At 36.7% G+C, this 224,646-nt stretch overlaps 32 protein-coding genes, 1 long non-coding RNA gene, 1 other non-coding gene and 9 pseudogenes across 49 annotated transcripts; 27 read left to right on the top strand and 16 right to left on the bottom strand.

The window, feature by feature from the left end:
- The first annotated feature begins 3,605 nt into the window (after window positions 1–3,605).
- LOC147920547 (uncharacterized) lies at window positions 3,606–8,209 on the top strand. Its single transcript, XM_087501130.1, has 5 exons — window positions 3,606–5,180; window positions 5,322–5,500; window positions 5,595–5,685; window positions 5,739–6,454; window positions 6,637–8,209. Exons 1-5 carry the CDS (start codon window positions 3,606–3,608, stop codon window positions 8,207–8,209), a joined length of 4,134 nt encoding a protein of 1,377 aa, XP_087357256.1.
- Window positions 8,210–9,735: 1,526 nt separating this feature from the next.
- LOC147920546 (uncharacterized) lies at window positions 9,736–10,966 on the bottom strand. Its single transcript, XM_087501129.1, has 2 exons — window positions 10,900–10,966; window positions 9,736–10,847 (listed from the first exon to the last, which is right to left on the bottom strand). The coding sequence occupies exons 1-2, from the start codon at window positions 10,964–10,966 to the stop codon at window positions 9,736–9,738; spliced, it is 1,179 nt and encodes a 392-aa protein (XP_087357255.1).
- A 4,404-nt stretch (window positions 10,967–15,370) lies between these two features.
- Window positions 15,371–16,625, top strand: LOC147920545 (uncharacterized). Its single transcript, XM_087501128.1, has 3 exons — window positions 15,371–15,652; window positions 15,721–15,885; window positions 16,113–16,625. Exons 1-3 carry the CDS (start codon window positions 15,371–15,373, stop codon window positions 16,623–16,625), a joined length of 960 nt encoding a protein of 319 aa, XP_087357254.1.
- A 186-nt stretch (window positions 16,626–16,811) lies between these two features.
- On the top strand, window positions 16,812–17,477 carry LOC104767842 (uncharacterized). The gene has a single exon (XM_010491814.1). The coding sequence runs from the start codon at window positions 16,812–16,814 to the stop codon at window positions 17,475–17,477; it is 666 nt and encodes a 221-aa protein (XP_010490116.1).
- Window positions 17,478–23,029: 5,552 nt separating this feature from the next.
- On the top strand, window positions 23,030–23,656 carry LOC147920544 (uncharacterized). The gene has a single exon (XM_087501127.1). It carries the CDS (start codon window positions 23,030–23,032, stop codon window positions 23,654–23,656), a length of 627 nt encoding a protein of 208 aa, XP_087357253.1.
- A 265-nt stretch (window positions 23,657–23,921) lies between these two features.
- On the top strand, window positions 23,922–24,293 carry LOC147920543 (uncharacterized). Its single transcript, XM_087501126.1, has one exon. The coding sequence runs from the start codon at window positions 23,922–23,924 to the stop codon at window positions 24,291–24,293; it is 372 nt and encodes a 123-aa protein (XP_087357252.1).
- Window positions 24,294–29,663: 5,370 nt separating this feature from the next.
- LOC104766383 (heat stress transcription factor C-1) lies at window positions 29,664–31,269 on the bottom strand. Its single transcript, XM_087503222.1, has 2 exons — window positions 30,903–31,269; window positions 29,664–30,768 (listed from the first exon to the last, which is right to left on the bottom strand). The coding sequence occupies exons 1-2, from the start codon at window positions 31,125–31,127 to the stop codon at window positions 29,992–29,994; spliced, it is 1,002 nt and encodes a 333-aa protein (XP_087359348.1). The 5' UTR covers window positions 31,128–31,269; the 3' UTR covers window positions 29,664–29,991.
- A 644-nt stretch (window positions 31,270–31,913) lies between these two features.
- On the top strand, window positions 31,914–32,553 carry LOC147920542 (uncharacterized). The gene is made up of 2 exons (XM_087501125.1): window positions 31,914–32,304; window positions 32,399–32,553. The coding sequence occupies exons 1-2, from the start codon at window positions 31,914–31,916 to the stop codon at window positions 32,551–32,553; spliced, it is 546 nt and encodes a 181-aa protein (XP_087357251.1).
- A 221-nt stretch (window positions 32,554–32,774) lies between these two features.
- Window positions 32,775–35,675, top strand: LOC147920541 (uncharacterized; annotated as a pseudogene).
- An 8,698-nt stretch (window positions 35,676–44,373) lies between these two features.
- Window positions 44,374–46,400, top strand: LOC104766382 (putative ubiquitin-conjugating enzyme E2 37). The gene is given in 7 exon segments (XM_010490259.3): window positions 44,374–44,618; window positions 44,724–44,793; window positions 44,876–44,981; window positions 45,116–45,214; window positions 45,298–45,408; window positions 45,501–46,150; window positions 46,152–46,400. Coding segments are annotated over 7 exon segments (1,251 nt in total). The 5' UTR covers window positions 44,374–44,470; the 3' UTR covers window positions 46,219–46,400.
- Window positions 46,401–48,512: 2,112 nt separating this feature from the next.
- LOC104767841 (monooxygenase 3) lies at window positions 48,513–51,100 on the top strand. 4 transcript variants are annotated; one of them, XM_087500378.1, is made up of 10 exons: window positions 48,513–48,660; window positions 48,731–48,877; window positions 48,946–49,008; window positions 49,103–49,265; window positions 49,345–49,573; window positions 49,649–49,708; window positions 49,777–49,839; window positions 49,943–50,105; window positions 50,169–50,397; window positions 50,469–51,100. In XM_087500378.1, the coding sequence occupies exons 1-8, from the start codon at window positions 48,578–48,580 to the stop codon at window positions 49,981–49,983; spliced, it is 849 nt and encodes a 282-aa protein (XP_087356504.1). In that variant the 5' UTR covers window positions 48,513–48,577; the 3' UTR covers window positions 49,984–50,105; window positions 50,169–50,397; window positions 50,469–51,100. The 4 variants fall into 4 exon arrangements, with proteins under 4 accessions (XP_087356504.1, XP_087356505.1, XP_087356506.1 ...); XM_087500379.1 differs by having other exon boundaries at window positions 48,524–48,660; window positions 50,179–50,397; XM_087500380.1 differs by lacking the exons at window positions 48,946–49,008; window positions 49,103–49,265; window positions 49,345–49,573; window positions 49,649–49,708 and having other exon boundaries at window positions 48,524–48,660; window positions 50,179–50,397.
- Window positions 51,101–51,202: 102 nt separating this feature from the next.
- Window positions 51,203–51,798, bottom strand: LOC109130978 (defensin-like protein 259). Its single transcript, XM_019241235.2, has 2 exons — window positions 51,665–51,798; window positions 51,203–51,467 (listed from the first exon to the last, which is right to left on the bottom strand). Exons 1-2 carry the CDS (start codon window positions 51,720–51,722, stop codon window positions 51,262–51,264), a joined length of 264 nt encoding a protein of 87 aa, XP_019096780.1. The 5' UTR covers window positions 51,723–51,798; the 3' UTR covers window positions 51,203–51,261.
- Window positions 51,799–52,752: 954 nt separating this feature from the next.
- On the bottom strand, window positions 52,753–53,870 carry LOC104766381 (putative defensin-like protein 258). The gene is made up of 2 exons (XM_019241188.2): window positions 53,712–53,870; window positions 52,753–53,043 (listed from the first exon to the last, which is right to left on the bottom strand). The coding sequence occupies exons 1-2, from the start codon at window positions 53,851–53,853 to the stop codon at window positions 52,853–52,855; spliced, it is 333 nt and encodes a 110-aa protein (XP_019096733.2). The 5' UTR covers window positions 53,854–53,870; the 3' UTR covers window positions 52,753–52,852.
- An 856-nt stretch (window positions 53,871–54,726) lies between these two features.
- On the top strand, window positions 54,727–56,497 carry LOC104766380 (putative F-box protein At3g23950 pseudogene; annotated as a pseudogene). Its single transcript, XR_015590523.1, has one exon. The product of XR_015590523.1 is annotated as a putative F-box protein At3g23950 pseudogene (transcript).
- Window positions 56,498–57,166: 669 nt separating this feature from the next.
- On the top strand, window positions 57,167–58,512 carry LOC104767839 (putative F-box/FBD/LRR-repeat protein At2g05300 pseudogene; annotated as a pseudogene).
- A 1,337-nt stretch (window positions 58,513–59,849) lies between these two features.
- LOC104766379 (uncharacterized) lies at window positions 59,850–61,191 on the top strand. The gene is made up of 2 exons (XM_010490257.3): window positions 59,850–60,164; window positions 60,772–61,191. The coding sequence occupies exons 1-2, from the start codon at window positions 59,937–59,939 to the stop codon at window positions 60,958–60,960; spliced, it is 417 nt and encodes a 138-aa protein (XP_010488559.1). The 5' UTR covers window positions 59,850–59,936; the 3' UTR covers window positions 60,961–61,191.
- Window positions 61,192–62,194: 1,003 nt separating this feature from the next.
- LOC147920540 (uncharacterized) lies at window positions 62,195–62,584 on the bottom strand. The gene has a single exon (XM_087501124.1). The coding sequence runs from the start codon at window positions 62,582–62,584 to the stop codon at window positions 62,195–62,197; it is 390 nt and encodes a 129-aa protein (XP_087357250.1).
- Window positions 62,585–64,422: 1,838 nt separating this feature from the next.
- Window positions 64,423–65,778, bottom strand: LOC147920539 (uncharacterized). The gene has a single exon (XM_087501123.1). It carries the CDS (start codon window positions 65,776–65,778, stop codon window positions 64,423–64,425), a length of 1,356 nt encoding a protein of 451 aa, XP_087357249.1.
- A 10,727-nt stretch (window positions 65,779–76,505) lies between these two features.
- Window positions 76,506–80,052, top strand: LOC147920538 (aldehyde dehydrogenase family 2 member C4). Its single transcript, XM_087501712.1, has 9 exons — window positions 76,506–76,822; window positions 77,373–77,515; window positions 78,032–78,418; window positions 78,691–78,780; window positions 78,873–79,046; window positions 79,114–79,251; window positions 79,337–79,474; window positions 79,565–79,626; window positions 79,715–80,052. The coding sequence occupies exons 1-9, from the start codon at window positions 76,723–76,725 to the stop codon at window positions 79,986–79,988; spliced, it is 1,506 nt and encodes a 501-aa protein (XP_087357838.1). The 5' UTR covers window positions 76,506–76,722; the 3' UTR covers window positions 79,989–80,052.
- Window positions 80,053–81,442: 1,390 nt separating this feature from the next.
- Window positions 81,443–82,407, bottom strand: LOC104766378 (multiprotein-bridging factor 1c). Its single transcript, XM_010490256.3, has one exon. The coding sequence runs from the start codon at window positions 82,015–82,017 to the stop codon at window positions 81,571–81,573; it is 447 nt and encodes a 148-aa protein (XP_010488558.1). The 5' UTR covers window positions 82,018–82,407; the 3' UTR covers window positions 81,443–81,570.
- LOC104767837 (DNA mismatch repair protein MSH7) lies at window positions 81,646–88,827 on the top strand. Its single transcript, XM_087501711.1, has 17 exons — window positions 81,646–82,988; window positions 83,129–83,660; window positions 83,747–83,842; window positions 83,914–83,969; window positions 84,350–84,416; window positions 84,534–84,629; window positions 85,058–85,189; window positions 85,293–85,326; window positions 85,420–85,467; window positions 85,908–86,107; window positions 86,190–86,316; window positions 86,401–86,678; window positions 86,809–87,003; window positions 87,338–87,751; window positions 87,845–87,941; window positions 88,025–88,152; window positions 88,242–88,827. Exons 1-17 carry the CDS (start codon window positions 82,648–82,650, stop codon window positions 88,758–88,760), a joined length of 3,360 nt encoding a protein of 1,119 aa, XP_087357837.1. The 5' UTR covers window positions 81,646–82,647; the 3' UTR covers window positions 88,761–88,827.
- Window positions 88,828–88,988: 161 nt separating this feature from the next.
- Window positions 88,989–90,546, bottom strand: LOC104766377 (trihelix transcription factor ENAP2). Its single transcript, XM_010490255.3, has one exon. The coding sequence runs from the start codon at window positions 90,159–90,161 to the stop codon at window positions 89,157–89,159; it is 1,005 nt and encodes a 334-aa protein (XP_010488557.2). The 5' UTR covers window positions 90,162–90,546; the 3' UTR covers window positions 88,989–89,156.
- Window positions 90,547–101,965: 11,419 nt separating this feature from the next.
- LOC109131050 (leucine-rich repeat extensin-like protein 4) lies at window positions 101,966–104,884 on the top strand. Its single transcript, XM_019241530.2, has one exon. It carries the CDS (start codon window positions 102,269–102,271, stop codon window positions 104,495–104,497), a length of 2,229 nt encoding a protein of 742 aa, XP_019097075.2. The 5' UTR covers window positions 101,966–102,268; the 3' UTR covers window positions 104,498–104,884.
- A 7,620-nt stretch (window positions 104,885–112,504) lies between these two features.
- LOC147920537 (uncharacterized) lies at window positions 112,505–115,299 on the top strand (annotated as a pseudogene).
- Window positions 115,300–121,171: 5,872 nt separating this feature from the next.
- LOC104766374 (uncharacterized) lies at window positions 121,172–121,922 on the bottom strand. The gene is made up of 2 exons (XR_764017.3): window positions 121,757–121,922; window positions 121,172–121,474 (listed from the first exon to the last, which is right to left on the bottom strand). It is a non-coding gene; the product is annotated as an uncharacterized LOC104766374 (long non-coding RNA).
- A 4,777-nt stretch (window positions 121,923–126,699) lies between these two features.
- LOC104766373 (uncharacterized) lies at window positions 126,700–135,143 on the top strand. 6 transcript variants are annotated; one of them, XM_010490248.3, is made up of 12 exons: window positions 126,700–127,089; window positions 131,220–131,642; window positions 131,723–131,796; window positions 131,905–132,064; window positions 132,159–132,183; window positions 132,273–132,362; window positions 132,461–132,632; window positions 132,743–132,816; window positions 134,189–134,258; window positions 134,344–134,573; window positions 134,672–134,745; window positions 134,841–135,143. In XM_010490248.3, the coding sequence occupies exons 2-12, from the start codon at window positions 131,432–131,434 to the stop codon at window positions 134,900–134,902; spliced, it is 1,242 nt and encodes a 413-aa protein (XP_010488550.1). In that variant the 5' UTR covers window positions 126,700–127,089; window positions 131,220–131,431; the 3' UTR covers window positions 134,903–135,143. The 6 variants fall into 6 exon arrangements, with proteins under 6 accessions (XP_010488550.1, XP_087358556.1, XP_087358555.1 ...); XM_087502430.1 differs by lacking the exon at window positions 126,700–127,089 and adding an exon at window positions 130,177–130,289; XM_087502429.1 differs by lacking the exon at window positions 126,700–127,089 and adding an exon at window positions 130,198–130,383.
- Window positions 133,145–133,918, top strand: LOC109130757 (nuclear transport factor 2). The gene is given in 2 exon segments (XM_087502431.1): window positions 133,145–133,701; window positions 133,703–133,918. Coding segments are annotated over 2 exon segments (477 nt in total). The 5' UTR covers window positions 133,145–133,293; the 3' UTR covers window positions 133,772–133,918.
- Window positions 135,144–146,915: 11,772 nt separating the features above from the next.
- On the bottom strand, window positions 146,916–147,626 carry LOC147920536 (uncharacterized). Its single transcript, XM_087501122.1, has 2 exons — window positions 147,567–147,626; window positions 146,916–147,485 (listed from the first exon to the last, which is right to left on the bottom strand). Exons 1-2 carry the CDS (start codon window positions 147,624–147,626, stop codon window positions 146,916–146,918), a joined length of 630 nt encoding a protein of 209 aa, XP_087357248.1.
- Window positions 147,627–155,982: 8,356 nt separating this feature from the next.
- LOC104766372 (heavy metal-associated isoprenylated plant protein 27) lies at window positions 155,983–159,304 on the top strand. The gene is made up of 3 exons (XM_010490247.3): window positions 155,983–157,997; window positions 158,391–158,466; window positions 158,934–159,304. The coding sequence occupies exons 1-3, from the start codon at window positions 157,773–157,775 to the stop codon at window positions 159,056–159,058; spliced, it is 426 nt and encodes a 141-aa protein (XP_010488549.1). The 5' UTR covers window positions 155,983–157,772; the 3' UTR covers window positions 159,059–159,304.
- A 1,163-nt stretch (window positions 159,305–160,467) lies between these two features.
- Window positions 160,468–163,075, top strand: LOC104766371 (VIN3-like protein 1). Its single transcript, XM_087502923.1, has 3 exons — window positions 160,468–161,241; window positions 161,359–161,651; window positions 161,727–163,075. The coding sequence occupies exons 1-3, from the start codon at window positions 160,799–160,801 to the stop codon at window positions 162,806–162,808; spliced, it is 1,818 nt and encodes a 605-aa protein (XP_087359049.1). The 5' UTR covers window positions 160,468–160,798; the 3' UTR covers window positions 162,809–163,075.
- Window positions 163,076–167,966: 4,891 nt separating this feature from the next.
- Window positions 167,967–171,747, top strand: LOC104766370 (fe-S cluster assembly factor HCF101, chloroplastic). Of its 4 annotated transcripts, none has more exons than XM_010490238.3 (14): window positions 167,967–168,317; window positions 168,483–168,634; window positions 168,794–168,844; window positions 169,035–169,190; window positions 169,461–169,604; window positions 169,687–169,829; window positions 169,916–169,985; window positions 170,237–170,332; window positions 170,435–170,524; window positions 170,633–170,686; window positions 170,861–170,984; window positions 171,120–171,244; window positions 171,363–171,485; window positions 171,581–171,747. In XM_010490238.3, the coding sequence occupies exons 1-14, from the start codon at window positions 168,095–168,097 to the stop codon at window positions 171,653–171,655; spliced, it is 1,626 nt and encodes a 541-aa protein (XP_010488540.1). In that variant the 5' UTR covers window positions 167,967–168,094; the 3' UTR covers window positions 171,656–171,747. The 4 variants fall into 4 exon arrangements, with proteins under 4 accessions (XP_010488540.1, XP_087358080.1, XP_010488541.1 ...); XM_087501954.1 differs by having other exon boundaries at window positions 168,005–168,317; window positions 169,448–169,604; XM_010490239.3 differs by having other exon boundaries at window positions 168,007–168,317; window positions 168,579–168,634.
- Window positions 171,748–173,000: 1,253 nt separating this feature from the next.
- Window positions 173,001–174,239, top strand: LOC147920535 (uncharacterized; annotated as a pseudogene).
- Window positions 174,240–177,851: 3,612 nt separating this feature from the next.
- LOC147920534 (uncharacterized) lies at window positions 177,852–178,253 on the top strand. Its single transcript, XM_087501121.1, has one exon. The coding sequence runs from the start codon at window positions 177,852–177,854 to the stop codon at window positions 178,251–178,253; it is 402 nt and encodes a 133-aa protein (XP_087357247.1).
- Window positions 178,254–186,710: 8,457 nt separating this feature from the next.
- On the top strand, window positions 186,711–188,910 carry LOC104766368 (karrikin insensitive 2 receptor CA). Its single transcript, XM_010490237.3, has 2 exons — window positions 186,711–187,297; window positions 188,265–188,910. The coding sequence occupies exons 1-2, from the start codon at window positions 186,909–186,911 to the stop codon at window positions 188,695–188,697; spliced, it is 822 nt and encodes a 273-aa protein (XP_010488539.1). The 5' UTR covers window positions 186,711–186,908; the 3' UTR covers window positions 188,698–188,910.
- Window positions 188,911–190,176: 1,266 nt separating this feature from the next.
- Window positions 190,177–193,908, top strand: LOC104767836 (proline-rich receptor-like protein kinase PERK2). Its single transcript, XM_010491808.3, has 8 exons — window positions 190,177–191,240; window positions 191,500–191,988; window positions 192,089–192,175; window positions 192,269–192,339; window positions 192,466–192,542; window positions 192,634–192,781; window positions 192,861–193,022; window positions 193,490–193,908. The coding sequence occupies exons 1-8, from the start codon at window positions 190,454–190,456 to the stop codon at window positions 193,775–193,777; spliced, it is 2,109 nt and encodes a 702-aa protein (XP_010490110.3). The 5' UTR covers window positions 190,177–190,453; the 3' UTR covers window positions 193,778–193,908.
- Window positions 193,909–195,595: 1,687 nt separating this feature from the next.
- Window positions 195,596–196,154, bottom strand: LOC104767835 (glycylpeptide N-tetradecanoyltransferase 1 pseudogene; annotated as a pseudogene).
- A 1,301-nt stretch (window positions 196,155–197,455) lies between these two features.
- Window positions 197,456–199,128, top strand: LOC104767834 (proline-rich receptor-like protein kinase PERK2; annotated as a pseudogene).
- A 490-nt stretch (window positions 199,129–199,618) lies between these two features.
- Window positions 199,619–201,589, bottom strand: LOC104766367 (putative glycylpeptide N-tetradecanoyltransferase 2 pseudogene; annotated as a pseudogene). The gene is made up of 2 exons (XR_015590486.1): window positions 201,414–201,589; window positions 199,619–201,116 (listed from the first exon to the last, which is right to left on the bottom strand). The product of XR_015590486.1 is annotated as a putative glycylpeptide N-tetradecanoyltransferase 2 pseudogene (transcript).
- On the bottom strand, window positions 200,675–201,103 carry LOC147920533 (putative glycylpeptide N-tetradecanoyltransferase 2 pseudogene; annotated as a pseudogene).
- Window positions 201,590–202,060: 471 nt separating the features above from the next.
- LOC104767833 (agamous-like MADS-box protein AGL92) lies at window positions 202,061–203,332 on the bottom strand. The gene has a single exon (XM_019241224.2). The coding sequence runs from the start codon at window positions 203,272–203,274 to the stop codon at window positions 202,279–202,281; it is 996 nt and encodes a 331-aa protein (XP_019096769.1). The 5' UTR covers window positions 203,275–203,332; the 3' UTR covers window positions 202,061–202,278.
- A 1,519-nt stretch (window positions 203,333–204,851) lies between these two features.
- On the top strand, window positions 204,852–207,800 carry LOC104766366 (3-hydroxyisobutyryl-CoA hydrolase-like protein 4, mitochondrial). Of its 3 annotated transcripts, none has more exons than XM_087502677.1 (10): window positions 204,852–205,119; window positions 205,201–205,303; window positions 205,535–205,587; window positions 205,750–205,884; window positions 205,979–206,075; window positions 206,242–206,362; window positions 206,490–206,668; window positions 206,953–207,080; window positions 207,194–207,295; window positions 207,534–207,800. In XM_087502677.1, exons 2-10 carry the CDS (start codon window positions 205,231–205,233, stop codon window positions 207,633–207,635), a joined length of 990 nt encoding a protein of 329 aa, XP_087358803.1. In that variant the 5' UTR covers window positions 204,852–205,119; window positions 205,201–205,230; the 3' UTR covers window positions 207,636–207,800. The 3 variants fall into 3 exon arrangements, with proteins under 3 accessions (XP_087358803.1, XP_087358805.1, XP_087358804.1); XM_087502679.1 differs by having other exon boundaries at window positions 204,880–205,119; window positions 205,535–205,720; window positions 205,797–205,884; XM_087502678.1 differs by having other exon boundaries at window positions 204,885–205,119; window positions 205,760–205,884.
- A 190-nt stretch (window positions 207,801–207,990) lies between these two features.
- On the bottom strand, window positions 207,991–210,014 carry LOC104766365 (syntaxin-32). Its single transcript, XM_010490236.3, has 5 exons — window positions 209,567–210,014; window positions 209,047–209,303; window positions 208,792–208,964; window positions 208,433–208,630; window positions 207,991–208,331 (listed from the first exon to the last, which is right to left on the bottom strand). Exons 1-5 carry the CDS (start codon window positions 209,805–209,807, stop codon window positions 208,172–208,174), a joined length of 1,029 nt encoding a protein of 342 aa, XP_010488538.1. The 5' UTR covers window positions 209,808–210,014; the 3' UTR covers window positions 207,991–208,171.
- Window positions 210,015–214,595: 4,581 nt separating this feature from the next.
- Window positions 214,596–214,702, bottom strand: LOC147920532 (small nucleolar RNA R71). The gene has a single exon (XR_015591930.1). It is a non-coding gene; the product is annotated as a small nucleolar RNA R71 (small nucleolar RNA).
- Between the last annotated feature and the right edge of the window lie 9,944 nt (window positions 214,703–224,646).

Here is a 224,646-nt window from a genome sequence, read left to right as displayed (position 1 = left end):
GGAAAATCACGTTTTAAACTTTCAAAATATCACTGAGTAGCAATTTAAACCTCGAGAGAATTTCACTAACACTATAAACCTTTAAAATGATTTTACTAACACTTTAAATCTTTAAAATGATTTTACTAACACTTTAAATTACTGTTTTGTAATCTTTCGTGGCGGTACAAATAGAAAATTTAGTTTTAAGGTTTAAAGTGTTAGTGAAATCATTGTAAAGGTTTACAGTGTTAGTGAAAATGTGATTTAAAATGTGATTTTCCCAGTATAAAATTAAATAAAATGGTTTTTTATCTCTCCAATTAATTATCTAACCCCAACGACAAAAAAAAAAAAAAACTAATAAACCCTCCCACGCGTCTCTTCCCTTTCCTCTTCTTCCTCATTCAACTCGTTTGATATTCTTCTTCATCAAATTTTGCAGAAAAAATGATAATTAATAGATATGTTCAAATTAAAATACCTAAAGCGTTTGATAAGTGAAACCCAAAACCCGGCGGATCGGTTAATTAAGGCGGGTTGCCGGTTTTTACCAAGTTTATCCGGGTTTTCCCGGTTTGATAACATTCTGGTTTTAGAGCAAAACCCAGACCGGCAGACTGAACTAGTCGCAGGCTAACCGGTTCGACCGGCCGGTCTGGTCCGAGTCTGAAAACACTGGTTCGGAAGTGTTTTCAAACAATATGGCCTAGGCCACTGGATTTCAGTTCAACACAAATTATTCGTATACTTGGATTTAAATTTGTTCCTTTAACTTATTTTTTGAAAAGTTTTGAGTGAGAATTATACAAACTTTTGTTAGCCTTTCCAAGTCCAAGCCAAGTCCCTATTAGTATGATATTATCCGCTTTGGGCCGAGATGGCAAAGCCCGCACGGATTTCTTATTGGGCTCCTTCCCAAAAGACCTCATACTAAGTAGGTTTGGACTTGACTTATATATTAGAAACTTCTTTTCTAATCTTCCGATGTGGGACGTTGGTTTGTACCCAACAATACTCCCCCTCAAACCAAGAACCACGAACCTTAGGCTTCTTCTTCAACGAAATCTTGTCACCATTGACTCGGTGCTTTCTTATTCGCAAGGTACCCTTCTTATCGTGTCACATTGAGGGGCTTCTCCCACACCAATCATAAAGCCCATACCCACTTCTTAGGTCCATTTATTTCAACCTAGGCTCTGATACCAATTGTTGGACTTTCCAAGCCCAAGTCAAGTCCCTATTAGTATGATATTGTCCGCTTTGGGCCGAGATGGCAAAGCCCGCACGGATTTCTTATTGGGCTCCTTCCCAAAAGGCTTCATACTAAGTAGGTTTGGACTTGACTTATATATCAAAAACTTCTTTTCTAAACTTCCTCTTCCTTGTTATTTAGGGAAGCTTACTTATTATCTTGGTATCGAAGTATTTCAAGAGAAGGATGGAATCATATTAAGACAAGAGAGCTATGTGAAGAAAATTCTTGCTGAGACAGGAATGAGTGACTGTAATTCTGTTCTTATCCCGATGGAGTTTGGTTTGGAGCTTTGTAAAATCAACTATCGTAGAACTATCATAGAATCATCGGGTGTCTTAGATACTTGCTTCATACACAGCCTGATTTGTTGTATCATGTTGGAGTTCTGAGCAGGTATCTCCAGGAACCGAGAGAGTCACATGGAGTTGCACTTAAGCAAGTTTTAAGATATCTACGGGGAACCTGCTCTCATGGTCTCTATTTCAAGCGAGGGAACAAAACAGGTTTGATAGGATTTAGTGATAGCAGCTTGAGTGTTGATCTGGATGATGGGAAGAGTACTGCAGGTCATATTTTCTATTTTAATGAATGTCCTATCACTTGGTGTTCTCAGAAGCAACAAGTTGTAGCTCTTTTTTCCTGTGAAGCAGAATTTATGGCCGTTACAGAGGCAGCTAAGCAGGTCATTTGGCTACAAGATCTTTTTGCAGAAATTAGTGGAGCTGAGAGCGAATCAGTAACGATTCGAGTCGATAATAAGTCTGCTATCACACTCACTAAGAACCATGTCGTTCACGGACGAAGCAAACACATTCACCGGCGATACCACTTCATAAGAAAGTGCATTGAGAATGGACTGGTTGTAGTCGAGCATGTTCCTGGAGTTGCACAGAAAGCCGACATTCTCACAAAAGCACTTGAGAAGAATAGGTTCAAAGAAATGAGAGGACACATTGGAGTGCAAGAAGTCATGAAGAAGAGTTTCAAGCTTATGGGGGAGATTGTTGGATAAGCTTGAGGTTAACTTGAGGAATAAGTTAATGTCTTAACCGAGCAATGGTTAAGAAAGATAAGATCAAATATGTTTTAGGAGATATCTAAGCATAGAAGAAATTCCTATTAGGAATTGGTTTTAGTTTTTGGTGTTATATAAATAGAGGTGTTATGATGAGAGAATTATGTAGGAGTTTGAGAGAGAGAGATTGAGAGGCTTTGTTTTGAGAGAGTTTCAAAGCTAATAAAAAGAATGCTTTTATAAATCTTAATCTTGTTATTCAAATTCTATAACCTTACTAGTAGCTACCACTATGTAAATGCATGTAATCATACATGTTACTTCTAATGAGTCCAATATTATATATAGTACTCATTATTATCTCAAACCTTATACACATTGGATATTCAATTACTAGATTTTTACAATGATTTTGTATTTTAATTTTTATTTAGTCATTTTGATCTTATGCATGTCGACTTCTTAGCTCCTTGCTTATTTCTCTCTTGTAATTATTGAAAAGAAAAGTAACTAAAATCATATATGCCGTTTAACAAAAAAAAAAGTAACTAAAATCATATAGTTATAAATAATAGCATCAAAACCAAACTTTTTTTAATGTGCACACTAAAATACTTTGGGTTTGATATAATCATATAATACACCCTCAAGAATCAAAATTACGAATATTACACACTATGTTTAGTGTGTACATTAATGTTTAATTATTTGATCAATTCAAGAAGAACAATCCCAAAGCTATAGACATCACTCTTCTAATTCATCTGTCGCGTTGAATAGTACTTGTGACTTCATTTACCTCTTCCCAGCTCAAGATAAATGCCCCTTTTGCCTTTACTCATATGAAACAGAACAAATCTTATTAACAAAGGTCAGAAAAGTAGTCGAATTAGCAGAGAAGTAGTACTCACCTGCAAAGTAGTCTCCTAAGTAAATACGAGCCATTTAGGTTCCTTGGTTGCACTACTCGAGTCAGATTTGTGTGATGAACCCTCATGAGAATTAAGTTCCAACTACGAGTGAACATAAGAGGATATATCTAAAGATTAGTTTGTCATGACATCTAAAAAATAAAGAATGATAAAGGAATTAGAGCTCTCCTCGAAACTCTTTGTATCGTTGAGCTGATTCTTTAAATGATATCTTGACTGCAACTTGATCTACATTTGATTTTGTGGTACATTGACATACGAAAAAAGAAATCTCCCTTAGCTGACGACTAATCTTAACTGACGATAAAAAAAGACGATAACCTAGATCTACTTTCCTCTTTCTCACCGGCGGCTTGGCCTCATGCCACCGCTGAGAATCTTCTCCTTTCTCCCCCTCTTCCTTTCTATAGTCTCATCTACCATGGCGACAGACGAACCGGATCCAATGGACAGCTCAGACGCCCCACAAATTACGACTAGAGATTCGATTGAAGTTACTTCTACCTCTACAGCAGAAACCGACTCAGCTAATGCAGTACAGGTTCAGATAGTTTCATCTGATGTATCTACAGAGCCACTTCTTGAAAAAAGCTCAGTGGAACTAGCTCCTGTAATTGATGACACAAAGCTCCAATGGGCAGAGAGATTCAATCCTAGCCTCCGCAACCTCAAGAAAGCTGCTCAACCTCTTTTTTCAGCGGATGGTACTCCTCGGGTTAGAGCCCCGGTCTCTGTCATTCTCAAGTATTCTGATACATGGAAGGACTACATAGTGGCTCACTTTCATGGTAATCCTCCTCCGGCTGGTAAGATTTTCGTGGACCTTAATCCGATTTGGGGAAAGGATGGCAGGATTAATATCAGAGCTTTACCTAATGGTCTAGTCCTTATCTACATTCCCTCTGAGCACACTAGAAAATGGGTCTTAGAGGTTGGCTGTTGGCAAGCTAGAAATTGGCTGTTTACAGTCACCCCACGGTCTCCTACTGCGTCGCTGACTCCACTAAAGCTCGTCTCTCTTCCGATATGGGTTATCCTCAAGGATGTTCCCCCGCAGCTTTATTATCTACCTGGTCTCAGTACCATTGCATCAGGTATAGGTGAACCTCTCCATACTGAAAAGCATCAGCTTCCACCTCTCGCAAGCGATACAAGGATCAAGGTTGAAATCTTGCTCAAAAAACCTCTCCCTCAGTCCGTTCTTGTTGAAGACGATGAAGGGAATGAGATTTGCATTTGGGTTGAGTATCCCCGGTTACCTCCCAAATACGATTTTTGTAATGAATTTGGCCACCTCTACCATCGTTGTCTAATCGCACCGGCTATAACCAATGATGAACCAACTCCGGCCAAGGCTTCTACATCCTCTCTTCCTGTGATCTCCGAAGACACTAATCTCCAAACTAAGAAAACTACGTCTTCAATCTGGCAAGTAAAAGGTCACCTAGTCGCTGGTATTCCGATATCTGACAACCCTCCTGAGCTAGAGAAAGTAGTCGTTACTCCTACCAGGATGAATTCTCCAAAGTCAACCTCCACAGCTGAGATTCCTGTTCCTCCTACCGCAACGCATAAATACCTGGACTCTCCTATCTCTGAATCTCCTAATGATTGGCAAGAAGTTAAACGGAGATCTAAATCTCCTAAGCTCTCAGGAAAAGGGTCGCTGAACACTACAGGCAAGGCACCATCTCTTCCTGGTACTAACCTAGGAAAGGAAAAGAAGCCTTCAGATGCACTAGGTAAAGAGGTTCCTCCCCCAACAAAGCTCAATTCCCGCATGCCCAACCACAAGAAGATTACCTCCAAGAATAATAAGCTTGCCTCTAGAGGACTGGTCCCTGTTCAAGGACGTCCTCAACTCTGCTTTCATCCTTTTTGCCCACCTTTTGTAATGATGATGAAGCTTTTTTGCTATAATATTAGGGGTTTGAATACAACCCATCGGCAACAAGAACTTAGGATATGGGTTCAGTCTAATAGGCCTTCGATAGGAGTAATTTTGGAAACACATGTTATGGAAGATAACCCACCTTAAATTTTGGCTTCTACCTTTCCTGGTTGGAGATATGATTATAACTACTCACCTACTGCCCTTAATGGGAGAATTTGGGTTGTATGGGATCCGGCTTTTAAGGTTTTTGTCTACAAGAAAACTGATCAAGTCATTGTTTGTGGAGTTTTCGATCCGGTTACCAACCTCTCCTTCTCGGTTTCGTTTATCTATGCAAGGAACTGCATGTTTGCCAGGCGAGACCTCTGGGATACTTTAAAGGAGTTGCACCAAATCAACATTCAAAGATCTCACTCGTCGCTGTATCTTGGGGACTTTAATCAAATTTTAAGTGCAGAGGATCACTTCTCTCTCCATCCATATCCCCTGCCATTGCAAGGTATGTCTGATTTTCAGGACTGTATTGATGCTTGTGAGCTTCAGGAACTCCCTAGCAGAGGAGCCTTACACACTTGGTACAATAGTCGCCCCCTTGACCCAATCACGCGTAAACTCGATAGATCACTTGTCAATGCTGCTTGGAATGCTTGCTTCCCTTAGTCTAATGCACTCTACGATGCTCCGGGAGGCTCTGTTCACTCTCCTATCTTAGTTGCAACCACTGATGTTCAAGAGCGGAGGAAAGTCCCCTTTAAGTTCTACACATTCTTCACAACTCATCCAGACTACCCTGCTATTGTTGAAACAGCATGGAATGAGACTATATCCTCGAAATCCAAAATGTTTATTCTCTGTCAAAAACTTAAGGCGGTTAAGATAGGATGCAAGGCTTTAAATTGCACTCATTTCAGTAACATTCAAGCTAGGTCTGCAGAAGCCAAGGAGTTGTTAGCTACAATCCAAAACCAGATTTTATCCGCGCCTAACTCCATATTGTTTGAGGAGGAGAGATTGGCAAGACAGAGATGGCTCATTATATCAACAGCTGAGGAGACCTTTCTAAGAGAAAAATCTAGAGTTCGTTGGTGTTCAGAAGGAGATTCCAACACCCGGTTCTTTCATAACTCGGTCAAGGCTCATCAGGCAAGGAATCTTATTCGCTCTCTTTTGGACTCAGATGGTGAAAGGGTCACAGACTCTTCAACTCTCAAGGTCATGGTTGTAGAGTATTACAAGCAGCTTCTTGGAACCAAAAATACTCAAGTCGAGCCTCTTAGTATCCAGCAGATTCGAGAGCTGCATCCCTTCAGATGCACTGAGGATTTGGCTTCAACTCTTATAGCCATTCCTTCCCCTGAATTGATAACCACAACTTTGTTCTCTCTCCCTTGAAGCAAAGCTCCAGGCCCGGATGGATTCACAGTTGATTTCTTTATCAACTCGTGGGGTGTTGTTGGACCTTCGGTCATTGACGTAGTCTCAGAATTCTTTAAAACGGAGAAGCTTTTCAAGCAAGTTAACGCAACTATCTTAGCTCTTATTCCCAAGACTGTTGCAGCAGAGTCCCAAGAATTCTAGCCGGTAGACTTAAACTCTTCACTACAGAGGCTGTTCAGAGGAATCAAGTTGCCTTCATCCCTGGTCGTCTCTTGTGTGAAAACGTCCTCCTAGCTACGGAGCTGGTTACTGATTTCAATAAGGAAAGTCCAGTGACTAGAGGTTGTCTGCAAATTGATCTGTCGAAGGCATTTGATAATATAGACTGGGGTTTCCTCACCAATATCCTTGAGGCTTATAATCTTCCAGAGCAATTTATCAAGTGGTTATCAACTTGCTTCACGTCTCCGACTTACTCAGTGGGGTTTAATGGTGAGCTTGTGGGTTATTTCTCAGGAGAAAAAAGTTTGAGACAAGGAGATTCCATCTCTGCGCCGCTTTTCACTCTGGTTATGGACATTCTTTCTAAACAGCTTGACAATGCAGCTACTGAAAACAGGTTTCAAACTCATCCGCAATGTGGAAGTCCGTTAATGACTCACCTTATCTTCGCAGACGACATTCTGGTTTTCTTTGATGGCACAGAGAGCTCCCTGGTTGCAATCATGGACATCTTAACTCAGTTTAAGTCAGTTTCAGGGTTAGGCATAAATATGCAGAAAACTTGCCTCTATCTTGATGGAAATAATAGGGACACCATAAGACATTTAGCAGTCTTTCACAATATCTCTTATGGCTCTCTACCAATGCGCTACCTGGGAGTCCCTCTTCTTACCCATAAATTAGCTCCATCAGATTACCAACCTCTTATAGATAAGGTGAAAGGAAGAATAAGCTCTTGGACTAATCGCCATCTCTCATTTGCGGGACGTCTCCAACTTCTCCAATCAATGATCAATAACACCATTAAATTTTGGGCTTCAATATTCATGCTACCAAACAAGTGCATGCTCAAGCTTGAGCAGATCTGTGGAGCGTTTTTGTGGAACATCAATGCAGAATCAGCTCGAGGGGCAAAGGTTTCTTGGGAAACTGTTTGCTCTCCTAAATCAACTGGGGGATTAGGACTAAGAAGGTTAATCGACTGGAACAAAATTTTTGGGCTCAAGTTAATATGGCTGCTCTATTCTCAGGCTGGTTCTCTTTGGGTCTCCCGGGTTAAAAGTCATCTGATTAGAGAAAAAATCTTCTGGGAGGCTGAATTTCGTTCTTCAGGAAGTTGCATTTGGAAGGGTCTCTTAAAGTTGAGACCGCTAGCAAGGCCTTATGTGGGTTGTAATATTCTTTCGGGAAGACAAGCCTTGTTCTGGCATGACAACTGGACAGGACTTGGTTCTCTGTTAGACATTGTTGGTGATCAGGGCCCCAGAGTCACCGGAATATCTTATCAAGCTCGGGTTGGTGATGCTTCTTCAAACAGCGATTGGAATCTTCCAAGAAGTCGTCATCCTCTGGTTCATTTACTTCGGGCTTGTTTGCAAGGTCAAGTCCCTCCACTACAAGAAGCTGATGATGATATTTTCCACTGGAAGAATTATGCAGACCAAAATCATGCTAAATTCTCCTCAATTAAAACATGGCGGCATCAGTATCCTCCTGGTAATTCGGTTACTTGGCACACAAATCTGGTTTAAAGAGCGCATTCCTAAAATGGCATTCATGGCTTGGCTTACTGTCCAAGATAGACTCACTACAAGGGATAGACTGATTAGATGGAGTCTACCAGTCCCACCAGATTGCCTACTTTGCAAGTCAGGTAACGAATCAAGGAACCACCTATACTTTGATTGTCCTTACTCCTACAATCTCTGGACTCGATTCTTTGACCACTTTCAACCTCTCCCTCCAAGCACTTTTGATAGTTTTTTAAATTGGATTAAGTCTCCCACCACAAACAGGAGACTTAATTCAATTTGTAAACTAGTGTTTCATGCTTTGATCTATGCTATTTGAAAAGAGAGAAATTCCAGAATACACACCTTAACTATCAGAACTGAGGCACAACTTCATCGTGAAATCCAGCTATAACTAAGACGAAGACTCTTATGGTTGGATCGCTCCCTCTCTCACGGACCAGTCTCCTCCAATACACCCCAGGATGCTTATCTTTGTTTATGGTTCACTCACTTTCAAGCCCCATAACCTTTTTTTTAACCAAAATGTGTTTCTTATCTATACTATGTATTCTCCGTTTATGTAAGGTACCGATGTTTCTAATAAAAATGGTATTTTTTTATAAAAAAAAAAAAAAAAAAAAAAAAAAAAAAAAAAAAAAAAAAACCATTTTACTGAAAATCTCATTTGCCAAGAACTTTCTCAAAATTATTTTTGATATTCACAACTTCTGAGTACTTAAAATATTGTGTCGCTATGTTCAGTGGACAGTCATGGCATCATTGGTACCTGTAAACAAGGAAATATTAGAAGTTTGTTTGATGGTTAAATTTTTATTAAATGCAAAAAAATTTGGAGAGTTTTAATCTTTATGTGATCTTTTCTTGAAGTACCAGAATAAAGCTAATGAAATACCAGAATAAAGCTAATGCGGTCAAAAGAACGAACAGTTATGCGACTGATGCTACTACTGGAACAATCTAACCATTCTTTTTATTTGTCCTTACGTACGCATGAATCAGACCAACAAAGAATTTCCACCATACCTTATGATTCAAAGATTAACGTATAATCAGTTCATATTTCTATGAAAAATGTTTCCAACGTAGGTTTATAAAAAGCTTATAAAGCAGCACACCTGAGTTAAAGTGATCCATCCAGTAGATACGAGACATGAAGTCTCGTTATTTGCCAATAATTTGATCAAAATTTTTACATATGCGATTTGCACAAATTTTTACATAAATATTCAAAAGTTAAAATACATGTTAAATTCAATTTTGTATTCTTAGAAACATACATAAAGTTGAAATAAATACGGAATGCTCTATAATGAAGAGGTGGTATATTTAGGATAATTTGGAAAACATTTAATCATTCATACTCATTCCTAACATTTTCCAACTTATCTTAAAGGTTAGTCATTTCAATGCAAAGTTCATGCATATATATTTATGCTATTCTGTTTTTTTTTTTTTTTTTTTCATCCAAACATTAAATTAGAAAATGACTCCAAGATTGGTTGCCCAAACCGAAGGAAAAAAGTTTATAAAGATATTTCTGAAACTAAAGATCTCGAGGAACGAGCAAGACAGTCGGCCCTTAAATTTGACGTACGCTGAATCCTGGTAAGAGGGAAGGCTGGGAGAAAAGATCTGAAGTGGCTGAAATCATCTAAAAGATTGGAGAAGACGGGCCATTCATCTGGATCCTGCACCATCGCCACTAACTCCGCACAACCCGTCTCATAAACTTGGCAGATAATACCAGCATTCTGGAGAGACTCCATCGCCCAAATCAGTGCTTGTAACTCCGAATGAAGGGGTGAAGGGCTTCGTGTGATGCAACGTGCTCCCAAAAGTAACGTTGAGTCCTCACCATTGTAGTACCACCAACCCAACCCCATAAAACGATCGGAACCCTTCCAGGATCCGTCAATCTGACAACGGGAGGAGGGTGGCATGATATCTGAAAAATCCAAAAGTAACGTTGAGTCCTCACCATTGCAGTACCACCAACCAAACCCCATAAAACGATCGGAACCCTTCCAGGATCCGTCAATCTGACAACGGGAGGAGGGTGGCGTGATATCTGAAAAATCCAAAGGATCCTGGACTCCCATGGAGAAGGCTTTAGTCTCCTCCCACAGTAATTTATCATTAGTAGCCTGATTAATAACATTGCCTGGCTCAGCCTCCGATCCCTCAAAAACCTTTTTATTCCTACCCTTCCAAATTGACCATAAAATCCAAAGTAGGCGAAAACAAATATCCGAAACTTCCATATGAGAAGACGTCCGCCATAATATAAAATCTAAATTCGCATACTCTGATTCATAGGGGAATCCATCAGGAAGTAGCAATACCGGAGACAACTCCCAGATCCTACGCGAATGAGGACACTCGAAGAGAGCATGATTAATAGTTTCAACCACATAATCACATCGTTTACAGAACGTATCGCACCGCACACCCCGATGAGCAATCCTTTCCAACACTGGAAAAGAACCGGAAGCAATCTGCCAAAAGAAATGTTGAACCTTCGGGGGAACTTCAAGTTTCCAGGCTTGTGCTCTAATGGCCACGCACGTCGGGCCAAACTCAGCTACCTTAATTAAATCTCGGGCAAGCCAATAACCCGATTTGACCGAATATTTCCCTGTTTTTGTTTAGTGCCAAATTATTCTATCCGGTTTAAAGGACTTGCTGACCGTCATACTCAAAATTATTGGAATTTCCTCCGGATCCGTGAACTCCTCGAGAATAGGCAAATGCCATTCCTTAGTGATTGGATTAATTAAATGATTAACCATTAAATTAGGGTGTAACACTTTCTCGCGACCTGTAGCTAGCCTCGGTGGGTTATCCGGTATCCAAGAGTCTCTCCATACAGAGGTATTACAACCAGAGCCTATCCCTACTCTTGCTCCATGTTCCACCAAACTTTTTGTTGAGTAAATATTTGGCCAAGTAAATATTATGTTTCATAATTATGAGATTTGTCATAAGTTTTTTTAATAAGAGATCGTTTAAAATCTCAAATTGTTCTTCTATAACTTTTAGTTTATGCATAGTTTAAGCAACTATCAGAAATAAGCATTTGATATTGCTAAATGTTGTAATCATTATGAACATTATACTTACGTTATATAATATCTTTTATGGAGAATCTTTTCATCCTCAATACTAGATTTCGTTACAGAATTTGGTTTCTCGTAAGATGAACTCAATTTTTCGGTTACATTATAAGAAATTGGTTCATATAGAATTGAAAAATTCAGAAAATTTGCTCTAATTTTAGAAATACAACCAAAAAAAAAATTAGGCTTCAAAACATGGTTCTCGTATGGGATATCACCATAATCTCAATAAAATCATGGTATACACAAAATATTATTGTATAATGTATTGAATTAATTAGACTAAGTTATCTATGAATATCTTTAATCTACACATATATTGGGTTTTCGTTAAAATTTTATATTGCCAAATATGTTAATAACCTTTTCACTTACTTGTATTTAATAAAACCACCAGAATATGATGATATATATACACTCTTTATTAATTCGAAAATACATTATAAAAACAATCTTAGTAAGGGTAGTTAGTTACTTTAAAATTTCATTACAGTTTAGAAATATAAGTTTTAAAAACTAATTAATAATATACATTAAGGGTAAAAATGTCAAATATTAATTATGCAATTTAAATAATTATAAACACGAAAATATATTATTAATTTTCAAAAACAATATATAAGATATGATATCTAACTTCAGCTTTCATCTTTATATGATTCTATTTTTGTGAAACAAATAAATCATCATATCATCCATATAATTAATAAAATTAGTTTTTTTCCGCATATACCATGATTTGAGTTGTAATGTGACAACCCGTTCCGCGGACTCCACTAGTCTACCGCTAGCTATCTCAACGGACCGTCCGTGGACCCCATTAGCCCACCGCTACCCGCCGAAACGGACTCCAAGCTGGCCCTGCAAGGCATCGATCGTAACCCATCATTGTGGATATCCAAATCCACCAGTAGGTTATTGGTGCGCCAGACGTTCCTCGAACCCTGGTCCTCACCCTTTAACAACCTTCCCACAGGAAAAGCTATCACCAATTGACCTGCAGATCAATAGTAGGATTTTTAATTTATCCTCGAACCCTGGTCCTAACCCTGGTTTGAGGAATGTCTGGCGCACCAATAACCTACTGGTGGATTTAGATATCCACAGTTATGGGTTAGGATCGATGCCCTGCAGGGCCAACTTGGAATCCATTTGGGCGGCTAGCGGTGGACTAGTGGGGTCCACAGACGGTCTGTTTGGGTAACTAGCGATAGACTAGTAGGGTCCGCAGGACGGGTTGTCACATGTAAAAACCAATATAATTTGTTCAATCTATGAAAATAAATTTTAATGGGTCAATTTTATTTTAGTATATTTTTATTCTTAAAGGACTTGGGCATGGATCTGGAAACCTCTATTTGCCAAACCTTAAAAAGAAATTAAAAATATAGAGATATAAATATTAAAATAGTCTTATAATAATTTCAAATGCTAAGAAGAGTTAGAATTGAAATTAGTCTGGTGTATAATGAGTTAATTGCAATGTTTTCAAAATTGGACCGGACCGGCGGTTGAACCATGTTAACCCGCAAACCGGAAACATATCCGGGTTGGGTTAATATCAAAACCCAAAGAAAATTGAACATGTAAAAAATCATATCAACCCGCCAAAAAAACCAAAAATCGGTGAACCATTAAACCGGCTAAAACCGAGTTCTACTTTTTTTTTGTAAAAATGAGTGTAGAATTAATTATCGTTTCAAGCAATGTTTTCAAAACCGGACCAGACCGGCGGTCGAACCACGTTAACCCGCGAACCGACAACATATCCGGGTTGGGTTAATATCAAAACCCAAAGAAAATTGAACCGGTAAAAAATCATATCAACCCGCCAAAAAACCAAAACCGGTGAACCATTAAACCGGCTAAAATCGGGTTCCACTTTTTTTTGTAAAAATGAGTGCAATTAATTTAATTAATTACTGTTTCTAGTTTTCTTATTAGAAAATTAGCAGTAGTAGGATTTCTTAGAAAATGAAGATTGAATGTTCTATAGTCTTATTTTCTTATTACTTTTAGATTTGAATTTCTAAAATATTTTACTAGTACTGGTTATACTCTAAGTTTGTTACACTTTGAGTTTATTAATTTTTAAGGTTTTTTTAAAACATTATGATTATTGAAGTATTTTATTTGGTATATCCAATTATATCATAGTTGTAATCATTGAAATAAAATAGAAGACATATCCATACCTATTAGTTATAAAAATATTATTAAAATCAATTGAACCCGGATGACCCCGATCGAACCATATTGACTCATAACCCAGAAGCCTTCCCGGTTCAGTTACCGGTCCGGTTTTAAAAATATTGATTTCTAGTTTTCTTCTTAGCAAATTAGCAATAGTAGGATTTCTTAGAAAATGAAGATTGAATGTTCTACAGTCTTATTTTATTATTATTTTTAGATTTGAATTTCTAAAATATTTTACTAGTACTGGTTATACTCTAAGTTTGTTACACTTTGAGTTTATTACTATTTAAGGTTTTTTTTAAACATTATGATTATTGAAGTATTTTATTTGGTATATCCAATTATATCATAGTTGTAATCATTGAAAAAAAATAGAAGACATATCCATACCTATTATTTATAAAAATATCATCAAAATCAATTGAACCCGGTTGACTCCAGTCGAACCATATTGACTCATGACCCAGAAGCTTTCTCGGTTCAGTTACCGGTCCGGTTTTAAAAACATTGGTTAATTGCATAAAAAAATATCTTTCGATATCTCTAAATGTGTAGTTGCAATACTAAGTTACTATATTACATATATTGTATGGGTTAAATCTATTAACTTTCCAAAATTTTAATCGTAAAAAATTAACATTGCTATATATAATAAATTGCATAAATTAATATTCGATATTTTTACCCTTAATGACTATTTTAATTTGTTATTGGAAACTTATATTTGTAATAGCATTTGAATGTAAATATATATCTTTGGTAAGGTTATTTCTAAAATATATACGAGATAATATCAAAATATATAGACTAATACAACATATCAAAATATTATTTTAAACAATAAAATATACAAAATTGATATATAACATAAAGTTCAACAATAATTCATCGCAATCGAAATATTTTCTCTCCTAGGCACGCTTCCCGAGGATGAATAAAAGGAGTATGACACATCTTTTTAACCAGATCTCAACCACTTTCTAACCCCAACAACAGAAATACCCAATGGTCCTTACGAGTTAAGGCGAGTTTCCATGGTGGTTCTGAGCTGTCCGACATCCCAACACCTCCGCAAAAGCTATATTTCAACCGCCAAAACAGCCCCAACGCATTGAATTGGTAAGCCGATCTGGTGCAAGGTCGTAACAGGAACCCACTGTAAGTTTCCCTGCTAATTTAAACTGTGTAACCCTTGCAAACGTGTGTAAACCTTTTAACCCTGAGAAAACCTACTACAAACCCTGTATCCACGACTGCGCTAAACCACCAGAAGCGAAAATATTACACCAATTTCAGCTGACAGTTATGGAGAGACGCATACCATATCACCAAAAAGGAAAAGAAGTGGTGAGATGCTTTCCCCCCCCCCCCCCCCCACCCCCCGGCAAGAGAGTCAGAGCTCCGGAGCTTGATACATCGGAATAAATAGAAGCAAACGCTCTGACTTTAATTGGGAGGCTCACTAACCCATCAGTCCAAAGACTGTGGTCCCTCTTCCCCTTTGTTGCCAACAGATGGAACTTCCGGGGAAAAGCAACTGGGGCAGATCTAGGAAGAGGATGTTTCCAGTTTAGCTTTGAATTTGAGAAAGACATGCAAAAAGCATGTCTACTGGCAACTACAAGGACTCCCAAAACACTACTGGCAACCAGCAATGTTACAAGCTATGGCAGAAGAACTCGGAGAGTTCCTGGATCTGGAGATACCTGCCTCCACTACAAAAATAAAGACACTCATAAATGGCTTGCAACCACTCGCAAGAGATACAGTGGTGGAATTCCCCAATGGAAAAGAAGCAATTGTTACCTTTGAGTACAAAAATCTCAAAAACCACTGACAACACTTTATGAGGTTAACCCATGAGAAGAAAAGTTGCCCAGGTTTAGCTGCTGAAAGAGAGAATCCTAGCCAACATATAGATAAACAAGGATCAAGTCAGGCAAGAGAGGTGTCAAGAAACTATTATGTGGCTAGTGATAACTTCACAGCTCCAAAGTCCCAGGACTTAGCAGCTCAGTCGGGATTCGAGTCTCAAGAGGGTATTACCTCTCAGAAACGAAAGATAGACACTAGAGTGGAGAATCAGTACTCGTTCTCAGGAGAGAGATACAGTAGAGCCCTCACATATGTACCTACAAGAGATCGAAGAGTTGAGAATAGAGGAAGCATTCACTAATTTGAAAATGGCAATTATAGGGTGAGGCTAGAAACTTAATGAGTCACACGACGGAAAGAATTATTGAATCTGCGGTGGCAACGGCCTCAGAAAGTCTACCAGTGGAGAATGGACCGCTATCCGGAACACCGGTTACCCGCTTGACTATTAGTGAAGAAATACCTCCAGCTGGAGAAACATCAAACGTACAATCATCAAGAGGGCATGGTAGACCACCACTAGCAAAACCATCAACAAAAACAATACAAAAATTACCAGGAATGAAAAGCCAAAAATGGAACTTAGTGCAGAGCTCCCCAAAGAAAACCAGTGTTATTAGACAAACTCAAAGGTCAAAAGGTGAGTCCTCGAATCAAAATAGAAGTAAAGCTGACGATATTGAGATATATGAAGAGGAAACCTCTTTGGGCAGGAAACGCAGAGCAAAACAGCGCAAGGCCGTGGATCCAAAAATCTCCTTAATACCTGCAAGAAAGAAGAATATGGTGGATTTTCAGAATCTCCCAGCCCCTCTTCCTTAAGGGTGTTGAGCTGGAACTGTTGTGGGTTGAGGAAGCTTATAACAGTACAACGATTAAGGAAAATCAAGAAAAAGATTTTCCCAGATATATTATTCCTCATGGAGACAAAGAATACCTCTGAATTTATTCTCCAACACCTGGACTGGATGGGCTACTCTTCAAACTTCTTAGTCCCTCCATCAGAATCAAGTGTGGGAGGACTTGCCTTATTCTGGAAAGGAAACATTGAAGTCGAAATCCTTACTTCTTGTGAAAATTACATTGATACCAGAATAAAAACAAAAGGTAAGATCTTCTTCTCTACCTTCCTATATGGAGAACCAGACATGGCAAAAAGGCAGGAATTTTGGCTCCACATCCAGAATATTGGCACATCTAGAGATAGTCTGTGGTTCATCACATGAGACTTCAATGAAATCATAAATAACTCTGAAACAGTAGGTGGCCCGCCAAGACCAGAAGGGTCATTTACTAACCTGAGAACTTTGATGTCAACTTGTGACCTGTTTGACTTAAAGCACACAGGAAAATTCCTGTCTTGGAGAGGGACACATCATTCTCATCTGGTGCGGTGTCGTTTAGATAGAGCTATGGCAAACAGTGAGTGGATTATGGAGTTCTCCTCAGGTAGAAGTGAGTATTTACGGTTTGAAGGCTCAGACCACCGACTTTTGGTCACATCTTTTGAACCTTTTAGGAAAAAAAGAAGAGGATTATTCTGTTATGATAGAGCTTTAAAAGGAAATGAAGAAGTGAGGAAATTGGTCCTTGAGGCGTGGAACTCTATCCTGGATGCATCGGTGGAGAAGAGACTAGATGCCTGCAGACGGGCAATCATCACCTGGAGCAAATACCATCATGAAATTAGTCAAAAAGAAATAATCTCTCTTCGAAAAGCCTTGGAGGAAAACATGACTAAAGATGAAGAAAACCAAGCGGAACTGGAAAGAATCAATCGAGAGTTGTTGAAGGCTTACCAAAATGAAGAGACGTTCTGGAAACAAAGGAGTAGACAACTCTGGCTAACTTTGGGGGACAAAAACATTGGATATTTTCATGCAGCAACAAAGAGTTGGAGGGCTCTAAATAATATTTCTGTGATGGAGTCAGCTACAGGAAACCCAGTGTATGAGGAAAAAGAGATTGTCACAGCAATCACTGACTACTTTCATCAAATCTTTACATCTCAAGAAGGAAATAGAATGGATTGTGGTCCAGGAGGCCCTAGTTCCCTGCATCTCACAGGACATGAATGAATCATTGATTAAATTGCCAACGGTAGAGGAAATCAAAAGAGCATGCTTCGCTATCCATCCTGACAAAGCTCCTGGGCCGGATGGGTTCTCAGCAAGCTTCTTCCAATCAAACTGGAGCACAGTGGGAGAGGAACTGGTGGCAGAGGTCCAATCCTTCTTTAACTCCGGAAATTTACCTCTGAAGATAAATCATACCCATGTCAGGTTAATTCTGAAGATTACTGTCCCCCAAAAAGTGTCTGACTATAGACCTATTGCTCTGTGCTCAGTGTACTACAAAATTATCTCCAAGATACTGACCAAAAGACTCCAACCAATCATTTCGAGGTGTATATCGGAAAACCAATATGCATTTGTTCCCCAAAGAGCTATATCAGACAACGTGCTCATTACCCATGAAACTCTACACTATTTGAAGACATCAAATGCAAAAGAACGAGTATTTGTGGCGGTTAAGACAGATATGAGTAAAGCATATGACAGATTGGAGTAGGATTTCATTAAATTTGTGTTGGAAAGGATGGGTTTTCATCGACAATGGGTCCAATGGTTGATGCAGTGCATAACAACAGTTTCATACTCATACCTGATAAATGGCCAAGCTTTGGGTACGGTTACACTACAGAGAGGTATTAGACAAGGGGACCCGTTGTCCCCTTATATCTTCAATATGTGCAGTGAGGTACTTTCAGGCCTCTGCAACCGAGCACAAGAACAAGGAAGTCTACCAGGTATCAAAGTGGCAAAAAGAATTCCCCGTGTGAACCACTTACTATTTGCAGACGACACAATGTTCTTTTGTAAGTCTGACCAGAAAATTTGTATGAAACTGAAGAGCATCCTGCGCAAGTACGAAGAAGCATCAGGACAACAGATCAATCAAGACAAATCTGCTATTACTTTTTCAGCAAAAACAAATAGGGTGATAAGAGAGAAAGTAATGCGAGACCTAGCTATCCATAAAGAAGGTGGGCAAGGTAAATACTTGGGGCTGCCTGAACTGTTTGGACGTAGAAAAAGAGATCTCTTTACCCAAATTGTGGACCGAATAAAGCAAAGAGCCATCAGTTGGTCATCTAAGTTTCTCTCCATGGCAGGGAAACTCACTCTGTTAAAATCTGTACTAGCTGCCATGCCAACCTATACTATGACATGTTTCAAACTCCCAAACTCTCTGTGTAAAAGGATTCAGGCTGCTCTTACTAGATTCTGGTGGGACTCTAATACGGGTGAAAAGAAAATGACATGGATCTCCTGGAAAAAGATGACAAGATCCTTTAAAAACGGAGGTTTGGGCTTTAGGGACATCAAGGTCTTCAATGATGCTCTGTTGGCCAAACAAAGTTGGAGAATACTCACCAATCCAGATTGCTTACTCGCAAAAGTCTTGAAGGGCAAGTACTGCAAATCCTCCTCCTTTTTGGAAAGTGAAGTCCCAGGATCAGCTTCTCACGGTTGGAGAGGTATCTGTATAGGACGTGATCTTCTAAAGAAAAACCTAGGCAAACTGATCGGAAATGGAGAGTCCACATCAATTTGGAATAGTCCTTGGCTCTCACTATCTTCTCCCTGCAGACCTATGGGTCCTCCCACAGAACGTACTAAGGATTTAAAGGTCTCGGGTCTCCTGCTACCATGCTCCGGGAAATGGAATGTTGATCTCATCCGGACCATACTTCCGGCTTATGAAACAGAGATACGGAAACTGACGCCAATTAGCCTAGGAGCAGCTGATGAATGGGCATGGCTCCCTCAAAGTTCTGGAGTGTACACAACAAAATCTGGGTATCATGAAACAATGGCAGAGAGAGACGCAGAGTATTTTAACCTACATCCTTACCTGGTGGGGGAATTTGACTGGAGAGCGTATATCTGGAAGAGGGAGACTCTCACCAAAGTCAAAATGTTTCTGTGGAAGCTAGCACAAAATGCATTACCGGTGGGAGATAATCTAATACATCGCCAAGTCTGCACGACAGCTAGTTGCCCCCACTGCGGCAGTGCAGAATCTGAACTCCATCTTTTCTTTCATTGTCCTTGTGCAGCGCAGATATGGACACAATCGCTTCTCTACCCCTCAATCCAACCAACGAGTCTTAACTCTATACAGGAGGGCATCGCCCAAACTGTGAAAGCAACCTGGCTTCCTCCTACTGGTATTATTACCGGACCTCTATCCCCATGGATCCTATGGGCCATCTGAACAGCAAGGAATCGTCTATTATTCAATAAAGAAAAAATGACAGGAAGGGAGGTGTTAGCTATCGCGATCAAGCATGCTAAGGAATGGCAAGAGGCACAAAATGGGAAAGAAAAACCACTCACCAAGATAAGAAACCCACCCCGACCTATTCCGAGAGGTACAAATCACCTAGCTTGCTCTGACGCGGCTTGGAGAGAAGATGGGTCAACAGGTCTAGGCTGGGAAATACGAAATCCTCAAGAGGAGATTGTCTGCGAAGGGTCGGCTCAGACCTCGCATATTTCTTGACCACTGGTAGCGAAGCGGTAGCAACTCTGATGGCAATCAGAGTTGCAATTGAATCGGATCTCACCTCGGTCAATTTCGTTTCAGACTCGTTAACTCTTGTCAAAGCAATCAACAAGGAGCTCCAAATCAAGGAACTTTACGAGATTCTCCACGACATCCTGAACTTATCATCAGCATTTTCATCTGTTTCTTTCCATTTCATCCCTAGAGAGTTTAATTGTCGAGCGGATGCTCTGGCTAAGGAAGACCTTGTAACCGGTATAAACGCTAATTAATTGAAATGAAATCGGTTTAGTTCAAAAAAAAAAAAAAAAAAGAGTTCAACATGTGCAACACTGATCTAGTGCACAGTATGTTGCTATTCAAATAATCTCCATGCGCACACTTCCATTGCCAACAATCATATTGGATGATTCATTCGGTATATGGAACAAAGTGATATCCTTGGTAATTATTGACGGAGAAGACAGTTTTGATTTTGTATTCTCCAGCAAAACCAGGTCTTAGCGAAGACTATCAAAAACTACTACGACTCACTTTTTCTAGAACCTCTTGTTCGCACTAGAGTCTCTGTTGCCCACCCCAACCCTTCATGCATTAAGAATTTAAGATCAACTGCAAGACCTCAAGCGGTCGAAAATACTACAAAATCATCAAACGTATGTTTGAAATTTTTTGAATAGTTTTTTTTTTTTTTGAGAAAGGAATTTTTTTTTTTGAATAGTTGCAAAACACAAATTATTGTTCTTCTAATCTTAATATCCGGTAGAAAAATAATCAAATATATCTTTCTATTTTTAGATCACGAGACACTTTATACCTAAAAATAATCCACTACTTTGACAAAAGTTAATAATCATATTAATCAACAATACTTTTAAGAAAAAAATCAACTAATTTTGAAATTTATCAGGGTCAGTTGACCCATGTGTTTGGTCATTGCCCCCATAGCCCCCAGCCCCCTCATAAGATTGTTTTCGTAAAAGAAAGCACTTTTTAAGAGGACAACAAAGATTGCTTGGTTAAGAATTAAAACCTCTAACCCAATCAAAACTAACACACATCAACATTAAGATACACTACTTTATTGTCTAAGCCATCACCAAGAAACCCAATATCCTAATACAAAAAATATTCTACCAATTAAGTATGTAGATTTAAAATTAAAGGGACGTGGGTCAATCACTAACCACATGTTAGGTGCATTATAAAAAATCCAAAATTATACATGGCTTGAATAAAACAACAATTTATAGCATCAAAAGCATGGTCCTTGATTCGCTAGATCCTAAGAGACAGTGACCTCCTCCAATCGGCAAGAGATGGCTCGCCCTTTGTCAACTTTCAACTATTCTCTCTTTGCCTTTTTTAAGCATATATTTCCATTTCTGTCTAGTGTTACGCCTTCGATTTGGACAAGAAATACAATGCTAATTACTAATTTGAGGTTAGCTAATCCATAACCAATAGTTTATTTTGTTAGCTAATTAATAGAATAAATTAAAATACTAAGGACTCCTACGTTTTCTAATTGATAGTTGAAAAACAGGACCGTTCAGTATACATTCTATTCCGTAAAAAAACATTATTAAGCAATGATGCATGTTAATTATTGATCTGTTAAGTTGGAGAAATATTTGGCAAACAACTTCAAAGGAAAGTATAGAATGTTAATAATAAATAAATAGAAAAAAATCAAAATTACAAATGATGAAATTATAAGTAGGTGTCTACAAATGATGAAATTATAATTTTTTATTAGTAGGTGTCTACAAATGATGAAATTATAAGTATATGACAAACAATTTTTTAACATTCAAAATCAACCATACTAGATTAGACATGTAAAGAAACTAGTATATAAATACTTCATTGTTTTTTCAAATGATGTAAGGTTAGGAAACTTTAATAAATTCTTTACAACTTCAAAAATATTATTGTGGCATTTTAACCTAAAAAAAGTATACTCTATCTCATTTGGTCATGAGGATTTCACAAGGTTTCCCTCATTTGAGCTTAGAATACTCTATCTCATTTAGTGTCTATCACTAGTTTGAAGACTAGAGTCAAAGTGGTAAAAACACGTTTCTTTCAAGTTCTATTCACCCAGTTTATCGTTACTTTTTGTGTTTCAAAAAGTAGATCTTAAATTTCTGAGAAAAATTGAGAAAGTTTGTCTTTCAATCTTGTGAAGTTTTTACCAGTTTTTTCTTAATCATGTCATCTGCGATGGATAAAGCCTTGATGGCTATGTCTCTGAAGGATGAGGAAGAGTTGCCGTTCGAGATGCCTGATCTCCCAGAATTCTCCTCGTGCGAAAGAAACACCATTAGCTTGGTGGGGCGTACTCTAAACCCAGCCAGACAGCCGATGAATCACCTAATCAAAGATATGCCAAGGAAGTGGTAAAAGATTGGAAGAGTGAGGGGAATCGCTTTATCAAGAGAACGCTTCCATTTCATATTCAAGTATGAACATGACTTGCAAGAAGTGCTTGACAAAGGAGTCCAAACTTATAACCAATGGGCTATGGTTATGGATAGATGGTATGAATATCCCCCTGATAATTATCTGCATAATTTGTTCCTTTGTGGATTCAGATCTGGAAGCTGCCGATAAATTTCTACACGAAACAGGCCTTAACGGCTTTAGGGGTAATCATTGGGCAAGTATTAGAGGTAGCTTTTGACCCAGATGAGCCTCAAGTACAAGAATTCATTAGAGTTAAGGTTCTGTTTGATGTCTCTAGACCTCTTAGAAGATCAAAAGCGGTGGTTATAAAGAATGGGGGCACTACGTCTGTTAACTTTGAATACGAAAAAATCAAAAACGGTGCTATGAATGCCAGAGACTCACCCATGAAAAGGAGGATTGCCCCTTATTCCTGAACAAATAGGTTCATGTAGAGGTTTCTTCAAGAACAGGTGGGAAAGCTGAAAATCCCAAAGCAGAGCCGGTGCTAAAACCGTCTGACCCGCTGTTTGGAGTGCTATCAGAAGATTAAGTTAGAATTGATCCCAACTCCGGGAGACCTCGTATTGCTCCTGAAGTACTGTAAGGTATGAGGCAGTATTTGAGGCTAGGAAATGAGGAAGAATTAGTCATAAAAAAGGATCGTGTAAAGAAGACTGTGAGAGAGGTTGAAAAGGACCCCATTTGGAAAAAATCAATCCTAAGGTTAGAACCTGCTCCTATTTTCCACCCCGAGGTAAACAAAGGGAAAAGGTTTGTCTTTGGTTTTGAAGACCCGGACATTTCATTGAGAAACGAAGCTGCTGGCTCACTTAGTTTGGAAAAAAGGGTTCCTGAGACAAATCTAATGGAAGGAAGTGTTTGGCCTGTGGAGAAGTTTTATATTGATTCTACTTATCATCATAGCAACTTCCTTACTCTTTCTCAACCTTTTCAAGCCAATCCGACGGGTTACAGGACTGGATCCTTTGAGTCTGGTTCATCCGGGATTGGTTTTAAAAAAGGTAAACCAAGAAACAGACCTTCAAAGTCTACGAGAAAACTCAAGCCTAAGGATCAGTTTCAGATAGAAAGTATGCACACTTTGAAGAAGGGGCTAACAATTGGTGAGCAAGAGAAGAGAAAAGCAGACATTGTGGGAACAAACAATGCTAAACAACAAAAGCTTAAACACAAAGAGGTGATCCAAAAGGGGGGATTGCCTAACGCCCAATGAGCATAATGAGCTGGAATTGTCAGGGCTTGGGACGGTCTCAAGACTTGGTGATTCCTCGTCTCAAAGAAATGCGTAAGAAACATTTCCCAGAGATGCTTTTGTTTTTTTATTTAGACTATGAATCAAAGAGATGTATTAGTGGACCTGCAAGAATGGTTAGGATATGATAGGGTTTTTACAGTTGACCCCATTGGAAAATGTGGTGGATTGGCTCTGTTCTGGAAGAATAGTATTAAGCTGGATATAAAGTTTTTTTGATAAGAACATGTTGGATCTTCAAGTTCAGTTTGGAGATTTAAACTTCTTTGTTTCTTGTATTTACGGTAATCCGAATAAGAGTAATAGAAACTTTGTTTGGGAAAGATTATCTCGGATTGGAATTGGAAGGAGAGATAGATGGTGTATCCTAGGTGATTTCAATGAGATTCTACATAATGGTGAAAAACTAGGTGGTCCAAGAAAAACTGATGCTTCTTTCAAGCCTTTCTCGGATATGCTAAATGCTTGTGATATGAGTGAGCTTCCGAGTCATGGAAATAAATTCACTTGGGCTGGTAAGAGAGGAGATATGTGGATCCAGAGCAGATTGGATAGGGCTTTTGGCAATAGTGAATGGTTTGTTCAGTTTCCAGCTTAAAACCAAGCTTTCTTGGATATGAGAGGATCTGATCACAGACCTGTTCAAGTAAAGTTGATGTCTTCGCAACAATCCTATAAGGGCCAGTTTCAGTTCGATTGTTGTTTTCTGCGTAAACAAGGGGTTAAGGAAGCTATTATCAAAGCATGGACAGTGCAGAGACCAGGTTTTAATCTGTCAGTTGCAGACAGACTCAGAGAGTGCAGGAAATCTTTAAGTACTTGGAAAAAAATGAACTCTATGAATGCTTTTGACAAAATTCAGCAGATAGAGGTTGCTCTGGAGAAAGAACAGTCTGATAGATGGCCAAACTTCCAGAAGATTAGGATCTTAATAAGGGAACTTTGTTTGGCTTATAGAGAAGAAGAAAAATATTGGAAACAGAAAAGCAGACAAAAGTGGCTAAGAAGTGGAGATAGGAATTCTAAGTTCTTTCATGCTTCGGTTAAAAACAACAGAGAGAGAAATAGAATTGATAAGCTTAAGGATATTAATGGGATCTTCCAGAAATCTGAAGCTGCAAAGGGAGAAGTAGCCTCGGCTTATTTCGCCAATCTGTTTAAATCTTCTAATCCTACTCCTTTCAATGAGTGGTTCTCAGGGTTCAGTACTAGAGTGTCTGAGGAAATGAATAAAGCCCTGATCAAGAAGGTCTCAGCTAAAGAAATCAAAGCTGCAACTTTTTCCATTAAAGCGTCTAGTGCTCCCAGACCTGATGGAATGTCGGCGTTATTCTTTCAACATTACTGGAACATCATAGGTCCTCAAGTAATTGCTGAGATTCGGAAGTTTTTTGTAGAAAGAGTTCTCCCATCTGATTGGAACTACACACACTTGTGCTTGATTCCAAAAACGCATCGTCCTACAGAAATGACAAACTTAAGACCTATAAGTCTTTGCTCAGTACTCTACAAAATCATTTCAAAAATCATGGTGTTCAGGTTGCAACCCTTCCTTTTAGATATTGTCTCTAAATCACAATCAGCTTTTGTTTCAGACATGCTCATATCGGATAATATTCTCGTTGCTCACGAACTAGTGCACAGCTTGAGAGTTCATCCGAGTATCTCAAAGGACTCCATGGCCATAAAAACTGATATGTCAAAGGCATATGATAGGGTAGAATGGAGCTATCTTAGGTATCTCTTAGTGGCCATGGGATTTCATAATATTTGGATTGAATGGGTGATGAGATGTGTCTCCACGGTTACTTACTCAGTTCTACTTAATGACCAGCCATATGGGATGATAACTCCTCAGAGAGGGTTGAGACAAGGAGATCCTCTATCCCCTTTTCTCTTTGTACTTTGCACAAAAGGTTTATCACATCTGTTAAACAAAGCTCAAGCGGAAGGCAAAATTGAAGGCATCTCTTTCTCGGATCAAGGACCTTGGGTTAATCACTTGCTGTTTACAGACGACAGCTTGTTTCTGTGCAAGGCTTCTATGGATCAAGCTGACACAATTCAACGGATCCTGAATACTTATGGTGCAGCCACATGACAGATCATCAACCTTTCAAAATCCTCAATTACTTTTGGCTCAAAAGTAAATGAGGTGATAAAGAGGTCTATCCAAGGAAAACTGGGGATTTTCAATCAAGGAGGTGTTGGCACTTATTTAGGTTTACCCGAATGTTTTAGTGGATCGAAAGTGGAAATGCTCTCATACCTCAAAGACAGACTTAAAGGTAAGATGTCAGGGTGGTATTCAAGGTTTCTTTCTCAGGGAGGCAAAGAAATGTTATTGAAGTCAGTGGCCCTTGCAATGTCTGTCTTTGCTATGTCCTGCTTCAAATTGCTAGTGTCATCCTGTAAAAACTTGACAAGCGCTATGACAGAATTTTGGTGGAGTTCAAATGAACATTCAAGGAAAATCCATTGGTTAAGCTGGGATAAATTGTGTCTCCCCAAACAAAAAGGGGGACTGGGATTCAAGGACATAAAAACTTTTAACCAAGCGCTCCTAGCCAAAAAAGCATGGCGGTTACTCCAAGACGAGGATTGCCTATTTTCAAAGCTAATGAAGAGTAGATACTACCCGCTTGACAATTTTTTGGAGGCAGGTTTGTCTTATCGTCCCTCTTTCGAGTGGAGAAGTATTCTACATGGAAGAGAGCTCTTACAAAAAGGTTTAGAGAAGAAGATAGGAAATGGAGAATCAATGTTTGTATGGACCGAACCGTGGATTGAGGATAATGGGATGAGAGCACCATGGAGGAAAAATATCATTTTTGACGTTTGCTTGAGAGTGAAGGACCTTATTGATCCGATTACAGGGTTGTGGGATCTAGATGCTTTGGAAGAGCACTTCTTTCCCCAAGATATAAACAGAATACAATCTATTAAACCTATAAGAGATCACAAAGATTATCACGTGTGGAAGCATAACAAAAGTGGGGAGTATTCCGTCAAATCAGGCTACTGGCTAGCCTCCCTATCTATTAATTCTCAAGCGCTCAAGGATGTTGAAGCTCAACCATCTCTAAATGGTCTCAAAGCTGAGGTATGGAGTATTCAAACCGCCCCAAAAATCAAGATATTCTTATGGAAAGTCCTCAGTGGAGCTCTTCCAATGGCAAATCTACTCAGGAGAAGAGGAATTGATGGAGATGAACTTTGTCAAGTTTGTGGAGAAGCAGAAGAGACCATTAACCACATCCTATTTACTTGCACTGATGCCAGACAGATTTGGGCTCTATCTGACTATCCCTCTCCGGATTCTGGGTTCCAAAACGGCTCTGTTTTTTCAAATGTCTATCATCTCCTAACCAACAGAAACAACCTGCGATGGCCAGCTGGTTTGAGAAAATGTTTTCCTTGGATCCTGTGGAGGATCTGGAAAAATAGGAACTCTTTATGCTTTGAAGGTATATGTTTCTCCCCTCTAGATACAAAGAGCAAAATTCATGAAGAGGTTGATGATTGGTTTCAGGCTCAGGTAAAGGACAGCGGAGAAAATCCTGAGACACTGAGTCCTTCGCTCAACCAAACTACAACAAAGGATGGTGAACTTCTCGTTTTTTGGTCTAGACCACAAGAATCCTGGGTAAAGTGTAATGTTGGTTGCTCGTGGTCCAAAGGAAAACTGATTGCAGGAGGAGCTTGGGTAGTGAGAAATGATGAAGGAATCATCCTTATGCACAGTAGACGAGCTTTCTCTAACACTAGAGATAAAGACGAAGGAGTTTTCAGAGTTTTGGAATGGGCGATGGAAGGCATGTTAAGTCACAGGTTTATAAATGTGATATTTGCCATTCAAGATAAAACTCTCGTAGGAGTGGTGAACAGGCCGAAAGCTTGGCCATCTTTCAGGTTTCAGTCTATGGAACTAAGAAGGATTTTGGGAAGGATTAGTGGTTGGTGTTTGGAACACGAGGTGGAGCAAGCAAACAGAGGAGCGGGTCTCATCGCTCAAAGCGTCACTAGGGACCTAAGAATGCAATCATATGTTGCAGTATCTTACCCTCAGTGGCTTAGTTTAGTTTTTGAAGAAGAGATCTTTTTATCCTCTGTTATTTGATGGCAAACTCAGGTGAAAAAGGACAACTTTTTGGTTCATATGTACAGATAGCGTTTAGAAGGTTTAAAAAGCTATAGAATGAATATGCTCTGTTCCTGTAATTTTGGTGGGCTGTAAATTTTATTGGGCTTATTTGTATGCTTACGCATACCTTATCTAATATAACTAAATCAGTGGGAAAAAAAAAGAACTACAAAAAAAATGTGATAGTTACTTTTGCATGATGTGTGCGTATCGTAGAGCCGACAATCAAAGTGTGGGATCAGCACATCTACAAGAGATTTTGCCACTACCGACACGCGTCCTAGTGTGTTACATCAGGCGGTCCAATTAAGATCAATCGTTGTTTAAGACACTCACTAACCCAATGAGTGTTCGAAACGTTTTGGGCCGACCAAAGTCCCGCGGCTAACTGTCACGTCTCAAAACTTAACAATACATAAAATCATTTTTAGATGACAGTGAAAGTGGTGGAGCGTCGTGTTGGGTTGGGGGTACGTTTGAATCTGAGTGGGTGCCTCGTTGACTTGTTTTACCACCCGACTAGTGTCGCCATAACCACGGCAAATACATTTGCAATGTTTTAGTTTACTAGTCAGCTTTGGGCATGTGGGTACAATAAAGTAGTCTATAAACAATCCGTTCATATGTTTTTAACAAGTGTCAAAAGAGAAAAAGTCAAATAACTCAAAGATAAGTACTGTCTTAGAATTATGGCCCATTCCACATCTCCTTTATTCTATGAAATAAAAAAAAGTTTTCTTATAAGATTGCTTGACCTAGAATCAGTAAATGAAAACATAGTTAGGTTAAACCGTCTTTCATGCCGGCATAGTAGATGAGGTGATGTAGAGAATTTGTGACATAGTCAAAAAATTAAAATATGTAAATTGTGTTCACAATACCCATTGCTCGATTGGTATGGATTTTGTCTATAATACAATGTAATGGACATGTGAGGTTAAATCATGGATCAACGTTTGAAATTTTAGGAGGCATCCTCACATGGCCTTGTTAGAGAGAAAACTACCTTTCAGATAGCGAGATTCTAAGGCTACCTTTCAGATAGCAGTAAGGCTCAACATTGACATGGTTTTTTACATTATTTTTTTCCTCGTTTTCATCCGAAATAGCTCGGTAAAAGACATTTAACCACATATATACATCTACTTAGCCCTGTTAAAAGTCCCCTATTTTTTTTCCATCTCTCCAAAATAAACCAATAAAATCTCGTTGGATAAAATTTTGCCAAGTAATATTAGAGAAACAACTCAACGACGTGAACTTTTTATAACTCGTTGAATGGACACATAAGCTAGGTCTTCCCAAACATGTCTCCTCAATTCATTGTGACTATTAATATAATTTCTCTCATTGTAACTATTGTTCAATATCTTTCAACTTTTTCATATATTTTTTTCCTAATTCTTATTATTTATTGTTCATATTCGAACACTCCAAAAACTTCTGAAAATATGTTTCCTCTCTTTGATCCTAAATATTAATCCACATACAACTTAGTCCGGTAAATAAAACTAGCCTTCTATTTTCATCACCTTTTTGTTTTCGAAGCCATTGGATACAAAATTTTATCTTCTATATGGGATATAATTAATGCATGTGCTTATAATTAATCACTAAAATATATATATTTAATTTAATATACTGTAAAGTATTAGCCAAAAAGTGAAAGTCATTTGGATAAATTTAAATTTTATTTAATATTAAAATATATTACAAAAATAAACTAAAGTGTCAAAAAGTGAAACATATTTTGTTATTATTACAAAAGAGAAGATATCTTTAATATTTAAATTAAAAAGCATAAAAAAAAAAAACACACCAAAGAAGATCAAAAATGTTGTTTATTACAAAAGTATGGAATAAATTACAAATCACCTGAAAAATGCTTAAAACCAAAGTCAACATATCAACTTTAACAAAATATAATTGGAAAATTATATACTGTCAAACTTTCTATAATCGATGACTACTGACTCTATCTATCTCCCCCTGTCACGTAACCTAACAACTATATATCGATCTTTCTGTCCTTATTTTTCTTCTTGGTTATACGTTTACCAAAATAATTAGAACAACAACAAAAAAGAGCAAAAAAATAAATAAAAGAACCATAATAATAATAAGAAGATCATATATCATGTGAAGCTAAAAGCTAAAAGCCACCTCGAAACAGAGAAAACGGATAAGGCGGTGTTGTTGGTGGATTTGACTCTACCACTCCTCCAAACGTCGCTGTTTCTTTATACCTTGCTTCTCCTTGTATACTCCCACATCCTCCTCCTCCTCCTCCTCCGTTTACACTCTCCGGTAAAGACAACGTCGATGTCAACGATGATGACGTGGAAGACGAGGACGTAGAGATCATCGAGTTTGCTACTAGCCCGGTATCGTAGTTACCAAACTGTCCTTGTTGCGTTATTGGAACACACCACCCCAACGAATTCTCCGGCGAATGGTTCCGGTAAAGATTCTCAGTTGAGGACGGAGACGGCGAAGATGAAATCACTCTAAAGACCCTACCTTCGTCTTCTTCGAGTACTTCTTCCTCCTCTGCTTTGACAGTTGAGGACATCGTGACACGACGCTTCTTCTTGTCCGAGACTAGCTTCTTTGTTCGCTCTTTCTCGAGCATCATCCTCGGGAGGAGATCAGGATCTTCCACGACTTTGTACAAGAACGCCATCATCTGCTCCGGTCTCCTCTCTGTCGCTTCGATCCTTTGGTTCATCTTCTGAATCTCAGCTTCTAGCTCTCTTTGCTCCTCTTTCAACCGTTCGATCTCCCTCACGATCTCGCCGTCCTCCAAATCTTGACCGTACATCCCACGCGCGTGTTTCCTACGTGCTATGTTCCTTAGTAAGTGCTTCTGTCCCCTCAAGAAATGTTCGTTCGCAAACTCCCACCTGTCCGGATCCACTTTCCTAAACCCCTAAAGAAAAAGAAAAAGAAACAAATTAGTATAGGAAGAGAAAATATTGTTCCTCTGTTTCGATTTTGTCAAGAAGATGTATGAGTTTAGGTCCAAAAGAAAGAAAGAAAGAGTAAAGAGTAAAGATGAATTACATAGGTATTGAGTTGACGAACGAAGCTGCTAAAATTGTTGTGTTTGAAATAAGCAGGCAAGATCCGTTGAGAGAAGTCGAGAGGATCAACGACTATGAAGCTGTTATGAGCAGGTCCCCAAGTGATGAGCCAATCGGTCGAAGGATCGTTGACCATCTGATAAGTTTTCACAATGAAAGGTGCGATCACGTTGTTGGTGTTGGTGTTATTATTGTCGTCCTCCATATCTATATTTTTTTTCTCTCTCTTTCTCTCTCTCTCGTTTTTTATCGCTTTATACGTTTGTTGTTCGTAAAGAAATTAAGGAGCAAGCTGGTGAGTTTATATAAACAAAAAAAAATAGGATCTTAAATTGTGAAAAAATAGTAAGTTTAAGTGGTTGTGACAGTGAGACTGTATTGACGTGGCTTGCTTTTTGTGATAACGTGGCGACTTCGTGTTTTCCTTTTACGGTGTCACGGGTGAACTAGTGGGACCTAATGCAGGTGTCCCCCAAAGCTTCACGTCTTTTTTGCCCTTTTTGTTTTTGTTAATATTATTTCTTATGTGACAAGTTATTTTGATCTAATGAAATTGTATGCATATCAAGCTGTGTTACGATTTTTTATTCGATCGTTACTCATGAAAACTATATAGACTATAGTGTGATCTTTGTTTGTAGGAATCAGTTAATTGAGATATAAGAAGAACACATAACAGCCCCACTCAATTTGGTTTGTAGTCTAAATAAAATTTTGTAAAGAATAAATTTAGGTGAAGCAAAGATAAATTTCTAAAATATCTTAGAAAGTGAAAAAGAGAAAATATAATATTTTGTTTTCTTTTCATAATTATTTAGGTATATATCCAGATTTTAACTTAAAAATATCCTACTTATCTAAAAAAAAAATACAAATTGAAAAAGTACTGATCAATATATGTTAGATATATGGGGATTCGGATTTTAGTAGTAGTAGGACGGTGTGGGAAAGGCTGAGTAGGTTTAGAGTGGGTCGAAGGGACAAATGGTGCATGATAGGGGACTTCAATGCTATTTTGCATAATGGGAAAAAGATTGGAAGCCCTAGAAGAGGAGATAATACCTTCAAACCTTTTGCTGAGATGCTTGAAGCATGTGGTATGGAGGAAATGGCTAGTAGTGGCAATAAGTTTACTTGGGGAGGTAGAAGAGGGGATCACTGGATTCAGAGCAGATTAGACAGGGCTTTTGGAAATAAAGACTGGTTCCTTAGTTTTCCAGCGGCTAATCAAGCTTTTATGGATATGAGAAGCTCAGATAATCGCCCAGTTTTGGTCAAGTTGATGGAGTCTCAAGAGAAGTATAGGGGCCAGTTTCGATTTGACAGGAGGTTTCTGAATAACAAAGCGGTTAAGAAAGCCATTGAAAAGGCTTGGAAGCCAGGTTTAAATGGAGAAGGTGTTTTAGTGTCGCAAAGGCTTAGAGATTGCAGAAAAGCTTTAAGTGCTTGGAAAAAGGAAAATTATGTGAATTCCAGGGACAAGATACACCAGTGTGAGATGGCTTTGGAGAGAATTCAATCAGAAAGATGGCCAAACTTACATCAGGTACACATCCTCAAACGAGAACTTGCAAAAGCTTATAGAGCAAAGGAGAAATATTGGAGACTACGCAGTCGACACAAATGGCTGAGAGCGGGCAATAGAAATTCGAAATATTTCCATGGCTTAGTGAAGGGGAACAAAGCTAGAAAAAGGATTGATCAGTTGAAAGATGCTCAAGGGGTCCTTAAAAGATCTGAAGCTGCAAAGGGAGATGTGGCAGGAGATTATTTTAATAATCTTTTCAAGTCTTCCAATCCCCAGAGTTTCCAGGTGTGGTTTGATGAGTTTCCTTCTACAGTGTCGACTGAGATGAATGATAAACTGATAGCTACCGTGTCATCAGATGAGATCAGAGAAGCAGTATTTTCCATTGATGCCTCAAAGGCTCCGAGTCCAGATGGTATGTCCGCCTTGTTCTTCCAGAAGAATTGGCAGATAGTGGGTAAAGAGTTTACACAAGAGATCAAAAGGTTTTTTGAAACGGGAAGATTTCCTGCAGAGTGGAATTATACTCACCTGTGTTTGATCCCAAAAGTTCATCATCCGAATGAAATGAGTGATCTAAGACCAATAAGCTTATGTTCGGTACTATACAAGACTATCTCGAAGATCTTGGTGAACAGGATGCAAGAGATTCTCCCGCACATAGTTTCAATCAATCAGTCCGCTTTTGTGTCAGAGAGGTTGATAACAGATAACATCCTAGTGGCTCATGAACCAGTTCATTGTCTAAAGGTGAATTCAGAGATTTCCTCACAGTTTATGGCGGTGAAGACAGACATGTCTAAAGCGTACGATAGACTGGAGTGGAGCTATTTGAGGGCAATGTTGACAGTGATGGGGTTTCATGTAAGGTGGATAGATTGGATAATGAAGTGTATGACGACAGTTACCTTTTCTGTGCTTATCAACGATCAACCCTTTGGTATGATCCATCCGCATAGAGGTTTAAGGCAAGGAGACCCGCTTTCGACGTTCCTCTTTGTCCTTTGTACTGAGGGTTTGACTCATCTCTTAAACAAGGGACAAAGAGAAGAAAAGATCCAGGGAATCAGATTTATCGAGGAAGGTCCGGAGGTCCATCATTTGCTATTCGCGGATGACAGTTTATTCATGTGCAAAGCAGATTTGGATCAGGCAGGCTTTCTCATGGAGATGTTGAGCAAGTATGGAGCGGCTACAGGGCAGTCAATAAATTTGAATAAATCGTCAATCACCTTTGGATCCAAAGTTTGCCCTATGACCAAGAAAAGTATTCAAGAAAAGATGGGAATTTTGAAAGAAGGTGGTGCTGGTACGTATTTAGGACTCCCAGAATGCTTTAGCAGATCAAAGATCGAACTGATGAACTATCTAAGGGATAAAGTTAAGTCAAAGACCTCGGGTTGGTTCTCAAAGCTCTTATTGCGAGCGGGGAAGGAGGTGTTACTTAAATCGGTGGCTCTTTCAATGTCGGTGTTCGCTATGTCCTGCTTCAAACTACCCAAGAAAACTTGTGAAAACATAACTAGTGTTATGGCAGAGTTTTGGTGGAGTAATGCAGAACAAGCAAAGAAGATACATTGGCTCAGTTGGGAAAAGTTGTGCCTTCCAAAAGATAGAGGGGGAATGGGATTCAGAGATGTCCATACCTTTAACCAGGCTCTGTTGGCTAAACAAGCTTGGAGACTACTGCAGGCCCCAGAGAGTTTATTTGCGCAAGTCATGAAAAGCAGGTATTTTCCGAATACAGAATTTTTAAATGCGACATTAGGAGCAAGACCATCTTATGCGTGGAGAAGTATTTTGTTTGGGAGAGATCTTTTGGTACAAGGGTTAACTAAAAATATTGGGAATGGGAAAACATTCAGAGTCTGGTTAGATAGTTGGGTTGATGATGATGGATTGAGGCCCCCTTGGAGAAGAAACAATGTCTTTAACCCGGATCTCAGAATCTCTGAATTGATAGACAAGGATACTCGAACATGGGATGCAAAAGCTTTGGCCTATCATTTTCTACAGCTTGATACTGAGAGAATCAAAAGGATAAAACCAGTCCCTGAGATAGAGGATTTCTATACTTGGAAGTACAACAAAAGTGGAGACTTCTCGGTTAAGTCTGCGTATTGGTTGGCTTCTCAATCGTTAAACCCATCGATAAGAGAGGAAGCAAATGTGCAGCCTTCAACAAACCCATTAAAATAGCAAGTATGGGGAATACAGACGGACTCGAAGATTAAGGTATTTCTTTGGAAGGTGATGTGTGGTGCTCTACTGGTCGCAGACGCTCTGTGTGGGAGAGGGTTGAGGATTGAAAACTCTTGTCAAACCTGTGGTGGAGAAGAAGAAACGATCAATAATGTTTTATTTTCTTGTTCTTTATCTCGCCAGTTGTGGGCGTTATCGGGGATCCCATCCCCAGAGCTAGGGTTTCACAATGGGTCGGTTTTTTCAAATATTCAATACTTCTTACTGAATATGAAGAACTCTCAGTGACCGGAGGAGTAAAAAAAAACGTTCCCTTGGGTGATGTGGAAAATCTGGAAGAATCGAAATCTGGTGGCTTTTGAAGGAACAAATTTCTCTCCGCAGGAAACGATCACTAAAAGTAAGGAAGACTGGAAGGAGTGGGTTGACGCTCAACAGGAATCAGATGAGGAGGAAGAAGTTGAAGCTCGTGGGGAAGGGGAAGTCCCAAGAGGAAGAGAATCGAGACAAATTTCAAAGAAACCAGGGTGGAAAAGACCAACAAGAGATTGGCTGAAATGTAATATAGGACTCTCTTGGTCGGCTAGAAATCATTTGTTGGGTTGTGCGTGGGTCCTAAGGGACCACGATGGAAGGGTGTTGTTGCATAGTAGAAGAGCTATGGCAATGGTCCAGGATAAGCAAGAAGCTCAGCTTAAAGGGCTATTGTGGGTTATGGAAAGTATGAGAAGCCATCGGATAGAGAATGTGGTTTTTGGATTGCAGGATCAGCTTTTGGTAAAGGTGGTTACAAAGCCTGCATTATGGCCTACATTTCGATACCAATCAAATGAGGTTAGCAGACTGAGGGGAGGTTTCAAGGATAGTAAATTCTTTTTGGAAAACTCATTTTCAAACAGAGGAGCACTTATGATAGCACAAAGTGTCACTCAAGATTGTAGACTCCAATCGTATGTGGCGATGGGGCAACCGGAGTGGTTGAGGTACTTTTTTGCTGAAGACACAAGACTATCCTCTGATTGAACTTAAGTTTTAAATGGCTAGAGTAGGATTAGCCATTATTTTGGTATAGGTAGAAATTGATGTTTAACTGTGTCTGTTTGTAGAAACAGAGAGTAGAAATAGAGAGGACTGTTTGGATACGATGCAGGGTGTATCGTTGGTCTTAAGGGTGTAGATGTTTTTGTAAAGAAGGGAAGTTATAATCTATATTATCAATATAAAACCAGTTGACAAAAAAAATATGTGTTTAAATTATCATCATTCATCAAGACATTTTCTTTGTCGCATATCATTAAGACAATCTAATGACATTTCCTCAAGTCGTTATTTATTGCAAACAACAACACTAAATGCCAAGTAAACATGATGATATATATAGTTGAAAAACTACAAAACATGGTGGTCAAAGACACACTATTCTATCTGCAAAAGCTCACTATTTTCGTATACATGTCCATGGACTCTGGAATAAATTAGCCACACAATGTCTTGCAAAAGAGTTATCTAATTATAGGAGTATTATATAAATAAAACTCCATAAGCATATAATATAAACTACTTCAGTGGACAAAAGATTGCTTGGTTAAGAATCAAAACCCTTAGTTCCAATCAAAATCACACGCATCAAAGGCAGTACTATTTTATTGTTTATTGTTTAAGCCACCACCGAAAAATCCAATAGCAAATCTTATATATAAAACTTTCCTAATTATATACTGATTAATTAATCTAGACTTAATTCAGGGGACGTGTGTCAAATGCTAACCACATATTACGTGTGTTATAATAATATATTTAGTTTGAATAAAACAGCAATTTATTGAATCAAAGCATGGTCCTTAATCCTCGAGAGCCTAAGAGACAATGACCTCCTCGTATAGGCGAGAGACAGTTTCTCCACTTTTCATTTTTTTTTTATTGTTGTCTCCTTTCTTTTTATGGTAAAGATTTCTTTTTAATTCGAATCTTACAACTTTGTTTTGATCAATAAATAACTCTCTGATCGCCAAATGGGGTTAGCTAATCCACAAGCTATAGTTTTTGTTTGTTTGATTAATAGTATTATAGTACAATAATTTCGAAACCTAAGGGATCTTGAAATTTTTTCAAAAGCGAGTGCTTGAATTTAGTAGAAAATTAGTAGTCAAGATTGATAGGTTAATTACCTCTCTATTACGACAATTGATTACAATTATTTTTTGAATAAATTCAAGACTGTTAACTAATTTATATCTTAATCACATAAGTTCTTTGTCAACCTATAATTTACTTTTATGTTTCTATTTTGATGACTTATTAAATATTGAGAGGAGCAATTAAAAAGTAATCGGAGACATCTCTCCCCCACTTCGTAACTTTTGTTGTCCCTAACGAAATAATAAAGAAGAGCAAGATAGTGTCTACTGTTTAAACACTCAGACGGTGACGTGGTCTGCCTTTTGTAATAACGTGGCAAGTTCATGTTTTGCTTTCATACTACTGTCACGGGACAAATATGGAACCCATGCAGGTGCCTCAAAAGCCTTAGGTCAATTGCTTTACTTAGGTGGCAAGTTATTTGGTCCCAGCCATTGTGCGAGATATTTTCAAGAGAGGACGATCGAGCGTGTGGGTGTGTGGGATACTGACATGGTCCGCACTGGCTAGTGACAAAGGAACGAGTAATGACTTGACACGTTGTGTAGAATCTTTTTAGCTGGCGATTCACACTCCACTACTCGAGTGTTTTTTTCTCTCTTCTTGATTGTTTATTAATTACTTTGTTTAATTCAGGTATATACGAACATAATTTTAAGTATAATCGCACATAGAAAAATATTGATGTAGTACGGAGTACGGATAAGATAGTTTAGTAGTCAATTATACATCATTTCATACGTCATGGAGAGAAAGAGCACCCCAAAGAGAGTGCAAGATTATTAATTTCAAAAATAACTAGGTTGGCACCGCGCTATGTTGTTGATGTGTTTTTTTTATTTTTTATTTATTTATTTAGATTTATATATATATATATATATATTTTTATTTTATAATTTAATATATGTTGTTTGGAATAATTTTTCTAATTTTAAAATAATTTCAATAGTAATTTTTTTTAGTTATTATTATTTACATCATCATATGATACATAAGTTTTTAATTTTAAAATTTTAGTTTTTGAATATGTTTTTAACTTTATGTTAAGTTAAGGGATTTCTGAAACGACCCGACCCGTTTTTTTTTTAAATAAGAAATAATAATAATAATAATTTCACTACAACTAGTAGTCTCATACCTACTAGCCACCTAACCACAAACACACCAAACAACGGAAATCATAATACCAAGTAACCAATAATAAATATCCAATAATACTCTAATAGTTATACAATAAACAATATCTAATACTCAACCAATATGAAACATAAAACCAGCAACCTAACAATGTTTCTACTAACCCAACTCTAGCAACCTAACAAAAGCCAGACAACAACCAAACGAGCCACTAGAACATCCTCCTCTTCATTGCCATGATCCCACGGTCACACTTTGCCTCTACCTGCACCACAAACACAATGAGATATGTGAGTATTACCAGAAATACTCAGTGAGGCGATCCTCCCATCTACGAGCTATACACACAAGCAAATCAAGAGTACAACTACAAATAATATATAACAAACCAACCGTTTAAACAGAACAACCAATAACATTTTCACCACACCTACACATCATCACACAAAACAAGTCATACAACCCAATCGCTTAGATAAGCTCATGGTCACGCACTCACTTTAACAAGTGATTCACGAAAATAACAACAACCAAATGAGAGGCTCTCCAATATCCAAGAACAACCAAACTCGCTCCTACAACAAATCACACCAATAAACAAACATTGAAAACAAACTGCCAGAAAAATCAGAAAAGAACAACCTCACAAGTGAAACCACGAAATCAAAACGAACCGTTAACTTTCTAATCCCTTCGGTGAAAACTAAAATCGACACGTCCAGAAGCTTCCCACAAAATTTCAGAACGATCAAATTTCAGGTGAAACCGAAATCGATCCCGAAACACCGGTTGGTCTCAATCCGCGTTTGAGACGAAACCCTCCACTAAACTGCCAATAACTCCTAGAATTTTAACCCAAATTCACTTCTGTAAAAAGGAGAGTGTACGAAAATCTCTTAGCTACAACCCTACCAAAAATCAATACCTTTTGAAATGTTTTGAGTAATCGGATCTTCCTTCTCCCATACCCTGACAGTTCTGTTTCTCTCTTTACTCTAAGGAAAAAACTTAATCTCCTTCTCTTTCTCCTTTACACACAATAACTAAGAGTTATCTCTCTTTCTCTCCCTCTCTAGGATGACAACGTCAACAAAAGCACAAAAGAAGAGAGGAGACGTGACTTCATGAGAAAAATTAGGGATTTTTTTGGATTAATTAGATTAAACTAGAATTTAATTAAACCAAAATCAATTAAAATCTACCTATTTGGTTTACTCAACACATCTCAAACTCTAATCCCGGAACACGGATGTTATAATTTCACCCTTAGTTCTTGATTTGTTTTCCACTCACAATTCACAAACAGAAAGAGATTACTCTTTGATGTCTACATTGTAAATTTTTTTGATGGATCTCTTCGAGTACTTTAGGTTTAGTCACTTCAACCTTTATCTCCATAATCTCACATAACTTATCTCTTTTTTTTCTCATTCAATAAGTGTAACAACGTCTTTTAGCAATATCTTCATGTACTTTATTCATTAATTTTCTGATTTTACCGGCGATCAAATTAGACTACACAAAAAATGCTTTTCTTCTATCTATTCTTCGGGTTTTTGCCGAATATCATATGGATTATGCAATGGATTCAGCTGTAAATCTTATATATATATATGGAAAACGATGGTGGTTAAAGTCTAAAGATCCTTCTCGGTGTTTAGTTGCATGTGTTACTAATCATATTTCTATTTCCACTTCAACAAAGTCACTTTCGCTTAGGTGTTAATACAGAGCAATTTTCTACACAAATCTTTAAGTATATTAATGGAAGTTTAGAAAGAAAATATATAACACATGATTTTTGTTCAAGAAAATAGATTTAAGAAACAACCAGAGGCAAGAAACACACAAAAATAACCACAACTAAGTTCAAACCAGTAATAAATAAAACAGAAATCAAATCCATTAAATTGTTTACGACATGAAAGCAGTCACAATAAGTGACAGTTATAGCCTGTAAAAATAGTCTTCCAAATTTGTAATATGCTAATGTGAATAACATTTCTTAAAAATAAAAAACCCGAAAAGTCTGCACTTCATCTTTGAAAATCTTTTTCTTTTCATGACCCCATTTTTTTGCTAATTTCAAAGCGGTTTCCACACCTTCAACACCAGTGTTCATAGAAATCACCATATCATAACAAAACATATTTGTGAGATATCAAGTTTTCTAATTTCATGATGTAATATATATGTTCTCTGATATCAAGTTTCATAAGTTTTTGATAATTCAATGGTTATTTGTATTTTTAGTATTATTTCTATTTTCATATGATACTTGAGTTTTTAATTTCATATATTTAGTTTTTACATATATTTTAAATTTTATTATGTTAAGAAATAAGTTTTTTTTTCTTTGACTTGAAAATTATATTATTCTCTTACTAAAACAATAATGAATATTTTTGATGTTAATATAGTTAATCCAAAATGTTCAGTTTTCATTAAACCAAAAAATTAGATGTATATTTGAAAAATTAAAGTATCTTCCAATGAAATTAGATTTTTTTTCGTTTGTTGTTAATATATGTTTTTTTTGTTGCTCTTTTTTGTTGCTGCATTTTTTGTTATTATTTTTATGAAGTCATATAGTAAAGTAATATTTAGGTTTTCGTGATTTCGATTTACTGTGCTTTGGAAGTTGGAACATCAGTATATTTATACCAGTCTTGTTTTGTCTTAACCTAACTCTTACACTAAACAAACCCATTTACACATATAGGCCTTTACTACATAATGGCCCAATGGTCTTTTTTCTTTAGTGACCATGTTTCTTCTCATAATGGCCCAATTTCTAAACCTAGTTTTTTAATTGGTTTAAAAATCTTAGCTGTATTAATTCAAATATTTTTATTGATTATTGATTCTAACTGATGTGTCAACACCAACTTGAATGTTAAAGCTGATGTTTCATGCTATGGTGAAAAACATATCAGTTTTATTGTATTGATTTGTCAATTTATTTTTCTTTTTTTGTCATATGATGTTATTAATATTATCAAAGTGAAATCTTGTGAAGTACAACCATATGCTGGCGGATGAAAGATATATCCTCGAAGTTTAAAGTTGGCGAAAGAAAGATATATTTCTTGAGTATAAACTCTATGAAAGGGAAGCAACAACAGCTACTAAAATGCTAAATGATACAATGACAACAGACGAAACCCCTAACAATTACAAGACAAAGACCACATGAAACTGATAAGATGGAGACATATCGAACCAACCGAGGAAGCCAGAACTCCAGAGATCCTTTGATAGAACGTATCGAAGATGTCCTCGGCCAACCATCAACACTCAAATCCTCCTCTTGAGAAGCCAAACTGCCTAAATGAAACCGTAACAAAACTCCTAAAATTCATAACCCGACAAGAAGTTCCACGCACTTTCTTCCGGATACAGGGATGTCGAACTCAAGGCGACAAATAACCACCTAGATAGAAGTCACACCAAAGGACCAGATCTCGATCAGATCTAAATTGCAGAGTCGAAAAGCGAAATATCCATGCTGGGTAACACCAATCTTGAAAGATCAAGAAGGATAAAAGATCGAACCAGAATGAACCAGTGAATCAGAGAATCTCCAAAGAGATAGCAGGCCTAAACATCTCCACTATCAAACAAACGATCAAAGTCACCTTATAAAGGAGAAAACCAACAAAGTATCCAAAACAGCCAAGAGATTACGAAAGCTAATCTTCTAAAACCGGAAGAACCTTGCCTGATCAAACTCTCGAACCGTGGTAGAAGATGAAATGCTAATCGACAAACATCACTGAAACTGCCGCAATCTACACTTGAAATTAAAACGATTTTACCTAGATAAACAGAGAGGAGAAGTCCAAAGCGTGGTTAAGCACCCAAGCCACCATCACCAGAGACGCAGCCACAAATGCAGAACACGAAACCGAACTCGGGACCTCATGTGACCATTTCCTCAAAAACAATTTCTTTTGTTCATTTGTATTGTATTCGTTTTTTTTTTGTGTGTTATATGTTTTTGGAGCTTATGTAAATGTTTGATCCATACTACATACTTAATTTTTTTTTATCATATAAAATTGTGCAAGTGATTAGATGGTCCAAGACAAGACAACATCACTTCAAAATTTCAATCTTTGGTGAAACTGAGATGATCAAATATGTATGTAATTGAGATTGTTTTAAGGTTTTAGAAGACTATTTAAATTCACAGTTCTCATATTTGTTCTCTAGAACTGTATGTAGAGATAGCTAAACAATGTGTCTAAATATATATACATCAGAGGAGAATTTAATCTAACTTCATTGGTTCTAAATTGTTATGGATCATTTATCATTTAATTTTCACTCTTTTTTGATTATTTTGGTGTAGTTTTTATCCAGTTATAAATTACATACATGATAATCAAAAAATATACCATGTATATAATCGATCAGCGAGAGAGAGATAGAGAGAGAAAAGAAGCAAAAAGAACGGCTAAATGGCAAACCATATCAACTTTAGATCCCAAGAAACCCTTCTTCTCCGGATGTTCTTCTGGTTCGCCGGATATACGCACAACAACTTCATATAAAAACCTAATCAATTAAAAATTTTGTGGTTTAGGAGTTATAATTTAGTGTTAAGGGTTTTATAATTCAGGATTTATGTTTTAGGGGTTTTGTGGATTCAATGTCAATATTTTGGGTTTATGGTTTAGGAGTTAGGGTTTAAGGCTTAGATTTAGGGTTTAAGATACAACGACAACATCAAATCCATATATTCATGGTCATGTAGATACCAATAGAATTGGTGGGTTCTAGAGATTTCGGGTTTAGGAAACAACGACAACATTAAATCCATATATTCGTGGTCATGTGGATACCAATAGAATTTGTGGGTTATAGAGATTTGAGTTTAAGATACAACGACAACATCAAATCTATATTTTAGTGGTTATGTGGATACCAATAGAATTGGTGGGTATTGGTAACTAATCAAAGTTTCTTAAAACTTATCCAAATGGATGGATAACTACTTATGAATGCAATATTTTATTAATCCATTATGCAGATAATTTAAGCTTAAAGTATGTGTACAAACGGTCTATTTCATATTGAAAATTCAGTCAAATAAATTTATTAATTATTTAATTAATTTAGTTTGGAATTAGAAATTGTTGATTTGAATTAGAAATTGTTGATTTGACTATTAACATCAATTCAATTCTATTTGATTTAGATTAGATTCATAAATTATTATATTTTTTTGTGGAAAGAAAAATTATTGAAAAATGCAAAAAATATTTATTTACAAGTTAAACTTAAAACATAGTAATTAAAATGAAAAACAAATGTTGAAGTAAAAGAATATTAAAAGAGAAAGAGAAAATGAATTGAGTTTAGTTAGATTATGGGGTAATATGTAATTTTACATGATCAAAGTATAAAAGTATCACAAAGTAGATGTATCTATACTAGTATTTTTGCAGCAGTTTTTGCTCAAAATTCAGTTTTGGAAAGTTTTTAAATTTAATGTCATTTAATGCTTATATTCATATACAAACAAGTATTGTTAATTCTTTCTATTATCCTTATAACCAAACAGAATTAAAATATTTTAAATATCCATATATATAATATTCTATAATTAATATAGATATTTAGAATATTTCTTCTATATTAAAAAAATTATTCTCCTATCATCTTTTTTATTTTATTTTAAAATTTAAATGTAGTGAATCATCATATAATACATAAGGATGATAAAAATGTATATTTTTCTGCATATAATGTGATTTGAATTTTTTTAAACGAACATATATTACTCAATTAATATTAAAAAGTGTGTGTTCAACATAAATATATCGTAAATTTACCTTATATAGTAAATTATAACTGATATATAATTAATAAATGATTGATTTTAAGAAGTTTATAATTTATAACTGATATATCTAAACTTAAAAAAAGTTTAAAATTATGAATATTTAAACATATTAAATTTTTAAAATAACACAAACGAGTTATATTACATGACGGGTTATATGATATTACATGATTGAATTGATAATACTAAAAAATAAAATATCATTAATATGATATTTCAATACAGGTTAAATCTTTATTTTACTATTTTAAGAACATCAATATAAAATACGTCGAATCAAACTAATTTAATTAAGATTGTATTAAACAAAATTGTTGTGCGGTATACCACTAATTATATACTAAATCACTAAAATTAACAAAAAATTACATTAGTAAAATTAATATCAAAATAGTATATTAAAAAAAAAAAACTTGCTTCACCGTATACCGCGGATGATAATAATCTAGTGTGTTATTAAAGTTGGAGAAAGTTAATGTATATGCTATTTTCTCAGAAATCAATTAGATAGTATTGGGCAATTAGTTTTGGGCCCATAAATTGTTGGGACTTGAGAATTTTTTATCCAAAAATCTTCCCCGCCGGTGCCAAATTCAGTTTTGCCCCCAAATCTTTTTTTTTTTTAATAAGAAGCTGTAGAGACGAAGACGACGACGAAGACGAAGAAGAAGACATTTATTTTCTCAATCCAATGGCTCAAGCGGCAAGGTTAAGCATGCGAATGCACAAAGAGCTAAAGCTTCTCCTCTCCGATCCACCACACGGCGCTTCGTTTCCACATCTCTCTTCCGCCGCCGCTGGCTCCGGCGATCTCTCTAATTTCTCCACCATCGATGCTCGTAAGCCATTTTCTTCATTTCGCGTGATTGATTGATCTCTTCCTCTTCTCTGTGCTTTAACCTGTTTTTGAGTTTTTTTTTGTTGTTGTGTTTGGTTTTCCAAAGAAATCGAAGGTCCTGAAGATACAGTATATGCTAATGGAATCTTCAACGTGAAGATTCAAATCCCTGAGAGGTAATCTATCAAACTCTATTTTTTGTTGTTGGTTCTGATGAGAAATTGGATCAATCGTTTAATGTGAATTTTGTTGAATCAGATATCCATTTCAGCCACCAATTGTGGCCTTTGCTACTCCGATTTATCACCCTAACATCGATAACAGTGGCCGGATTTGCCTTGACATCCTAAATCTCCCTCCCAAGGTTAGATCGAGACTTTGTTTCATCTATTAGAATTACATGAAAGATAGATAGATACTCATCAGTAGTAGTGATGGAATACATGAAAGCTCTTGTTAATACAAAAGGGATAATAACAGTGTATAGTTTTCTGATAGGGTGCTTGGCAACCATCCTTGAATATCTCAACAGTTTTGACTAGCATAAGGTTGCTGCTTGGTGAACCGAATCCGGATGATGGTTTGATGTGTGAAGTAGTGAGTCTACTCTTTTGTTAGACATTTATTTTCTCTGAGTTTTTTGCTTTTTGTTTCTTTAAAGTTTATTGTTTTGTTTACAGAGTAGGGAGTATAAATACAATAGACAAACTTTTGATTATAAGGCAAGAGAGATGACTGATAAGTATGCTAAGGTTAAGACTGATGGATGCAGCACCAGCTTCCAAGTTAAGGTGCATGTTTATTATATGATATTATTCTTCTTTACAAAAATCTGAATCTTCGGTGAGCTTTTTTATGTTAAATGTTGATTTTGTTTCTTTAGAATCATGGAGATGAGAAGGCTTGTGAAATTGGAAATAGTGTTTTTGCTGGTAATGACGATGGGATTAAGCTGAAGTTGACGGCGGAATCCTCCTTAGGTATAGCACATACAGTGAGTTGTGACACTGAATCGAAAGATCGACGAGAGGATGGAAATGGGAAAAGAAAAGCAGTGATTGGTTTCGGTGAGGCAAACACATTTGGTGATGATGGGATAAAAACGAGCAGGAAGAAGTTATCTCTTGCCTTGCCTCCTCAATCTCAAAAGAAAGACTTGTGTAGTGAAGAAGAGCTCACAAATGGAGTTTCAGCTGCTTGTAAAGAAAACAAGAAACCAAATTCAAATGGAAAGAAGCTTTCTCTGGGTGTTGTGAAGCAGCCATGTAAGGATACCTTGACGAGTTTGCAAACTTCTGCTGGAAAGAGTGACAACAATAGACTAAGCCGAAAACTGTCATTGAAACCACTTGCAGAGTTGAGTGAAGTTAGCAAAACCAAGGTAGTACTTGCGCACACTGAAACGGAACTGGAAACGAATCAAAATGAAGATGCAAGAAGTCGGCGAGGTGAGTTTGAGAACTCGGTCTTGGAAGAAACAGCAGTACTTGAATCCATTGTTGTTCTAGACAGTGATGATAGTGGAGAAGAAGAAAACAGTCTCTTCAAGGTCACGGTTATCACAGGCAAGAGGAAGAAGAGGCCTCCAGTGTAGACCTTAAAAAGTAACGAAAACTGTTTTGTTGTTTTTTTATGGGTGGAATCAAAGCTTTCAGATTAATTTTTTCTTAAGCTTATGGTTATTACTTATTAGTCTTGAAATGTAAATGGGAATCTTGTTCTGTCTTTGATAAAGTCTTTGATAAACTCTATGAAGAATCGATGGATAAAGTCTTATTGATAAGAGTAGTTTTTTTTTTTTTTTTTGTTAACTAGAATTTTATTAAAACTTGTTTTGGTAACAAGGTAGGATTACATATGCCCAAAAGAGGGAAGCTAAAGCTGGCGCACAACTAAAAGTCCCCATAGTCAATGTCGCAGGAAAAGACTATTCCCTGGAAACTAAACCCTATCAAAGGAAGTCAAACCACTGAACTAGAAATACAGAAACAAAAATATAGAAACCAAATCGAAAGGGAAGACTCTTTAGCCTATAAGCAGAGATAACTAGGTAGTCCCTTAAAGGTGGTAAAACCAAGATAACAGAGAAACTTCTTCTTTTGAAACCTGCGCATATGATTTATCACGGCTGCTCACGGCCAACCCGTAATAACAACTACCTCCTCCTAGCATGATGAGAGTCAATCTTTCGAGAACCAAGGAAATCATAACCCGGCAAGCAAAGAGTACTCATAGGAGATCATAGAGACTCAAAAACACTCCCAGATGCGATGACGACGACTGATACATCCCATTACGTCTAGCTAGACTCCTTCAAAAGGCGATCATATCTAAACCGATCATGAAGGCAAGGACAAGGAGCAAGGCAAAACTTCTCAAGAAGCATGACCAAGAAGTTAACACACACCATGAACAACAAATAAAAGCAATGACTGAAATCTTTGAGGACTACCACCCACCAAACAATAAGAACGAAACTTCTGCTAGGAAAGGAACCGAGCACCATAGGCTGAAACAAAGAGACAAGGACTCGGAGAAAGGCAATAGCTAGACGGAGCCTCAGCCATTCCACACCTGCGGCTTAGAAACAAAGATACGCACAAGACCAACAACAAGATCTGAGACAGGAACAAGCAAACCACAATGGCAATTATACTTCAAAAGCCAGTCGTTGATCTAAGATCCGACATCATCATCTTTACTTGTAATCAGAAACCCTCACAGAGATGGCTGCTCTGACCGCTTCCTCAACCAATCACAAATTAGGGCATGATGAATCAACCAAAAAGACTCCCCAAATGAGGGCCCAACAAAACTGCAAACCACACTAAACACCTAACCGTAGCTAAAAGATGCAGGAGAAGGACGAGGATAGCTTACTCAAAACGGAGATAACAAGAACCCATGGCCACAAAAGCGAGAAGCATCACCTTACATAAAAGGACAAACCGGATCTAACGAAAGAGACTTCTCTTTAAACCGCTGGGGGAGGAAGAACAACGCCCAAAAGACCAGGGCCGGTCCTATATTAAAAGTGGCCTAAAGCATTTTCAAAATGTAAAAGTAAAAAAAAAAAAAAAAAAACCTCGTGAAGTACCAAAATAAGATTTGAACCTGAGATATTAGACATAACATAGGACTACTGAACCATCAGACCAAACACATTATTTTGTATTGTGGGCGTTTCAGTTATCTATATCTTTTGTGGCCTAAAGCAAGTGTTTTGCTTGCCTTATGGACGGGCCGGGCCTGCAAAAAGCGCCGAGCAAGCCTCACCGTGAAGACCCTCTCACTTGTTGAGCATACTAATAACATCATCAATCCACCAGATCTAGCGTAGACAACACAAACGAAAGCAAAACAACTAAAAAGAAAATCAACTTCACCTGCTGTTTTGAATAACAGTAGATTTTAAGGTAGATTTTTAAATAATTAGTTCAATAATAGATTCTAAAAAAGATTTTTTAAAATTCATGATTAAATAACATAAGATTTGTAAATTTTACACGGATGTTGAATACACCCCGTATATATCCTTAGATATAAATAGTAGAGAATCTTCTATAAATTTTCTTTTTCTTCCTATTTTCACCATAGGAAGGAAAGTAAAAAAAATAAAATTACTTGTACAATTAGGTAGATTGAAGTTTCAACGTTAATCAAAAGTGATGTGTCTTTAAACAAACAGATTTGAGACTTTTAAAAATAACCAAATTCTTTTTTTATGTAATGATTTAGTCTTTAGCTATGGAAACTAATTTGGTCCACTGATGGTCCAAAGATTTGTGTGTTTTGTATTTGTCTGTAATTATTTCATTCCACGCGCCAAAAGTGCGTGTCTACTCTTTACACGATGATGAACTCTTTATCATAATATATAAAGTTTGGATTTTATGTTGGTTTCTTATGTTGACTTTAATCTAATAACAGAGGACGAAAGATCAGAGCTTTCTACAAACCATGGAAGCAGATGAAAGTACCCAAGATATAGTCATCGTCGGAGCTGGAATCTCCGGCCTTGCCACCGCACTTGGGCTCCATAGGTATGCGTGTGTGTCAAAAGTATACGTTATATAGTCCATGTAAGTTAATTAATCGAAGTTGTGGTTACAGACTTGGGATCAGAAGCTTAGTGTTGGAATCTTCTGAGAATCTGAGAGCCACAGGATTTGCAATCTCCTTATATTTCAATGCTTGGAAGGCCATGGAAGCTCTCGGTATCTCTCAGCATGTTCGTAGTCTCGGTGATCGTTTTCAAGGGTAACTAACAATTAAACACTGTTACTATTAATAGCAACTATGAACTTATTAGTTGACCTTTGATGCAGATGGGTGGTCACACCCATTTCTTCAGGGAATCCTCCTAAAGAAATGTTCTTTCCAGAATCTGAGTATGTATCCTTTTATTTTCTCCTTATTGGACTATTGACTAAAACAAAGAAGAAGAAACCTTAATTATAACTTTTGTTGAAATGGTTTTGTTAGAGAATATGAGGTTCGTTGCGTACAGAGGAAGTCGTTGTTAGAGGCTCTAGCTGGTGAATTGCCTGATGGGACCATACGGTTCTCATCCAAGCTTGTTCACATCGAATTGTCCGGACACTACAAGATGGTTCATCTCTCTGACGGGACTATACTCAAAACCAAGGTATTAACTACTCAGTCGTCATGACTCATGTGTAAAATAGCTAGGCTGGTCATGTAAACGAATTTTTGGTCTTTGAAAGGTTTTGGTAGGGTGTGATGGAGTGAATTCAGTGGTTGGTAAGTGGCTAGGCTTCAAGAATCCGGTTAAAAGTCCCCGGTTCGCAATCCTTGGGCTCACTCATTTCCCGACAGGCCACGGATTAGGGAGAAGGTTCTTTCAGTTTTTTGGCAACGGTGTTCGTTACGGTTTCATCTCATGTGACCAAAACACTGTCTACTGGTTTCTAACCCACACCTCTACTGAGATAGGTAAATGAAACTTTTATTGTAGATATATATCTTTGTTTATATCATTATTGATTCATCTCCTTGACTTTGTTATAGATAAGAAAAACCGGGAAAAGATCAAACAGTTTGTGGTGACCAAGATCAAAGACTTCAAGGGTAACTAACAATTACTTTTTTAATAGCAATCATGTCGCAAAGGAACTTTATCTATGATCTTGATGTAGATGGATGGTCGGATCCATCTCTGCTGAGAATCCTCCTAAAGAGATGTTATTACCAGAATCTGAGTATGTTTCTTGTTCTCTGGACTTCACTCACATTCACATATGAATGTTATAAAAACAAAAAAGAAGAAAACTTTTATAACCTTGTTGAAATGGGTTTTGCTAGAGAATATGAGGTGCGATGTGTACATAGGAAGATGTTGTTAGAGAATCTAGCGAGTGAGTTACCTGAAGGGACCATAAGGTTTTTATCTAAGGTTGTTCATATCGAATTGTCTGGACACTACAAGATGGTTCATCTCTCTGACGGGACTATACTCAAAACCAAGGTAGTAACTACTTGTCCTGTGTGATGTTAACTGAATTGTGGGTTTTTTCTGAACGACATTTAGGTCTTGGTAGGGTGTGATGGAGTGAACTCAGTGGTAGGTAAATGGCTAGGCTTCAAGAGTCCGGCTAAAACTGCCCGGTTAGGAATTCGAGGGATCGCACATTTCCCAACAGGCCATGGATTTGAGAAAAGGTTCTTTCAGTTTTATGGCAACGGTGTTCGTTCAGGTTTTGTCCCCTGCGACCAAAACAGTGTCTACTGGTTCCTAACCCACACCTCTACTAGTTTAGGTAAATGGAACTTTACTGATCTTGTTCGTATCCTCTTTATTATCATTGACTCCTTTCCTTGCGTTTGTTAGCCGAGGAGACAAATCCGGAAAACATCAAACAGTTTGTGCTGAACAAGATCAAAGACTTACCTAAAAACATCAAGAGTGTTGTGGAAACCACTGATCTTGATAGCATGGTGATGTCTCGGTTAAAGTATCGACCTCCGTGGGAACTACTTTGGGCAAACATTGCAAAGGACAATGTATGCGTTGCAGGGGATGCACTTCACCCTATGACTCCTGATATAGGACAAGGTGGTTGCTCAGCAATGGAAGATGGAGTTATCCTTGCTCGTTGTCTCGGTGAAGCTATAAAATTTAAGAATGATCTGAAAGGTGAAACAGAAGATGATCAAAACGAGAGTTATAAGAGGATTGAAGTAGGTTTGAAGAAGTATGCAAGAGAAAGGAAATGGAGAAGCATTGATCTTATAATTGCGGCGTATACAGTAGGTTTCATACAACAGAGCAGAGGGAAGTGGATGAATCTGTTCACAGATAGGTTCTTGAGGTCTTTCCTTTCTCGGTTACGGCTGAAAATGTCTCATTTCGATTGCGGAAGCCTTAGTATTAATTCTCATCATGATCAACTGTAACCTATAGACCAATTCTCATGAACTTTAACATATAGTCCAATGTTTGAGGAGTTTCATTGAGACAAATTGGTGAGTCAAATTTGAATGAAGTACGCAAAACTAAGGTACTTGAGCAGACTGATATGGAACCGTAAATGAAGTTAAAAAAAAAAATATGCGCTTGGAATATATATGAAGAACTGATCATTAATGAATAATTTTTATTGATAAAGTAGATTACAATGTGATTAATATTTCAAACATTCACATCTGCGAAGGCGTTCGTTGCAGAATCCTCCCTTACGACCGGGACATTTTAAGTAACAATCGATGTCCCTCTTGCAACTTAGAGACTTGCCCAGTGTGTCACCGATGCTTACGTACCCTGGACTTGCTGCTGCACCTTCCAAACTAGCATCAACTTCGGTTAGATGTCTTGCTTGTGCTCCAAGATCTTCTCATCCATCATTTGCATAAAACAAAATGGCTTTAAAGGTTAAACTCTTCATCTAGAAACAAAAGTTAAGAATACTAATAACCAATATTTAAAAATGTACTTTTTGTTTCTATCACTTGTACAAAAAAAAACATTTTTACAATGCACCTGGTGACAAAAGAAAAGGCAAAATAAAAAAACAAAAAAAAACTTACTAGATGTGATGACCAAAATGAAAACCAAGAGTGAGAGCTTGAGAGAAGCGTTCTTCATTTTCAAATTTGCTTTGGTTTTTTTAACTTCAAAACTTCGAGCCTCGTTAAAGTTTGCTATGTGTCCCTAGGATGTAGCCGTACATTTATAAAGTGGTAAACTGTGAAATCTAGAACAATTAGTCAAAACTTAAAACATTATTACTTAAATTGGGTCATTTGTTTTTTTGACTAGAAAATCATACCATATTTCAAGATTTTAGATAACACACATAATTAAAAAAAATTGACTAGAAAAGTATACCATAAACATTGAAATTTTATACTCAAAACACAATATAAAAATAATGCAGATAAAAACCTCTAAATGGTGACTTTAATCTTGGCTAAAATTGTGATAAATTCAGTGGAATAGGTTGATCAAATATGGAAATAAATCTAACAAATAAAAAAATGCCTCACTAAGAAGCATTACAGCCTGTATATACGGTGTACATATCAGCACTAGACGATATCTTTACATTACAGCCTGTATATACGGTGTACATAAGTTACAGTTTCGTCAACTCCGGTTAGCTCCCTTACTACACGATATCTTTACATGCCAAACTTCAAAAGCAAATGTAATTTTGATATAAGTATATAACTCATACAAGTTTTTGTATCCACAAAAAAATAATGAAGATATCGTGTAGTAAGGGCATTCTCATCCATTAAACTGCCATTGGATGTCACAAAAGTTAAACAATAATATTTTTAATTTAATTTAATTATTTAATTATTTATTTTTTGTCTAACCAATCAAGTGATGACAGCTGTTGACACTGTGTCTTAATTGTGCTGGACAGAGACACTTTTTACACATCTTTCTACATTTTTCTACATTTCTACACTGTGACATGCATTGATCCCATGTCAAAGATGTGCAATGGAAGTGCTCTACAGAGTCCATTGGAAACTGAATAGAAATCAAGTTGCAAGACACTAGCCGGTGAATTTGAAACCTCGGGCTTGGAATCAATGCATGAATTATGAATACATAGTTGTTCTAGATAGTGTAGAAATCGATCAATGCATGCATGAATACATTGTTGGTCGTTTGAACGTATGATTATTAGTTTATTAATTAAAGTCTGAATATTGGTAGATAAATTTTATTGATAGAAATACATTAGAATGCGATAAATCCAATTAGAGACAATCACATTTGCCATTATTGCAGATTCCAGCTCCCTTGGGACATCTTAAGTTACAATCAACATCTCTTTTGCAAGGTGGGGATTGCATTAAGGTCCTGGTGGTGCCGCCGTAGTTTGAACTTCCGGTGGCAACTTCGAATTTCTTGTCAGCTCCTGTTAGCTCCCTTGCTTCTGATCCAATATCTATTCGTTCATCATTTATAAGGGTTTAAACTTTTTCTCTAGTAATAATATTTGTGCCTCTAAAGCGATAGAGTAATTCAAATGATAAACCAAAGGTAACATGTTTTAAAAGAAGTATATGTTTTCTCAGACCAAATGACTCAAGCCCATTAAATTCAAACGAGATCAATGCAATATTCACCACTATGTTCAAGCTTTTCAAAATTATATTATAAAAAAGCATTTTAATAGAATTTTTTTTTTGGCTTATCCATTTTAAAAATCGTCGACTAAATTATTAATAAAAGAATCCATAAAGTAAGAGATTATACTGATTTGTTTAATAGATTTTTTACTTGAGAATCTAAAATATATCGATAAATTCCGAGGTTTCATAAACAATTTAGTTAAGAGTGTTTAAATGAACCGACAAGTAGAAATCTCTTAGTTACGTTTTCTTTAATAATAAATTAGTTGAAGGTTAAAAAATAGATCCATCGATAATTGATATTTTTTTTTGTTGAAAATTCCTCAAAAAATATATAAGTTGCATATTAAAAAAGCTTTTGTTTTGGTCGAAAGGATTAAATGTGCTTCTTCTTTTTTTTTTTTTTTCTGTGCAAATGGATTACATATTAAATAGATCTTTATATTATATATTAAATAGATCTTTATATTATAACACTTACCAGATGTGATAACCAAAATGAAAATCAAGAGTGAAAGCTTGAAAGAAACGTTCATCATTTTAAAATTTTCGAACTTTGAATTAAACAATTTTAGTCTTGTGAAAGGTTGATCTTTCGTTGTAGTGTTTAACCATGTCTTCATTCACAATATATACACAAGCAAGTCTAGTCATGTCAAAGGATTTGAGAATTAATACATACCAAATGTTAGGGGTGATATGTTAATGTCATTGGATTTTAGCTTTTAAAAATAAATTTATTAAGTGCACTTATAATCATAAATTAAGCATATTTAATTAATAAAAACCAGCATAAATAGTTATGAATTTTACATTTAATAGTCAATCACAATTAAAAAGAGATTTGATATAATGGTATCAAATTATATAATATTAAATATTATTAATTATTGTATTCACCTTTTTTTTTTTAATACTATATTTATTAAAAGAATTGAATAATCACATATATAAATCACAACAGAAAACTTTAGATTTTTTTCTCTTTATGTCATCTATATATTAAAATCTAAAGTTATTGTGCTTGTGTGTCAAACTCACAATTTGAAACGACCAATATATATATTTTAATTCATTGACCATCATCATACCAGATAAAATAAAAATCAATAAGGCTTAGAACACTTTTTTTTTGTTTTTGATATAAAACTGATCTTGGCTCAGTTCTAACCTGACGTGGCAAGCTGTGAATGGATACAATTTTTTGCAAACAATTTTTCACAAATTAAAAGAGGATCTGATTGAAAATATATGGAATAAATTTGGACATTAAACTATATATTAATTAAATAAAATGTTTGTGTGCTTTAATTAAGTAATATGTTTTTCTTTTATCTTTAATGTTTTTTTGTTACATAAAAATTTGGTATTATATTTTGAATTTTTGTAAAAGTTTTATAAATTTGCAATTTAAATGTTATTTTTAAAGTTTTTATAAATATAATATGTTTAAGATTATTATATTATTAAATCTTATGATCTTAAACATGTTATCCCAATAACAAACTTATTTACAAAAAATCTAAACTAATGATCTAATATTATTTTCATAATATTTTTACTCTAATAACACTCAACAAAAAATGTTCCTCCAATAAAGATGCCGTAAAGTAGCAATGTCATAAACCTATATCCAGCAATTGCCAAGTTTTTAGTATTGGAAACCTGATGAGAACAAACTTAGTCGTCTCGGAGAAATCGAAGAAGAAGTGAAGAACTCTAAAACGAAAAAAAAATGGAGATTTTAGAAGAAACATTGGTCAACGTCTTGCTTCGGTGTCCATTGAAGGACATCGCGAGATTCAGATCAGTGAGCAAAGAATGGAAATCTCTAATCGATTCAGACTTCAGAGATCTTTACATCTCTTTCAACTCATCTTCGTCAGTCTCATGGTCCATCATCCAAACCAACCCTCACAAGCTTGCTCTTGAAATCGTCGGCCACCATGGATGCGAAAGATGGGGACTTTCTCGTTCTCCAGGATCTCTAGTAAGTTTCTTTGCCGAGACGACGATCACTAAACTAAATGTGTTAGCTTGTACAGATGGGTTGGTCACGATTTGTGCAGAGTCTAGTGATGGCTCTCCGATGTATTACATTGGGAACCCTTTGTTGCAGGAATGGTTTCGACTCCCTCAACCTCCGTTCCGTAATTTTGAGAGATTGCGGAAGAACGAGCGGTTTAGTGAGAGTGGGTTGGTTACAAAGATGGAGAATGGTGTAGTTGTGAGTTACAAGGTTGTGTGGTTGTTGACTCATGAAGGTAAGGTCCAGTTTATGATCTACTCATCTGATACAGGGATGTGGTGGAGACAATTTGTACCTTGTCTTCATACTGCTACGTGGTCTGGTCAGGACAAGTCGCTTGCTTTAAACGGGTTTCTTCATTGGCTTTCTAATCTCACCAGTTCTATTATCGCCTACGATTTCTTTGGAGGTCATAATGGTGTTGATGGTGGGTGTCATATCGTACCTTTCCCTGGAAAAGATGATGAGTTACGGCGTTTTAGGAGAACCTTTACAACCTCGGAAGGGTCCATTGTGTATTTCAACGAGTTCCGTGTGAATGGAAACCGCACGTTACGGGTTTGGAGGCTGGTCAAGTACACTGATATTGGTCTTGAGGAACAGTGGCAGCTCTGTTGGGAAGTTAGCTTGGCGTCTTTGATCGAGTTAGGTATCGATTTTTTCCCTGTGGTGATGCATCCTTTGAAATCTGAGATCGTCTACTTGTGGAGCAGGAGCAACAAAGGTCTGATCCTTTTTAACTTGAGGACTAAAGTGTTTAATCTTCACAAGGAAACTGAAGACGCTCGTAAGTGTATGGATGGTTGCGTCTTGAGTTTTAACAGTTGCAGCGAGTATATGAGGAACATCTATAGATACTTTCTCTCATCAGTTCAAACTGGTCCTAACCATCTCTACTTTACACAGTATGTTGTCCCACTTTGGCTGCACCATCTCCCTCGTCCGAATCCTACTTAGTGTATACTATGTTTCAAGTTTCATTCTGATTAGCGACAATGAGTTTATTTTAAGAGGAAGAACAGACATGTGGGAGGTAAACTGAATGGGGAATAGACAGGACGACTGAAGGAAGTAGAGAAGAAGCTTGTGACCGAATTGTAGCTGACTATGGGCGTGATGTTATTGTGTGTTTAGCTGTTAATAGAAGTTGGAGCTGAAGCTCTAGAGAAATCTTCCTTCATTTCATTGTATCATTACAAGGATAAATATAGAGATTATACATTTCATTCTTTTCAAAATCGCAATGTCTAATGATTGAAAAATGCAAATTTCTCATTCGAGCCATGATGGTAGTAGTAGCCTTTCTATTCGATCAAAACAGCATTTTAGTGGCACAAAAATAACTGAAAGGAAGATTTCATATCATTGATAGCTAAACACACAAAACACAAGCCATTTTCCTCACCTTAAGCAGCCAATTTAACTTGAGCACAACGAGCAAACTTAGTTAAGTTTTTGTCTACCAAACCAAACCCTTCGAGTAGACCATGGTAATATAAATATGTCAACTTTAAACCAAAGATTTAGTGGGCTATGTTGGGCCTTTTGTGTAACTGAAACTTATCACTTATGTTAATCACATTGACACACGTAACCTAGAGAGTAGAGAAGGTTGGGGCAAGTGATTCCTAATTTCCGCCGGCGAAATCACGATCTACAGTTCCAGTAAGTGATTCCATTCCGTTCGACCAAAACACTCTTAGGTCCTTCTTCTTCTTCTTATTCTGATTTTACCCATTTTTGTTGTAAAACTTATCTTCATGATAAAATTTAGAAAAAAATATCTTTATGATAAACTTTAGAAAAAACCCTAACCAGACTTATAAGTCTCAATGGTTTAGTTTCTCTATCATACTCTTCTTCTTACTCCTTCTCTCTGAAATTTGTACCATTTCTTACAGATTTGGTTGTCTGGGAAAAGAATAATACGAATGGCTTGTTCCAAAGGGTTAAGTACTGAGAGGTTGAAGGAAGATAGAATAAGCCAATTACCAGATGCTTTGTTAAGTCAAATACTTAATCATCTTCCCACAGATCGAGGAAGCTGTGAAGACAAGTGTTTTATCTACCAGATGGAGGACTCTCTGGCTTTTGGTTCCTCGTTTGAAACTGGACTTTAAGAAATTCCCAAGTTTCAATGCCTTTTTGAGTTTTGGTAACTGGTTTTTCGATTCCGACAGGGTTACATGCATAGAGAAACTCAGGTTATATATTGATGACAATGATGCATCATCCTATCTCACATCATGGATCGGTGCCTCGGTAAAGCGTAAGGTTCAGCGTCTTTTGGTTGATCACGTTACTCGAGATGCTTATTCTCATTCTCATGAGATGCCACTTAGTCTCTATGTTTGTGAGTCACTGGTGTGTCTAAGACTCTATAGGCTGACTTTGGTTGCTCCTGAGCTTGTTTCTTTACCTTGTCTAAAGATCCTCCGTTTAAGTGATATTGTGTTTACCAACGAGACCACATTTGAGAGACTTGTCTCGTCCTGCCCTGTGCTGGAATACTTAAAGGTTGACGTTGTATGGAATGATGAAAACGTCTGTCGGGTTCATTCTCGGTCACTGAAGTGGCTCCGTTTAACACGACGACCTTCTCCTCTCCGGAATCTCCGAAGCGTTTCTAATCTTTCTTAGGAGCTGCCCGAATCTGAAATCCCTTATCTTAGTGAAGGTCTGGCTATATATATAAACCCTCTTGATTTTTTTCTCATCCCTATATATATATATATATATATATATATATATATATATATATATATGAAGTTTCTGTATATTGCTTCATTTTTTGTTTTGTTTTCAATCTCATTATTTTCCCACAGGGACGTGTTGGTTGTTACGATCGACTGTGTCCCAAGAGGGAGATGAAACGACTTAGCATTTCACCTGTGCCAGAGTGTTTGCTATCGTCCCTCGAGTTTGTTGAATTCAAATCCCCAATTTTTGGACTATCTCCAGAGATAAAGCTAGTATGGTACTTGCTAGAGAATTCTGCCACCCTCAAGAAACTCACTCTATGTTTGAACTCTAGTTCAACAAAAGATGACTTAGTCAAGATCCCAAGGGTTTCTACTGAATGTGAAGTCATTTTTCTCTAATGGGTAGAGAGAGCCGAGAGATAATATAATTGAGGTTTCCTGTAAAAGACGAAGAAGTAGATATGCATTTGTAGTTTCATATATGGTTTGGTTTTAAACTGTTTAAGGTTGTATAGAATTTGTCTTTGTTTTGTTTTGGTAGCCAAACTAAGGTTAGGTGCATTGGTAGGTTCTCAAAAAGTTTCTGAGAATAAAAATAAATAAAAAAAACTCATGAGATCCACTCCTGGAATGACACATATAACTTTCTAAGTTGTTAGACTTTGTTATAATAAATTAACTTCACGAAAACTTAAAATCTTAATTAAACAGTTTATTTGTTATTATTTTTTATTTTTTATAAATCATAAAATAAAATTAGCTATTTAACAAGTTCTATTATACATAATTTTCAATTATATCCCCTATATAATAAAACGGAAGTACACAATTTTTTTTTGTAGACTATATAATTTCTATAAGTTGGTTACAAAATAAGATATACATTAAATGTAGGTTGGTTACAAAAAAGGTTATAGATTAATTGGTCAATATGTGGCTACATGAATACATTAAAAAAATATCCCAAAGAATCCTCTTAAAGAGAATATTCCAATGATTTATACAATTTCCAAAATAAAATCTTTAGTATTTCATGTATTGTTACAAAATAAAATCTTTACTATTAGACATAAAAAGAATAAAATCTTGGCAATTTATCATATTTTCGATATTTTATTGTGCAATTGAAAATAAAATATTACCTAAGCACGGATCATATGAAAAAACTTTCACCAAACATGTTCAAAAATTAAAATAAAAACAAACAACAAACATAACCATTTCTCATACATAAAATTACAAAATTAACAATAGAAAACTTACAAAATAGGTATTTTTTCAAGCCATCATATTTAGCATATGATTTTATTGCATAATGTTTTATACAAAAAAAACTTTTAAAAACAATCATATGAATTATTTTTTATTCTAAAATTATAATATAAATAAAAAGAGTTTCAACTTGTGCTCTAGCACGGGTCCTAATCTAGTATTCATATTATTTTTAAGTAATATTAGTTGATAAAAAAAATATTACTATGATTAAAAATTATGAGAGTTAAACAAATATTAATATTATGAAACTAACTATATTAGTATTTATAATTTTATGATTGATAATATGTTTTTTCTTAATATTATTGATAATATGTTATTTAATATAAAAATATAACTAATTAATGAAATTAAATATATTTAAGAAATAATTTAATTTGTTTATAAAATATTAATAATGTTAAGATAAAATACAAAAACAAAATAACAAAATAAATATTTAAATAAAATTATATTAAAATTATATTAAAAATAATAATATTGGTTTTTTTTATTTTCACAAATCACAAGACTTAGATTTTGTATCGTCAAATAATGATATTATATGAATGAGAAATTCATTGGATTTCTCACAGTGGATTTTATATATAACAAAACTATTTGTTATTGAATTATATATTTATATTAAAAACAAAACAAAAATGAAAGTGTTTGACGGAACCGATAGAATCATCGAAGAAGACACAGAGGCGGAGGAGCTATGGCGCCGCTTCATGTATCGGCATCGCTTTCGTCGTCGTTGCCACTTCTCTCTCCGCCACTATCTTCACCGTCGCTAAACAGAGCTCCTAGTAAGTCTATTGGTTGCTCTTTCGTCTCCGTTCAACGCTTCCCTCTGAGCCGAAAGACAAGGAAGCAGTTGCAGGTGGTGTCTATGGCTCCTGAGGAAGAGAAGCTCACTCGTCGCAACCCTCTCGATTTCCCTATTGTAATTATCTCTTTGCTTTCGATTCCCTTTTAGAAATTGGCTCTACAGATTCTTAGGGATTTCACATTGCTATTAGAGTCTCAATTTCGATATAGACACTTTGAAATTTGAGTCACAATATCTGTGAAAATTGTATTTGGAAATGAGGTTGAACAAATTGAGATTGTGAGGCTCTCTCAAGCTTTGATTTGTTTGACTTATCTTCTTCAGTCAGTGTTCATCACTTGCTAAAGTTATCACAGGTGTAGAGTTTTTTTTAGGTATGAATCAAATAGGGAGAAGCTGCATCTTGTGACAATCGTATACCTAGTTTTGTGTGTAACCTCTGTATTGGTTTCTTGGTTCTTTGTTTGCAGTAATTTTGAGTGTAGTCAGTCAAATTCCACTTCTTGTTATCATGACATACGTTCTTGATTTCCGATTGTTAGTTATGTTGTCGAATGTGTTTCTTGATACACCATTCATGTCCCCCTTAGTTGAAAGAACTGTATTTTTTTGGTTGTATATCGATGCACCAGTATTGGTGACTTTTCTTTTGGCTGTTTTGTTGAATATTATTGCTCTATCATTTTGCTGGTCATTGCAATCATTTTGGGGTTTGTGGTAGGAATGGGAGAGACCAAAGCCAGGGAGGAGACCAGATATATTCCCCAAGTTTAGTCCTATGAAGTCACCGTTGCCTCCTCCAATGCCTTATGATCCTCCTGAAGAAGATGACGAAGAGGAAGAGAAGAAAGAAGAAGAAACCGAAGACGACCCTGACAAGGAAGACGAGGACCAACCCAATAACCAGTAGTAAGAAAACTCATTTCTCAAACTGTTTGCTGTTGTTGTTATTGTTGTCTTGTCTTGGAAACCTTAGTGGATCTTATTTCACGTTAAAGAGATTAAAAAAAAAAAAAAAAAGATATTGTCAACCCAAAAGAAAATGTTGGTGGAAGCTTACATCTGCTGTAGTAAACTCGCTTTCTGCAAACGATTTTTTTGAATGTATTCTCAATAAAGCTCCGTAAACTACATTTTCATATACGAACTACAGCTTAAACCGTAAAGAAGGTATTTGCCATGCTTATGCCTTATTAGGCATTGTTGGGAAACTAGTTTGCCTAAGGACAGAAAAAATGTCTTTCTTTCAGCTTCCGGACCATGTTTGGTCTCTTCTATCTCGTTCAAATATGAAGTTAATATTGTTAAAGGAGTCTTTAGTTTTGAATATATATGTTTTGATATGCTTAAAAGACGTGAGTACATGTTTTGATGATAACTTTGATTATGATTTTGGTCAATAGCTGTATGAGTATGCTGAGGCTGAAGAAAAATATATGTAATAAATCATACAAGATATAGTATCTCTTTAAAAGTGTGAAACAAGTAGATTTGATGATAACTTTTAGTGATCTTTAGCGGGTTTAGCCTTAAACAAATGAATGATCAGAAAAGCAAGAAACACTTGGTTGGTGTGTTAGAAGGTGAATGTTGTTTTTTGATATTAACTTGAACGTGAATGTTACATGTGCGTTTGGGGGAATCCACTAAGAAACAACAGTGCGGTTAGGTGTAAATTGGATTAATTAAGTACATTGATGGGTCCAGACTCATGACAAGACATGGCTAGTCGTGTTTGACATGTTCTGGTTCTGCATGTCTTGTTTGTTTACTTCAAAGTCGGGCAGTTACTTAATTGTGCCGACATCTTACGACATTAGAAACAATTAAACTTTCACTGATTAAAGATTAAGAACGCTGGAAAAAAAATTATAATGGTTTGATTGGCGATTCGAGATCAATCGCTTTCGTGGTTATAGATCCATTAAATTAAAGCCAAATTTTTGTGATTTTTTCATTATATATATATATATATATATATATATATATTTAATTATACTATTTTTTTTTTTTTGAAAATTTGTGAATTTTCATTAATGAAACGGATTGTAGAATCTACAATTTGAAAATAGTAGGTAGACCTCACCAAAAAAAGTAAAAATGAGGCCTAGCTAGAAGTGAATACACCAAAAAGACAGAGTACATTAGATAGTTCTTAGCAAATCTCTCAACAGGTTCTTGAAGTTTTTCTGATGAGCCTTTGCTAGGATTGCGTCTCTAACTTGCCTGTCCAGAATCTTGAACTGCACTTGAGGTGGAGTTAAGACATTGTTGTGAAGACGATTGTTTCTTTTCGACCAAATGGTGTAGACTACAGCCTGTGCTACAAGTCTCTTGAGTGTTTTAGAGGAAATATAATCAGTGATGTTCAACCAAGCAGCGAAAGCGTCCCATGTATGAAACACAAAGGGAGAATAACCGAGTCTCCTAGTGACTTCACCCCAAAGGTCTTCACTATACTCACAGTGGAGGAAGAGATGGTCTCGTGTTTCAGGGTACCGGGCACAAATGCAACATGACGGTTCCACAGGCATTCCCTAGGTTGCCAATCTTGTTCTAGTTGGTAGCCTGCTAAGATGAGTGAGCCAAAAGAGAAAAGCATGTCGTGGTATTGCTCCTTTGTACCAGACATTTTGAGTCCAAGGTAAAACGTGTTGTCTGTGACGAAGAACCTCCCATGTTTGCTTTACATTGAAAGATCCTGGTTGCACTCCTTCGATGGTCCAAATGAAAGAATCGGGTTCATCTGTAGTCTCCGGAGGTTTAACCGTAGTCAGGTGGACTTGCAGGAGTTCTGTTTGGGGCGATCTTGCTGGACGGATTAACAAGTTTGAGGAAGAACACGCCATAGCTACAGTACTGTTTAGTGGGATCCCCGTTTGTGACGGCCCAGAAGGTCCTAGAAAGGAGACAAGAGGTCCAAAGGGGGTCCACCAGTCGTACCAGAAGCTTATTGTCTCACCATTGCCAAGCTGACTTCTAAGGAAACGAGCTGCAAGAGGACGAAGATACAAGAGAGTTTTCCAGGTCCAGGAATTCTGCTTTTTCTCATCAATTTGCCAAAACACTCCATCCTTGATTTTATTGTTTTGCATCCATTTTGCCCACAGCGAGTCATCAGCAGAGAATAACCGCCATATCAACTTTAGACAGAGGGTTTTATTTCACATTGAGAAACATCGGAATCCCAAACCACCTTCTTCCTTTGGTAGGCAAATAGACTTCCAAGTAACCTTGGCGTTAGGCTTTTTTGTTATGTCCCCAGACCAGAGAAACCTTGAACAAAGACTCTCGATGTGCTTCAAACAGGTTTTTGGTAGGATAAAAGCAGAGGCCCAAAAATTTACCGTGCCATATATGATTATGGAGATTAGTTCCTTTCTCCCTGCATAATAGAGCGCCCTGGCAGACCAAGAGGTGAAACTAGAAGTAATCTTATTAATTAGTGGCCCATACTCCGACACTCGCAGCTTCCTGTGCATTAAAGGTAAACCGAGATAACGAATGTGCAGTGAACCGAGACTGAAATCAAGAGTAGATATCCCAGAGGTTTCAGTTTGGTTCACTCCCGCAGTAAAGAGCTCAGTCTTGGCTTTGTTCATGGAAAATCCCGAGATTTCAGCAAATCCCTGTAAAACGCTTGTAACATTGTCCAGAGAGTTTTATTTGCCATCAAAAAAAATCATGATGTCGTCTGCAAAGGCCAAATGGGTTACCTGAGGGTTTGTGACGTTTGGATGGTGCCCGATGAGACCATCGTTGAAAGAGCTGTTTAGTAACTAGGAGAATACCTCCATAGCCAGCGTGAACAGGTAGGAGGATATGGAATCTCCTTGTCTAAGTCCTTTAGCACCCTTAAAGAAACCGCATGATTCGCCATTCACTGCCACTGAGAAACGTGGTGTTGATATACATTCCCAGATCAGATTGACAAAGTGTATTGGGAAGTTCATAGCCTTCAAGGTGTTGATGACGAATCCCCAATGCACTGAGTCAAAAGCCTTCTTGAGGTCAATCTTCAGCATTCCCCTTGATGATATATTTTTCTGGTTGTATCCTTGAACGAGTTTCGTGGCTAAGAGCACATTATCCACTAGAAGACATCCCGGGATGAAAGCAGATTGCGAGTTAGATATAAGTTCCGACATAACCGACTTTAGTCTATTCGCTAACAGCTTGGATACCACCTTGTATACTGTATTACAACAAGCAATAGGCCTAAAGTCAGACATTTTTGAGGCGTTTTGAGTTTTTGGGATAAGCGTAAGCAAAGTGGAGTTCCATTGTTGCAGCAATCGGCCTGATCGAAAGAACTCTAGAACTACATCTGTTAAATCTTGACCGATCACTTCCCAATGAGCCGTGAAGAACTCTACGCAGTATCCATCAGGCCCAGGAGCTTTGTTTTTGGGAGAGAAAAAACAACTGCCTTGATCTCCGCGGGTGTAACGGGAGCAGATAGTGTCTGAATAGTAGAAGGAGAGCATCTTTGAGGCAGAATACTGGCCATTTCTTCAGCGGTCAACGGTGTTGCAGAAGACTGTGCACCCAGGGTTTTCTTGAAGAAATCTACCGCTAACAGTTGGATTCCCTCCTTTGAGTCAATAATTTGATCATTCTCATTAGTAAGGAACAGGATTTGGTTTTTAGTTTGACGAGACATGACCACTCTGTGGAAGAATTTGGAGTTTTTATCACCCTCCTCCAACCAGCATATCCTAGATTTTTTCTTTAGGTAAGATTCCTCCGCCTTGGCTAGAAGACACCAGATCTGGTGAGCTTGTTTTTCCTCCTCGAGAGCTTGTGAAGAAGGGAAATTGAGAAGATTTCGCTGGCAGGCTTGGAGAGCTTCAAAGGCTTCAGTAACTCGTTTTTCAATGCCAGGGTAGTTGTCTTTCCTGAAGTCGTTTATGAAACTTTTAAGTTCTTTTAGCTTTTTGGAGAAAAGCAACATGTTGGAACACTCGAAATTGAAGGCATTCCACCAAAGCTTGATTAATGGTGCAAAATCTGGATGTTGGTTTAACACCGTCAGGAACTTGAAAGATAGTTTCTGCTTTTGCTTGTTGACGTCTAGAAAGACACAGCATGGGCTATGGTCCGAGAAACCTGGATTCCCAAAGACTCCGAGTGAATTTGGATAAGTGAGCAACCATTCATCATTTACAAGGATACGATCCAACTTCTTTGTGATTAGGCCGACGTCTTGCTTGTTCGACCATGTGAACGAGTTGCCACAAAAGGGAAGATCAGAAATACAGGAGTTAATCAAGCTTTGACTGAAGTCCCTCATTCCTCTGGTGAGTGTGTTGTTGGAATTGACCGATTGTTCATAGGGATGCAATATCTGATTAAAGTCCCCCAGAACTATCCATGGTTTTCCCATCACTGCAGGTGCCAAAGCGAGTGTCTGTAATTCTGCCCATAGCAGCTTTCTCTCGTCACTAGAAGATGAGGAAGCGTAGACAATAGAGATTACCAACTCCTGATGCACCAAAGGTAGCTGAACCAGACATACAATCATTTGGAGGGATTTAGACAAAATTGACACCTTTACGGAAGTGTGCCAGATTACCCAGATTTTCCCAAGATCTGAGTATTCATAATTCTCAACCGATAACCATCCGGGAGCTATACTAGACCGTATATATTGGGCCTTCACCGAAATCACATGAGTTTCTATCATGCCCCCAAAAACTGGCTTATGTAGCTTTAGCCATTTCCGCATACTCCTACGTTTTAATAGGGTCGTTTAGACCTCTTACATTACGACAAAAAATATCCATAAAAAGGATATTGAGTTAGAGGTTTAAAGGGCCTCCAGCCCTTGCTCTCGGATTCTTCTTCTTCTTCAAACGCTTTGAGATCACCTTGAGAAATCTGTCAGAGTCTTCATCAGGGTTATCATCGTCACCTGATCGGATATCAGGGTCAGATTCCTCGAGCTGGCTAGCTTCCTTATCTATAAATGGGGACAGAAGAGAGAATAAGTTTGCAGTCAGGTCAACACAAAGCTTTCCTTCATCAATATTCAGCCTATAGTCCTTTGATAGGTGGTGAGATAGATGGTGTCTCGCAACAGGGGGGGATCGCTGCCGGGCACTGGTTTCACCTTCCTCTCGAACTCCAGATCCTAGCTTTGTAGGCGGAAGAATCGGTTGAGGCAAAGAGATCTTAGCAGGGGACTTTGTGGTGGTGGAAACAGGTTCAACTGCTGTGTTTACTGCTTTAACTGCATTTACTTTGACCATTGGTAGCTGACTTGGGATGGGAGCCTTACTTGATTACTTATCCTTCTTTGCTCTTGGACATGATGACACTACATGTTTCACTGAACCGCAAAGTGTAAAGGTGGGAGGGGCGCTTGTGCAACGGGATATGGTGTGTCCCACCTTTTTACAATGGCTACCCAAAGAAGGTAACCACGGACTTGAAACCCGGATTCTCTTGATCTGTCCTGACTCGAAACGAGCATTGACAGCCTTAGGTAGAGGCTTTCGAGGGTCAATGACCGTATATACCTTTGCAACTTCGATATTTGTAAGCTTTTCTGTTTGGGGTGGAGACAGACCGGGTGACCCACCAGCCCTGCGATATGTTCAAGGCCTTCACGATTGAAGAATTCTAGAGGAACGCCATGGAACTCTAACCACACCAGTACCAGAGCTAGGTCCGGCTTTTTTGGAGTGACATCTGGTGACCACTTAGCAACGAACATGGTTTGTCCATCGACCTGCCATAAACATTGGCTTAGAATTCTCCTACGGGCATTAGGGCAGGGAACCTTGAAGAGGAAAGAATGTCCTTCCATTTTAGGGACTGTGATGTCTCTGCGTTGCCGGCTCCAGATCCCATTCACAATGGCGTGGACGACACCTCAGGAAGGCGGTACTTCATAGAATTGGCCAAGGATAAAAATATCCCATGCTTTCTTGTTCTTCTCTATTACATAATTGGGTATTGTAACACAAGCCTCATCAGATTCCAGGGTATACGAAGTACCTTTCTTCTTGAGATGAACATAATTTCCTTTTACCAAATCTTTCCAAGGATGGTCTGCAATTTGCGGGGGAACCACTTCTTCGGATTCGGTCCTAACTTCAGTTGGAGCGACATCGGTAATCAGTGCTGCAATACTATGTACATTTGCCACATTAGTGGTAGTTGTAGCTAGTTCACTAGATTTTGGGGATCTAGGGTTTGTAGTGATTTCGATTGCTGCATCAATTTGCACCGAGGGGGCAATTGGGCAGGAATCAGTGGTTGCTTTCAAGTCTGAAGCACCTTTAGTGACGGAAAGGTTTGTTACCGTCGAACAAATGGAAGTTTCGCCAGCTGATTTTGGAGATTCAGGAGAGGAAGACTTTGGGAGGGAGGAGGAGGTTGCGGATCTAGTGGGGATGCCGCTAGGGGGTTTCTTTTTGGGTTTATTTTTGTCCATGAGGGGCGGTGTGGGCCGACGCCGAGATCGGCGAAGGTGGTTGGAGAAAGATGAAGATCGCGTTTTTGGAAAGAAAAGTCAATTATACTAAATTTATATCTAAAAACCTCCCAAATTTATATTTTTAAGTTTAATTTTGAGGTTCAAACTTAATAAATAAATGAATAAGCCCAATAAAATATAAAACTCAATGTATTTTATTTATTTTTATTTTTATTTGACATATTTTACTTTCTTTTATCTTATAATTTGGTAAAAAAATAAGTTTTTTTTTTATAGTTGCACCGGGTCATTCCGTTGAATGAACCGGCATCACACGGTTCGACGAGATGGTTGGAAGCAAAAAGTTTAGCCTTGCGATTTCTAAACCACTAATTGCGATCATATTAACCATTTTTAACATCATCATCATCAAGAATACTCAAAATTTTGTTTACTACATTCTTTTTGAAGAAGACAAGTTCCATCAATAACGGAGTATTTAGGAGAGTTGCGGCTAACAAAGTAACACCTCCAGCTGCTCTAGTCACTCTCCTTGTTTAAATCAAACTATATAACCTCTTGTGGGTTTAAAGAGATAGCCAGTGGGCCAAGTTATTCCTAGTATGGTTAAAAGAAGAAAAAATAAATAAAATGAAAAAAGACAAGTTCCGTTATGTAATCGCAACCGCAACCCCAACCCCAAACGCTTTATGTCATTCTATGTTATCACTTTGGACCAATTTCGGTATTAGTTATTGTGTTTGGTTTTTTTACCCTTTTCACGATCTCATGTCTCTGAATCAGCCACGTTTCATCACTTCAAGGTGTACACGGATATTAAACCAGAACACACATGCAAAACTCCTTCGAGAAGTTTAGCTCAATTAGACTATTTAAAGCCGTACGTAAGTATTTGTGGCTCAGAGTCACTCGTAATGAACTTGAGGTAAGCCACATCGTGTGCCGATATGATATATGTTTCTTAACCATTAAATTAAATTATTTATTATTTATTTTTCTCAAATGTTACAAAATCTGTTATTCATTTTTTGGATGAGAGTACTTGGTTCCACCACGCACCCAATCTATTTTTGAATTTTCTAACCAAAAAAAATATATTTTTGTAATAGTCCAAATCTATATAACTTTTTGCTGGCAAAAATAATTTGAAATCATGAATTATTATTATATAAATTTGATAACGACGTACAAAATCTTTTATTTGGTCACTTGTTCTAGATCATATTATTCACGAATATGAATTGTCAATTAGTATGTCTATTTTACATTTTGTACGTCGCTCTCAAACACTTTGTCTTAATACTGCGATTATTCGTAGACAGAAAAAATATATATATATATATATTTTCGTTGACAAAAAAAAAACAGCGATTATTCTTTGGTAGAGAAAAAAAACCAATGCAATAATGATAGTGTTGTGACAGAACCGGGATCGACTTTATTATTAAAATTCGATAGACGTCATAGTGGAATTAATAATAGAAAGAGTTCAGGTTTCTCTGTTATTTATCTTCTTAGGATTATATAAACGATTACAGGGGGAAATTTCTGAATATACAAATGATGTAATTTAACGAATCAGGTTTTAGTTCAACAAATAAGAAATCAGACGAATTACTTTCAGTTAAAGCACTATTTATTTGCTTCAAATAATTTTGTTATTAATTAAATATCATGCGGAAACATAGTAGATTTAAGGATGATTAAGAAACATAGTGTAAAAAATTTATTAAAAATGTAGAATGACATTTTTTATGAGACAAAGATATATTTTTTGAATAACCTTCTTTATAACAAATATATATATATATATATGAATTTATATTTACAAAATACAATGAGTTTCGTAAGTTTTAAATAATAATATCTTAGTTATAATAGAAATCTTATAATTTTGAAATTTTAAAAAAAAAAAAAAAATTCTTAGTTGTAGTTTAAGTTAAAAAAAAAATGATTCTAATAAATGGTTTCCTCCGTAAGTTTATGGTTGTTCAAAATTTTCAAATGAGCCATTTCATTTTCTCTACTCAATTGAGATGTCCATGGAGATTGCCATCACTCTGTCTCATTTGAGCTGAAACCAAAGCGGTAATTAAGACCAAATTTTGATGGCCACACTTGTCGGAGTTTTGTGATGATTGTATATCGTTTTCAATTCCCATGGTTGATAAATGGGATTTGGAATCATATCTTCTTTTATTTGACGAGAAAATTTGTTTCATGTTCTCTAATTTTCTAACTGTATATTTTAAATTTTTAAATTTTTTTATAAATCTTTAAATTAAAATTAATTGGCGAAATTGGTTTATGCCTTTTATATACTATTTAACATTTTTTATATGTCATTTTTCTCCACACATATCTACTCAAAATAAAGGTATTTCTAACTGTTTATATAAATAGAAATATATCACATCCCATAAAGGTATTTACAACGGTTTCTAACATGATACAACGGTAATTTAAACTATCAATTAATGGGATGATTGGACTACTTTTCAAAGAAATTTATACGATATTATGTATTCAAACTTTTGTATCATGTTAAATTATTTTAACTTTTACCTTAAAATCAATTAACAACAAATAATTCCTACCAAAAAAATTAGCAACAAATAATAACTCATATTTTTAACTATTTACTACTCAAATACCTTTCCATCTCTTTCAATGTGAGAGTTTTTTTCACATTTTAATCTACATTTTAAATTGTAAATACTTTATATATAATAAAATTATTTAAATTAAAGTATAAGTTTTTTCTCATTATCTCTTATCTCTAGAAACGCAAATGTATATGTGGACTTTCTGGCACGCAAAGCGCGTATCTCCCTGCATCAAGTTTCGTATGTAAATAATTTCCCACTAAATTGGTTCGTTTGAGCTAATCTTTTGAACTAATCTTTTGATGAAGAAAAAAAATATTTATATAAGTCTAAGAAGATTAATGTTCCATCCCAAACTGCTCGACTGTATACATACTTATCATGTATGGTTTATAAAGTTTTTTTTTTTTTTTTATCAAAGGTTTATAGAGTTTTGTATAAGCTATATATTGGTATGGGGACAAAAGAAAAAAGAGTTTTAAACGAGCCAAACGACACGCCATACGAACACCCACTCTATACCTCCATATTCTTAGCATCTCTTTGAAAACTGATTTGTATTCTTGCTTTTGTTTTATCAGATGTGTTTCATGTTTCCAACCAAAATTATAATTTTATGGTACATATCCATCGAGACTATTCAAATCTTTCCTTTTCTTTTTTTTAAGCTTGCAGTACAGAACGAAATGAGATGACCGCCGTTTACCAGAACATCAAATGTACTTAGTTTGAAACATCATTTCCAGTTAATTTTAAGCAATGTTCAAGAAAGCGCTAGGCGTTAAATAGAAGGTGATCCAATGCCTAGCGTCTAGAACGCCTAATCGGAATTTAGACGGTTTTAGGCGGTTTAGGTGTTTATACTATAAATTAATAAATATCTGATATTATAAGTATAATTATACAACATATGTATAAGAATAATAAAAGTATCAAATCAAAAACAAAATAATAGACAAAAACATTATTTCTATTCATTTTAAACAATATATTAAACATTTATAATTATGTTTATAGAAATAAACCTTATAATTAAAATTTTAAAAATATATTAAAATAATGATACTATAATTTTAAGCGGTCAAAACGGTCGTATAGGCGATATTATAGCGCCTAACGCCTAGACGGACGGAGGCAGACGTCTAGAACGCTTTTTCGAACACTGATTTTAAGTAAAGAAACAATAATATTAGAAAATAATCACGTTTTCTGTACAACCTATATACATCTTTTATATATAACCCTAGCTTATTTATTTTTTTATTTATTTCATCCACATAAGTTGATATCGGTTTTGAAATATTAAAAATGTTCAAGTAATTAAAACACAAAATCGAGTGTAGTAAATTTAAGAATCTTTCTTGGTTCGATTTCATTTGCGCTCAATATATATTATTATTCATGTTCAAACTTAGCAAATCAAGTTTTTCATCACTAGGAAAGATTTTGAGATATAGGTCGATCGTGATATACAAACTAAGTCCTTGGATGACTTTGGGTTACCGTAAGATGGTATTCTAGTCTTATGTCTATCAAATCATAGTGTTTCATAATGGTATCAGGGTGGGTTTGCGTTTGACCATGCATGTTTTTTCTTGGATGGTCTTTTTCAATAGGGATTTTGATTATAGGTTTTGAAGGGTTTTTGTTTCATGACACTTAGTTTGCTAGGCTCGTTAAGTGATAGTCTGTTTGCACGCGCATAGTTAGCAAACTATACGAAATAGGTAATAGGTTTATCGGCTCATCGCATTTGTATGATATTTTTGTCTATATTGTCGATTAAAATACATTTTGAAGAAGATAGGTAAATTTGGCAATATAGATTGAGCTACACATAAGAAGTAAGAAGAGTACACATAAATAGTATTTTCTCATTTTGTTCAAATACTATTTACTTATTTTATGTTTTTTTGATAGAGGGTCTTTTGTATTATTTTTTTTATTTGTATAAAAAACCATGTCATACACAGTTGGAGCGTTGGTCCAATTTATATCACAAATATTTCTTATTATAATTATATGATCTTCACATATATATTTAATTCATTTTTATAGTATTAAATAAAATTTTAGTTTGTTCATAAAATACATTTTTCTCTCTAAATTTTTTTAATTCTATATTATACAAGAGACTATAAATTACAATCATAAAAGGTTAGACTTTTACTATATAAAAAAACTATTTATTTATATACCGAAAGAACATTCGATTGTGAATAATGTAAACAAACAAAAGAACAGATATCTGAATCGTGTATTTATTTACTGTTACTTTTCAACAAAGTAGACTAATAATAATTTGACAAAGAAAAACAATTTACTCGTTTCTTGAACTTTTCAAAATAATTTTAGAGTAATGCCATCGATATGATGTGGACAGGTAACCAAATTACCACGTCTACAGTTTTTGTTTTCAAGTTGTTGATATATATAAAAAGGATTTGAAAGCAAGGTGATGAATTTTAATTAATTTTAAGAGAAAATGTTTTTTTTTTCCAGTACATACTTACTATTAAACAAAAAGATACTCCACGATTCGTAAATTGTTTAGTATGGATTGGACTAAACAAACATGCAAAATGGGTAAATTAATCAAAGTGGTGAGAATGAGATTGGACTCATTGACAAGTCTCTATAGAATATTGTAGCGGCTCTATAAATGATAGAAGACGTTGCACTCATCCGGACCGTTGCAAAGTAGTATCAAAACTCAGCTAACTGTCGAGTCATATGGGTTCACATTGTATATAGTGTAGTATTCGGGATTGGTAACAATACTCAAATCTCAAAAAGAAATGGGTAGTATTTGGAAAACAAATGTATTTAAATAATAGATTTCACTACCAATATGACCAATAATATATAATATATATATCTGGAAGAAAAAATCTCAAGTTCAATTTAAGTAAATTAACATAAAATATAGGAATTGATAACTAATCAAGTTCTCTCTCTTCTCTCCCCCCTCGAGTTCGCTCTAGTCGTCGTCCAAAAAATCAAATCTCCGTCTGCGCTCTCCGGTGATCGGTGCTCCTCGCCGTAGCTGTGAGAGGGGCCCGTTGTTCTGTTTTTAGTTGTTTCCTTCCTTCATTTGTGTTGTCTCGGTTGGATCTGATGGATCGATAGGGTGGTTAGAAGCTCAGCGAATGATACGGTCTTCACAGTGAGGGTTGCTCGACGGTCTTTGAGCGTTTATTTCGTCCTCCCCCGACGGTTTCAGGAGAAGCCTCGTTTGCCTTTGTCAGATCCGGCGGTGTCTTGATCTCTTAGGTGTTGCTTCTCGGTGTTGTGGCCATGGGTTCTTGTTGTCTCCTGTTTGAGTAAGCTGACTTTCCCGTCCTTCACCTGTTCCGTTTAGCTAGGTCTAAGTGTTTAGTGTTGTAGAAGTGATTGAAGTTTGGCCCTTGATTGGGGAGTCTTGTGGTTTGGTTAAAGTTTCGATCTTGGGTTTTGGCTTTGCGGTAGGAACGGTCTTTGTTGGGTTGTGTGGTAGCAAGTTGATTGTTTTAATTTTGGAGCTAGCACCTCCACGGTACGGCTCGAAGAATAATATATCTCTTGACCATTCCCTTCGTTTGCTTCCGTTCATGTGCTTCTCATTGTTTGAAGCCGCTTGGTTTGTTTGGTTGAGATTGCGTTTTATCCGCCCAACCAGTGTCTCGTCCATCACGCTTGGTCTTCTTTTCCAGTCTTTGATTCCCTTAAGGTTGTTTCCTTTCTAAGTTTAGGCTTTGGTTAGTTTAGAAGTTATACTAGTCTTAGTTGTTTGCAGAGGGCTCTTCTCTGGTTTGTTTGTTCGTTGTGGTTGATAGCTTCTTCGTTCCATCTTCGTGCTTTTGAGTTCGGTTGTATCGAGAGGTTAGGCTGCGCTCCTTGTACTTGCTTTGCAGATCTGGTGAGATCTGACTGCATTTTTGTAAGGCTTCTACACAGACGATTCTGGACGTGGTTGTCGTTATCGTCGCATTCGGAAGCGTTTCGAGTCTTTGCTTGTCGGGTTATGAAGTCTTTGGTTCTGCTACAAGAGATTGGTTCTCTTCATGATAGGAGGTGGTTGTTCTTAGCTTGGGATTGGCCGTGGGCATCCTTGGTAGTTCTCATCCAAGTGTTTGAAGAGAAAGGTTTTTTCTTGCATACTAAAACTAGTGTATCATGTGAGGGTTTATGCCTTGTTGCCTATTTCTTTATTTTAAGGGTTCATTTTCTGTTTTGGGTTTAATTTCACTACTTTGTAATTTTTACCTTGGTTTCGTTTTATGTCTCCGGAAATTTCTGTTTGTTCGCCGGCTTAGTTTCCCTTTTTTGGGTTTTAGACTCCGGAGATATTCTTGTTTTCCGCCGGCTAAATTGTAATTCACCGTGTATCCTTCTAAGTTATATAATATCAGTTGACAAAAAAAGAAAAACATAAAATATAGGACTGTTTTCCACAATAACTATTCTAGTCGCAATTTTATACACATTACCATTAATCTTTAAAAAATGTATGTCAAACATGCTAAATCAAAAATAATTTACATTATATTTCCTCGTTATAACATCATCGTTAAGGTTGTAAAATTATTAAAAAATAATATATTATATTAAAGTCTCAAAGATTAAAAAGTTAAAAAAATAAAATCTATTATATTAAAGTTTTTAAGATTAAAAAGTTAAAAAAATAATATATTATATTAAAGTCTTTAAGTTAAAAAGTTAAGATAATAATATATTATATTAAAGTCTTTAAGATTCTTTTGATTTGAGACTTTATTATATTTGAAAAGTTAAAAAAAAAATAAAACTTAATGTATGTAAGTAAGTTAACCAAACTTACCTAACTTATTACCTATAAGGCTATAACAAAAGAATCTACGGTTGAACCAATTTAAACGTATTTATACCAGCCAGTTTTAAATTTTCATACAGTGAACATTTATACCCCTCACTGTTAGATTTAAGATTATCTATGAAAACAAAATGATCCAAAAACAAATAAATAGATGTATTAGAATTATAGAATACTAGATAAACACTTGCGCTACACTGCCAGACTTTTTTTTTCAATTAAATTTATTTTAATATTAGTATATTACTATGATTAGTAAAAAATTGAAAAGCATCTTAAGATTTGGTATTTTACAATTTCTAAAAGTTTAATAGTTTTTATTGATATTTGTAGACATTATTAAATACATGTTATATATTAATTTTACAAAATAGTAAGTGTAATATATAGTCAATCTTAGTATTTTTATTGTATTCTCTCTTCTTATGTAAATAGCTTTTATCAAATTTTTGATATATTTTATATATTTTTCAAGACTACCTTCAAAAACTATAGATTCTTTAGATTTTAAACTGCAAAGGAAATATTTAATATAGTAGATCATAATAATAATTTTTTTTAAATAACTTAATGATTAATTTTAAACCAATTGATTATTTAATAAAAAAATATTTTTCCAAAAATGTTATGTCTCTTCTTCTTTGGACTTTTTAAAGTTATTAATCGATTCCATAACTCAAGGTTAATAACATACAAAAAAAACACAGTCTGAACGTTAACAGAATACTAAAATAATTTGACTATTATTCCAATGCAATCACACGTTATAAATATAGATAAAATTATAAATTTTATATATAGATATATACGTCACTTTTATTTATAAACATGTTTTCTACTTTGATATAATCGATTAATAATTTCATATTATAGAGTGATACTATAATTTACAAAACTGAAAATAATCATATTGAACTTGTTATGAAAGATGTTGTCTACTTTTAAAAATTTTAGTATAAAAATGAGGTGTATTATTTCTCTTAATTCTGTGGGTACATGTTTTTAACGGGGTGTTAGTTTTAAAATGTTTTAAACTAAATGTTCTTATTTGTTATGTTTTCATTAGATTTCATTTTCAAAGAGGTTTACATACCCTCAAGAGCTCACTTCAGCTTTTATACTTTTTTTCTTTGAATTTATATTTTCGTTACGCTAGTAAAGCTCTTAAAATAGTCTATATAAAAAAACTTTACTATCATCATTTCACTTTTATTTTTTTCTTTGTAATACTTAGAATCAACAATGTTAAAAATAAAATCTGAAAATTTCCAAATTAGTAATGTTATATCAAATGTAGAAAAATGTAAATATATATATATATATATATTGTATTTAATTTATTTTTGGTTTTCTTTCTATAAATTAAAAATCTATGTGTTATCCACAATTTTTAAAATGATGAAGTCTATTATTTATTTTAATTCTATTGGTTATCTTTTAAAAATTATGTTTTTAATTAAAAACTGATGTAGTAAGTTGAAAAGCTGATGTGTATTAATTAAAATGTTTTGATTGGTTAAATTTTAAAATGAAATGTCAGTTTTTTATTTCACCAAAATGCTGATGTGTTAGCAGAGAGAAACTTCTTCTATTTTTATTGTATTGATATAAAAAAAACGTTGAATATTTCACATGCACGGTCCTAGCTACTTAACAAAAAACACCACTCTGTCTTGGCTGACGTGTGTATCGAGAGGCTTCGTTATAAATACGTAAACAACTTCTCTATGTCCCTTCACGGTCCCTTAAACAGAAAGAGAGAGATAGAGAGATATTAAGAAAACAAATTATATGGAGAACGGCAAATGCAACGGTGGCTCGACGGTGAAGTTACCGGAGATCAAGTTCACCAAGATTTTCATCAACGGCCAGTTCGTTGACGCCGCATCAGGTTCTTTTTTCTTTGTTAATTTCACTATTTGCTTCTTTTATTAATTTCATAACTTCGAACGTTGACCCAAATCATTCCTTTGATTCTGATTTTGGCTCAAATAATTAACTCAAATCCTTTGGGTATATATTACACTTTGGGTAAAAAAAACAAGCAAACAAACCGTGGTTGTGATTTGTGAGTATAGTACGGTGGTCCGGTAGATCAGTATTGAGTGGTCTGCAAAACAAAACTATTTAAAAAAAGGAAAAACAACAAATTATAGTTTTTATGAATAGAGAAACATGTTCCACTATAAAACACGAATACTTTGTTGGTCTACCCTGACATTTTTTCTTCTCCACCACAAGTTTCATCAGTTTCTTCTTTTTCCATTTTTATATTTTTTTCGGAGTTTCTTCTTTTTCCATTTTTATATTTTTTTCGGAGAAGTCGAGATGATAAAGCTAATGTTTTGTCCTTTACTAACGAAAGAAAAAAAAAGTCATGATTCATATATTGACACGGGTGGTTATGATTTGACATACGTTTGCGTTACAAAAATTTATAGGGAAGACGTTCGAGACGATAGACCCAAGGAACGGTGAAGTGATTGCTCAAATAGCTGAAGGAGACAAAGAAGACGTTGACTTGGCTGTTCAGGCCGCACGACACGCCTTCGACCATGGTCCTTGGCCTCGCATGACCGGCTTCGTACGTTTCCTCCACTTTTTTTTTTTTTTTTTTCATTATTCCACTCGTTTTAATAATTTGACCGTGTTTCTTATACTATAAAGTTAAACCAATTTAATTGTTAAATTTTTTGCTAATTAATTAATGTGGTCCCGGGTCATTAATTTATTTGTGTCTTATTTTTAGCGAAACTCATTGATTTTGATACGCACAATTCATTAACTGTCAATCGTGTTATTTTATCTAAAGAGAAAAGAACGAGAGAGGTTTGACTTCTTATTTTGCGGGTGGGTGTCACTTTCATGTTGTTAACACAAACGTGTTACCCATATTAGTTCAGGATAATTCCTAATCAAACTCTAAAGCTTATGATAAACTTATCTTTACATGGTTGTTTGTAATTTGGACTAGTACTCTCTCTATTTAACGTGACGTGACTATTCTTCCTTTCTTTTGTGATATTTGTGTTAGCTATAATAAAAGCATAGCTAGTGTTTTTCTTCACTTAACCAAGTTTTGTGGATGTGATTTGAACAGGAGAGGGGAAGGCTTATGAACAAATTCGCAGACTTAATAGAGCAAAACGTAGAAGAATTGGCTAAACTTGATGCGGTTGACGGCGGAAAGCTATTTCAATGGGGAAAATTAGCTGATATTCCGGCCACAGCCAATAATTTCCGGTACAATGCGGGTGCGGCTGATAAGATCCACGGGGAGACTCTTAAAATGACACGACAGTCTTTGTTCGGATACACACTAAAAGAACCAGTTGGAGTGGTTGGTCACATTATCCCTTGGAATTTCCCAAGCATTATGTTTGCCACCAAGGTGGCTCCATCTATGGCTGCTGGTTGCACCATGGTGGTCAAGCCAGCTGAGCAGACTTCCCTCTCTGCTCTGTTTTATGCCCATCTCGCCAAAGAAGTAAGTCCGTAGATTTCAAGCTTTAATTTGTTCAGTATTTGCTATAGTATAATTAGTTAATTAAGACATCAGTTGCTTTAAACGCAATTTATTTTAATAATGGATTCATTTTTTTAAGCCTATAATTACGTAGGCTTAAAACATTTCCAAAGTTGTGGTTTCGTTTAAAAAGCAAACACACTAATTTAACATGTAATTAAAGAAACTTAAACGCAACAAAGACGATAGAAACCTAACAGTCTTTAGACATTTTTGTGTGACCAAAAAAACAGGCGGGAATTCCTGATGGTGTGCTCAACATTGTACCTGGTTTTGGATCAACTGCTGGAGCAGCAATTGCCTCACATATGGACATAGACAAAGTAAGATCTGTCGTCTTATGAGTAGCAGTGACTAGTCATGTTGTTGTGTGGATGTGTAAATCTTGAACCTTCTCTGTATATGTTATGATCAGGTTAGTTTCACGGGATCAACAGATGTTGGGAGAAAGATAATGCAAGCCGCGGCCGCAAGTAATCTCAAAAAAGTTTCCCTTGAATTAGGCGGGAAATCGCCTCTTCTCATATTCAACGACGCTGATATTGACAAAGCCGCCGAGCTTGCGCTTCTCGGTTGCTTCTACAACAAGGTATCATAGTGACCATTCAATGATGATATTGATATGTACATCATGTATTAATTTGGTTGATGTACAGGGTGAGATTTGTGTGGCGAGCTCCCGTGTGTTTGTTCAAGAAGGTATATACGATAAGGTTGTGGAGAAGTTAGTGGAGAAGGCTAAAAACAGGACCGTTGGTGACCCTTTTGATTCCACTTCTCAACAAGGACCTCAAGTAAAGAAAAAATAACTAATCATCTTGATTTGAGTATTACTTAAAAGTGAGATTATGATTTGATTATATGGGTTTGTTGCTTAAGGTGGATAAAAGACAATTTGAGAAGATCCTTTCTTACATCGAGCACGGCAAAAACGAAGGAGCGACCTTATTAACCGGAGGGAAACCCATTGGAGACAAAGGATACTTCATTGAACCAACTATATTCACAGATGTCACTGTAAGTTACACATTCACTAACAAGGGTTAATTAGATGCATCTACAGTTTTAACTATATATGTAACTGTTGTTATTCTTTGTTGATTATAGGAAGATATGAAGATATACCAAGATGAAATCTTTGGACCAGTCATGTCACTGATGAAATTCAAGTAATTATACCCTATAAACAAAAACTTAACTTCTCTTCTCAATCATTGTCTCGTTCCATATAACACTAAAATCTCTGAAAATTGCTAGGACGGTGGAGGAAGGGATCAAATGCGCAAACAACACGAAATACGGCCTTGCAGCAGGAATAGTAAGCCAAGACATAGACTTGATCAACACGGTTTCAAGGTCAATCAAAGCTGGAATCATTTGGGTTAACTGCTACTTCGGGTTTGATCTTGACTGTCCTTACGGTGGCTACAAGATGAGTGGCAATTGTCGTGAAAGCGGCTTGGACGCTCTCGACAACTTTCTACAAACCAAATCCGTCGTTATGCCTCTTCACAATTCCCCTTGGATGTAACAAAATTGTTTATAACAAAGAGCAAACTTAAGGAATCAAACAATAATAAATCAAGCTTTGCACTTTTTTCTTTACGTTTTTTTTTTTTTTTTTTTTTTTTTTTTTTTTTTTTTTTTTTTTTTTTTTTTTTTTAAAGTTTTGGTGTCAAACTATAATAATCCTGTTGTTTATACTTTCACTAGATTAAGCCCGCGTATTAACGCGGATATAAGAAAAATATGTGAAATTTTAAGTTATATTCAAATGTTAATTTTATTTTATTTTTTAAACTCACACTACATCTTGTAATACAATTTCTTTGTATATTATTACATGATAATAAAATTATATTTTAATTATATGCACTCAATCCCAATGAGTAACATTTATAATTTTCATATCAAAAAAATGTGCATTATATCAAATTTATATATTACTTAATATTTTTTTAAACTAAAAATTAATAAAACATAATTCTCAAAGAAATAACTGAAAACTAATTTTATCTCATATTTGAAAAAGTAACAATATCTTAAATATATTTGTTTCGAATTTTGTAATCTCATACGTAATAATTTTACCACTTGTCTAACTAATTTTATATAAAATTATACTAACGTTATCATAAATTAATCAAAAATTCAAAGATGTTATAATGAGAGAAATTATTTGAGTATCTACAATCCTTTTTCTTTTAGAATTAATAATTGACAGTATAATTTATTTAATTATGGTATTATAGTAATTAATTGTATAATTTTCTTAATTCGTTTTCTTATAGAATTAGTAATTTAAAATTATAATTAGTATTATTTCTATATATATATATGAACTATCTTTCATCTTTCATAAATTGTTTAAATTTTTAATTTCTTATAATTTACAAATATATAAAATAAAGTTTTTGTATAACACATGAGAAAATCTTTAATTGTTAATATTGACATGTGTCGCAATCACATGAGTTACTAACTTTGAAAACCAAAACTTATATGATAACATAATATTGAATATGTTATCAAATCATTCACAGATTGAAAAACTTAAGGAAATTATATTAATTTATGATTTTGATTATCTTATTTTCTTATATTATGTTAATAACTAATTTTAACACTTTTTTTTCAGCATCACAAATTTTAACACATTAAACCTTTTTATACTTTATTCACTTTTCTGTATAAATTTCTTTTTTACTGTATGATTATAATAAATAATAATTGCAAATATTTTTCTTATTAATTGCACATATTTTTCTATTGAAATTAGTAATTTAATATATAAATTTCCTATTAGAATTAGTGATATAATATATTACTTTTGGTTTTATATATATTTTTAAAAATATTAATTCTAATCCTTATATTTTTAGAATTTTTTAATATTCCTAATAATTATTAAATAAATATTCTTTTCACAAATATCAGAATATAATCGATATACTTGACACATGTCACGACTATATAAATTACTAATTTTCAAAACTAAGGTTTATATAATAAGATTACATTTATTACCAAACAAAAACAACAGTTTTTTTTTTTTTTTTTTTATAACTTTTTTACATTAGCAAAATACTAAAAAATAAAACGACAGCGTTTAATCATTTCCCAGTTTTGCCCCTAAGTTTAACACCAAGAACCTTCTCCATCTTCGCAAGCACGGCTTGGTTCGGAACAGCTTTACCATTCTCATATTCCTGAACCACCTGAATCCGTTCATTGATCTGTTTCGCCAGATCCGATTGCGACATCTTCTTCTCCAATCTCGCCTTCTGTATCATCAACCTCACCTCCGCTTTCACACGATCCATCGCCGCAGGCTCTGTTTCTTCCTCAAGCTTCCTCGTGTTAATCACCGGGACCGCCGTCGATTTCCCCTTTTTGTTCGAACCGGCATCGAATTTCTTAACCGTTTGAACCGCTACGCCGCTTCTTAAGGCCGCGTTAACCGCTTTTGGATCGCGTAGGTCTTGGCTCTTTTGTTTTGATTTGTGGAGAACCACTGGTTCCCAGTCTTGAGTCACTGCTCCTGGGTATCTGCTCGGCATTTTTTCGTCGCTGATTGAGAAGTAGAACAAGGTGAACGATGAAGATGATGATGATGATGAGATGAGGAGAGGATTGTGAGATTTTTTATAGACGAAGAAGATTAGTTTCTGGAGAATTCGATCATCTTTTTTTCTTTCTCCATGTTCGTCTCTGGAACGTTATTAAGAGATGAGCTGACGTGTCATCATCTTATTTGATGTAATTCGTATGACGTGGCATTAACAAAGTTGGATTCCGATACACCAAATTATCTGATTGGTTGGTTTTCTTATAAGTTATAATAACTGTAATTTAGCTAACCAAAATTTTATCAAAACCAAACCATTTTGTTTGGTATAGTTGAATCGTGATTTAATTTCGGGTCTCGTGATAACCGAACCGAATTGACACGAATATCAATGCCTATCCAACGGTACACAGTAATAGAAGAGAATCAGACGGTCATCAAAGCTTCAAAGAGTGAACAGTCTAACAAAAAAAAGTAGCCCTGAGGAAGTGAGTGACGTTTCTTCCATTTCTACGACGGGAGGCGAAACATTTTGGCGCCAATCTTTACCCCCTTCTCGATTACGTCTCTAAGCTCAAAACATCGTTTCTCGCTTTCTCTCTCTCTCGCACACAGTTCCAAAATGCAGCGTCAGAGATCGATTTTGTCTTTCTTTCAAAAACCGTCGAGTACTCAGGGTTTGGTTTCCGGCAATGCTACTAGCGGCGGCGGCGGCGGAGGAGGATCGCGATTTACTGTGAAGGAAGGGGATGGTAAAGGTGACGCTTCGGTTCACTCTGCTGTATCGAAATCGGTGGATGAGATTAAAGGAACGGATACTCCGCCGGAGAAGGTTCCGCGTCGTGTCTTGCCGTCCGGATTTAAGGCGGCGGAATCCGTCGCCGGAAGTGGAGCTTCGTCGCTGTTCACTAATATCATGCATAAGTTTGTGAAGGTCGATGATCGAGATTGTTCTGGAGCAAGGTACTAATCTTCGTTTTCTCTTATCTTTGAATCATTAGCTAGAGAGAGATCTTTTGCCTCTGTAAATAGTAGTATTGTAATGTGTTTGTCAATGTGGAGATTTTGATTACTGCCTTGGATCATTGTTTGAAATGTTACAGGAGCCGAGAACATGTTGTTCCGCTTCATGATTCGTCCGTATGTGTGAAGAAGGATGACAATGTTTTTCCTGAATTTCGTTCCAATAATGGTCAGTCTCAAGAAAGAAGCCATGCTTTTAGCTTCAGTGGGAGAGCTGATATAAGACCAGTAGAAGATATAGGAGTTGATGATGATGTTCCTGGTCCAGAAACTCCAGGGATGCGTCCAAGTGTTTCTCGTTTGAAGCGAGTTTTGGAGGATGGAATGACTTCTAAGGAGAATAAGGTCCCAGTATTGGATTCTAACAAAAGGCTGAAATTGCTTCAAGATCCGGTTTGTGGAGAGAAGAAAGAAGTAAAGGAAGGAACCAAATTTGAATGGCTTGAGCCTTCTCGAATCAGGGACGCTAACAGACGACGGCCTGATGATCCCCTTTACGACAGGAAGACCCTATACATACCACCTGATGTTTTCAAGAAAATGTCTGCATCGCAAAAGCAATATTGGAGTGTCAAGAGTGAATATATGGATATTGTCCTGTTCTTTAAAGTGGTTAGTGGATATCAATCTTGTGTTCAATTCATTTCCTGAATGCGATTCGGTCACTACGCCTCTGCATAACATTATGTTCTTCTCAGGGAAAATTTTATGAGCTGTATGAGCTAGATGCAGAATTAGGTCACAAGGAGCTTGACTGGAAGATGACCATGAGCGGCGTGGGAAAATGCAGACAGGTAAATTATTGAAACAACTGGCCTGCTTGAATTATTGTATCTATGAATTCTGACTCCCCCTTTTGTATCAGGTCGGTATCTCTGAAAGTGGGATAGATGAGGCAGTGCAAAAGCTATTAGCCCGTGGGTAAGGGAACCATCACACTTTATGGAATATGTTTACTGCTGTTAAGATTTGGAAAAAAATAAACAGAAATCACTTCAGCCATCATCAGTTAGGATTCTGAGAACCTAGGATGTTTTCTTCTTCGTTATCATTTATAAGAAGTCTTCTCATGGAGGAGTAACAAGCAAATGTTGCACAATATTTGTGTGCTCAGCCAACCTTTGCTAGTTCATTATAGCAACAGTTATAGATGATACATGTTTACTTGTATGTGGTACACTCATTTGTGTTGAAACTGGATAGTTATACATGCTTCGAATGGAAACTAGCTTGCAGGTTCGTATGTTTTCCTATTCCACTGATTATGTATTGACACACTCACTCGTTGTTTCTTTTGAAAGATATAAAGTTGGACGAATCGAGCAGCTAGAAACATCTGACCAAGCAAAAGCCAGAGGTGCTAATACTGTAAGTTTTCTTGGGACAGGTCACGATGGTGTTGCAGATTGTTCTTGATCGTTTCTTTTTCTGTATGCTATTTCTATGCTGTAATTAACACAATGGCTATTCTGGTCTGATTATCAGATAATTCTAAGGAAGCTAGTTCAGGTATTAACTCCATCAACAGCAAGCGAGGGTAACATCGGGCCTGATGCCGTCCATCTTCTTGCTATAAAAGAGGTTTGCTATTTATCTTATATGTTAAGGTCATTCGAGTCGTGGAAAATCACACTCTTCTTTAGCAATTTCCAACAAGAAGTGTACGGATTTGGGATCGGAAATTCAAGATTTGCTGCTTTGTTTATATACAAGAGGTTCCCTTGAAATTTTTTTGTAACCTGCAGACTATCTGTTTAAGAATCTTTAATGTGAAAGAGTCAATCTATTTTTACTGAATTTCCTACTTTCTTACAATGATCATAGTTTGCAATTGCATGTCAAGTAGTCTCATTCCTTGTTACTGCATCCCCCTCTATCTATAATGACAGTTATCTGTGTTGTGTTTGTCTTGCGTACCGGAGAAAATGATAGATGATCAAGCCTTACATTGCCATGATAAAAGTAGCCTTTGGTTTGATGTCAATTTTTCTTCTGAATCTTGATTTTAGATCAAAATGGAGCTAGAAAAGTGTTCAACTGTGTACGGATTTGCTTTTGTTGACTGTGCTGCCTTGAGGTTTTGGGTTGGCTCCATCAGCGATGATGCATCATGTGCTGCTCTTGGAGCTTTATTGATGCAGGTAAGCAAGTGTGTTCTGTATTTTAGCTGTACCATGTGACTTCGTGTGCATATATTTGGTTTGTAGGAACTAATTATGTATCACCATTTGTTTTTTTTCCCAGGTTTCTCCAAAGGAAGTGGTATATGACAGTAAAGGTAAACTGATTGTATAGCTAGTTGTTTTGTCAAACAGAATTTAAGGTGAATGACTCTGGTTAATTTAAGTGCATAAATGTTTAAATATTGCAGGGCTATCAAGAGAAGCCCAAAAGGCTCTAAGGAAATATACATTGACAGGTACTCTGTCAGTAGGAAACCTAACTGAAATTTTAGGAAAACATGTGTTATGAACCTCTTTTATTGCTTGTGAATTAAGAAGGATAGAAAGCTTAGCTCCCTCTTAACCCCTTTTATTGTCCTTTTATTAATTGATAGAGACCATTATATAGGTTTCATACAACTTAATCATAACCCTAATGCATAAAGGAATCTACTCTAACGTATAAAAGATATTATGAAAACCAAACTCATAAATAAACCACTAATTAATTATAATGTCCTAATCATATCCTAATCAACTTAACCATAGTCTTGTATCAACATGCTCATACTAGATCATCATGTAGTCTCGGTGTGCAGATCCGTGCATGAAAATCTGTCTTCTTTTAGCTGCTCACCCAATGATAAATATCTTGAACATTACTAATGCATCTGATGTTTATGTTTCAATTTAATAGGGTCTACGGCGGTACAGTTGGCTCCAGTACCACAAGTGATGGGAGATACGGATGCTGCTGGAGTTAGAAATATAATAGAATCTAAGGGATACTTTAAAGCTTCTTCTGAATCATGGAACTGTGCTGTTGGTGGTCTAAATGAATGTGATGTTGCCCTTAGTGCCCTTGGAGAGTTAGTTAATCATCTGTCTAGGCTAAAGGTGTGTTGGCTTGGTTAGTTTTTGCTTTTCACAAGTTAAGAAAAGGAACTCTTCATAACTTACCGTTTCTATCGTCTTGCAGCTAGAAGATGTACTTAAACATGGGGATATTTATCCGTACCAAGTTTATAGGGGTTGTCTCAGAATTGATGGCCAGACGATGGTAAATCTTGAGATATTTAACAATAGCTGTGATGGTGGTCCTTCAGGCAAGTGCATCTCCAAATATTCTAAACTTGGTAGTTGGTACCGATCTCCAGTAAGTAATAGCTGATTTGTGTTTACCTCTGCAGGGACCTTGTACAAATATCTTGATAACTGTGTTAGCCCAACTGGTAAGCGGCTCTTAAGGAATTGGATCTGCCATCCACTTAAAGATGTAGTAAGCATCAATAAACGGCTTGATGTAGTTGAGGAGCTCACAGCAAACTCAGAAATTATTGAAATCACTGGCCAGTATCTCCGTAAACTTCCAGACTTAGAAAGACTCCTCGGACGCTTTAAGTCTAGCGTTCAATCATCAACCTCTGTTTTCCCTGCTCTTCTGGGGAAAAAAGTGCTGAAACAACGAGTAAGTATGCATCACATGTTTTTTAAGTAATGCCTTCCATGATTTGTTAGGGATTAAGCATTACGAGTCTAGCTTCTATTGCAATATGTCTGGTTAACGATGACATTTCACTACACTCATTGCACTGCAGGTTAAAGCATTCGGGCAAATTGTGAAAGGGCTCAGAAGTGGAATTGATTTGTTGTTGGCTCTACAGAAGGAATCAAATATGATGAGTTTGCTTTGTAAACTCTGTAAACTTCCTGTATTAGTTGGAAAAAGTGGGCTAGAGCTATTCCTTTCTCAATTCGAAGCAGCCATAGATAGCGACTTTCCAAATTATCAGGTGCACATCTATCTTGCATATTCATATTTGGCAAATAAATGACTGTCACTGCTCAAAGACATGCTTCCATGCTCAATAGCCTTAATCGACGTTCATTTATTCTTAAATTTGCTTCAGCATGTGCATTTATTAGCAGATAAAGTTGTATAGCTTGTTAGTTGTTAGTTTGTTCATACTGTTAATATCATGTGCATATGGCTTAGATCTGAACCCACAGCCCGGGGGTTACTAAAAGAATTTGCTTTTTGTTCCTGTTTTTTTTTTTTGGAATACGAGTTCAGTTTGGTATATGGTTGGATATGTATCTAACTTGCACTTACTAATCTTGTATCAGAACCAAGATATGACAGAAGAGAATGCTGAAACTCTCACAGTGCTTATTGAATTATTTATCGAAAGAGCCACTCAATGGTCTGAGGTTATTCACACCATAAGCTGCCTAGATGTCCTGAGATCTTTTGCAGTCACTGCAAGTCTCTCTGCTGGAAGCATGGCCCGACCTGTTATTTTTCCTGATTCAAATCAGAATCAGGAAATACCAGGGCCAATACTTAAAATCCGAGGACTATGGCATCCATTTGCAGTTGCAGCTGATGGTCAATTGCCTGTTCCAAATGATATACTCCTTGGTGAGGCTAGAAACAGCAGCAACAGCATTCATCCTCGGTCGTTGTTACTGACAGGACCTAACATGGGTGGAAAATCAACTCTTCTGCGTGCAACATGTCTTGCCGTTATCTTTGCCCAAGTTTGTACACACACTTGTTTCATAAATCACTGTTTTTTTCTCTTCAAGCAACCATTTTCTATATATGACAATAAGTTCTTTTTTCATGTGCAGCTTGGTTGTTATGTGCCTTGTGAGACATGTGAACTCTCCCTTGTGGATACTATCTTCACAAGGCTTGGCGCATCTGATAGAATCATGACTGGAGAGAGTAAGTTTGTTTTCACAAATTACTTCTTGCTCAGTTATGCGGATTGGTGTTTGAGTTGAAATAACTGGTTTTTCTTTTTGTAGGTACCTTCTTGGTAGAATGCACTGAGACAGCGTCAGTTCTTCAGAATGCAACTCAGAATTCACTAGTAATCCTTGACGAACTGGGCAGAGGAACTAGTACTTTCGATGGATACGCCATTGCATACTCGGTAACCTTATCTTCTCCTTCATCCAATACTCGTTGATTCAACAAAAACATGCAAATCATTTTGCTGAAACTTGTCAAATTATATATCAGGTTTTTCGTCACCTGGTAGAGAAAGTCCAATGCCGGATGCTGTTTGCAACACATTACCACCCTCTCACCAAGGAATTCGCGTCTCACCCACGTGTCACCTCAAAACACATGGCTTGCGCATTCAAATCAAGATCTGATCAAGAACTACGTGGCGGCTGTGACCAAGACCTAGTGTTCTTGTACCGTTTAAACGAGGGAGCTTGTCCTGAGAGCTACGGACTTCAAGTAGCCCTCATGGCTGGAATACCAAACCAAGTGGTTGAGACAGCATCGGACGCTGCTCAAGCCATGAAGAGATCAATTGGGGAAAACTTCAAGTCAAGTGAGCTAAGGTCTGAGTTCTCAAGTCTGCATGAAGAATGGCTCAAGACATTGGTGGATATCTCTCGAACATCCCACAACGACAACACCGTTGTCGAAGATGACCATGACATGTTGGTTTGCTTATGGCATGAGCTTAAATCTTCTTACTGTGTTGCCCAAGTGAAGGCGGATAACCTAACACCTCTCTCTATCTGAAGCTCGTTAAGTTTACTGATGTTTCGTCCTCTGGAAAAATGCTTAAATATCAAATTTATTTTCACCAGTCGAACAAGAGTACAAATGAATCTGCCAGTTTGGCTATGACTAGTAAACAAGACAGAACCCTTCCTAACCAAACAGCTTCAAGTAAATCCCACTTCTATTCTTAAACACGTGTAATCATAAACTGTATCTTCTAGATGTGGAAATGTATTAACGCTTTGATTTAAGGGAAGTTGCAAATAAATAAGCTAAATTAATAAAGTCGCAAAGACTAAACACAAATTACAAAACTCATCAATTCTGAATTCCCCAAAACGAAAAAAAAAGAAAAAGAAAAAACAGAACCCTTTGCATCTAAAACAACAACACAAGCTACATAGTTTTATAACTTTATTCATCACTGAGGTTCACATCAGAATTATTCTCCATTTCCTCATCTTCACTCTCATCATCACCACGATGATGGTTCTCTTCCTCTTCACGTAGCCTAGCAATCTCACTCTGAGCTCGATCCACAATCTGTTTCTTCTGCAACTCCAAATCTTTCTGAAAATCAGCTCTCATCTTCTCCAACTCCTTCATTTGATCCTTCTTACTCTTCTCCATCTTCTCATAAACCTTCCCAAACCTCTCAACGGAATCCGCCAACATCTTATACGAAGCAGCGTCATTAAACTTCTTCCTCTCGTAATCAACCTCATCTTCCTCATCCTCCTCCTCTTCAGAATCACCAGGACTATCCATCATCTCATCAAACCCGTTCGACTTATCCAAATACACCTTAGTGTTCATAAACACAAACTCACCCGAATCAACACCACAAGCTAAACCTAAATCCGACTTGGGAGAAACACAAAGCAACATATCCAACTTGTTAAAAAACGCCCATTTACTCGAACCTAAACCAGATTTCTCAACCTTAATCTTCTCTTTCCTATACTTCCTCTTCAAGTTATCAATCATTCTCCTACATTGTGTCTCGGACTTCTCCATCCTAAGCTCCTCACTCACTTTCTCAGCTACTTCATTCCAATCTTCGTTCCTCAAACTCCTCCTACCCAATTGCAAAAACCTATCCCCCCAAATCTCAAGCAACACAAAAGCTTCTTGCTCTCTCCAGTCATACCCAACTTTCCCATCGCTTGGTCCAGCAAAATCGTACCCAGAAGCCACTGGTTTGTTTGGTTTCTGCCTCTTCTGAAACCTCTCATTCCCACGACTGTAACCTCCTTGTCCTTGTGGCTCTTCCTCGTCTCCATCGACTTCATCTTCGTCTTCTTCTTCATGGTAATACGCGTGACGCTTAGGAATGGGTCTACTATACATAGGATGACTCTGTCGATTCAAAGAGTAAAACTTTTTTGGGTACCCTGTTTCATCTTCGCTGTCACCCATCTTTTGAGCTAAACCCAGAAGAAGAAAAAAAAAGCTAAAAAGAAGAAAAGAGAGATGAGATCTAGGGTTTCAAATCGGAGAGATCTAGGGTTTCAAATTACCTAAATTTTTTTTTTTTTTTCGATCAACGGAGAAAGATCTTGGAGGGTTTAGCTTTGAGGAAGGAGAAGAAGTAGAAGAAAGTGATGATGAGTTTTATTAACCATGGCGGTGTCTAGGGTTAGGGATTTGCATATTGGAGCCGGGTCGGAGTAGGAAAGCTACCACCACCGGTGAAAACATTGCTTCAGCCAGCGACGGAGTTTTTGTCGCGGCGTTCGGTTGGACCAATCCAATCCATTCGGATCAATTTGGGCTAATTTCAAAATTGTGAATAGCATTAATATGGCCCATAGGCCTTGTTTGAATCTATCTTTTATAGCTTTGCTTTGGTGTCGGTTAACTTATCAGTACTTTATGGAATACGAAAATTGATTTGCCTAAACATGGATTAAGGAAGTGATCATATTGGATGTATTGATTGCATTACATAATGTTGTATTTGTTTTGTTCAGTTTTCGGTTCGGATAATTAAGACAAAAACATTTAGAATCCGTTCGGATTTATGAGTTATGACTATTCGGTTCGATAGCAAAACCAGATTTTGGTACGATTACAGTTCTGGTTTTGGATTTTGGGTTTTATTGGCCACACCTACTTAAATCTGCTATGTTTGCTTTTTCTAAATGTGTTTAGTCGGAAATTCCATGTGATGGTGTTTTTACTGATCACGCGAGAGTTTAATAAGCTGCAGGAGCATGAATTGCATAACTCTCTCTGTCTCGGCTAATGGGAGCTTCGGTTGCGGGAATATTACTATCATACTGTTACATTATGATTTATTTGTTTTCGAAAAGTGAAAAGTTCATCTAAACAGTAATTCATTAACTGATACTAACATTATGTAACGTATAAATTATAAGATTGAAATCATATTTTTCTATTTGAGTGGACTAATAGGGAAATGCCAGAACTCTTTAAATTAATACAGTACTATATGTTTGTTTAGTATAAATAAATGAAGATTGTGCTTATTGCCAATGAAAGTGTCGACCACGCTTCAATGTTGGTGTGCAATTATTATGCATCAGAAAGGAAGTTAGTATAACCTTAATTATGGAAATGATGGTAGTGATAAGTAAAATAAATAATTCCAACGAATTATCTACTTTTGTTGCATGATTGCATCATATATCAAATAACTAACACTAGTTTCGTCCAATTACGTTAAAAGTGGATAAATATTGTGTAAATATAACGAAATAAACATTTAAAATACTAAAAACATGAATTGTGTGATTTTTTTTTTTTTTTTTTTTGTGTGTGCAAATGAATCGTGTGACCTAATTAAGAACTTATTTCAAAAATTAAGAGTTAGGCCATTGATATGAACAGATTTAGGTTTAGTATATGAATCGATTTAGGTTTATGAATCGGTCACAAGCTTCCAAGGAAATTTTATATGAATCGATTAACTCGGTCATTCCCACATTGACATAAGTGAAAATTAATTTAAAGTTTTAGTACTTGAGTAGGTATTCCTGCTTATAGGACGACACAAGTAAATAATATCAAATTAAGAAAAAAAAAAGATTGCTGGTAACCCAATTGACATTGTATAAAACAAGAGTTCGTCCTAGCCGTTTTCCTCTCTGGTACAACCACTGAAGTTCCTTCCCCTGGTGGCGTCGACTCCGATCGGCGTTGATGAGCTTTGATTTCGTCATCTCCATCCTCTCCTCTGTCTACTAATGTCGCTTGTGTCCTCTTTTATTCTCACCGGAAACCTCCTGAGAATCCAGATCTCAACTCCGGTATCGCATTGTTTTCTTTTTCTCACCATCTCTGCTCTGTCTCCCTCTCTCGGTGAGGTTGCTCGTCTGAGTACCCAGCTGTCTGAGTCCATCCCTCAACCCCTCGAATGCCCTGGTACCTTTGGAGACTATCTCTCGATCTAGCCTCTTCCATAGTCAACCTCAACATCTCGCCGTACCTCGGATATATATCCCCTCTCCAAGTGTTTTACTTGGCTGCAGTTGGACGGGAGCTCTGTGTTAACGCTGGAGCCTTTGAAGATCTTGACGAAGAATTCCAAAAACTCGGCTTTCTCTGTTCCAACCTCGTTCCCTCTTTGGCCCAGGTTTGCTCCTCAATCTTATCCCAGAACCCTAGTAGATAGTCTACTTTGTCTAGACTATGACTCATCCCTGCACTGGAACCTACTCACACCCGCTTATATTTGCATCATATCAAGATCAAATTATTTAGTACTGATGCGCTCTGCTTGGTCAAGACGAGGTTCCCTCGATAGCAGACTATTGGTTTCTTATCATTTGATTGAGTACAGTTTGTGTTGAGTTCAGTGTGAATCCAGGTTTGATCTAAACTGCACTCTCTCCCACCCTACTCAATGATTGGTTTTCTTAGTTGTATCACTAGTTCAAAGACTGCTTTTGATCCCTAAGTTACCATTGCTGCTAGAATGGTATAAGAGCCTTTTGAAAACCGTGTTTATCGGATCTCCTAGGGAGGTTATCTCTGACGGAGACAGTTTTGATGAAGCTAGGCATTATGATCCCACCTCCTCAGAGTTGGGGTTACCGAGCCTTCACCAGCCTCCTATCTCCACCTCGCCGGATTGCAAAGATCTCAAAACCGCAAATCATCTACTTTATGAAGCCCCCTCATAGAAACTTGAAGAGCAGTGGCATTATGACCCCTACTCCATGGAGCAGTGGTTACCACAAGCTCTTTAAGCTCTTCTCACTCAACCTTGGACCTGCAACTACTTTAGTAGCAATCGGCCCTCAGATCTCCATCCTTGCTCGACCTCTCATCAAAGCTCTACCTAGTGTAGCCTCCCTCACTCCGGTGAGACAGTCAGCTTTGAACCTTCCATCGCCAGTTAGTCTTCGAATCAAGACAATAGCCACCCTTTCCTCCTTTGACCTGCTCGGAGATCATATCGACTTGTCTTGACCTCACAGGTTCCATTCTGCTTCCTAGCATATGGTTCATAGCTCTCAAGCTCTTGCTATCGATTGTTCCTATCTTTATCTGCTTCCTTGTTGTTTTGTGCTTTGGGCAAGTTCCCTTTATGTTGTATCCTAAAAACCTTCTCTACCTTATATGTTACTTTCTATTTTAATGGAATGATAACATATGTTTGATCAAAAAAAAAAGATTTGGTACTTGAGTTGAGTTGGCATTGTGGACTTTAAACTTCATTTGCATCTCATTAACATGTAATCCCCAGTTTTATCATTAGACTTAATTATAATTAAACCTAGATGATTGACCTGTTTAACTGTTTTGTGTGGGTGGATGCACCAATACATTTCAATGATTATAAAAGTTTAGTTTTGGTCGTTTACATTTTAAATTCGAAAAATTCAACAGCTTCAAAAATTTTAAGTAAATACATTTTTTGCTATAAATGAAAAAATTTAGTGCATATAAAAGATATACGTTGACTGATTGTTAAAACGAATTTAAACAACAGTTAGAATATCAATTTTTATCTATCGGAAGAAAGAAAACTACAGTAGGAAGTCCGAGCTTGGTCCTGATGGGGCAGGTTTGCATTTGCATATGGCAAGTGTGTGATGAGAAGTGGACGCATTGTGTTGCACCAATCCCGAGGATAAACTTACCTGAGATCATTAAGGCCATGGACGATGGTAACAGGATGAAAGTGTTGTCACGCCTTCTTATGATGCTGATAGTATTATCCAATGATCCTTATGGGTTAATGGTTTTGAGATTTGATCGTATCTTACAATCTCCATAGATTCTTAACTCAGCTGCATATATTTTCTTGAAGGTTCCTAATATAAACACAGCGGCCTGCTGGGCTTAATTACTCCACAAGTCACAACTAATAAATCTGTGCATAAGACCAAATTACAAAGTATTATCAGTTTATCACTCACAAAATCTTGTTCTCATCCGCCTACACAAAGCAAAATCGACCACTTATTTTGGATTTATATTTTTTTGCTTCAATCCTTTTGGATTTTTTTTTCTCTGTCATTCTCTCATCTAAGAGCTCATGTGAAAGGTGTATAAAAAGAAGAAAACTAACATTCGTTATTATATGAGTCCTAAATATTTTAATAAAAATTCAAGTTTTGAATTTACTAGATAACTTCGTGATGAAAACTTTGGCACTTTAGTTTTATCGGTTTCACAATAACTTTTTTGCAAACTATAGTCTATCTTTAAAATATTTTTTAGCTAACTAGTTTTAGTTTAATTTTTCATTTGCATTTCGTTTACAAATAAAATAACAGTCTAGGTATGACTAGTTTGAGTTATTTGACGACATACAATTTGTTAAGATTTTACTATTTTCATAAATCTCTAATTATTGGAAGATAAAAATAGACGTAAAGACTAATTTGCAATTTTTTTGATTTTCGTAAATATCTAACTATTGAAAAATAAAATTAAAGATAAATTATAATTTGCAAATACTTTTTTTAAACACCTTTTTGCAAATCACACAATCTAACGGTCTAGTTTTCTCCATAATAATATATCAGTGTCAAGTAACGGTCCTTTATAGGCGCCTAGCGGATATCTCGGTACGTAGAAGAAGAGTTCTGATAAGCCAATCGTATTACATGGCACGAGATATCAATGACGTGAAAATAAAAACGAAATCAAATTAGCATTTATGGTTGGAAGGTCGCTTCCGGGACATAAGTGTGTAAACCGGTGAGAGAGTCAAATGAGTGATCGTAAAACCGTTACGAAGCTTCCACAAAGTCTACACAACAATCTCCATCAACGCGTTATGAGTGGGTTACGTTCGCTCACTCACTCCAATGCCAACCAGTTTGCTTTCACCAATTTTTTTGTCTTTAGTCTTTACTTTCAGTCAGCATTTAATTTCTTAATCCTTTTATTTTATTGATTTGACAAATATATTGTCCAAGAAAAAGAAAAAGGTATCTTCGTTGTTGATGCTATCAAAGCAAGATGCGCTGTTCCGATTTGTTTTCTCGTAAAGAAAATAGAATCTTGTGTAACAAGAAAAAAAAAAAATAGAACCTATTTTTTTTCTTTTTTAAATAGAGCCTAATTTACTTTATTTTTGGTCTAGTTTTGGATATAAATTTTCGCCAAAAATATGTAAACACATTTTATTTACATGAGTTGCGAAATAGAAAAGAGTTATTCGATGATGAAAAGAAAAATTATTTAGAAAATACTGTATGTATATATTCACTATTTAATTAAGTTAACAAAATGGAGCTTCATTAAAGAGACTATCATTCAATATTGCATGTTTGTAAAGCATACTAATTTTGACGATTGACCGGTTTTCTCTAATATTCTTGACGTTTTCCCTCTGTTACGGGCCGTCTTTTCCCTCTTCTCTTTATTCAAGATACCATGTTCATCGAATTTGAAAACGGATTATCTTACTCGATCGTCTAAATTTTAAGTTTCATCTATTTCATTTGTAAATTCTTTCTTTTCAAATTGAGTCACCAATTTTGGAGTATATTTCTAATTAGTGTTTGATTGACAAAATAAAATAAAAATTGTAACGTTTAAAGTTATGTTCTTCTATTCATTTCTTGCAGCAACATGCACGTACGTTTCATTTGTTGTAACGCCCTACTACTTTTTTTAACTATTAACGAGGTGGTGATGGATTTGTGATGAGAATTATATTATTTTCTTCCATGCACGAAAGTATGGGAGATGCTGCATATGTGTGTATAGAGGAAGAACATGTACTATGCAAATTTAACCTTTTTTTTTAATGCAAATTTAACCTACTTTCTTTATATAATAAGATAAATACAAATATGAAGGAAATATTCACAAATAACTTTATGATATTAAGAGTACTATATATGAGAAACATAGTACTCTAAAAAGGGAGATAGCTAGAGTACTATATATGAGAAACATAATGAATTGAATAATGAACACGAAACACTTATTTTCTTTTTGTCAATAGTAATGAATTAGTAAAAGGAAAGGTTTGTTGGCTTCTTAGCCATTACAAGATCCTGGTACTGGTGAATGTGTATATTTTGATAATTGATCCGCTATTTGATTTTCCATTCGGAAAGGGTGAACGCATAAGAGATAAGACTATATCGAATTGTGTAGAGTGTTTGAAATTCATGTGTCGTAGTACTTAGGGAATCTCATATAATCTATGTGAAAACAGTTTAAACAAAATAGAATCATGCTCAAATGAGCTTATTTATTGAGATAAAAATCTAAAACTGAAAATGAAATAGTTCATTGAGCTTTATTGTGTAAGAAATGTAAAAGACGAAAAGACTTTAGGTTGTCACCATTTGACATTCATTGAGCTTTATTATAACTATAGTTTTCAAATATATACGAAACGTACAAATCTGATAAGACGTCGAAAATTATTGTATTATTGTAATATATGGTTCATTCTAGTTCTTCCATACTAATAAGCTCTTTCATCAAGAACTGATTGTTGGTGCAACATTTTCAAAATTTTCAATATATTGTAACAAGATCTGAATAATTACTTGTATTAATTCATTCATATGGAGACACGAGCTCGTGAGTAAGTGAAAACTTGCATTATTCATGGGACCTTTTTGGCCCACAAAAAAAGTGTTAGAATACAAAATTTGTGTGTTTGGACTATGGAACGATCGAGATATATATGTACCTCTTTAACTAATTTGAATGTTTTATATATACGTTCCGACTCACTCTAGGTGTTCTAAATTCCTCCACATTGTTTTCAACATAAAAAAAAAAAAAGCATATGAATTATAAAAACAAATTCAAAATCTATGTTCTAACTCCTTTGGCACCAAAAAATGTATCTCCTTTAGATCATTCATCAGCTATTGTACCCAAAGTTAGTGTTAACAATATGTTTAATCAAATAATAGAATCATCGAATTTTAATAAATTTTAACAGAAGTGGTTATGCAAAAGTAAAAGCATATGTTTATTAAACTCTGACTATCTAAAAGAACGACACATGTCGGCGAGCTCAAAGCCCTCGAACATCCCGCTGGTCTATCTGATATGTAGAAAAATGTCCCCACACGGTTTGCTTCGTTGCGGCAATAACTAAGAAAAAATGCTCCAAAAGCAAATTTAATTAGACAAATAAATCTTTTTTGATTACTAGTAAAAGCGATTTGTTTGGTTCTTTTTCTTTTTTTTAAACATCTAATTAATGATTAATAAAACCTTTGGTAGTTAGGCTGTTAGGTGTCGCGAATTCTTATAATTTATTAGTACTAATAAACCTTAATGGAGTCGGTTATTAAATAATTTGTATCCATGCTTTTGTAGGATATACATATATAGAATGAATAGAAAGATTCGAAAATGTTTCGGTTTTATAATAGTGTTTTGGGGTTTTAAAACAGTGTTTTACTGATGTGCCTATATTTTATGAATCATAATTCTGCTGACTTGATTCTTTTTTTTAGTGCTCTCCTTGCCAAAGTCATGCCGTGAAATCATAATCACCATACAATATAAATATGCAGAGTTTGATAAATTATTAATTTTAAATTTGAAAATTATTAGGATAATAGGCATTTATCATTCATTTTATGATATGTAAATATATATTCTAAACAGCTACAAAACCAGTATTAGCAAGAGAAGCTTGCACATCTCACTACCTAGCTAGGGAGAAGCTAATATAATGAGACATATCACATCACACAAAGCTCCCCAAAGGATACATTAGCAAAATAGTTACCACCACTAGTTGAACACGTTCGATTTTGTGATGCATGATTAAGAACTACAAAACTATCCAAATTTAAGGAAATACACTCAACACTCATGTCTTTTGTGACCATAGTCGTTCGTTCGTCATGTAATAAATCTTCAAAAATAATGGAAGAACAAACACATAATGCAAATAATGAAAAATACTGGAAGACTAAGATGCCTTTGATTTTATTTCTTTCATTCCAAACTCTTTTAATCACATCACATATTTCGTTTTATCTCAAAACACGATAGTGATTTGTAGGATCTTAACATAGAAACCGATATTGTATGAGTTTCTTTTGTATACACTACACTTTTCAAAAAATATATATATATACATACATTTTTCTTATCCAAATTAGATAAGTTTTTTGGGTCCGATTAAACAATACATATACATTTTTTTTTGTGCAAAAACAATACATATACATATGCAACAATTCTTTCGCATAAATATTTAATCTTTCAATGTGCATATATATATATATATAATGGATACTCGGCACTTAGATAGACTAAATCCATCAATTTATATGAAATTTTTGAATTGGTTTTGTCCTGGTTTAGAAATCACTACGTGCTAGTCGGACGGTTGGGGTGGGCCTAGCGCTTAGCGAGAAAATTAGAGATTAATTGGGGACTAGTTTTAGGGTTATTTTATTAAATTAATAATAAAATAAAATTATGTAGTATTCAATATATTTATAATTATGTTTATGTGAAAATAAAAATATCAAATAAAATATAAAACTATAGTATTGTCTTTAAAATTATGGTAAACACATAAAAACGTAATCTTTAAAAAATTTATTATTTTAATTAAAAATTTGTATATTAGTTATTGTAAATCATCATAAACTATTAATTTAAATGTCTAAATAACAAAAAATACATATTTGACTTATATTTGGCTCTAAAATAATCATTATATACAAAATTAAATGGGAAGTAATCGGATTAGATTGGTTATAATCAAACTAGACATGTATAATTGGATAATCGATGCTAGGCAGGGATTAGTCATTAATCGAGACGGAGAGAATGGATCTAGCGATTTTGTGGGGCGTAATCAATGCTAGACAAGAATTTTTAAAATAGGGGTTTTGTCATTTTGTCATGAAAACAATTAAAAAGGAATTATCCACTAATTGCCAATAATATCTTAGTTATTAACCTAAATCTAAGTGACTAGACACCACACCAACCTTATAATATGGTTTTATATATTCTGATTAACAAAGGACCAACTGCGTAATAGTTAACTAATTGTTGTTATCCCTTGTCAAGTTCATCTTGTGAATGCACGTACGTCCAAAGCAGCCACACTTTGTTGTAGAAATAAATCGACATGTTCTGAATAACAATAGTATTAACAATAATAATTTTAAGAAACAAAGACCTAATAAATAAACCCGTGATCGATCGATAGAGAAAAATTAAATGTTACAAACAAAAATGACAATAAATCAAAACACGATCACAACCGATATGATTCAAGAAATCGTCATGAACCACACCGACTCTTTCCCCCTTAACCACCTTCTATCTACTTTTTATTTTATTTTTCTGCATTATTATGTAACTGCTTCTTTTATTATATAAGTTTGATATTTAATACTAACAAAAAGATGAAATAGGATACACCAAACAATAATTAATTTTAGTATAGACATTATGTCTATTTCCGTGGAATTTGTTGATATGGATTTTTGTTTTTGTGACATCTTCAAGAAAAATAAAAGAGGCTCAAAAAGCTGGCAAATCGAAATTATCATACCTTTGACCATATATATACCAAATAGTAGTATGAATTAAGATGAAAGCTTAGTGGTGGAAAATGAGAACCACTGATTAATTAAAACACTGAGAAACAAATAAAGAAAAGCCAAAAACTATGCACAAATAATACTTTATTTGGTAAAGACATCTTTATTGGGTATATATGTATTTATAATCTCCACACAAAATTATCACGTTTTTTTATACGTACATTTCAAATCAATGTAGAATTTAAACGGCGTAATATGTTTTCTATACAATCAACAAAAAGAGTGTTGTGTATATCTTCTTCGGGTGATTTGGGATGCATAAGAGAGAAGTCAAAAACTATAGAACAAAAATTGTAGAATCAGAATATCAAAGTGTTAAAAACTATATACCATGCATAAATTTTAGTTTTAAAACTCTAGAAGTGATTGATTTTTGTTGGTTTACTAGCTATCGGTATTTTAATCAAATTTTTGGTCATCCAAAATGGGACATGATAACATTGGATTTCGTCTTTCTAAAGTTGATTATAAAATTAGTCGGTGAAACTTACTAAACAAATGCAAAATCTTAAATACCAAAATCTGTCCACAGAACAAAAAAATATGATTTGATATCAATAACAATACCTGATAGTCTTTAGATATTTATACTATCCTCAAATTGATAAAATAAAAATAATAAGACAATGTTTGTCAAAAAAAAAAATAAGACAACGTTTTTATGTTTGGATGTTACATACAAGTTCACACACTTCAGAAAAAATTGGGACAGATGGAGGAGGCACTTCTATCTCATTTCTCATTTAACTTACTAAACATTGTGATTTGCTACCATCTAGAAGTCTAAACCTTTATATACTTCCATTGATGTTTAACTCCATTTATCTTCTAAAATAAAACTTTTACTTTCTAAAATATGTAGATGGTGACCTGCAAATAATTGAAGAAAATATGGTACCACAACTTAAATACTTATAAAGTTGATAACATATATACATATATATATATATATATATATCCTTTATCTTATAATTCACAAATCACCTGATCAATAAATATCTGCCACATGGATTTTGTTTTCAATTTAGGAATACAGCAGAATAAAAAGAAACTCGAACACTGTAACTCCGCTAAAAAATCGGATATTTGAAGCAAATTCATGTTTTCCGAATAATAAATAAGCCATTTATATGTTTCTCTCTCCGATTAAAATGCTTCTTCAATCACCAAAATCTCTCCACGATCTCAACTTCTTCTAATAACTTCCTTAAGATTCAATATAAAAACCAATGCAATAGCAAGTTTCTTCTAAAAACCACTCGACAAAATGCTCATCAACAAAATGATAGATTTATTTTTTAATGTCCTACCTCTATAACTCAGCAATGAGACCATGGCCACCTTCGGTTGGAAACAATGTAACTCTCTCTCTCTCTTTTCTTGGGTCAATAGTCTATCTCTCTCTCTCTCTCTCTCTTTTCTTGGGTAAATAGTAACTCTCTCTGTTTTCATTTTTTCAGTGATAGAAATCTGTTACAAACCAATAGTTGACGGGACCAAAAGTGAACAACTAGATCAAACATGTACAAGCCGTAGGCAGGAAACAACAATAATGGACTTAGATCTGAAAGATTTGATCATCGAGAGGAGTCACGTTAAGGAGTTCATTATGGTTATATCAGGAGTTCGTTATGGCTAAAACAAAGTCACGTTAAGAGTGGAAACAACATATTCATACTAACATCACGACGACATTTTCATAGAAATGAGAAACTCTTGAGTATCATTTTAATTAGTAACTATTTTTTTTGTGATCTTCCATTCTTCCCTCAAATTATGATTATTTAATGGCTTTATTTGTTAGAGATCAACATATTGAGGAAAAAAATATGTAACTATATCTATATCAAATTGTAGTAAACGGATTACAAAATCAAAAATATTAAATTTCTTTTAACAGTATTGTTTAGATTTTTTTTTTGGTGTGGTTTAACAATATTAATTTAATATTATATTAAGAATATTATTATTTTTCTTCTAAAAGAATAATTCTTAAATAAACAAATTATATTCGTGCATAGCACGGAAATAAATACTAGTATACTATATACATATCTCACAATGGGCTTATTTATATAAGATTTGGTGAAGAAATAATACAATAAACTGAGCAGCTTAAGATTGACCCAAAACTTTAAAAAATGAAATTAAAAAAAAAAAAGAAAAGAAACAAGAATAAGGTATACTTTGCAAACTACGAAGACGCTCCATTCCCAAAGCCAAACTCCACAAATATCGAATTTTTTTTTTAATATCTTTCTAAAAATAAAATAAGTAAGTGTAGGCCTGAGCTGTGTTTGAGCTGTCTCTTTTTCTCATTTAAAATCCCCACCTCACTGCTCTTCTCTCTCTCTTACAACACAACTCTCAAAAATCCTCTATTTCTATTTTCCCATTTTACCCTTCATCCTCCTTCCAATTTTCCAAAACCTCTGCCACACTCTTAACCTCACCGCAGATGTATCGTATACTGACTACGACGACATGATGAAGAACACCACTACCACTACCACTCACTCTCTCCTCCTTCTCCTCTTCTTCACCCTCTTCTCCTTCTCTCACTCTCTCTCAATCTCATCCAATGCTTCTCTCTCTTACAACGAAGTCAGATTCATCCAACGCCGTCAACTTCTCTACTACCGCGACGAGTTCGGCGACCGCGGCGAGAACGTCACCGTAGATCCATCACTAGTCTTCGAGAATCCGAGGCTTCGTAGCGCTTACATAGCTTTACAAGCTTGGAAACAAGCTATCCTCTCTGATCCTAACAACATCACTTTGGATTGGATCGGATCCAATGTCTGTAGCTACACCGGAGTTTTCTGTTCTCGCGCTCCCGATAATCGCCGGATCCGTACCGTCGCCGGAATCGATCTCAACCACGCCGATATCGCTGGGTATTTGCCTGAGGAGCTTGGTTTGTTGACAGATCTGGCTTTGTTTCATGTTAATTCGAATCGTTTCTGTGGAACTGTGCCTCGTAAGTTCAAGCAGCTTAAGCTTTTGTTTGAGCTTGATCTCAGTAACAACAGATTCGCCGGGAAGTTTCCGACGGTGGTTCTTCAGTTACCGTCGTTGAAGTTTTTAGATCTCCGGTTTAATGAGTTCGAAGGAACCGTACCGAAGGAGCTTTTTAGTAAACCTTTAGATGCGATTTTCATTAACCATAACCGGTTCCGGTTTGAGTTACCGGGAAATTTAGGTGATTCTCCGGTTTCGGTTATCGTTCTTGCGAATAACCATTTCCACGGCTGTGTTCCGACGAGTTTGGTGGAGATGAAGAATCTTAATGAGATTATTCTGATGAACAATCATTTGAATTCTTGTTTGCCGGCGGATATCGGAAGGTTGAAGAACGTGACGGTGTTTGATGTTAGTTTTAATGAGCTTGTTGGTCCGTTGCCCAAGAGTGTTGGTGGTTTGGTGGAGGTTGAGCAGTTGAATGTGGCTCATAATTTGTTGTCTGGGAAGATTCCGGCGAGTGTTTGTCAGCTTCCGAAGCTTGAGAACTTCACTTATAGTTATAATTTCTTTACTGGTGAAGCTCCCGTATGTTTGAGATTGTCTCAGTTTGATGATCGGAGAAATTGTTTGCCGGGGAGACCTGCTCAGAGATCTTCACGGCAATGTTCAGCTTTCTTGTCACGGCCGCCGGTGGATTGTCGATCTTTTAGTTGTGGTCGTTCTGTTTCACAGTCTCCTCCATTTGTAGCATTACCGCCGCCTCCTCCTCCATCGCCACCTCTACCTCCACAAGTCTACTCTCCTCCGCCGTCACCTCCTGTTTTCTCTCCGCCACCGTCTCCCCCTGTCTTCTCTCCTCCCCCACCTCCGCCACCTCCTCCCCCACCAGTATTTTCTCCTCCGCCACCTCCGCCACCACCACCACCAGTCTACTCTCCACCTCCGCCTCCCCCACCGCCGTCTCCACCACCACCAGTTTACTCTCCCCCACCGCCACCTCCTCCGCCGCCTCCACCGCCACCAGTTTACTCTCCCCCACCACCACCTCCACCGCCGCCACCACCTCCACCGCCGCCACCACCTCCACCTCCATCGCCACCACCACCAGTCTATTCTCCTCCTCCGCCACCACCAGTCTACTCATCTCCTCCTCCACCACCGCCAGTATATTCATCTCCACCACCACCAGCTCCGATATATTGCGTTCGCCCTCCACCACCGCCATGTCCCTTACCTCCGCAACCACCACATTACTCACCTCCACCACCACCGCATCACTCACCGCCTCCACCGTATCACTACAGCTCACCACCGCCACCGCATCACTCACCGCCTCCACCGTATCACTACAGCTCACCACCGCCACCCCATCACTCACCGCCTCCACCTTACCACTACAGCTCACCCCCACCACCGCATCACTCACCACCACCACCACCAATTTATACATACTCATCCCCACCGCCACCACCACATTCTCCACCACCGCCCCCACATTATTCACCTCCTCCACCGCCTCCATGTATCGAACCACCTCCACCTCCTCCTTGCATAGAGTACTCACCTCCTCCTCCACCGACAGTCCATTACAGTTCTCCACCGCCGCCACCATCAGTCCATTACAATTCACCACCGCCACCATCAATCCACTACAGTTCGCCACCACCTCCATCTCCAGAATTCGAAGGTCCATTACCGCCTGTTATCGGAGTATCATATGCATCTCCACCACCACCACCCTTCTATTGATTCTTTCAGAGGTAAACCGTTTCAATTACTCTTTATCAAAAAGATCAAAAAACAAGACTTCGTTCATAGATTATTTACAGAGATCAAAAAAAGAACAGATTTTAAGAGTGATCAAGATTGTCTAGAAGAAGAAGAAGATGATTTATTCCGATGAAAATAAGTGAGAGTATTATTATTATTATTATTAGGGATTCCAGGAAGGAAGAAAAACGAAAAAAAAAAGTTTGTATAGAGGATGATGATAAAATCGGGGAGCAACATCTTCTGCTCCATTTGTTTTTCTTTCATTTTGTGTCTTTTTTTTCTTCAGATTAATTTTATTTTTATTTTTGTGTTCTATTCAGAGAGTTCCTAATTCCGTAGTGAAAACTCGACCACATTTTTCTCTTTTTTGGGGTTTCTGTTTTGATCTTATCAGACGAAGATCTCTAGGCTTCTTACATTACTTCACTTGTTTCTTGCCACATTGATCGAATAGAACCCATAAACAATAAGATTCGTAATCTCCAAAGCCGGTGGTAGATCGAGAAACATTATACTGTATTATATACCACGCGCAACTGATATTTTTTATTTTTAAGTTAACGTTAAATCAGTAATGATAAAAGGCGTTATTTAGAGTAAAATATGTGTGAAAACAATAAAGTTATTGAGAATCTGACTATATGAGAAGTTAGAAGTCATCGATACAATTGTCAAACAAATTGCGAAGAAGAAGAAAACAAATGTGTATTCTTTGAGTTTTTTTTTTTTTTTTTGGGTTTTTTTGGAGATATTTTATTTTGATAAATTTCTTGAAGAGATATTTTATTTCTTGACTTTTAGTTTTTGAATTAATAATAACAATGGGCTTCACGTGGGAAGGAAATAGACTCTCTCTCTATTTGGTAGATTCGAGTAAAAATTCAAATTTTATTAACAAACTAGTAAATTACCCAAAAAAATATTAAAAAACTGAGACAACAGAGAGATATGACTGTGTGCAATAAAATTTTAATCTTTAAAAAGTTTACCACCAGTTAACAATTTGTTATTACTGCTTGCAGCTGATACACCATTGTTAACAACATGTTTAAACAACCATGATTAACTCCTAAACAAACAAAAAAATTAAAAAAGAGAAAAAGTGAGGAATAAGAGCCTTGATTGCCGCAAAGATTTTTAGAATAGTGCTAGTAGTATTGACTTGACTTATTTGAGAAACAAAGAAGTTAATTCGGCTCTTTCTTTGAATGCTGTGAATCCTTAATTTGTGGGTCGCTTCATTTCACTTTTTTTTTTTTTTTCTTTTCCTTCTTTATTTAATATTTCAACCTTTTTTGTTTGTGTTGAAAATCGAAACAGTAGAATCCTGCCGACAGTTCAACGATTTCTTGCGTCAGTATCTATTTACGAGTTTACATTGATTTTTGTGTATTTTTATTAGGAATTTTACCTTTTTATGTCATCACTCTTTCTCTTTTGGTGGTAAGACAGATTATAGTATTGATCGAAATATAATAGTATCTCAGAATTAGTACAAAAACGCCTGTCGTACCGGATTTGTGCTAACCGGATCTATTGACAGGAGAGAACAAATGTTTTGTTCTTTCCCCAAGTACAAAATCGGTTTAAGTATAACAACAACAACAACAAGTTGCTAAAATATTATAGGTGTCTTATGCGAAAAAGGCTTGCAACTCTCATTGTGACAAATTGAAAATACAGAGTTTTTCTTACACGTTAGTATCGTCTTTACGAAATGGAATAATATAAATGGATTCTTGTAGTTCTTATAAAAACTTACATAATGGAATATTATTGTAGGCAGCAATCTCAGGAAAACGATAAGAAAAAAAATAAGGGACGAAATAAGTGTCCTGCATCTAAGGGTTTTAGGATGCCATTACAGTTTGGGGCTTATATGGTTTACTACATTAACTAGGTACAGGACCCGTGCGTTTGCACGGGAGTATCCCTATTAAAATTTAATTTTATATAATTTGATATTATAATTTAATTTTACTTAACCTACACTTTTTCGTTCTTTTTTTTAATAGGTCGGTATTATCTTATACATTTGTAGTGTTGTTTTAACTTATAAGAAGATGGATTTGGTAAAATAATATAACAGTCGTATTTTGTAATAAAATATTATAGTTTATATTATTTTCCTATACGCTTTATGAAACGATAACTCAACTGACTGTATTACCAAAATGAAATGAATATCCTATCAAATGTTTAGAAAGAAATATGTTTTAAAATATATAATAGTGAAGATCTAAATGACTGAATGTAAAAGACTATCTGAATCTTTAAATCATTTTGAACTTCGAAGTGCATATATTTCATTTTAAAAAAAATTATTTCTAATTGAGTGAGGTTGTTAATACGTAATTCCTTATTTAACAGAAAATAATGGATAATTTTTTGTATAATAGATATTATTTCGGTTTGGAGTATAATTGATTTTATTATGTGCTGATTTATTGGAAAGACTATGAATTCATTTAGAGGATTCACACTTATTTAGGAGAATATTACAATACCAAATCATACATCATTTACATCTATAATCTAGGAGAATAAGTTATTAAAATCTTAATTGAAATATATAATTGATAGACCTGTAATTAGTTATGTAGTTTTCCAAGGGGATTTAGGTGTTAATTAGGAAACGAATATTCGTTTTCTGTTTAATTGATTATTCTCAAAAAGGAGAAATTATCCTTAAATATCGAACAGTCGATGAGTTATATTATATATCGTCTTCCTTTTTTAATATTTTTTAATTAAAGAATTCTTGTTAATTTACAGGAAATTATGAAATGCATAACTATTGATTTACAAAATCATCAAAAGAGATATATTTTCGTTTTAGAACAAATTATTATGCATTTGTTCCCGAGATAAAGTGATAGAGTGAATTTTTAAAATCATCAATTATATAATTATTGGTGTAAAATTAAGAACATTTTTTAAATAGCCGTATAATTATATAATTATTGGTGTAAGGCAAAAATTTATGTGATGAATAGAAAGATTAGAATATCTTCAATATCATATCCAACAAAAACTTTGTACTTGATTAACTACTGAAATCTAATAATATTAAAAAATTTAAAATTATTCGAATGTAATACAATTAATAATGAAATTATGGCAATCACATTATCGTGTTTATTCCTAGTTATTAATACATATGAAATCCTTTATTTTTTCGAAGAATTAATTTTGTAGTTTTCATGAGTTATTTTGATTCTCTTTCGGGGATTTGGTAAACCGTCTCCTTTGCTTAAATACTGAAACCAAATCTTGATATTATGTGTCTGGTCATTTGGTTCATGAAGTACAGCTTTTGAAACATGTTCAAATGTAAGATAGATCTTGTTAGTTAGGTGTTGGATGTGTAAAGAAATCAAACTTTGAATACTTACCGAGTAAAGGTTTCTAATTGCTAAAAAATCCTGTTTTTTTCTTCTTCTCTGCCACTGTTTTTCCTCCAAATTATAAACGAACTAAGGAGGATGTTCATCATAAATTATATTTGTAGATGACTGGTATTTGCTATTACGTTCGAACCATGATGAGAAATGACTCACGTAAAGCTTGACAAAAAGAAGGCATGTGAAAATTGAAGATTAAATTTTTATGTTTGCTATGGTGAGTGTTAAGAAGAATGTTATTTATAGGTGAGGATATGCATGTGTAGGATTTTCGTTTATGGAGGATATTTTTTTAATTTTTTTAAAATAAATAAAACTACCCCGTGGTACACCACATGTCTATTATTTTGTTGATATATATACTGTTAATGGTTGTAGGTAGAGTTTTGTAGAAACTCTTGATTCGGAAGTTGAGAATATACATTTTACGATTTGTTAGTTATGATTTAGGAATGAATGATCTGGCATATTCTTATTATGATTTTCAATTGATATTATTGGATTAATAGTATACATTTAAATCTAATAAGATCTTACCAAATATGTAATCGTTTATTAAACGCAAATTAGATATTTTCTAAGATGTATTCATCTTGAATTAGTTGCTATATTATAGGGATGTGATTAAGAGGATGTGATTACATAATTTGGATTATCAATTCTTTTTGTCAAACTCGGTCCTAAAAATTTGGCATGCAAAATAGATATTTCCTAAGATACAATGGGCATTAATTGGCATTAATTGGATGTAAATAAGTATGATATGGATTAAAAACCGGCCCAAAATATTCAGCAATCTTAAGGAGGATCCGGATAATTGAATCGGTTATAATTTTAGTTAAAAACCCGACCCAAAGTTGGCAAAAAGTGATGGCACCCTATTGTACTCCAAAAATGTATTCCGAGCTCTATATGTGGATATACTTGTTTGGTTACAAATATCCTAAGATAACTTTTAATATATATCCGTTTATAAAAATTCAAATCACATTATATGCTGAAAAAAATCTAAAATTTTATTAACCTTATGTATTAAATAGTAATTAAAATAATTAAATATAAGATTAAATAAAAATGAAAAGAGAATTATATTTTAATCTAACATAATGATTTAAATTAGATAGATATATTTTAGGAAATTAATTATATCAAATAAGGAAATAATTGTGTTTGGTTGTAATGATTGTAGAGAATTTAGTTGAGACTTGTTTGGATACAAAGATAAGAGAAGATGACACAAAAATGTATTTCAAAAATGTTAAGATAGATGGGACAAAGCTGTCTTCTCTTTCGATATATAGGAAATACTATTGTGAATTGATGTTTTCTAATAAAATCTAATATTATTTATTAGTTAAATTAGATATGCTTATAGTGAGTGTCACAAAACATAACTTTCAACACAAACAAAAAAGGGTTGAAATATTAAAATATGATAGTATTATTAGTTAAATTAGATATTTACAAGTTTTATCATATGTATGCAACACATTACATTTCTTAACATGCGAATGCATTAATAAAAGATTAAAGTGAATGAGTATAAACGAGGATGATGCTTTCGCGGGGTGAGTGGGGGCTGACAAGTCTATACGTTTATTCTTGTTTCGCATATGATTTGAAATTTACCCTAATATCTCTTTTTTTTATACTCAATTCTCATATCACTTCTAATATTTAATTGCTTTCCACTAAGTCAAAATATAATTGTACTATATCACTTATATAATATATAAAACGGAAGTACACAACTTTTTTTGGTACACTATATAATTTTTATAAATTTATTACAAAATAGGTTATACATTAAATATAGGTTAGTTACAAAAAAACGTTATAGATTAATTAGTCAATTCATGGACTATATGAATACACTTAAGAACTAGGTGATACCTCGTGCTACAACACGGAATTAAATATTTTGTAGTTACCTTTTTTTTTATAATTTGTATTTTTGTAATGTAATTTTTTTATTTTAAATTATTTTCTTTGTTTATATAGTGTTTATTTGTATATTTTGGGTTATACAGTAAATTGAAAATCTTAATAGAGTAAGTAGTTTGTAGAATGTAGCTTTTCACGGAAACATATACACCGCAATATTAGATAGTAGTTTTGTAAGAGAATAGACACTCCGCAATATCGGATAGTAGTTTTGTAAGAGGATAGATACACCGCAATATCGGATAGTAGTTTTGTAAGATGATGAGTTTTTCTTTATTTTGGTTTGTCGTCAAAAGAGGAGAAGTTGCTTGTTAAATTTTAGTGTGAAATATTTCAATAGTTAGGAAACCATTGTATTTATAGTGAACTTAGGTATATTTAGGTTATCATTTAGAAGTTAATCAAATCTCAGCAAAACTGTAAAAAATCAATTTAATTTATAGTTTGATAAAAATACATGTTTTAACGGGTTTAACTCAAACTTTTTTTATATTTTAAAATTTTAAAAAAAATTTAAGAGTAAAAATATTAATATTACTTAAATATTTTTAGACTTAAATATATTATAATATTTTAAACTTTCGACGGAGTTCAAATTTTATAATAATTTAAACATTCTATAAAAATTTAAATATTTATAATCTCTTAAACTTTTTTTTTAAAAACGTACATATATTATAATATGTTTACTTTTTAAAGTTTAAATATGCTCAAATATAGAACCAAATTACACTGTTAAATTTGAATACTTGATAAATCAAGTTTCCTGCTCATTTGTACTCAAAACATATTAGTCATATATTTATAGTGATTATGAACCATATTCCAAAATATTTAGTCGATGTGGGATATACAGTACACATTTTCTGTAAATTAGTTTACAACTTTACATATATATCATTTATGCGTTTTTTATTCTTTCCATCTATACTAATCATAATTAATTACTATAATTTCGTGAAGGAAATATTAAAAAATCTAAACTAAAAGATGGTTTGTTTTTATTTAATTGTATTAAGTTGATTTGTTGTTTCCGTTAATATCTCACAATATAAAAGCAAATCAAATAAGTTTACATATATATACAATTTCGTATTTAATCTATTGATTATTTTGGAAGCAACAACGTCACAATCCATAATTATTAAAGATTTCTCATTATTATTAATATTCGTAATAATTATAGGGATTAAATATGGTAGTAGTTAATATTTGATATTACTGAAACCATTAAATACTCGGATACAGTTTCCTTATTTATAGGGATAATACCTCTGTTTAGTTGTGTGAATAATTATTCTTGAATCAAACCAAATACATGATCCGAATATTATAATCATGGATTACAAACGGATTTGCGAGTTTGATTTCTTCTATTATCGGGTTAAAGAGGATCCGCGTCCTGACCCGGTCGTAATTAAGTGGGCGATTAAGGGGTATAATGGTCATTTACTGAAATCAAAACTATAGGGTAATTTAATTAACTTAAGTGATTCTAATAATTTTTAATGAAAGACGTACCAAAATAAAGTCATGGTCCAATTTTTTGAGTCTAGTGGGTACTTCAGCTTTAATAGTATAGATATCCCAAAGAATCTTCTTAAAGAGAATATTCCTATACAATTTCCTAAATAAAATCTTTAGTATTCCATGTATTGTTACAAAATATATACTCTTAGACATAAAAATATATTCTTAGACGTAAAAAGGAATAAAATCTTGGCAATTTATCACACTTAATCATGATATCCGAGATCTTATTCTGCAACTGAAAATAAAATCTTACCTAAGCACATATCATATTAAAAACTTTCACCAAACATGTTCAAAAATTAAAATAAAAATAAACAACAAACATAACCATTTCTCATACATAAATTACAAAATTAACAATATAAAACTTACAATAGGTATTTTTTTTTAAGTCATTATATTAGCATATGATTTTATTGTATAATGTTTTATCAAAAAAACTTTTAAAAATAATCATATCAATTATATTATAATATAAATAAAAATAATATAAATAAAAAGAATTTCAACCCGTGCTCTAGCACGGATTCTAATCTAATCTAGTATATGTAGATTTGGAACTTGAACATACATTCATCTAAAATGTTAGAATTCGTTGGAACATAATGCTCTTTAGTACACTTGCAACTTGCAAGTCAGATTTTAAAAGCCAATAACTTTTTTCTTTACTTTTCATATTTGTGTACTTGGAATATTATTGGTCAATGAGTTATTTAAGACTTAGGAAAAATATGATAAAATCTTAGAAATTTTTAATACTAAATATTGAAAACTTATCATTATTCGCATGCGTGAAGTTTCTAACAAATAACGGGTGAGTGGATACCTATCTAACGAGATATTTAAGACTTAGAGAATATAGGTTGCATTTTTTAAAAAATCTTTAATATTATCGTTTAATATTGAAAACTTATTTGCCAGGACATCTGAACAAGGTATTAATAAAGTCATTATAGAATACTTTGAATCCTTGTATGGCTCGCAAAATAAAGGCAACATAGACAAGGTGATACAATATATAAGGCCTCGTGTCTCAAGTGAAACGAATGCGGCTCTAACTAAACCTATTAGAGAGGAGGAGCTTCATCAAGCTGTTCATAGTATGGCAAGAGAAAAAACTCCAGAACCTGATGGTTTTAATCCAGGTTTTTATCAAGATCATTGGTCCACAATTCACACAGGTGTGTTCAACTTTGCTAAGTCGTTTTTTAATGATTGCCAACTAGACCCAAAAATAAATAGTACACACATCTGTTTAATTCCAAAAATAGATCAATCTTGTGAAGTTAAGGACTATAGACCGATCAGTTTTGCCAATATTGCCTATAAAATCTTATCAAAAGTTTTAGCTGATAGACTTAAACCGTAGCTGAACACCATTATATCTGCAAACCAATCTACTTTTATTCTTGGTAGATTGATAACAGATAACATACTAATTGCTCATGAACTCTTGCATTCTCTTCATACTAAAAACATGGTTCACCATTATATAGCCACAAAGCTTGACATCAGTAAACCTTTTGATAAAGTTGAATGGTGTTTTGTCGAGGTAGTTATGAAGAAAATGGATTTTTCAAAAGTCTGGTGCAGCTGGATTATGAAGTGTCTCTCTACAATATTGTATTCTGTTCTTATTAATGGTCAGCCAGTTGGTCTCATAAAGCCACAGAGAGGTATACGCCAAGGTGATCCTATCTCACCATACATTTATTTGTTATGCACGGAAGCTTTATCTGCCTTAATTCAAGAAAACATTCAATTGGGGAAACTTCATGGGTTTAAAGCCAGCAGAAATGGCCCAGCTATTTCACATTTACTTTTTGCACATGATTCCTTGCTATTCTGCAAAGCTACAGAGGAAGAATGTAAAACTCTGCTGGATATCCTCAATCAATATGAGCAAGCATCAGGTCAGGCTGTTAATTTTCAGAAATCTGCTATAACATTTAGCAAAGGTTTTGATTCGAACAAAAGACAACAAATTTGTCAAATGTTGAAGTTTCACAAAACGCAAGGCTTTGGTAGATATCTTGGTCTACTTGAGTTCATTGGAAGGAACAAGACAAATGCTTTCTCCTATTTAGCAGAGAGAATAGATCAAAAAATTTATAATTGGTACACTAAGCTTCTCTCATCTGCAAGTAAAGAGCTGCTACTCAAATCAATCGTCACAGCCATCCCTACTTATAGCATGTCTTGTTTCCTCCTACCCTCAAGAATAATCAATCAAATTACAAAAAGTATGAGACATTTTTGGTGGTCAAGCAGTAAGGAAAAGCATAAGATCCCTTGGGTACCATGGCAAAAAATTGTTGATTCGAAAAAGGATGGAGGATTAGCGATAAGAGATTTGAAAGATTTTAATATCGCTCTTCTAGCTAAGCAGAGCTGGAGAATCCTCCAGAACCATCTTCGCTTATGGCAAGGGTATTTAAGGCAAAATACTTCCCAAAGACAAGCCTCCTCAAAGCAACAGCCAAAGCAAATTCAAGCTATGCATGGAAAAGCATTACCCAAGGTACACAACTTATTTCTCATGGTTTAAAATATATTGTTGGAAATGGGGAACAAATTGAAGTATGGAATGATAATTGGCTCCCTCTAAATCACCAAGACCACCATCTGGACCAGGAGCACACATGTATTCCCACTTGAAAGTTAGCGATTTACTCTATCAGGGTCATTGGAATGAGGAGCTTCTTTATTGCATCATGAATCAGGAAGATGTTTCTCACATCAAAAACATTCGTCCTACTATTACAAGATCTCCTGATGTCATAAGTTGGATGCATACTAAAGATGGTGTATACACGGTCAAATCTGGATACCATCTTCAGCGTAAGCTCTCTCATGATGCTTCCCTCATGGTAAATTCTGTTCAAAATCACATAGCTTCCAGCACGTTTTCAAAGATATGAAACCAAAAGGTTCCACAAAAAATGAAACACTTTTGGTGGAAATGTCTTCACAATGCTTTACCAATTGCAGAAAACCTTAAGAAGAGAAGAATACTACGAGATGATAACTGTCAAAGATGTGGTGAAGCTATAGAAAGTACTAACCAGTGTTGAGTAAGTAAGAAAATCTGGAACCATTCCCTTGGATCTTATCACTCAGGTACATTTCCTTTCTCAAACTCAGTCCATCAGAACATAGACTTCTTGCTGAGTTTAAATACAACCAAAGAAAGGATGCAAGCGTTTCCCCTTTCATTGGCTGACATATATGGAAAGCAAGAAATGATCTTCTTTTCAACAATAAAAAGCTATCAATTCCAAACATTATCAATAACACTTTTATGGATTTACAACAGTGGAAAGATAGCTTAGTATACAATCAAGAAAATGCAGAGACTGAAAAATCTCAAAAGACTGAAAAACAGGTTTTAACAAAATCTGTAAGCAAATGAGAGCTTAATTTGAAAGCCAATGAGTACTATTGCTTTGTTGATGGATCATGGGTCTCCCCTTCTGAAATTGCAGGAATTGGCTGGGTTCTTTATAACACAAATAATCAAATTATTCTTCTAGGCAGAGCATCCATCAACCCAACGGATACATCCCTTGAAGTTGAAGCTGAAGCATTAAGGTCAGCTGTTTCTCATTTTAAAAGGCTTGGGTACAACAACTTAAAAGGCTTGGGTACAACAACGTGATGTTTTGCGGAGATGCATCCACCTTATTTCAAAAGCTTCGTCATATGATGGAAAAAGAGCAGAAGTACCAGAATGAACACTCTTTTCTTGCCACTTATTTGCAGGACATTATGAATCTTACTCGATCCTATACTAACATTTCTTTTGTTAAGATTTCTCGTAATGTAAACACAAACGATGATAAGTTAGCAAAGGAAGCTAGAATAAGTAAGTCAAGTTATGTAATATCATGGATGTAAATTACTGTTTTATCAAATAAAAACTTGTTGCCAACAAAAAAAAAAAAAATTGAAAACTTATAGCTTTTTCATGTAAAGTTTTAAATGGATAATCGATAAACTTTATCAATTAAATTCATAAATTTTCATATTTATCTTAACATTTTTGAAGTACATTTTTGTGTCATCCTCTCTTATCTTTGTATCCAAACAAGTCTCAACTAACATCTACACAATCCTTACAACCAAACACAATCATTTCCTTATTTGATAATATTAATTTCCTAAAATATATCTATCTAATTTAAATCAATATGTTAGATTAAAATATAATTATCCTTTTATTTTTATTTAATCTTATATTTAATTATTTTAATTACTATTTAATACATAAAGTTAATAAAATTTTAGATTTTTTTTGTCAACCATTGGGCCACAACTGGCCGGCCCATTAGCCAAATTCCTATATTCGTAGGAGCCGGGACTCAATTCCAGGTGTGATGGTGGCTTCTACAAATGGACTTATCTCCTGCCACTGCACTAAGGTCACTTCACAAAATTTTAGATTTTTTTCAGCATATAATGTGATTTGAATTTTTATAAACAGATATATATTAAAAATTGTCTTAGAATATTTGTAACCAAACAAGTATATCCACATATAGAGCTCGGAATACATTTTTGGAGTACAATAGAGTGTCATCACTTTTTGCCAACTTCGGGTCGGGTTTTTAACTAAAATTATAACCAATTCAATTATCCGGATCCTCCTTAAAATTGCCGAATATTTTGGGCCGGTTTTTAATCCATAGCATACTTATTTACATCCAATTAATGTCAATTAATGTCCATTGTATCTTAGGAAAGATCTAATTTGCATGCCGAATTTTTAGGACCGAGTTTGACAAAAATAATTGATAACCCAAATTATGTAATCACATCCTCTTAATCACATCCCCCTATAATATAGCAACTAATTCAAGATAAATACATCTTAGGAAATATCTAATTTGCGTTTAATAAACGATAATAGACCTGTGGTGTACCACAAGTAAAACCTAGTATCAGTTATTTTTAATGGATAACCAGGTATACAAATTATTTTGAGAATTGACTAGAAGGATTTTTAAAGGGGACTAGGTTGGACTCCGTGCTATGCCGCGAGAGTGAATTTTTCTTATATTTTTTCGAATTTCATAATTTAATATATGTTGTTTAAAATCAAGTTTCATAATTTTTTGATAATTTCAATGGTAAATTTTTATTATTATGAGTTACACCATCATCATATGATACTTGAATTTTTGATTTCATAAAATCAGTTTTGGCTATATTTTAAATTTTATTACCCAAAAAAATGATTTTAGAGATTTCAAACACTTAGTTCTTTATTTGTTTCTCACTCACAAACCCTTTAGAATAGTAACATAGATTACTGTTTGATATCTACATTGTAAATGTTTTTGATGGATCTTAGTCTTTTAAGCTTAGCACTTCAACCTTTGTCTTATCTCACATAATTTATCTCTTACAACATATTATACTTGTTCTCGTCTTTTAGTCTATCTATTTTTTCAGTTAATATTAATTGTAGACTTAAATAAACAATTACAATTATTTAACAGAAAAATTAAATAAACATACTCATTTACATTTTTTTCGCATACTCATTTACATATATGGGCCTAAACTACAATAATAGCCCAATGGCTTTTTTACCTTCATTGACCAAGTTACGTTTATTCTCCTTTGCGTCTTCGTCTTCTTCTTCCTCTGCGACCACACCACCAATTCATCTGGTCATGCTTCCTCTTTGTTCTTCATCATCATAGCATCTTTCACTTCTAGTTTTCCTTTATCTTTTGCAATGAATCAACTTCCAACACTCCCTCTTGATTCATTTGCTTAATCCCCAAAATCCAATTCAGGAATTTGATCCAAAGGCTTCTTCTTCTCCTTTGTGATTCACCTCTTCAATGTATGAATATCTTTCAAGACATTGTCACAGCTTAGTGGTGAGTAATCTTGCTCCCTCATGAATCAATTCTCCTTAATTGTTTTTGTTTTTTGGTTTGTGAACTGTCTCTCTCACGTTTTCTTCTTTAGTTGTCTATGCAACCTCGTTCTGGTCCCTTTGTGGTGAACTTGAAATGATTATATTTTCCATCTCTTGTTAGTTTCATATCATAATATCAAAACAATCCACATAAGAAAACCATGGAAGTATACAACAGAGACGGGGTAAACTACCAACCTTGCAATAGTTTCCTTCTTCAACAAAGTTAGTTACTTTTTATTAGATGATAATACAGGGCAATTTTCTACACAAACCTCTGATTATATTGATGGGAGTTCAGAAAATAGATTAAAGTAACAATCAGCGGAGAGAAAGGGAGGGATCATATTGCATCAAAACCAAATGTCACAAGACATAGACACAGAGAGAGGGAGGGAGAGAGATCGGCAAACCTGGAATTCAACAAACTGATATTTAATAAAACGTAGCACAAGACTTGATTTTCCAGCCCCCACTTCTCCAAGTAATACTCTGAAGCACTTAAACCAAGTTAATCACCTAAACAAAAACAAAAAAAGAACAAAACAGACTTGTCTTCCGCTATAGGTGTTAACAAAGAGACCTTAAGTATCCACAATTAAATACCATAATCATTCCACAAAATTTTTTTAATATCCAGATAGTTCATATTGCTTCAGATAAGCAAATCATTATAAAAGTATCAAAACCACCTCCTTATTGTTTTTTTATCGAGAGCCCAAGTTTACATCTTTGACACATAACATATCATAACACTAACAGATTTGCTTGGATATTACAATTTTCTGGATTTAGAACAGACCTCAAGCTGATTGTCAGAGATTAAGGACAAGGACACCTTGAAACTTTTCAAATGCTTGAGTTTCAGTTTTCGACCAGACAAACCAACTCGGTCCAGTAAATGCTATGAAGCTTGTTGCAATGTACTCACAACCTCCACAGCTTCTTATTGTTTTATGATAAGAGATGTGGTTTAAAGCTAAATAATCAAATCAAAACTAAACAATATGTGACCCATCTCTAAACTTATCTCCGTAGCTATCACACATCAAGTTCAAAACATAAACCCACAAAAGCAATCAACTTTCAAAAGGGGAGTTAGTTTAATACTCTTTTGTGAGCTCACATCTGGGAACAAAGAACCATCGTGACGGGATCGTATTTCGCATGACGGAGACATCGAGATTTGAGGGAGACAAGAAGAAGAACCACCGTGGCGGGATCGCATTTCGCATGATGGAGACATCGAGATTTGAGAGAAACATCGACCTATTGCTAATATTGTGAGTAACCAAATATTGTGCTTAGCTGTATTAATTGTTTTAATTTGATTGGATATTTATTTTAATTGATGTGCCAATCTCTCCTTCAATACAAAAGCTGAGGTGTCATGCTCTAGTGAGAAACAATTTTTATCGAATTGATTCTCATCAACAACACAAACATATGTTTTTTTTTATTTAGCACATCATCATCCCATAATATGTGATTAATGTTTTGAAATTTCACTTCACAAATAATGAATGACCTTGGTTAGCTAACAAGTTTAGAATATCCTTTTTGAAGTAAAAATATAGAATAATTAATTTAAGAAAATAAGGTTTTTCATGCATATTGATTTTTTTTTGGTTCTACCCCTACCCTAATTAATGTATTGTTTTATTTGATATCATAAATTAATAAATTAAAAGAATAGAGATAAAATTGGAAAATCTATCAAAATTTTGTATTGAAACATAAAATGGCAACTAATAGTTTCTAAAATGACAATAATTTGAAATGAAAGAAGCGTATTCTAAAGTTAAGATAGAGTAATAGGTTAGAAATGTTTTTGTTTTTGAACGAAATGGTTAGAAATGTTTGTTGATGTTTGTTAGAAAAATCCAAATATGTCTATTTGGAAGTAGACGTTGGCCAAATCATTTGCCAGTTTTGTTTAGTTGTTTTTTGGTTTTTATTGTTTTATCATTCGGATGTAAAATTAAAATATTGTAGTCGGAGACTTGATGATAAATAAATAAATCAAGATATTTTCAAACTATAGATAAAAGTAAAGTAAGTAATTTTTAAAAAATGTATAATACTATAATCTTTTGAAAAATTATTAAAAAAGAAACTGAGGTGATTTAAAAGTGGACCGTATTCAAGACTTAAGTAAATGATTAAGAAAGTTTCAAAATTTAAGTATACACCCGACTACTGATACACCCCATGTGCTTTGTACTTAGTTGTGGGCATATATAAATGCATCAATACGTATGTTATGTCTGGTGCATAGGCACACGTATGATTAGTAGATGACGTAAAATATTGCTTTGATATTTACAGAAAGTTTCTCCAAATACATTCACTTTTTTTTGTTTGTATGTTATTAGATTTATCCAGTCTAAGTATTAAACCAGTTATCTAAATAAATCGTTGTCAAAATTTTTTATGTTAGTAAGACTTGGATTAGTAGCATAACATAATTGGAAACATTATGTCATGGTAAAATAACAAAAATAAAAGAAAATTGCAGAATGAGAACTCGTAAAATATCTTAGAATAACAAAATTGTAGGATTTGATACGTTTTGCGCCTGTTTTAGAAATCGTTAGGCGCTAGTCGGGGGGTCAGAGTGGGACTAGCATCTAACGAAAAAATTTGAGATTAAACGAGATTAATCGGGAACTAGTTTTAGGGTTATTTTATTAACTTAATAATAAAATAAAAATATATAGTATTAAATATATATAATTATAGTATTATCTTTAAAATTATGGTAAGCACATAAAATCACAATTTAAAAAAAAAATATATGATTTTCATTAAAAGTTTGTACATTAGTTATTGTAAAACATCATAAACTCTTAATTTAAATGTCTAAATAACCGAAAAGTACATATTTGATTTATATTTGGCTCTAAAAATAATCATAATATACAAAAATTAAACGGAAAGTAATCGGATTAGACGGATTATAATCAAATTAGACAGGTATAATTGAATAATCGATGTTAGACGAGGATTAATCATTAATCGAGGCAGAAAGGATGGGCCTAACAATTTTGCGGGACATAATCGGTGATAGGCGGGAATTTTTAAAACAAGGGTTTTGCAAAATGAAATAATTTAATATGTTATTGCCAATATACACTTATCAATTCGTATATAATAAACAAATATAGCCCAAAACGCAAATAGTATACAGTTCCTTTGGTTCATTGATGGTCTCACATTATATATATTATTGTTTAGTTTCAATCTTAGCTCTCACCCAAGCCAGAGCTTACATTATTTTTCTTTGCAAAAAGCGATAAAAATGTTAGTCAATATATCAAACATAATGAGTGCATTATAGTTAGTTAACTCATATCACGCAGTACAAGGTTACAAACCATGCATAATACATGAGCAGTGTCATGATTAAATTTAAACCAATGGACCACGGGTGGAAGTCAATAGCAGAAAAACAAAATTTGTATTTCTAACATAACATGGAGAAAATCGAGATCAACTATAGTTATCTGACTCGACTCATACCCATCACATTAGGCCCAATTTGGATCTGTTCACAGTTGGCTCAATTTGATCATTGGCCCATACCCAAAACCATGTGTATTTTTCAATAAATTGGTGGGAATGAGGCATTGAGAAGCTTGTACTATTACTCTCTATGTATTTTTCATACTGGCAATTAGTCCTGGGCGTTCGGTTTAACCGGTTTATTCGGATCGGTTTGTTCGGTTTTGCAAAAATTCGGTTTCTAAAAAATCCCACCGAATAGACCCGAAATAAATTTCGGTTCGGGTCGGTTCGGAAGTCGGTTTGTTCGGATCGGTTATTGACAAAAAATTCTGTTCCGAAGATGAACCGAATTTTTTCATATTCGGTTTTTTGTTCTGTTTACTTTTTGCAAGAAAAAATATTTACATCGCAAAAACCCAATAACAACAACCCAATTGACAAAATTAAAAGGCCAAACCTAATAAAATCTCAAGCCCAATCCAAATTACAATAAAAAAGCCCAAATCCATCTAAATTTAGGGTTTTTGGTTAGGCATCGTTTCTAGCTGGTTCCGCCGTGTGAACTGCCGTGAGTCTGTGCTTTCATGTTCTTCACCCTCTGTCTCATTATTATCTACCAAACCGTCATTAGATCTACAAAACTCATAAATTTTAGCATTAGATCTATGTAAACAGATGCAGAAATAAACAAAACAAAACAAAACGACCCTAATTAAAGTTAGGTTTTAAACTTTGAAATAAACATAACAAAGTAATTAGGATTTAAGATTTGAACTAATACATCTGGAAAAATCCAGAAGAATAAAGAAAAGAGATAAAAATCAGAAGAATAACAACAAAGCAATCGACTTGAACAAAGTTAGGGTCAGGTTTTGACTTTGAAATTGTTTAGAAGAAGAAAGAACAACAACTTACCAATAGTAAATTAGAGTTTAACGAATTTAGACCAAAGGGATTCTTCTATTGACAGCAATAGACGAGTTGTAGAAGATGATGATGGATTCAAAGGTTTGGCTTTCACCATTTTTTCGCAGAGAGAAAAAGAAGCAGCCGCAGGGAGAAAAAAATGAAGGGAATTAGGGTTAATAAAATTTTATTCCTATATATATATATTTCGGTTTATGTAAAACCGATTGGTTATGCTCTGCCGAACCGAACCGAACCGTTAACCGAATTCTTAAATTAATTTCGTCGATCGGTTTTTCTTTCTTTACAACTCGGGCACCGATAACCGAAACTTTCGGTTTATCTGGTTCGGTTTAATCGGATTCTGCCGATTGCCCAGGACTACTCGCAATGATTCTTGATCTTATTCATCATAATCTAATTTCGCCGACAACGTAGTATATCCAATAAAGAACTGAACCATTAAAACAAAAATCGTTTACAATTTCTTGTGTGTGTTTTTTATGTGTCCAGCATAAAGGCCCGGCTCAATATTTTATAGGACCCTGTGCTAAAAACTAAAAAGGCCCTCTCTAAACCCTTAAATCCAAAAAAAAATTACCTTACTTACGTGACACATATTTGCTGTATTCATCTTCTAAACCTATGGTCATTTTTCCCTAGTTTTTTCTAAACAAAAAACAAATCTGCAAACTAAACACACTAAAAATTAAGAAAAAAAAATCAGGAACATGTGCTCTCGTTTACCGCTGGCACACCCCTAGAGCCGGGCCTGCATAAAAACGTCGGGAGATGTCGCAGTTACACAAGATAACCCAATTGATGATCAGCTCTTTGATATGCAAAAGTGTGTCGTCCAAATTTTATGGAACAAACTAACTCAAATCATTGATGAAACACCCTTAAAACAAGTTTTAGGGTTTTAGACATGTAATGTAACTCATTTCTTAATTGTTAAAAGTTCCTCAAAATAAATTGAGACATATAATTAAATATATTGTACATCTTCATGTGATTATAATCTATATGTTTTTAGAGAAGTATGAACCGCATGAGAAAGTGGTATACTCAAAACTCATGGATGGGGATGAATAAAAGAAGGAAAAAAGTCAGACATAAACACAAACAAGAAGCACGCGACGAATCTTTGTTGCTTTTTGACTGTTGTAATCCTCTTTGAGTTTCTGATTGCCAAGTTTCTCCCCCACCAAAATAGTGCTTCTAATACAAACTCACCATTATAACCTTTTGCACGTTCCATCACTATTCACTAGTAGATTTTTTTCAATCGTTATTCACGTTAATAAACGATGAATTAAAATTTAACCTTTTACCAAAAAAAAAAAAACGATGATTAAGCCATTAATCTTTCCAATATCAATCAACTTCAGTATCCGTTCTCGTATTTGATTTGGGTTCTTCAAAGGTGCACAAACTCCACAAAAGATTTATCTCTCTTTTGAGGAGAAAATAAAACTATGATATTTCTCCACCAGTACATGAAGATTCGATGTGACTACAACAGAACATATGATGTTCACACAAAAATGACCATAATTTATTTTTGGTCGAGTAAAAATTAATAATTGTGGGTGTCATCTACGATATCCATCCATACTTGAATAAGTTTATTCTTCTTTACTCAATTAATTTATTGTGTTAAGTATGGACCGTTCAAGAAGAACCTTGTCGCTGAGACTTGAGAAGGACTCACGTGGACGCCAATGCCTGCTGAAACTTATATTTTTTGCATTACGCAATTTTGTTAAATCTAAAATAATAATAAAAAAGCTATTGACGTAGACGAAAAAACTTGTCAAAAATATATTACAAATATTAAAGAAAACAAATCCAAACAAATTAATTGATTAAATAACAAGAAAAAAAAAAAAAAGTGGGTGATGCATAATGATCCATCTTCTTAAGTGTGGTAGAAAGAAAAGCACCCACAACTACACCATTAACCTATCTTGTCCTGTCCCTTAAGGTTTCATATTTTCTAGTTCTATTTTATCAAATTTGTATGGACATCATTTTTGCAACCTTGGAGATGTTGATTCGTTGACCTCCACCTGTGAATTTTATTAGTTTGTTTCTAGTTTCTAGTATGATAGATGATTATCCATTAATGGTGTTTTTAATAGTTTTTCTAGGATAATATATGTGAGCTACTTTTGAGGTTTTTTGCAAATTTCATAAGGTTACAATTTGCAATCAACAACCGTTATATTAATTATTTGTTACTTGAAACATCCACCTAGCAATAATCTTACGTTATTTAACAAGAAACCATTCATCGTTTATATACAAGAAAAAAATATCATGTCATTTAATTTAATACTCATAATATTACATTCAATCCTTGCTAAGGTATATAGGGTTTATGAAAATCAATATGAAATTATATATGTACATTTCTAATAATTTCTCTATTATTATATCATACTTTCTTCTCTCATTTAATTTTAAAGTTGGTGAAACTCCTCCAAGATATGCATTCCATTTTACGCAATTCGACGTACGCCACTGCCAGATTTTGTCTGAGGTGAGTTCCAACTTAGATACATTATTCTCAATCTCAATGCTTCATGATGTCTGTACCTTGTATATTATATAGTTTCAATACCAGCATTACCACCATCAAAATTCTGATCGTAACTTGGTAGATCAGCAGAGGAAGTTCGTAGACGCAATATAGTAATTTGTAAGTTTGTTTACATTAAGTTGAGATAGTCAATATTCACATATTAATGAAATTTCCTGAATTGTTTTCTTTTTCTTTTAACGTATTCAATAAAAATTTAATAATTTCTCCACATCTGAGACAGAAACTTAACACATGAAGTTGCGTAGTCTTTTGCCTTTTCTCTTGTATATTTGTTTATGCCTTTTCTCAGGCATTCTTTGCTTTGGAGTAGATGAATTTCCAACGTGATTCTTAAAAGGCTTCACTACGACTTAAGTATTTTGCAGATTATTAAATGTTATTGGTTTTACACTCACATATCCAGTCAAAATGTGTATACAGTACATATATAACATTTTAATTATATGATACTCACCAATCACCACCTTCATTTATACTAGTGAATTACTTGTCGCTGATTTTGGTATTGTACTTAATAGAGTTACGATCAGGGTACGCTTCCGCGTTGTCCTTTTCCAACCAAAAGCTCGATTAAAGAAACAATGATTCATTTCACCCAGTGTGTTACTAGCTAATTTTCATTTTGACTTTGAAGTAGTTTGATATAATTGATAGATGTTTATAAGATATAACGCAAAATGAGAATGTTTCGGTTTGTCAGCTTCCTTTAATCAAGAAGGTACGAGTCTCGAGCCTTTTTATTTCGTTTGGGCATCATCAGTATCAGGGTCATTGGAACTTTATATGATAGCATTATTATGTATTTATGTTCAAGATATATTTTAAAAGTCGACAACTATATTAGAGTTATCAAATTTTCAGATTGATATCCTTGTGTGATTTTTTTATATTGGTTACAGAAAGTTGTTAATTTGATCTAATTTTAGTTGATCCGGGAAAAATGTGAAGGTAATTTTTATATAATAAGAAAGAAGTCATGGTGAAAACATATGAACTCTTTACAATTTAACAAAGTTAATTAGATACAAAAAGTAGATAATATATTAGAATGTAATTTTAAATGAAGGTTGAACTCAGAAACAACTTTTTGAGAAACGAATATGTGGCTTAGACACTTTTTTGATATGTTTTGTAATTTATACATCTTATAATATCTAGATTGGTCCTGTTAAAATCTATATGTGTTTGTCAACTTAAACTGATTTATTAGATTTTATTTGTTAAAGTTAGATACAAAGATCGTGAATTAATTATGTTTGTTACTTATATCAGTAAAGACAACCACATATAAAAACACATTGAGAGAAAATAGTGACATCATGTCTCCGTATCTTAGAATTTTCTGTCATATAACCGCTTTATTTTAAAATGATTATAGATCATCCTCTTTTGAACAATACTCTGTCTTCATATTCTTAAAGAAGAATCACACAAGTTTTGACATCTTGTATTCTAAATTGATCAGCGTCGAACACATGCTTCTTCTCTGACATAGTTGAGAGTGTTAAATTTAGTCCAACAGATAAAAGAATGGGCAAAGGATTTAACTTAATATACTTGTATTTCGTGTTTCAGTATTTAATTTTTACAATTTAATGAAATTTAGCCAAAATACATTTTCGAAATTTTTTAATTCTTTTAAAACACATACCCAATTTTCCGAAGATCTTTACATGTCCATTTGTTTTACTAGCTCTTATCACAATTACTGATGAGAAGTTTAGTATTGAATTTATTTATGCAAATTCTTTTATCACAAACGTAATTATTTGTTAATATATTTGTAACATCTAAAATATACAATTTTATAAAACTAATGGGACTCTAAAATTCAAAGTTAATAGAAAAAATTAGACTGTATGATTGTATATTAATAATAAAATGTTTCGTTCAATCAAACACCACAACTAAGCTAACTAAGCAAAAAAATCGAGCTATAATTAAGGCAATAAATAATCACAGAGCAAACACGTTCACGTTTAATAGTATTTTTATCATTTGTGGTAAATTAACTGTCTGGTCAAAACTTTAATAAACTTTAATACCATTACAATTTAAGTTTTATGGCATGCTATTTTTTTTCTATTACATCACCACTAGACATATTTTATCTAATCTTTTTATGATAATTAATATTCAATTACAAATGGCATGTTTATCCATTGTGAACAAAAGTGTGTTAAAATAAATCTTAATTTCTGTCTTGTATAGTGGTAGTTGGCAGTCACGGTTTTATGTAGTATTTTTTTTTTTTTTTGTCAAATTAGTAATTTGTATATTCCTTTAAAATTATGAATTACTTTGTTTGATATATTATCATATATACTTGTGGTTTATAAAGAATGATATCAGTTTTTTTTCTTTCTCATAAAGAAATATATTAAAGGTGGATGTATCGGATAGAGGAAGCTAACGGCGGGAAGAAAACAAATTACAAAGAAAGAGAAAAAAGATCTTCACAAAAAATTAAGCTATGTATAAAAATAAATATAATATTTGTATATAATAAGTACTGTATTCTAAAAGCAAAAGCTCTCTGATCATAAAACCTGAAACCTATTCTCTTTTCGTTTTCACATTTCTCTCATTCTCTTTATCTTTATCTTCTTCTTCTTTGGTTTCACATTTTGAAGAAGCTTGTGGAGGTAGCAACACTGTCAACACACAACATTCTTTACAACATCTCCAGATCCAATCTTGCTTCTTTAGATTCAAGACACGAAAAGATTTACAGGTTCTCCCTCTTTCTTTTATCTTATTTGTTCTTCGTTCTTGTTTTTGGATCTCTGAGATTTGAAAGAACATGTTTATGCGTTTGTGTGCTTGTTATAAAACTATGAATGTTATCTCGGGTGTAAAATATGTAATATTGTAATTATTGGACATTCGAATTAAGTTTCCTCCGTTTCTCCTCGCTGGAAAAGCCACCGGAAAATTAGCCGGAGCTATTTAATTGTTCCGACACTTGCAAAGATGTGGAACATCGAGGGACCACTCGTTCCACACTTTTTTCTGCCTCTTTGCTTTCTGCTAATTATCTCACTTTCCAACAAGATTAGCCGTAAAAATTAAACATAATTATGAATTTCAATTTTTTTACGTTAATGATAAAAAAACACATGAGGACGAGCTACTGACAGATTTTGACCTTCTTTGTCCAAGTTTGAATAAGTTGTTAGGAAATCACCGTTTTGAGCTAGTCAAAATTTGGTACTTTTTTGTTTTGTTTTTTATTAGAAACATATGTAATTTACTATTGTTCTACGTTTTAGTTAAGAAATCAAGGTTTTGCGTTACTCATTTAGTATTGATTCTTTTTAACACATGTAATAGTTAAGTATTGTTTTACGTTTTTGTTTTTCCTCCTTTTGCAATCTAACTAAATATCTAAACTTTTGTTTGTAACTCAATTTCTAATTTAATTTTTTCTCTTCCTTGAGTCAAAAGAGAACACACACACAATTTTCAACTTGTATTGGCTGTCCAATTTGTTGTGTGGAGTCACTGAAAGCACACTCGAATGTTTATTTTAAAAAACAAACAAAAAAACAACCAAGACCTTTATGATATAGTATAATGTATGCTTGAGGTATTATGGTTTACTAGTCATCTAACAGTGCAAGATTGGTTCAGATATTGGTTATTTCGGGTTTGTTTTCCAATTTAGGTAAATGAAAACGATATACTAACTCCCAATTTTTTTTGGTTTCAAGAGTTGTCTTTATAACACGAACGATTTGATGAGGTCCATACTCCATATGATGGCCGACCTATATTTTTAAATAATCTAATCCAATTCCTTATTGCCGAGCATCGAAACATTCTGATCTATACCTAGACTACAAATTCCAATACCACACATCTTCACATGCTAGCTACCTCGATCTTAGGGTCAAATTTACCATTATGCTATATTCTCTCTATATAGTATTTCATAATGACAAGGCCATGAGCTCATTACTCCTAAGTCTATATGAACGTGGAAACGTGTGAATGATCAGCTATAATTGATCACTAGATCTACACAGTTAAACTGACCATATCCCAAATTTTTTATACAAAGATATTAAAACGAACTATATTGATTTTCTTTGATTATTTTTTTAAGAAAAAAAATATTTTAAACTTTTCTCATACGTAAAAATATAAACGCGGTGGATTTTTTCCATAACAAAAAATATCTTTTTTCCGTTTTGAATTAGTTCTTGTTACAAATTTTCTTACGCATTTTCATTTTTTTGGTTTTAGTTGATATCATCAATTAATAAATTAAACGAATAAATACAAAACTAAAACATACGAAAAAATGGTATCAAAAAATAAAATGACGTCTAATCTGAAAAAAAAATTAACTTCTAAAATGACAGTTAACTTGAAACCGAAAGATTATTTATTATTTACTATCCAAAATATTAAACTCATAAAACTCTATTATTTTAAACTGTAAACTTATATTTTCATTTTTAACGTATAATCTGTTGAATAAAAATTCATATTTATATATTTAATTTAAACATTATGTCCATGCCGATTTAGGCCATTTGAACCTCCACTTGTGATGGATGTATCACGTAAACCACAAAATTCATTTTTTTCTTACCTCTAAAATTAAAGACATGAATTGTTTAAATTGCCATCGATTTTATTAGGTCTAACCGTATAACCTACAAGGTTTGTGGTCTTAAGTTTTTTTTTTCCATGAGCCTCGGAAGTTAAAAATCAAATCATATGTATATGGGAACATTGGAAAGCAAAAAAATATATACAGTAGAACTTTTATAAATTAGTACTCTTTAGAATAATAATCACTATAAATTAATATATTTTCGGTCCCAAATTAGGTCAGTGTAATTTTGGACACAATTCGATAAAAGAATAAGATAATTAGGTATTAACCCGCGGAAAACCGCAGGTTTTGATGAAAATTTTAAATAATTTATTTTGTGATTATGTTATTTATAAAAGTTTGTGATTAAAAATTCAGTTTGTTATATTAAAATTTTTGTATTTTAAAAATATTTATTGAAAACCTGTCGATAAACATTTGCATGTAATGAATAAAAATTTTCACCTGTGCTGAAATTTTTTTTTGATAAAATTTGTAGTTATATAGATTTTATTCGATTAGATTTTTAAAATCTTAGCTGTTTATTTTATTTTTTTTAAGTACAAATTAGTTTTGATTCTAATAGATTTTTTTTTAACTCTTCTACAATTTATTTTATTTTATGTGTTCCCAATTTTCATTTTTAATTAATTATATTTAATTAATTAATCTTAATTAAAATTTTCTAATGGTAATTGAATGTAATGTTTTACACATTTTAAGGTTAGTTTCATATTTTTACTTCCCAATTAATATAGTAGGATAATTTTTTTGAAAATTCTTTATAAAAATATGGTCTCATCAATAATATAAATTAATAATTATATAAAATTATCAAGATATATGTATATATACACACTAATTTTTGTTAGAGTTCATTTCTAATATTTTTACTATATAAAAAACTTTGAGTATTCTATCTAAAATATAATAATATTTATTTTTATTCAATAAAAAAGATTAGTTATATTAATTCAATCTTATTTTTACACTTTTCTTTTGAAAAAATTATCAAATTAAGAAAGTCTTTCTATGAATTAATAATTATTAATTTATTGATAAAATTAAAACCTCTTTAAATTAATAAATTTTCATGGTCCCAACTTTATTAATTTATAGAGGTTTTACTTAAATATTATAAAATTCAATAACAAGAAAATTCGAAGATTCTCTAACAAAAAATGGGAAAAATGAAGATTTTATAATATATGTTATCCTAAATTTGTAGATGAAGTTATTCTTCGTTAGATTTTTTCTTTTGTGAGATGGGGGAATAGTCTAACAATTGTCACTTTTTTCTTTCAACTCGTCTTAGTGCCTTAGTGGAGGTATGTGTCTCCACTCTATATTAAGTGGATCAATGAATCCCTAGAAAAGGGCATCTGATGTTGCTGCTTAGCATTACATTACCCATTCATATTCGTAAGATTCGTCTGCCCAATTTTGTATCCGTACCAACACGTTTCTCTTTCAAGTCTTTACAAATTGCATAAAATTCCGAATCCTTTATCTTTTTATAAGATCTAATTCGTATTCGCTTTTTGATCTCTTAACCTTTTGTTTCCTTGTCAACTAAAGTTTTTTTCCTTAGTGCTTCTTTGTTTATCCACGCCTCTCCATTATCATTAGGGCAAATTATAGTTACAACACAAAAGGTTCTTGCTTTTTTTCTGGATTAGTAGATAAATTTATATATCAGTTCCTGCCAAATCTTGACTTTGTGAGTTTTAAGTCTTAAGAATCTTGACTGTCTTAAGATTTTGTAGCTTCCTTTTTTAAGTTTGGTTTGTTCTTTTGTCTTTTAGCCTTTATCATTCACATGGTTAAGGTTTAAAGTTTGCAATCTCGGATTAAAACGAGCCATCTATGGTGGATTCTCGTTGACGCATATAAAAGGTTTCTTTTTAGTTTAAGCTAAAAAATAGGTAAAGGTTACTTGCACTATACGTATTCTCTGTTTTTGTTCGGCTAAAACAGAAAACATATGAGATAGCTTTCTGTTGAGAAACGGATTCTGTGTGATATATTTTGAGAATAGACAACCGATGTTTCTCATGTAAAACATGAATTTTGTCCACTTGAAATCTACAAAATTGCAATCTCTTCACCGTTTCTTGAATAGATTTGTATGTGCTCCTCTCTTTGTTTTGATAACGGAATCAGATTCTTATCCTTTGCTTCGTTCTTCTGTCTTCTTGTTCTGTTCTTGCCGACTCTGTTTTTGCAAATGCTTGAATTTTCATTGTTTACTTTCACAGGTTTTGATCTGAAGGACGAAAACTCTCGGACAAGGACAAGGACATAAACAGAAAAAGCTTGTTGATCGCTCCTGTTTTGACTTTTTTTTGGATCTTCACGATTTCTATCTAAGAAACTGATTTATGGTGCAAAATCCTCTGTGATATTTTTCTTAAATCATTCGATCTTCTAATGTCATGAAGAGAAGTGAGTCTGGTAAGTATAAGGAGTTATGGAGACCGGTACAAGCGTTAGCAACAACAGTGGAAGCAGCAGAAACGATAGCTATGAAGCAATCAAAAATGGATCATGGTTTCATCAGTTCCGCAATGGCTGCAATCCCTGGATGGCTAGATATGTATATGGTCTGATCTTCCTCATCGCGAATCTACTAGCTTGGGCTGCCCGTGATTATGGTCGGCGTGCCTTACGAAAAGTGACAAGTATGTTCCCCTCTTGGATCATGTTTCAATTGTAACTAACATCTCTTATTCGTTGTACTTATAAGTTGACTATATTGCAGTATTCAAGAACTGTAAAGGCGGAGAAAACTGTTTGGGGACGGAAGGAGTCTTAAGGGTTAGCTTGGGATGTTTTGTATCCTTTTCTTGGTTCATTCGTTACGTACTAATATAACTACTTCAATGTTATATGTTTCATTAAGTCACTTAGAAATTGTTTTGACCTTGACCATTAAGTCATCAGTTGTTCTACTTCGTTATGTTTCTTTCAACTCTTGGCACGTCGAAAACGCATTCGTCAAGAGATAGGTGGCATTCTGGATGGTGGTTTGCTAAGCTCATTTTGTGGCCTGCTTTAACCATCATTCCCTTCTTGCTTCCTTCTTCCATTATTAACTTTTACGGTTAGGCTTGATGAGAATATTACTATTTAAAATACTCTTTCAAATTCAATTGGCACGACGACTAACGTCTTTTTACTTTGGTTTGGTTTTGTAGGAGAGATTGCCCATTTTGGTGCAGGGTAAGATTTTAATTGATCAGTCAAACTTTACAATGAGTATATACTATATGAAAAATCCCAAAATCTTATTGTTGTTTGTTTCTTTACAGGGTATTTCTCTTAATACAACTAATTAGTGTGATCAGTTTCATTCAATGGCTTAACGAATGCTATCAATCCCAAAAAGATACAGAAAAATGGTTAGATTATTTTGATACTAATTTACAAGACGTGTTTGTTTTTTTTTTTTGTTTTTTTTTTCTAGTACTAACCAAGCAAACACACTTTATGTTTGCAGCCGTGTCTATGTGATGATACTATCAACCACCTCATACACAGTGTGCATAGTAGGAGTGATTATGATGTACGTCTGGTATGCGCCTGATTCGTCATGCCTTCTCAATATATTCTTTATAACATGGACTTTGTTCCTCATCCAACTCATGACAAGCATAGCTCTCCACCCTAAAGTAAGTCCCTTTTTTTTTTTGTATCCATTATCATCCTTTTAGTGTGATTGTGTTTAATTTGTTTGGATGTTTGAAGTTATTAATGTGCTTTTGCCAACACCAATATATAGGTGAATGCTGGATACTTGACTCCAGCTCTAATGGGACTCTATGTTGTGTTTGTCTGCTGGTGCGCCATTCGAAGGTATGTTTATGTTTCATATCATATCTCTGATTTTAACAAGGTCTGGTTAGATCTTAAAAATATTATATCATCATTAGAATTATTTGATCTAATCTTATTTATTTATTTTTCTTCTACGTTTTAATTATATTCTTTATATATATGTTTGTGTTTCCAATTTCTGCATTCTTGGTGAGAAAAATACAAACCAAAATCAGCTCAAAATATTAGTATATATCTATAATCGAGGATAATAATTTAATTGTCATCTCTATTTTTTTTTATTTTGTGGTTTAGATAACTTTTCCAAAAGTTAGAATGGGTTAGGAATTAGGAGTTAGTACTAGTCGAGTATGATTAGGAAATTTAGTTGGTTTGGGTGTCCTTAGCCACTATATATATGGTGGAGAAGATAGGTCAAGAACCATTCATCATCATCATCTTCCTGCTTTGTTTCTAAGCTTCTATCTTCAGATCTCTCTCTTAGTCCCTGGAGATATGTCAGAGAATAAAACTAATGCAGAGAATCTGAGCAATGCCTTTGTGGAGCATTACTATTACATTCTTAACGAAGCACCTCGCTATCTTCATACTTTCTATAATGAACCCTGTCTGTTTAACCGTCGTGATCCTGCAACCCATGTCAAGAAAACTTTCTGGACTAGGGAAGAAGTGAAAGATGAGTTTCTGGCTATGCGATACGAAGATTACACGGCTGAGATTGAGACTTCACTTGGTATACCATATCCTATGGAGGATGATCGTGTTATTGTGTTCGTCAATGGATACTTGACAAGGAAGAAAGATAACGTGAGGGGCAAGTTTACGCAAACGTTTCTCGTCGCTCAACAAGACATTGGTTTCAGTATCTTAAACGATATTTTCAGGTTCAAGGAGACGCAGACCGCAGACGCAGATCCCAACCTTAAATCTGATTGCTCTTTTTCCTCACAAACCGGCAGCAACAGAGAACTAAGTGAGAAAGCTCCAAGCAAAGGGGACGATGATGATGAATTATGTGTTTCAGTTTTAGGGTTCTAGACTTACATATATGTGTTCTCCAAAGTTCGTTTTGGGTTGGGTTTCTAGGTTTAGGGATCCTAGGAAATTAGGAATCGAATCAAAAGATGTAGGTTCATATGAACATAAGTTCCTTTTCTAGCGTTTTCATAGAGATTTATCTTTGTTTCAGCTGTTGGAAAAGTTTCAAAATTATAATCAGAAAAATTTATAACAGTATTGTTTAAGAAATTCCAACACATCTTATTATAGTTTTGAGCGTTTGATCCACTTCTATTCAAGTTCTGCATTTGAACATAAAAAAAAACTAGAAAAAGTTAATTAGAAGCTTGCACAAGTAGTGGAGCTATAATGTTTCTTTGATGTTGTGCAGTGAACCAGCGGGAGAAAGTTGCAACAGAAAAGCAGCAGCTTCGAACAGAACAGACTGGCTGACCATCATTGTAAACTTTTTTAGCCTCTTAAAACTCTTTTGTTTTATAATTTCATCCAAAAATAAATATGCTAATTTTGAGTAACATTGTGCAGAGCTTTGTGGTTGCGCTACTTGCAATGGTTATAGCCACATTTTCAACAGGAATAGACTCACAATGTTTCCAGTTCAAGAAAACTGAGAACGATCAAGAAGGAGAAGGAGAAGGAGAAGAGGAAGATGGTGTTCCATATGGATATGGATTCTTCCATTTTGTGTTTGCCACAGGAGCAATGTACTTCGCTATGCTACTTATCGGTTGGAACACTCATCACCCCATGAAAAAGTAATGTTTTTCTCATTCTAGCTTTTGTGAGACTTTTGTAGTCTCAGCTTGAAGCTTGAGACATCAACTCATACTGTTTTTTTTTTTTCTGTATTTAGGTGGACGATTGACGTGGGATGGACGAGTACTTGGGTAAGGGTTGTGAACGAGTGGGTTGCGGTTGGCGTATACAGTAAGTCGTGACAAAATCTTGAATGCTTTCATCCTTAAAAACTTTGAGATTGTGAGACAGTTTTGTAATGGTTTGTTGATGAAATTTTGTGATAGTTTGGATGTTGGTGTCTCCTCTCATACTAAAGAGTAGAAGACAAACGACAAGTGGGACATAAGCGAAAAATCGATTATGGATCTCTTTTCTCCGCATGTGGGATAGATAGAACTAAACCGCCTTTTTCACCTACGACCAAGATGGATGTTTCGATGGCAACTCAAACATGTTCTCATGGGTTTGGTGGAAAATAGTATTAGACGATTAGATTGGGGAATTGTTGGACGACAACCAAATCTTTGTAAGTAGATTGTTCTAGGAAGGTGGACAACAAAAAATAGTAATGATTATTATTTTAGTCATCTCATTTGCGACTTAAGGGTTGATTTTAATTATCAGCAAAATTACACATGCATTATGCATATGTCAAAATGTAATTCAAATACATGCAACATTACTAACAAAAAGTTCAAAGACTCTTTCATCATTCACCGAACAAATATTCCAAAAAGAAAAGTAACAAACAAACGTGGATCCTCTCTATGAACGATGCCTCAATCCTCCATAAACACATCGAGAAACCAATTTCAACTCTTAACAAGACTTTCTACGGCCCCAGTGTATATACTTTTACAAAAAAGACTAATCACCAGTAAGTTAATATTACAACAACACAACAAATATAAACTGGCACCTGATGAAGAAAAGTACATCCATGGAAGAGTAAAAGACAACGAGATTTAAAACCCTACACTGGATGGCCAGGAATGGGATGAAACGACTCGATCCGTTTTTCATAATAATAATAATATTTAAACTAGTGGTCTCATATCCACTAGTCATCTAACCACAACCAAATCAAACAGCGGAAAATAATCAACATATACCGATATCCAATAACCGATAATTCAATAGCATTGTTAAACAAACCAATCAGAACATAAAACATCAAATCAGCAACTTAGAAACGCTCTACTGACTCAACTCTAGCAATCTAACAGAATCCAGACAACAACCAATCAAGCCACTAGAACATCTTCCTCTTCATTGCCTTGATTCCACGATCACACTTTGCCTTTACCTGCACCACAAACAAAAATTGAGATGCATGAGTATTTTATAAACGCTTAGTGAGGCAATCCTCCCATCTACTGGGTTATACACACAAGCAACTGAGATTCCAATGTCAAACAATCTACAAACAAACACACAAACCAAGGAAACAAGTATCATCCGTTCAATGGAAGGGAGGTGTCGACCGACACTAGCCCAGTGTCGACCAACACAGGCTATTTGTGTTGACCGACACTACCCCACAATGTCGATCGATACTGGTCCTTGGTGTCGATCGACACTGACTCCGCAGACGCGATCTGTTCGAAGCTGAGAGTCGAATCTCGCTTCTCCTCACCTCCAATCCGTCCAAATCTCAACCAAAAGCCACATAAACTCATAGGAAACCTATAGCAATCGTAACAAGCAACAAAACACCACAAACAACACATAACAAGCCAGACAAAGGAAATCTCAATCTTACATCAGCCATGATCATGCACTCACCCCTTTTGCAAGAAGTTCTGACCCAAAAACGGCCAATCCAATCTTTTAGAAGACTCCTCATTCATTCCTAGCACAAGATCTCCACTCCACAAGAACATATCTTTCAAAACAAGCCCATAAATCTCACAATCTCACTAAAACTCTCAAGAACACTTGTCTCTTTTTTTTTTGTCTCTCAAGAGGCAAAAAACAACTGCCTCCACGACTTAGGTCGACTTTTATTTTAAATAATCCGGTTATAGGATTTCCCTTAAACCAAACCATCCCAAATCGACAATCTGAATCGATCTGGTCGATCTAGACACTACCATGATGTTGATCGACATCCATCCTCAAAAACCACTAATTGGTTCGCGGATGTTACACGGGAGTGTTGAGATGGATCATCTTTCGTGTCAAAATTGACGAAAAGAAGATGATCACTGAGAAGAAAGTACAAATGAAGCTCTTGTGACCAAGTAAGTGACTGAGTAAGTCACAAAAAAGTCAAACAAGGCCATTTGGGCCATTAACTACAATATATTTAAGCCCAAATTTAGGTGTGTATCTTGTTAATTATTAATATTAGTAGGAAAATGACCTTATGTAATGGAGAAAATGTATGACTGCTTATAATTACAGTACGAAAGGTAGAAAAATGAACTTATGCTTACAGAAGAAAAAATGTTTCCAAAAATCTAATATTTCTATCTTATTACCTAAAAGACTCGAGTTAATGGATTCCCTCAAAGAGTCGAGTCATGCATCTAATTGTGCATATAATTTTTATTCATTTGTTCTAAATTGGCAAGACCCTATTCATTATTCAAATCCACACAAATGAACAGAAGATTCAAAATCCTCTCAAATCCTTACAAACGTATACGAGAGAAATCATAAATATCACAAAATTATATGTAACCAATATTTGAAACCGAATACAATATATATATCTAATAAACCGATCGTAATGTCAAAACTACGATGGGTTAGAGCTTTGTCTATTTTTCATTCTCAAAAAGCGTGAAGCCAGAAAATCTTTGGTTTTTTTTTTTTTAATTTAAGTAACATAGAGATGTGTTTATTTTCTGCCTACGATCTAACTCTGTTATTTGCAGATTGCTAGCGTGTAGAATAAATAATATTTAGAATAAACTTCAAATTGTGTCATATTATTTTAGTATAGATATATGGAAATACTTCTAGTAATTTTCTCCGATATGGTCAAATGTTCGATAATTTTAGAAACCAACAAAAGGGCCGGGGCGGTGGATGCATCTTGAAGTTCTTAAACGTTCCTCAAATTCGACCACACACACAGTACCAGACAAAGCCAAGTAAGGCTGCAGGTTTCCCATGGTATTACGTTCTTGTTTCCTTTTTAATACCAAAATAACGAATTACAAGAGAATGTTGCATAATAGTACAAAGAAGAAGTTCTAAGTTACATAGTTAATATTCATTAAATTTTCTCGTAATTTTTTTTTAAATCAAAAGAATTATAAGTAGGCTTTTAAAAGTATTAGTAAAGAATTCAGTAACGCTAGTATAATACTCACTCTGACTGCGCTTTCCATACCTTTTCTATATTATAATTAAACACAAATGACAAATCCGTAATTTGAGATTAATTTGAACTATTTATGTATTCTCTATAGAAGGATCCATCTCAAAAAAAATTTAAAAGCTGCAACGGTAAGTATTGTGCCGTTTTTGTTGTTATCAATCACAAAAAATTAGAGGAATTTACAGTACCAAAAATAGTACTATCATTTATAGCCTACCTCTATCTCTTATGTTCTTTTTCACTAATTTTGTTTACTGCTTTGGATCACTAAACAGATATATAACATTACATGATTTTGATGCATAGTACAAAATAATCAATTTACTACATTGATAAAACTTGTTTTTTTTAGTTACTTGTAAATCATTTAAACCGGACATATGTATATATATATATATATATATATTATTTTGTTGTAATTGTAAATTCAATCAAGCAATTGAGCATCATATAACGTTTGTTGGAAATGATATATTAGATTTCTATATAAATTTGGTTCAGCATGTTACATCTTTAGTGGACCTACCTGAAATGTGGTGGTAAGTCTTACGTAGTCAAGTCTTATATACATTGATTGAAATTTTCTGCCAGAGAGCAGTAAACCAAAAGTAAGAGAAGAGACAGAACACAAGCAAGAGACATTAGATGGCCGTAAAGTAGAAAGTGAGTGTAGTCACTCAGCTATAGTGTTCATTATGGTCCATATGCAGTGATTACTATACTTAAGTAGTGACAATTCAATTCGACGATTCAATATGTGTTTTCAGAATATTTACATTGCTACCCCACGTAGTATAATTAATTTTAATGTCGATCCAGAACATAAAAAAGTAGACTGTAATTTTTTTTCCAAACCATACATACACTTATAGAGTCGTTGGTGTTGGACCTAAATTTATTTAAGCTTAGTGAACTTAATAAAATTGGAGTGTGTGAATAGATAATGGATCACATAGAAGTGGTTGGACTCAAATTGGAGCTCCAATAAGCGATTGGTTGTGTCAAATAAGAGATGAAGTCGATCTCTTTATCACGTCTCCTGGAGATTCGGTCTTCTTCGTTCTCAACTCCATGAGAATCGGGATTGAGGAGAGCACTACACAACTGTTGCTGGATTTGTGGATTGAGTGGGTTTGATTTGTTGAGAAGCAAAGTCAATTACGTCGATCACAAAGACCTCTATATAAACACACGTTCAAGTCTCACTACGCAACTGATCACCGATTGTGATATCAACGTAGAGAAGAAAAGACTTAGAACACAAAACTCCAACAATCTCTCTTTGTCACAAAGTAAGTGCCTTAAGTGTCTTCGAGAGTATCGTAGAGTGTAGTTCGTATAGAGCCGGTGTGTTTGAGTGATTAGCAAACCGGTTGTGAATGGTTGTACCCTGGGACTCTTGTAACCTTAAATCCCGTCGCACTGCGGGGGTTTCAAAGAGTTAAGGAAAGAGATTTCGGTCTCGCCTCCATTCTTCCCTTAACGTTTACTTGTTGTTCTCATAATCAATACCTCTTACGTAGTGTGGCAAATTTCTAGCTCCTACATTCTTAACTCTTTGAAGAATCTGTTGTTGTTCTATAAACATCTAACAGATTGATTTGAGATTTCATAAACGTTTAAGGAGAGGTTGTGTGTGTATTCACAATTTTGTTTACCACAGTTGCGATTGGGTAAAGACCATAACGAGAGTTTGAGAGCCTCAGACCTGTTCTGTTCTTTTGCGAAAGGAAAAACAGAGTGTGTGTTGATTATAACTCAACGTAAGATTGTGATTTTAAGGCTGAGTTAAAATTGCTATTGGTTTAGATTTCTGGTTTGTAAAACCTGCTCCTTGCATTTGATTTATTTGCTATTGAGAATTGCGATTCTAAAAGCTATTTTGAAACCAATTGTTGTGTTATTCAAACCCTGCAGTTTGCCTTTGAGTTGCGATTCATAAACTGCATAATTTTGGTTTGGATTTATTTGCAAATTAAAAACTCCTAAATCGACATAGTGTCTTGATTTTTTAAGTTTCTGCAAATTGAAAGTTTAAGAGATTTATTATCTCTTGCTCTGAGAATTTAACGAGAACTGCAACTAATAATAAACTAATCAAAAATGGATTGACTATTGTTGTGGTCACACAAGCGTCGTAGACTTAGTGGGTTGCTTGTGTTATTTATTTATTTTTGCAACTCAAAACAATTAACGTGAACAAGTTTGGTTTTGCGAAACCTATATGGTCTTGTTGGTTTTTGTGTTTGTTTGCAAATAATATTTAGTTAGTGTTGTTAAAGTCACTTCACGACTTGAAATAGTGTTCTGAACAAAGCTTTGTGTTTGTGTTTCAGATATGGCTAGTGACGATTTGAACGTGCCCAACGTTGCTGAGGTCACCGAGACCACCACCAATGGAACTGGGAATGACATCCAGTTTGGTACGCTACCTCCGGTGAAAGTAGCAGTCCCTGAACCTGTACCAGCTGCAATCCCAGATCAGTTTCAAGGGGTGCAGATTCCAGCTGTAATTCGGCTGGTCTACTTCCTGACAAGTTTGATGGAACATCGTTCAAAATGTGGCAAAAGAAGATGTTCTTCTATCTTACCACGCTGAAACTAAGTAAGTACACTCAAGAGGAGAAGCCCATTCTCTCGGAGGATAACACAGATCCACATGCGTTAGCAAGCGTACATGCTTAGGTACAAGGTGATTTCCTGTGCAAAGGTTACATCTAGAGCCGTCTCTGTGATCAGTTGTACAACGTCTACTGCAACGTTGAGACTTCAAAGGGATTGTGGGATTCTTTGGACAAAAAGTACCGCACCGAAGATGCAGGATCACAAAAGTACGCAGTTGCTAAGTTTCAAGACTTCAAAATGGTGGATTCTCGGCAGTTAATGGAGCAAGTTGAGGAGTTAACAAATCTCCTACATGAGATACATGCTGAAGGAATGAGATTGTGCGAGACATATCAATTATCATGCGTCATTGAGAAGCTCCCTCCTGGCTGGACCGATTTTAAAAACTATCTCAAGCTGAAGAGAAAGTGGATGATGTTTGTACCGGGGATTACACAGTTTAAACAAATAAAGATTTTGTGGGAAAGAGCAAGCAAGTTTTTTTATTAATCAGAGAAAACGTGAGATCGTCACTTAAAACAAGTCGGATTAGAGCTTGTTAGTCCACAAACGAACTAGTCAGCTTAAAGTGACGAACTAAAAACAAGAACGAATTATACGAAAGACAATAGCAGTTTTCGATGCAAAGTATTGCTCTGCAGGTATTGTCCGCGGGTCAGGATGATGATCCCAATAAATGCTTTCTCCTTTGATAGGGGACTGTTGACCTAGGGACGTCTAGGGTTTTCGTCGTGAATTCCCGAGATTGCCCTTTGCGGGAATTAATGACTTGCTCCCAATCTTATCGGGCCGAGGCTGTGATTAATTAATCTTGTTGGGCCGAGTGGCATATTGGGCGTAACCCATATCCAACAATAGTCCCCCCCTTTAGTCCGGAGAGTGGCAGTCCTTCTGCGATCGGCGGGCGTACTTAAATTGTCCGTAACCGCTCGGCACATATTGTTTTGGGTCGCTTCTATGGAACAAAATTGCTACATCGATTTTTCTGTAGTCTCCAGGCTCGTTCTTCGAGAGATACCGTGGATATCCAGCAGTTTTTACTCTAAGCGCGGTACTCAATGAATTTCCCAAAAAAGAGCAGATCGCATATCGAGGCGACGGATTTTGCAGTAAAATTTCCGTTTTATTTACTTATTTATTTGCCCTTCCTCTTCTCCCTTTTTCTTCACTTCCTCCACTTCATAAAGAAGGTAATTTCTCTCTCTAGTCTTTTGCTTTTATTTTTTTTGCTTTTTTCTCTCTCTAGTTTTCTCTCTTTTGTTTGGTTGTAAATTCCAAAACCTTGGACACCATTGATGGTCGGCGGTCGGCGAGATCCTATGGCTGGAGATCGACGCGACCTTGACGGTGCCGATCTGGATGATGGTCGTCGCGAGGGCTCGAGCTTGAGTGGCAGTAAAATTAGATTGACGGATTATAGCGAATATCGGCGAGATCCTTTGGCTGGAGATCGACGCGACCTCGACGGTGCCGATCTGGATGATGGTCGTCGCGAGGGCTCGAGCTTGAGTGGATTGCGTCGATTTAGTTTGGAGGAATCGGGGACAGCTCGAGAGAGTGATTGGAGTGGGATCGGCGGCTTGGTCGGCGTTCGGAGAATTGGAGGTCGGCGCCTTGATATGAGATCGATGGCGGGAGAAGATATTCACAGGATTGAGGCCAGTATTCCTAGGTTTGGCGAGGACAGCGTCGGAGGGCGGCGCTTCATCGATAGTGAGATCGATGGTCTCTTGGCTACTTGGCTTGGCGAGGTTGAGGTTATCGGACCTCGAGGAAAGGGCTTGCGCGGCAACATGGAGGTCGGCAGTCGTCCGAATCTGGCTGAGGTCGGCATCGCTGAAATAGATGCTCAGGTCGGCACTCCGGACGAGAATCATGAGTGTAGAACCACCCGAATCGAGACCGGCGACATGGTCGATCGGTGTTGTTCGAACTCCGATGCGAGAGGAACTCTTGGAGCGTCGACTGCTGCTGTTCTCTCGACTTCGCTGATTGAGGGAAGATCTCAGCGAAGGGACGAGGACGATTTTCACGAAACGGGGTGGCACCAAGGTCGGCAGGATGGTGATTTGGCTGCTGAGATCAGCACTCCCGTGAATGGGGCACCAGCTCAGCGGGATGGTGATTTGGCTGCTGAGATCGGCACTCCCGTGAATGGGGCACCAGCTCGGCGGAAAGGCAAGCTCGAGGTCGGCATAGTCAAAAGTGTTAGTCGAGTCGATTCCGGTTCCGTCGATACCTCCCACGAGATCGATTCCGGTTCCGTCGACCCAGACCTTATGATGGGAGGTCGCCGGAATACAGAGATATTGAGAGATCGGCGTGATTTGAGCAAGTCCGACACTCGCGATATTGGGTCGATCGGAGGAGATCACATTGAGTTCGACTTTCGGGAGAGAGAGCGGCTGAGAACCGTGGTCGGCCAAATATCAGGGACTGGGGATCGACCCTCGCCAAGACCACCAGTTCCGCATGCGTGGTAAGACTCTCACGGGAATCCAACGCGCTTTCTCCAAGGAATATGGGGCTTATAAAGACGTTTTCGATGACGTTGGTGTCGACATTGGAGCGGAGTGTGGAGATCTTGATAGTTTGGCCAAAGACTACAATTTTGCTGTTATTCTCGAGTTCAGCGAAGATAGCGACAGTGGTTCTGGTGGGAGTCCTATGGACGTTGTCCTGACCGAGGATACTGGTCTTCGTTCGGCTGTTTTGGGTCTTAGTGCTGCGTCGATTGGTGCCAATCTTTCAGCCGGTCCGGCCGATCACGGTCCTTCGTTATGCACATCGGATAGTATTGCTGAGATGGCGCGGTGGTGTAGGATGCCCGAAGGATTGGTTTTCCGGGTTCCTGAGTCTCACGAACGTCCTTGGACGCCTCCGACAGGTTTCATTGCGCTTTTTGAGCATTACTTTACTGAATGCGGTCTTTGGTTTCCTTTGCCGGAATTTTTGATTCGTTATTGTGCGAGGCGTAGGATTGCCATTTCTCAGCTTTCTGTGGGAGGTATCCGTAATGCGGTCGGTTTGGCGATACTTGGTACCAACTGTGGTATAGAGGTTGATATGCATTTTCTGGAGGAAGCCACCAAGTTCACAAAAGTTAGAGGTAGTCCGGGATACTTCTACACCAGTGCTAAATCGGGTCATCAGATAATCGTCGGGGCTGAGAAAAAGATTCGTCGTTGGCAACGTTATTTTTTCTTTGTCAAGCGGGACGAGATTTCGTTTGACGATCTTGATGTGTTTTGTGCTACTGAGTGGAATATGTTTCCCGGTAGCTTCATAGTTTCTCACTCATACTTGTTTGATTGCCATTTGACTGGTTTCTGACCCTTTCATTGTTTTTGTTGGTGTTTGCAGAGCCTATCGTCCGTTTGCGCGCTCATCCTCCAGGTTTTTTCGATAACCTCAGACAGATCCGAACACTAGGGGCGCTCCATTGGCCTTCGATTACTCAGAGATCTCGTGAGTTTCCTGCTTATTCTCTTGTATCGATTGTTGCTCTCCTTGGTGGTTATTGGGTCGTCACACTTTTGTTTTCCTTTTTAGGTCTACCGCGCTTAGGGATGGGAAAAATTAACACTCGTCTTCCTCGATACGCTGATCAGTTCAAGAAGGCCGTTGATGCTGGATCTTCTTCGCGCGCTACCGACACTGAAGTCGTTGACCCGTCAGCCGGTGGAGGTGCCGATCTGCGAGTTGCAGGAGATTTGAGATCGGCGGAGGTGGCCGCTACCCGTGCCGACAAAAGAGCTGCCAAGGTTCCTGCTGTCGTTCCGCGTGCACAGAAGGCATGTGGCGAGGCTTCTGATGCCCTAGCGATCGTTGTTGTTTATTCTGGGCGTCCTACTCCATCGAGGAAGAGAGCTTCTCATGGTGAGGTGGTTGTTCCCGAGCCCGAGTCGTCCAAGAGATCTAGGAGGGATGGCATACCGCGCGACACCACTGAGATTGATGATTCGTTCTCCTTTTCTTACAAGACGAAGGATGAGTTATTCATCAATAACGCTGTTGCTTGTGGTGAGCTCGCTAGCAAGGTTCGCGGCTCCTTCGACCCGCTCCCCTCTGTGGGTTCTCTCTATGGTCCCGAGCTGTATCAGTCGTGGGCTCTAAAACACTTCCAGGTTGGCATTTGTTTTTATGTTCTTGATTGAATTTTCCCAATTATTATCTTGATTCTCTATTTCTTGCATTTCAGGATGGTGGTGGTGTGAATCGCATGGTCGTCTCGTACGAGCGTTGCATTGCCGAGCTGGAGAAGCAACTTGCCGATTCTCGTACTTCTGAACTGTCGAGGAGATCGGCTGAGGAGCTTCGTCAGGATCTTGAAAAAGAGCGGGGGGTTTCTGCCGTTCTTACGAAGCAAACTGCCGGTTTCAGGAAGCAAGTGGCCGATCTCAAGGCTTCTCTTGACGCTTCCCGCTCTCGTTTCGAGCAGTTCGAGGTTGATCACGCATTTCAGAAGGTGCAGTTGCAGCAGCTGCAAGCGGAGCGGCATGGCATCGATGTCAAGGTTGCTGGCTACAGGTCTCGTATTGAGAGGATGAGGAAGCATATTATTGACAACAGAGCAGCGCAAGAGTCTCTTCTGACTTTGAGCCAGGTGAGTGGCACCTATGATTGTCTTCAGGAGCTGGTGAAGAGTGGTACGGTCATTCCGTCGAAGACTTTGCTCGGCTTGGAGGCTGATGCGAAGATGTGGGAGGACAAGGTTCTTGGTTTCGATATCGCCGACGTTTTGGACAGCGACTTTGAGGCTCTTCCAGAGACTGCGATCGTTCCTACGAACCTTCAGACGGCGGAGGTTCCCGTGATCGTAGAAGAGGAGGTCGTCATGGCAGGGGCACCTGCGGGCTCGGACGCTCAGGTTGCTGCCGAGCAGTGACTTGCTTTTGTCTTGTTGTTCTATTAGAACCTATTCCCGTTTTGTAGCGGATGTTGGGCCGTTTAGGCGATGTATTTTCTTTTTGAACCCTTGCACTATGATTGGACTTGCTTTATGTGTTGTCTTCTGGTTTTATGATATGTGTTCATCATTCTATGGATGTGTTTTTCGAGAATTGCGGTATTGATTGCTTTGCCTCGAAAATTGTACTATTTGTTCTATAAATTAGTCTTCAAGTTGCTCATTTCTCATCATCCTCCTTTCTTGTTTTAAAGATAAACCTCTCCTTTTGATTTTAGAGTAGTTGAGATTGGTCATATGCCTGTGACAACGAGGTCGGCATGGCTGAGGAGGGTGCGAGAGCGGCTCTCCGTGAGGTCCGATGACGTAATTCGTTCTGAGGTGGAGCGTCATTTCTGGTTTCATCGTGTTGACGGAATTATCGGATATCTTGAAACTATGATCGACGAGGGAATTTTGGTCCCGAAATGGAGATGGGATTGTTTGTTAGAGGAGCGCTCTCGTCGTGAGGCGTCATTGGCTGAGGTGGAGATTCCCGTCCTTGAAGCGGACGATCTCGAGCCTATTGGGAGCAGGCCCTTCGAAGGTCGGCCCGAGCTTGACGCATGCCGGACTCGGGTCGACATATTGCGTCGTTACATTATCCAGTTAGAGTGCACGGACCATTTCTTCGTTGAAAGCAACCGTGCTGAGAGGATTCGCTCGTATCTCGAGGAGATGGTTGCTAGGGGTGCGAATGTTCCGATGGACACGCTGGAAAGTCTGCGGAGGGAGTGCCAGGTCTGGCACGTGAAGATCGGCGAGCTTGAGTTTGATAAACCCTCCGATGCTGATCTGGGATTTGAAGACTCAGTTTGCACTTTGAGACTTGTTTGTTTTGTTAGTTTTTTTTGTGCCGAATGTGGCCTTTCGTATTTGGCTTTCGTTGCCTTGTCCTTGTGTTCTTCTGGAATAAGAATGTTTATGGAATAAGAATGTTTTTGTGTTTTTCCTATCTTTGGTATCGAGTTTGTACTTTACGGTGCAAGACGTCTCCTGGCTTATCCTATTACGTGTATCGTATACCAAATGTTTAGGGTGGTAGTCGAGATGAGCTCTGGTGTCCGGCTTACCCTGTGTGTGCCACGAGGTCGGCAAGAGAGTGCAAGTAAGAACTTGGCTTATACAAACTTAACCGCCTGCTAGCTGAATGCGATCTGGGTCGGCTTATTAATGCAGATTATTTCACCGCTGCATCCATGAGGAACGCGTTTTAAATCGTTCCCTTGGCCAGAGGGTCGATGTAAGAGCTGTACATCTCGCAAAGACGGACTCGTTCGAGAGAGCTCGTGTGTTTTGATGGGTTGAAACTTTTGTTTTTAATTTTTTGGTATAGCTGTGCCTTGTGACGGGCTATCTACGTACCCTTAGAAAAGGGATCAAGGCATTCGTAGTTCATATTAAAAAGGGAGAGCTCGGTAGTACGAGCGTTCTTTTTTTTTGTTTGCGGTCGTTCTAATGGTAATAACGTTTAAGGTTGCCGGAATTCCATGAGCGAGGAATTGGTGTGCCGTCCATGGCGAGCAGCTGGTAGAAGCCGGGAGTGACGACCTTGGAAATCAGGTAAGGGCCCTCCCAATGAGCGCCCATTTTTCCTGCGTTGAGCTCGGCAGTGTTCTCGAAGACTTTTCGGAGGACGAGATCGCCTTCGTCAAAGTGGCGTGGCTTTACCTTCTTGTTGTAATATTTAGCGGCTTGCTGTTGATAGTTCTGAATTCGAAGAAGTGCCTTGTCGCGTTCTTCTTCGAGAGTGTCGAGGGTATCGAGCATCATCTTAGTATTGAGAGTAGGATCGTGAACGAGCATTGAGCGTTGTAAGGTAGGTACGCCAATTTCCTCTGGTGCAAGGGCTTCCATTCCATGCGCAAGGGAGAACGGTGTCCTTCCTGTTGATCGGCGCGGGGAAGTTCGGTGTGACCATAGAACGTCATCGAGCTCGTCGGTCCAGAGACCTTTTTTATCTTCGAGTCGTTTCTTTAGTCCGTCAATGATGGTCTTATTGGTCGCCTCGGCTTGTCCGTTGCCCTGTGGATTCTCCACTTTGCGCAAAAACCTTCGAATTGGAGCGAAGTGAACTGCGCGCCGTTGTCGGTGACGATCTCATACGGCATTTCGTGCCTGCAAATGATGTTTTCCACACAAACTTTTGGACCTCGTTTGTTCCATTTTTTGCCTAGGCTTCGGCTTCAACCCATTTGGTGAAATAATCCGTCGTAATGAGAATGTATTTCTTCTGACGGGACGCAGGGAGAGGTATAGCAATATCCATTGCCCATCTCATAAAGGGATATGGTGGAGAGGTCGTTCTCAACAGTTCGGTTGGCGCATGGATGATTGGAGCGTGCACTGGCATTTCTCGCATCTAGCGACGAATTTATCGCAGTCGTCGTTCATGGTTGGCCAATAATGACCATTATTGCGTATGCGTTGTACGAGCGCGCGACCTCCGGAGTGATTACCGCCGGAACCTTCGTGAACCTCTCTCATTACATCATTGATTTCTTCGGGACCGACGCAAGTCAAAAGTGTAGCAGATGCTGTCCAACGAAAGACGTTGCCATCGAGAAGTGTGTAATGCGCGCAGCGAGTCCGAAGGCGCCGGGCCTCCCACTTGTCCGAGGGGACGATACCGTCTGCGATAAAACAACGGATTTCTTCTTGCCAATCGTGTGGCCGCTCGTGAAGTTCGGGATTGGGTTGGGCGTGCGATGATGACGCTTGTTCTTGAGATGGTGACGATGAAACTCGTTCGTGAGATGGTGACGATTGTTCCTGAGATGATGAAGTTCGTCCTTCTTTGATAGTTGCGGATCCTTGCTCGGCCGAGAACTCAACAGGTGGTACATTTGCCGATGGTTCAACGATGAATAGCGTGAGTATGGGGGTGTTGTCCTCTGTTCTTTGCTTTTTCGAGACTTGATCGCTGAAAGTCTCATGTTCGATAATCTGTTTTTTCTTTTTCTTATCTTGGATACTGGCCTCGGCGTGTGCGAGGAGATTGATGCTTGGTCGGTCGATGCTCTCGACAGGGATGACTCGGCGGAGGTCGGGATCGGAGGTAGATGCGAGGATGGCCAGAGCGTCGACCGGTGCGTTGTCGCTTCGGGGAATTTTGTTCAGCTCGAATGTCTCAAAATTGTTGGACATATCTTGGACGACTCTGAGGTAGGCATCCATGCGGTCGTTCTTCGCCTCGTAATCGCCGCTAAACTGGTGAGTTACCAACTGTGAGTGACAGAAAACTTGTATCTTTTTCACCCCAATTCCACTTGCCAATCGCATTCCGGCGATTAGGGCTTCGTACTCGGCCTCGTTGTTCGAGGTGGGAAAGGCGAGCCGGAACGATTGCTCGAGTAGGGTGAATGCCGATCCTGGAGCCGTGTCGAGAGGATGCGCCATCAACGTGCAGTGTCCACTTCTCCTCTCGCGGACAACCGAACTATAGCTCGGGGGGGAGTTCGATCAAGAAATCAGCGAGCACCTTAGACTTTGCACAAGTGCGGTTTTTATATTCGATGTCGTACTCGCTGAGTTCCACTGCCCATTTCGCCAGGCGGCCCGATTGACTGGGGCTGTGGAGAATGGTTCGCAGGGGTTGGTTGGTTAAGACTTCAACAGTGTGGGATTGAAAATACGGCCGAAGCTTCCTGGCCGAAATAACTACAGCGTAAGCGAGTTTTTCTAACGTGGGATATTGGAGCTCGGCTCCGTCTAAGCTTTTACTCACATAGAAGATTGAGTGTTGTTCTCTTCTGTCCTCCTTGATTAGTACGCCACTGACCGCCGAGCCGGAGACAGCGATGTACAGATATAGAGTTTCGCCCTGATCGGGGTTTGCTAGGACAGGGGGAGTAGCTAGGTAGTGCTTAAGTTCTTGGAAAGCAGACTCGCACTGATCATCCCATTCGAACTTCTTGTTGCTACGAAACAACTGGTAGAAAGGCAGACACTTATCGGTAGATCGTGAAATAAATCTGTTCAGCGCAGCGATCCGCCCGGTGAGGCGCTGAACTTCTCGGGTGTTGCGTGGAGATGGGAGGTTGGTAAGCATCGAAATTTGTTTCGGGTTAGCTTCGATACCTCTCTTCGTGACGAGGTATCCTAAGAATTCTCCAGAAGTTACGCCGAACGAGCACTTGGCTGGGTTCAGCTTTATATTATATCGGTTTAGCACTTCAAAACACTGAGCGAGATGCACGACGTGATCAACGGCTTGGGTCGACTTGACCAGCATATCATCAATGTAAACATCCATGGTTCGTCCGAGCTGCTCAGCAAACATGCGGTTAACGAGGCGCTGATAGGTTGCACCAGCGTTCTTTAGGCCAAATGGCATAACCTTGTAACAGTAAGTTCCCTGATCGGTGATGAAGGCCGTTTTCTCCTGATCGTTCTTGTGCATCATAATCTGGTTGTATCCTGAGTACGCATCCATGAACGACAAAAGTTCGTTCCCCGCGGTTGCCTCGACTAGTTGGTCAATTCGCGGTAGGGGGAAGCTATCCTTTGGGCACGCCTAGTCCCCGTCGATAAGCTTTGATAGAATGGACCGAGTCGCGGCAAGTCGCCAGACCACCCATGATCATGTTTATCCTTCGGCGCGGAGCCGGAGCGTTCGCATCCTCAGTTCGCTCGGGATTCCTTTTATGGGTTGATGGTGGGGGCGGAGGTAGGGTTTCGGGTCCCGGTTGCTGCGCGAGGGCGGTGTTATATTGCTTGCTTGGGTTTTCGTTCTCAGGATTGAAGAAATGGTTATCCTTGTGAACGGCTATTTGTCGTCGCTCGAGATCGACGTCAATTTGGCCCTCTTTAAATTTGTCGAGCAATATTTGTTGGAGGGTGCGGCATTCTTCTGTTGAGTGTCCTGCTCGCTTGTGGTATTCGCAATATTTGTTGCCACCCTTTCCTGATGGGTCTCGGACCCACTTGTTATTCCAGGGCCTTGATGAAGATGTCTTGGGATCTTGATTGCTAACTGCAAATGTTTGGACTTTCTTTCCTTTGTTCAACTTATCGGCATATTCTTTGTCAAAGTGTTGACGAGGCTCGTGATGCTCGTCTTGTGCCATCTCTTTTCCTTTGGACGATTTGGGGGCCGGGGGTTCTGGACGGTTTGTCCTCGATGCCTTCTCTTCGTCTAACTCTATGTATCTGTTAGCACGGTGTAGTGCGTCATCCAGAGTTAGAGGCTCGTGTATTATTATGTCCTCCCTAAATTGGGAGCCGTAAGCGAGAGCATTTCGGAGAGCTGATATTGCCGTGTCGTCGGCAATCGAGAGCTTCGAGACGATTCTTTTAAACCTCTCCATGAAGTCTCGGAGAGATTCGGCGTTTCGCTGGAACATGTTCCAGAGATCGGCGTTTGACGCACCTCGAATCATGAATGTAGAGTGATGTTGGATAAAAGCGGTGGTAAGCTCGTGATAGCTCCCTATCGAGTTTGGCGGGAGCCGGGAGAACCACCCTAGAGCCTCATGGGCTAAATTCTCGACGAATAGTTGGCAGCAGCCAGCTTCGTACTCTTCGTCACTGAAATGAGCTCGGCTGATTGCAAAACTCATTGACGTCAAAAATGGTTTCGGATCGTCTAATCCGTTGTACGAGGTGAACTTAAACTTGTTTACGTAATGGACTTGAATGCGGGAGATTCGTGACGTAAACGGTAAGCGCTGGACTTCTTCGAGTACTCGATCGAGGTTGGGAGCAGAGCTCGTGGCTCGATGGACTCTGGAGGAGAGTTCGTGGACCATCGCCTCTAGGCGTCGTATGGTTTCATCCTTGAGATCGGCCTCGGGCTGTTGGATCGGCAGTGTTGGAGTCGGCGGGCTACCGCTCCTTTGGTCTTGGCCGTCTCGCAGCTCCTCATTTGGCTCCTCTCTACTGCGTCGATCAACGGATCCTACGATAATGGACGTCGGGCAGCGTCTGTGGCCGTCGTATCGGTCCTCCACAGAAGGTTGCGCTGGAGGAGGATTCTCGTTCTCGCCGGCAGGACTGCTGTCGTTTCGGCGCTCGCCCCTCCTTCGTTCGAGCTTGCTGATTTGGTTCTGCGAGGCCTCTTGTGCGGCTGCGATGGCCTCGAGCCGTTCGTTTGTTTGTATTTCCTGGCCATCAAGACGACCGAGAATGACCTGCATCATATCGTCGAGTCTGTTTCTTTGCACAGGTAAGGGGAGAGCGGCGCTGGGGAGAGTGGTAGCGTTGGTGAGAGCGGCGGTGAGGAGAGCAGCGGCGTTGGTAACCAGCTGGTCTGCGGCAGGTCCGGCTTCGGCGTGTGCAGCTACGGGAGGCTCGGAGGATGCGTCAGGCGCCGGCGGAGAGACTGTGCTCGGCAGTGGGCCTTCGACTGGGCTCGGCAAGGAGCCTTCGGTTGGGCTTGGCAGGGAGTTCGGCAGGGAGCTCGGCGGGGGGACAATTTGTGTTCTTGTTCGCCCCCATCGTCCCCCCATTGGCTGCTCCGTTGCTTCGTTGAAGTTTTCGCTGGGGTTCGTCATAACTCTTGAGACTTCGAAGAAGTGAGGATCGTCGGTTTTGATTCGTCAAAAGAGACGCTTTACTCTTGCCCCACGGTGGGCACCAATTGTTTGTACCGGGGATTACACAATTTAAACAAATAAAGATTTTGTGGGAAAGAGCAAGCAAGTTCTTTTATTAATCGGAGAAAACGTGAGATCATCACTTAAAACAAGTCGGATTAGAGCTTGTTAGTCCACAAACGAACTAGTCAGCTTAAAGTGACGAACTGAAAACAAGAACGAATTATACGAAAGACAATAGCAGTTTTCGATGCAAAGTATTGCTCTGCAGGTATTGTCCGCGGGTCAGGATGCTGATTCCAATAAATGCTTTCTCCTTTTATAGGGGACTGTTGACCTAGGGACGTCTAGGGTTTTCGTCGTGAATTCCCGAGATTGCCCTTTGCGGGAATTAATGACTTGCTCCCAATCTTATCGGGCCGAGGCTGTGATTAATAAATCTTGTTGGGCCGAGTAGCATATTGGGCGTAGCCCATATCCAACAGATTAGTCTTTGAAGACTTGATAGTGAGGCTCCGCATTGAGTCAACCAACCGAAGACAAATAGGATTTGGAGTTCAAACTATTGATCCCAAAGCGAATATGGCGGAACACTAAGTTGACGAACAAGGAAAGTGGCAAAATAAGGGGCACCATGACAAGGGAAAAGGAAAAGTCCTGCCACAGAACAAGCAAAAGTTCAAGAAGAAAACCGGTGGAAACTCACAAAAGTTTACCGGAACATGTCACAATTGTGGTAAGATGGGCCACAAGTCTTTCGAGTGTCGTAGTAAGAAGGCTCCTAAGAACAGCGACAATTATGAAGCTAATCTCACCGAAGCTGACTTTTGTGCATTTGTCACCGAGACTAACGTTGCCGAGAGCAATCCAGAGACGTGGTGGTTCGACACCGGTGCAACTAGGCACATTTGCATGGATAAGTCGATGTTTTCGACATACAGCAAGAACAATAATGATGAGAAACTCTTCATGGGGAACTCCGCTACTTCAAAGATTGAAGGTTACAGCAAAATAGCCTTGCAGCTTGCTTCTGGACGTGTGATTACTTTGACAAACGTAGTTCACGTGCCAGATATGCGCAAGAACTTAATCTCGCGGTCTCTTATTTGCAAGCATGGATTTAAGGTGAAGATGGAAGCGGATAAGCTTGTAATCTCCAAGAAAGGGGTGTACGTAGGTGATGGGTTTGTTTGTGATGGGTTATATAAGGTGTCTACAACAATGATGTAACCGAGGCTTTCCACCTCGAAGAAGAATAAGTGTAGTCTCGAAAGAGAAGAATAAGTTGTAGTTGGTTTCTCTTTTCTTAATAATGGAAATTTCAGTTTAGTTTTCATTTTGTGAAGTCTTTTGACCTGTGCATGAATGTATTTTAACTCAAAAAATGCAAAGTGAGTTAACGTGAGATTTGCATTGCATGAGACTTACGTCTAGCATGACTCACCAAAAACGCCATCATCAACATGAGAAATATATATATATATATATGTATATTGAATAATTCACATAAATTTGTGTGATTTAATTTTGTAACTCTCTTTAACGATTGTACAAAATATTTTTTTATTTATGGGGAAAAGGATAAATAAGAAATGTTGAAGGGTTAGTCTATAAAATGTGGGGGGGGGAAGCATTGCTTACCACAAATAATAATCTCAACATGATACCACATAAAGTTATTAGAAAATTCATTATTTTGGATAAAGCTCAAGAAGCTATGTGAATTTTTTGAACTTTGTGGATGTTATCCTTATGTGGGAAAAATCAGTGTCAATATTATGTGTACACTATTATAGCAATTAGCTATTTTATGGATACTGAATAAATGAATAAATGATTAAATCATTGGATTACCAAGAGGAATGGGCCGCCTAGAAATATAAATTCTGCTTGGTGGAAACCCAACCTATGTGATTGGAGATCCTAAGATCTAGGTTCAAAAGGGACAACTAAATCAAGTTGAGTTACGGTTGAACACTGTAAGACTATGTTTATACCTAATTCCTAAAGATAAAAATAAACAGTGTTACCTGAGTTGAGGTTAAGCTATTTTAATGATATACCATAGTTTTGAGATATTCATGGAGTATTACAGGATGCTTTTAAAAACAAAACTGATGAGAGATCACCTAGTGAGTATGAAATGGGGCCGTTTCTATGACAATGAAAGAGAGGCTATATTCTCCAAGTTCACTCATGAACCCAGGAAAGTCCAAGGCTAAATGGACACAATAGATAACTAAATCTCTACGAGAAAGTGTTATTGCGTGATACCTATGTCTAGGTTTACATTAAAATCTGGTTGGTTCAAGACATCATGTTCACCTCCTGGCCGAGTAAATCCGACAGATTTTAAAATTGATTGGTTCAAAGCTAAAAATGCTACCTTTCAGATACAATAACATTTTTGTATACTCTCGAACGTTTGTCTAGTATAGTCTAAGTTGTGTCTAGTCTAGTCAAGTCTAGTTAGTAAAAGTTTTTTACGAGTCTTCCTATGTTTAGTTTGTAATTTCTATTCATGTGGAGGATTGTTGGACCTCAATTTATTTAAGCTTAGTGGGCTTAATAAAATTAGAGTGTGTGAATAGATAATGGGTCACATAGAAGTGGTTGGACTCAAATTGGAGCTCCAATAAGCCATTGGTTGTGTCAAACAAGAGATGAAGTCGATCTCTTTATCATGTCTCCTGAAGACTCGGTCTTCTTCGTTCTCAACTCCATGAGAATCGGGATTGAGGAGAGCACTACACAACTGTTGTTGGATTTGTGGATTGAGTGGGTTTGATTTGTTGAGAAACAAAGTCAATTACGTCGATCACAAAGACCTCTATATAAACACACGTTCAAGTCTCATTACACAACCGATCACCGATTGTGATATCAACGTAGAGAAGAAAAGACTTAGAACACAAAACTCCAAAAATCTCTCTTTGTCACAAAGTAAGAGTCTTAAGTGTCTTCGAGAATATCGTAGTGTAGTTCGTATAGAGCCGGTGTGTTTAGGTGATTAGCAAACCCAGTTGTGAATGGTTGTATTCTGGGACTCTTGTAACCACTAATCCGGTCGCACTGCGGGGGTTTCAAAGAGTTAAGGAAAGAGATTTCGGTCTCGCCTCCATTCTTCCATTAACGTTTACTTGTTGTTCTCATAATCAATACCTCTTACGTAGTGTGGCAAATTTCTAGCTCCTACAGTTGGTCCCTGGATTAGGACGTCCGACATCATATAGGCGTACTGCCCTATGCCCCCAAAACATAACATTTGTGTGTGTGTTTTGTTTTTGCTAACTTAAATGTCCGTATGTTTGAGTTGGCTTTCTCCGAACTTAAAAGATCATTGAGGCAGCTATGTTCTTGTGGCTAAAACTATATCTCCATTTTCTCGTGTTTCCGATATGCTTAAAAATATTATTTCTAAATAATTAATCATGTCATCTATTATTGATCCAGATTTGTTTTTTTTTCTCAATTTGTGTTTAGCAGATGAGCTTTTCGTATAAACAAAACTTCATCAAGCATGTTTAAATGATTGGACATGTAGAAATATAAGAATAGTCATCAACTTGTACGTGAAAGAAACAAACTAAAAAAACTGGCAATCGATAGACTTATCACTTCGCAAGTGGAGTGTTGGCTTTGATTGGTAATTGAGTTTCTCTGTTGGCTTTGATTGGTAACCTTGTATCGTTGTAGTATACCGTGTTAATTATTTTGTTTTGTGCCACCAATTGGATTCGTAATACGTTTCCTTTTTACTGACATCTCTTGATGAGGTTCATTCGGTTCATTCATTTGATAAATGCATTCGATTCATGAATGCCATGCAACTATGCAGCTGAAAAGAAAAAGAGAAACTGTATGTAACTGAAAAATGCTAAAGAAATATAATAAAAATATAAGATTGAAATGAAAAAGAATGAGTTGGACCAATGAGGCCATGAGTACAAATAATAGAGGGGCGGTGCTGATGCCAACGCTTTTCTATACACAAGAATGAGTACTTTGAAGTTTTTTACTAAGATCATCTCCATCTCCATTTCCAAAATGAAGTTTGGAGTTGATTTTTCTCCAACTCATCTCTATTTCTATCTCTAAAATTGAATTTCCAGTTTTTTCTCTTCATTTGATAACTTAAGAAGTTCTGAACTTCTCACAACAAAATTTAGAGGCCAGCATTTGAAATTATTTGCAATGTCCATAATTTATTTTTAATGTAGCACTAGCTACATTATTTCAGTTTTCTCATAGTTAAAATTTTGGATTGCTTAATATGCTCAGAAAAGAATAATTCTGTCAGAAATTCGTAGTATGTTTTTATGATTCTAGATTTATGGATTTTTCTAGATTCAATTTTTTTGGCTTAATAATTTTTTTTTCTTAAATAAAGACCAACTGTAATGTTTGATAACAAGTTTGATTTAACTTGTTTCCAGCCTTTTCTAGTCAGTTATGTTTTTAATCTTATTCATCGTGTTTTTTGGGTGTGTTTCTCTGTTCAGTATTTGGAACTCTTTACATATACAATGGTACAAGATGTATTTATGCATTTTTTAACTTTAAATATAAGTAACCAGCTAATGAGGATTCATAATTATAGCAGAAAATAAACATTAAAAAAGTGGAGATAAAAAGCACATGAAGGAACATAATTAATGTAGCTTCGATAATTAAGCATGAAAATAAAAGGGCATGTTTTAGCATGCAGAAGAAGAATTATGCATTTGCCTTTCCACGTGATTAACCTAATGCACATAGGCACTTGGCATATAATACCTTCTTCCGCTATGCTCACATGTTCTTCATAGGTTTAGTCATGTTTTTTGGTTTTATAATCCACCTCATCTATTTTGTGGTCGGGAAGTTCATATTTTCAGGTTTATCTTATCTATGATTTGAGTCTATGAGAGAATTAGAAGTAGAGAAAATAGATTGAACACAAGGACGAAACGTTTACTGATTTTGAATGTTTTTAGCCGAATCATGTATAAAGACAAAGGGATGGGATAATCAAAACAAGAAAATTAAAAAATATAGAGAAGTGGAGCGGCGAGAGTGAAGCCAAAAGAGAAGATGCTTATCTACAAGTCACACTAACTTAGCTTGCATCACATGCCTCGCTCACTAATTCACTCTTATAATTATTATGAATATTGAATTTTATTTTAGTTCCAGTGACATAAGAAAATTGGTGTCAATGTTGGAGAGTTGTTGAACGTGAGATGTGACCTATGTCTTCTTTCTTTCTTTTATCACTTGTCATATCATATTATATAGCATATAATTGGATGCTTCTAAATAGTCATTTCACATACTTCTCCATTGTTTGACAATGACATTGTGCAATTTAAAAGTAACACAGAAGATAAGAAACTTAATTAGTGGTTACACTCTCCATACTTATCAAAAGTTATAATAATATTGGTTCACTACAATGTTCTAAACTCTAAACTAAATTAAAGAGGAAGTATAATGACAAAAGTAACATTAGATCTAATGAAAGATTTAACATTTTAGTTTATGAATTGTAATAAATTCATCGGTCTCTACAATATCATTTCAATGTTTGACTTCTTCTCACACCTTATTTCTCTCTCTCTCTTTCTCTCTCTCTCTTTCTCCCATCTCTTTAAGACAGTGTAAGTGTGTAATACAAGCAAGTACTTCTCTCACATATTCTCTCCTTTCTCACCCAACTCCTTTTTATTGGTCTTCTTCCCAACATCATCTCAAAATATCACACTCTCTAAAAAACCCTTGATTACTTTTCTAGTTAATGGGGAAGCTCCAGAAGATTGGGAGAGTGTGGGATTGTCTTTTCCTTCCGACAAATCAGTGTTCATGTTTTTGTCTAAATACTCTAGTAGACGATGAAGATGAAGAGTTTGAGAAGAAGCCTTTGATAGATTCTTCAACAGAGAAATCTGGGAAGGTCATGAGATTAAAAGATGTTGTAGCTGCTGATCATCGTCAGACTCTTGCCTTTCATCTTAAGCCTAAGGTAACCCACAAAATCACATCTCCAACATTATAGCAAAAAAATAAATGACGTATGATAATTTCTTGAGCTTTGGAAAAATGCTTATCACAACGCAAATTTTTGGGGAACAGTGAAATATATGTTTTATTAGCTCTTCAAAAGTTGTGTGGGGGCTCTTTTTTTCGTCTATGGTGGTGTGCGTTTTTCTTGTTATTCCACATTAGTTTTTTTTTCTTTTATTTTTTTTTTGTGTTCTCCCAAAATCATATAGATTAATGTATTTGTTGTTGGTTATAACTTAAAAGTTAATTATAACATTCATCTTTCATATAAGATTTAAAGGAATTTAAAGTTTTATTGAAAATAATTGTAATGAAATAGTATGGGAATGGTGATGGATGGTGATGTATGCAGATAGTGGAGCTAAAGGTGTCAATGCATTGCTACGGATGTGCTAAGAAAGTCGAGAAGCATATTTCTAAATTAGACGGTAATGCCAAATCTTCTTTAAGTCCCTAGGCTCTTCTTTTATGGGAAATTTACATGACATGATTTGATTTCCCTTCAGTAATAGCATCTAGCTTCATTTTTTTGCTTTGTCGCCAATATGATTGTTTTATAAGTTTCAACGAACCAAAATGGTTCTGTATTTTCTATGCCTAATTCCATAAAGTGAAGCTGAATTGTTGTGAAACCATACAAAATAAAAGCTAAATTAAGAAGTAGTTTTGTAAGATGATAGTTTCTTTTTGAAACCATACAAAATATTTTCTCTCTATTTAAAAAAAAAAAAAATTATTGTACACTACAATAGAACAGAAATTCAAATATAGCAGAGTTCTGACATTAAAGAACTTTTTGGTCTTTATTTTTATAAATGTTTATATTTTCTAAACAAGAAATGTTTATGAAACTGTTGAAAGACTGAATATGGATATATCTTTTTAATAAACACAGGAGTGACATGGTACAAAGTGGAGCTAGAGAGCAAGAAGGTGGTGGTAAAAGGGAACATAATGCCAGTAGATGTGTTAGAGAGTATTTGTAAAGTCAAGAATGCTCAGCTTTGGCCTTCTTCTTAAAATCATCACTATATATCTCTAGTCTTCTCTTCTTCTTTTCACATGGGCCTTTCATGTCAATCTCCATCTTCATGTTATATTATTATCATTATCTAGTTATGTGCGTACATACACATGCATGCATCTATCTCCTCTAATCTCTATCCCTCTTTTTTTTTTTTTTGGATCCATTCTAGTTGTAATGTTGAATCTATATCTCATTAATCATATTTATATAAATTAATGAGGATGATTTTTCTTTTTTTACTATCAAAACGACAAACAATTATATCCCCAACACATATCTCATTAAAATGACGAACTATTATTGACTCAAATATTTCATGAATTTTCAACTTCGGATTGATAATCAATGGATTGTATCATTTCTATATTACTTTAAGTCACATCTCATATTTGATGTGAGATTTCTAACAAGTTTATTATGTATCTTCTATGTCTTATGTATTTTTATATGTGTATTTCAGTAAATGATGAATTAATTATATTACTAAGAGTCCAAGACCAAGTTGGTTGTGGTCACGTAATGCTAATATCTTTGTCTAAATTAATAATCAGTCCTCAATAAAATAGTAAATACATGCACATGCTTAAATTTAAACAATTGGTACTAGTTTTGAGAGTCCTCAAAGTCTAATAACAACAAAAGTAGTTTTTTTTTTCTATCATTAGACCACGATTTAAAAACTAACTAGTAATCAATACATCTTATCTTATAATTTTGTTTTTATAAGTTACATACATCTTTAAAATATTGGACTCGATCGAAGTCACAAAGTCATTACGTAGATTACTTAGTCGTGGGGAGTGTTGTGGACCATAAGAAGCCCCTCCTAGTCCTAGTCCTAGTCCTATGCCATAGGTGATATACCTTGCCTCGTTTACAGAATCTAGCTTTGAAATGGATCAGCTCAATATATTTTATGGATTCAATGTCAGATTTCAATATTGACTTTTTTCTTAGAAGTAAAAAATTCGTTTGAATACATTGTTTTAGTTATCACTTGTAACATCAAACCTTGATCAATATAGTGTTCACATTTATCGTCAGCACAACTAATTAAAACTTGTTGGACTCAACTACTTGTACGTTGAGTTGGTTGTTGCAGCTGGTACATCGATAAATTGGTCATTTTTAAATTGCTATTTGTTTGGTTCACCAAATTCCACGATTTAAGCAAAAATATTTGATGACAAGTGAGATTAATTTTTAATAAAAATTACTGTTAATTCAAATCTTTTTTTAATCAACTTTTAATTTTTACATAATCCTTTTTTGATTGAAATAATCAGGCAACTTAAAAGGTTAAAAAAAAATTTACTAAAACACTTTTATTATTTTTCGAGAACCATTAAAGAAAAAAAAAAAAAACCTTAAAAGCAATAAAAATGGTGAGTGCCCCTTGGAGAAAAAAGCCCAATATGATAATTGTCATTTATTACAATCATAATTAAAAAATTAATTTTAAAAGTACACGTGTACCCTAGATCAATCCACCAAAACTTCACCTCCTTCGTCTCTCTCTTACCCCCAAATTGAGCCGCCGCGGCTATGTTTTCTCAGGCGACGCCAAAATCTACAGATAGATAATAATAATAAAACTCCTCCGATTACTCAAATCGCCGAACCATGTCCCCAAGTTTCTACACTGAACCAACACCGACGACACAATCATGGTTTCTCGATGAAGAAGAGCTACAAAGACTTTAAAAATCTCTGAACAAAAAAAAAAAAGAAGAATGGATTCATCTTCAACGAAATCAAAGATCTCGCAATCACACAAGAAGAGCAACAAATCACACAAGAAGCACGAATCAAATGGGAAACAGCTTAGCAAGAAACAACATCAACAACAACATGAAGAAGAAGATGTTGGTGGGTGTTTGAGATCATCATGGATCTGCAAGAACGCGTCTTGTAGAGCTAATGTGCATAAAGATGAATCCTTTTGCAGGAGGTGTTCTTGTTGCGTGTGCCATAGTTTCGATGAGAACAAGGATCCTAGTCTTTGGTTAGTTTGTGAACCTGAGAAATCAGATGATGTTGAGTTCTGTGGCTTGTCGTGTCACATTGAGTGTGCTTTTAGAGAGAAAAAAGTTGGACATACTAGTCTTGGGAATCTGATTGAGCTTGATGGTTGTTTCTGTTGTTACTCTTGTGGCAAAGTTTCTCAAATTCTTGGGTAAAGTCTCTTCCTTTTTAATCTTTTTTTTTTTTTTTTTTTTTGAGGATGTAATAGTTCTGATTTGCTGTAATTGGCTTTTGTGTAACTCAAATGTGTGTGTGTGTTTTTATGAAGATGTTGGAAGAAGCAGCTTATGGCAGCTAAGGAAGCACGACGGCGTGATGTTCTGTGTTATAGGATAGATTTGAGTTTCAGACTTCTCAAAGAGACTAGTCGGTTTTGTGAGTTGCATGAGATTGTGGGAGCTGCTAAGACTGTGCTGGAAAAGGAAGTCGGGCCTCTTGATGAACTTGCTGCTAGAACTGATAAGGGCATTGTTAGTAGACTTCCTGTTGCAGGCGAGGTACAAGAGCTATGTACCGCTGCGATTAAAAAGGCAGATGAATTGTCAGCCAATTCAGTCAGAGGTTTGTATTAGAGACATGTTTATTGCAGTGAGCCTGAAAGAGGAGATGATGATATAAGTGTTTTTTTTTGTGCAGATTCAGTTCCTGCTGCGTGCAGGTTTCATTTTGAGGATACTGCACCAACACAAGTGACTTTTCGTTTAATTGAGCTGCCTAGTGCCATAGTAAATGAGGTTAAGGGTTACAAGTTATGGTGTTTCAAGAAAGGAGAGAAGTTTAAGGATGATTTATTCGTTGATTGCAGTAGAACTGAGAGAAGGATGGTGATATCCGACCTTGAGCCTTGCACAGAGTACACATTCCGTGTTGTCTCTTACACAGAAGCTGGTATCTATGGCCATTCCCATGCTACATGCTTTACGAAGAGCGTTGAGATATTGCAATCAGTGGGTAGTAAGGAAAAGAGAATAACTGATTCAGTAGGTAATGATCAGCCTTCAGATAGAGAGGAGAAAAGTAGCATTTCCTCTAAATTCCAGATCGCGCAACTTTCCAAGTATGTGCAGTTGGCTGAAGCTCAGGAGGAAGGCTTGATTGAGGCGTTTTACGATGTCGATACTGAGAAAATCTGTGAGCCGGAGGAAGAATTGCCATCTAGTAGACGGCCGCATGAGTTTGATCTAAATATGGTTTCAGTGCCAGACTTAAATGAGGAACTAACTCCTCCACCTGATTCATCTGGAGGTGAAGACAATGGAGTGCCATTAAATTCGCTTGCTGAGGCTGATGGTGATGACTATGATGATGCTGTCTCTAACGGTAGACGGAAGACGAACAACAACTGCTTGGTGATATCAGATGGGAGTGGTGACGATCCTGAGTTTGATTTCCTCATGACCAGGAAGAGGAAAGCAATTTCTATCAGTAATGACTCAGAGAACCATGAATGTGATAGTTCGCCGATTGATGATACTCTTGAGAAATGTGTGAAGGTGATCAGGTGGCTGGAGCGCGAAGGCCACATTGATAAAATATTCAGGGTCAGGTTCTTGACATGGTTCAGCCTGAGCTCAACCGCTCAGGAGCAATCCGTTGTGAGTACATTTGTGCAGACTCTAGAGGATGATCCAAGCAGCCTTGCTGGCCAGCTTCTTGATGCATTTTCTGATGTTGTCTCCACCAAAAGGCCTAACAATGGAGTAATAATCTCACACTAATCAGCTTCGCTCGCATTCAACCACATTCTTTCTTAGTACGAATAATAACAATAATATGATTAGAACAAAAATAGTCCATGATTTCTCTCACGTGGATTCGGATATTTATCATCAATTTGGACCACAGGATTGACCACATTGCAATCTGTTTGGATTGGATTTTTTAGTTTTAGGATTTGACATTAAAAAAAAAAAAAAAAAAAACTCTGGCAGATATTTTGCTTTGTTCCTTGTTTTCTGTTCATATCTATAAAACTAATTGAACTACTTTGGTCCCAATGACCTGTTTGGTTTTATTTATGCTAAGGTTTAATATGAGCCCGTTGTATTGTTTGGTTGCTAAAAAAAACTCTTTGCTAATTAATTACACTAAGAACTATGGTATATCAATGATTACATATCCAACCTGAAAAGTACATGTTTCAAGAATGGTTTTAAATACTTAGTCAATTAATCATAAAAAAAACTTACGAGATTTATTCAGCTTTAAGTAGAAACAAAATTTGCATACAAATCTAATTCTGTTTCTATATTTTTTTGGGACACCACATCAAAATACTCATCAAATTTAAATCAAACACAATAAACATAAAAAAAAAAAAATCATAGAGTCTTTGCCTATTGGTTATTGCTCATTGGTGATATCAAATATTATTTTTTCTTTCTAATCGCATTTAGTTTTTTCTTTCTAATCGCATAAATAATTAATTTCAAAAATGATATATGTCAAAATCTAAATGATCAAGCAAACATAAAATTAGCATATGTAACTATATATTTTTTGTTACTTAATTGAGAAAAGTTAATTATTCATTTAGATATAGAAATGTAAGTTAATTATATAAAATTGGCTATTGCTCATTGGTGATATCCAAATATTAGGTTTCTCTCTAATCACACTTAGCTTTTAAGATTCTTTATTTGATTCTATTCACTATTCCGGAAATTCAACTTTTTAACATTTATTTTAATCGTTAGTTAAATTTCCATGCTAAATAATTTTTTTCAAAAATGATATATGTCAAAATCTAAATGATCAAGCACGCAGAAAATTAGCATATGTAACTATATATTTTGTTAGTTAGAAAAGTTAATTATTCATTTAGATATAGAAATGTAAGTTAATTATATAAAATTGGCTATTGCTCATTGGTGATATCCAAATATTATGTTTCTCTCTAATCGCACTTAGCTTTTAAGATTGTACATTTGATTTTATTATCTATGTAGGAAATTTGACTTTTTCACATCATTTAATCGTTAGTTAAATTTCCATGCTAAATAATTTTTTTCAAAAATGATATATGTAAAAATCTAAATGATCAAGTACACATAAAATTAGCATATGTAACTATATATTTTTTGTTAGTTAGTTGAGAAAAGTTAATTATTCATTTAGATATAGAAATGTAAGTTAATTATATAAAATTGGCTATTGCTCATTGGTGATATCCAAATATTATGTTTCTCTCTAATCGCACTTAGCTTTTAAGATTTTTTATTTGATTCTGTTCACTATTTAGGAAATTCGACTTTTTAACATTTATTTTAATGGTTAGTTAAATTTCCATCCTAAATAATTTTTTTCAAATATGATATATGTCAAAATCTAAATGATCAAGCACGCATAAAATTAGCATATGTAACTATATATTTTTGTTAGTTAGTTGTGAAAAGTTAATTATTCATTTAGATATAGAAATGTAAGTTAATTATATAAAATTGGCTATTGCTCATTGGTGATATCCAAATATTATGTTTCTCTCTAATCGCATTTAGCTTTTAAGATTGTTCATTTCATTTTATTCTCTATGTAGGAAATTTGACTTTTTAACATTCATTTTAATGGTTAGTTAAATTTCCATGCTAAATATTTTTTTTTCACAAATGATATATGTCAAAATCTAAATGATCAAGCACACAAAAATTAGCATATGTAACTATATATTTTTGTTAGTTAATTGAGACAAGTTAATTATTCATTTAGATATAGAAATGTAAGTTAATTATATAAAATTGGCTATTGCTCATTGGTGATATCCAAATATTATGTTTCTCTCTAATCGCACTTAGCTTTTAAGATTGTACATTTGATTTTATTATCTATGTAGGAAATTTGACTTTTTCACATCATTTAATCGTTAGTTAAATTTCCATGCTAAATAATTTTTTTCAAAAATGATATATGTAAAAATCTAAATGATCAAGTACACATAAAATTAGCATATGTAACTATATATTTTTTGTTAGTTAGTTGAGAAAAGTTAATTATTCATTTAGATATAGAAATGTAAGTTAATTATATAAAATTGGCTATTGCTCATTGGTGATATCCAAATATTATGTTTCTCTCTAATCGCACTTAGCTTTTAAGATTCTTTATTTGATTCTGTTCACTATTTAGGAAATTCGACTTTTTAACATTTATTTTAATGGTTAGTTAAATTTCCATCCTAAATAATTTTTTTCAAATATGATATATGTCAAAATCTAAATGATCAAGCACGCATAAAATTAGCATATGTAACTATATATTTTTGTTAGTTAGTTGTGAAAAGTTAATTATTCATTTAGATATAGAAATGTAAGTTAATTATATAAAATTGGCTATTGCTCATTAGTGATATCCAAATATTATTTTTCTCTCTCTTTGCACTTCGCTTTCAAGATTGTTCATTTCATTTTATTCTCTATGTTAAAACTTCGACTTTTTAACATTCATTTTAATGGTTAGTTAGTTGAGAAAAGTTATTTATTCATTTAGATATGGACATGAAAGTTAATTATATGAAATTGGATATTGCTCATTGATGATATTCAAATATTATGTTTCTCTCTAATTGTACTTAGATTTTAAGATTGTTCGTTTTATTTTATTATCTATGTAGTAAATTTGACTTTTTAACATTCATTTTAATTGTTAGCTAAATTTCCATGCTAAATAATTTTTTTCAAAGATGTTATATGTCAAAGACTAAATGATCAAGCACACATAAAATTTGCATTTGTAACTATATATTTAAGATTGTTCATTTTATTTTATTATCTATGTAGTAAATTTGACTTTTTAACATTCATTTTAATTGTTAGTTAAATTTCCATGCTAAATAATTTTTTTCAAAAATGATATATGTCAAAGTCTAAATGATCAAGCACACATAAAATTTGCATTTGTAACTATATATTTAAGATTGTTCAATTTATTTTATTATCTATGTAGTAAATTTGACTTTTTAACATTCATTTTAATTGTTAGTTAAATTTCCATGCTAAATAATTTTTTTCAAAAATGATATATGTCAAAGTCTAAATGATCAAGCACACATAAAATTTGCATTTGTAACTATATATGTTTGTTAGTTAGTTGAAAAAAGTTAAAAATTCATTTAGATATAGACATGTAAGTTAATTATATAAAATTGGTTAGTGTCATTGTTGATATCCAAACATTATGTTTCTCTATAATCATCCTTAGCTTTTAAGATTGTTCATTTCAAATTATTTTCTATGTAGGAAATTCGACTTTTTAACATTCATTTAATGGTTAGTTAAATTTCCATGCCAAATATTTTTTTTCAAAAATGATATATGTCAATCAAAATGATCAAGCACACATAAAATTAGCATATGTAACTATATATTTTTGTTAGTTAGTTGCGAAAAGATAATTATTTATTTAGATATAGACATGTAAGTTAATTATATAAAATCAGCTATTGCTCATTGGTGATATCCAAATATTATGTTTCTCTCTAATCGCACTTAGCTTTTATATGATTTTATTCTCTATGTAGGAAATTCGACTTTTTAACATTCATTTTAATGGTTAGTTAAATTTCCATGCTAAATATTTCGACTTTTAAGACAATAACAACTCTATATCTTTCACTAGTCATACAGAAAAAGTTCCACAAAACTAATACCACATTGTTTTGAATTAAAAAATAATTAAATAAATTATTGAATAACTCATAACTTTTATTTGGATTTTTGAGTATATTGAGTCGGATTAGAGAGTTTATTGATGGATGAGGTAGAGATTTTAAACAATTTTCCTCATGAGTTATTAATAGTTGTACTCATGATGTACTAGTGCAACAATTTCCCCCTATATTAACCATTTGTTTGAATATACTACCTTTATGATCAGATATGACATATGACGTTAGGTTCTCAAAACAAAAATTACCACATATTAATGATATCCCAAAATCTTAATTATTAATTTAAAGTTGTCATAAATTGTATTAGAAGTAGCCATTATGTTTATAAACAAAAAAATAGTGTGACATACTTATAAATACATATTCACAGATCATGTTTTATAGCATATCATTTTTGACCAAAAAAAAAAATGGTCTCATGTTGCATTTGACAATTAATTATGATAGAAGATTAATTATTTTACAATTTTGATGTTAAATCAGATTATTCTTGAAAGATAAATATTCAATATAACCGATTAATTTATTTAATACATTTCTGTTTCATAGAGAGTGTCATTTTGACACATTTCACACAAATTAAGAAAATTTTGAATTATACATGTTTGTCACTATTTTAATAAGCTGTTAATAATTTAAATTTAATGAAATAAGCTTTGGGTTAGAGATAAATTAGGAAATTTAGCGTAAAAATACATTGAAAATGTTGAATAACACTTTGTATGAAACAAATTTTTTTTTCTAAAATGATTGTTTTTGTGAAACAGAGGAAGGATGACATAGAAAAAAAATCAATTTGAAAAATAGCTAAACATTTTAATATTTATTTAGTCATAACATATTGCATATTTTATTATATTAATTTCAAAATTACACTACACATATAACTCTTTGTAGTATATATATAAATATGCCTAATAATAATACAACATTTTTTTTTCTATCTCTATTTTTTTCTTAATCTTAAGAAATATTTAAAACTTTAAAAACAGTGGCAACTCGATATCTTTCACTAGTCGTAAGAAAAGAGGTTCCATAAACTAATAATATATATAACAAATAGTTTTGATTTTTTTTTAAAATTATTAAATAACACATCATTATTTTTTAAATTTCCGAATCCATTAGAATCCACTAAATAATAAACCCGTAAAAATCATTTATTCTTTTGAAACGAAGGCCCATAGCCCAACCAATATGGTAATTGTCGTTATAAACCTAACCAAATTACAATGATAAAAAAAAAAAAAAAACTACACGTGTGGTCTAGAATCCATAAACATCATCATCTCCTTCGTCTGTCTAAAAAAAACTCATCCTGTACATCGAAATAGCTCTAATCATGTATGTAAAAACTCCTCCTCTAGTTTATCTTCTCCATCCTCCTCAGTCGTTGGGACACCATCCTTCTTTCGTGTTACAGTCCAGAAGAAGAAGCAATTGTTGCATTACAACATTGCTACTTTCTCACAAGTTGTTTCTCCATTCTCAGTCTTCTCCCAGGACAAGATTCCTCAAACGGGTCTCTCAGAATCTCTCCGTTACTAAAGCTGTTTCCGCTCAAGGTAATAAGTTTTTGTCTTTTCCTATATATATACACGAGAGGTTATGGTCTGATTGAGTGGAGTCTGAGTTAGCTACTACATTAAATGAGCTAGGTACTTATGTAGTTGTGTAGTACTTATAAAGTGAGATGTTTTCTGAGAAATTAAATTATGCGTCTTGAACAGCTAGTAGTAGTAGTACTGGTGAGAGTGTTGACAAAACATCAGAAAGAGATGTGTTGAAGGCGCTGTCTCAGATCATTGATCCTGATTTTGGGACAGATATTGTTTCTTGTGGTTTTGTGAAAGATTTGGGGATTGATGAAGCTTTGGGAGAGGTAATTATACTTTCTCCTTCACTAAATTGTTCAAGGCTAAAAAAAAAAAAAAAATAATTGTTCAAGGCTGAACCTACTTTTATCCTTCACCAAATTGTTCTGTTTTTAAATTGTTTGTTCAAGTCTGAAACATGCATGTTTTATGGTCTTCTGTTGTAGGTTTCGTTCCGTTTGGAGCTCACAACACCGGCATGTCCAGTCAAGGACATGGTACATGACAAAACCATCCACTATTCTTATATGTATCACACTACTACTGATATAGTATAGATATTGCAATCCATTAGGAGGGTTTTGGAGCTATATCCTTAGTTTTATAAGTAATGAATCAGTTTTTAGTATATCCTTGTTGTTTTTGTTGGATGTATAATAATATGACATAATAAAAATTCTTTTGTAGTTTGAGAACAAGGCAAATGAGGTAGTTGCAGCTCTTCCATGGGTGAAGAAGGTCAATGTGACAATGTCAGCACAACCAGCCAAACCCATATTTGCAGGGCAGCTTCCCTTTGGTTTATCAAGAATTTCAAACATTATTGCTGTTTCAAGTTGCAAGGTACAAATATCTTCCAATAAATTCCCAATCTATGTAGCTCTTGATGTTTCTTTTTTGTACTGATGTGTGTACTCGTAGCTTAGTATATATGGAATACTCATGCTCCTGAACCAAAGTAGTTATGTTGTATATTCACATGAGGCTGGGAAGATAGATATAAAACAGGATTTTGTCTTTCTTCTTTTGAGACTTAGAAACTAATCTGCCCATAACTGTCTTTAGTTCCATCCCTTTAGTTCATGACACGCTGTTGTTAGATGAACCTTTCAGGGTGGTGTTGGAAAATCAACAGTAGCCGTAAATCTTGCTTATACATTAGCTGGTATGGGTGCTAGAGTTGGCATCTTTGATGCTGATGTCTATGGTCCAAGTCTACCAACCATGGTCAATCCTGAGAGCCGTATACTGGAAATGGTAATTATACTCTTACTCACCTTGTGATAGCAGTAGTAAGACCAAAAGACTAATTTTTTTCGCCTTTTTATGTGTTCAATAGAACCCAGAGACGAAGACCATCATTCCAACAGAATACATAGGGGTAAAGCTAGTCTCATTTGGATTTGCAGGACAAGGGCGTGCCATAATGAGAGGTCCTATGGTGTCTGGTGTTATAAATCAACTCCTTACAACAGCTGAATGGTTTGTTCATTTACAATAAGATCATGACTTGATCTAATTTTAGAAGAAGAAAAAAAGTCATAATCTTTATTGGTAATTTGATGCAGGGGAGAGCTGGATTATCTTGTTATCGACATGCCTCCTGGAACTGGTGATATACAACTAACCTTATGCCAGGTTCGGTTCTGAATATCATACAATTAATCATATGTGTATTTTACTTGGAGTTCGTTAGCATATGTATGACCACTTTTGTTTTGAGGGCCTCATTAAGTCAATTCATAATGAAAGTATGCAAATATACATGTGCATGCCAATGCTTTTTCCCTAGCAAGTAACATCTGAATAACTTTGCTAGAAACTGAAATATGATGAATATTAATTGCTTCTGGTGATGCTGATGCTAAGGCTAATATTCATGTTATCAGGTTGCGCCATTGACAGCAGCGGTAATTGTAACCACCCCGCAAAAGTTGGCGTTTATTGATGTTGCGAAAGGTGTACGAATGTTCTCAAAACTGAAGGTTTTTCTTCTTTATATAAAATCTTGTGAACTTGCTTTTTTTCTTTACTTTGCAACAAACAGATATGAACTTCCGAGATTCTTGTTTGGTTTTACGGAATAGGTGCCTTGCGTTGCTGTTGTGGAGAATATGAGCCACTTTGACGCTGATGGGAAACGTTATTACCCTTTTGGGAAAGGTTCAGGTTCTGAGGTAGCTGACTTATGCCGTCTCTTAGTTTCACTTGCGTAAACCAAAATGAAACTTTCAACAGGGAAATGCGCATTTAGATAATTTCTGACAGTACATCTCTGGCTGCAGGTTGTTAAGCAATTTGGCATACCTCACCTCTTTGACCTTCCCATTAGACCAACGGTATGCATGTTTTATATATGATGTATTGATGTAGACTCTTTTGACGTTAGTTAATAAAAAAGCCATTTTGATGTCCCTGGAATGTTCATCTCATTCTTTCGTTATATCAGGTGACTGAACAGTAATATTACTGGACTTGTTGTTCTAACTCTTTTATTCCTTTTCGTTTGTTAGTTATCTGCTTCAGGGGATAGCGGTACTCCTGAAGTAGTGTCGGATCCTCTGAGTGACGTTGCCAGAACGTTCCAAGATCTTGGTGTATGTGTAGTGCAACAATGCGCCAAGATACGCCAGCAAGGTAAAACCCAATCATTCATCACATTGAACCTCCTATTTTAAAGTTATACACCAATAATTCCTTTCTCTTATAGTATCAAATGCATGAGTTAAGTGAAAGACTCTTTCTTTTATGTGTATTGTTTGTTCATAATAGTATCAACGGCTGTGACATACGACAAATACCTCAAGGCAATTAGAGTGAAGGTACCAAACTCAGACGAAGAGTTCTTACTCCACCCTGCAACTGTCAGAAGAAATGATCGATCTGCTCAAAGCGCGGTATGGAAGACATTCTCAGCCCGAGAATGATTACTTCGTCCCAAAGCTTCCTTTTCTTTCTGTCTTTAAACTCAAAACAAGAATTCAAAGTGTCAATATTTGGATCTTTGTTGAACAGGATGAATGGACTGGAGAGCAAAAAATTCAGTTTGGGGATGTAGCAGAAGATATTGAACCTGATGACATACGACCAATGGGAAATTACGCTGTCTCAATAACCTGGCCCGACGGGTTTAGCCAGGTATATATAATGAAAACTTTGAAATCAATACTAACAAAAAGAATATACCAAAAGATGTTGAGATTTTAAGAGTCTTGGGTTTGGTTGTTCTGCAGATTGCTCCATATGATCAGCTGGAAACAATTGAACGGCTAGTAGATGTTCCACCATTGTCTCCAGTCGAAGTCTGAAACTCAGAACAATAGTTTTCCCCCTTTATGATCTCTCTCGAAGAACAAAAATTTGTATATTCATTCATATAAAGGAAACTACTTTGAGAGCATGGTTGTTGGATATGGGCTATGCCCAATATGCCACTCGGCCCAACAAGATTCATTAATTACAATCTCGGCCCAACAAGATTGGGAACAAGTCCACTAATTCCCGCAAAAAGGCAATCTCGGGAATTCACGACGAAAACCCTAGACATCCCTAGGTCAACAGTCCCCTATAAAAGGAGAAAGCATTTATTGGGATCACCATCCTGACCCGCGGACAATACCTACAGAGCAATACTTTGCATCGAAAACTGTTATTGTCTTTCGTATAATTCGTTCCTATTTCCAGTTCGTCACTTTAAGCTTGCTAGTTCGCTTGTGAACTAACAAGCTCTATCTCGACTTGTTTTAAGTGACGATCTCACGTTTTCTCCGATTAATAAAAGAACTTGCTTGCTCTTTCCCACAAAATCTTTATTTGTTTAAATTGTGCAATCCCCGGTACAAACAATTGGCGCCCACCATGGGGCAAGAGTAAAGCGTTTATTTTGACGAATCAAAACCGACGATCCTCACTTCTTCGAAGTCCCAAAAGTCATGACGAATCCCAGCGAAAACTACAACGAAGCAACGGAGCAGCCAACGGGGCAGCGATGGGGCGAACAAGAACACGAACTGTCCCCCCGCCGAGCTCCCTGCCGAACTCCCTGCCAAGCCCAACCGAAGGCTCCTTGCCGAGCCCAATCGAAGGCCCACTGTCGAGCACAATCTCTCCGCCGGCGCCCGACGCGCCCTCCGAGCCTCTCGTAGCTACACACGCCGAAGCCGGACCTGCCGCAGACCAGCTGGTTACCAACGCCGCTGCTCTCCTCACCGCCGCTCTCCCCAGCGCCACTCTCCCTTACCTGTACAAAGAAACAGACTCGACGATATGATGCAGGTCATTCTCGGTCGTCTTGATGGCCAGGAAATACGAACAAACGAACGGCTCGAGGCCATCGCAGCCGCACAAGAGGCCTCGCAGAACCAAATCAGCAAGCTCCAACGAAGGAAGGGCGAGCGCCGAAACGACAGCAGTCCTGCCGGCGAGAACGAGAATCCTCCCCCAGCGCAGCCATCTGTGGAGGACCGATACGACGGCCACAGACGCCGCCCGACGTCCATTATCGTAGGATCCGTTGATCGACGCAGTAGAGAGGAGCCAAATGAGGAGCTGCGAGACGGCCAAGACCAAAGGAGCGGTAGCCCGCCGACTCCGACACTGCCGATCCAACAGCCCGAGACCGATCTCAAGGATGAAACCATACGACGCCTAGAGGCGATGGTCCACGAACTCTCTTCCAGAGTCCATCGAGCCACGAGCTCTGCTCCCAACCTCGATCAAGTGCTCGAAGAAGTCCAACGCTCACCGTTTACGGCACGAATCTCCCGCATTCAAGTCTGTTACGTAAACAAGTTTAAGTTCACCCCATACAACGGATTAGACGATCCGAAACCATTTTTAACGTCAATGAGTTTTGCAATCAGCCGAGCTCATTTCAGTGACGAAGAGTACGAAGCTGGCTGCTGCCAGCTATTCGTTGAGAATATAGCCCATGAGGCTCTACGGTGGTTCTCCCGGCTCCCGCCGAACTCGATAGGGAGCTATCACGAGCTTACCACCGCTTTTCTCCAACATCACTCTACATTCATGATTCGAGGTGCGTCGAACGCCGATCTCTGGAACATGTTCCAGCGAAACGACGAATCTCTCCGAGACTTCATGGAGAGGTTTAAAAGAATCGTCTCGAAGCTCTCGATTGTCGATGACACGGCAATATCAGCTCTCTGAAATGCTCTCGCTCACGGCTCCCGATTTAGGGAGGACATAATAATACACGTGCCTCTGACTCTGGATGACGCACTACACCGTGCTAACAGATACATAGAGTTAGACGAAGAGAAGGCATCGAGGACAAACCGTCCAAAACCCCCGGCCCCCAAATCGTCCAAAGGAAAAGAGAAGGCACAAGACGAGCATCACGAGCCTCGTCAACACTTTGACAAAGAATACGCCGATAAGTTGGACAAAGGAAAGAAAGTCCAAACGTTTGCAGTTAGTAATCAAGATCTCAAGGCATCTTCATCAAGGCCCTGGAATAACAAGTGGGTCCGAGACCCATCAGTAAAGGGTGGCAAGAAATATTGCGAATACCACAAGCGAGCAGGACACTCAACAGAAGAGTGCCGCACCCTCCAACAAATATTGCTCGACAAATTTAAAGAGGGCCAAATTGACGTCGATCTCGAGCGACGACAAATAGCTGTTCACAGGGATAACCATTTGTTCAATCCTGAGAACGAAAACCCAAGCAAGCAATATAACACCGCCCCTGCGCCACAACCGAGACCCAAAACCCTACCACCGCCCCCACCATCAACCCATAAAAGGAATCCCGAGCGAACTGAGGATGCAAACGCTCCGGCTCGACGCCGAAGAATAAACATAATCATGGGTGGTCTGGCGACTTGCCGAGACTCGGTCCATTCTATCAAAGCTTATCGACGAGGACTATAGGTCAAGCGAGGATGGTTAGCTCAAAGCACGCCAGCTATTACGAACTACGATTCAATCGTGTTCACACAGGCCGACGCATCGGGTCTAAATGGGCCTCATAACGATCCACTGGTGGTCGAGATGGAGATCGGCGAAAGCATGGTTACCAAAATCTTGATCGACACAGGTAGTTCGGTAAACGTTATTTTCAAAGACGTGCTCATTTAAATGGAAATCGACCTGCGGACCACCGAGCACGATGTTCAGCCTCTCACTAGATTCGACGGTGACACGGTGATGACGGAAGGCACGATCATGCTACCAGTTTATGTGGGTGGGACGATGCATTGCATCAACTTAGCTATCGTCGACAAGCCGATCGTATACAACGTCATCCTCGGCACTCCTCGGCTGCATAAGATGAAGGTTGTGGCGTCAACTTACCACCAGTGCGTAAAGTTCCCAACTCCTAGAGGAATATTTACACTACAAGGGGACCCGCTGGTAGCAAGAACTTGCTTCATCATTGAGCGACAACAACGCCACGCCCGGACGTTCACCGTTTCGGACTCAGCTGAGCGGCCAGACAGTCGTGTCCGCCCTAACTCTGAATCAATCATCCAAGTAAACATCAACTCTTCCGACGCAACTCGATGCGTGGGAATCGGGGCCGACCTGCCACAACCAATCAAGGACGAGCTCGTAAAGTTCCTGTGCCAGAACGCAACAACCTTTGCATGGAACATGAGCAGTATGACCGGCATCGACCCCAACATAACCTGCCACAAGCTCAATGTGGACTTGACATTCAAGCCGATCAAACAAAGGCGATGAAAGCTCGGTCTAGAGCGTACCGCCGCCATTAATGAGGAAGTCAAAAAATTGCTCGAGGCTAGATCCATCCGTGAGGTTAAATATCCCGACTGGCTGAGCAATCCAGTCGTGGTAAAGAAAAAGAACGGCAAGTGGCGGGTGTGCGTCGATTTTACCGATCTCAACAAGGCATGTCCAAAGGATAGCTTCCCCTACCGCGAATCAACCAACTAGTCGAGGCAACCGCGGGGAACGAACTTTTGTCGTTCATGGATGCGTACTCAGGATACAACCAGATTATGATGCACAAGAACGATCAGGAGAAAACGGCCTTCATCACCGATCAGGGAACTTACTGTTACAAGGTTATGCCATTTGGCCTAAAAAACGCTGGTGCAACCTATCTGCGTCTCGTTAACCGCATGTTTGCCGAGCAGCTCGGACGAACCATGGAAGTTTACATCGATGATATGTTGGTCAAGTCAACCCGGGCCGCTGATCACGTCTTGCATCTCGCTCAGTGTTTTGAAGTGCTAAACCGATACATTATGAAGTTGAACCCAGCCAAGTGCTCGTTCGGCAAGACTTCTGGAGAATTCTTAAGATACCTCGTCACGAAGAGAGGTAACAAAGCTAATCTGAAACAAATTTCGGCGCTTACCAACCTCCCATCTCCACGCAACACCCGAGAAGTTCAACGTCTCACCGGGCGGATCGCTGCTCTGAACAGATTTATTTTACGGTCTACCGATAAGTCTCTACCATTCTACCAGTTTCTTCGTAGCAACAAGAAGTTCGAATGGGATGAAAAGTGCGAGTCTGTTTTCCAAGAACTCAAGCACTACCTAGCTACTCCCCCTGTCCTAGCAAAGCCCGATCAGGGCGAAACTCTATATCTGTACATCGCTGTCTCCGACTCGGCGGTCAATGACGTACTAATCAAGGAGGACAAAGGAGAACAACACCCAATGTTCTATGTGAGTAAAAGCTTAGACGGAGCCAAGCTCCGATATCCCACGTTAGAAAAACTCGCTTACGCTGTAGTTATTTCGGACAGGAAGCTTCGGCCGTATTTTCAATCCCACACTGTTGAAGTATTAACCAACCAACCCCTACGAACCATTCTCCACAGCTCCAGTCAACTGGGCCGCCTGGCGAAATGGGCAGTGGAACTCAGCGAGTACGACATCGAATATAAAAACCGCACTTGTGCAAAGTCTCAGGTGCTCGCTGATTTCTTGATCGAACTCCCTCCCGAGCTAGAATTCGGTTGTCCACGAGAGGAGAAGTGGACACTGCACGTTGACGGCGCATCCTCTTGACACGGCTCCGGGATCAGCTTACACCTCGTTTCACCAACAGGTAAAGTACTCGAGAAATCGTTCCGGCTCGCCTTTCCCGCCTCGAACAACGAGGCCGAGAACGAAACCCTAATCGCCGGAATCCGATTGGCAAGTGGAATTGGGGTGAAAAAGATACAAGTCTTCTGTGACTCACAGTTGGTAACTCACCAGTTTAGCGACGACTACGAGGCGAAGAACGACCGCATGGATGCCTATCTCAGAGATGTCCAAGATCTGTCCAACAATTTTGAGACATTCGAGCTGAACAAAATTCCCCGAAGTGACAACGCACCGGCCGACGCTCTGGCCGTCCTCGCACACGTCGAGTCCAATATCCAAGATAAGAAAAGGAAAAACAGATTATCAAACATGAGACTTTCAGCGATCAAGTCTCGAAAAAGCATAGAACAGAGGACGACACCCCATACTCACGCTATTCATCGTTGAACCATCGGCAAATGTACAACCTGTTGAGTTCTCGGCCGAGCAAGGATCCGCGACTATCAAAGAAGGACGAACTTCGTCGTCTCAGGAACAATCGTCACCATCTCACGAACAAGTTTCATCATCACCATCTCAAGAACAAGCGTCATCATCGCACGCCCAACCCAATCCCAAACTTCACGAGCGATAACACGATTGGCAAGAAGAAATCCGTTGTTTTATCGCAGACGGCATCGTCCCCTCGGACAAGTGGGAGGCCCGGCACCTTCGGACTCGCTGCGCGCATTACACACTTCTCGATGGCAACATCTTCCGTTGGACAGCATCTGGTGCACTTTTGACTTGCGTCGGTCCCGAAGAAATCAATGATGTAATGAGAGAGGTTCACGAAGGTTCCGGCGGTAATCACTCCGGAGGTCGCGCGCTCGCACAACGCATACGCAATAATGGTCATTATTGGCCAACCATGAACGACGACTGCGAGAAATTCGTCGCTAGATGCGAGAAATGCCAGCGCCACGCTCCAATCATCCATGCGCCAACCGAACTGTTGAGAACGACCTCTCCACCATACCCCTTTATGAGATGGGCAATGGATATCATTGGACCTCTCCCTGCGTCCTGTCAGAAGAAATACATTCTTATTATGACGGATTATTTCACCAAATGGGTTGAAGCTGAAGCCTATGCAAAAATCGGAACAAACGAAGTCCAAAAATTTGTGTGGAAAAACATCATCTGCAGGCACGGAATTCCGTATGATATTGTCACCGACAACGGCACGCAGTTCACTTCGCTCCAATTCGAAGGTTTTTGCGCGAAGTGGAGAATCCGTTTGAGCAAGTCGACCTCCCGCTATCCACAAGGCAACGGACAAGCCGAGGCGACCAATAAGACCATCATTGACGGACTAAAGAAACGACTCGAAGATAAGAAAGGTCTCTAGGCCGACGAGCTCGATGGCGTTCTATGGTCACACCAAACTTCCCCGCGCCGATCAACAGGAAGGACACCGTTCTCTTTTGCGCATGGAATGGAAGCCCTTCCACCAGAGGAAATTGGCGTACCTACATTACGACGCTCAATGCTCGTTCACGATCCTACTCTCAATTCTAAGATGATGCTCGATACAATCGACACTCTCGAAGAAGAACGCGACAAGGCACTTCTTCAAATTCAGAACTATCAACAACAAGCCGCTAAATATTACAACAAGAAGGTGAAGCCACGCCACTTTGACGAAGGCGATCTCGTCCTCCGAAAAGTCTTCGAGAACACTGCCGAGCTCAACGCAGGAAAAATGGGCGCTCATTGGGAGGGCCCTTACCTGATTTCCAAGGTCGTCACTCCCGGCGTCTACCAGCTGCTCGCCATGGACGGCACACCAATTCCTCGCTCATGGAATTTCGGCAACCTTAAACGTTATTACCATTAGAACGACTGCACTAACGAACTAAAAAAAAAAAAAAAAAAAAAAGAACGCTCGTACTACCGAGCTCTCCCTTTGTAATATGAACTACGAATGGCTTGATCCTTTTCTAAGGGTACGTAGGCAGCCCGTCACAAGGCACAATTATACCAAAAAATTAAAAAAAAAAGTTTCAACCCATCAAAACACACTAGCTCTCTCGAACAAGTCCGTCTTTGCGAGATGTCCAGCTCTTACATCGACCCTCTGGCCAAGGGAACGATTTAAAACGCGTTCCTCATGGATGCAGCGGTGAAATAATCTGCATAAATAAGCCGACCGAGATCGCATTCAGCTAGCAGGCGGTTAAGTTTGTATAAGCCAAGTTCTTACTTGCACTCTCTTGCCGACCTCGTGGCACACACAGGGTAAGCCGGACACCAGAGCCGCACCTAAAAGGTACGACGAGCTCATCTTGACTACCACCCTAAATATTTGGTATTCGATACACGTAATAGGATAAGCCAGGAGACGTCTTGCACCGTAAAGTACAACTCGATACCAAAGATAGGAAAAACACAAAAACATTCTTATTCCATAATCCAAAAGAACACAAGGACAAGGCAACGAAAGCCAAATACGAAAGGCCACATTCGGCACAAAAAAAAACTAACAGAACAAACAAGTCTCAAAGTGCAAACTAAGTCTTCAAATCCCAGATCGGCATCGGAGGGTTTATCAAACTCAAGCTCGCCGATCTTCACGTGCCAGAACTGGCACTATCTCCGCAGACTTTCTAGCGTGTCCATCGGAAAATTCGCACCCCTAGCAACCATCTCCTCGAGATACGAGCGAATCCCCTCAGCACGGTTGCTTTCAACGAAGAAATGGTCCGTACACTCTAACTGAATAATGTAACGATGCAATATGTCAACCCGAGTCCGGCAAGCGTCAAGCTTGGGTCGACCTTCGAAGGGCCTGCTCCCAATAGGCTCGAGATCGCCCGCTTCAAGGACGGGAATCTCCACCTCAGCCAATGACGCCTCACGACGAGAGCACTCCTCTAACAAACGATCCCATCTCCATTTCGGAACCAAAAAACCCTCGTCGATCATAGTTTCAAGATATCCGATAATTCTGTCAACACGATGAAACCAGAAATGACGCTCGAACTTTCGACGCGTAGCGAGAATGTAAGCTCTAAAACACATCCATAGAATGATGAACACATATCATAAAATCAGAAAACAACACATAAAGCAGATCCACTCATAATGCAAAGGTTCAAAAAGAAAATACACCGCCTAAACGGCTCAACATCCACTACAAAACGGGAATAGGTTCTAATAGCACAACAAGACAAAAGCAAGTCACTGCTCGGCAACAACCTGAGCGTCCGAGGCCGCAGGTGCCCCTGCCGTGACGACCTCCTCTCCTACGATCACGGGAACCTCCGCCGCCTGAAGATTCGTAGGAACGATCGCAATCTCTGGAAGAGCCTCGAGGTCGCTGTCCAAAACGTCGGCGATGTCAAAACCAAGGACCTTGTCCTCCCACATCTTCGCATCATCCTCCAAACCGAGCAAAGTCTTCGACGGAATGACCGTACCACCCTTCACCAGCTCCTGAAGACAATCATAGGTGCCGCTCACCTGGCTCAAAGTTAGAAGAGACTCTTGCGCCGCTCTGTTGTCAATAATATGCTTCCTCATCCTCTCAATACGAGACTTGTAGCCAGCAACCTTGACATCGACGCCATGCCGCTCCGCTTGCACCTGCTGCAACTGCGCCTTCTGAAATGCGTGATCAACCTTGAACTGCTCGAGACGAGAGCGGGAAGCGTCAAGAGAAGCCTTGAGATCGGCCACCTGCTTCCTGAAACTGGCAGTTTGCTTCGTAAGAACGGCAGAAACCCCCCGCTCTTTTTCAAGATCCTGACGAACCTACTCAGCCGATCTCCTCGACGGTTCAGAAGTACGAGAATCAGCAAGTTGCTTCTCCAGCTCGGCAATGCGACGCTCGTACGAGACGACCATACGATTTACACCACCACCATCCTGAAATGCAAGAAATAGAGAATCAAGATAATAATTGGGAAAATTCAACCAAGAACATAAAGAGAAATGCCAACCTGGAAGTGTTTCCTAGCCCACGACCGATACAGCTCAGGATCATAGAGAGAACCCACAGAGGGGAGCGGGTCGAAGGAGCCGCGAACCTTGCTAGCGAGCTCACCACAAGCAGCAGCGTTGTTGATGAACAACTCATCCTTCGTCTTGTAAGAAAAGGAGAACGAATCATCAATCTCAGTAGTGTCGCGCGGGAAAAACCACCTCCTAGATCTCTTGGACGACTCGGGCTCGGGAAAAACCACCTCACCATCAGAAGCTCTCTTCCTCGATGGAGTAGGACGCCCAGAATCAGCGACAACGATCGCTAGGGCATCAGAAGCCTCGCCACATGACTTCTGCGCACGCGGAACGACAGCAGGAACCTTGGCAGCTCTTTTGTCGGCACGGGTAGCGGCCACCTCCGCCAATCTCAAATCTCATGCAACTCACAGATCGGCACCTCCGCCGGCTGACGGGTCAACGACCTCAGTGTCTGCAGCGCGCGAAGAAGACCCAGCATCAACTGCCTTCTTGAACTGATCGGCGTATCGAGGAAGACGAGTGCTAACTTTCCCCATCCCTAAGCGCGGTAGACCTAAAAAGGAAAACAAAAGTGTGACGACCCAATAACCACCAAGGAGAGCAACAATCGATACAACAGAATAAGCAGGAAACTCACGAGATCTCTGAGTAATCGAAGGCCAATGGAGCGCCCCTAGTGTTCGGATCTATCTGAGGTTATCGAAAAAACCTGGAGGATGAGCGCGCAAGCGGACGACAGGCTCTGCAAACACCGACAAAAATAAAGAAAGGGTCAGAAACCAGACAAATAACAATTAAACAAGTATGATTGAGAAACTATGAAGCTACCGGGAAACATATTCCACTCAGTAGCACAAAATACATCGAGGTCATCAAACGAAATCTCGTCCCGCTTGACAAAGAAAAAATAACGTTGCCAACGACGAATCTTTTTCTCAGCCCCGACGATTATCTGATGACCTGATTTAGCACTGGTGTAGAAGTATCCCGGACTACCTCTAACTTTTGTGAACTTGGTGGCTTCTTCCAGAAAATGCACGTCAACCTCTACACCACAGTTGGTACCAAATATCGCCAAACCAACTGCATTACGGATACCTCCCACATAAAGCTGAGAAATGGCAATCCTACGCCTCGCACAATAACGTATCAAAAATTCCGGCAAAGGGAACCAAAGACCGCATTCAGTAAAGTAGTGCTCAAAAAGCGCAATGAAACCTGTCGGAGGTGTCCAAGGACGTTCGTGAGACTCAGGAACCCGGAAAACCAATCCCTCTTGCATCCTACACCACCGCGCCATCTCAGCAATAGTATCCGAGGTGCACAACGAAGGACCATGATTGGCCGGACCGACTGAAAGATTGGCCCCAATCAACGCAGCGCTAAGACCCAAAACAGCCGAACGTGGACCAGTATCCTCGGCCAGGACAACGTCCATAGGACTCCCACCAGAACCACTGTCGTTATCTTCACTGAACTCGAGAATATCAGCAAAATTGTAGTCGTTGGCCAAACTATCAAAATCTCCACACTCTGCTCCAATACCGACACTAACATCATCAAAAACGTGTTTATAAGCCTCAAACTCTTCGGAAAAAGCACGCTGGATTCCCGCAAGAGATTTACCACGCGTATACGTTAGAACTCGGGAGCTCGTCGAAGGACGACCTTCTTTTCTGCACGAAATGCCGACCTCGTGACCACCCACCATGAGATCGGCATCACCATCATCAGAATCGACCTCGCAGGAAGTATCAACGAGATCGGAACCAACCTCAACCCGGTGACTAACTCCGCCGACCTCAGGAGCACCCATTCGCCGAGCTGACATCCTGCTCGCGAGACTGCCGATCTCATCAATTCGACGAGTGGTCGCAGTGCCCTCAACCATGTCGATCTCCGGTTCGTCTCCTATGCTGACCTCGGGCATGCCATCTGCGCCGACCTTAGGAGCACCCATTCGCCGAGCTGACATCCTGCTCGCGAGACTGCCGATCTCATCAATTCGACGAATGGTCGCAGTGCCCTCAACCATGTCGATCTCCGGTTCGTCTCCTATGCCGATCTCGGGCATGCCATCTGTGCCGACCTCGTTCATACCCCCTCGCCGATCTCTCTCGCTTGGAGTCCTATCGCCTGACGACCAAAAACCGAGACCTCCCACGCCGATCTCACCGACACTAGGCCAAGCTACGAGATCTCTCATCCCGATCTCGCCGACAGATTGCCGACCTCCGAGATCTCTCGTCCCGATCTCACCAACGCTAGGCCGAGCTACGAGATCTTTCATCCCGATCTCGCCGACAGATTGCCGACCTCCGAGATCTCTCGTCCCGATCTCACTTATATAGATTGCCGACCTCCGAGATCTCTCATCCCGATCTCGCTGACGCCAGGCCGAGATCCGAGATCTCCCACGCCGAACTCACCGGATCCAGCCACTCTCGGCGGAAAAGCGCCGACCACACCATTCAACCCGGAACCCTCTCGATCCAATCCGCCGATCTCCGCCGATCGACCAGACTCAAACGCTTCGCCTCTCTCAGCCGGATTCACGGAGTCCTTACGGCACCGATCTCCGACCATCCCGTTGCCGCCCTCGAAACCCAGCTCGATCTGATGACCTTCAAACCCGCTCAAGCCCGAGCCAGCACGACAACCTCCATCTCTCCCTGTATCGGCATCGTGTTGATCCCGAACCGAACAGCCTCGCCGACCGCCGACCATCGGCGATCTCCCCATGAGAAGCTCGCTCGGCGGCGGCTGCTAGGGCTTCAAGGATATGTGACCAAACAAAGGGGAGAGAAAAATAGAGAGAGAAAGAAGTAAAAACATAAAAATAAAAGGATAGAGAGAGGAGGAAGTGAAGAAAAAGGAGAAGATGAGGAGACATAAATAAGTAAATAAAACGGAAATTTTACTGCAAAATCCGTCACCTCGATATGCGATCTGCTCTTTTTCGGGAAATTCATCGAATACCGCGTTTAGAGTAAAGACCGCTGGATATCCATGATATCTCTCGAAGAACGAGCCTGGTGACTACAGAAGAATCGCTGTAGCAATTTTGTTCCATAGAAGCGACCCGAGACAATATGTGCCGAGCAGGCATATTACGGACAATTTAAGTACGCCTGCTGATCGCAGAAGGACTGCCACTCTCCGGACTAAGGGGGGGGGACTATTGTTGGATATGGGCTACGCCCAATATGCCACTCGGCCCAACAAGATTCATTAATTACAATCTCGGCCCGACAAGATTGGGAGCAAGTCCACTAATTCCCGCAAAAGGGCATTCTCGGGAATTCACGACGAAAACCCTAGACATCCCTAGGTCAACAGTCCCCTATAAAAGGAGAAAGCATTTATTGGGATCACCATCCTGACCCGCGGACAATACCTACAGAGCAATACTTTGCATCGAAAACTGTTATTGTCTTTCGTATAATTCGTTCCTATTTCCAGTTCGTCACTTTAAGCTTGCTAGTTCGCTTGTGAACTAACAAGCTCTATCTCGACTTGTTTTAAGTGACGATCTCACGTTTTTCCCGATTAATAAAAGAACTTGCTTGCTTTTTCCCACAAAATCTTTATTTGTTTAAATTGTGCAATCCCCGATACAAACAATGGTTATGAATCTTATAATGATGAAAATTTGCAAAAAGGGTTATTGTAAGCTTTCATTGTTCCCTTCTATAAACTACAGTTTATACCCACAGGTTTTGCAATAGAACTTGCTTTGTCTATACTCTATTATTAGCTAAACCATAAAAGCATTACTATCTTAAACGTAATAGCCTTTTCATATAAAGGCAAATGTGTGGACGTCGGACGTATTGGGTAATCCTATAAGAGAAGTTAGATATCATTTTCGTACTAAATGATGATAACTTTTGATTTTGGTCTCTTTCGAACACATGATAGTGGACCATGTGCGGAAGAACTCGATCGCTTCACCAATAACACATGCATATTAACTTAACCCCGCTTTTTTTTTTGTTGCATAGTAAACAAACAAGAAAAAACAAAACTACCATGAAGAAAATATTTTGTTTCATTACTAATCTTTGATCTGATTCTGACTGTCCAGTCTGAAACTAAAGAGTTTACAAAAGAAGTAACATCAAATCTAGAGATTGGTGATAAGAGTTGTAATGGAACAAAACACGTGGTGGTGAGTGTGTCATGTGTGTGTGTGTATTGCTTTGTATGGATAACAAACAGTCATTTATGTCGGGGAAATAGAGTAGGAACCGGCTTTTAAAAGCAAAAGGCAATTCGTAGTTGTACTCTCTCGAGTGTCTAACTCAAATCAATTTCCAATTTTTGTGATATGTCAAGAGTTTACATATCTTAGGACAAAGTTAAAGAGCTTCTCAAATTCAACATTTAGTGTAACTCACCTAAATTACAAACAGTCAAATCTGAACTACCTTTTGCTTCTTTCCTTTTATATACACAAATATCGAGACTTAACAGTGTGAAAGATGGACTAATTTGGGTAAAGTAAAAAGAAAGATGTGTGGAGGGAGAAGGTAAAGGGAGGGCTTAACGTCACATCAGTTGTATAGTGGTCTTAGAGAAATTAAAATATTTAAAAATGGTCTACACTTAAGAACATACCATTCAACAGTTCTTGCAGGAGACCAATTTTCTATTTCTTAAGAACCGTTGTACCCACTATTCAACATTTTTATTATTTTAAAACCCTTATGAACACACCATATTTGTAGCAATGAGGATGGTCTTGTGAAGGAAAAGTTAGTCGTACACCTTTTTTGCAGTTTCTTCTTGTTGGTCACACTATACAAATCACTACACGACAACCCCAAGCTTTTTCCTTCATCATATCAGATTTTTAATTTGTACTTGTGCAGAACCGAAATTATTATGTCAGATAAGTATGTTAGTTAGCTAAATCTTCAAATTGGTTGTGGAGAAGTTGGACATAACCGATTGAGTTTTATTTTTTTGTTTACTATTCAAAAATTATAATTTAGGTATAGACCATTCCTTTACTACGACTTTTTTTTACTACGAAATGAATTATGATATTAAATCAATTTTATACATAGTGGTTTATCAGAAAATAGAGAGTGAATTCATTTTGTAGATGTAAAAAAGTGAGAGTCGTGGCATCTATACATGCAAATAAAACATCTAGAGGTAATTAAATACATTATGTATTTATTCCAAATCAGTGAATGGTAAATATATTGGAAATTTCAAATGATTTTTTCTGAACTTATCGTAGAATAATAATTGGTCCAAATCTGGAAGAAGAAAATGACAAGGTATGGACAAAACCAAACTTTTGGGGTCTGGTCCTCGATCCAGATTCCTCATGTGCGGTTGTGTGCCTCTTGTCTTTTTCTTTTGGACCAAACTATCTCTCGTTTAACCTTTGAACCAATATTTGGGACCTTAGTCCTTTTGGTTTTAACATTTTAAAAGCTAGAGTTTTTTATTTGCTATCACTAGATTAGAGTTTGGACGCTTGTTCATTGTTAGTTTCTGTTGGGAATCTTTCATTATTGTTCTGATAAGTTGGTATAATATAAGGTTAGATATCAATGGATGGTAATTTACCTAGATGCAAGTTTATGGTTTTTACATGTGGATTAGGTGTCAACTAGATGCTATAGTGGAGACGATTAAAAGAGGTTAAGCATTCAAATAACAACTATCATTCAAATAACAAGTGCATGCTTACAAGAAAAGTCAAATAAGTACAACTTTTCATATATCTCCGTTTTTATACATTTTTTAATAACCAATTTTCCGGTTGGTGGCGAGATTGACTCCATGCACAGCTACTACTTTTGAAATATCAAGTCACTAAAGAGAATCACTTGTGTATGCTATACTAATATGAGTTTTACAAACTAAGTCATTTAATCAAAATTAATGAGTATTGTTTTCTTTCATATCCTTTATTTTGAACATTAGCAACAACGGAAAATGTTGACCCTATGTAAGAAGTCTGAGGGACATAAGCAAAAATGTTGTATTATTGTTAGGCGAAAGGTCATCTTATAAGTTTTTCTTATATGAGTACTCCGATGATTAGCAAACATTTATAACAATTAATTTACTAAAATTCGCCGTTGTGCTTCATTTTCATTGACTAAAACATGATTAAGATTTATGATTATATGAGTATACGTCAAGTTAGCTTACGCATTTACTTACACGTACAAACAAAAGTAGTTTATAATGTTTATCTCGAGTCCAAATAAATATACCTTCTTTATACCAAAAAGTAGAGATTCGTTTTCACATAGATATTTATTTATGATGGATATTGTTTTATCCTCTAAGATGCTATGTAGATGGACAATGAATACAAAAACAGCCATTGTTGAAAAGGCCATAAATGTTTGGATGTACATAAAATGCGAGCCTAATAAAATCGGTGGTTGGATGTCAATTAAGAACCATATACCTAATCCACCTCTCGTCTCTCCCTTTATATATACGCACACAACTTATCAAAGTTGTCCCATCTAACAAAACTCTCTTGTTCTTAACCATGGTGGTTAATCAGAAGATATCCAGCCTTGCATCCGCTATGAACGCCAAGATCATCGGTTCTGGCGAGAAATCGATGGTCCTTGCACACGGTTTTGGAGGCGATCAGTCGATATGGGACAAGATGATACCAGTCTTGTCCGAATCTTTCAAAGTTTTGGTCTTTGACTGGCTTTTCTCTGGAACCGTTAAAGACCAAACTCTTTATGACCCTTCAAAGTATAACTCCTTTGATGCCTTCTCTGACGATCTCATTGCTCTTATGGAGGAGTTGGAGTTTGGCCCCGTCGTGTTCGTAGGCCATTCCATGTCGGGGATGGTCGGTTGTGCTGCTTCTATTAAAAGGCCCGACTTATTTACAAATCTTCTTCTTATTGGTGCTTCTCCCAGGTAAAGTTCGCTCTTAATAATCAACAGTACTTCCACTTAATTATAATAAGAAGTGAAAATCAAAGACGTGTGTGTAATCCAGTTACGAGGCTATATTATCATTTAGGTCTATATATTGGATATAGTTAAAAAAGAGGTTAATCATGATGTGAATATATATCTGTAAATAAAATGAAGAATTATTATTTACGTTCGAAAGAGAGATCTAAAGTGATACCTTTTTCATCGATCGTACAATATTCCTTTGTGAATATGTGTTTCACGAGAAAAGACAAAAACGAAATATGCTTTACGATAATATACTATATTAGCCGATATTTAATGACTTTTATGTGGATGTTATCTATATGACATATGTAATATGTAAGTGTAACTGTTGCCAAGCGTTGAACATGTGGACATGATCAGCTTCTAGCTTGTTGGATGAATATGACATATGATCATCACATCTTGTCCTACTTCTAACTTCCCTGCAGTCTACGCATATATACATAGATGCATTTATATATTCTAGCTACGGCCTACATGCATATCAATATATAGGTCATGTGTATGTGTGCTTTATATATATATTCATCTCTTATCTCACATCGAAAATTAATTATACGAAACCTAAATAGGATGATATATAAAATATCATATGAATCAATCTATTAATTTTACTGTCGATGGTTTTTGAGTTAGAACTTAGAAGTACTAACCTTAATATATCACGATTCACGTGGACCACTAAAACTAAAAAAGATCTATTTTCCTATATATAGAAAATTATTGAATGGGAATTAATTGTTTGAAGTATCATATTTTGACTGATTACTTTAGATATTTATTATAATTATAGGTGAGGAAGTGTAATCAATGCAAAAGTTGATAATGTTTGACTATAAATATACGTCTAATGCAACGTACAAATTAATATATAAAGACGATCAAATTTAGTAACGTTACTAGATTGAAATGCATATAGGTACATAAACTGTGAGGATTACGAAGGAGGGTTTGAGTCAAAAGACATCGACACGATCATCTCAAACATTGAGTCCAACTACGAGGCATGGGCGGTTGCTTTTTCTTCCATCGTGGTCGACCCGAGAGACTCTGTCTCAGTCCAAAGGTTCGAAAAGTGCCTTAAGAAGATGAAGCCCGAGACGGCTCTTGCCTTAGCTAAGATAGTGTTTGGCAGCGACGAGAGAGAGCTTTTGGGACAAGTGTCAGTGCCTTGCCACGTCATACAGACTGGAAACGACGTCGTTGTGCCTGTCTCTGTCGCATACTTCATGCAGGAGAAGATTAAAGGGAAATCGACGGTGGAGATCATGGAAGACGCGATCGGGCATTTCCCACAGATGACATCACATTTGGAGCTGCTTGGAGTCATGAGGCGTCTCCTCGAGTTTTAAGACTCTTAAATATAATTATATAATGAGCTTTGCGTCGGTTGATCAAATATTCTTCTTTGTGTATAATATCGTATTACGTATAATGAAGTGTGTCCATTAGTATATGTTTGAGTAATATGTAACGTGATGGACGTGTAATTTTATTGATAGCACAAAGTAATTGCCATTACTAGATCGTTTTAAAGAAAATATATATATGGAGTTTAAGTGAAAGTGTTTTTTTTTCTTTTTGGGTATCAAAGTTAAAGAGATGAAAGTGTAGGTGATTTTTTCATCGGTCTTACTAAACTGCGCATCACTTGGTTTAGTTGAGAGTTAAACTGAATCGGTTCCTACTATGACTCTGATGCATTATACACAGTACGTTCTGATTGTGCCTTCGAACCTCCCAGCATGACTTTATATATTCGCGAAAAGATAACGTCGCCTAGTTAAATAGTTGGGACTAGTAATGCAAGAATCCCATGGTGCAGCTAAACTGAATATACCAAAATTAAAAATTTTATCAAAACCTATCATTTTAAGAAAAATTATTATATATTATATTAATTTAAATTTTGTATGGAAATGGAAATTTTTTTAAATTACTATTTAAAATAGTTTGTAATTAGATAATACATTTCTTTTTTTTATTGATAAAATAAGTTGTAATAAGATAATAGAATTTTAAACTGTGTAACTTGTTATACCAATATAACCGAACGAGAAACCCAATGCCAGTTCGTGCAATGTCGTCTCATTTTTTTCTATTTAAAAATTGTACAAGATTACAAAATAACAATTGACTTTTCTGGACGTTGAATTCATTGATTTATAATATATGTGTAGATGATCGCAAAACAACAAATGGTGAGTAATGGAATAATTAAGGTTATAGAGACAATTGACAGTGGACGTTGTGTTTTAGCCATTTTGGCAACCTTTGTTCACGAACTACGAAATCATTTTGGTCTTCTTGTATAATACCACTTGAAAATCCACAAAAATTGATGCATTCTTAAATGTCGTGGTATTTGCATTCAATCAAATATGATGAAGTGGAAACCAATTTGACAAAAACAAAAGATTTGACCAAACCAAACTTGACAAATCATCATTCCATTACGTCGTTGACTTCCTTTTTCTTTTTAGTAGATTACGCTCGTGGGTTGTTTTAAACTAAGATAAATAGAATGATAGGACACTGACCTTGATACAATAATAATTATCTACATAAACTACTAGTATTACTTAATCTGAAGAGCAAAAACATTATCTGGAAATTAGACCGAATCCCATTTGATATAATTGGCCTGTTGTTGAGAACCTTTTGATTAAAAATGATTAACAAAAATACTTTATTTATTTTCCGTTTGACTACTAGATTACTTTGGTGTAACTTGATGTTAAATACAGTAGTAACAATAAATGAGTGGAAACGTCAATGTAATGGGTGGCGTTGGTATTTATTACGTAATATTGTTATTTCCTTTGCTTTTTGTGCATATATTATTACGTATATATTTTCCTCTATGTTTGAGTATGTCGTAAGAACAGTAAATGTTTGAGCATTTTGTTTGTAGTATATAATATATCTTAGACCAAACATTTTTGTTTTTAAAGATTGACTAATCCCTTCTCCAAATTCCGACAAGAAGCAATCAAAACTCAAAACTCTTGGTCTTGGTAGCGGTAGTAGATCACATCTCTGACCTCTTTTCCCGCTTTTAACATTCTTATTTTGATTCTGTCGTAGTTTTTCTAATTGTGTGGAGAGATGTCATCTGCGCCGTCTCCGGGTTCCACTCCGTCAACTCCACCACAACTTCCTCCCGTTCCTCCTCCCGTCATCGTTCCTCCTATACTTCAGCCTCCCGTCGTTCCTCCTATACCTCCGCCTCCCGTCGTTCCTCCTATAACTCCCCCTCCCGTCGTTCCTTCTCCGCCTCCGCCTACACTCATTCCTTCTCCACCTCCATTGACGCCTTCTCCTCCGGCTCCGGCTCCTACCACTCCTTCACCTCCCTTGACGCCTTCTCCTCTGCCTCCTTCTCCCACCATTCCTTCACCTCCCTTGACGCCTTCTCCTCTGCCTCCTTCACCTCCCTTGACGCCTTCTCCTCTGCCTCCTTCACCTCCCTTGACGCCTTCTCCTCTGCCTCCTTCACCTCCCTTGACGCCTTCTCCTCTGCCTCCATCACCAACCATTCCTTCATCACCTCCCTTTACGCCTTCTTCTCCGCCACCACCTTCTCCCTTGAGACCTTCTTCTCCTCCGCCTCCGTCTCCCTCTACTCCTTCAACTCCGCCGGGATCTTTTCCATCTCCGCCGCCTCCCTCAACAACACCTCAGTCGGGAACTCTCAGCCCTCCACCTCCAGCAAATCCCTCTGGCGGGGGATCTTCACCGCCGCCTTCTTCCCCTTCCGTTGGATTATCAACGGGAGTGGCGGTTGGGATCGCCATCGGAGGAGTTGCTATGCTTGTTGTGGTATTGGCTTTGATTTTTTTCATTTGTAAGAAGAAACGACGAAGAGACGAAGAAGCACCTCCTGCGCACTTAGGTAAAAACAAAGACCTAAACTACATTAAATCAATAAATCAAATCTAGAACTAATAATAGTGTTCCTCATTTTCTACGATTTATCTACATTTTCTTTGCATGTATATTTGATTTTCCAATATGTAGGAAAATTAAGTATATTAATATTCATTTTGAGAAATTAAGTTATAATACATTTTGTTTTAACATCTTTAAACTTGTATATGGTGGATACATAGAGAAACCGTTTTTTACAGATTTGATGTTCTTGTGTTTGTCAGCGGGAGGCCCTTACCGTGGACATCAGCATCAAAATACATCACCGCCACCACCGATGCCACCCTCTGCACTACCACGTCGGCCACACTTCATGAGCAGCAGTAGCAGCGGCGGCTACGACTCAAACTACTCGGATCAATCAGTTCTTCCTCCACAATCTCCAGGGCTTCCATTAGGCATCTATCAAGGCATTTTCAACTATGAAGAGTTGTCTAGAGCCACCAATGGCTTCTCTGAGGCCAATTTGTTAGGACAAGGCGGTTTTGGGTACGTGTTCAAAGGTATGTTGCGTAATGGGAAAGAAGTTGCTGTGAAACAGTTGAAAGAAGGGAGTGCTCAGGGAGAGAGAGAGTTTCAGGCAGAGGTCGGGATCATTAGCCGAGTTCACCACAGACATTTGGTTGCTCTTGTCGGTTATTGCATTGCGGATGCTCAAAGATTGCTTGTCTATGAGTTTGTTCCCAACAACACTCTCGAGTTTCACCTCCATGGTTAGAAAAAAAAAACTAAACTCTTCTACGTACGGTTGGCTGCATGCTTTACTGTTTTCAATTAGTAATTTTTTTTTTTTGGGAATTGAATTTGTGATAGGGAAGGGACGGCCTCCAATGGAATGGAGTTCAAGATTGAAGATTGCTATTGGTTCTGCCAAAGGATTATCATATCTTCATGAAAATTGTAAGTCTAAGATATGAGCAATATGTACAGCTTTTAAAAAATTACAAGCCATGTTTGTTTATTCACCACACATGTATGTATATGTATTTTCAGGCAATCCTAAAATCATCCACCGTGATATCAAGGCGTCAAACATATTGATTGACTTCAAATTTGAAGCAAAGGTATTGTTTATCTTGTTTTTTTTTGTTCTCCTTTTTAATATATCCATGCATGAAGGCATAATATGTAACTTCGTATGATTTTTTGGTGAAAGTATATTTGTATTTTGTGTCTCTCTTCTATTTTAGGTTGCTGATTTTGGTCTTGCCAAGATTGCTTCTGATACAAACACTCATGTATCTACACGTGTGATGGGAACCTTTGGGTAAATATAATCTCGAAGCTACTAAATACGTACATTTACGTAGTTTGTGTGAATGTTTACATATTTTGAACCTTTTGGTTTTGGATATTAGGTATTTGGCTCCAGAATATGCTTCAAGCGGAAAGCTCACAGAAAAATCTGACGTCTTCTCATTTGGTGTTGTGCTTTTGGAGCTAATAACCGGTCGTCGTCCTATTGATGCAAACAATGTCCATGCAGATAATAGCTTGGTTGATTGGGTAATTAATATAACTGCCAATAAATCTCAACATTCACATTAAGTTTTACAATATCTATGTGTGTGGATAATTGGAACAGGCACGACCTTTGCTTAACCAAGTATCCGAGGTAGGCAACTTTGAGGCTGTGGTTGATACAAAGCTGAATAATGAGTATGACAGAGAAGAGATGGCTCGCATGGTTGCTTGTGCCGCAGCTTGTGTCCGCTCTACAGCTCGCCGTAGACCTCGCATGGACCAGGTAACTTAGTAATCATTTTTATTTTTTAATTAGGGTAGACATTTGGTTTTCCAGTTTTCAAATATTTTATATTGAGCTATACGCCTAGAATTAATAGATTTTTTTTTTTTTTTTTTTGGCTTTCAATACAAAAACTATCAAAAAATAAATAAATATACCTAAATTTAATAACAATTATTTATAGATGTTGTATATATAATTATATTTTTCTATAGTATGAAATTAAAATAAAATCTAACACATAAAATGAATGGTTTATTTGGGTCCGTTCGGTTGTACTAATTTCAGTTCTGTTTTTTTTTTGCCTAGCTAAATCTTTTGATGTATCTAAGCAGCACCACTTGATCGACCAATGTGCCAACATGTTTTAGCTACATTTTTTTTTTCATTTTGTAAAATATATATTAGTCATTTAAAATGTTTATAGTGCTAATTGAATGAGTGATTGGTGAAAAAAAAACGAGCAGGTTGCACGTGTGCTGGAAGGAAACATATCACCGTCAGACCTGAACCAAGGGATCACACCGGGTCACAGTAATGTGTACGGCTCATCCGGAGGAAGCACAGATTATGACTCGAGCCAAGACAATAAAGGCGTGAACAAGTTTAGGAAAGTGGGACTTGAGACTCAAGATTTGTATAGTAATCCAATCAGTGAATATGATTTGTACCCATCCTGGTCGAGCACCGAGATTCAGACCACACGGGAAATGGAGATGGGCAATGCTAAAAGACCCGGCCAAGGTTATGGTTAGTGAGACAAGAAATTACAGAGTTTTTTTTTTTTCTTTTTTAATTCTTTGTTTAATTATAAAGATTTGGGTAGATGTCTTAAGATTAACTCTAACTGAACTACGATCTTATATTGATTTTTTTTATTTTGTTTTTCCTTTGGTTTCTTTCCCTAGAAGTTAATTGTAATACTAATATTCAGATTGAGGTTGGATTCTTGAAAAAAAAACCAAAAAGAAGATTGAGGTTTGAAGTTGAAATGTAATATTTGGGAATTGAACTCAATTAGCTGGTTGTTTTTGAAGAACTTATTTATATGTGCGCTTCTGCTTAGGGCTCGAAATCGGAAATCGTCATCAACTTGGAAGTTATCTTAGTTCAGAACTATCTTGATAATTGGGTAGGATTCCACAAACAAGATCTTTGATTGGAATATGATGTGTTAACCCACCAAGAAGTAAAAACAAATCCATAAGCAAACCTTCTTCACATATTAGAGTGTTTATTGTTGACTCCAAATTAAAACATAGTTAATGAAATAACAACATTAGTTTATACATTAAAAAATATGATGTTTTATACAACAACCCAACATCCCTTGAAATCAAAATATATTTACATACTCTGTCGGATTAGTAAACTCCAAGTTAAGGTCCACACGAAATTTAAAAAAACATTAGTTTATAGAGAAATAATTAAGAGTCCAAATATGGGGTAATGTAACCCTCTTTAATATGATCGAAATTTATTTGAATTTTTTCAGTACTACATTTTTAATTTTGCATTATTATTTTTGTACACTTGCCAATTATTTTTTTTCATTTTTCCCTAAACTACAGAAAATATAGAGTTTGAATTATATTATTATACAAAACTCTAATAGTAATCACTATTGGGCCTGTTAGTATTGGGTCGAACGACATATTTCCAAACCAGTGAACTCTTCAACCGAAATAGAGTATTTTGAACTTGTGTTAGAACTTTCTCTGAAGTGTTATTTTCGCCTCCTTATCACTGTTTCAGGTTTGGACCCTCTTGATCATCTCACTTGATCTCAGGTCCATCACCTTTCACTCTTATTCTCTGTTTCCCATCTCCTCTTGTTTCTCTGTTTTGGTTTCTTTGTTCTAGGTGCAAAGCAACAATAAACGTTTGGAAACTAAAGAGAGATAAGAGAAGTTTGAAAGACTACATTGCTAACATAGTAACATTGATCACTATAGACACATTTACAAAACATTACACTTACACACACATACATATAATGGTTTCTTATGGTATCTCTGTGTGAGTTTCTGCAAGACCAAAGTAAATTTTGATCTCTTAGCAATAAACCCCAATTCCTGCAAATGGGTAACCTTTAAGGTGATTGATTATATTGTTTCCATAAAGGTGTTCGTTTGCAAGCTTAAGACAATAAAGGTGTTCGTTTGCAAGATTATATTGTTTCCTTTAAGGTGCTCGTTTGGAAGCTTAGCTTCAGAGAAAATTGTTTTCTTTTGAGTCGCTTTTCAAAGGAACTTGCTTGCACTGTGGTGCATGTTGTACGAAAACTCTCAACAGGAAGGACTAACATATACATGTCGTAGTCACATATTGTTGTAATATTTTAATGTTGCCTTCCATATTATAGGTACAAGCTGAGGTCATGGTTTGTACTGTGGTTCTGTTGCAGGAAAAACACAGTAACGTTATTTGTAGACACGCAAAATGTTGAAAAGGCTTTAAACTTTCCTCTTTTGTTTATATTACTTGCAAATGATATCTAAGAAGAGGAAACTTAGGCTACACATTGGTTTACGGTTGCTCACATTCGGGAGCTGTAGGAGTTTTTAACAGTACTAGAGAACAAGCCCAAGTTCTGATGGCTTCAGTGCACTTCTCAAACGGTAATTATAGAGATAGTAGTGCCTCAGTCCATTTCCTGATTTAAACCTACACTCTTTCAAGAAACTCGTATTCTGCATCGCCTCGGACGCGTAGAACACATCACAACCTTTTTGCTTAGCCACGATCAGTGCATCATTCATCAGCTGGGGAAACGAGGTCACTGTCGCTACATTGTAGTAAGAATAAGCATACTTCACTGTTGCAGACGTATGGTCACTGGTGAGAGTTGCAGGGAAAGTGTAGAAGCTGCAGAAGTCAGTGACGTCATGAGTTTCAGGGCTTACAACTAAGTAACTGTAGATGACATTTTCCCGTGGGATACTGAGAGAAAACGTTAGGTCTCGAAACTTCTGGAGAAAGAGAGAGAGAGAGAGTGGCGAGTCCTGAAGATGATGAGGACAACGTAGACGTGTTTAGACGATTTTGACCTTGAGATTCTTTCAAGACTTACCGTCAGATTGAGGCGAATCTACGTGTCATCATCCCGCCTGTTCAAACATTTGCCGCCATAATTCCCTCCTCAAAAACCAATCTTTTTAAACCCGAACCGGATTGCGAACCGGACTACCTTTTCAAACATTTGATTCGAATCGACAATTAATTAACAATGTATATCATTATATATTTTATCAATATAAATATTTAAAAATACTTAAAATTATGTTGTCAGACAATAATCATGAAGTGATTAAACATTTTTAATCTAAACTAAACCATTAAGATGTAAATTTAATGATTGATGAAAAATGCATCATTATCCAATTTTAGTTATTTTTATCACTATTTTATACTATTATACTATATGTATCTGCAGGCAATCCTAAAGTCATCCACCGTGATATCAAGGCGTCAAACATATTGATTGATTTCAATTTTGAAACAAAGGTATGGTTTATCCTTTTTTAATATTTCCATTAGGTTTTCACCCGCGGTACACCGCGATACTAAATTATAAATTATTATATTTTAAATAATAATTTTTAATTTATTTAGTTTTTAAATTCCCAATTAATTAACATTTATCTAATTAATTAATAAATTTGTTTAGAACGTTTTTTCTTCTTCTTAAGTTTTATACAGTTTAGAACCTAATTACATGAAATTTGTTATAAGATAGAATATAAAATTTTAAAACACTTAGTTTTTTTTCCTATAATTAAACAGAGATATATGTCTATATAGTATGTTAGTATATATTTTTATGTGTATATACTTTTTTTTTTGGAATATTAAGAATGTGTTGTAGTATGTGTAATATTTTGTAGTTCATATACTAAATAACTTATAAGTTAATTTTCCAAATTATGACTACAAATCTATATTATATGAAATAAACTAATGGTTTTAGTGTTGGTTCTATAGTCCAAACCCGCCATGTTAGGCGGATCACGCAACATGTTCAAAGATTTTTAATCCGCAAAAATTCATCATACGAAATCCGTGAAAATAAAATATAGTATGTGAGGTTAAAAGTCATTTTTTATCAAATCAATATTTTATTCATCTCCTTATAAAAATAAAGAAATAAAATCTATAGACATTTGCAATTATGTTCGTTACCTTTTAAAACACTTAGTTTCTATAAAAAAAATCGAATATAGATAGAATTATTTTTTTATTAAATTAATTATTTAATGTTAATAATGTAAATAGGTTCCAACTTCATGATTTATTTACTAAATGTCTAAAAAAATGTATATATAGATGCATGAAGGCATAATATGTAACTTCGTATGATATTTTGTGATGCATATTTGTGTTTTGTGTCTCTCTTGACTCTTTTAAGTTGCTGATTTTGGTCTACACGTGTCATGTCTACACGTGTCATGGGAACCTTTGGGTAAAGATAAATCTTGAAGCTACTAAATATGCACATTTACGTTCGTAGTTTGTGTGAATGTTTACATATTTTGAACCTTTTGGTTTTGGATTTTAGGTATTTGGCTCCAGAATATGATTCAAGCGAAAAACTCACAGAAAAATCTGACGTTTTCTCATTTGGTGTTGTGCTTTTGGGGCTAATAACTGGACGTCTCCCTATCGATGCAAACAATGTCCATGCAGATAACAGCTTGGTTGATTGGGTAGTTAATAATTTAATATCACTGCAAATAATCTTAAGCTTCACACTAGTTTTACAGTATCTCTGTGTGGATAATTGGAACAGGCACGACCTTTGCTTAACCAAGTATCCGAGCTATGTAGGCAACTTTGAGGCAGTGGTTGATACGAAGCTGAATAATGAGTATGACAGAGAAGAAATGGCTCGCATGGTTGCTTGTGCAGCAGCTTGTGTCAGCTCGCCGTAGACCTCGCATGGACCAGGTAACTTATTAATCATTTTTTTAATTAAGGGTTGACATTTGGTTTTCCTGTTTTCAAATAATTGTATTGAGCTATAAACCTAAAATAAAAGATTTTTTTTTTGGCTTTGAATACAAAAAAACTGTCAAAAATATATAAATACCTAATTTTAATTAAAAATTATATTTATATACCTTGTATAGTTATATTTGTTTATAGTATAAAAATTACAATATAATACATGCGCGTAATACTAACTTCTATTTGGGAAAAAAACCGAAAAATATTTTATCTATTTTTATTTGGACGTTTAATACCTGTCTTTTTCGGTTGGAAGAAAAATATACCTCATCTAATTTTCATTGGTTTAAAAATACTTAATGTTTAAATTTTTGCTAGATTCGATTTGGGTTCTGTTTTTTTCTTTCTTAGCTCAGTCTTTTGATGTATCTTAGCAACACCACTTAATTAAAAACTGACTTGAGACTAATGTGCCAACATGCAAATTTTTAGCTACATTTATTTCACTTTGTAAAATATATATTAGTAATTCAAAATGTTTATAATGCTAATAGAATGAGTGATTGGTGTAAAACAAAAACGAGCAGGTTGCACGTGTGCTAGAAGCCTAGAAGCCTAGAAGGAAACATATCACCGTCAGATCTGAACCATGGGATCACACCGGGTCACAATAATGTGTACGGCTCAGCCGGAGGAAGCACGGATTATGACTCGAGCCAAGACAATGAAGGCATGAACAAGTTTAGAAAAGTGGGACTTGAGACTCACGGTTTGTATAGTAACCCAGTCAGTGAATATGATTTGTACCCATCCTGGTCGAGCACCGAGATTCAGACCACACGGGAAATGGAGATGGGCAAGAGATTACAGGGTTTTTTTTTTTATAATTATTATCTGTTTAACTGTGATTTTTTTGGTAAATGTCTTATAATGATCTTATAATGATTTTTGTATTTTTTTTTGGTTTCTTCCCCTAATTGTAATATTAATATTCACTATTCAGATTGAGGTTGGATTCTTGAGAAAAAACAAAAACAGATTTGAGGTTTGAAGTTGAAATGTTATATTTGGGAATTGATCTCTAAATTAGCTGGTTGTTTTTGAAGAACTTATTTATTTGTGGGCTTCTGCTTAAGGCTCGAAATCGTCATCAACTTGAAGTTATCTTAGTTCAGAACTATCTTGATAATGGGTAGGATTCCACAAACAAGATCCTTGAATGGAATATGATGTGTTAATCACCCACCAAGAAGTAAAAACAAATCCATAAGCAAACCTTCTTCACAGATTAGAGTGTTTATTGTTGACTCCAAATGAAAACATAGTTAATGAAACCTTCTTCACACATTGGAGTGTTCATACCACAACCCAACATCCCTTGAAATAAAAATAATTTTACATACTCAGTCGGATTTGTAACTCCGAGTTAAGGTCCACACGAATTTTAAACAACATCAGTTTGTGGAGAAATAATTAAGATTCCAAATATGGTGTTCGTTTGCAAGATTATATTGTTTCCTTCAAGGTGTTCGTTTGCAAGCTTAGTTCCAGAGAAACTTGTTTTAAGTCGCTTTTCAAAGGAAATTGCTTGTACTGTGGTGCCTGTTGTACGAAAACTCTACTAACATATACATGTCGTAGTCACATAATGCTGTAAGATTTTAATGTTTCGCTGCATATTATATAGATACAAGCTGTGGTCATGGTTTGTACTGTGGTTCTGTAGTAGGAAAAACACAGTAACGTTATTTGTAGACCCGCAAATGATATCTAGGAAGAGGAAACTTAGGCTACACATTGGTTTAGTGATCATAGGTTGTTCACATTCGGGAGCTGTAGGAGTTTTATCAGTACTAGAAAACAAGCCCAAGTTCTGACGGCTTCAGTGCACTTCTCAAACGGTAATTATAGAGATAGTAGTGCTTCAGTCCCTTTCCTCGAAAAAACCTCAAAGTTTTCGTGAAACTCGTATTCTGCATCGCATCCGACGCGTAGAACACATCACAACCTTTTTGCTTAGAGACGATTAGTGCATCATTCATCAGCTGCGGAAACGAGGTCACTGTTGCTACATTGTAGTAAGAATAAGCATATCTCACTGTGTCGTACTTCTGGTTATCAGGGACAGGTACATGGTAAGTGTAGAAGCTGCAGAAGTCAGTGACGTCATGAGTTTCAGGGCTTACTACTAAGTAACTGTAGACGACATTTTCCTGTGTGAGAAGCCAGTGCTTGACATCGTTTTCATCAAAGTCAGCCGCAACTCCAAACTGGCAGAGGTAGTTCCTAAGCAACTCTGTAACAGCTGGGACAACACGTCGTTCCATTTGCCTAAATCCAGGAGTGATCGGTGCATCTGGTAAGTCGTAAAATTTGTTGGCCATGCTCATTGTCATTCTTGTTTGCCCAACCTCGAGTAGCTTCTTCGGGTTCAACAATCTGACCCAGTATATGCAGCTGGTCACTGGTTTAGTAAGTATATCACGTGAGGTATAAGCAGCTTGCCATACATTCTGCAAGCGAACCCTTCTAGTCAGCTCCTTGATCATGACAGGAGCAAGTCCCTTATACCTGAGCTTCTTGTGAATACACAAGAAAATGATCTTTGCCATTTTAATAACCTCATCACGCACCCTGATTCTTATTGGCAGGCCACCGATGAAAGCAACAAGTTTCTTCGAGGTCTTGACACGGACTCCAACATGCTAGCTCTGGTAATAACCAGGTGGACACAATGCCCACCTCATATACTCTCTGGAGTAATCAGCAGGGTGCACATATTCAGTATAGTTTCCTTTCAAAAAGTTGTACACCTCTGAACAGATATCATCAGAGTTCAAATCGCATGTGGTCCATTCGAATTGACCAGGAAGGTTATACGGCCCTTGCTTGACCTTAGATACCAAAGTTGCGGGCTCTATTGGGCCTTCAGGCAAACTAGCTCCCCTGATATCATCATTAAGCTGCACAACAGGTTGACTCTCCCAGAACTTATGGGTCTTTGTATACGGCTGTAGTATCAATCCAACAACGGTTTGAACTGCAGTATCGTCCTTGGGTAATGGAACTTGTGAGTTCTTGGCATCAGCACCTCCTAGTTCGTCATTCTCAGGATTCGGTTTTGGATCTGACATTGTGATGTTTCGTCTGCAACAATAAAAGTTTGATAGCTCAAATCAAATCAATGAATACGCAGCGTTATTAAGCTAGCAAGTATCTAGCAACAGCAATGAATCAAAAACTGAAAACGCTATATAGTATGAAGCACAAAATTAGTAACCCTAGCTATTCCCAAAATCTCTAGCAACAAATGTTTTCCGATTTCGCAAAATCGAGTATCGGATCTACAGATCCCTATGGATACAAAGCCATGAACCGAAACAATAACAAAACCTAGAAATCTGAGTTCAGCGGATAGTATCAGGAGTGACAAATTTTGCTTACCAAAAGCTTCAGGTTGAAGTGCGAGAGCAAGAATCGGAAGTCGGTCGCCGGAAAATAGTTGAGCTACTATCGGAGGATACTGAGAGAAAACGTAAATTCTCGAAACTTCTAGAGAGAGAGAGAGAGAGTGGCGACTGGCGAGTCCTGAAGATGATGAGGACAACGCAGAAATGTTTTTAGACGATTTTGACCTTGAGATTCTTTCAAGACTTACCGTCAGATGGAGGCGAGTCCACGTGTCATCATCCCGCCTTTTCAAACATTTGCCGCCATGATTCCGTCCTCAAAAACCAATCTTTTTAAACCCGAACCGGACTGCCTCTCGGGTCAATGGGTTAACCGATTAAATTAATTAACAGTTTATAATATCATTATATATTTTATAAATATAAATATTAAAAAACAATTTATACTTAAATGTTAAAATTATGTTGTATAACAATAATCATGAAGTGATTAAACATTCTTAATCTAAATAAATTATTAAAATGTAAATTTAATGTTATTTTGTTGCTATTGTAATATTTTAGCTTCATGTATATATATCATGTTGTATGAACTTCACTCTTTTAACGTTTTGATTGAATGAATATTCTTGTTTGACAAAATAATAATAATAAAAGTTGGAACATCATTATAAACTAAAATGACAAGAAAAAATCATTTAAATTTCCATTATTCCAAACAAAAACAAACAAAGACATAATTTTAGAATGACAAATAAAATTATTTCATAATCTCCATAGTCCTAAAAAAGATAAACAAACATAACTTGAAAATTTTCATACCAACATATATAGTAGTAGCACCTATAAAAGTCTAGAAATATTAATCTCTTACCAAACCTTATTGATATCAATCAGCATCACATCATATCATTATCTTCCCCATCGGTTGCTTCCTTAGCCGGTGACTCTCTACGAATATCATTACTGATTTCTATAGTGTTGCTCCTTCTTTGAAATTGTGAGTCGCCATTGTTAACAATGCTTCCTTTATCTTTGACCCCAAACTCAGGATTCATGAAATCAAACGGGCATTGGTTGGGTTGACTCATAGCCATAGTTGGATTGTTGTTGGTGTTATGATGTTGCAGTGGTTGAGAAACCGACCCAACCAAACCATGGAAAGATATCACAGGAGCTCCAATCGGCTCCATCTCCAATCCATTGATATTATTTCCTTGGAATGGAAACCACTGATCTATCAAGTAACAACTTTGTTGATTCCCCGGTATTGCAGCATTAATGTTAATCTCTTTCATTGCTTCATTAGTATTCCAAGCTCTCTCATCTTCTTGACGACCTCTTGCAAAAACACCATTCGTAGTGGTCTCAAACTCCTCAAATTTCCTTTCAAATAAAGGATCAGGTGGATCTCGAAGAGGAGAATGTTGCACGAAATGTAGCTTCTTCCTATGAAGCATGACATTATCCTTTGAGAAAGATATCAATGCATAGATCTCATTTAAGTCAAGATCTGCAATACTACGACCACGATGTAGTTGCAACATCATCTGATCAATGGCATAATTCTGGTTCTTCTTATGAGTTTTCATCAGTTGCTCGTGGACCTTCTTAGTCTTCTCTTTCAGGTATGACTGGAGACTCGTCTCTTTTTTCTTCTTCTCGATCTCTGGTAAGGCAAAGAAATCGTCTAGGAGGTCACGAACCTGCTTAAGAGATGGCCACACCATTGGATAATCCTCCTCAGGGCTGAACATGATGATACACGCCTTAACATCACACAATATAGTTACTTCTTCTATCTTTTTCAGTAACCCTTCCCTCCTTTTTTTCGAACGTATGACTCTTGAGTTGTCATTCTCTATCCACGCAAGTTTTATTTTTTTTCTTGCCATGGTCACTCTCTTAGTTTGATCTCTCTCTCTCTCTTTTTGAGTTTTTGTGGTTTGTTGGATATGTGAAAAATATAATGCTAGAGTTTGTTTAAATAGAATTGGGATAAAGAGAGAATGTTTTCAACACTGGTGCCAGTCAAAAGAAAGAGATAAGATGTAAAATTTATTACTGTATATAGGAGAATAATATAAACTTTTTGGTCATAGTCAAAACACCAAAATAATGTTTTAATTCATGTCAAAAGAAAGAGATAAGATGTAAAATTTATTACTGTATATAGGAGAATAATATAAACTTTTTGGTCATAGTCAAAACACCAAAATAATGTTTTAATTCATGATTTTATTATTAAATAATGCTAATTAAAATTATAAGAATTTCATTATTAGGAATAGTATTAATTCGTAGTGTATAAATATTTTATTCTGGGAACTAAATGTTGACTGTAGATTTCAATATAAGTATCACTTTAATATATTCTGTATACAAAAACTTGACTCTTGACTTCCTTCTTTTAAAGTACAATATTTTCTTATCAAATATTATAGTTAGATTCCAAAATGACATGAAGTTTGTCAAAAGTTTTTAATACATAATCATTTTTGAAATTTGAACTATAGAGAATAAGATGTATATAATGGTATAACTTAGATACAAATAGTTTATAAACTTATATAATTTTTCTTAATCTAATATCATACAATATGGTTTATTGATTTGAGTCCATCAACATTTGAGAAATTAAACCCCCATCAGCAATCTATAAATTAATTAAACTCATGTTTCTAAACTAACGCAAAATCCATACTTGAAAAGAATAATAAAAAAAATAATATTCGTCTTTCATACCTTAAGCAAAATTTTTAGTATTATGTAATTTAGGCGAACTTCATACCGACATTACATTAGTTATATTAGTGTTTTATACCGGCCTTAGAATTACTTAATGTAAATCAACTTGAAGGATAAAACCATGTATATGTCTTTCTTTTGTGCACTAAAACGTTGAGACCACAAACACAGATTTTTTGTATCAAAATTATGGATGAGGTATGATTTTTTTTTTGTCAACAGGTATGAATTTGTTTTATCAGAAGTTATTAGAAGTCACTCGACATCTGTCATATTTTAAAAGGCAGTCAGTATGACGGTAACTTAAACTTTTGACAAATTCGAACCAATAAAAAATGTGCTAACCTATAAATTCTGGAAGAAACTGATTTTTCATATTGCAAAATCGTAACTGATTTTTCATATTGATAACATAATTTACAATGGCAAATAAACTGATTTATTTTCAAATTGCAAATAAAAAACTCAATTTTGGAAAGAAAAATGGAAAACTCGAATTTGAAAAAAAAGAAAATCCAAACTAATTGTTTTATTTAAGGTTTTTTCCTGTATTATTATAATATTTTATTTGGTTTATTAATATTAGGGGTTATTTGACACTTTTTAAAAAGATGTGAGGGTTTTTGGGGGTTTAAAAGTCCAGAAACAAAAGGTTTGGGTTTAAAAAATGTTTTTGGAAAATGTGAGGGGTTTTATTTTTTCACTGTAGCTCTCTCTGTCTGATGTTTGGTTTCTCCGACAGACTTGGAATTGGGATATCACAGTGATGATCAAGACTTTGTCTGTGGCTTCTGCTCGCATCTTCTTCTTCTTCTCTAAATCCTCTCCAGCCTTTGTTATTCGCTGCTCTAACCTCTCTTTATCGCATCGCCGGAAGTTCACTACGGCGATGGCTAGTGGAAGCGACGAGTTCGTGAAAGGAAACGTATATCCAAATGGCGTTGCTTTAATCACTCTTGATCGACCTAAAGCTCTCAAAGCCATGAATCTAGGTCTCTGTTTTTAAGATAGACTTAACCTTTTTTTTTATGATATGAGTAAGTTCAATCATTAAAGAAACGAAATTTTTGCAGAAATGGATTTAAAGTACAAGAACTTGCTTGATGAATGGGAATCTGATCCTAGAGGTCAAATGTGTTATCGTCCAAGGCAGCACACCTCGGGCCTTTTGTGCAGGTCAAAAAATAAATTTCTTTTGTTGTTGTGTTGATATGTGGATTCTGGTTTCTAAGATTGTAGTCTAAAATTTGTGGCAAGTACAATGCATCTTATAGAAAACAAAAGCCATCTTATAGTGATTGAGTCTTGGTTTTTTTGTGTGCTGTGGTTTTCTTTCAAAGGTGTTCCCTTTAGCTAAATTCAAACTGGATAGAATGTTTGTAACAATGGGTCTTAGTTTATCTGCAGGTGGTGATGTGAAGCAGATTACAACCAAGAATCAAATGTCAGATATGATACAGGTCTGTTTGTGCTCTTTTAGTCTATTAGTTTGATCAAGTTAAACTATGTGGTAACACTCTTTAGAGAACAAGGCTTTCTCGGATTTACGCCATGCTTGATTACCCTCCAAGATGTATGTTTCTTGTTTATGTGGTAACAACTCTAACTTTGCTTCATTTTAGGTATTTACAGCTGAGTATTCACTGATATGCAAGATTGCTGGATACAGAAAACCATATGTTTCTTTAATGGATGGCATAACAATGGGATTTGGCCTTGGTCTTTCTGGACATGGGCGCTACCGAGTGATTACAGAGGTGCTCATTGTAAATCCTCGTTCTGTACTCATATGTGGATAACATTTAGCATGCATTTCTTACCTCCTGTCATTGTTTTGTTATCCATTTTAAGAGGACGGTCCTCGCAATGCCAGAAAATGGAATCGGGTTGTTTCCGGATGTTGGTTTTTCATATATAGCAGCTCATAGCCCTGGCGAAGGATCTGTTGGTATGTTCATTTCCTAGATTTCCTAATAGTTCCTCCCAGAATTTGCTTTCAGTTAGATTTGTTGTCACCTGGTCATTATGTTTAAGGATGTATGTTTTCATATTGCATAACAGATGATGTTGTCTCATTCTCCACCAGCAACATTTTTGACCTTCAAATTCTGCAGGTGCTTACCTTGGTATGACTGGGAGAAGGGTTTCCACACCTTCAGATGCATTGTTTGTGGGTCTTGGGACACATTATGGAAAGCTAGGTTCACTCAAAGAAGCCATTTTGTCGGCTGACCTGTAAGCCCTTGCAGACTACTTTGTTCTGACATATTTCGATCGATTTCATGTGCATATTTCCAGATATAGAAGCTTTTTGGTATTACTCTGTTTAGTTTCTCAGAAAGCATATGTGTTGGTAATACAGTTCCAAGGATCCCGATCAAGACATCCAATCAACTTTATCAAATTATAGCAGTGATCCTGAATCTGAATCCCAGCTCAAAATGCTTTTGCCTCAGATAAAATCAGCTTTTAATACAAGTAAGTCTGTTAAGGAAACAATCGAAGAGCTGAAGAAGTACCAGCAGAGCAGTGAAGCTTCAGGTATTATACTCATTACTATTTTAAGGTTTCGATGAAGATCTATTTGGTTCCATGCTCTCTTAGTGATTTTTATATAGAGATACCAATACCAAACCCTTAGTGCGTGTGTGGTATCTATAACAACGACTACACTTCGAGATAATAATAATACTTCTCTCTTTCTCTTTAGTAGTGGCCACTTTGACTTTCTGAAGGATCTAGCTGAAGGGTAGATGGATACATGTATAATAAATTGAATTTGCTATCCTGCCTCTGAGAAATTTGGACATGATGATTATGTACAGTTGCAGAGTGGGCTAATGAAGCACTCGAAGGCCTTGTAAAAGGGGCACCGTTTTCTCTTCACCTAACGCATAAGTACTTCTCGAAAGTTGTTTGCGCCAAGGGAATGACTGACAACGGGATGTCAACGGTGAGTCCAAACTCTTTGTTTCCAATTACGTTACAACTTTTCACAACAAGTAATACTTCACTAGTAATAAGTTTTCACTAGTAATAACTTAAACTTTTCTTTCCATCTTGGAGCTTAATGGTGTGATGAAAACTGAGTACCGTATTGCTTTAAGATCTGCTTTGCGCGGTGATTTCACTGAAGGTGTTAGAGCAGTCTTGATTGACAAAGACCAGGTTTTGTTCATTGCCACTCAAGATTATTCGTTATATTGTCCATCACTTCTCTTTCTGCTGTTTGTCCATTCAGTTAATTCAGTCACATGATTATTGTGTGCTTTCTCATTTTAAAGAAATCGTCTTTGACAATCAGAGTTGATAATTCTAGACATGTCTCAGTCACTTTTTGGCCTCTGTTGTCTCTGTATTGCCTTGTTATAAGCTATCATTCATGAGTGGTTTTTTTCTCTCGCAGAATCCGAAATGGAAACCAGCACGCTTAGACGAGGTAGATGAAACAGAAGTGGATTCTCTCTTTAAGCCATTAAGTCCTGGACTTGAAGAGCTAAACGTATGAAAAGCGACTTACCAAACCACGGAATAAATTTGCTTAGCTAATGGATTGTTGGATTATAGTGCTGCAGAACTTGTCCCATCTATTTATCATTTTTCCAAGTCGTCGAATTGATGAACTTACAACAGAAATCATTCTTTTCTAATAAAGTCGTCTCTCTTTAGTCTTTACAGCATAGAGCAGAGTGCTACAATCAATTCATACGTTTACATTTTTCTCTAGAGTTCATTACTCATAATTCAATAGGAAATGATACAAACCAAATAAAAAATATATGACGTAATAAATAAAGTGCAAATGGAATCAGAAACATACCTAATGGTAGGCAAGATAAGTGGTAGTGAAAAGAGAAGCAGAATCACAAAAAAATTGTTTGGAAAACTTAAAAAGAAATTTTACATGGACGTGACATTATATTTTATCTCCATTAATCTGAACAGAGCATAAGATCCCTTTTTTCTCTTATAGTCTTTACATGTCAATAAGATACGACAGTAAAAAAAAAGAACCATGTTGAAACTCTTTAAAAATCAATTTTTTTACGCCACGAAGAAGAGGAAAATCATGAGAAATGCAATGAGTACGAAGAAAATTTTCATCATCAGCCATCGGTTTGACGATATGCTGTTGAGATACCTGGCCAGTTGGCTCTGTGCTCCTTCCACATTCGCTAATGTATCTTCCATGTTTTGATCGATCCTGTACAAACCATCAGCATATCATATTATACTTCCTTTCCAAAAAAATGTGTGAAATGAATCATAAAACAGTTTGGTGTTTCCCTCATGAGGAAGACGAACCTGATAGCAATCTCCCCTTGCTGAGAAACCATGGTTGCTAGTTGTGTGAAGATACTGCCTAGCTCGTGGATTGTTGATTCGACGTTGTGTAGAGCTTCAGCTCGGCTCTGCATATATGTGTCCTGCAATGGGACCATCTGTTGCTGTTGTTGTTGACTCTGTTGCAACAATGGTGAAGATTCAGCCTCTCCCTGCTTCCTGTAAATGTAGAGATTATGATCAAGCCAAATTCTAAAATGAGCAATGAGTAACATGGTACGGATAAGATTCTAGTAAATACATGGCAAAATTCTGGATTCCCATTAGACAAAATTTGTAGCCAGATTTCAAGAGGTAGTATTAGGTTAATAGTACTTTACCATGGGACTAGCTGAGATGACGATGAAGAAGCCCCATTTGCCCATGGAAGAGGAGCAGATTCACTAGCAGCAGCCTTAGCAGCCAAAGGGCGCTGGCGAACGAATGGGTTTGTTGATTCTTTGGAAGCGTTTGAAGAGAAGAGTTGCCTTCGATTTTCATGGATCTTCATGTTCTGCAACAAGCAATAAGGTGTAAGAGGCGTTTGAATACTCATGCTTTATGGAAAAAGAAATCTACGGAAACAAAGAAAGAACCTCGGTTCTCATGGTAAGAACATCCTTAAACTCTTTGGTAGTATCCATCAGACGATTCTTTAGATCGTCAACAACCGTTGCTGAGAAGTTAGCTTTGTCCCTATCTCTAGAGCTGTTCCCTTCATCATTCTGAGAGCTCTGGAACACTTGAAGGTCGACCAGAGCAGTATTTAGAGCAGAGATCTCTTGCTTGACGACTACTGTCAGCTCTTGTATCTCCCGAGTCGGATCATCAAATACTGATGTCTTCTTTGCAACTAATTTTGCAACAAAAATCACAAAGTTAATGAAAACATTCTGAACCATCCTTGAGAAATTCTCACACCATTCCTACTAGCTATGGTGGTCTTAATCTAGCTTTTGCTACCGTAATCTAAGCAAAATCATATCTCCTGCTACGATTCAGATCAGCTATATTCGTTTCAAAAGACCATTTCTAACAACCTAAGCTAAAGCCAGACGAAGATTAACTATACAGATTCACAAGATCCCACTCCAAATTTCAAATTGAACAACATACGTTTCGCAAGCTTCGCCAGTTTCTGCGACGTCTGATGAATAGCTATACCAATCTGACCAGCTCTCTTGTTGAACTCAGATCGTTTATTCAGATCCTCTCTTCTCACGCCATCGTTCCAATTACTACCACCATACGGTGCATTATTAGCCGCCGGAGCAATCGATCCCCTCAGGCTCTCCATAATTTTGAAAAACTCGGCCGTCCGATCTCGATACGACGATTGTCCATGCCTCACCGACATTGTTCTGCGTCCTCAGAGAAGCTTCGGATCTGGTCTCTCTCTGAAGCGAAATCAAACAGAAACGTAGAGATTCAAACGAATTTGATGGATTCGAATCTGATGATTTGATACAGAGTCACGCAAATCGCAATGGTACCCTATAGAGGAATCGTGAACAAAATCCAAAAAAAAAACTTAACCAAAATCAGAAGGAGAAGAGCTTAAACCGATTAAACGCGTTGGCAATGATAATATTTCTTCTTTTTTTTTTTGGTCCATTGTGTTTCTCAAATGTCAAATTTTGGCCCAATATTATTATTTGTTTCAAATGCATTACAAAATCAAATGTTTCGAAAATTTTAAACTCCGGTTAGACTGTTCCGGTTAGTCTGATCCGGCGGAACCTACTAAACCCGGCGATAAAACGACCCTATACGATTTTGTAAATTCAATTAATTTATTTTGTAAAATAATATATATATTCTGCAATGAACATAAATTTTCATTTTTGTTATATATATTATGTTCTAAATAATTTAACTGGTTAAAAACAGGAAAATTCTGAAAAATAGCACCAAAATATTTTTTTTTTCAAATTTAGCAAAACATTTCTAAAAATTTCAAAAATAGCACTATATTTCAAAATAAAATTCAAAAATTCAAAATACTAAACCCTATCCCCTCAAAACTATACCCTAAATGTGAAATTGAGAACCCAAACCTAAAAAAAAATTCTAAAAATTAATTTTAAATATTTTAATGTGTTATATAGTTTTATTTTTGGGAATTTATGGAATGTGTGCTATAAGTTGTCCACTGCTATTTTAGGGTATTTCTCTTAAAAAATATGACAGTTTTAAACAAAATTTTAAATACCATTATTTTGGAATTACTAACATATTATATAACGTAAATACATTTATTTATGAAATAAAAATACATACCTTTCAACAGAAAAAATGGAAACAAGAGGTGATATAAGAGAAGCTTTGATTATGTAAAAAAAAAGAGATGTACAATAAATAGAAAATAAAAATAAAAAGTGTTTATTTATGAAAAAAAGAAATACTTTTAGACGGAGAAGGAAAAATGATGGAATAAACATTTTGATTATCTATTAACATATTTTGTAGAAAATATAAAAGAACATTTTGTGTATAAAATAAAATGTGTTTAATTTATGAAAAAGATCTTTCATAGAGAAGATGATTGTATATAATAGAAATTTTCATAGTTGGTTTTGGACAAAATTGAAAAGAAAAAAGAAAGTAAATGTTGATTGAGTTATTATTTTATTAATCAAAATTTAATTGGATGTTGAGTATGGGCCAACATGTGTGACCTTACGGGCTCAGTCGTGGAAATTAGATGTACCCTCGAAGATTCAACACTTTTTCTGGCAGATTGGGTCGGGTACTCTTCCTGTGTTAGAACGGCTTGCGTATCGGGGTGTCCGGTGTGATGCTTTGTGTAAGCGGTGTGACTCTGCTGTGGAGACTATAAACCATGCGCTCTTTGAGTGTCCTCGGTCGCGATGCATTTAGGAATTGTCCCCAGTGGTGCTAGATCCGGGAGGCTTTACATATGATTCGATCTATGCGAATTTAGATTTCATATTCTGGCGGACGTCTTCCCAATCCGGGGGTACAGATTTAGCCCTTCGTCTTCCCTGGATAGTATGGTCAATTTGGAAAGATAGGAACAAAAAGGTTTTCCAAGGTACCCGAGTTAGAGCCAACTGAAATCTTGAATCAAACGGTTAATGATAAATTATTGTGGGAGGAGGCCAAATCATACTCGGCGTGTTATCTGGAATCTCCGCTTTTATTGGAGGATAGGGGGTTTCTTTCCCCGTTGTCAGGTTGATGGTTCATGGAAAAGTACGGATCCTTATCAGGGTTTGGGCTGGTGGTGTTGCAGTGGAGAAAACTCAACACTTCTTTTGGGCGCACGGAGTCACCGAAGAGGCCTAACTCCCTTACACGCGGAATTACAAGCACTGATCTGGGCTATGGATTCTCTACTGGCGGCTGGAGTTGTTTGTCAGGCTTTTGAGACGGATTGTGCAGAGTTAGTTGCGATGGTGCAGACGCCGGAAGATTGGCCCGCTTTCTCGAATTTGCTGGAGGATTTTGCTTCGCTCTGAACTTCTTACCCATCTTTCACCCTAGTCAGGATCCCACGAGACGTCAACGTAAGGGCGAATTGTCTTGCTCGGTCTTCAAGATCTTTAACTTCTGAATCTACTTTTGTAAACTCTTTTCCTCCTGTTTGGGCAACCAATCTCGGGGTTCTCTTTTAATTTATTAATGTTTGGTTGGAAAAAAAAAAAGAATGAACACCGTTAAAAAAGCGGTAGAGGAGTGGTTTTGAATGAGAGAACATAAATAAGCAGTTTTTTTTTTGGTAGGGGACAGTGAGAAAAAGATCTCCGTGCTATTTATTTGAGAAAACTGAAAAAATTACAAACGAATGTATCTTGGGAGTGCAATCCCTCTAGCATCCTCCTCCACTAACAAAGCCATATCATCCGACATTAATTCCAACAATTGAAAACCCAAAGGCAACGTAAAAGCATAGTCGGCTAGTGCATCTGCAAGACGGTTCGCCTCTCTATACACATGTGAAAAATGGACTATCCTATCCCTAGATAAAAAGCCATGGCACAGACGTACCAGGAAGGACAAAGGATGAGCCTCACTGATCCTTGTCCTTAAAAAATCAACCACCATTTTTGAATCCACCTCAACCTCCAACCTTCGAACATTCTTCCCCCATGCTATGTAAAGTTCATAATAGACTCCCCATAGTTTGCTAATGGAACTGAGCAAATGCCAATATTAAGTACTGATATGTTACGGTTTTGACTCACTTTGACCCGTTTATTTGATAGTTTTGTAGTTGTTTGAGTCCTTTTCAGGTTATAATAAGAGGCTAGGAAGCTAAAAGCAAGGATTGGAACAGCAGGAGCAATCAGAGCAGAAAGGAGTTGAATTGGAGCAGAAAAGCTGATTTTAGACCCAGGAGCACATGCTCCCGATTTCCGAGCACATGCTCCCAACTCTACGGTTTCATGACGACACGTGGCAAGCATCTAGGCGCTGATTCCCTGCCTAATTCCCCTTATTTTAGGCGATCCTTTGTGAGAGAAAGAGGGCTGAGATCGCTTTTTAATAGGGAGATTTGAATTTGGAATCTTTCCTTATTTTTCTCTACTTGTATGCTATTTAACCTAGGGTTTTTAGGAGAGATAATATACCTTTTCTTTTGTTTTTGAGCGACGTTTTTTTGAGAGGGAGAAGAGCGGCTACCTTGTGAAGCATTCTCTGAACCCTTTTTATTTTTATGTCATCGAATTTCTCATCTTTTGCTATGATTCATTTCTCTATGTCTGAGTAGTTTTCTTTGCTAGATTGGGGGTTTCAAAAGGGGTTTCATGGGTTAGCAACAGAACACAAATAGGGCTTTATATAATCGATTGTCTTCACTATTGTTAGACTTAATGCTTAGGTTGATTTGATCACCCAATCTATGATTCTAGGTTTATCTATTCATCAAAAGTGTAATAGGTTGCTAGAAAAGACATTAGTGGGCAAATTATCCTAGACCTGCGAAAGTTGATGTGTAGGTGATTTGTGAACTTATCATTCCTGTTCTTTAATGCTTGTCTGCGATTCTGGGCTCAAACGACAGTTTAGGGTTTATGGACCGCCGAGCATGTGCTCTGGATGTCTGAGCATGTGCTCCGCGTTTTCGCACAGAATCGATCAGATAGAGTTATTGATACCACGAAAATGGATCAGTTTATATTTATGTTTGAGTTCTAGACTGGTACTTAATCTATGCCCTGAATAGTTGTTTAGTTACTATCTCTGAAATTCCCGAGAATTATCCATGATCTAGTGTTTTGCTTATTGCCTTTTTATACCGTTTTAATCGCGTTACTGTTACCAAACAAACACAACTTTGAATTGTCTTAGCTTGAAATTGAACCAATAGAACCATAGAGTAAAACTTGGTCTTCGTGGGATTCGACCCCTAAGTACTACTTCTTTGCTGTGCACTTGCAGTAGGAAAATAGGGTTTAAAACTCTGTGTATCAAGTTTTTGGCGCCGTTGCCGGGGACCAAATTTTTACCTTTGGTTTTTGGCGAAATTACTAGACTAAGACCTTACTGATTTGTCTTTCTGCTTCTTCTTTGCGTGTGTTTCAGGTGCATGTCAAGAAGATCTACAAGAAGAAACAACACCGAAGAACTAGTTGCTTTGTCAGCTGTAGAGCTCTCTTTGGCAGAAAGAACAAACCGCAAGAACAGAAAGTTTCAATCCGTCAACATGGGTGACAACAGAAACAATGAGGATATGGCTGCCGAGTTGCAGCAACTTCGACAACAGTTGGGGCAGTTGCTCCGTGCTCAACACGAAAGAGCCGCGCCGCCACAACCGTCCATTGGGGACAAGGACAACCCGCATGTGTTCTACACCAACCGAGCGGCGATTGTTCCTCCCACCATCCAGAGACAAGATTTTGAGATCAAGCCACAGATGATCTCTCTAGTGAAGCAGCACCTATTTCACGGTCTCCCAGCTGAGATTCCGATGGACCACATCGAAAATTTTGAGGAGATATGTAGCACCACTGGTTCAAATGGGATACCGCCAGACTTTCTGAAGTGCAAGCTCTTTCCCTTCTCTCTTGCGGATAGAGCTTCACGTTGGCTGAAGTCATTGCCACCTGGGTCTCTGACATCATGGGAACAGTGTAGATCTGCGTTTCTGGACCATTTCTACACCTAGGCTAAGACCGCTGCCCTGAGGAACAAGATTTCATCGTTCCAACAGCACACTGGAGAAGCCTTCTGCAAGGCTTGGGAGAGGTACAAAGAGTACCGTAGAGTGTGTCTGCACCATGGATTCAGTGATGAACAGATTCTGGGCATTTTCTATGATGGAGTTAACTGGGACTACAGAAACGCTCTCAACTCGGCCAGCAATGGGGATTTTATGACAAAGATTAAGGAAGGAGCATATCAGTTGATTGAGAACCTAGCTGCAAGCTCCAGCAACAAGGCTCCTGAGTATGTCAGGTCCGTGAAGGTCAACAGTGTCGATACGCAAAAGATCGACGAGTTGACAGCCAAGGTGAACCTTCTTCTGAAGGGGAGCCAGAATACTGTCCATTTTGTCGATGAGACCGGAGACATGCCGCTAGCTCAGGAGATTTGTGATGGAGAGGATGAAACGATGGAGGTTAATTATGTGAGTGGGCAATGTTTTGTGCAGAACAGGGGTTTCAACCCGAACTACAGAAGCCATCCGAATTTGTCCTATAGAAGCACCAACGTGGAGAATCCTCAGGATCAGGTGTATCCGCAACAAGGAGCTCAGAATCAGATGGGTTATTAGAAAACCTTCTCAAACAACTTCCAAGGCAAACAGATTGTGCCCACTCAAAACCGTTTCCAAGGGGGAACCAGCAGGCATATACAAGCGCTCAGAAAGCACCGCCTTTCACCAACCAGCAGTTGGGATCTTCACCTGCTAGCAGCTCTCAAGATGAGCTGAAAAACATGATGCAACAACTCTTGGTGAATCAACAAAAAGCTTCAGTGGAAATCAACGCTAAGGTCGATACCTTGTACAATGACCTTAATGGAAAGTATGAGGCAGTAATGTCACATGTGAAGAAGCTTGATGTTCAGGTTGCACAGACTGCTGAAGCCGTGAAAAGAACTCCTGGGACTCTGCCCGGAAAAGGGGAAGCAAACCCGTGGAACGAGTATATCAATGCGATTGAGCTAAGGGGAGGAAAGAAGTTACCCCCTAGAGAAGCACCATCCGCTAGGCTTGACAAGGGCAAGGGTATTGCTGAAGAATACCTTCCTCAACATGCTGCTGAGACTCCACCGTTGAGTCAAAAAGAAGCCGAAGCATCCGGCGAGCATGTGCTCCCATCCAGCGAGCACGTGTTCCCGAATCCCGATCAGACCGTTCCTACTGAGGTACCTCCTGCACGCGTGTACACCCCTAGGGTTCCTTACCCTGTTCCTCCTAAGAAATCTCGCAAGGATTTGGAGGATGCAAAATGCAAGGAGATGTTGAGAGAATTGACGGTAAAACTACCCCTAGCTGATGCTGTTCAGATGATACCTGCTTTGAAGAGATATGTGAAAGGGTTAGTTTCTGGGAGAGTGTCAGAGGAAGAGAACGTGATGATGGTTTCAAGAGAGTGCAGTGCTGTGCTGCAAAACAAAGTGCTAAAGAAGAGAGATGATCCAGGGCGATTTGTCTTATCCGTGAGAATCGGTAAAACGATTTTTGCAAACTCCCTCTGTGATCTAGGTTCCAGTGTGAACCTTATGCCATATTCAGTGGCTAAAAGGCTGGGATACACGAAGTTCAAGTCTACACGGATTTCGTTAGTATTCGCGGATAGATCCACCAAGCGCCCCATAGGAGTGTTGGAGGATTTACATGTCCAGATAGGGGACATGCTTATACCAGCAGACTTTTTGTTTCTGGAACTTGAAGAAGAACCACGTGACCCCCTGATCTTAGGTAGATCATTCTTATGCACAGCTGGTGCGATTATAGATGTGCAAGGGGGAGAGATCGATCTCCAGCTGGGGGATATGATCGCAAGGTTTGAGATGAATAAGCTGCTCAAGAAACCTATGATAGATGGTCAGACTTTTGTGGTTGATGATGGTTCAGAGGTTGCACATGAGATTACCGATGAAGTTCTCACTCTCGACCCGTTGGAGGTTGCCTTGACAAAGGCAGAGGGTAAGTATGGATTCTTGAATGAGGAAGCTGATGGTTTTACACGCATTTTGGATGCAGGTACACGGTTCCAGAAACTGGTAGCTTACGCCAGCCTAGACGATGAGAACCAATCAGGAGAGGAATCCGCTGAGGGAGCACCTGCTCCGGATTCTGGAGCACATGCTCCGGTGAAGTCAGCGGACGGTCCTTGGAGCGAGTTAAGAGCTCCAAAGGTAGAGCTAAAACCACTTCCAGCCGGGCTAAGGTACGCTTTCCTAGGTCCTAATTCTACATACCCCGTGATAGTGAACTCTGAACTAAACAATGTAGAGACCGCTTTGCTCCTTTGTGAACTTAGGAAGTATAGAAATGCTCTAGGGTATTCACTAGATGTCATCCCAGGAATCTCACCAGATCTTTGCATGCATAGGATACATCTAGAAGATGAATCAATGACTTCGGTAGAACATCAGAGGAGGTTGAACCCGAATCTAAAGGATGCGGGTGTAATTTATGCTATTTCTGATAGTTCCTGGATTAGCCCAGTTCATGTAGTCCCTAAGAAAGGTGGAATTACAGTGGTTAAGAATGATAAGGATGAGTTGATTCCTACTAGGACAGTTACGGGACATCGCATGTGCATAGACTATAGAAAACTTAATGCTGCGACCCGTAAGGATCATTTTCCTTTGCCGTTTATTGATCAAATGCTTGAGAGATTGGCTAACCATCCTTACTACTGTTTCTTAGATGGCTATTCAGGTTTCTTTCAGATCCCAATCCATCCCGACGATCAAGAGAAGACCACATTCACATGTCCTTACGGCACCTTTGCTTACTGCAGAATGCCGTTTGGCTTGTGCAATGCACCAGCGACCTTCCAACGATGCATGATGTCCATTTTCACCGACCTGATTGAGGATATAATGGAAGTTTTCATGGACGATTTCTCCGTCTATGGGAGCTCCTTTTCCGTTTGTTTGTCTAATTTGTGCAGGGTGTTGCAGCGGTGTGAAGACAAACATCTGGTGCTGAATTGGGAGAAATGCCACTTCATGGTCAGAGATGGGATAGTGCTGGGACACAAGATTTCTGAAAAGGGGATTGAGGTTGACAAAGCCAAGGTTGAGGTGATGATGAGTTTACAACCGCCTAATTCGGTAAAAGGGATCCACAGTTTCCTTGGCCACGCCGGTTTCTGCAGACGGTTCATTAAGGATTTCTCCAAGATAGCAAGACCACTTACCCAGCTGTTGTGTAAGGAAGTGAAGTTTGATTTCGATTCTGCTTGCTTGGAAGCGTTTCACACGATCAAGGGAGCCTTGGTTAGCGCTCCGATTGTACAACCGCCAGATTGGGACCTTCCCTTTGAGGTCATGACTGATGCGAGTGACTATGCCGTGGGAGCAGTTCTGGGACAGAGAAAAGACAAGAAGCTGCACGTGATATACTACGCCAGCCGCACCTTGGATGAGGCTCAGTGCAAGTACGCTACAACCGAGAAAGAACTTTTAGCGGTTGTGTTTGCTTTTGAGAAGTTCTGATCATACCTTGTTGGTTCCAAAGTGGTTGTTCACACTGATCATGCAGCATTGAGGTATCTACTGACCAAGAAGGATGCAAAACCAAGGCTACTCCGTTGGATTTTGTTGCTTCAAGAGTTTGACTTGGAGATTAAAGACAAGAAGTGTATTGAGAACGGAGTTGCAGATCACTTATCAAGAATGAGGATAGAAGAAGAGCTACCCTTGGATGATAGCCTTCCTGAAGAACATGTTTACTCGATCGGCATCTTTGATCCCGCCGAGCACATGCTCCGCCTGGGAGCACATGCTCCGAAAACCCCGTGCAAGGCAATCGATACCAACAAACAGCCGAGTTTTCCCTGGTTTGGAGAGTATGCAAACTACCTAGCAGCAGAGAAAGAACCTACTGAGTTTGTGGGGAACAAGAAGAAGAAGTTCCTAAAAGACATAAGGCGGTATTTTTGGGATGAGCCTTACCTCTATAGGCATTGCTCGGATGGTATTTTCAGGAGGTGTGTGACTGAGGAGGAGGTTCCTGGAGTCTTGTTTCATTGCCATAGCTCACCCTATGCTGGACACTTTGCTACTTTCAAAACCGTGTCCAAAGCTCTTCAAGCGGGTTATTGGTGGCCTACCATGTTCAGAGATGCGCAGCGGTTTGTGTCTACTTGCGACACATGTCAGAGACAAGGGAACATCAGCAGGAGGAATGAAATGTTTCAGAATTTCATCTTGGAGGTTGAGGTATTTGATGTTTGGGGAATTGACTTCATGGGACCTTTCCCGAACTCATTCGGCAATGAGTACATATTGGTGGCTGTCGATTACGTGTCCAAGTGGGTAGAAGCTTTGGCCAGCCCCAATAATGATGCAAAGACCGTGCTCAAGATGTTCAAGTCGGTTATTTTCCCACGGTTTGGTGTCCCACGGGTAGTCATTAGCGATGGTGGATCGCATTTCATTAACAAGGTCTTTGAGAGTCTTCTCAAGAAGAATGGAGTGAGGCACAAGGTCGCCACCCCCTACCACCCACAAACAAGCGGCCAAGTTGAGATCTCTAACCGGGAGATTAAGAGCATTTTGCAAAAAACAGTGAACACAACAAGGAAAGATTGGTCTCAGAAGCTAGATGAGGCTCTATGGGCTTATAGAACCGCCTACAAAACACCCCTGGGGACTACACCGTTTCACTTGGTGTATGGTAAGGCGTGTCACCTTCCTGTTGAGCTAGAGTACAAGGCTGATTGGGCAGTGAAAATGCTGAACTTTGACACTAAGAGCGCCCATGAAAGGAGGAAGATGCAACTGCATGAGCTAGAGGAGATTAGGCACCTCGCCTATGAAAACTCAAAACTCTACAAGGAGCGTACCAAAGCCTACCATGACAAGCGGATCCTCACTAGGACCTTTGCTCCTAATGATCAAGTCTTGTTGTTCAACTCTAGGCTGAAACTGTTTCCCGGAAAGCTAAGATCACGATGGTCCGGACCCTTCACCATCAAGGAGATTAGACCATATGGGGCTGTTGTGTTGCTGGACACAAAAGGAGGAGAATTTGTGGTGAATGGACAGAGGCTGAAGCCATATCTTGTCGCCTCTGAGGACGAAAGGGGTGAAACCTTCGCCCTAGGCGATCCTCCTACTGCCTAAGGAGCTTTCGAGTCAAGCTAATGACTTAAAACAAGCGCTGGGTGGGAGGCAACCCACCAGGTATATATTGCTGAGTTTTTCTTTTTCTTTTTAGGATTTGTTTCTTCTCTTTTCGGTTTCAGGAATGTTGGAAGAAGACGCGGAGCACATGCTCGCAGGACGCGAGCAACCCGATGCACATGCTCGGCGAACTGAGAACCAAAGAAAAAGAGAAGAGCGATTGGGCCAGGTAAGTTTAATGAATTTCAGGCCCAGACCCACCAGGCCCAGGTAACCCACCAAATCGCAAACCCTTCTCTCTTTGGCTTATTTTCACACCGGAGACGGTGTGAAGTAAGTCCGGGGGAGGGTCACCTATGACATTTGTTTTCTTTATCTTTCTTTCTATTGAGTCCGTTTGTCATGTGAGTCGAACCAAAACTTGTGGGAATTAGGACCGAAATCTGTGATGTTTTTAACCATTTGTGAGTTTGACCGTTTTTCCTAGTGACCATTGTTGCAGAACTAAGAGTACAGAGACGAGCTAATACCTCTTCACATTCGGGCCCTTCTCCTGGCCAGAAAAGCTTCATCCCATTAAGGTTTCACCGGAAAGACTTAGACTCTACTTTATTGGAACCTAACCGGATTTAAATTCTTCTCGTTTTGGGCATTAGGATAGGGAACGTGTCACATATTCAGGACTTCTTATTCATTTTGCCAATCTTGCTGATCCTGAATAGCTAGCTCATTTTAAGTTAGTACCCACCCCTAGCCTAACCTCCTTTCAAACCACTTGCACTTGTATTTTTGTTTTTTCATTCTGTGCAGCTATGTGCAAAACGGTCGGGGAGAGCAGGACTAACACAATCTCTAACTCGCTCTTGCTGGAGAACCAAAGAGGAAAAAGCCGGACGGACAGAGCACGTGCTCCAACTCAGCAAGCACCTGCTCCGAAATTATATAAATCCGAGTCCGCGAGTTGTTTTGAGCAGAGAGAGAGCCTAGGATACGGTCCGCATGCTCCTGGGGCAATATCAGAAGAGAGGCTGAGTTTGAGAAGATAAGAAGAGGAGAGTGATTAGAGGTTGTGGACATCAATGAGTCCAGTCTCCCTTATCATTTTGTGCGATATCCTGCATCTCTTTCGAAGTAATGGTAACTCCTAAACACTCTATAGCTCCACCATTAAAACAGCCTTTTATCTACCAAGCCTCGATTTAACTAGCTTAATGCCCTTAATGAGAAGCTCACGCCAATTTTAATTGAATGTAAAGAGTCTTTGTCTGGAAAGTGATCTTTTTCTGGGTTTGATTGCCAATTATGGTTCTGGTTTTGGAGATGTTTGCTGGAGAATTTTATCGGTATAGCTTGTTCTAACACATGTGGTCTGCAGGTCAAGTACGAAACCACCACACCACCTACCTGCATGATCTCACAAGGTACCACATGCCGTTGCAAGTCTCGAATTACCACAGGATGCTCCGTTAGTGTTTAGTTTCATCCATCCCTCAGTCGGAGCCTGCCATGCTACCATCCTTACCACCTGTTCCGCTAAATGCGGTTGGTCCCGAACCACCCGATTAGCTTGACCAACCTCCCTTGCCAGATACCAGATAAACCGTACCCGATCCCTGCATTTACCATTAGTCCCAAATATATTCCCATATCTCCATTTCCATCTCACCAAACTCCCATAGCAAATAATGTGGACCAAGACAAATCCGCAGCATCCCCTACATTAGTCAAGTTATTATTCAACCAGCCAAACAACGTGGTGTTAAAGAAAACATGTTGCTTCTGAGCCGGTACAAGATGAGTCCAAACCTCGGACATCGCCGGACAGTCTCGTAAAACATGAAATATTGACTCCTCACGTTATAAATAATCAGTTGACCCTTAAATATAGTCCTCATGTTATTAAGACACATTCAATAATTTTGTGTTCCAAATGGTAAAAGCAGATCAAGCAGTACAAATCATATATTAACTGTAAATTATTTAAAAACACACAAAATTCAGTAAATTATTTTTAAAATAATGTAATTATTGTAAGAGGAATATAAAATTTAATTTTTGTATTATAGATTATTTTCTGAATAATTTCATAATTTGAAAACATTAAACACAAAGTATCTAAATACAACACAACTAAAACTTAAAATAGTTTAATGAAAAATATTTTGATTTGCCCATAACAAATCAGCAATATTAGAAAACGAGAAGAATGGTGTATTATAAAAAGAGCAAAAATGTGTTGAAGCTGTGGATGAACTTAAAAATTAATTGATCTGCATAAATAAATATGAACAGCTTAAAAAAATTGTGGGCGAGTTATACAGAATTTCTCCTGTATTTATTGCTAGAAGAAAAAAAATTTGAACTGTGGGCAGTTTTCCTGTATTAGTTTACATAAAAAAACTGAATTATGTCTTTATGGGAGAGCAAGTGTATATACGGGTCTGTTATCTTTTTTTCAGTCTCTCCATTCAATGTATCTAATTTTAAAAATTAATGCAGATAAATTGCTCACAGTTCATAATTTTTTTGTCTTTTTGTGATAAATGTAGAAAAAATGTATGCACAGCTCCTTTACAGCTTTTTTAATGCTGTTTACATTTGTTTTTATGCATACCAATTAAATCAAATATATTTTAATTTTATTTATAATGTAGTATCATTTTCATTTCTCTAGCTATGAATGTTTCTTTGAAATGTGTTATGAACTCAAAAATTTTAATTATAAATTATATATATATATAATTAATTAATTAATTGAAATCTTACAATATAAGATTCAAAAATAACAATTCAATTTCATAATTACTATAATGTTCAAATACTTTTTATACTATAAATATTTGATTTGTTTTCACCATTAAATATATACTTGAAGCGTTTGAACCGCTTGATCCGCATTTGAACCATCAAATCTGTTTAATTTGTTTTTGTTCTGCTTAAACCGCTTGATCTGCTCTGTCCGATAAACTTTTTCCATTCGAAACCTATATTTACCACAAAATGACAAAAAAAACTTATTTGTATTCAGTTTTCTTGTGTTAATTTTAAAAATATAAAAATATTTGTGTGCAGTTTTTTTCTATTAATTTTTAAAATACAGAATCACACATTCTACTCTAAACATGAAAAACACCAACCCATCGGCCATCTACCTAAGATAACTTTCTACATTGATATGACAATACTCTGGATACTATCTTCACACTACAACCTTGTACTTTTCTTACCAAATATGTCACGGTTACTAGTCCATAAAATCTCCTCTTTTTCTTACACGCAAAAAAAAAAAAAAAATCTTCCCTCTTTATAATTACGCTATCTACGCTAAATTTCCGTTTTGACTTTGCATTAAAAAGGAAACAAAATAATATTATTTTCTTTTCCACTTTTCTAGCTTTTGAAGTAATTGTACTTTGAATGAATTGTACTATCATATATGTATGTTTTCAATTTTAGTACTTTGAACAAAGGCTTCGAAAGATGAGTTGAATTTGAAATATCTATATGATCTTTAAAAATATAATATTGTGGTTTGATAAACATGTTGCTTTATTTTTCAGCACCTACATATATGATAAAAGACATATAGAAGCCAAATATATATTTCAATTCACATATATATATACACAAACCAATCTATTATACTTTTATGTTAAAGTCCACTTTCATGTTAAAGACATAATCAAATGAATAGAGAATTTCTCTATAACCAAGTTAAATTGATGTAGAAAGTGAGAAGATTGGTGTATTATAAAGAGAGTAAAATGTGTTGAAGCTGTGGATGAACTCAAAAATTAATTGATCTATATAAATAAAGGTGAACAGCTTAAAAAAAGGGCAATTGACAAAAACAGTACCATTTAGTAAGGCAAAGCAACTGCATACACGACTTAATTGTTTTTTTTTTTTCTATTTCTCTATTCAATGTCTATAGACTATAATTTTTAAAAGTTAAAAGGCAGATAAACTTCACACAGGTCCATTTTTTTTTTGGTGGTAAGTGTAGAAGAAATGTATGCACATCTCTTCCACAACTTTTTTGATGATGTTAACCTTTTTTTATGGATACCAATTAAATCAAACATATTTTCATTTTTCTATCTTTGAAAGTTTCTTGAAATGTGTTATGAACTCAATGATTTTAATTATAAATTATATATTTATAATTACTTTATTTAAATTTTACAATATAAGATTCAAAATAAAACAATTCAATTTCATAATTACTATAATGTTCAAATACTTTTTAAACTCTAAATATTTGATCTTCTTTCACCATTCAACATATACTTGAAGCGTTTGAACCGCTTGATCTGCACTTGTACCGCTAAATCTGTTTAACTTGTTTTTGTTCTACTTAAACTGCTCGATATGCTCTATCCGATAAACTTTCTTCATTCGAAACCTGTATTTACCACAAAATGACAAAAAATCTTTTTGTGCGCAGTTTTCTTGTATTAATTTTAAAAATACAAAAATATTTGTGTGCAGTTTTTTGTATTAATTTTAAAAATACAAAAAGACAAAACCACACATTCTACACTAAACACGTAAAATACCAATTCATCAGCCTTCTACCTAAGATAACTTTCCACATTGATATGAGAATACCCTGGATACTATCTTGGCACTATAACTTGTACCCTTATTACCAGACATGCCAAACTTACTAGTCCGTAAAATCTCCTCTTTTTATAATTATGCTATCTACACTAAATTTCTATTTTGACTTTGCATGAAAAAGGAAACAGGATACTACTATTCTCTTTTTTTCTTTCTATCTTTTGAAGTAATTGTACTTTGAATGAATTGTACTATCATATATGTATGTTCTGAATTTCTGTACTTTGAACAAAGGCTCCGAAAGATGAGTTGAATCCACAATATCTATCTGTTGTGGTTTGATAAACATGTTGTTT

Source organism: Camelina sativa, chromosome 19 (assembly GCF_030686135.1).
Source record: "Camelina sativa cultivar CO46 ecotype springtype chromosome 19, ASM3068613v1".
Lineage (NCBI taxonomy): Eukaryota > Viridiplantae > Streptophyta > Magnoliopsida > Brassicales > Brassicaceae > Camelina > Camelina sativa.
This window is presented reverse-complemented; position numbering and strand designations above follow the sequence as displayed.

Coding starts and splice junctions, on each gene's coding strand:
- LOC147920547 (XM_087501130.1), top strand. CDS start 3,606: ATGGCGACAGACGAACCGGATCCAATGGACAGCTCAGACGCCCCACAA. Junction 5,181..5,321: donor CTAATAGGCCTTCGATAGGA/GTAATTTTGGAA, acceptor CCGGCTTTTAAG/GTTTTTGTCTACAAGAAAAC. Junction 5,686..5,738: donor CCCCCTTGACCCAATCACGC/GTAAACTCGATA, acceptor TGCTTCCCTTAG/TCTAATGCACTCTACGATGC.
- LOC147920546 (XM_087501129.1), bottom strand. CDS start 10,966: ATGGCATTTGCCTATTCTCGAGGAGTTCACGGATCCGGAGGAAATTCC. Junction 10,848..10,899: donor CAATAATTTTGAGTATGACG/GTCAGCAAGTCC, acceptor AAACAAAAACAG/GGAAATATTCGGTCAAATCG.
- LOC147920545 (XM_087501128.1), top strand. CDS start 15,371: ATGAGGTTAACCCATGAGAAGAAAAGTTGCCCAGGTTTAGCTGCTGAA. Junction 15,653..15,720: donor ACAGTAGAGCCCTCACATAT/GTACCTACAAGA, acceptor TGGCAATTATAG/GGTGAGGCTAGAAACTTAAT. Junction 15,886..16,112: donor CAGCTGGAGAAACATCAAAC/GTACAATCATCA, acceptor CTCTTTGGGCAG/GAAACGCAGAGCAAAACAGC.
- LOC104767842 (XM_010491814.1), top strand. CDS start 16,812: ATGGCAAACAGTGAGTGGATTATGGAGTTCTCCTCAGGTAGAAGTGAG.
- LOC147920544 (XM_087501127.1), top strand. CDS start 23,030: ATGAGGCAGTATTTGAGGCTAGGAAATGAGGAAGAATTAGTCATAAAA.
- LOC147920543 (XM_087501126.1), top strand. CDS start 23,922: ATGTTGGATCTTCAAGTTCAGTTTGGAGATTTAAACTTCTTTGTTTCT.
- LOC104766383 (XM_087503222.1), bottom strand. CDS start 31,127: ATGGAGGACGACAATAATAACACCAACACCAACAACGTGATCGCACCT. Junction 30,769..30,902: donor TTCGTCAACTCAATACCTAT/GTAATTCATCTT, acceptor CTTTTTCTTTAG/GGGTTTAGGAAAGTGGATCC.
- LOC147920542 (XM_087501125.1), top strand. CDS start 31,914: ATGATAGGGGACTTCAATGCTATTTTGCATAATGGGAAAAAGATTGGA. Junction 32,305..32,398: donor TGAAAAGGCTTGGAAGCCAG/GTTTAAATGGAG, acceptor TGTGAATTCCAG/GGACAAGATACACCAGTGTG.
- LOC104767841 (XM_019241232.2), top strand. CDS start 48,578: ATGGAAGCAGATGAAAGTACCCAAGATATAGTCATCGTCGGAGCTGGA. Junction 49,840..49,942: donor ATGTTATTACCAGAATCTGA/GTATGTTTCTTG, acceptor GGGTTTTGCTAG/AGAATATGAGGTGCGATGTG. Junction 50,106..50,168: donor GGACTATACTCAAAACCAAG/GTAGTAACTACT, acceptor AACGACATTTAG/GTCTTGGTAGGGTGTGATGG.
- LOC109130978 (XM_019241235.2), bottom strand. CDS start 51,722: ATGAAGAACGCTTCTCTCAAGCTCTCACTCTTGGTTTTCATTTTGGTC. Junction 51,468..51,664: donor CATTTTGGTCATCACATCTA/GTAAGTTTTTTT, acceptor ATGGATGAGAAG/ATCTTGGAGCACAAGCAAGA.
- LOC104766381 (XM_019241188.2), bottom strand. CDS start 53,853: ATGAAGACATGGTTAAACACTACAACGAAAGATCAACCTTTCACAAGA. Junction 53,044..53,711: donor CATTTTGGTTATCACATCTG/GTAAGTGTTATA, acceptor ATGAACGAATAG/ATATTGGATCAGAAGCAAGG.
- LOC104766379 (XM_010490257.3), top strand. CDS start 59,937: ATGGCGCCGCTTCATGTATCGGCATCGCTTTCGTCGTCGTTGCCACTT. Junction 60,165..60,771: donor ACCCTCTCGATTTCCCTATT/GTAATTATCTCT, acceptor GGTTTGTGGTAG/GAATGGGAGAGACCAAAGCC.
- LOC147920540 (XM_087501124.1), bottom strand. CDS start 62,584: ATGCCTGTGGAACCGTCATGTTGCATTTGTGCCCGGTACCCTGAAACA.
- LOC147920539 (XM_087501123.1), bottom strand. CDS start 65,778: ATGCGGAAATGGCTAAAGCTACATAAGCCAGTTTTTGGGGGCATGATA.
- LOC147920538 (XM_087501712.1), top strand. CDS start 76,723: ATGGAGAACGGCAAATGCAACGGTGGCTCGACGGTGAAGTTACCGGAG. Junction 77,516..78,031: donor GGCCTCGCATGACCGGCTTC/GTACGTTTCCTC, acceptor TGATTTGAACAG/GAGAGGGGAAGGCTTATGAA. Junction 79,475..79,564: donor CTATATTCACAGATGTCACT/GTAAGTTACACA, acceptor TGTTGATTATAG/GAAGATATGAAGATATACCA.
- LOC104766378 (XM_010490256.3), bottom strand. CDS start 82,017: ATGCCGAGCAGATACCCAGGAGCAGTGACTCAAGACTGGGAACCAGTG.
- LOC104767837 (XM_087501711.1), top strand. CDS start 82,648: ATGCAGCGTCAGAGATCGATTTTGTCTTTCTTTCAAAAACCGTCGAGT. Junction 86,108..86,189: donor ATCATCTGTCTAGGCTAAAG/GTGTGTTGGCTT, acceptor ATCGTCTTGCAG/CTAGAAGATGTACTTAAACA. Junction 86,679..86,808: donor AAAAAGTGCTGAAACAACGA/GTAAGTATGCAT, acceptor ATTGCACTGCAG/GTTAAAGCATTCGGGCAAAT.
- LOC104766377 (XM_010490255.3), bottom strand. CDS start 90,161: ATGGGTGACAGCGAAGATGAAACAGGGTACCCAAAAAAGTTTTACTCT.
- LOC109131050 (XM_019241530.2), top strand. CDS start 102,269: ATGATGAAGAACACCACTACCACTACCACTCACTCTCTCCTCCTTCTC.
- LOC104766373 (XM_010490248.3), top strand. CDS start 131,432: ATGGAGACCGGTACAAGCGTTAGCAACAACAGTGGAAGCAGCAGAAAC. Junction 131,643..131,722: donor TGCCTTACGAAAAGTGACAA/GTATGTTCCCCT, acceptor ACTATATTGCAG/TATTCAAGAACTGTAAAGGC. Junction 134,259..134,343: donor CAGACTGGCTGACCATCATT/GTAAACTTTTTT, acceptor AACATTGTGCAG/AGCTTTGTGGTTGCGCTACT.
- LOC147920536 (XM_087501122.1), bottom strand. CDS start 147,626: ATGGAACAAACGAGGTCCAAAAGTTTGTGTGGAAAACATCATTTGCAG. Junction 147,486..147,566: donor ATTTGCAGGCACGAAATGCC/GTATGAGATCGT, acceptor GAGAATCCACAG/GGCAACGGACAAGCCGAGGC.
- LOC104766372 (XM_010490247.3), top strand. CDS start 157,773: ATGGGGAAGCTCCAGAAGATTGGGAGAGTGTGGGATTGTCTTTTCCTT. Junction 157,998..158,390: donor CCTTTCATCTTAAGCCTAAG/GTAACCCACAAA, acceptor TGATGTATGCAG/ATAGTGGAGCTAAAGGTGTC. Junction 158,467..158,933: donor GCATATTTCTAAATTAGACG/GTAATGCCAAAT, acceptor TAATAAACACAG/GAGTGACATGGTACAAAGTG.
- LOC104766371 (XM_087502923.1), top strand. CDS start 160,799: ATGGATTCATCTTCAACGAAATCAAAGATCTCGCAATCACACAAGAAG. Junction 161,242..161,358: donor AAAGTTTCTCAAATTCTTGG/GTAAAGTCTCTT, acceptor GTTTTTATGAAG/ATGTTGGAAGAAGCAGCTTA. Junction 161,652..161,726: donor GTCAGCCAATTCAGTCAGAG/GTTTGTATTAGA, acceptor TTTTTTGTGCAG/ATTCAGTTCCTGCTGCGTGC.
- LOC104766370 (XM_010490238.3), top strand. CDS start 168,095: ATGTATGTAAAAACTCCTCCTCTAGTTTATCTTCTCCATCCTCCTCAG. Junction 169,605..169,686: donor AGAGCCGTATACTGGAAATG/GTAATTATACTC, acceptor TGTGTTCAATAG/AACCCAGAGACGAAGACCAT. Junction 170,687..170,860: donor ACCTTCCCATTAGACCAACG/GTATGCATGTTT, acceptor TTCGTTTGTTAG/TTATCTGCTTCAGGGGATAG.
- LOC147920534 (XM_087501121.1), top strand. CDS start 177,852: ATGGAAGCCCTTCCACCAGAGGAAATTGGCGTACCTACATTACGACGC.
- LOC104766368 (XM_010490237.3), top strand. CDS start 186,909: ATGGTGGTTAATCAGAAGATATCCAGCCTTGCATCCGCTATGAACGCC. Junction 187,298..188,264: donor CTTATTGGTGCTTCTCCCAG/GTAAAGTTCGCT, acceptor AAATGCATATAG/GTACATAAACTGTGAGGATT.
- LOC104767836 (XM_010491808.3), top strand. CDS start 190,454: ATGTCATCTGCGCCGTCTCCGGGTTCCACTCCGTCAACTCCACCACAA. Junction 191,989..192,088: donor TCTCGAGTTTCACCTCCATG/GTTAGAAAAAAA, acceptor AATTTGTGATAG/GGAAGGGACGGCCTCCAATG. Junction 192,782..192,860: donor ATAATAGCTTGGTTGATTGG/GTAATTAATATA, acceptor TAATTGGAACAG/GCACGACCTTTGCTTAACCA.
- LOC104767833 (XM_019241224.2), bottom strand. CDS start 203,274: ATGGCAAGAAAAAAAATAAAACTTGCGTGGATAGAGAATGACAACTCA.
- LOC104766366 (XM_087502677.1), top strand. CDS start 205,231: ATGAATGGGAATCTGATCCTAGAGGTCAAATGTGTTATCGTCCAAGGC. Junction 205,885..205,978: donor GCTACCGAGTGATTACAGAG/GTGCTCATTGTA, acceptor ATCCATTTTAAG/AGGACGGTCCTCGCAATGCC. Junction 206,669..206,952: donor GCAGAGCAGTGAAGCTTCAG/GTATTATACTCA, acceptor GATTATGTACAG/TTGCAGAGTGGGCTAATGAA.
- LOC104766365 (XM_010490236.3), bottom strand. CDS start 209,807: ATGTCGGTGAGGCATGGACAATCGTCGTATCGAGATCGGACGGCCGAG. Junction 208,631..208,791: donor TCATCTCAGCTAGTCCCATG/GTAAAGTACTAT, acceptor CTACATTTACAG/GAAGCAGGGAGAGGCTGAAT. Junction 208,332..208,432: donor CAAGGGGAGATTGCTATCAG/GTTCGTCTTCCT, acceptor TGGTTTGTACAG/GATCGATCAAAACATGGAAG.